A 288,358-nucleotide genomic window follows, 5' to 3' on the forward strand; every position below is an offset into this window, starting at 1 on the left:
GCAAGTAGACAAACAAAAAGTAGCTGTTATCAGCCATATATTTGCCTGAATTTGGCCTATCATGGAGAGAGAGGAGGAGGCATCACAACGGCTGTGGAGAATGACGCTGAGAGAGTAGTGAGGTGAGAGAGGAGCACATTAGAGGGCGCAAAAGAGCCAGGAGGTTCTCGGACAAGGCAAATGCCTCCCTCCTGCAGGAGGTCGAGTCACGTTGGGTTGATTTGACACAGGGAGGGTGTGGAAAGCCCACCCCGAAAGTCTACCAGAGGATATGCTCCGAGATAGCAGAGGTGGTCTCGTCGGCGATCAATGAGGTTCGCGAGGGCAACCGATGCTTCAAACGATGGAACGATCTTGTGGGATCCGCAAGAGTAAGTATTACATTGATTTACATGTATTTATATAATTTGATTTGTAACAGTCATGAATGACTATCATCAGATGTGAGGTCTTTCACTTTTACCGGGAATGTTTTACTCAAAGCCTGTGGTCACGATGTACGTCTTTAGGTAAAGAATGATAATTATCATAATAATCATGATTACATCTGTCAGTTATATGTTGTACCAGTCTTTGTGACAGTACCGAGCAATGATATCATGCAATGATTTCATGCCATGTCGCCCTGTCACCTTTTACAGAAGAAGCTATCGACGATGAGGTCCGTGCAGAGGCGGGCCACAGTCCCCAGTGACATCACTGAGATGGAGGAGCGGGTGCTCACACTCATGGGGAAGCACCCCCAGACAGCCATGGATGCATCTGCAGACCCTGAAGTGATGCCACGTGAGTAAAGCTTACACCATAACGTGATGTAAAGTCAATAGATGCCACACCCACTCATATCCAAACAATCATATATGATAGATGATTTCTAAAATTGTCATAGAAATAATAATGGCCTGATGAAAATCATTGGAATGCAAATGTGTTGATGGTCATGAAATGTGATGTCTGCAATGATTTTGAGAGCGATGATGCTTTTGTCGTGCATATGCTGTGTGTAGCGCTGGACTCACCTTGTCACCCTAGAACACTCTTCTCCTGTGATAACCTCATTTGTGTTTTGCAGCTCAGCCAGCAGCGTGACCCAAGACAAGACCACAGAGGCCAGAAGATGGGGGAGCGGGGCCCGACTCTCCACACGATCCAACATCTGGTGCTGAGGAGTTCCGATTCTCGCCCGTCAATCTGCTGGGTCTGTTCTGCACAGTTGAGAGCACGGACTTCGAGGAACCTGCATCACCACGCTCCAGAAGCCATTCCACCCCATCTAGTAGTGCTCCAGTCATTTCTGCCTCCACTCTGGAGGTACTGGCCCCAAGCACCTTGCCACAGGGCACCCCATTTGTCCCTAGAACGGCGCCGATCTCACAGAGGTCTCGTGGATGCGGCAGGTCTGTTCCACGAGCACCATTTGACAGAAAGAGATGGTACAGTTGTCCAGGAGAACTGTAGACATTGGTGACCAGCTCATCGAAGCATTGGGGGCATATCCCGACAGCTGACCGCCATGACCGAGTACATTCCACAGATGGCGGAGGCCCTGGATGCGATAGCCAGGAACACTGCTGGCACAGGCCTCCCAGTGGTCCCCGAGCGCGGCACTCCACCCCTAGGTTCCGCACCACCACAGATGAGAACAAGGACCAAGATCCTGCTTCTGCATCAGAGAATGTTTCCCCCTCAGCATGCCCCTGTTCCCACACCAGTGCAACAATCGCATCTGCCTTCATCCCCCCCCAATGAGGCACCGCCTGGGAGCTCCTCGGCCAGGCGCCGTGGAGTGAGGAGGGGTAGGGGTAGAGGTGGGGAGAAGAAGGGGAGGGGGGTAGGGAAGTGAGGTGCATGTCTGCAGGTGATGGCTGTGTTATATCTCCATCTGGGTGTATGCAATTTGTTGTAATGTATGGGGGCTGGGGACCACGCCCCTGCATTGCCTTTGTATTCTGTGTTGGTGGACATGTTGAACATGTGATTTATGTCAATGGTGGAAAAAGTTGGGTGTGGGCGGGGATGGGGTGTTATTGGCTGTGATACTTATGATTTCAGACCAATGTTGGTATAAAATTTATGTTATTGAACATAACCTTGTTGCGCATTGTCTCAGGTAGCTGCACCATTACACACTGGTGATTCCTTAACATGAAAGGGTTAAATACAACTTAACATCAATCAACGTAAACTTTAACTTGCACCAAGGTGATGGGCACCATTGATGTCTGAGCAGCACACACACAGCAGTGTGTCAGCATTGTCACTCACATCAACGCTCTTTCAGGCAAATCGTTCAGATATCAGTTCCTCACGTATGAGTGCGATTTAAAAAATGCCAGCCATAGAGCTGGCATTGTTCAGAACAGTTCCACTTTTTCTGGGCGGTTTTTTGGGCGAGCGATATTGTGGGCGATATGTGTGCGAGGTGGTGAAAGTGACGCTGGGCGATCTCCTGGGCGTTAGTTTTGCCAGATGTGCTTTAAACGACAAAAAAAAAGTGGGCGGGAGATATTATTGAATCTCGGCGTTAATTCCGTGCGGGAAGTAACACTGGGCGATATTATGGCCGTTGATTTCCCCCATTCTGATGATTACAGCCCAAAAAGTGAGCGGGCGGTAATATTTTTTCCTGGCGTTAAGCACATGGAGAAAGTAATGCTCAGTGATAAGTTTCCTAAAAATGCCCGTCAGTTTCCATTTTGTGCCAAAATGGGCGATATATGGGCACTATACGTCATGGGCGTTAAGTGGACATAAAGCATGCAAAAAAAGTGGCATTTCTAGCCCTTGGTGTTTCCTGGTCGAGTGACCGAGCATCTCTTCGCAGGTGCTAATTATGGAAGCCTTGAGGGCAGACCAGGTGCTGTGGACATTCTGCATCTCTGGGTCACTGGGAGTCGCCAGATTGGTAGTGAGGCACTGGCTGAATAGGGTTTTCTTAGCAGGATCTTTGAGTGATCCAGCGTTGATTTTCCTGTGGCATTGTTTCTGTTGCCGTCACTGTTTTTGGGCAATGTTAATGGTGATGACAGAGCGAATTAGGCGGTGGTCCATCCAGCAGTCAGTGCCTGTCATGGCACGGGTGATGCGGACGTCCTTGCGGTCCCTTGCTCGGACGATGTCGTAGTCTAGCAGATGCCAGTGCTTGGAGCAAGGGTGTTGCCATGTGGCTTTGTATTTGTACTTCTGACGGAACAGGGTATTGGTTATGATGAGGCTGTATTCTGAGCATTTCGTCAGGAGGAGGGTGCCATTGGAGTTGGCTTTCCCTACAACCTCTCTGCCGATCACACCTCCCCAGAGGTCTGTGTCCTTTCCAACTCTGGCGTTGAAGTCGCCGAGGAGGATCAGCTTGTCGCACGTTGGGACTTGGGACAGGCATTGTTCGAGACTGGAATATAACTCCTCTTTGGTCTCGACTGTAGCTTCTAGCTTTTGGGGCGTATGTGCTGAAAACCATAGCACACTGGTTCCTGGCTCGGGTGAGGCGAAGAGTCATGAGGCCTTCAGTTATACCACAAGGAGAGTCTCTGAGACGGCTCACTAGCTCGTTTTTTATGGTGAAGCCAACCCCATGGAGGTGACGTTCTTCTTCTGGCTTGCCTTTCCAGAAGAAGGTGCAGCTGACCTTCCCCTGCACGCTGAGTCTCCCTGAGTTCCCGGGGAATGATTGCGGTGCAGCGTTCCGGTCTGTTGCTGTTAGAGTTGTCCATGAGGGTCCTGACATTCCAGGTCCAGAACTTTATCTTAAAGTGTGGAAGATGGCTGTGCATGAATTATTTTAACATGTGATGGCCGTTGCACACCAGCTACCACATGGGTTTGACAGAGCAAGGTCTTTGTAAAGTCCTGTCCCCTCAGTACAGATTCACACGAGGCATGTAGTGAAGTCAAGGTCACTCTGGACCTGCACTTTATTTCACAGCTCTGGAATGCTGCACTTGCCTGAGACCTGTCCTTATATACCTGTCTCTTGCAAGTGCATCCCTGGTGGTGACATATGACCTGTAACCACCAGCATACCTTACCAGGCATAAAATTTTGAAGGACATTCGCTGGGCATGAGTTGGGCAAATAGCTCAATCTCTCCTGTGCGGATGTCCTTCTCCTGGGGATGTGGAGGATCTGTCAAGAAAAATTTTGACACGTCTGAAAAGCCGGAATTGGCGCATGCTCATTTTGCAAGGTCTCGCCTGGTACGTGCGCACTTCACATGGACCCGGTGAGGCCAGAAATTTTGGCCCAATATGTCTACTGACCTACCCTTATCTACCCTTTCTGTTACTTCTTCAAAATAATTCACTAATGTTGGTCAAGCATGACCTCTTTTTGAATCCGTGTTGACTACTCTTATTATTTTTTCAGTTTTTAGAAGTTCTCCTATTACATCTTTGATTAAGGATTTCATTATCTTTCTTATCATCAACCTTAAGCGAATTGGTCTATAGTTCCCTGGGCTTGTTTCTCTCCATTTTTATAATTAGAAATCACATTAACTGTCTACAATCTTCTGGCACTATTCCCTTTTCTAATTATTTTTTATATATAGGTAATAGTACCTCTGCTATCTCTTCTCCAACTTCTTTTAATATGCATGGATGCAATCCATCTGGACCAGGGCTTTTGTCCTCTCTAAGTTTGATTAGTTGAACAATAATCTCCCCCTTTCCATCTTAAATGTCTTTATACCTTTTCTGATCTCTTCTTCTAATGTCAGTCCATGATGTTAGTTTCCGAAGCAAAGTAATTATTTAATATTTCGATCATTTTGCTGTCATTACCTCTGAGTCTGTGGGCTAGATTTTAAATTTTTTTTGCATCCATTTGACTGCCAAATGAGGTATAACGCCCAGATATCGCCCATTTAGCCACAAAATGGAAACTGACGCCCATTTTTCAGACACTTATCGGCGAGCGTTACTTTCCCCATGTGTGTAACGCCGGGAAAAAATAATGCCACCGCCCACTTTTTTGGGGCAGAATCATCAGAACGGGCGAAACCAACGGCCATAATATCGCCCAGCATTACGTTCTACACATAATTAATGCCAAGATTTAATAATACCGATCGCCCACTTTATTTTGTCGTAAAGATCACATTTGCTGAAACTAACGTGCAGGCAATCGCCCAGCATCACTTTCAACACCTCGCACACATCTTGCCCACAATATTGCTCTCCCAAAAAACCGCCGGGAAAAAGTGGAACTAACCGGAACTACTCACAGCGGGTATGGACGTCATGTTCTAAATCACATGTCGCATCATTTAAAAGGCTGCTCTGCTTCAACTTCGGGGGAGTTCGGATGTACTCTGGAGGTGTTTCGACATGATGTGAACATCTGAACAAACATCTTTATCATACTGTGGACAATTGGAATTTACAGCTGTCTTCGTCAGGACATTCATTCTTTGTGACCAATCGGTGGAAAACAGATAGCTATTGGAATGGGGCATGTCCTTTCTCACCCTCTCTTGATTACATGCTGCAGACTCGAGATGGCAGAAGGTATGCTCTACAGCATCATGTGCCCAATGTAAGACGTGCCAGACTGATGACGAGGACCAAACGTTACACACCCCGCAAGTACAGGGAGAAGCGGTCTTACCTCAACTTGCCCGACACTACCTGCCTTCGGAGACTGCGCTTCCACAAAGAGGTTATCGCTGAGGTATGCCAGCTCATAAGGGGAAATCTGCAGCCTACCAGCAGCATCAGTACTGCACTGTCCGTTGAGGTCAAAGTCACCACGGCACTGTCGTTCTTTGCGGTATGTCTCAGCATGCCACACATTGCTGCATTAGAGGTAACTGAAGCCCTGTACGTACGCAATCTGGACTTTATCAGCTTCCCTATGCCGAGGGAGGCTAAAATTGAGAGGGCTCTAGGATTCTACCGAATTGCTAACTTCCCCAAGGTGTAGGGAGCTATAGACTGTACGCACATCGTGATGCGGGCACCTTTTCAGGATGCAGAGGTTTTCAGGAACCGCAAGGGATTCCACTCCCTGAATGTGCAACTCGTTGTCGACCACCAGCAAATTATTATGGCAGTGAATGCTAAATTTCCGGGCAGCATCCATGATGCTCACATCCTGCGTGAGAGCACTGGATCTGACTTGTTCAAAAATCAGCCACGAGGCCAATGCTGGATGCTTGGTGACAAAGGATATGGCCTCGTCACCTGGCTGATGACCCCCTGCGTGACACCCACACTGAAGCCAAGAGGCGATACAACGAGAGCCACAGAGCCACTCGCAATATCATGGAGAAAACCATGTGAGTACTTAAGCAGCGCTTTAGATGCCTGGACCATTCAGGAGGCGACCTCCAATACCACTCTGAGCAGGTAGCTCAATTCGTGGTGGTATGCACAACTTGACTATTCGGAGGGGACAAGAATTGCCTGATGAGTCTGGTAGTCCACCTCACCAGAGAGAGGAAGAGGAGGTCAAGGAGGTGGACGCTGAATCCATGCCCCCGCCCCCTGTAGACTGCATGAAAGGGCCCATGGTGGCATGATAGCTGCAAGACTCTTTCGTCAGGAGCTCATAAATGAGCGCTTTGCCTGACAGAATGGTATTTACAAGGCTGACACACTGCTGGGTGTGCAGGTAATAAATCAATGGTGGACATCATCTTCGTGACAGTTAAATTTTAAGTTGATTGAAGTTAATTATACCCTTTGATGTTAAGGAATCACCAGTGTGTAACAGTGCAGCTTTCTGAGCCAATGAGCAACAAGGTTTTGTTAAATAAAAAACATTTAAACCAAACATTTGTCTGAAATCATCAGACCCTTCCCCCCCCCTTCGCTTCTCCTCCCTATCTCTACCCCTTCCCCATCCCCTCCTGACTCAAAGCCGCCTGGCCGAGGAGCTCTTCAGGCAATGCTTCATTGCGGGGGCAGTGGGGGGCCGGAAGGACGACCGAACCACTGCTTGGATGGATACGGGAGGGAATGGTCCCGAGGTGGAAACGTGCTTCGAGCCAGAAGCAAGATGATGCTCCTGGCTCTCACGTGTCATTGGCAATGGGGATGCGGCACCTTGGGGTGCAGTGCCACGTTCCGGGACCACTGGGAGCCCTCTGCCAACCAGTGTTCCTGGCTACCAGCTCCAGGGCCTCCTCCATCCCTTCCATGTTATATATTATTTGTTGGACAAAAACTCGGTGCCAACTATGTTCTTAGTGCTTAGTAGGCTTTTTGCTGCTGGTGAATCTACCTCCTGCCTCCCACAAAAGCCAAACAAGCACACACCACACCCACACACGCTTTCAGTCCCTCTCTGCTCCCTCTCTCACTCTGTATCCTCTTCTGCGCATGTAATGATGACCCCTGACCTCCTGAATCGTGGGAAATGAGTATTACCATGCCATTGCTAAGGATGGCGACATTTTGCGGCAGAAGATCAGAGAGATTTAACGCTAACACCCATTTCAGATTGCTACTGGTAACGCCCAATTTCAAAAATAGAGGCTAGGGGCTTTGAGAATGGGCGACAAGCCGACAGTCTGAAAACCCATTTTTACCACCCACGCCAGAAATAACGCGATCTGCACAAAAGTGTAAAATCTAGCTCTTAATCCCTATCCTGATGTTTCTTTTTTTTTAAATTTTAGTGTCTGTAGAATACTTTAATATTTATTTTATATTCCTTAATAATTTAATTTTGTAGTTTCTCTTCGCCTTACTAATTATTTTCCTGATTTCTTTCCTAATATTTCCGTATTCTCTTTTGTCAGCCTCTCCTTTGCTATCTATGTATTTAGTGTATGCCTTTTTCTTTAGTTTCAATTTTGCCCTTATTTACTTATGCATCCATGGTGTGCTACTACTGGCTAGTTTGTTTTTGTTTCTTAATATGATATATTTATCATTCTAGTTGGTCTCTGTTGATCACCGTTTTAAATGTTTCTCACTTCACTACTGTTCTATTTTTTTGTTTGTCTGTAAATTATTCCAGTTTATTTTTGCTAGATCCATTCTCATCCCCTTAAAATCTATTTCCCCCCCCAATTTATTATTTTGGTCTTTATCTGACTTCTCAATCTGTATCTTATACCTATTAGGTTGTGATCGCCATTGTCTAAATGTTCCCCTACACTTACTTCTCTTATCTATTCTGGTTCATTTCCCATTATTAGATCCAGCAGTGTTCCCTCTCTTGTTGAACTTTTGATATACTGGATAAGAAAGGACTGTGAACATTGTAAAAACTCTATTCTCTGAGCCCCCTTTGATTCCTGTACTTGCCAGATTATTTCTGGTAGTTCAAATCTGCCATGATTATTATTCTATATAGTTTTCACATTAGATTTATTTGCTTACATACATGTTCACTCCAAACTTTCTTTAGCTGCTTTCCAATCCGCTGGTACCTCTCCAGAGTCCAGAGAATTTTGGTAGATTATAACGAATGCATCTGCTATAACTTCCACCATCTCTTTTAATACCCTGGGATGCATTTCATCAGGACCAGGGGACTTGTCTACCTTGAGTCCCATCAGCCTGTCCAGCACTACCCCCCTAGTGCTAGTGATTATCTCAAGGTCCTCCCTTCCCACATTCCCGAGACCAGCAATTTTTGGCATGGTTTTTGTGTCTTCCACTGTGAAAACCAAAGCAAAATAATTATTTAAGGTCTCAGCCATTTCCACATTTCCCATTATTAAATCCCCCTTCTCATCTTCTAAGGGACCAACATTTACTTTAGTCACTCTTTTCCATTTTATATATCGGTAAAAGCTTTTACTATCTGTTTTTATGTTTTGCGCAAGTTTACTTTCGTAATCTATCTTCCCTTTCTTTATTGCTTTCTTATTCATTCTTTGCTGTCGTTTAAAATTTTCCCAATCTTCTAGTTTCCCACTAACCTTGGCCACCTTATACGCATTGGTTTTTAATTTGATACTCTCCTTTATTTCCTTGTTTATCCACGGCTGGTTATCCCTTCTCTTACTGCCCTTCTTTTTCACTGGAATATATTTTTGTTGAACACTATGAAAGAGCCCCTTAAAAGTCCTCCACTGTTCCTCAATTGTGCCACCGTTTAGTCTGTGTTTCCAGTCTACTTTAGACAACTCTGCCCTCATCCCAATGTAGTCCCCTTTGTTTAAGCATAGCGCACTCGTTTGAGACACTACTCCCTCACCCTCAATCTGTATTACAAATTCAACCATACTGTGATCACTCATTCCGAGAGGATCTTTTACTAGGAGATCATTTATTATTCCTGTCTCATTACACAGGACCAGATCTAAGATAGCTTGCTCCCTTGTACGTTCTGTAAGAAACAATCCCGTATGCATTCTATGAATTCCTCCTCCAGGCTATCCCGTGCGATTTGATTTGACCAATCGATATATAGGTTAAAATCCCCCATGATTGCTGCCGTTCCTTTTTCACATGTCCCCATTATTCCCTTGATTAGTGTCCGCCCCACCGTGAAGTTATTATTTGAGGGTCTATAAACTACGCCCACCAGTGACTTTTTCCCCTTACTATCTCGAATCGCCACACACAATGATTCAACATTTTGTTCATTAGAGCCAATATCGTCTCTCACAACTGCCCTGATATCATCCTTCATTAAAAGAGCTACCCCACCTCCTTTCCCTTCTTGTCTATCTTTCCGAATTGTCAGATACCCCTGTATGTTTAATTCCCAGTCTTGGCCACTCTGCAACCACATTTCTGTAATGGCCACCAAATCATACCCATTTGTAATGATTTGTGCCGTCAACTCATTTACTTTAATTTTGAAGGCTGCGTCCATTTAGGTAGAGTGCTTTAATACTAGTTTTTAAACCATGATTTTTAGTTTTGACCCCTCCTGCAGCCCCTTTATATTCATACATATTGTCCCTTCCTATCACCTTGTGGTTTACACTTACCCCAGTGCTACTCTGATCTGTTGCCTCCTGCCTTTCGCATTCTTTCTTGGGGTCCTGTTCATCTGAGCACTCAAAAACTCTAACTAGCTCAGAGCCCTCTCCTGGGTTCCGAATACTCCTCGCATTGAGGCATCGAGCTTGCCTTTCTTTTACATTTGACCCTTTAGAATTTTGCTGTACAGTGGCCCTTTTTGTTTTTTGCCTTGGGTTTCTCTGCCCTCCACTTTTACTCATCTCCTTTCTGTTTTTTGCTTCTGTCTCCATTTTGTTTCCCTCTGTCTCCCTGCATTGGTTCCCATCCCCCTGCCTTATTAGTTTAACTCCTCCCCAACAGCACAAGCAAACACTCCCCCTAGGACATTGGTTCCGGTCCTGGCCAGGTGCAGACCCTCCGGTTTGTACTGGTCCCACCTCCTCCAGAACCGGTTCCAATGCCCCAAGAATTTGAATCCCTCCCTGCTGCACCACTGCTCAAGCCATGTATTCATCTGAGCTATCCTGCGATTCCTACTCTGACTAGCACGTGGCACTGGTAGCAATCCCGAGATTACTACTTTTGAGGTCCTACGTTTTAATTTAGCTCCTAGCTCCTTAAATTTGTCTCGTAGGACCTCATTCCTTTTTTTACCTATATCGTTGGTACCAATGTGCACCACGACAACTGGCTGTTCACCCTCCCCTTTCAGAATGTCCTGTACCCGCTCTGAGACATCCTTGACCCTTTCACCAGGGAGGCAACAAACCATCCTGGAGTCTCGGTTGCGGCCGCAGAAATGCCTATCTATTCCCCTTACAATTGAATCTCCTATCACTATAGCTCTGCCACTCTTTTTCCTGCCCTCCTGTGCAGCAGAGCCACCCACGGTGTCATAAACTTGGCTGCTGCCCTCCCCTGATGAGTCATCCCCCTCAACAGTACTCAAAGCGGTGTATCTGTTTTGCAGGGGGATGACTGCAGGGGACCCCTGCACTACCTTCCTTGCACTGCTCTTCCTGCTGGTCTTCCATTCCCTATCTGGCTGTGGACCATTCCCCTGTGGTAAGACCAACTCGCTACAAGTGCTACTCATGTCATTCTCAGCATCGTGGATGCTCCAGAGTAAATCCACCCTCAGCTCCAATTCCGCAATGCGGACCGTCTGAAGCTGGAGGCGGAAACACTTCCCGCACACGTAGTCGTCAGGGACACCGGAAGTGTCCCTGAGTTCCCACATGGTACAGGAGGAGCATATCACGTGACCGAGTTCTCTTGGCATGACTTAACCCTTAGATACACTTAAATTGGCAACAACAATGCTAAAGTTTACTCACTGATCTAGAAGAGAAAAAAGAAAAACTACTCACCAATCACCAGCCAATCACTTACCCCCTTGGCTGTGACGTCACCTTTCTATTTCTTTCGACTTCTTTTTTACCTTCTCCCTGTAGCTGCACAAGCTTCTCGCTGACACTACCCGAATCCTGCACTCGCAGCCTTTTGTAGGCCTCTGTTTAAAAAAGGGGGCAGACAAAAGGCAGGTAACTATCGGCCGGTTAGTTTAACATCTGTAGTGGGGAAAATGCTTGAAGCTATCATTAAGGAAGAAATAGCGGGACATCTAGATAGGAATAGTGCAATCAAGCAGACGCAACATGGATTCATGAAGGGGAAATCATGTTTAACTAATTTACTGGAATTCTTTGATGATATAACGAGCATGGTGGATAGGGGTGTACCGATGGATGTGGTGTATTTAGATTTCCAAAAGGCATTCGATAAGGTGCCACACAAAAGGTTACTGCAGAAGATAAATGTACGCGGAGTCAGAAGAAATGTATTAGCATGGATTGAGAATTGGCTGGCTAACAGAAAGCAGAGAGTCGGGATAAATGGGTCCTTTTCGGGTTGGAAATCGGTGGTTAGTGGTGTGCCACAGGGATCGGTGCTGGGACCACAACTGTTTACAATATACATAGATGACCTGGAAGAGGGGACAGAGTGTAGTGTAACAAAATTTGCAGATGACACAAAGATTAGTGTGAAAGCAGGTTGTGTAGAGGTCACAGAGAGGCTGCAAAGAGATTTAGATAGGTTAAGCGAATGGGCTAAGGTTTGGCAGATGGAATACAATGTCAGAAAATGTGAGGTCATCCACCTTGGAAAAAAAAACAGTAAAAGGGAATATTATTTGAATGGGGAGAAATTACAACATGCTGCAGTGCAGAGGGACCTGGAGGTCCTTGTGCATGAATCCCAAAAAGTTAGTTTGCAGGTGCAGCAGGTAATCAGGAAGGCGAATGGAATGTTGGCCTTCATTGCGAGAGGGATGGAGTACAAAAGCAGGGAGGTCCTGCTGCAACTGTACAGAGTATTGTTGAGGCCGCACCTGGAGTACTGCATGCAGTTTTGGTCACCTTACTTAAGGAAGGATATACTAGCCTTGGAGCGGGTACAGAGACGATTCACTAGGCTGATTCCGGAGATGAGGGGGTTAACTTATTATGATAGATTGAGTAGACTGGGTCTTTACTCATTGGAGTTCAGAAGGATGAGGGGTGATCTTATAGAAACATTTAAAATCATGAACGGGATATACAAGATAGAGGCAGAGAGGTTGTTCTCACTGGTCGGGGAGACTAGAACTCGGGTGCACAGCCTCAAAATATGGTGGAGCCAATTTAAAACCAAGTTGAGAAGGAATTTCTTCTCCCAGAGGGTTTTGAATCTGTGGAATTCTCTGCCCAAGGAAGCAGTTGAGGCTAGTTCATTGAATGTATTCAAATCACAGATCGATAGATTTTTAACCAATAAGGGAATTAAGGGTTATGGGGAGCGGGCGGGTAAGTGGAGCTGGGTCCACGGCAAGATCAGCCATGATCTTGTTGAATGGCGGAGCAGGCTCGAGGGGCTAGATGGCCTACTCCTGTTCCTAATTCTTATGTTCTTATGTTAAAGCCCAGTGCTACTAAATGAGTCACTCCTACATTTTGAACACACATAAGCATGCATGCGTGAACGTGTGCACCCAAAACAATGGTGGGGTGAAACCATGTTGTTGGTTTGAGTGTGATCTCAATGTGTTTGTATGCAATTCCTTTTTCCCATTATTCTTATGGAGGCACTAAATGCTAAAATAGCAAGCAAAGAAACTTGATGTGAATAAGTCAGCACTTACATGCAAATATCACACAGTACGGTCTCAACCCATACTTTGTGCTCTTTAAACTATAATTTGCCTTTGCTCGTGGTATCACTGCAGAAACTCAATTGCAGTATTTCCCACATCAACCATGAAGTAGAAATGAACAGCACTACAAACAAGTAAAGCTGCACTAAATGGGTTTTATGTCTCTGCTCCCTAAGGATCCACAGATACTATTACTTATTATACTTCCCTTAATGCACTAATCTTCTGTTGCTCCTGCCAATAAAAAAAGAAAGACTTGGATTTATATCGCGCCTTTCACAACCTCAGGAATCCCAAAGCACTTTACAGCCATTGAAGTAATTTTGACATGTAATCACTGTTGTAATGTGGGAAATGCAGCTGCCAATTTGTGCACAGGAAGCTCCCACAAACAGCAATGTGACAATGAATCTTGTCCATAAAGATCGACATACCTGTCACCATTATAGTACCGGATAACTATACACAACCAGAAAAATATTATGAAGCATTACGAGGCGTTAGATTCTTTTTTCCTGCTCCATTCCCAGCAAAGTTTATAAATTCATTAATTAATGGAAATTGATGTTCAAATACTGTCATCACAGTTTGAGAATATAAACTCAGTTAATATCAAAAGTTGGTCTCAGTAAAAGTGACCATGAAGCTGTCAGATTGTTGTAAAAATCCAACTGGTCCATGAATGTTCCTTGGGGCAGGAAACATTACCTGTATGTGGTTGACTCCACATATGTGCAAGCCGTTCAGTTGCATCAAACTTCTATTGCAAGTTCAAGAAGAAGGCCCACCATCTCCTTCTCAGGGCAACTAGATAGGGGCAATAAATATCAGCCTTGGCCACATCCTGAGAATGAATTTTTTTTAAAGCACCTATTCTGTATCCAAACTACAATCCTAGGATACCAATGTAATGCTATTTTTTCTGCACTCTCAGGAGTCCAAGAATAAAACTGCCATTGGTAGTCTCATTCAGATAGGGTCGGGAGCTCATGTGTAAAATTGAAGCTTTCATGCCAGTGGCCAAGGGAATGTGTAAAAACTCTCATCAACACTTCGATCAGCACAAAAAATTTACATGTAAACATAAGGAAATACCACAAAAAAAAATCTCAATTCACTCCCAGTAGACATGGCCCACGTTACAAAGCCAACCCTCACTCAGAAAGGCTGCAGGATAGTTAGTGTGGAAAATAGAAAAATGTCATGTTGGTGGAATTGCTCAGTTTACTTTCCTCGGGTTGGAGCTGATCAAAGAAATGTTAAGTAATGAGAATGAATGAGAACATTTAAATCATGTAATTACCATCAGCTCAGTTACAATCATGCTAACCCTTAAATATCTACAAAGCTGAAAAGGTATTGCAATGAGTGAAATTTCAATAAGCAGAGCTATGGATATAATAAATCAATAAATTATAAATATATTCACCATATTGCTTAATGATGTATCCGATGATTCTACTGTGTAACTCATCATTGTTCTTGCACTGTGAAGAATACTTCGAAATGCTTGGTGACCCCTTTTTATCCAATGCGGTTCAAGAAGGATTAAACATGGTGGACAGTGCTATACATCACACAATGAAAAGGTAAGAGCAACACTAAGACAAGGAAAAAAATGACAAATAAACACTTCCCTAACAAATTAATTTGACTAGTAGATCTCTTGTTGCCTTGCATGCAGTGTCCCTGAATTTCCACAGAGGCTATCATGATCTCCTGCTGTAATTTTGGCAAGGGGTCGGCTGGAAAACGGAACAAATTTATTTGCCCTAGTCGGATCTCACGATGAGTAAGCTCCTAGTGACATTTCCAGGTCCTGAGCAGCCCAACCAGCGGTCCTTAGAAGGACAACTGGAGGCAGCGCAAAAGCTTGGAATATTTTTAGGAATGTAACTATTGAGGACTGTTATCGGCCCGCACTCGCCCCCTCTGAATCGTCGCCTGTCCCCATCACTAAAAACTGAGGTGCAGGCTGAAATTTGTAAGGCCTCAACAGGAAAGCTCAATCAGGGCACCTCACTGGCACCCGCAGCTCACCTGATTTATTCTGAGGAGGCCCAAGTATAAATTTACCTCAGTCCTCAGGCCTCTTCATTCCGGTACATCGTCGCTGCCCACTGCTGAAATAGCACTGATTGGGACACTAAGGAATTTAGGCCCCTCTGTCCTTACTTTTATTTATTCATTATAAATCCCTAGCTTCATATTTATAATGGAAATATCCTTTGTAAGCTTGTCACATTGTAATTACACCCTCGTGTGGGCACAAGATGAAAGGTTCCTTATAACTGAGGATGCATACTTGAAATGTAGTCACCAATAAATGTTATGTGAATTGGATGATCTGAAGTTGAATTCTAATCCAAATTAAAGTTTCCATAATTCTATCAACTAATCAGAGATTGTTCAGCTTGACAGAATGCTAAAGAACAATATTTCACTTCATAATCAAAAATGTATCCAAAAGCGGAGTCATAAAAGTTCAGCTCCAATTGTCTAGTGTAAACTAGGCCCTCTAAATCTGTGATTCATCCTGTGTTTCATAATCAGCCTCATACAAAGCAAATTTGTATACACAAATAGGTTGACAATTAGCAAGTAATGATTCAGCTCGCCCTGTAAATTCCTTTATTTTGCACATCTTTTATAAAATGCAACCGAAACTGGGTGATATTTACTATTTGAACCAATGCATCTACATTTCAGTCATAGGCTGACATGAAATTATTTTTTCTCTAACTTTACTTATCAGGGATATTGATGTCAGTAAACTTTCTTCTGCCATTGAGTTGCTGTCATTTTCCAAGCGGCCAGAGACTGAAAGCAAAAAAGTTTCAAGAACTGCTGAGATCATGGAAATGTCTTTGTATCTGATCCAAAAGAAAGTGCACCAGAAATACAGGAGATCAACGAATGTTACTGGTAAGGAGATTATGTCCATCCTCAGTAATCGGAAGGAATGTTTGCAGTTACTGGAACTTGAGTCTCAATCCTGGACTCAGGACAAAGTGATTCATTAGCCATTTTGTTACCTAGTGTCATCATCATCACCACCACCATGTTCCCCTCCAAGTCACACATCCTGATTTGGAAGTATACTGCTGTTCCTTCATTGTCGCTCGGTCAAAATCCTGGAACTCCCTCGCTAACAGCACTGTGGGAGTACCTTCACTACATGGACTGCAGCGGTTCACGAAGGCGGCTCACCACCACCTTCTCAAGGGCAATTAGGGATGGGCAATAAATGCTGGCTTTGCCAGCAACGCCCACATCCCATAAACAAATTTTTAAAAAATCTAATACTCCCAGGTCAGATATAACACAGACACACATGTAAAGTAAACCTCCCTCTACTATGAGCCAGATATGTACCTTTACTTCAACGTCAGAAGAGATGTGTGAATGTTTCTATTTTCCATTCAACTATCTGTGAGTTTGAGTGAGATTCAGTTTTTCTTTTTAATTCATTCTCGTGATGTGGGCGCCATGGGCAAGGCCTGCTTTTATTGCCCATCCCTAGGTGCTCCGAGAAGGCCGTGATACAACTAAACTAAGCTACTTCGGAGAATAGTTCTGAGTCAACCATGCTGATGTTGGACTGGGGTCACATAAAGGCCTGACTGTTTAAGGACATCAGTGAACTATTTGGGTGTTTACGACAATCTGCAGATTCATGGTCAGTTCATCTTTGCATTTCCAGATATTTTTTAAGTGAATTCAAATTGCGCTGGTGACAATTCAAACTCATGTTTTCTGGAATAGTAGTCCAGCCTCTGGATTAATAATCTAGTAACATAACCTCTACGCTACCGTACCCCTTAATATGATGTTAATAAGCCTGGACCTGGGCTGACACTTGTCAAAGCACCACTGCCAGCAGAAAGAAGTAACCTTCACCCCATCAATCTGCACGTTTAAAACCTGGCTCCCAGAGGTGAAAAGGATAATGTGCTACACCTACTCTGCCATCTTATTTAATAAATCATAGCAAAACTTTTAAAAATTACTTTAATTAATCCATTGGAAAAAGCCCTGGGGGGAGAAATTTGATTGTTTAGTACCACCATTAGCGCCAGAGAGGGGCACTAAGGGGCTGCTGAACATCTACCGCCCAAGCGCCGTGCTGTCAGCTCGTGCTGTGAAGGTTTAGCGATGGCACTGACAGTTTGCAATGCGCTCGCTAGCACCGCTCTCTCGGTGACGTCACCAAGTGTGCAATGCTACCTGGTCCCGTGTTTGCAAAATGTACTCCTTCACCTGCCGTTGCGCCTGGCGCTGACACCAAGAGGAGAAAGCAGTCGGTACAGCCACGACCCCGGGGCGGTATTGTCCGGAGTGCAAGGTAAGTGCTGAAATGTAAGTTTTTAAGCTTCTACTTATTTGTTGCAGTCGTGGGGAAGTGTGGGTAAAGTTTACTGAAATTTTCACCAGGATGTTTTTTTGTCATCTTCAGGCACTAGGATGCCAGCACTATCACTCCGTTAGCACCCTAAGTGGAGTGTGATACGCTTCTCTTAGCGCTCCACTTTCCTCTTGGGGTAATACAATTGAATATCGCCCGCCACTAAAGGTAGTGCCCCGGCAACGTCACCGCCTCAAAGCAGGTGATACCGAATTTCTAGCCCGCGGCAGGAGTATTTATAGAATGCATTACCTATTTTAAATGTTCCTTCTGCTCCCACATGGATTCTCCCATGGGCTAGTTATTTTCACTGTGAAATTATTTGAAAATACATTTTCCAACAGGTTGACAGCATCATTACAGTTGATTACTTGAGAATGACCAAATGATTTATCACTTATATTAGGCTGTTACTGAATCTCATTCAGCTCTCCATTATCAGTAATAATAATTCTGATTGTGTAGCTATGCTGTAGGTAGTTTACTAATAGGAAACATCAGGAGGCTTTATTACATAGCATTATGCAAAGATCTGAATGCACTATTGCTGATCTTATAGTTTAGATGAATCTGCAGTACCTTTGGCAATATCTAAGCCCAATTAGTAGATAGGTTATCGCTATCAATAAATCTGGTTGCCCAAGATAGCAAACGTTAATGAATAAAACAGCCTGCAATCTTAAGAGCCAATCAGATTTACCCGGTGCTGCACAAACTCATAAACAGTACTACCTGGTGCATACTTTGGCTGCAATGAGCGCAGTTTGTAAGGCTTGAATAAAATCGCAACAGCTATAATTAATTATTTGTCCTCATTCCAACATGAAAAACATTTATTAGAATGGGGACACAGCTGAACGGTTTCTCAATGTTATGGTCAGTATTTCTCAGTGTTCAATTCAGTACGTTTCTGCTGACACCAGAAATAGATGAATTCATCAAATGTGTTCATATTAAGAGCTTGAAGGAATGGTTCACAGGAAAACATTGGGAGGGATGGTAACGATTGCCCTCGTCAAGCCTGCTCCTCCGGCTTCATGTTCAGGTAAGTATTTTTGGTGGTAGCCTCCAGCGGTCTTTCTAAGGGCCTCACATATTAATGGCCTCACATAGGGCTCAATTTTGGCCAAGAGTTCCTCTGTTTTTTTTGGAGTAACCTGCTTTTTCTGGCGTAACTTAAAAATCCCCAGTTTCTCCAATCAATTTGCACCAGCGTAACTCACTTAGTTACGTTTTTTTTTAAGGTTAGTTTTTTTTCTCAAAAGGGGGCGTTACCAGCTACCTACTCCAGTTCTGCCCATTTAGGCAACTTTGGCCAGCTAATAGTCACTCCATTTCGACTTAGGCCAGCGTATATGGCCACTTGAGAAAACCCTTGTGGAGAGTTAAAGAAATCGGCGCAGGTAGGTACACCAGAGGCCATTCAGCCTGGGATAGGAGCAGGAAGCGGAGAGGACCTGCACCTAAACCAACCAAGCCTTACCCTTAGCAATGTTTGCAAACAAAAACTACTAACAATTCTATAAGAAATAAAAAATTGAAGTCCTACATTCATCTTCAAACTGCAATTCACCTTTTTGCACTCGGCCCGGGAAGGCAGTGGGCCAGTGCAGGAGGCCACTCGGTCAGGGCTAGGGGTGGGACAACGCACTGGGAGGCCACTCGGCCTGGGTTAGGGGTGGAACAATGCACCGGGAGGCCACTTGGCCTGGGCTAGGGGCGGGACAATGCACTGGGAGGCCACTCGGTCTGGGCTAGGGGCGGGACAATGCACTGGGAGGCCACTCGGTCTGGGCTAGGGGCGGCTCAATGCACTGGGAGGCCACTCGGTCAGGGCTAGGGGCGGGACAATGCACTGGGAGACCACTCGGCCTGGGCTAGGGGCGGCTCAATGCACTGGGAGGCCACTCGGTCAGGGCTAGGGGTGGGACAATGCACTGGGAGGCCACTCGGTCTGGGCTAGGGGCGGGATAATGCACTGGGAGGCCACTCGGCCTGGGCTAGGGGCGGGACAATACACTGGGAGGCCACTCGACCTGGGCTAGGGGCGGGATAATGCACTGGGAGGCCACTCAGCCTGGGCTAGGCGTAGGACAATGCACTGGGAGGCCACTTGGCCTGTGCTAGGGTGGGACAATGCACTGGGAGGCCACTTGGCCAGGGCTAGGGGCAGGCAGGAGAACTGATAGTGCTCCTGCCTGTCGGTGATTTCTAACAATTCTCCTGCCCATCCCTAGCCCAACAAAGGAAGCAGAATTTAGGAGATCGAGAATTTTACCTAAAGGAGCCCAGCAACACAGATTCGAAGAGAGGGAATGATGTAAATTCAGCGCCAATGAGATGGTAAAATAGCAGCAGTGTGAGGAGAAACAGCACAAGGCTGACGAGAGGGAGGAAGAACATCGCCACACTCTCAAGCTGACAGAGAGATCTACATCAATTGGGACTGTTGTTGCAGACTCGCAGTGCTACTGCGCATGCACAGACATCACGAATCACCACTGCGCATGTGCAAACGTCCCGACACATTTTCCAGCACAGATCGACTGGCCACGCTGCGGTGAAGAGGCCAGACAGCAGCCAAAGTGGCAACATTTTTTTCAGCGCAACTGGGAACGTACATAAGCGGTGCAACTCCGGTAAGTGTGCCGAAAAATGGGCTCAGCCAAAATTGAGCCCATAGACCTGGTTTTCCTGAATGCAGCCGGCACTGGGGCTGTTTGCTTCAGGGTCACCTAATATTTCAGAGGGTATCTCAAATAGACCCTTTATTTGCATATGTAACAGAACTAATGCCTTTTTCAGGCACTGACCCTGGACAACTTTTTTTTGTCTATACCACTATCGCAGCCAGCATGTTTCTGGCTCATAATGAGCGTGCGCTTTTATAATGAACTTAGGTGCCCATTTAATGCCTGAGAAACCGGCACGGCATCATCAAATTTCTAGGCCTATGAATTTCCAATAAAGCTGAATTCCTGGAGGAACCGTCTTCAGAAAATCTGTTCCAAGTTCAGCAAGTTGGGTACTGGAAACCTAAGGACAAGTATCTGCAATGATATGATTGTTCTACTAATCATCTGGTTGTCCCCCTCTTAGTTTATCTGTTAAAATATTCTATGCCAGACAATATGCCAAAATAAGACCTTTTTCTTTTCCAAATGGAAATTACTAATATATATTGCATCAGTCTGTAGATAATATGCCCTTCAAGTCTTGCATGAAACTCTATTGATTTCATGTTCTCTTTTTGTCATTTACAACAGAATTATTTTCTTTTTGTTTTGTTTTAGATCTCCTCTCACCAGATGTGTTAAATGCTCTTGCAACTGCATCAGGATGTTTACCTCACATGCAGCCTCCAACTTGCTCCAACAGTTGTTTGGTCCAAAAATACAGATCGATTAATGGAACCTGCAACAACAGGTTTCTGGAAATTTCTTCATTTACTCAAATAGCAGCACAGAATTATAATTCTGTTTGGATTTTTTTTTAATTGATAAGATTTGGCTGTGGATGTTGATCAGTTTCTTGGCAGGACTTTTTCCAAATAGCTAATGCTTCAGATGTCTGATTCTTGCAGTTGTTTTATACTGAACAATGTAATGCTAACCCAGCTCTTGTTCCTTATATTGGCTGAACAATCCAAAGCTTGGTGAATTTTGCTTCGCAATGATAGAAAGTGCTGACAATGAAGGACCAAAAAATGACGTGAAAGGACCACCAAAAATTAGCTATGGTTTCCCATCCTTGCTCTTTTTTCAGTCTTGTCAATAAAGGTTTTTAATGTTAGAGTTGAAGAAAGCCGATCAGGAAAAAAAGGCATCCAGGAGAGAAGTGAAAATCAAGTCAGATGCAATGTTTTTTTAGTGTGTCAGCTGTGGCTCAGTTGATAGCACACTTGTCTTTGGGTTAGATGGTTGTTGGTTCAAGCCTCACTCCAGAAACTTAAGCACAAAATCTAGGCTGAGACTCCAGTGCAGTGCTGAAGAACTGCTGCACTGTTAGAGGTGCTGTCTTTCGGATGAGATACGACCAATATTTATCGCTCTACCAATATCAGTATAACAGACTATCTGGTCATTTATCTCAATTCTGTTTGCGGCACCTTGCTGTGCACAAATTGGCTGCCCCACTTCCTATATTACAGCACTAACTACACTCAAAAAATACTTAATTGGTTGTAAAGTGCTTTTGGATGTCCTGGGGTTGTGTAAGTCTTTCTAAATTCATCAAACTGTCTTCAGAGTCATAATTTTCAACTGCAGGGCAGAGAACACGTTACCAACTGGTTCAGGGGCTTCATTTTAGATTGTGATCAATGCTTCAGTTCTACAACCAAGAAACCAATAATAGGTGGTAACTATCAACAACTCATTAAGCTATTGCTATACTTCTGGGTGCACATTGGAAAATCTTATAGTTGACCGAGCTGAGTTATTGATACACTGGATGGTGTTTACATTACATTTTGACATTACATTTTGGAAAATCCATCATCTCCATAGTCGCTCACCTACTAACTTTTTCTGAATTGGAAAAAAAATGTAATGAATGCACACTCCCTATAGCAAGACAATCATATAAGACCAGAAAGGTCTCCGGTTCAATCTTCAGTCAGTATTGTAAGATTTCTAAATCGCTGGCATTAAATTTGGCAATTCTTCTAAAACAATTGGAACAGTTTATTAAAAAAACACACACACATGCACATCCACCTTAGTTACAACAGATACAATGAGGTTATAATAAAGAATGATATACCTTACTTCCCTTTGGCTGGCTGGTTCAGGAGAGCGAGAAAAGTCTTTGGCTGAGATCTTTATACCTCTCAAAGGCATTGTCCCTCAGAAAACCTCAGGATTGGACCTTGGTTCCAGGGTAGTTCCTTATTGGCTCTCCTCACACATGTGGCTGTCTGGCTTGGCTTAGCCATCTCTTGATTAGATTAAATGCCTTTCCAATACACAAAACCCATGCAGCAGCTCTGTGGGCTTCCATTTTCTTTCAACATAAACAGGCCTTTCCGTATAATCTACATTTTTAACATTTATACATACACGGAATCAATTTTAATCATTAATAAACCCTTTTATTCTTACAAACTCCCCACCTTGAGGGGGAAATATTGACCCGTCAAATGGTTTATCTCCTCAGAGATCACATATCATAAACATTGAGAGAGAGAGAGAGAGAGAGAAAGAAAAGTGGATGGCCTGACTTGGTCCTCACCTCGTAAAGTGTAGGCCATGTAGGGGATTTATTATAGTCCATTAACATCTCCAGCGGAGACTCACCCCTTCCCGTATCTTCAGTGCACCATCGCGTCTCCATCTTCCCTCGGCTTTGATCATGGCCGGCGTCGTTCTGACAATCGTAAGGATCCGTAACATGGTCTGTGAGAAACAAGATCAGTGCAGTATTTACTCTTTGGCAGTTTTTAACTGATTAATGTGCAACCACTTCTTGTACTTAACACCCTTTTTCCCCGGTAACTGAATCAAATAAACCGCGGGGCTCAATCGGTCTATAATCTTATGCGATCCCCACCACCTGGGCTCAAAGGCAGTTTCTTTTTCCCATAATTTGGAATCATCACTGAGTCTCCCACCTCATATTCAAAGGGACGTACTTTCTTGTCGAAGTACCTTTTAATTTGTCTTCTTGACTTCTCCAATTTGGTGGCCACAAATCGATTAATCTGATCGGTGTGATCTACCACTTGTTCCAGCCACTTGGAACTACATGTTTTTATTGTCAGGGGACTCATCTCTGTTAGTCTTAGCTGGCCTGGTGTTCTCTTGAGCCTCCCCATCATGGCCTGATATGGGAAGACCCCTGTTGTTCTATGAGGTGTTGACCTCATTGCCATTAAGCACATTGGCAGCATGTTAACTCATTGAGTGGGTTGGTCTGTGCACAATTTTTTTAACATTAGCTTGAGGGTCCTATTCCCCCTTTCAACCCCTCCGGACAACTGGGGGTGGTGAGCAATATGTAATTTGTGTTTTATCCCCAACATTTCCTGCAGATGGGTAAAAATGTTACCGGTAAAGTGTGAACCTTGATCGCTATCCACTTGCAATTGTACTCCCCACCTACAAAACACATGATTCAGTCATATTTTGGTGATTGCAGTGTTGGAGAGGCAGGGAATGCTTCGATCCATTTAGTGAATTGATCCACCACCACTAGGGCGTGCTGAAAATTGCCTTTCACCTGTGGAAGTGGTCCAATGAAGTGTATCTGGAGGTGAGCCCATGGCCTTTGAGGTGGGCGTGCGCTTTGAAGCAAGGCTCGGTTAGTGCATGCAGGAGGATTGTGTTGCAAGCACGGTAGGCATCGTACCACGTATTGGTTGATTGTTTCCCTCATGGAAGGCCACCAAGCTGTGGATGTTACCTTATAGAAGGTTACCAGGGCCGAATAGTGCCCTGCTGTGGGGTGGGAGTGAAAGAGGGACCCATCTTTGGTGGAACACACAGCACTGGGCAGGCGTTTGGCTTTCTTTTGAACATCAGCAACTGCTCATCTGAGTCAGGGCAGTGGCTAGTATGGTATTGGGAGCCCAGGCTGTTGGTTGAGGAAGGGGTCTGCCTTCCTCATGCCAGGTGCTTATAACAGCATATGACTCGTATTGCTGCTGCAGGGACTTTAAATCTAGGTGATCTGTTGGGAAGGCCTTGCTAACAGCATTGCAGGGCTCAACAACTATATCCTCTATCTCCCCATCAATTGCAGCATCCTTGGCTGTTCTGTCTGCTCTGGAATTTCCCTCACTGTGTGGACCCCCTTTTCTATGGACTGCTACCTTTCCTATGAAGCAGGGTTGGGATCGCTGTTTAAGGTATGACCAAAGCAGGCGTAACCAGCGCCCATGGACCAGGGCCTTGCTGTCTATCATACAATAGTCATTTTTGTGGTATAGGGGCAGGGAGAGCATGGTGTTTATAGCATTGGCACTATCGGACCAAATATTCACAGGTCTATCTGAGGTTTCCTTTACAGCAGTTAGAAATGTGGTGATTTCTGCATATTGTAAAGACTGTCTGTTGCATCTTCGCTGGATGGTTCTTTCTGGCAATACCACAGCATATCCAATGTGATGAGAACCCATCGATGTAGACATCTGGGGCACCCTGTATGGGCTCTTTCTGCACAGGATGGGTCTCAAAGTTAATCAGGGGTAACGGACATTCATGTGGGTCCCCTCATAGATCAGAAATTGTGGCAGGAATGTGGTGGGTTTGGAAATAGTATCAATGTCTCTTTCCATAAATTCCAATGTCCATTTGCTGAGGCGCTGCGAGGAAACTAGCGAATCTCCAGGTTTCGGCAGTAGTTTCAGAGGTGTGTCCCCGCTGTGCAGGATTGTAGCCTGCAACCCAGTAATAAAGGTAAAGTGATGTACGGACCAGAAGACAGCCAGTAGGTGGCGCTCGCATGCGATATACATCTTTTCTGCCCCCTGCAGGATTCGAGACACATATGCAATGGGCTGTAGTCGATCAGCTCGCATTTGGCACAGAACTGCAGTGAGGCTTTGCTCTGTGGCCCCGACCTCCAAATGGAAGGGCTGCGTGGGATCAGGAGGGATCAGACATGCGGCCTGTATCACCGCAGTTTTTAATTTAGCCACGGACTGGGTGTGGGTATCAGTCCATGCCGGGCGTATGTCATCACCCTGCAGTTTTATTAAATCATACAGGGGCTTTGCACACTCTGCAAAGCCTGGGATAAAGTTCGTTTGGTACCTCACCAAACGCAAGAATGATCATCGGGCTGTTTTTGAACTGGGTAATGGCAGTCGCTGTATTATCTCCACCTTGTGAGAGTCGGGGGATGATTCCTCTGGAGAAATGGACACTCCTAGAAAGGTGACCCGTTCTTTTACTAATTGAGCCTTACGGGGATTCACCTTTAGTCCCGCCTGAGCCAACAATGTCAAAAGTTCGTGCAAAAGGGTTGTCTATTGTAGCAAGCAGGTAGGGCGGGAAAAGTCTTTTAAAATTGCAGCCATTCTTTTGTGGAATATCGTGGGGACATTGTGGAACCCCTGAGGCAAGCATGTCCAGGTGTAGCTCTGGTCCTCAAATGTGAATGCAAATTTGTACTGGTCTTCCCCTTTAACAGGGATACTCCAGAATCCATTGGCAATGTTGTAGGTTGAGAAGTACTTAGAACCAGCAGGAATTTGAGATAATATGGTGGGAATTTCTCTTACTACTGGTGAGCAGCCTGGTGTTACAGAAATTAACTTTCTGTAATCAATAGTCAGTCGCCAGCTGCTATCAGGCTTTTTAACTGGCCATGCGGGTGAATTGGTCGTGAAAGTGCCTGACCTCAGAACACGCTGCTCGACTAGGGATTTTATGGTGTCTCGAATGTAAGAGTGACTCTCCCTTGGGATGGGATACTGTTTAGTGAATGAGTGGGGCGGGTCCCTCAATAGATTCCTCGCCTGCCATTTTTACACAGTCATGCTTGCATGTGGCAAACACCGCTAGGGGTTCCTGAATTAGTTTTGCCACAGCTTCATTTTCGCTCCCTGGAGCATCATACTCAGATGGCTTTTTAATAGCAAAAACCGAGTGAGCATCTGAAATTTCTATCACTCCTGCCTTATCTCTCAATCCCATCCAAACACAATCCTGATTATAATCTATCACCGCGCCATACTGATCCAACACATCAGTCCCTAAAATTCCCCTTCCATCGGGGGTGGTCATCAGCATAGGTGCTGGGACCTTACAGGTGGGGCCTCCCAACTGAAGCTCAGTGGCCTTCCCTGTATACACGGTGGTTTTATCACCGTTAAACCCTTTAAGGGTCATATAACCCTTGCTCGCCGCTGCATGGCGTTCAGGGTATGGGGTGTGGATGATGGTAACGGCTGAGCCAGTATCGATAAGCATAATCTGTTGCCTGCCCCCTTTTAAGAAGACAAGGACTACTGGTCTCCCGCTACCATCATGTCAGAACCCCACTTCCGACCAATCTTTGGGGGCAAAACCCAGTCATACTTTTGATCCTTGAATCGGTCCCTCTAATGAGTGTGCATCAGCGATTGCGTGCACCAGTAAATGATTTTGCATCCTCCCCGTGGCAGTTTATATGAGGGTTATCAATTGATCCAATCGCTGATCTGTCCCAGAGAGCTTGGATTCGTCCCTCGGGAGGTATCTATGTGTTGCAACATGGTTCGGTGCTGGTCTGGGTCTGCTGCAGTCTTTTGCTAGGTGGTCTACCTTCTTACAATTAAAGCACTGTCCTTTAAAAGGGTAGTTTCGAGATCCCTCCACCATTGACACTGGTTTATTTGCAGTGGGTTGTGACTTCCCCTTTATCTAGTCTTTTACCACCTCCCAGGCTATTTGAACTTTGGTCTCTATATCTGTCCACTGATTGGTGGACCTCATGGCTATTCCCAGGGTGGTTTTAACTAAAGGGTGGAGTTGGGTCAGGATCATTGATTTAAATTGTTCCTGATTCTTTCCTACTGTAGCATTTGCAGGTGCCTCGTTCTGCGTATGTTGATAGATATCGTGCAGACCATTACTGAAGGCTCTAGGGGTCTTTTCTGGGCGCTACTTGATCTGATTAAGCAGAGCCACTAAGTTCAAGTTTTGGATCCCTAAATGGTTTCGGATCTCGGTCATGAGTACATCAGCCGCTGCAGTAGGCTGGAGGACTGCTTCTGACAGATTATCTTTTAGGGAAGTGGAACAGGCCAAGAAGAGGACTCTATCTTCCAACTCGGGGTGACACCTTCTGAAATTTGCCCGCCTCCTATTAACTTCCAGTGGGTCGTCCCCATCATTAATGGGCCCCAACTCGTGGCTACACGCCGTGGCGTTAGCACCAGATATGGGCCGTGAGTCGCTATGGTTACTGGTGATGTGGCCGTGCGCATTACGTCGTGAAGAAGTGGTTACTACGGCTACAATTGGCTCTTGTGTCTCCATGGTAACCTATTCTACACCACTCTCCTGGGGATTATACTTCCTGACTTCCTTCCTCTTCCCAATCTGTCTCCCCCTCGTCCCCTTCTGTTGTCTCTGTTATGGCTCCCCATATCACTGCGGATACCAGGGTCCACTGCTCCCCTAACTTACTTTTTAGTCTCGCTATTTCTAGTTGGCACTGGGAATGATCTGCGTCCCTATGTGGCTTCTTAATTACTTCTCTTCATGTTCCCCTAGCATCTTCTATCCCTTGCTGGAGCCTCAAGTTTTCCCATTTATATTTTTTTAACTCTAATTTGTTTTCATTTGCTTTAACAATGGCTTCTGTGGCATTTAAGTTTGAGAGACTTTGTTGTTGTAGCAATGAAGCTGCCTGTTCGGCCCCTCTTTCTAATTGCTTAATACTATGGTTTAATTGGCCAATTTCTTGTCTTAAATGCTGTATTTCTCCCTCTTTTAACTGCTTCAACAAGTTGGAGGCCTTCTTCCTTTTGTTGTTTTATACCTTTAATCTCTATTCTTTTAGTTGAATCTCTTTTACTTGCAATTCTTTCAAATCTTGTATCACTTTGGCATCCTGTCTCAGTAATTCCTCATCTCTCCGTACACAATAAAATGCACTGAACGCCCCGAGACTGTTTGCCCATTTTGGCCTTATCTCTCCCTTAGCTACCCTTTCCTGGATAAGTTTCACCATCTCTCCAAATGACACAGGTTGACCCTTGTGGATGTGCCATGCCTGTTCCTTTAACTCTTCCATCTCTTGTATTGGGACTGTTTGAACAACATCTCCTGATAAACTAGCTCAACATTTCTTTTTATTGTTGACTTTATGTCCATGACCGATCCCTTCATCCTGTGTCTTTTGAATATAACTACTGGTGGGTCCCCACTTAAACAGTTACAACCCACGCCACTTAAACAGTTACAACTATTGAGACGACTGCTCCCCTAGGACGCAACTCCCGATCCGTTTAATTGTTTCAATTATAATTCGCAACACAGGTTAGAATCTCAACTCCCTAGATTTCCAATTGTTCAAAAGAATCATCAAAAAGCTGTCTCGCCAGTTGCCCGCATTCTCCACCAATTGTAAGATTTCTAAATCTCTGGCATTAAACTTGACAGTGAGACAATTCTTTTAAAACAATTACAACAGTTTATTAAAAAAACACACACACATGCACATCCACCTTAGTTACAATAGATACAATGAGGTTATAATAAAGAATGATATATGTTACTTCCCTTTGGCTGGCTGGTTCAGGAGAGAGAAAAGTCTTTGGCTGAGTTCTTTATACCTCTCAAAGCCATTGTCCCTCAGAAAGCCTTGGGATTGGACCTTGGTTCCAGGGCAGTTTCTTATTGGCTCTCCTCACACATGTAGCTGTCTGGCCTGGCTCAGCCATCTCTTGATTAGTTTAAATGTTTTTCCAATGCACAAAACTCATGGGGCAGCTCTGTGGGCTTCCATTTTGTTTCAACATAAACAGGCCTTTCCGTATAATCTACACTTTTAACATTTATACATACACAGAATCAATTTTAATCATTAATAAACACTTTTATTCTTACAGTATCTAGTTTACTGACCTTATGAGCCAGAGTTTCTGCTTCTGATATTATTTGGTGGCCCTGCTAGAAGTGCACATGCTGTGATGCTCCCAGCAGTTAAATAGTCTGCTAACACTCTCTGTCAAAGCTTTACACATGAATAATGGTCACTTGGGTAAGATACCAGAGGGTGATCAATGCCTATGAACTTTACTCCAGTAAGGAGTCAGCATCTTCAGGAGAGGAGTGGGGAAGATAAAACTGACTAGAAAAGTAGATCACAATAAAGTGATAAGTGCCAGATAAATATAGATACCTGATGTCAACTTACTCTGCTCTTTGTCCACTGATCCCAATAGCTCGAAGCATATTTACACTACCAGCTTTAACCTTCCTTCCTTTTATCCCCTTCACTTTTCTGCAAATATATATTTTATCAATCTAGCTTCTCATGTTTCCACGTATCTATATACTGCTCTGTCAGAAGAATAGGAAGGTCAAACCCATAAATATTTTATGCAGATGTCCTCAATCTTACTACAACAGCAAAATACAGGAATCTGAAAAAAAACAGAAAATGCTGGAAATCTTAGCGGGTCAGGCAGCATCTGTGGAGTGCATCAATCTTACTTATTGGTCATCTATCCCTTAAAAAAGGATTCCAAACAGATTTGGCTTAGATTTTGCACCAAATGCCAAATGTACTAAACAAATTTTAAAAACTTGGCTTGCTCCATTACCTCACCCCAGAATGAAAACCCAAAAGAGTGGAGAGAGATATTAAGTAAAGTCATCTCCATTAAGTCTATTGGGTGCGACACTAATCTTCAATTTCAGAGCATATAGCCAGGGTTTCCAAAGGCAGGTTCTGCAACACTATAGCAAGGATTGCACTTAGTTCCTGTCATTTCCTATTTCCCCCTATATCCTAAGATAGGGGACCAGATTGTCTATTGCGATTTTTATTTTTATACTTCCATTCTACACAGTTTTGCTCCTTAATGGCCTTGTAGGTAAAAGTAGTACTTAGTCTGTTGCTGAGCAGTGCACACTAAAAGAGCCTAGGTATGATCTCCATACTGCACTGAGTGTCAGCTGATGCAGTGGTGAAGACACTACCACTGGTCTCAGCATCCCGAGGCTAGAGAGAGGGGGAAAGACTCTGCCTGTATTCCCAGACCCTATCATTCCTCTTGCTTGAAATTGCACATATAACAGTGTCAGGTGAGGAAGGGATTAAGCTTGGCTGTGATGCCCACTTGGCTGACACTCCCTGGATAGGAGTAGAAGTTAAATGTGAGAGGTGTACTGATGGGCTTCCTATAGCCATGATCTTCCTGCCAGCCTGAGTCAGTGCCTTCAGGTGGGGATGGGAGAAAATTGCAGAAAGAAACTATTTCACATGGCTTATAACAAATTGAAGTACGCAATTGTTATAATCAAAAATTTGAGGCAAGATTGAGGCAATCAATACATTAAAAAATCAAATTAATTAGACAAGAGGTATTGTAGTGGAAATCTTGACAATGACTAAACTAAGGCAAACCTTAATTGATCTATTCAGGCCAAATATTAGCAAGGCGGTTGGAACAAGGGCAGCAAACCATAGAACTTATATTAGGAAAGGGCTTGGGTCTGATTACCAAGGCTCTGAAAGAGCAATCCAAAAAGAACAAATATTTTGGCAAACAAATGGAAGACCGTGGTGCCAAAAATTGGAGAATGTACATCTTAGCGTAACTGAGATGTGCCCGCCCCAAACCGCTGCTGCTGAGGTTACCAAAGCCTCATGGGGCTGTGAGTTTTGCTGCATTTTGCATGGCCACAGAGGGCTGGCTGTGCATCTGGGGTGTCTGCCACCCCCCACCACCCACCCCAATCAAAATTGCAATAAAGTGCGACATAAATAATACCAACCCCCCCCCTCCTGAAGTAACTTTTAGTTGCCTGCATAGATCTCTTGCAAAGATCTGTGGCTCAGATCTTCAGCTATTCAGACTGCAGTCTTGACCCAGAGCCCCCAGGTGAGCCCCACTTCTGCCCCATGGTCAGCTGGTACAGATGGTCTGCATCTGCACCTGCATTGACCATACACTGGTTCCCGAAGAAGGCCCAGAGCAAAGGAACCCCGATGTTCAGAGTCGCTCCTCCCAGTTCCACATCCCTTACACCCATGGTCTTGTGAGCGGAGGCTTCGACTTCACAAAGCCATTCTGAAAACATCAGCCGAGTTTTCCGGCTGTTACAGCAGACATCCACTAAAGTTACCGCGGGAGTCTGCTGGAACAGCCGTGCATGTTCTGGGCCTACATCTATAGGGCAATAATGATGAAATGGGGAGGCAGTACCAGGGGGAAGAGGAGGGCTCGATGCAGCCGGACAGTCTTTGACGCTGACTTCCATTTCCTCGAGACAATAAGGAGAAATACAAAATGCTCTAGAACTGTAACATTCCTAAGCCCAGTCTCAATAATGGTTTCATTCAATCCTTTGAATGAAGTTCTAAACTAAAATCCTGTCAGCCAGTACTACAGGACATTAAAGGTGACATGGTATTATTCAAAAAAGAGCAACACGCTTTCCCAATATCTGGGCCAACATTCTTCACTCAGTCAATATCATCCAAATTGACTGGTAATTTATCTCATGGTTGTTTGTGGGACATTGTTGGCACAGAGTGGCTGCTGCATTTGCCAATATAACAGTATACAATGCACTTTAATAAGTAAGCCATTTTATGGAATGTTTTCAATGCTTCAATGAGAAATGAGCTACATAATTTCAAGTATTTTTCAGAAAGTCCAGACCCAGTGCCGTTCTAGTGCTCTTTGTTTTTTTTTAATCATTGTCAGGATGTGGACACCAGATGTAAGGCTATCATTTATTGCCCATCCCCAAACACAAATGAATGCCTTGCTAGGTCATTTCAGAGGATAGTTAAGAGTTAACCGTATTGGTGTGGGACTGGAGTTACGTATAGGCCAAAACGGCAGGTTTCCTTTCCAAAAGGCTATCAGTGAATCAGTTGGGTTTTTACGACAATCCAACAGCTTCATGGTCATTCTTACTGATACCAACTTCTCCAGATTTTTAAAAACTGAGTTCAAATTCTCAAACTGCCCTGGTGGAATTTGAACTCAGGTTCAGGCCTCTGGATTTCTAGTCTAATAGCATAACTATTACATTACCATACCCAGTTATGGTGTACATCCTTTTCCCTCCAATCAACTATTTTGGCGTCACCTAATTTCTAATCCTTAATTTACCTTGGGCTAGAAATTCCGTAGCACACTGTTTGGGGCGCTCACTTTTGAGAAGTGGAAAAAGTAGGGCCAGGCGCTAATGATTCTTTCCTGCTGGGAAATACAGCTTCAGAGCTCCAAGAGGGAAGTGGAGTGCTGAATCAAGCGCTAACCAGTTCTCTTAGGGTGCTAAAGTCCGAGAGCAGGGCGGCATTGGCAGAGTGCTGAATAATGTGAAGTGCAATGTTACCTGCATCAGAGGCTGCTTCCCTCGCTTAAAAGGAAGGACCAATGATAGTGCATAACCTACTTGTTAGCAGTTCTGCGTTACAAGGTGACCTGAACAGCTGCCATTACAGCCCTAAACAATCTCACAAAGCGGAGGGCTTAGACATCTTGCAGCAATGAAACATCAAAAACTTTGAACAGGCACCAGACTGATGCAAATAATAAAGATTGGCCTACCTACAAACCATTCCCTTTAATTAGCGCTCCCCAAGCGGCCAGCCAAGTTGACAACACCTCCTCTTCATGCCGTTGTTCACACCCGGCGATACAGCAGGGGATGGGAGGGGATGGTAACGTGGCACTGCGCATTTTATGACGCCATGTTCTGCGAGGCGCTAGAGGCCCAGGCGGTAAGAGTTAGCACCAGCGCTAATCTGGAACTGAAGTGCGTGAGCACCGTTTCATTCGCCACACCCCGTCGCTGACCCCTTAACACCCCGTTAGTGCCCTGCCAGGCGTTAACGGGAGGCACGAACCAGCCAAATTTCTCCCTTCTTGTGTTTTACCTTACTCTTTTCCACTTTGATGATGTCCCGCACGACGAACCATTTCCATTCAACCAAGTTTCTCAATTAAAAAATATATATTTTTAAAAGGAGCACCACCTTCTTGAAAAAAAACTACTTGACAAACATCTTAATGTTGAGGGAGAAAGAAAAGTCATGGGTCCATTTCACCAAGCGATATCATGCTTTAATAACACAATGATTCATTTTGACATGTCATATTATGTGTTTGTAAATAAAACAGGTATTGCCAAACTAAAGTCAGTGTCATCTTAACAGGAGACCACAAATAAGTTTTTGTATATTCAATATAGAGAATTTAAATTCACAGTTTACAATATTTGAACCACAAGTGATTCCAACATCTTGATCAGTGAATCTTGAAGCAATGAGCTAAATATAGGGGTTGAGATATAGCAAGTGTTCTAATAGGGTCTTTTGTACTCAGTTAGTGGAATAATTAAGAGTTTTAATTTTTTTGAAATGGTAACTTAATTCCTTCAAATATTTTATTTATTGCAGCTGTTTTCAATACAGAATGATGAAGTAAGGGCTTCCTGAGTATAACTAGGAAATTACTATGCGATTGCAATTGTGAATTAATGCTGGAAAATCCTTTCCCCAGACTATATAAGACCTGATGTTATCAGCAAAGGGATAACTAACAGAGAGAGTGCCTAGGAATTATTGTGGATTAGAGCTGGCACTTTTGCCTTTAAGTCAAACTTGTAATATCGCAGGCATGAATTGGGAGTCATGTATTTAGTTTAAAAGAGCAAATCGACAGCGGAGTATTGTCAGCAGAAAGTACTTGCCAGATGTGTAATAATTAGGTTAAAAATTGGACAAGGTTTCCCATCACTTGTAACCCAGAACAGCTCCCATCATTAAGAGGGGTGCTGACAATTTAAACTAGTGTGGAGTGCCTGAGCCAGGAATCGTTGCTCAATACACAGTGGCATCATTTCCTCCATTTCCATTCTAAGTGAAAACATTTGAAATAAAACTTAGTAGTTGGAAGCATGGCATGAGAACCACAATGCTAACTCATAAATAACTAGGAATTCTTCGAGAATGAATCATTTGATTACAATAAAAAAGGATCGCTTTCCTCAGGATTTAGTCAGTTTTTTTATGCATTCTCTTTTAGAAGTAATCCCAGGTTGGGGGCCTCAAACACTGCTCTCGCACGATGGCTTCCTCCAGATTATGAGGATGGATTCAGCCAACCTAAAGGATGGAATGCTGAACACTCGTACGGAGGCTTTAAGTTACCTCTTGTGAGTACTTAACTTTTCAACAAGCTCTTCTCTTGGCTCATTGATCCAGAAATTAAAATGTGTTCCTTCCAAAGGAGCAGTGCCCTATTTCTAGGGATGATGCCGAAATTGTAAAGTAACGCCATCATGCACATGATCAGCATTATCTAAAATGGAGATCTTCCCTACACATGTTGTAATTTTTTCATCCGTACTAATTTGAAGTGTTTCAACAATATAATTTTTGTATAGAGGCTTCTAACTAGTGAACACTTAAAGTAGTATGAATGAAAAGTTAATGGCAAACTCTCTTCAATGTTGTTGGACTGTTTACTTGCACACTGAAATTCTGATTTCCAAGCCAGAGATACTTAGGTGGGATTTTACTTTTCTTGGCGGGTCCGGGCGGGCGATGTAGGTGACAGGTCATGGCGCCGCTGCTGGCTCCATCCGGCTGTCTAAAATGAATTTATGTTGATGGAGCTTGTTAAGCCCACCCAGCGTGTTTCCTGGTTCAATTAGAGCAGCAGGTCTAGTGATATCATTTGATGATGTGTCATCAGCCGGTTTTCTTAAAGGGATCATGCCCAACTTTGTTTTGACAGCTGTACTGTCAGTATTCTACAGCATTGAGGTGCTGCAAACACTGACAATGACTGCATAGAGGTGCACGACTGCTCCCAGGCTCTCCCATGTCTCCCTCCATATGCTTATGGAGCAAGTCACAGCACACATGGAGGTCCTCTTCCCTTCCCATGGGCGGAAGAGACCGCCCCAGGAAACCAACACCGCCTAGTTGCGCATTGCAGAGGAGGGCACAGACAGGGATGTGGTCAGGAGGACCTGTGTGCAGTGTTGCAAACCTTTCAATGATCTCAGTGGATCATGAAATGTTACTGCAAAGCCACACTCAAATTCATCCTGCTGTGCCACTCATCACATCCCCATCAGTCTGCTTTCCCTATCCTACTTCTGCACTTCCTTACTCACACCAAATTATCTTGCACCTCTTCACATCCTTCTCTCTCTCTAGCTACATTATCACATTCACATCTCAATAGCCACCCCTCACGCTCACCCTAGCGGAATCATACCAACTAACCACACACAAGGGTGGCCGCTTGGGTGTTTTATCCAATGTTCATGTAAAGTTTCTGTTAATGTGGTGTCAAACATTGAAATCTTTATTTACAACACTTTCCGTTGGAATAGCTTGGAAATTGTAGGGATGCTCTAAGGTGTTCGTGTGGGGTGGTGCCAACCTAGCACATCATGTGGTAGCCAGGGCAAACAGCGTCAAGTGAAGTAAATCTGACCATGGTGAGGCCATCCCTTACCTCCCGGGCAGCAATGTGGTTGGATGCTGATGCCCTGTATCCTGTGATGATCAGATGATTGCGGAGACGGTTGGTCTTGTTGTTGGTGCTGCTGATGTGCCTGGTGCTGCTGGTGTTGGGGATGATTGTGGTCGGATTCTGAGGACCAAGGTGAGACAGTATAAAGGGCACCCATGTTGATGGAATAGATGGCAGGTAAAGAAGCATTCTGTCAATGGTGAGAGAGTTCTTCCAATGAGGTGAGAGTGGGCAGAGAGTGGAAAGTGGAAAGTCTGCAGAATCTGTGCTGGAAATGTACTGAGAAACATCTTGTGGCTGAGGAAAGTGATGATCGGTCAGGTGGGAGCTTTTACTGTATATTTAAAGTTGTCAAGAAACCAACTGGAGCAATGACCATTCAACTCTCGCCTCAGGTTCACAGACGTGGTCCCCAAGCAGAATGGACCCCGTGGGCGAGCAGTTAAAGTGAAAGGGTATAGTTAAAAACTTTATTAAGGGTCAGTCAACAACCCAATAATTGGTTTAATTGGGTCGCCCGTCTCTGCGGGCCGGGTCAGATCGGAGATCACACGCGCCTGTGGGAAAGGCATGTTATGGCGGGTTGACAGTGGTGTCCCGACCCGCTGTTAAAAAAAAAAAGTCATATTTCCCACCCGACCCACCACAGATCACACCCGCTGACCCTTTGGAAAATTCCCCCCTTAATTTCAGTCCTCTCATTAAAAAATAGTTCTTCTTGTGATTTCTATCCCTCCAATTCCCTTCTGTCAGTACTGGTCAGAGTGCTGGTTGGTTACATTATACAAAGTGGTTAAAGCTTCATATAGAAACATGGAAACATAGAAAATAGGTGCAGGAGTATGCCATTCGGCCCTTCGAGCCTGCACCGCCATTTAATGAGTTCATGGTTGAATATGCAACCTCAGTACCCCATTCCTGCTTTCTCGCCATACCCCTTGATCCCCCTAGTAGTAAGGACTACATCTAACTCCTTTTTGAATATATTTAGTGAATTGACCTCAACAACTTTCTCTGGGTGAAGAAGTTTCTCCTCATCTCGGTCCTAAATGGCTTACCCCTTATCCTTAGACTGTGACCCCTGGTTCTGGACTTCCCCAACATTGGGAACATTCTTCCTGCATTTAACCTGTCTAAACCCATCAGAATTTTAAACGTTTCTATGAGATCCCCTCTCATTCATCTGAACTCCAGTGAATACAAGCCCAGTTGATCCAGTCTTTCTTGATCTGTCAGTCCCGCCATCCCGGGAATCAGTCTGGTGAACCTTCGCTGCACATTGCGCGCAGCTCTCTTTTCCATAGCCAGAGGAGCATGGATAAACAGTTTAACTCAGATCTGATGGCTATCCATTTCTCTCAATGGTTACCAATATCCACCAATACCATTAGAATAAAATGCCCTTAGAATCCAGTGTTGTGATCTTTTGGTTGATTTCAAATGGATACAGACTGAAGCAAGTAATGATTAGGTGATGTCAAAATTGTTTATTAAAGGCCTGAAGATTGAATTGTGGTGGAAAGATGAAGTAGGTAAAGAGTTCCACTCTTTTCTAGTGCTGGGGAAAAAATTAATTAGAATAGGTGACTAAACAATGAGGTTAATTTCAATTAGCTGGAAATAATCAGAGGAAGAATAGCAGCACAGCATATTTGAAGGACCAAGAGAGATAAGTGCAGAGAAGCACTGACAGTAAAATCGGCAAGAAGGGTTGCAACACAGAGGGAGAGAGAGGTTGAAACTACAGGTGAGAAAGGGATCACCCAATGAACAATAAGCTTTGTCATGTATCCAGTCCAGGAGGGCAGAAGAGGAACTCGAACTAAAATAATACTGGATACACTTAAGCTTTTTTTAAAGTGTTAAAAATTGAACAGTTTGGCAAGAAAGAGTAGATTGAGCTTCTTGGAAATAACTTTAACAATGGAGGAGATGTAGAAGTTGCATTTGAGAGCAGAAGTAATAGTGAGGTTAAGAATGTTGATAGATGAAGGGCAATGAATGGAACCTTCATAGCTAAAATGGCGTAGCTGTTTGTTGGATAGGGAAGAGACATAAAGAAACTGTGCCATTGAGGAATTTAAAGAAACAAGGTTATCTTTAGCCTTTCAGGGATTGAGGACGGGAAGTTGTGAGCACTGAGGTCTTGTTATCTGCCATATTTGGAAAAGATGGTCAGTGCACGGTGTATAATCTTTAGAGGAAGGCTTTTGAAATTAAGGAGAAACTGTGCCATTGGGACTTTGGTGCTGTTTCCTAAAATTGGGATTCAAAGGATGTAAAAAATATCAATTCAGAGTACTGTAATCATTGAAGAAGTAAGTCCAAGATTCATTATTTAAATAGTTGAAATGCTTTTAGCAAAGGTTACACTGGAAAGAATGGGCAGAGACAACCTTTGAAAAATGTTGACACGTACAACCTTTTATTCTTAGTGACCATGGCAACCCAGGATACTACGTAAGATATAGAGGACAAGCTGTGTAGATCATATCTGAAATAATTCAACAACTGAAGGAAAAGAACCTTTCTGGAGTGAAATGAAAATTTGATGTAGCCAATTCTTCTGCTTTATTAGTTTCTCAACTGATCTTTACTACTGAACACACTATGTGCTAGGCATTTAATTTATATCAATAAAACAATAGATTTCTATTTTTCATATTTGAAATTTGTTCAAATGGCTGTGAATTATTCAACCAGCTTAATTTACAAGACTACTAGCAATAAGAGAGCAGAATCCTAAGATTTAATGTCTTTTAGTCATTAAACACAGTTGAATTGACATCGACAACTCATCTTCTCTAATCTACACAATTTTTACAGCTCCTGGAGAAGGCCATTGTCATTATCAGAAGTTGCCACGGCTAATTTCTTAAACTGTTCTAACAGCACACAGAGATAATTACTTATTACTCTTGTCAGCAGAGAAATGCGACGAAATTAAAATACATAAAAGGAAGCTAAGTGAAATGGTTGACTTCCTACTCTATTATTATTATTGTCATGGGAAATCACTTCCCCGGATACTGTGAGTGCATTTCCACTTGTAAAGATTGTACAGGAAGTATTTATGATTTTGCCAATATTGACAGCAAGTTCAGAATGGGTTTTGTTTATGTTTTAAAACTTGAGAAAGTCCTTTTTTAAAATGTACTCACAGGATGTGGGCATCATTGGCAAGGCCAACATTTATTGCACATCCCTAATTGCCCCTGAGAAGGTGGTGATGAGCCGCCATCTTGAACAACTGCAGTCCGTGTGGTGAAGGTATTTCCACAGTGCTGTTAGGGAGTTTGACATAGCCACGCTGAAGGAACGGTGATATATTTCTAAGTCAGGATGGTGTGTGACTTGGATGGGAACTTGGAGGTAGTGCTGTTTCCATGCGCCTGCTGCCCTTGTCCTTCTAGGTAGTAGAGGTCATGGGTTTGGGAGGTCTGCTGAAGAAGCCTTGGTGAGTTGCTGGAGTGCATCTTATCGATGGTACACACTGCAGACATGGTGCACCAGTAGAAGAGGGAATGAATGTTAAAGGTGGTGGATGGAGTGCCTGGATGAAGTCGAGCTTCTTGAGTGCTTTTGGAGTTGCACTCCTGGCTTGTGCCTTGTAGATGGTGGAAAGACTTTGGGGAGTCAGGAGGTGAGACACATGGTGCAGAATACCTAGCCTATGACCTGCTCTTGTAGCCACAGTATTTCTGTGGCTGGTCCAGTTAAGTTTCTGGTCAATGTGATCTCCCAGCATGTTGATGGTGGGGGATTTGATGATGGTAATGCCATTGAATGTCATGTGAAGCTGCTTAGACTTTGTCTTGTTGGAGATGGTCATTGCCTAGCACTTGTGTGACACAAATGTTACTTGCCGCTTCTCAGCCAGAGCCTGAATTTCATCCAGGTCTTGTTGCATGCGGACATGAACTGCTTTATTATCTGAGGAGCTGAGAATGAAACTGAACACTGCAACCATCAGCGAAAATCCCCACTTCAGTTCTTATTTTGGAGGTTGTTTTATATTCTTTACGACATCACTAAAGCACACACTCACACACACAAAAGATGGCTCCAATCTGTATTGTATTTACATCAGCAGTTGTATTACCACAGTAGTCCACTAGGTAGAGCAGTAGGCCACTAGGTGGAACTATATTACACTTCTCCTTCCCTAATAAAGAAGTAATCATAACAAAATAATCATCATTCATAACTTACGTGGTCAAACACAACAAAAGATATGGGGCTAGATTTTCCATTATTTTTGCATGCTTAATGCCCACTTAACGTCCATTTTAACGCTGAAGTGACGTGTAACGCCCAGATATCGCCCATTTAGCCACAAAATGGAAACTGACACCCATTTCTCGGTCACTTATCGCCGAGCATTACTTTCCGCTTGTGTGTAACGCCGAGAAAAAATAATACCGACCGCCCATTGTTTTTGGGTGGAAAGATCAGAATGGGCGATCCCACACCCATAATATTGCCCAGTGTTACTTTCGGCACATAATTAATGCCGAGATTTAATAATACCAACCACTGTTAATAATACCACTGTTTTTTGTCGTAAAGATCACATTTGCCGAAACTAACACCCAGTACATCGCCCATCCTTACTTTCGGCACCTCACACAAATCTCGCTCACAATATCGGTCGCCAAAAAAAACCACCAGGAAAAAGTGGAACTAACCGGAACTACTCACAGCGGTATGGTCGCCATGTTCTAAATCACATGTCGCATCATTTAAAAGGCTGCTCTGCTTCAACCTCGGGGGAGTTCGGATGTACTCTGGAGGTCTTTGGAGGTGATGTGAACATCTGAACAAACATTTATCATACTGTGGACGATTGGAATTTAATAGATGTCCTAGTGGGGACATTCATTCTTTGTGACCAATTGGTGGAAAATAGATAGCTATTGGAATGGGGCCTGTCCTTTCTCACCCTCTGATGATCAATTACATGCTGCAGACTTGAGATGGCAGAAAGTACGCTCGACATCATCATGCGCACAATGTAAGACGTGCTAGACTGACCAGATATTACACCCCCCACAAGTACAGAGAGAAGCAGCATTACCTCAACTTGCCTGACACCACCTGCCTTCGGAGTCAGCGATTCCACAAAGAGGTTATCAGTGAGATTTGCCAGCTCATCAGCGGAGATGTGCAGCCTGCCAGCACCATCAGTACCACACTGTCCGTCGAGGTCAAAGTCACCGTGGCACTGTCGTTCTAAACGTCGGGTTCTTTTCAGGCCTCAGCTGGCGACATTTGCGGTATGTCTCAGTATGCCACACATTGCTGCATTAGACAGGTCACTGAAGCCCTGTACGCATGCAGGATTGACTTTATCAGTTTCCCGATGACCAGGGAGGCTCAGACTGAGAGGGCTCGAGGATTCTACCGAATAGCTAACTTCCCCAAGGTGCAGGGAGCAACAGACTGCATGCACACCGGGATGCGGGCACCTTTTCAGGGTGCAGAGGTTTTCAGGATCTACAAGGGATTCCATTCCATGAATGTGCAACTGTGCACCAGCAAATTATTATGGCAGTGAATGTTAGATTTCCGGGCAGCATCCATGATGCTCACATCCTGCGTGAGAGCACTGTATCTGACTTGTTTAACAATCAGCCACAAGGCAAATGCTGGATGTTTGGTGACAAAGGATAAGGTCTCACATAAGGATGGCCCCCCTGCGTGACACCCATACCAAAGCCGAGAAGCAATGCAACGAGAGCCACAGAGCCACTTGCTATATCATGGAGAAAACCATTGGAGTGCTTAAGCAGCGCTTTAGATGCTTGGACCGCTCAGGAGGCGAGCTCCAATATCACCCTGAGTAGGTAGCTCAATTCGTGGTGGTGTGCTCCATGTTGCACAACTTGACGATCAGGAGAGGACAAGAATTGCCAGAAGGGTGTGATGGTCACCTCAGGAGAGAGAGGAAGAGGAGGACGAAAAGGTGGACTCTGACATCGGGCCAGACAGTCAGGCTGATGCTGAAGCTATGCCCCCGCCCCCTGTAGACCACAGGAAAGGGCCCGTGGTGGCATGACAGCTGCAAGACTATTACGTCAGGAGCTCATAAATGAGCGCTTTGCCTGAAAGAACGTTGGTGGTATTTACAAGGCTGACACACTGCTGGGTGTGCAGATCATACATTAATGGTGGGCATTACCTTGGTGACAGTTAAAGTTTAAGTTGATTGAAGTTAAGTGTAATTATACGTTTTGATGTTAAGGAATCACCAGTGCATAACGGTGCAGCTATCTGATCCAATGCGCAAAAAGTTATGTTAAATAATAAATATTTGAACTGAATTCATAAGTATATCTGCAAAAACCAACCCTTTCCCACCGCCCCCCCCCCACTCCCCGCATCTCATCCCCACCTCTACCCCTTCCCCTTACCTTACTGACTCCAAGCCGCATGGCAGAGGAGCTCCTCAGATGCTGCTTCATTGGGGAGGGGGGGGCGGATGATGGCCGAACCGCTGCTTGGACGGATATGGGAGAGTACGGTCCTGAGGTGGAAACATGCTCCTAGCCAGAAGCAAGATGTTGCTCCTGGCTCTCATGTGTCGTTGGCAATGGGGGTGCGGCAACTTGGGGTGCAGTGCGGCGCTCCGGGACCACTGGGAGCACTCTGCCACCAGAGTTCCTGGCTAACAGCTCCAGGTCCTCCTCCATCCCTTTCATGTTATATATTCTTTGTTGGACAAAAACTCGGTGCCAACAATGTTCTGGGTGCTTAGTAGGCTTTTTGTGCTGGTGAATCTTCCTCATGCCTCCCACAACAGCCAAACAAGCACACACCACACCCACACAGGCTTTCAGACCCTCTCTGCTCCCTCTCTCTGTCTCCTCTTTTGCGCATGTAATGATGACCCCTGACCTCTTGAATGGCGGGAAATGAGCATTGCCATGCCTTTGCTAAGGACGGCGACACTTTAATGTCGAAGGTCAGAGAGATTTAATGCTAACACCCATTTCAGATCGCTCATGGTAATGCCCAATTTTTAAAATAGAGATTAGGGGCTTTGAAAATGGGCAACAAGCCAGTGATCTGAAAACCCATTTTTACCACTAATGCCAGAAATACGGCCCATTTTTGGGTGATCTGCACAAAAGTTTAAAATCTAGCCCATGTACTTATTTTGACATATTTACAAATCATACTTAATCACTTGTTTTCTGTTTCAAAGATCTCAAACAGAATTTTCCAACTTAGTGTTAAACCTAGAGTCATTCTCGACTGAGCCTGAGGAGAGATTTTCCATGGCTGTAATTGTACTGATGTTGGATTCTGGCTTACTGTTTGAAATGTTTACTGACTAATGATGTATTCTCTATCTTTATCGAGACCTGGCCACTATAAGTAACTGCATGCAAAACTCTTGGTCAAGCACATTCCTAGGTGCTGGTCATGAAGATCTAACATAGAAATATAGAAACATAGAAAATAGGTGCAGGAGTATGCCATTCGGCCCTTTGAGCCTGCACCACCATTCAATATGATCATGGCTGATCATGCAACTTCAGGACCCCATTCCTGCTTTCTCTCCATACCCCTCGATCCCCTTAGTCGTAAGGGTCACATCTAACTCCCTTTTGAATATATCTAATGAACTGGCCTCAACAACTTTCTGTGGCAGAGAATTCCACAGGTTCACAATTCTCTTAGTGAAGAAGTTTCTCCTCATCTCGGTCTTAAATGGCTTACCCCTTATCCTTAGACTGTGACCCTGGGTCTGGACTTTCCCAACATCGGGAACATCCTTCCTGCATCTAACCTTTCCAATCCCGTCAGAATTTTATATGTTTCTATGAGATCCCCTCTCATTCTTCTAAATTCCAGTGAATATAAGCCTAGTCGATCCAGTCTTTCTTCATATGTCATTTCTGCCATCCCGGGAATCAATCTGGTGAACCTTCGCTGCACTCCCTCAATAGCAAGAACGTTCTTCCTCAGATTAGGAGACCAAAACTGAACACAATATTCCAGGTGAGGCTTCACCAAGGCCCTGTACAACTGCAGTAAGACCTCCCTGCTCCTATACTCAAATCCTCTCACTATGAAGGTCAAGATGCCATTTGCCTTCCTCACTGCCTGCTGTACCTGTATGCCAACTTCCAATGACTGATGTACCATGACACCCAGGTCTCATTGCACATCGCCTTTTCCTAATCTGTCACCATTCAGATAATATTCTATCTTCCTGTTTTTGCCACCAAAGTAGATAACCTCACATTTATCTACATTATACTGCATCTGCCATGTATTTTCCCACTCACCTAACCTGTCCAAGTCACCCTGCAGCCTCTTAGCATCTTTCTCACAGCTCACACTGCCACCCAGCTTAGTGTCATCTGCGGACTTGAAGATATTACATTCAATTCCTTCGCCTAAATCATTAATGTATATTGTAAATAGCTGGGGTCCCAGCACTGAACCTTGCAGTACCCCACTAGTCATTGCCTGCCATTCTGAAAAAGATCCGTTTATTCCTGCTGCCAACCAGTTCTCTATCCACATCAATACATAGAAACATAGAATCATAGAAAATAGGTGCAGGAGTAGGCCGTTAGGCCTTTCGAGGCTGCACCGCCATTCGAAAGGATCTTGGCTGATCATTCCTTCAGTACCTCTTTCCTGCTTTCTCTCCATACCCCTTGATTCCCTTAACCGTAAGGGCCAAACCGAACTCCCTTTTGAATATATCCAATGAACTCGCATCAACAACTCTCTGTCACAGGGAATTCCACAGGTTAACAACTCTCTGAGTGAAGAAGTTTCTCCTCATCTCAGTCCTAAACGGCCTGCCCTTTATTCTAAGACTGTGTCCCCTGGTTCTGGACTTCCCCAACATCGGGAACATTCTTCCCGCGTCTAACCTGTCCAGTCCCATCAGAATCTTATATGTTTCTATGAGATCCCCTCTCATCCTTCTAAACTCCAGTGAATAAAGGCCCAATTGATCCAGTCTCTTCTCATATGACATTCCAGCCATCCCTGGAATCAGCCTGGTAAACCTTTGCTGCACTCCCTCAATAGCCAGAGCGTCCTTCCTCAGATTAGGAGACCAAAACTGTACACAATATTCCAGGTGGGGCCTCACCAAGGCCCTGTTCAACTGCAGCAAGACTTCCCTGCTCCTATACTCAAATCCCCTCGCTATGAAGGCCAACATACCATTTGCCTTCTTCATCGCCTGCTGTACCTGCATGCCAACTTTCAATGACTGATGAACCATGACACCCAGGTCTCGCTGCACCTCCTCTTTTCCTAATCTTCCGCCATTCAGATAATATTCTGCCTTCCTGTTTTTGCCCCCAAAGTGGATAACCTCACATTTATCCACATTATACTGCATCTGCCATGTATTTGCCCACTCGCCTAACCTGTCCAAGTCACCCTGCAGCCACTTAGTGTCCTCCTCACAGATCACACCGCCACCAAGTTTAGTGTCATCTGCAAACTTGGAGATATTACACTCAATTCCATCATCTAAATCATTAATATATATTGTAAAGAGCTGCGGTCCCAGCACTGAGCCCTGCGGCACTCCACTAGTCACTGCCAGCCATTCTGAAAAGGACCCATTAATCCCGACTCTCTGCTTCCTGTCTGCCAACCAGTTCTCTATCCACGTCAGTACATTACCCCCAATACCATGTGCTTTGATTTTGCACACCAATCTCTTGTGTGGGACCTTGTCAAAAACCTTTTGAAAGTCCAACTACACCACATCCACTGGTTCTCCCTTGTCCACCCTATTAGTTACATCCTCAAAAAATTCCAGAAGATTTGTCAATCATGATTTCCCTTTCATAAATCCATGCTGACTTGGACCAATCCTATCACTGCTCTCCAAATGAGCTGCTATTTCATCCTTAATGATTGATTCCAACATTTTCCCCACCACCGATGTCAGGCTAACTGGTCTATAATTACCCGTTTTCTCTCTCCCTCCTTTTTTAAAAAGGGGTGTTACATTAGCAACCCTCCAGTCCATAGCAACTGATCCAGAGTCGATAGACTATTGGAACATGATCACCAATGCATCCACTATTTCGAGGGCCACTTCCTTAAGTACTCTGGGATGTAGATTATCAGGCCTTGGGGATTTATCGGCCTTCAACCCCGTCAATTTCCCGAACACAATTTCCCGCCTGATAAGGATATCCTTCTGTTCCTCCTTCTCACTAGTCCTTCGGACCCCTAGTACATCGGGAAGATTATTTGTGTCTTCCTTTGTGAAGACAGAACCAAAGTACTTGTTCAATTGGTCTGCCGTTTCTTTGTTCCCCATTATAAATTCACCCGAATCTGACTGCAAGGGACCAATGCTTGTCTTCACTAATCTTTTTCCTTTCACATAGCTATCGAAGCTTTTGCAATCATTTTTTATGTTCTGGCAAGCTTCCTCTCGTTCTCTATTTTCCCCCTCTTAATTAAACCCTCTGTCCTCCTCTGCTGTATTCTAAATTTCTCCCAGTCCTCCGGTTTGCTACTTTTTCTGGCCAATTTATATGCCTCTTCCTTGGATTTAACACGATCCCTAATTTCCCTTGTTAGCCACGGTTGAGCTACCTTCCCCGTTTCATTTTTACTCCAGACAGGGATGTACAATTGTTGAAATTCGTCCATATGATCTTTAAAGGTTTGCCATTGCCTATCCAGCATCAACCCTTTAAGTATCATTTGCCAATCTAATCTAGCCAATTCATGCCTCATACCATCAAAGTTACCTTTCCTTAAGTTCAGGACCCTAGTTTCTGAATTAACTTTGTCTCCATCTTAATAAAGAATTCTACCATATTATGGTCACTCTTCCCCAAGGGGCCTCGCACAACAAGATTGCTAATTAGTCCCTTCTCATTGCACATCACCCAGTCTAGGATGGCCAGCTCTCTGGTTTGTTCCTCGACATATTGGTCTAGAAATCCATCCCTAATACACTCCAGGAAATCCTCCTCCACCGCATTGCTACCAGTTAGGTTAGCCCAATCAATATGTAGATTAAAGTCACCGATGATTACTGCTGTACCTTTATTGCACACACCCCTTATTTCTTGTTTGATGCTATCCCCAACCTCACTACTACTGTTTGGTGGTCTCTACACAACTCCCACTAGCGTTTTCTGCCCTTTGGTATTCCGTAGCTCCACCCATACCGATTACACATCATCCAAGCTAATGTCCTTCCTTACAATTGCATTAATTTCCTCTTTAACCAGCAACGCCACCCCACCTCCTTTTCCCTTCTGTCTATCCTTCCTAAATGTTGAATACCTCTGGATGTTGAGTTCCCAGCCTTGGTCAACCTGGAGCCATGTCTCCGTGATGCCAATCACATCATACCCGTTAACTGCTATCTGCGCAGTTAATTCGTCCACCTTATTCCGAATACTTCTCGCATTGAGGCACAGAGCCTTTAGGCTTGACTTTTTAACACACTTTAACCCTTTAGAATTCTGCTGTAAAGTGGCTCTTTTTGTTTTTTACCTGGGGTTTCTCTGCCCTCCACTTTTACTATTCTCCTTTCTATCTTTTGCTTCTGTCTCTATTTTATTCCCCTCTGTCTCCCTGCATAGGTTCCCATCCCCCTGCCATATTAGGTTAACTCCTCCCCAACAGCACTAGCAAACACTCCCCCTAGGACATTGGTTCCGGTCCTGCCCAGGTGCAGACCGTCTAGTTTGTACTGGCCCCACCTCCCACAGAACCGGTTCCAATGTCCCAGGAATTTGAATCCCTCCCCTCTGCACCACTACTCAAGCCACGTATTCATCTGAGCTATCCTGCGATTCCTACTCTGACTAGCACGTGGCACTGGTAGCAATCCTGAGATGACTACTTTTGAGGCCCTACTTTTTAATTTAACTCCTAGCTCCCTAAATTCCTCTCGTAGGACCTCATCCCGTTTTTTATCTATATCGTTGATACCTATATGCACCACGACAACTGGCTGTTCACCCTCCCTTTTCAGAATGTAATGCACCCGCTCCGAGACATCCTTGACCCTTGCACCAGGAAGGCAACATACCATCCTGGAGTCTCGGTTGCGGCCACAGAAACGCCTATCTATTCCCCTTACAATTGAATCCCCTATCATTATTGCTCTCCCACTCTTTCTCCTGCCCTCTTGTGCAGCAGAGCCCGCCACGGTGCCATGAACCTGGCTGCTGCTGCTCTCCCCTGATGAGTCATCCCCCTCAACAGTACTCAAAGTGGTGTATCTGTTTTGTAGGAGAATGACCGCAGGGGATCCCTGCACTACCTTCCTTGCACTGCTCTTCCTGCTGGTCTTCCATTCCCTATCTGGCTGTGTACCCTTTACCTGCGGTAAGACCAACTCGTTTAACATGCTATTTACATCATGCTCAGCATCGTGGATGCTCCAGAGTGAATTCACCAGCAGCTCCAGTTCCGCAACGTGGTCTGTCAGGTGCTGGAGGCGGATACACTTCCCGCACATGTAGTCGTCAGGGACACCGGAGGCGTCCCTGATTTCCCACATAGTACAGGAGGAGCATAACACATATCCGAGCTCTGCTGTCATGACTTAACCCCTAGATTAACTTAATTTGGCAACAACAATGCTAAAGGTTCCTTACTGAAATAGAAAAGATAAAGAAAAACTACTTACCAATCACCAGCCAATCACTTACCCCCTTTGGCTGTGACGTCACCTTTCAATTTCATTTCACTTTTTTGCCTTTTGCCCCCGCTGCAGCTGCATCGGTACACCTCTCGCCGACCCTGGACTCGTGCTGCTCCGAGCTGCCGCCTCCTCGACTGACTGTTCGAACTGCTCGACTCCCGCTGGCCTTTATAGGCCTCTTGTCGACCCCGGACTCGCGCTGCTCCGAGCTGCCGCCTCCTCGACTGACTGTTCGAACTGCTCGACTCCCGCTGGCCTTTATAGGCCTCTCGTCGACCCCGGACTCGCGCTGCTCCGAGCTCCCGCCTCCTCGACATTAGCCCAATACCATGTGCTTTAATTTTGCACACCAATCTCTTGTGTGGGACCTTGCCAAAAGCCTTTTGAAAGTCCAAATACACCACATCCACTGGTCCTCCCTTGTCCACTCTACTAGTTACATCCTCAAAAAGTTCTAGAAGATTTGTCAAGCATGAGTTCCCTTTCATAAATCCATGCTGACTTGGACCAATCCTGTCACTGCTTTCCAAATGCGCTGCTATTACATCTTTAATAATTGATTCCAACATTTTCCCCACTACCAATGTCAGGCTAATCAGTCTATAAATCCCTGTTTTCTCTCTCCTTTTTTTAAAAAGTGGGGTTGCATTAGCTACCCTCCAATCCATAGGAACTGATCCAGAGTCGACAGAATGTTGGAAAATGACCATCAATGCATCCACTATTTCTAGGGCCACTTCCTTAAGTACTCTGGGATGCAGACTATCAGCCCCTGGGGATTTATCGGCCTTCAATCCCATCAATTTCCCTAACACAATTTCCTGACTAATAAGGATTTCCTTCAGTTCCTCCTTCTCGCTAGACCCTCGGTCCCCTAGTATTTCCGGAAGGCTATTTGTGTCTTTCTTAGTGAAGACAGAATCAAAGTATTTGTTCAATTGGTCTGCCATTTCTTTGTTCCCCATTATAAATTCACCCGATTCTGACTGCAAGGGACCTACATTTGTCTTCACTAATCGTTTTCTCTTCACATATCTATAGAAGCTTTTGCAGTCAGTTTTTATGTTCCCTGCAAGCTTACTCTCATACTCTATTTTCCCCTCCTAATTAAACCCTTAGTCCTCCTCTGCTGAATTCTAAATTTCTCCCAGTCCTCAGGTTTTCTGCTTTTTCTGGCCAATTTATATGCCTCTTCCGTGGTTTTAAAACTATCCCTAATTTCCCTTGTTAGCCACGGTTGAGCCACCTTCCCCGTTTTATTTTTATGCCAGACAGGGATGTACAATTGCTGTAGATCATCCATTTGATCTTTAAATGGCTGCCATTGCCTATCCACCATCAACCCTTTAAGTATCATTTGCCAGTCCATCCTAGCAAATTCATGTCTCATACCATCGAAGTTACCTTTCTTTAAGTTCAGGACCCTAGTCTCTGAATTAACTGTGTCACTCTCCATCTTAATGAAGAATTCTACCATATTATGGTCACTCTTCCCCAAGGGGCCTCGCACAACAAGATTGCTAATTAATCCTCTCTCATTAGGCAACACCCAGTCTCGGATGGCCTGCTCTCTGGTTGGTTCCTCGACATATTGGTCTGGAAAACCATCCCTTATACACTCCAGGAAATTCTCCTCCACTGTATTGCTACCAGTTTGGTTAGCCCAATCTATATGTAGATTAAAGTCACCCATGATAACTGCTGTACCTTTATTGCATGCATCCCTAATTTCCTGGTTCATGCCATCCCCAACCTCACTACTACTGTTTGTTGGTCTGTACACAACTCCCACTAGCGTTTTCTGCCCTTTGGTGTTCCACAGCTCTACCCATACAGATTCCACATCATCCAAGCTAATGTCCTTCCTTACTATTGTGTTAATCTCCTCTTTAACTAGCAAAGCTACCCCACCTCCTTTTCCTTTTTGCCTCTGCTTCCTGAATATTGAATACCACTGGATGTTGAGTTCACAGCCTTGGTCACCCTGGAGCCATGTCTCCGTAATCCCAATTATATCATATCTGTTAACAGCTATCTGTGCAGTTAATTCACCCACCTTATTTCGAATGCTTCTCGCATTGAGATACAGTGCCTTCAGGCTTGTTTTTGTAACACTCTTTGTTCTTTGAGAATTATGTTGTATTGTTGCCTTTTTGGATTTTTGCCTTTGACTTCTCTGCCCTCCACTTTTCCTTATCTCCTTTCTACCATTTGCTTCTGCCCCCATTTTATTTCCCTCTTTCTCCCTGCATAGATTCCCATCCCCCTACCATATTAGTTTAAACCCTCCCCAACAGCACTAGCAAACACTCCCCCTAGGACATCGGTTCCGGTCCTACCCAGATACAGACCGTCCGGTTTGTACTGGTCCCACCTCCCCCAGAACTGGTTCCAATGTCCCTGGAATTTGAATCCCTCCCTCTTGCACCATTCCTCAAGCCACGTATACATCTGCGCTATCCTGCTATTTCTACTCTGACTAGCACGTGGCACTGGTAACAATTCTGAGATTACTACCTTTGAGGTTCTACTTTTTAATTTAACTCCTCGTTCCCTAAATTCAGCTTGTAGGGCCTCAGGGCTCATCCTGTTTTTTACCTATATCATTGGTACCTATATGCACCACGACAACTGTCTGTTCACCCTCCCCCTCCAGAATTCCCTGCAGCTGCTCCGAGACATCCTTGACCCTTGCACCAGGGAGACAACATACCATCCTGGAGTCTCAATTGCAGCCGCAGACACATCTATATATTCCCCTTACAATAGAATCTCCTACCACTATAGCTCTCCCACTCTTTTTCCTCCCCTCCTGTGCAGCAGAGCCACCCATGGTGCCCTGAACTTGGTTACTGTTGCCCTCCTCTGATGAGCCATCTCCCCCAACAGTATCCAAAGTGATATATCTGTTTTGGAGGGAGATGACCACAGGGGACTCCTGCACTACCTTCCTACTCCTGCTCTGCCTGATGGTCACCCATTCCGTATCCGCGTTTGTAACCTTTACCTGCGGTGTGACCAATTCACTAAACATGCTATTCACGACATTCTCAGCATCGCAATTGCTCCAGAGTGAATCCATGTGCAGCTCAGTGCCGCAATGCGGTCTAACAGGAGCTGCAGCTGGATACACTTCCTGCACATGTAGTAGTCCTACTGATAAGAAAAGAAAAAGAAAAGGAAAAATATAAAATACTCACCAATCCACCAGCCAATCGCTTACCTGCTTGGCTGTGATGTCAAACTTCAATTTCTTTTTACTTCTTTTTTTTACCTTCGGCCTCGATCTCCTGCTCCCAACTGCTGCTCCTGCTCCCGAACTCCGTGCTCTTTTATCTGGGCCTCGATCTCCCGAACTGCTTACTGCTTGGCTGCGACATCACACTTTGATTTGTCTCCCTCTTTGATCCTCTCACGCTGCTTCCGGCTCCAAGCTCCTGGAAACGAGCTCCTTTTATCCCCGCCGCTGGTCCCGCTCTTGCTGTGATCTCGGGCTTCGGGTCAGCACTCCTTTTATCCCCGCCACTGGTCCCGCTCCCACTGTGATCTCGGGCTTCGGGTCAGCACTCCTTTTATCCCCGCCGCTGGTCCCGCTCTCGCTGTGATCTCGGGCTTCGGGTCAGCACTCCTTTTATCCCCACCACTGGTCCCGCTCCCGCTGTGATCTTGGGCCTCAGGTCAGCACTCCTTTTATCCCTGCCACTGGTCCCGCTCCCGCTGTGATCTCGGGCCTCAGGTCAGCACTCCTTTAATCCCTGCCTCTGGTCCCGCTCCCGCTGTGATCTTGGGCCTCAGGTCAGCACTCCTTTTATCCCCACCACTGGTCCCGCTCCCGCTGTGATCTCGGGCTTCGGGTCAGCGCTCCTTTTATCCCTGCCACTGGTCCCGCTCCCGCTGTGATCTTGGGCCTCAGGTCAGCACTCCTTTTATCCCTGCCACTGGTCCCGCTCCCGCTGTGATCTCGGGCCTCAGGTCAGCACTCCTTTAATCCCTGCCTCTGGTCCCGCTCCCGCTGTGATCTTGGGCCTCAGGTCAGCACTCCTTTTATCCCCACCACTGGTCCCGCTCCCGCTGTGATCTCGGGCCTCAGGTCAGCACTCCTTTTATCCCCACCACTGGTCCCGCTCCCGCTGTGATCTCGGGCCTCAGGTCAGCACTCCTTTTATCCCTGCCACTGGTCCCGCTCCCGCTGTGATCTTGGGCCTCAGGTCATCACTCCTTTTATCCCCACCACTGGTCCCGCTCCCGCTGTGATCTTGGGCCTCAGGTCAGCACTCCTTTTATCCCTGCCACTGTTCTCGCTCTCGCTGTGATCTCGGGCCTCAGGTCATCACTCCTTTTATCCCCGCCACTGGTCCCGCTCCCGCTGTGATCTCGGGCCTCAGGTCAGCACTCCTTTAATCCCTGCCTCTGGTCCCGCTCCCGCTGTGATCTTGGGCCTCAGGTCAGCACTCCTTTTATCCCTGCCTCTGGTCCCGCTCCCGCTGTGATCTCGGGCCTCAGGTCAGCACTCCTTTTATCCCTGCCTCTGGTCCCGCTCCCGCTGTGATTTCGGGCTTCGGGTCAGCACTCCTTTTATCCCTGCCACTGGTCCCGCTCTCGCTGTGATTTCGGGCTTCGGGTCAGCACTCCTTTTATCCCTGCCGCTGGTCCCGCCCTGAATTTATTTGGAATAACCACTCTTGCACCCGACATGATACAATCTTTATCCACTGATAATTCATTCCTATGAATGCAGTATGGATGAATATCTTTCTCTGATACCTGGTTTGGCCACCCATTTGCTATGAAATCTTATATCTTCGACATAACTGGGTCACGTTTGGTTGCTCTGCCAATCTCTTCAGCTGTGACTGGCAGTTTATCAATGTATGAAAAATAGAACACTTATTCCCTATTGGGTGTAACTTCTGATGGGAATGGCAACCTGGATATAGCCTCAGCATTACTGTGATCAGCTTATCATCTGTATTCAATGCCATACATATATGCTGACAAAATCAAAGCCCATCTCTGCATTTGGGCTGCAGCTAATGTTGGAACTGGGGACTTTGGATGGTCTATAATGATAGAAAACTTACGACCATACAAGTATTTGTGGAACTTCTTGACCCAAAAATTAATGCCAAAGCTTCCCTTTCAATTTGCGCATAATTACGCTCACTGACACTGAGAGTGTGTGAAGCAAAAACAATTGGTCTCACCTCCCTACTACATAGTCCATGAGAGATCACTGCCCCAACTCCATACGGAGAAGCATCACATGCTAATTTGATCTCCTTAGATACTTCATAGTGAACTAACATGGTACTCTCTACCAACTGGCTTTTACACTCTTTGAATGCTGCATCGCATTCTTCTGACCACTTCCAATGCACCTGCTAATTCAGTGGATGTAACACTGTAGCCAAAACTTTTTAGGAACTTCCCATAATAGTTCAAAAGACCCAAAAATGATCGAAGTTCAGTGACATTCTTGGGAGTGGGTGCATTTCTGATTGCATCCAGCTTTCCCTTGGTTGGATGTAAACCATCTTTGTCTACTCTGTGCCCCAAGTATTTCACGAAGTTTTGAAATAACTCACACTTGTGAGCAGTCACTTCTCTAACCATTTGAGCACTTCATTCAACATGCTATTATGGATTTTCCTGTTTGTGCTGAAATGACTAGGTCATCTAACTAACATATTACCCTTTCAATGCCTTGCAAAATCTGGTTCATCGCCCCTTGGAATATGGCAGAGGCGGAAGAAACTCCAAATGGTAACCGATTAAATTGATGTAGGCCGAGATGAGTATTTATAGTCAAGCATGACTTGGACTCCTCATCTCGTTCAAGTGGTAAGTAGGCATTTGTGAGATTTAACTTTGAGAAGATCTGACCACCTGTCAGCATTGTGAACAAATCTTCTACATTTGGCAATTTATTGAGTAGATTACTCTCTAGAACCTGGTTTAAGGTTACCTTATAATCACCACACAGCCTTACCTTAACATCTGACTTAGGTATAACAACAATGGGTGTAGCCCAATTACATAGATCTATCTTGGAGATAATGGGCTAGATTTTCCACTTTATTTGCATCCTTAACGCCCACTTAACGTCCATTTTGCCGCTGAAATGACGTATAACGCCCATATTTCGCCCATTTAGCCACAAAATGGAAACTGATGGGCATTTCTCGGAAACTTATTGCCGAGCGTTACTTTCCCCATGTGCGTAACGTTGGGAAAAAGTACGACTGCCAGCCCACTTTTTTTGGACGGAATCATCACAATGGCGAAATTAACGCCAATAATATCGCCCAGCATTAGTTTTCGCATGGAATTAGCACCGAGATTCAATAATACCGCCCGCCCACTTTTTTTTGTCGTAATGATCACCTTTGCCGAAACTGACGCTCAGGAGATCGCCCAGCGTCACTTTCACCATCTCGCACACATATCGCCCACAATATCACTCACCCAAAAAACCGCCTGGAAAAAGTGGAACTGTTCTGAACTAAAGCCAGTGGTGTGGGTGCCATTTTTAAAATCGCAGGTCGCTTCATTCAAAAGGCTGCCTCAACTTCGGGGGAGTTTGAATTGACTCTGGAGTTCTTCTCAGCTGAAGTGACCATCTCAACAGACATATTTTCAGACTCTGGACTGTAGATGTATTTTAGTGAGCAAATTATTGTTTCTGACCAATCGCTATTCTACTTTGATTGCAATGGGGCCAACCATTTCTCAGCCTGCATCAATTATTACGCTGCTGCAGAGTGCAGATGGTTCAATGTGAGATGCACATCATTATGTGCCCAATTTAAGACGTGCAAGAATGAGGAGGAGCGCCAGACCATACACATCCCGCACATACAAGGAAAAGAGGTTTTACCTCGATGTGACTGAACACACCTGCCTTCGGAGATTACACTTCCACAAGGTGGTGATCAATGAAATATGTGAGCTCATCAGGCCACATATGCAGCATCAGGACATCAGTGTTGGGCAAGGTCAAGGTCACCGCAACACTGTCTTTCCTTTCGGGCCACCGCGGTCGAGATTTGCGCTCTGTCTCACCATGCCACCCATCGCTGCATTAGACATGTCACGGAGGCCCTGTACGTGCGAAGGATGGACTTTATCAGCTTCCCCATGACCACTGAGGCTCAGACTGACAAGGCTGGAGCATTCTACCGCATTGCTAATTTCCCCAGGGTGCAGGGAGCAATACAGTGCACTCACATTGCCATGGGGACACCTCCTCAGGACCCTGAGCTTTTTCGTAACAGAAAAGGATTTCACTCCCTGGAGGTCCAACTAGTTGTCGACTACAACCAGATCATAATGGCAGTGAATGCCAAATGTCCAGGCAGCTTCGATAGGTTCACATCCTGCGTGAGAGCGCTGTCTCTGACATGTTGAAGAGTCAGCAACAAGGATGCTTGGTGATAACCAATATGGCCTTGCCACCTGGCTGATGACACCCCAGCGTGACACCCAAACCGATGCCAAGAAGCGGTACAACCAGAGCCAGAGAGACACACGCAATGTGGTCCAGAAAATAATAACTGTGCTTAAGCAGCACTTCAGATGTCTGGAGGGGAGCTACAATACAACCCTGAGCAAGTAAGTAAATTTGTGGTCATGTGCTCCATGCTGCACAACCTGGCTTTCAGGAGGGGACAAGAATTGCCAGAAGGGATTGATGGTCGACCTCAGGAGAGAGAGAAAGAAGACAACGAGGGGCTGGACACTGACCTCGGGCCAGACAATCAGGCTGGCGATGCAACCATGCCCATGACCCCCTTCAGACCACAGGAAAGAGCCCATTGTGGCTATATAGCTGCAAGACTCTTACGTAAGGGGCTGATATCTGAACGATTTGCCTGATAGAACGTTGCTGTGAGTGACAACGCTGACACACTGCTGTGTGAGTGGAGCTCAGACATCAATGGTGCCCATCACCTTGGTGCCAGTTAAAGTTTACGTTGATTGAAGTTAAGTTTTATTTAACCCTTTCATGTTAAGGAATTACCAGTGTGGAACGGTCCAGCTATCTGAAACAATGCGCAATAATAAAAAAAAATGTATACCAACATTGGTCTGAAATCATAAGTATCACAGACAAACACACCGAACCCCTGCCCACACCCCACTTTTTCCACCATTGACATCAATCAAATGTTCAACATGTGCAGCAACACAGAATACAAAGGCAAAGCAGGAGGGTAGTCCCCTCCCCCAATACATTACATATTGCGTACACCCAGATGGAGATATAACACAGCCATCACCTGCGGACATGCACCTCACTTTCCTTCCCCCCTCTCCTTCTTCTCCCCACCTCTACCCCTTCCTCTCCTCGCTCCAGCAGCGTCTGGCCAAGGAGCTCCTCAGGCAGTGCCTCATTGGGGGAAGCTAAAGGCAGAGACGGTGGTTGGACGGGTACGGGAGCGGGGGGGTGCCGGGGGGTGAACATTCTCAGATCCAGAGCAGGATCTTTGTCCTGCCTCTCATCTGTCGTTTGCAGTGGTGGTGCGGACCCTAGGGGTGGAGTGCCGCGCTCCGGGATCACTGGGAGGCCTGTGCCAGCAGTGTTCCTGGCTATCGTCTCCAGGGCCTCCGCCATCCGTGGAACATACTCAGTCATGGTGGGCAGCTGTCGGGATATGCCCCCCAATGCTTCGAGGAGCTGGTCACCAATGTCTACAGTCCTCCTGGACAATTGTACCATCTCTCCGCCCTCATGTTGCGCTCATGGACCAGACCTGTCGAATCGATGAAACCCCTTCGGGGTCGGTGCCGTTCTGGGGACAAATGGAGTGCCCTGTGACGAGATGCTTGGAAATGGTACCTCCAGAGTGGAGGTGGGAATAAGCAGAGGAGCACTAGATGGCCTTGGGGTGGAATGGCTTTTGGTGTTCCTCGAAGTCGGCGCTCTTATCCGTAGAGAATAGACCCAGCGGATTGATGGGTGAAAAGCGGAGCTCCTCAGCAGATTAGGATTGTCCAGCGAGTCCGGCCCCACGCCTCCACCTTCTGGCCTTGCCTGGGGCCGCGCTGCTGGCTGAGCTGCAAAACACAAATGAGGTTATTAGAGGAGAAGGGGGTGCTAGTGTCACAAGGTGATTACAGCGCTACACACAGCATATGCACGACAAATGCACCACCGCTATCAAAATCATCACAGACATCACATTTCATGACAATCAACATATGGTGCATTGCAATGATTTTCATGAGGTCAGCATTATTTCTAGGACAATTTTAGAAATCATCTATCATATATGATTGTTCGGGTATGAGTGGGTGGGGCATCTATTGACTTTACATCACACAATGGTATAAACTTTATTCACGTTGCTTCACTTCAGGGTCTGCAGATGCTTGCGTGGCTGTCCGGGGGTGCTTCCCCACGAGTGTGAGCACCCGCTCCTCCATCTCAGTGATATCGCTGACAACTGGTGGCCCCCCACCCGTTCGTCTCTGCATGGACCTCATTGTCGATAGCTTCTTTTGTGAAAGGTGACAGGACGACATGGCATGAGATCATTGCGTGATCTCATTGCTAGGTACTGTCACAGAGACTGAAAACACATAACCAACAGAGGTAATCATGAGTATTATGATGATTTTCATGCTTTACTTAAAGACGTACACCGTGACCGCAGGCTTTGAGTACAACATTCCCAGTAAAAATGAAAGATCTCACGTCTGCTGATAGTCACTTATGACTGTTACAAATCAAATTATATAAACACATAAGTACATAAATAAATGTAATATTTACTCTTGCAGATTCCACAAGGTCGTTCCATCGTTTGCGGCATTGGTTGCCCTCACGTACCTCATTGGCCGCCGACGAGACCACCTCTGCTATCTCGGCCCATGTCTTCTGGTAGGCCTTTGGGGTGGGTCAAATCACCCCAGCGTAACTCGACCTCCTGCAGGAGGGAGGCATTTGCCTCATCCGAGAACCTCCTCGCTCTTTTGCGCCCTCCAATGTGCTCCTCTCCCACCTCACTGCTCTCACCAGCGTCAGTCTCCACAGCGTGCTGTGATGCCTCCTCCTCTCTCTCCATTATAGGCCAAATTCGGGCAAATATGTGGCTGGTAACAGCTAATTTTTGTTTCCCTATTTGCTCTAAAGCTCTAAACTCTCCCTTCCTCCTCCCAAAACAGCCACATCACACCCACATACGCCTTCAGTCCCTCTCAGCTCCCTCTCTCTCTGTCTCCTCTTCTGTGCATGTCATGATGACCCTTGACCTCATGAATCGTGGGAATCGAGCGATGCCATACCGTTTCTAAGGACGGCGACACTTTATGACAGAAGGTCAGAGAGATTTAACGCTACGCACATTTAGTATCACTCGCAGTATTGCCCAATTTCAAAAATGGAGACTAGATGCTTTGAGAATGGTCGAGAAGCCGGCGATCTGAAAACCCATTTTTCCACCCTCACTGGAAATAACGCCCATTTTTGGGCGATCTGCACAAAAGTGTAAAATCTAGCCCAATGTTCTCAGTCTCTTGAGTTCTTGCTCAACTTTCTCCTTGAGTGCGTGTGCAATGGGACGTGGCTTGCAGCAAATTGGTCTAGCATCCTTCTGTAATCTGACACTCGCCTTGAAGCCTTGGATTGGACTGCCTGTTTTGCAGAACATCTTCGGATATTGCTTGATGATGTCAACTTTTGATGCTAATCTCGTTTCAACTCGAAAAATCTCATTCCAATCCAGCTTCAGTTGGACCAATTTCTACCAATTAAGGCAGGCTTGTCTCCTGCCATTACTAAGAGAGGCAAGCTCTGAAACTGATCCTTGTATTTCACCGGTTCGGTGATACGTCCTACCACAGGGATTTGCTCTCCTGAGTAGCCTCGCAGCTCTGTCTTTGACTTCTCCAGTGGCAAGTCACTCAACTTGTCAAGATACAGTGATTTCAGTACTACGCTCATGGATGCAAGTGTTGATTTCCATGTGTTTCCTGGTTCCTGCAACATGTATTTGGATGACGATACTTCGCGAATTGCTAATTGATACCCTTGTGCTCCTGATGAGGTGTATCTCCAGAACCTCCTCATCCTGTTGCTTCTCTTCAATGCTATGTAGCGTCTGGTGATTTCTGCTTATAGCTTTGAAAATGGTTTATTCTTCAGTCGGCATGCCTATCGAGATGTCCCACTATTTCTTCCTTAATGATAGCTTCAAGCATTTTCCCCATTACAGATGTTAAACTAACCGGCCTATAGTTACCTGCCTTTTGTCTGCCCCCTTTTTTAAACAGAGGCGTTACATTAACTGCTTTCCAATCCTCTGGTACCTTCCCAGAGTCCAGAGAATTTTGGTAGATTATAACAAATGCATCTGCTATAACATCCGCCATCTCTTTTAATACCCTGGGATGCATTTCATCAGGACCAGGGGACATGTCTACCTTGAATCCCATTAGCCTGTCCAGCACTACCCCCCCAGTGATAGTGATTGTCTCAAGGTCCTCCCTTCCCACATTCCTGTGACCAGCAATTTTTGGCATGGTGTTTGTGTCTTCCACTGTGAAGACCGAAGCAAAATAATTGTTTAAGGTCTCAGCCATTTCCACATTTCCCATTATTAAATCCCCCTTCTCATCTTCTAAGGGACCAACATTTACTTTAGTCACTCTTTTCCATTTTATATATCGGTAAAAGCTTTTACTATCTGTTTTTATGTTTTGCGCAAGTTTACTTTCGTAATCTATCTTTCCTTTGTTTATTGCTTTCTTATTCATTCTTTGATGTTGTTTAAAATGTTCCCAATCTTCTAGTTTCCCACTAACCTTGGCCACCTTATACGCATTGGTTTTTAATTTGATACTTTCCTTTATTTCCTTAGTTATCCACGGCTGGTTATCCCTTCTCTTACCACCCTTCTTTTTCACTGGAATGTATTTTTGTTGCGCACTATGAAAGAGCTCCTTAAAAGTCATCCACTGTTCCTCAATTGTGCCACCGTTTAGTCTGTGTTCCCAGTCTACTTTAGCTAACTCTGCCCTCATCCCAATGTAGTCCCCTTTGTTTAAGCATAGTATGCTCGTTTGAGACACTATTTCCTCATCCTCAATCTGTATTACAAATTCAACCATACTGTGATCATTCATTCCGAGAGGATCTTTTACGAGGAGATCGTTTATTATTCCTGTCTCATTACACAGGACCAGATCTAAGATAGCTAGCTCCCTTGTAGGTTCTGTAACATACTGTTCTAAGAAACAATCCCGTATGCATTCTATGAATTCCTCCTCCAGGCTACCCCGTGCGATTTGATTTGACCAATCGATATGTAGGTTAAAATCCCCCATGATTACTGCCATTCCTTTTTCACATGCCTCTATTATTCCCTTGATTATTGTCCGCCCCACCGTGAAGTTATTATTTGCGGGCCGAAAAACTACGCCCACCAGTGACTTTTTCTCCTTACTATCTCTAATCTCCACCCACAATGATTTAACATTTTGTTCATTAGAGCCAATGTCATCTCTCACAACTGCCCTGATATCATCCTTTATTAACAGAGCTACCCCACCTCCTTTCCCTTCTTGTCTATTCTTCCGAATTGTCAGATACCCCTGTATGTTTAATTCCCAGTCTTGGCCACCCTGCAACCACGTTTCTGTAATGGCCACCAAATCATACCCATTTGTAATGATTTGTGCCGTCAACTCATTTACTTTATTTCGAATGCTGCATGCGTTTAGGTAGAGTGTTTTAATACTAGCTTTTAAATCATGATTTATGGTTTTGACCCCTCCTGCAGCTCCTTTACATTCATAGATATTGTCCCTTCCTATCACCTTGTGGTTTACACTTACCCCAGTGCTACTCTGCTCTGTTGCCTCCTGCCTTTTGCATTCTTTCTTGGGGTCCTGTTCATCTGCGCTCTCACCCACTCTAACTAGCTCAGAGCCCTCTCCTGGATTCCGAACACTCCTCCCATTGAGGCACCGAGCTTTCAGGCTTGCCTTTTTATTACACTTTGACCCTTTAGAATGTTGATGTACAGTGGCCCTTTTTATTTTTTGCCTTGGGTTTCTCTGCCCTCCACTTTTACTCATCTACTTTCTGACTTTTGCTTCTGTCTCCATTTTGTTTCCCTCTGTCTCCCTGCATTGGTTCCCATCCCCCTGCCATATTAGTTTTATCTCCTCCCCAACAGCACTAGCAAACACTCCCCCTTGGACATTGGTTCCAGTCCTGCCCAGGTGCAGACCGTCCGGTTTGTACTGGTCCCACCTCCCCCAGAACCGGTTCCAATGCCCCAGGAATTTGAATCCCTCCCTGCTGCACCACTGCTCAAGCCACGTATTCATCTGCGCTATCCTGCGATTCCTACTCTGACTAGCGCGTGGCACTGGTAGCAATCCCGAGATAACTACTTTTGAGGTCCTACTTTTTAATTTAGCTCCTAGCTCCTTAAATTTGTCTCGTAGGACCTCATCCTTTTTTTACCTATGTCGTTGGTACCAATGTGCACCACGACAACTGGCTGTTCTCCCTCCCTTTTCAGAATGTCCTGCACCCGCTCCGAGACATCCTTGCCCCTTGCACCAGGGAAGCAACATACCATCCTGGAGTCTCGGTTGCGGCCACAGAAACACCTATCTATTCCCCTTACAATTAAATCCCCTATCACTATCGCTCTCCCACTCTTTTTCCTGCCCTCCTGTGCAACAGAGCCAGCCACGGTGCCATGAACTTGGCTGCTGCTGCCCTCCCCTGATGAGTCATCCCCCTCAACAGTACTCAAAGCAGTGTATCTGTTTTGCAGGTGGATGACCGCAGGGGAACCCTGCACTACCTTCCTTGCACTGCTCTTCCTGCTGGTCTTCCATTCCCTAGCTGGCTGTGGACCCTTCACCTGCGGTAAGACCAACTCGCTACACATGCAACTCACGTCATTCTCAGCATCGTGGATACTTCAGAGTAAATCCACCCTCAGCTCCAATTCTGCAACGTGGACCGTCAGGAGCTGGAGGCGGATACACTTCCCGCACACGTAGTCGTCAGGGACACCGGAAGTGTCCCTGAGTTACCACATGGTACAGGAGGAGCATATCACGTGACCGAGCTCTGCTGCCATGAGTTAACTCTTAGATACACTTAATTTGGCGACAACAATGTTAACAGGTTACTTACTGATATGCATCCTGGAGTGCGCTGAGTACCTCAAGTCTCGTCGCCGAGAGCATGCAGAAAACAGGCACAGGCAGAGGCCGGTTAGTTTAACATCTGTAGTGGGGAAAATGCTTGAAACTATCATTATGGAAGAAATAGCAGGACATCTAGATAGAAATAGTGCAATCAAGCAGACGCAACATGGATGCATGAAGGGGAAATCATGTTTAACTAATTTACTGGAATTCTTTGAGGATATAAGGAGTATGGTGGATAGAGGTGTACCGATGGATGTGGTGCATTTAGATTTCCAAAAGGCATTCGATAAGGTGCCACACAAAAGGTTACTGCAGAAGATAAAGGTACGCGGAGTCAGAGGAAATGTATTAGCATGGATCGAGAATTGGCTGGCTAACAGAAAGCAGAGAGTCAGGATAAATGGGTCCTTTTCGGGTTGGAAATCAGTCGTTAGTGGTGTGCCACAGGGATCAGTGCTGGGACCACAACTGTTTACAATATACATAGATGACCTGGAAGAGGGGACAGAGTGTAGTGTAACAAAATTTGCAGATGACACAAAGATTAGTGGGAAAGCGGGTTGTGTAGAGGACACAGAGAGGCTGCAAAGAGATTTAGATAGGTTAAGCGAATGGGCTAAGGTTTGGCAGATGGAATACGATGTCGGAAAATGTGAGGTCATCCACCTTGGAAAAAAAAACAGTAAAAGGGAATATTATTTGAATGGGGAGAAATTACAACATGCTGCGGTGCAGAGGGACCTGGGGGTCCTTGTGCATGAAACTCTTTTTGGGTCCTTGTGCATGAATCCCAAAAAGTTAATTTGCAGGTGCAGCAGGGAATCAGGAAGGCTAATGGAATGTTGGCCTTCATTGCAAGAGGACTGGAGTACAAAAGCAGGGAGGTCCTGCTGCAACTGTACAGGTATTGGTGAGGCCGCCCCCCTGGAGTACTGCATGCAGTTTTGGTCACCTTACTTAAGGAAGGATATATTAGCTTTGGAGGGGGTACAGAGACGATTCACTAGGCTGATTCCGGAGATGAGGAGGTTACCTTATGATGATAGATTGAGTAGACTGGGTCTTTACTCGGAGTTCAGAAGGATGAGGGGTGATCTTATAGAAACATTTAAAATAATGAAAGGGATAGACAAGATAGAGGCAGAGAGGTTGTTTCCACTGGTCAGGGAGACTAGAACTAGGGGGCACAGCCTTAAAATACGGGGGAGCCAATTTAAAACCTAGTTGAGAAGGAATTTCTTCTCCCAGAGGGTTGTGAATCTGTGGAATTCTCTGCCCAGGGAAGCAGTTGAGGCTAGCTCATTGAATGTATTCAAATCACAGATAGATAGATTTTTAACCAATAAGGGAATTAAGAGTTACGGGGAGCGGGCGGGTAAGTGGAGCTGAGTCCACGGCCAGATCAGCCATGATCTTGTTGAATGGCGGAGCAGGCTCGAGGGGCTAGATGGCCTACTCCTGTTCCTAATTCTTATGTTCTTATGTTCTTATGGAAGGAGCGTGCGGCAAACCAGTCCCACCCACCCTTTCCTTCAACGACTGTGATTCCCGTATTGGACTGTTCAGTCACCTAAGAACTCACGTTTAGAGTGGAAGCAAGTCTTCCTCAATTTCGAGGGACTGCCTATGATGATGATGGATGATTGAGAGTAGACTGATGGGTCGGTAATTGGTCAGATTGGATTTGTCCTGCTTGTTGTGGACACGACATAATCTGGGCAATTTTCCACATTGTTAGGTAGATGTCAGTGTTGTAGCTGTACTGGGTCAGCTTGGATAGAGGCATGGCTAGTTCTGGAACACAAGTCTTCAGCACGACAGCTGAGATGTTGTCTGGGCACATAGCCTTTCCTGTATCCAGAGCGCTCAGCCATTTCTTGATATCACATGGAGTGAATCAAATTGGCTGAAGACTGGCTTCTGTGATGGTGGGGACCTCAGGAGGAGACTGATATGGATCATCCATTCGGCACTTCTGGCTTCTCTGATGATTGCAACGCTGTGGCCTTGTCTTTTGCACTTGCGTGCAGGGTTTCACCATCATTGAGGATGGCGCTGTTCATGGAATCTCCATTCACGACTGGATGGTCCATGACTGGAACTCCTCCACGTCAATTCTATCCAATTATGTCATCAGCACTCACAAGTGAAGTAATTAAACATTGTGAAATTAAAGGGGAACCTTACTATTGGGAAAATACTTTCAAATATAATGTATGTCCCCAACTTGATATATCGGGGAGAATTTTAACCCCCAAGAATGTGTGGGTGGGGAGTGGGTTGGAAGTTAACAGTTTTAAATTTTCGATCGGAACGCAACCCGGCTCCAACGTGCCCACTCTGGATTTAATGTAGGAGCATTTGGATGCTGGCGAGAAATCTATTTGCCAAAGTCATGGATTTAATTATTCCAAGCGGGCAGGTACTTATTGGTGCAATTAAGATCCTTAGAAGACGCTAATGAGGACTTTGCAAATTGCTTTTAACTATGCTCAAAATTAAACGTTTACAGCATAGGTTTCCTGGAGCTCAGGGAAATGGGAGGCGATATTAAGCAGCATTTCAGGTATGTATTTAAACTTGTCATGGTCTCCTCTAAATAAAAGCTCATTTATTGCAGCTGGTGTCTCAGTTCCCTTTGGCAAATGTTTGGCAGTGAATGCTTATGTGGATACAGCTTTTTTCAAACTTGGAGCTTTTCAAACTGACAAGATCAGGATGGGAGGCACGTTGGATGTGTTTGACAGCACATTAGAGGAGGAAGACCATCACCATCCACAGCAGTGATAATGTGCTACGGTGGGATCAGCACTGCACGGGAGGGAGATGCACGGGAGATGGGCCGAGGTTGGAGGAGGCATTACCCATTTCACAGGGCTTAAAGACAGATGCTCAGCATCCAAAAACCTCTCGGAACAGCAGTGTTTCTACGACTGAAGTTTTTACGTTAGGTGGTGGCAGATAGCTGCAGCCTGCTAGAGGAAGACCATCTCCCTGCTGGACCTGGTGGCCAAGCAATACTAGTGACCGTGAAAGTGACCACCGCCCTCAACCTTTTTGCCTCTGGATCCTACCTGCCTGCTATCGGAGACATATCCAGGATCTCCCAGTCAGCTGCATATAAGTGAATTAGGCAGGTCACTGATGGGTTGTTTGCTAGGGCCAACAATTATATAAATTTCCACTGTGATGACAATAGCCAGAATGAGCGAGGTCTCGGATTCGCCTCTCTGGCTGGATTCAGGGGGCCATCGAGTGCACACATGTGGCAATCCGAGCACCACCACAGCAACCAGGGTTTTTTATAAACCACAAGGGATATTCGTCCAACAATGCACAGTGGTGTGCCACCACAAGAAGACGCTCATGCAGGTGTGCACCAGATTCCCTGGCAAGCTCTCATGAGGCATTCATGCTGTGGCTGTACAATGTTCCAGATGTTTTCGTTCCAGGAAGCAGACTTGAGGGCTGGCTCATAGGAGACAAGGGATACTCCCTTCAAACTTGGCTTGTGGCACCTGTGAGGAACCCCACCAATGTGATGCAGGAGAGGTACAAAGACCACCAGGTGACATAGAGCAAGCAATTGTAATGTTGAAGATACACGTCAGGTGTCTAGGTAGATCTGGAGGTATCTTTCAACTCACCAGTGAAGGTCTCGAGATTAATATTGGTGTGCTGCATCCTGCACATCATTACACAGTAGAGAGGATTAAAGGAGGAGGAGGAGGACAAAGGGGCTTCATCACTCATCTTCGGATCAGCAGAACATGGAGGAGGAGGAGCAGGAGGAGTAGAAGTAGGATGAAGATGGGGCACTCATTGCCAGACCAGCCGCTTACATTGCTGCCTGGAATACCAGGGGTGTTTTAATATTGCGAAGGTTCATCTAGTGTGAAACATAACAAATTAAATCCTGTGATCTGCTCCGACCCCAGCACCACCGCCCCCAACCCTCCACTTTGCATTAAACCGGATGAGAAGTGGGAGCACTTAAAGTGGAGATCCCCCTTCCATGTCCACTTTTTCCATCATCCTTCTACTGGGCTAGCACCATATCAATCCTACTACTCTGCTGCAGACCAGCTTGGTGGAGATCAGGGATACATTGTAAGGCCACGGATAAGTTATCTGTCTTCCTGTATCAAGCAGCAGACAAGTTGGGATCCAAAGTCTGTATGCCCATGGTCATAGCCTGCATGGACTCATTTGAGAGCCTTGCTTGAAGCTTCATGGAGGCGGATTCTCTCTCCATGGCAGACATTCTCATAATTCCCTGCGCCATCAATCCCCTCCATGGCTCTTCCATCCTCTCCACTATTGTTGAGAGTGCGTGGCACGTATGTCAGTACCTGGTTAATTTGCTGATGCACCTCGAGCATTCTCTTTCTCAACAATATCCCCCAGGGTTCAGCATCTGTGTCCAGCTGAGCAGAGTTTGGAATGGATTGCATCCCCCGCCACGGACTCTCCACAGCTGTCCCTGCCAACGGTTTCTGCTTGTCTGCACTTGTGAGGTGTGAATCACCAGGTGAAACCCAATTTACTCTCTCAGTGGACCCACCAATTTCTGAGTTTTATGCTGGTGCATGGCTGTAGCTCCTGTGATGGTGCACCCTCAGAAGGAATGAGGTCCTCTGAGAAATCGACCTCATGGATGTCATGCAACACTTGCTGTATGCGTGAAGGCCCTAGGAGGCTGAATAAAGGGGTATGATTCAGTCGTGGCAAAGTCACAATTTTGACAATCACCATACTCAGTCTTCTCAGAGGTCAGTCATTGATGACTTAAATTGTGGGCTCAATTTTCCCCAAGTCCATTTTCTGGCGTATTGCCAGAGTTACGCCAGGTTTTCTAGGCCAGAAATGCGGCAGAAATATTTTGCCAACTTTCCCCGATATATAATTCGAATTTGGCGCTGCACAGCGTGTCCAGTCTCCTCGGTGGGTGGAGTCTGCTGTGTGCATCAAAAAATGGTGCTCACCTTCTGCGCATGCGCAGGAAAAAAGGTTACATTTTTGACGGCGTTCCAATGAATGGCCATGCTCAGTACAGCTCGGATTTGGCAATCGGCCATTTTTAAGGAGCCAGTTGTGTATGTGTGAGAAGGAGTGCGGTGTGAGAGCATTGGAAAAATAACAGCTGGAGCAATACAAGATGCAACGTGGACCGAGGACCAAGAATTTCTTGCTGGAAGAAGTGGAGGCACTAGTTACTGTGATTGAGAATAGATGGCAGGAGCTGGATACCAGCAGAGGTCACATAAAAGTTCCACCAAAAGAAATGAAGAAACGCTGGAACCAAGTTGCAGAAGATTACTGCGCAATGGTGACCACCACGAGATCTGGAGGTCAGTGTAAAAAGAAATGATAGGATCTTGGTCAAGTAGTTACTGTAAGTAATATTTTCATTCATTCAATGCAATTGTAAATGTGACCAGCTGTATATGTCCCACTCAGCAGAAAGACACCTTCTCTAAAAACTTGCATTTTCATCTTTGCAGAGGAAGGTGGCACATAATAAAAGGGAAAGAACTTGAACAGGAGGAGGCCTGGCAAATCTGCAGCCACTGACACCCTTGGAAGAGAGGGTCGCTGCTTTGATGGGTCCTGCCTGGAAAAAAGCAACCACCACTGCACAAGCTGGGCCCACACTCGAGGGAGAGGGTAAGTCCTGCAAATTCATCGTGGACTTTCAAATCAACCCACTGCCTGGCCTGCGATGTGTGTGCCTACTCATGCCAGCCACCCTGCCCCCTCCTCTGCTGCTAACAATTTGACTGTTCTGTTATCTTTTGCAGAACTTGAGGCCAACCTTGACAATGCAGAAGAAGATTCAGATGAGGATGAGTTTGAGGAGGAGAACATCTTCCAATCCAACCCTCCAGACCAAGAACATGGGGGTGAGGGGGAGGGGATGGAGCTGGATGAAGCTTCCACTGTTGTACTGACTTTGGAGGAGGTGCCGCTCATGGAGGTGCCAGCCCCTTCTGTGAGTAGTGGTTTGAGTGTTGATGGGACATTTCATGATTTCACACCTTCCGAAGTTGCGGGTCCCAGTAGTGGGGTGCAGCGAGGCACATCCAGGACCCAACTGCCCCAGGCTGCGGGGCCCAGTGGGATGCAGCGAGGCACACCCAGGGCCCCACCGTCCGAGGCCGTGGGACCCAGTGGGATGCAGCGAGCCACACCCAGGGTGGGGAGGGGAAGGAGAGCTCGATCACGCTCTCCTAAGACACAGGATGTAACAGATGTGGTTCAGATGATGTCATTGAGTGCGGAGAGCATTGACCTTACCCGATCACTCCTGGACACCATCAGTGGGGTGAGTGATGAGGTAGCAGGACTGTTGGGAGAAGTAACAACACTCGCTGGGACCATTAGTGAGGAAATAGTGGCCATGAGGGAGGGAATGTCAGAGCTAGTGCAAACCATGGCATAGGCCATGAGGGAGGGAATGTCAGAGGTAGTGCAAACCACGACACTGGCATTGAGTGAGGGAATGTCAGAGGTAGTACTGGCCATTAGGGAGGGATTGTTGCAGTCCGCTGAGGCACTGTCAGGGTGCATGAGGGACGGCATGTGTGAGTTAGCTGCTGCAAAAGGGAACACGGCCAGACCATGCGCCCATTGACAGAATCAACTGCCACTCCTACTGTAATTCCTACACCAGCCTCTGAAGAGCCCCAAGCTGGGCCTTCCACATTACCACTTGCAACCGCACCCCCTCCCCCCCTCCCACCCCCAATCAAGAAGTGCGCATTACCCGAGATGTTAGAAGGAATAAGCTTGATACCAAGCCCAAAAACACTACGACACCGCCTGTGGGCAGGGGTGGTGGAGAGTCTAAGACCAAGCGCAGTGGGCGATCTTAGACTCAGGGGGATGAGAGATGGATGCAGCCTTTCTTTGCTGCTGTTATTGTTGTTATTATTATTGTTACTTTTGTAACTGTTCTCAAATTAAAAGTTTTTTGTAAGTTATGTAAATTTACAAGTTTATAAGTGATTTTAAAGTTTTTAAGTGATCTGAAAGAGTGATATTAAAGTAAAGTTTGATACAAGAATAATTTTATTAAAGTTAAGTACATTGTAAAGTTTTGAATACAATATATTTTACATTAAAACTGAATCATGTTCCATGACCACAACACAACATTATGGAGCAGCTCCAAACAATAAACTTGTCTATGTGGAATAGTTGTCGCTGAACTCTCAGGCATCAGTAAAGCGTTCAAAGATGAGCAGTTGGCGCAAGGCTCGAGCAATCGTTAAAGGTGCACAATGGCCCGCCGTCGTACTCCGGCCTCAGGCACTTGTATTAATTATCTCCTCCTCCATCCTCCACTCTCCACTCTCCATCCTCTACCACATGGGTCTTCCACTACCTGCTGCTGCTGCCTCATGATGGCTAAGGCATGCAGCACACAACAGTGAACTGACCGACAGTCTCAGGGGAGTACAGCAAGTAGCCCCCGGAACGGTCAAGGCATCGGAAACGCTGTTTCAATATGCCATTGGTCCTCTCAATGATGCTGCGTGTCGCAATGTGTGACATGTTGTATTGACGGTCAGCTTCCGTCCGCATTACGTGTAGGGGCATCATGAGCCAGGTGGCAAGGCCATACCCTTTGTCTCCCAGTAGCCAGCTCTGCCCTTCTGGCTGCTGCTCAAACATAGCAGATATAATGCTGTCGCATAGGATGAATGCATCATGGGTGCTGCCAGGGTATCTTGCATCGACTGACATGATGTGATGCATGTCGTCACACATGAGCTGCACATTAATGGAGTGGAAGCCTTTTCTATTCTTGTACATCTCGGAATCCTGCAAAGATTCTTGCAAGGCGCTGTGGGTACAATCAATGCAGCCTTGAACCTTTGGGAAGCCAACAATCCTTGAGAAGCCCACAGCCCTGTCATGGATTGCTTGGGCTGTCATGGGGAACTTGAAGAAGTCATTCCTCCGCGCATACTGTGCAGCTGAGACCTGGCGAATGAAGACATGTATTGCATGTTGAGAGATGGCGCACTCATCCCCAGTTGTAGCTTGAAACGATCCAGAGGCATAGAATGAAAGTGCAGCTGTAACCTTCACTTCAACTGACAAAGCAGTCCTCCTGACGCTTCTCGGCTGCAGGTCTGGTTTCACCAACTCACAGATCTCACAGATAACTTCTTTGCGGAAACGCAGCCTTCTGACACAGTCTGCATCACTCAGCTGCAGGTACGAATGCCTGTCTTGATATTGCCGAGGTGGGTAAGGCCTCCTGCCCAGCACCTTACAGGCTCTGATGTTCCTGATGCGATGAGTTCTAATCAATTGTCTCCTACATAGCACCATGATGCAGAAGGCTCGCACAAAGTGTGGTATTATTAGTATTGCCCCCATACTTAAAGTTAAACTTTCAAAGAAACTCAAAACAGCAGGCAGCACAGCTTTGCAGTTCTCTCTCTCCCCAAGATCTGCCTGGATGGACCACACACAAAGGTCTTGTGACCTCTACTCGCTTCCCCCCCTCCCCCCGCCGAGTCTTGCGACCTCTCTCTCCCTCCCCTTCCCCGGGCTACAAGTCGTAAGATCGGCTATCTCTCCCTCCTCTCCTCTCTCCTTCCACCCCCCCGCCCCCGCCCCCCCATGGCTTGTTTTGTAGTCGAACCCTGAGCCACTGTGTCTGGACGTGAGGCCGATTCTGCCGGTCAAACCTACAACCCTCTAGGCCTTCTTCAAGACATTCGGTGGTGGCGTGTGTGTGAGTAAAAAAATGAGAAAACATGTGAAATCCTACAAATTTACACTTCTATATGGACAGGTAAAAAATGTTGAACTTTATTATTGATTTTGACAGTGTTCTTGACTCCCTCCAAAATCTTCGATTTAAAAACAGTGGCGTTTTGCAGCGCAGATTTGTGAAGGTGTGCTGGTTTCTTAACTCACCAGAAGGTTTTTAGGGAGTGGCCAGATACGCCAATGTAATGGAGAAAAATGTTGGCCAAACTGTGAACAATTGAAAAAAACGGCGCAAACAAGAGGGAAAGCCCCCTTTGAGGTGAAAAAAACTGGCCTAGAAAAATTGTAACTAAGTCCGTTACGCAGATTGCAGGGGGAAAGTTTGAAAAAAAAAATACGCCAAAAATGTAACTCAATACGCCAAAAAAACAGCCTACTCCAAGAAAATGGCACAAATCACTGGGGAAAATTGAGCCCTGTATGTCAGAGATATTTGTAATTCTGTCACCAGCTATCTGCGAGGTTCCTGTCTCTCCATTTCCGACTGAAAGGTATGCAGATGTGTCACTTATCTCCAGGGTGTCCTCCTCTGCATCAGTTAACTGCATTATTTGTGGCGGGTCACCTCCAGTCCTCTCCCTCTCCCTTGCGTTGTGCTCTCTTCTCCTAAAAACAAACGTGTGAGTGAGTGAAGGTGAGGTATTCACCCGAAGGATATAACAACAACTTGTATTTATATAGTGCCTTTAACATAGTAAAATGTCCCAAGGTGCTTCACAGGAATATTATAAGACAAAATAATTTGACACCGAGCTGCATTAGGAGAAATTGGGGCAGATAACCAAAAGCTTGGTAAAAGGGTAGGTTTTAAGGATGTAGTGCATTTGGTGAGAGTAGCTATCAGGCAGATGCATCACATTGTATAAGGATTGGAGTGAGTGCCAATGGTGGATGGATACATGGGGAGGTGAGGCAGTGCATCAAAAGTGAAGACTGAAAGTTGAGTGGATGCAAAGAGTGATGTGATGGAATATGTTTGGCAAGACAGAGTGAAAGGACATGGCTTAAACCACAGGGTGTAGTTGAATCAGTAAATGTTCTCACTTTTAGTGAATACATTTAAAGTGCCAGTTCTGGTTCAGTGGGTAGCACACTTGCTTCTGGGTCAGAAGGTTGTGGGTTCAAGTCCCACTCCAGGGACTTTAACACATCAATCTAGGCTGACACTCCAATGCAGTACTGTGGGAGGTGCGAATTTTTGGATGAGACATTAAACCTCAGTCTGCTCTCTCAAGTGAATGTAAAAAATCCACCTGTATTATTCCCTGGTGAATATTTATCCCTCAATCAACACAACAAAAACAGATTATCTGGTAATTATCACATTGCTGTTTGTGGGAACTTGCTGTGCGCACATTGGCTGCTGCATTTTCCACATTACAACAGTGACTACACTCTAAATGTATTTCATTGGCTGTGAAGCATTTTGAGATGTCTGGTGGTTATGAAAGACACTATATAAATGCAAATCTTTCTTTTTTCCTGACCTGGTTAGGTTATTAAACCACTCTCTGCACTGCATCTATGGCCTGAGCATGATGGCCTGCTGCTCAGCTCCTCAGCAAGATCCTATTAGGCCTTCTGGCAGGACTGACATATGAGGAGAGATTGGAGCGATTGGGCCTGTATTCACTGGAATTTAGAAGGATGAGAAGGGATCTCATAGAAACATATGAAATTCTGACGAGACTGGACAGGTTAGATGCAGGAAGAATGTTCCCGATGTTGGGGAAGTCCAGAACCAGGAGACATAGTCGTAGGGTAAGGGGTAAGCCATTTAGGACTGAGATGAGGAGGAACTTCTTCACTCAGAGAGTTGTTAACCTTTTGAATTCCCTACCGCAGAGAGTTATTGATGCCAGTTCATTGTATATATTCGAGAGGGAGTTAGATATGGCCCTTACGGCTAAAGGGATCAAGGGGTATGGAGAGAAAGCAGGAAAGGGATACTGAGGGAATGATCAGCCATGATCTTATTGAATGGTGGTGCAGGCTCAATGGGCCAGATGGCCTTCTCCTGCACCTATTTTCTATGTTTCTATGTTTGATGAGAGCTGCAGGTTTCTTCCTCCCATTGCTGGGGAAATGTATGTTCCTCCTGCTCCTAACTGCCTCAGCATTGTATCACTCAATTTGAGTGCTGGCCTTGCTCTATGTCCACCATCCACCCTGAACACCTCCAATCTCCATTTGTGCACTATCCCTTTAAATACAGCTGAGATTGCATCATGCGGGTACGCATTACGCCTACTGCACAGCTTGGAGACGCAAAACCCAGAATTCAAAATGAATTGGTATAATTGCGTTGAGATCGCAGAGTCCGACCAACTGAGTTGACTTCAGGTTGACTTCTGCCCACCCAATTCCATCCTCCCCCACCAATCAGAAGCCACCTTTGGATTAATATCGAAGCCATTATGTCTGCTGCTCGGGTGGATAACTCTGTCTTCTAAATGCCTCGGCCTGACATTTCAGCTCTGACATGCCACCTCAGCTGGTTCCATCAGTGACTGGACATCAATTCTGAGCCATCAATAGAACTGCCAGAGCATGTATGCTAGGCAACACTGAGAATTGTAGTGTTCCATTCTGTAAGGCATTTTTGAATGTGTTCTTTTTTGTTGCATGATCAAATAAAATAATAACATTAAATAAAATAATAGATCCTACTCACTTCAAAACTTCTTCCTTGCTATGGGCAGTCACCGTGCCCTATTTCATTGAAGCATATCTGCATTGTAGCTGCTGGCATAAAATGTCTGATTCGTGCTTTACCAAGTTTATGCATAAAAACGGTTGGTCTACGCAGCCCAATGATTTGATGGGTTAATATTCCACATTGCGCGAAAATGAGCTATGAAGAACTGTAACACACCTGGTTTGATCTCTGGACTTTACCAAGTTTGCTGATCTCAGTTAAAGTGGGACTAAAAGCACTGCTGTTGGCCTCAGTAGTCCAGCATGTGGAGGTGGAAAATCAGCCAGGAATCCCCCTCCTGGTCACTATTCAAAGACCCCTGCCGGAAAGTGTGTGTCCCTGTTGGATGAGGACAGCATTATATTGAACTTTGATACCCACTCAACCCACTTAGTCAAAAAGTCCGATGACACTTACCGATCAGATTCATAACTGAGAAGTGACCACTTGGTTGAAATATCGGGGATGGGGTGGGGGGGAATTGAGAGGGGCAAGGCCTATGGAACTATATGACAGCATGAGCCTTCAACAAGGGAAAAGAGAAAAGATGAGAAAATTGGCAAACGAAAGTTGAGTTTTTTTTAAATGAGACGTGTAAGTGCTTAATGATAGCTTCCACCTTTAAGCAAAAGTGTTAATCATTTTTAGGGGCTGTAAATAGATTCTTCAATCCTTTAATATTACTTTTTCAGTCTGTACATGGTTTCAATCAAGCAATCAAACATTGAAGAAATTATCACAATAAGAATAAGCCCAGCTGAAATCAATGTGGATTTTAATTTTAATTCATTTGAACAAGATTTATTGATTTGCAATTCACTTATTTTAAATTGACTTTATAATGCAATGTAGAAAATGGTTCCTGGAAACAAATCCCTTTGTGCGCTGTTTAAAATTCTAGCTACTACCTTACTTTATTAATTAATAAGTATGAGAGTCTAGTTGTGGCAACTTTAATAGTGTATTATGAAATACAAGATTTAGCTTCAGTCTTATCTAATATTAATATATCAATCATAGTAAACATGCAAGTCCTGCATGTTCACGTTACTGCCATCAGGTCAGCCCACTGGATGGAAACTTAAACGCCTTGAAAATGTTCTCTAGGGTCCTAAGTCCAAGCTGCACACCTACACTGGGTTGCTCTCATGATTTATACTCTAATAGCGATGCAACTATCTCACTTCATCTTTCTTTATGTTCACTGCTGTTTTTGGTGTGAAGCTAGCAATAGCATCTGGAACTTCTCCAATTTACCCACTCCTTGGTACCTGGCAACATTCAGTTACTTTTCTTCAGTAATTCCCTCATTATCCCCAGACTAACGTGCCTGCTGTTAATTATGTTACTTCTTATAGTTTCACATTCACAGATGTGAACATCGTATGTTATAATCTAATCTATTCTATTACTCACTCTGGTTTAAGCATCTATTGTGTTTAATGACAGACGAACCTCAGTTCTTCCTCCTTATACCACTAAAGGTTCCAGCTGGCCTATTCCGAGGCATGTTTTATCATTGTTGCTTTGGTGACCTGTCTGTAATGAAGTGCCTGTCTGAGCTTCTAAGTCAGGCCAACTCTACTTTCCCATAATGCTATTATATCAGCCATTTGATGTCAATATATGTTCAAATCTGCATGCAGCCAATGTGTACAAGTCTCCGTATTAAACAAATTCTCTCTCTGACAGGTCCGAGAGGTAACCAACAAAATTCTACATACAGCCAATAAGACAAATATGACAGAAGATAATCTGTATTCCCACATCATAGTTGAGTGGGGCCAATACATTGACCATGATTTTGCATTCACACCTCAGAGCACCAGTCAAGCTGCTTTCATGGGAGGAGTAGATTGTCGGAACACCTGCCAAAATCTGAATCCCTGTTTTCCAATAAAGGTATTTGTAGAACTTTAAGTGACCTGTGCACTCCTTTAGATTATAAACAACAGCAGGGAAATTTTGGAATTTTAAGGTTTCTTTGGTAGTTTTATGGGTAAGCACGAATCTGGCCCGAGCATACCCCTGACCCAATCTTTGATGGCTCGCTTGAGCATTTCTGGGACAGAGATTTTGGGCCTGAAGAAAATATTCTCTAAGAATTTTACTTTGAAAGAAAGAAATACTTGCATTTATATAGCGCCTTTCGCAATCACCGGACATCTCAAAGCGCTTTACTGCAAAAAAAGTACTTTTGGATTGTAGTCACTGTTGTAATGTAGGAAACGTGGCAGCCAATTTGCGCACAGCAAGCTCCCACAAACAGCAAAGTGATAATGACGAGATAAACTGTTTTTGTTATGTTGATTGAGGGATAAATACTGGCTAGGACACCAGGGATAACTTTCCTGCTCTTCTTCGAAATAGTGCCATGTGATCTTTTATGTCCACCTGAGAGATAAGACGAGGCACCTTGGTTTAACATCTTATCCGAAAGACGGCACCTCCGAAAGTGTAGCACTCCCTCAGCACTGCACTGGAGTGTCAGCCTAGATTAATGTGCTCAAGTCCCTGGAGTGGGACTTAAACCCACAACCACCTGACTCAGAGGCAAGTGTGCTACCCACCGAGCCACAGCTGACACAGATCTATAGAATCATTTCAAGCCTTCCCTCCTCTGAATTTTGCTGAACCCAGTGTACCCCTACAGTCCAATGTACAGGCACAATGAAGAGATAGGAAAAGTAATTCATTTACACCAGACATAATGCAAGTTTTCTATATAAGAAAAGATTTGGGACTGACTTCAGGTGGTGTTTATAGCCAGGTTATTCCTCAAATCATAAGACAAAGGTCCTCCACCAGCCTGTCCACGCCGCACAGCATTGCCCCCAGTTATCAAGATCCACGGCGCAGCCCTGGACAACGTTGACTACTTCCCTTATCTCGGGAGCCTCCTATCAACAAGAGCAGGCATTGACGACAAGATCCAACACCACCTCCAGTGCGCCAGTGCAGCCTTTGGCTGCCTGAGGAAAAGAGTGTTTGAAGAACAGGCCCTCAAAACTGCCACCAAACTCATGGTCTATAGGGCTGTAGTAATACCCGCCCTCTTGAATGGCCCAGAAACATGGACCATGTACAGTAGACACTTCAAGTCGCTGGAGAAATACCACCAAATATGTCTCCGCGAGATACTACAAATCCCCTGAGAGGACAGGCGCACCAACTTCAGCGTCCTCATCCATGCCAACATCTCCAGCACTGAAGCACTGACCACACTTGATCAGCTCCGCTGGGCAGGCCACATAGTTCGCATACTCTACTCGGAGTTCCTTCACGGCAAACAAGCCAAAGGAGGGCAGCGGAAATGTTAAAAGGACACCCGCAAAGCCTCCCTGATAAAGTGCAACATCCCCACTGACACCTGGGAGTCCCTGGCCTCCACCGCCCTAAGTGCAGGAAGTGCATCCGGGAGGGCACTGAGCACCTCGAGTCTCGTCGTCGAGAGCATGCAGAAATCAAGCATAGGCAGCGTAAAGAGCGTGCGGCAAACCAGTCCCACTCACCCCTTTCCTCCACGACTGTTTGTCCCACATGTGACAGAGACTGTGGTTGTCGTATTGGACTGCACAGCCACCTAAGAACTCATGCTAAGAGTGGAAGCAAGTCTTCCTCGATTCCGAGAGACTGCCTTTGATGATGATGATTCTTAAAATACACGCTTAAATTTGAGCTGTCCACTTACTATTTGTACAAGGCAATGCTTAGACTACAGTTGGAGTAATGGGTGCAATTTTTGGTGCCCATTATAGAAAGGGATATTAAACGCATGTGCAGCGTAGATTCACCAAGATGAAACCAGGCATAATTAACTATACTAATGGAAAGAGAATTGAGATACTGGGCTATTTGAACTGGAGCAGAAAAGGCTAGGAGCTGATTTAATAGGTGTGTTTAAAATTATGAAGGATTTTGATAGGGAAAGAATCTTTCCTCTGAGGAGCGGGAGAGTCAGTAGTCATTAAATTTAAATGGTCACCAAGAGAGTGAGGTAAAAGATAAGGAGAATTTTCTTATGCAGAGAATTTTTGGAGCATGACATGCTTTACCATAATGGGTAGTTAAAACAGAGACATTGCAACTTTTAAAAGAAGCGTCGATAAATATTTGAAGCAGAAGAAGATACAGAAATATGGGGCGAGAGTCGAGCAGTGGGATTAGGTTTGGATTGCTGTAGCAGAGAGCCATCCCAGACAAGATGGGCTGAATGGCCTTCCTCTGTATCATAATTTTTTTATGGTTCTGTCATTATTGCTACTGGGACTAGGTCATTACTGTAGATAGGCACAAGATCTAAAAGGTGATCTGCAAATGTAGACCCACAGTATATGTTAAGACTTCTTTGATTTATTGACTCGAAGTTAGAAAAGAAATCACAATAATGCTGCAATTTTGAACCTTGTCATATTTTAATATTCATCAAACAGGTGCCTCCAAGCGATCCCCGTTCCAGAATCAATGAGTGCATCACATTCTATCGTTCCTCCCCTACATGTGGAACAGGAGGTCAACGAGCTGTCTTTGAAATTCCCTCAAGTCTGAACTCTCGACAACAGATTAATGCAGTAACTTCGTTTATCGATGCCTCCACTGTCTATGGGAGTACTCCAGTTCATGAAATAAAGCTAAGAGATCATTCAAGTAAGGAGGGCCTCCTTCTTACGAACACAAAATACAAGGACGGCAGATATGAACTGTTGCCTTTTGTAGATCAGGTACCATCTCCATGTGTACAAGAGCCTAACATTACTCAGAATGAAAGAGTAGAATGTTTCCTGGCGGGAGAAAGTCGAGCAAATGAAGTTCTTACTCTGGCTTCAATGCACACATTGTGGATGCGTGAGCATAACCGTTTAGCAAAGGCCTTGCACAAGATAAACTTTCACTGGAATTCAGAAACCATATACCAAGAGGCACGCAAAATTATTGGCGCTCTGCATCAGGTTAGTTGGTTCACTATTTCTACATTTTTACGGTGCATGGAAGATATTGGCCCAAAATTCTACAATGTTTAAGGCAGATTCAGGGTGCAATATAAGTGAACAGGGCAGATATTGCGTAGGACCCAGGGATGCTGGATCTCCACCTCGTTTGGGCAACACTAGGGTTTCAGGCGGAAATAGGGCGACCGGATTATTCTTCAGCCCCCTTTCAATCTGACATCAAAAAAAGAGGTGGGACTGGCAGGATGATATCACCCACCAGGGTTCCATTCAATCTCGTCTTTAGTGACCCGAGTTTACTGAATGTCTGCCTGAAGTAGGTATTCAGTACAGCCAGGTAGTGGAAGTAAGGTCCTCCAAGTAAAGGCCATCTTCCTAACAACAGCCGGTCACAAAGCCGATGAAAAGTGGCATTCTTAGAAAGAGACTCAACTTTTCTCCCTCCAAAGGAGTGGCTGATGATGCTGCAAGTTGCAACCCGTTTGCGGGCATCTCAGCTCAACTGAAACTGTCGCGGCCCATCCACTTTATTCTAATTGCTTGAGCTCCCAAATTCCAACAGAGTCGGGCAGGTCGGGGAAGTCTTGCTCTACCATTGGTACGTCGGTGGAACGAGATTCTGCATTTTCATTCCTATTGCATTTGCAACAGAGCATTCCATTTTGTCTTCAGCTTTTTACATTCTTAAAAACCTGATTTTTCCAAATCTGGCTATTCCCAAGGGGTATCATTGTATTTCTGTCACTATTCTATTTGAGGAAAAAGGATGCAAAGTTACCTTTATAATGCTGTTGGTTTCCCTTATATCAGCAGTGCACTGGTGTTAAATGAAACTTGATTATTTAAATATTTGCAGCTGAATAATCAAACAAATGTCCTTTGCTGTCTTAGTTTATTTAGCTAATTAGGACCTGCCGATCTTGGGGTTGGTAAGTAATTAATACAGCCACCTGTTTAATTAATGTTATATTAATTAAAATAGTAATTAATATAATTATTTCATTAAATCTATTCAGGTTCAGATTGTAACAATTAGAAATGGTTATTTTTTCATTAAGGATGTCTGGCATTCCATTCCTTTATAATCAAAGTCCTGCTTTTCAGCCATATGTTGCAAAAAATATTCAGAGACACGGCTCTAGACTTTGCTTGTCGCCCGAATGTAGAACTGGTGTCGTGGATCGGCCGCTCTTTATAGAGCCCGCCCAATTTTAATTTCCATTGAAATCAATAAAAATGCAAAACAGGTGGTTTCTATAACGGAGGGTCGATTTGCAGTGCCAGTTCCAAGCCCGGGAGACAAGCTGAAAATCTACCCCATGAAATTCAAAATGAAGAAAAGCTGTTTCAAAGGAGCTGATTACAAGCAGTAACCTTCAATCTGACTGGCGAGGTCACAAATGCAAAAGTAACAGGGTTGAAAGTGTTCAAACAGATCGGTGGGTTTCTCAACAATGACTTGCATTTGTGCTGTGCCTTTAAAGTACAAAGTGTCCCAAGACACCCGGCAGAGAAATAATAAGGGTAACTGATGCTGCGCCATTGGAGAGAAGTTTGAAATGACAGTTAAAGGCTAAGTCGAAATGGTCGTTAAATAAGGAAAGAGAACTAGAGAGGTGGCGGGTTTAGGAGAGCATTCCAAAGATTGGGGCCGAGGCAACTGAAAACTGTGCCAGCAGTAGTGGGGTGAAGGAAGGGCAGGTTTCACAGGGACCAGAGTCAGAGAACCAAACAACATGGGAGAGGATCTATGGCTGGAGGAGGTTGCAGAGGTAGGGAGGTGCAAGGCCATGGAGATATTTGGAAACACTGGGGAACAGGGAGCCAGTCTAGGTCAACGGCAAGGGGGATGATGGCAAGTGGGACATTGTATGGCAGAGGGTGCAGGAATCAAGCCATTCCATTCAAATATAGCAATACTATTTTTAATTCCTCTTGTTCAAGGATACTGTACAAGATTTGAAGCTTTTCATTTGCTGAATTGCAGGCAGGACAGAAAGCAGTGGGTCAGTGACTCTGTGATAGCATATAGTCAAGTGTAAAGTAAAGGAACCATGTTGTGAGGTGCAATCCAATGCTGACAATGCGAAAGAAGCAGCTTTGTAATTTTTGACATTTTGAAGAGATTAGTAAAGTGTGTAATTACGATAAATTTACTGAGTGTGCATTTAGCTGGTTAATATAATGTTGGATTACACCTCAGCTATAATCTGATAGAAGGTATATTCTACCAAAGACAAGGAGATCACATCGCAGCACGTCATACATTCCAGTAAGCTGAAGTACAATAACACTTAGGTCTCACTACATTTATCTAGATTTTGGGGAGGTAAAAGTGCACTCTGAGGCATCGAGGACGTGAGGTCCACACACAGAAGTAGTCAGTGATGCTGAATCCAGAGAAATATCTGATGTAAAGGCCTAAAAAACATAATATTCACACAGAATGTATAAGAGCTGTACTATGTCAGATGAGGACTTAATGATGTAGCCGCATATCCCACCCTATTCTCACCCAATACTAGTTTCACCCATTTAAAAGATCAGGAAAGGTCAGGAAGGGACCTCTTAAAACTACACAATTTGTTTTTCAGCCACTCCATAGAAATATATATGAATTGCTTTTTCAATGCTTCCCTATCACAGATTTCACGCAACCGAATAAAGGACATCAAAGCAGCAGTCCCAAGGAGATGAGCTAGTACCAGGGTAACTGCTCATTTCCACTATTATGTCAACAAACATATCGACAGACCTGGAACACATACGTCACAATAACATAGGAAAGATGCCTCTACAGGCTCACGCTCTGCATAGAGCAAGTTATAGAGCATTGCCACTTACTGCAGCTCAACAACCAGCCATGAAATGGAACAGCTAGCGGCAGGCAAGCAAATTGTCTGAGACTGCAGATATTCCCAATCCTAGCCTAGACAGAAAGAATTAAATAATTTGCATGTATATTGCGCCTTTAATGATCTCAAGAAGTCCCAAAGTGCTTCACAGCTAATGAAGTAATTTTTGAAATGGAGGTCGCTGTTGTAACGTAGGGAAGTGCGGCAGCCAATTTGCATACAGCAAGGTCCCACAAACAGTAATGAGATAAATGATCAAAGACATATATAAACTTCAGACCTGTGTGCTGCAACAGTATGAACCCAACTTGGCAGCCAACATGACAAAGTCCCACGAACGGTTTTGGAGCGGACTATTCCTGTTGTTGAAAACATTTCAATGAAGCTTCACAGGCTCTGTCATTACCAGCTGCTGTGTAGTATTTGAAAGCTAACTGGCCATTGACAAGTGCAATATTTGCAATTGCATGTCTTGTAATAACAAATCCTTCCTGGGATGATGTTCTTAACCTTTCTGATTCAAGAATGATGTCCATGACTCTGTCTAGTTCCATCATTCGTCCGTTAGTTACTCACAGGATGATTTTGCTGTATTTGTTGTAGATTATAACAATGAGAGACTACATTCCTAAAATCCTTGGTTCCCAAGCTTTTGATCAGCTTATTGGAAAATATGATGGATATGATGAGACGCTGAATCCCACATTGTCCAATGTGTTCGCAACCGCAGCTTTTCGTTTCGGTCATGCGACTATCAGCCCTCAGATCCAAAGACTTGACGAAAATTATCAGGAACATCACATGTACCCGAGCATAAATCTGCACAAGACCTTTTTCAGTCCGTGGAGAATTATTAAAGAAGGTGAATATCTGAGTTGGTGATACAAGGCCGAACACAATAACACATCGTGCTTATTACAGGCTGCGCACTAACTCAATATTTCCGTTGTGTTTGGTAGGTGGTTTAGACCCCTTGTTCAGAGGGCTTCTGGCAAGGCCAGCAAAACTCCAAACAGCGGATCAAATGATGATTGAAGAACTGACAGAGAAACTATTTACTCTGACAAATGCTGTAGCACTGGATCTAGCATCACTAAACCTGCAGCGAGGGCGTGACCATGGACTTCCTGGTAAATGGAATCCCTGAGCAGTTGCAACCTGCAAATATGATTAATATTTATGTCTGTAATTTTTAAGTCCGGTCAGCAACGAATCAGCAGCCAATTAGTAACCTAAAATGCAACAGAGGGGCTTATTTTTCAACTGGCACTACTCCGATACAAATGCTCTGTAGGCTCAAGCTAAATTATTCAATGTGCTTTGTTTATTGCAGGCATTCATCTGTTTATGTTAAATGGGTTAAGGCCTCCATTTTAAAAAAAGCATTCCAGAGGAAGTTGGTATGAATGCATTAACCATTTATATGGGAACAACTCAGTTGGAAAATAAACTTCTCTGGGGTGATTTTTGTGTCTCTATGACCCTATTTGCACTTAAAAGCGAGGTGGCAGCAAGACCAAAATAATGCTTATAGTTAAAGTGGCAACTTCCAAATGTCCATTCCGATTTACAGGCTGACCTGGATGGTGCGGATCGGAGCTCTCAGAGCAAACAGGCAGGAGCCTCCTAAATATATGCTAATCATAAAATCATGGCATGATACAGTACAGAGGAGGTCATTCGGCCCATCACGCCTGTGCCGACTCTTTGAAAGAGCTGTCCAATTATTCAAATTTCTCTGCCCTTTCCCCATAGCCCTGCAAATTATTCCCCAATATTTATCCAATTACATTTTGAAAGTTATTATTGAATCTGCTTTCCTACACTACAACAGAGGCTACTGTTGTGTTCCTAACACAGATGAGACTGCACACAGGGAGGTTAAAGTAACAGTGACCTCAGTCTTTATTAAGACACTCCAGTGTGAGTAACAGGTCTTAGGGTTATATACAGTGCTCCCAAGGAATGCTGGGATCCCTTGGGACTTCAGGGGATGCGCTCCTTGGTGGCAGAACATGGGAGTGCATGCTTTACAGATACACAACATCACTCCCCCCGCAAAGTCAAAGTGAAAACTATTTACAAGGTGAGGCAGTCGGGAGCCTTTCTTTCCCTGGTGGACCGCCTTGGTACAAATGTCTGTTCTGGTGTGATGGCTGTGCCCTCGCTGGGCTGGCGTGTTGTTGGCCCTGCAGGGCTGCTGGGTGAGCTTGGCCTTGCTGGGCTGTTGGGCGTGATGGGTTTGATGTCCTGGTCCGGTGTGGTATCGTTGATCCTTTGGATGTGTGTTGTGGGCTCGAAAAAGATGATGTCTGCTGTGGGTTGGTCAGGGCAGTCTGTGAACTGCAGCCTCATTTGGTCCAGGTGCTTTCTGCAAATTTGTCCATTGTCTAGTTTGAATACAAACACCCTACTCCCTTCTTTAGCTATCACCGTGCCCGCGATCCACTTGATACCATGTCCATAGTTTAGCATATACACACGGTCATTCAGATCAATTTCCTGTGACACAGTGGCGCGACCTTAGTTTACATTTTGTTGCTGCCGCCTGATCATGCAGGTTGGGGTGAACCAGCGAGAGTCTGGTTTTAAGTGTCCTTTTCATGAGTAGCTCAGCCGGGTGCACCCCTGTGAGCGAGTGGGGTCTCGTGCGGTAGCTGAGCAGTACTCAGGACAAGCAGGTTTGGAGTGAGCCTTCTGTGACTCGTTTGAGGCTCTGTTTGATTGTTTAGAAACATAGAAACATAGAAAATAGGTGCAGGAGTAGGCCATTCGGCCCTTCGAGCCTGCACCGCCACTCAATTTGTTCATGGCTGAACATGCAACTGCAGTACCCCATTCCTGTTTTCTCGCCATACCCCTTGATCCCCCTAGTAGTAAAGACTACATCTAACTCCTTTTTGAATATATTTAGTGAATTGGGCTCAACAACTTCCTGTGGTAGAGAATTCCACAGGTTCACCACTCTCTGGGTGAAGAGGTTTCTCCTCATCTCGGTCCTAAATGGCTTACCCCTTATCCTTAGACTGTGACCCCTGGCTCTGGACTTCCCCAACATTGGGAACATTTCTCCTGCATCTAACATGTCTAAACCCATCAGAATTTTAAATGTTTCTATGAGATCCCCTCTCATTCTTCTGAACTCCAGTGAATACAAGCCCAGTTGATCCAGTCTTTCTTCATATGTCAGTCCTGCAATCCCGGGAATCAGTCTGGTGAACCTTCGCCGCACTCCCGCAATAGCAAGAATGTCCTTCCTCATGTTAGGAGACCAAAACTGTACACAATACTCCAGGTGTGGCCTCACCAAGGCCCTGTACAACTGTAGCAACACCTCCCTGCCTCTGTACTCAAATCCCCTTGCTATGAAGGCCAACATGCCATTTGCTTTCTTAACCGCCTGCTGTACCTGCATGCCAACCTTCAATGACTGATGTACCATGACACCCAGATCTCGTTGCACCTCCCCTTTTCCTAATCTGTCACCATTCAGATAATAGTCTGTCTCTCTGTTTTTACCACCAAAGTGGACAACCTCACATTTATCCACATTATACTTCATCTGCCATGCATTTGCCCACTCACCTAACCTATCCAAGTCACTCTGCAGCCTCATAGCATCCTCCTCGCAGCTCACACTGCCACCCAACTTAGTGTCACCTGCAAATTTGGAGATACTACATTTAATCCCCTCGTCTAAATCATGAATGTACAATGTAAACAGCTGGGGCCCCAGCACAGAACCTTGAGGTACCCCACTAGTCACTGCCTACCATTCTGAAAAGTACCCATTTACTCCTACTCTTTGCTTCCTGTCTGCCAACCAGTTCTCAATTCATGTCAGCACACTACCTCCAATCCCATGTGCTATAACTTTGTACATTAATCTCTTGTGCAGGACCTTGTCGAAACCCTTCTGATAGTCCAAATACACCACATCAACTGGTTCTCCCTTGTCCACTCTACTGGAAACAGCCTCAAAAAATTCCAGAAGATCTTTTGTCAAGCATGATTTCCCTTTCATAAATCCATGCTGACTTGGACCTATCATGTCACCTCTTTCCAAATGCATCCTTAATAATTGATTCCATCATTTTACTCACTACCGATGTCAGGCTGACCAGTCTATAATTCTCTGTTTTCTCTCTCCCTCCTTTTTTAAAAAGTGGGGTTACATTGGCTACCCTCCACTCCATAGGAACTGATCCAGAGTCTATGGAATGTTGGAAAATGACTGTCAATGCATCCGCTATTTCCAAGGCCATCTCCTGAAGTACTCTGGGATGCAGTCCACCAGGCCCTGGGGATTTATCGGCCTTCAATCCCATCAATTTCCCCAACACAATTTCCAGACGAATAAGGATTTCCCTCAGTCCCTCCTTCTTACTAGACCCTCTGACCCCTTTTATATCCGGAAGGTTGTTTGTGTCCTCCTTAGTGAATACCGAACCAAAGTACTTGTTCAATTGGTCTGCCATTTCTTTGTTCCCCGTTAAGCCTTCCCCTGATTCTGATTGCAGGGGACCTATGTTTGTCTTTACTAACCTTTTTCTCTTTACATATCTGTAGAAGCTTTTGCAGTCCGTCTTAATGTTCCCTGCAAGCTTCCTCTCGTACTCTATTTTCCCTGGCCTAGTCAAATCTTTTGTCCTCCTCTGCTGCGTTCTAAATTTCTCCCTGTCCCCGGGTTTGCTGCTATTTCTGGCCAATTTGTATACCACCTCCTTGGCTTTAATACTATCCCTGATTTCCGTTCATAGCCACGGTTGGGCACCTTCCCTTTTTTATTTTTACGCCAGACAGGGATGTACAATTGTTGTAGTTCATCCATGCGGTCTCTAAATATCTGCCATTGCCCATCCACAGTCAACCCCTTAAGTATCATTCGCCAATCTATCCTAGCCAATTCATGCCTCATACCTTCAAAGTTACCCTTCTTTAAGTTCTGGACCATGGTCTCTGAATTAACTGTTTTATTCTCCATCCTAATGTAGAATTCCACCATAAGAGATTAATGTACAAAGTTAAAGCACATGGGATTGGGGGTAGTGTGCTAACGTGGATTGAGAACTGGTTGTCAGACAGGAAGCAAAGAGTAGGAGTAAATGGGTACTTTTCAGAATGGCAGGCAGTGACTAGTGGGGTACCGCAAGGTTCTGTGCTGGGGCCCCAGCTGTTTACATTGTACATTAATGATTTAGACGAGGGGATTAAATGTAGTATCTCCAAATTTGCAGATGACACTAAATTGGGTGGCAGTGTGAGCTGCGAGGAGGATGCTATGAGGCTGCAGAGTGACTTGGATAGGTTAGGTGAGTGGGCAAATGCATGGCAGATGAAGTATAATGTGGATAAATGTGAGGTTATCCACTTTGGTGGTAAAAACAGAGAGACAGACTATTATCTGAATGGTGACAGATTAGGAAAAGGGGAAGTGCAACGAGACCTGGGTGTCATGGTACATCAGTCATTGAAGGTTGGCATGCAGGTACAGCAGGCGGTTAAGAAAGAAAATGGCATGTTGGCCTTCATAGCAAGGGGATTTGAGTACAGGAGCAGGGAGGTGTTACTACAGTTGTACAGGGCCTTGGTGAGGCTACACCTGGAGTATTGTGTACAGTTTTGATCTCCTAACTTGAGGAAGGACATTCTTGCTATTGAGGGAGTGCAGCGAAGATTCACCAGACTGATTCCCGGGATGGTGGGACTGACCTATCAAGAAAGACTGGATCAACTGGGCTTGTATTCACTGGAGTTCAGAAGAATGAGAGGGGACCTCATAGAAACGTTTAAAATTCTGACGGGTTTAGACAGGTTAGATGCAGGAAGAATGTTCCCAATGTTGGGGAAGTCCAGAACCAGAGGTCACAGTCTAAGGATAAGGGGTAAGCCATTTAGGACCGAGATGAGGAGAAACTTCTTCACCCCGAGAGTGGTGAACCTGTGGAATTCTCTACCACAGAAAGTAGTTGAGGCCAATTCACTAAATATATTCAAAAGGGAGTTAGATGAAGTCCCTACTACTCGGGGGATCAAGGGGTATGGCGAGGAAGCAGGAAGGGGGTACTGAAGTGCATGTTCAGCCATGAACTCATTGAATGGCGGTGCAGGCTAGAGGGGCTGAATGGCCTACTCCTGCACCTATTTTCTATGTTTCTATGTTTCTATTATGGTCACTCTTCCTCAAGGGGCCTTGCACAACAAGATTGCTAATTAATCCTCTCTCATTACACAACACCCAGTCTAAGGTGGCCTACCCCTTAGTTGGTTCCTCGACATATTGGTCTCGAAAACCATCCCTTATGCACTCCAGGAAATCCTCCTCCACCGTATTGCTTCCAGTTTGGTTAGCCCAAACTATATGCATATTAAAGTCATCCATGATAACTGCTGCACCTTTATTGCATGCACCCCTAATTTCCTGTTTGATACCCTCCCCAACATCACTACTATTGTTTGGAGGTCTGTACACAACTCCCACTAATGTTTTTTGCCCTTTGGTGTTCTACAGCTCTACCCATATAGATTCCACATCATCCAAACTAATGTCCTTCCTTACTATTGTATTAATCTCCTCTTTAACCAGCAATGCTACCCCACCTCCTTTTCCTTTTATTCTATCCTTCCTGAATGTTGAATACCCTTGGATGTTGAGTTCTCAGCCCTGATCATCCTGGAGCCACGTTTCTGTCATCCCAATCGCATCATATCTGTTGACATCTATTTGCACAGTTAATTCATCCATCTTATTACGGACACTCCTTGCATTAAGACACAAAGTCTTCAGGCTTGTTTTTTTAACACCCTTTGTCCTTTTAGAATTATGATGTAGTATGGCCCTTTTTGTTTCTTGCCTTTGTTTACTCAGCCTTCCACTATTGCTTTTTACCTTTCTACCATCTGTTTCTGACTCCATATTACTTCACTCTGTCTCGCTGCATAGGTTCCCATCCCCCTGCCATATTAGTTTAAACACTCCCGAACTGCATTCGCAAATGTTACCCCCAGGACATCAGTTCCAGTCCTGCCCAAGTGCAGACCGTCCCTCTTGTACAGGTCCCACTTCCCCCAAAATTGGTTCCCATGTCCCAGGAATTTGAATCCCTCCCTCTTGCACCACTGCTCAAGCCACGTATTTATTCTAACTATCCTGCTCCCTCTACTCTGATTAGCATGTAGCACTGGTAGCAATCCAAAGATTACTACCTTTGATATCCTACTTTTTAATTTAACTCCTAGCTCCCTAAATTCAGCTTGTAGGACCTATTCCCGCTTCTTACCTATATCGTTGGTACCTACACGTACCACGACAACTGGCTGTTCACCCTCCCTCTCCAGAATGCTCTGCAGCCACTCCGAGACATCCTTGACCCTTGCATCAGGGAGGCAACATACCATTCTGGAGTCTCGGTTGCGGCCGCAGAAACTCTTATCTATTCCCCTTACAATAGCGTCCCCTATCACTCTAGCTCTCCCACGCTTTTTCCCGCCCTTCTGTGCAGCAGAGCCACCCATGGTGCCATGAACCTGGCTGCTGGTGCCTTCCCCTGGTAAGTCATCTCCCCCCAACAGTATCCAAAACGGTATATCTGTTTTGGAGGGAGATGAACACAGGGGACTCCTGCACTACCTTCCTGCTCTTGCCTTGTCTCTTGGTCACCCATTCACTATCTGTCCTAACCTTTACCTGCGGTGTGATCAACTCACTAAATGTGCTATCCACAGCATTCTCAGCATCGCGCATGCTCCAGAGTGAGTCCATCCGCAGCTCCAGTGCCGTCATGCAGTCTGTCAGGAGCTGCAGCTGGACACACTTCCCGCACACATAGTAGTCAGGGACACTGGAAGTGTCTCTGATTTCCCACATTGCACAGGAGGAGCATGACACAGGTCTGAGCTCTCCTGCCATGAATTAACCCTTAAATTAATTTACTTACTAAAATTTACTTAAACACCAAACAGATACTAGTAGTTTGCTGCCAATTAAACCAATCTAAAAGTCAGTCTAAAGGAGAGTTATACTTACCAGTCGAACAGCCAACCACTTACCAGCTTGGCTGTGATGTCACCTCTCGATTTCGCACCCCTCTATCTTTGTCTGCAGCTGGTTGGGCAGGTCTCTGGGCCTCTGTCTCCTACTCTAGAACTCCTTATCAGCTGCTCTAGTGTCAGCACTGGTAGGAAAAACAAGACAAAACAGCACCTGCCACCCCCACTTGCTCGAACTCACCCACTTACCAAACTCATGAATGCCACTCTTTGCTGCTGCACGAGCTGCCTCTTTTTATCGAGGTCAGATGACTCACTACTGGTCAGTCATTTACAGAACTGGTTTTAACTAGCTGCTAATTGCCTCCTACTGGAGAGTTACCTTGTTTTTCTCTCCCTAAACCTGAAAGATTCCCAACTATTTAACTTTTCCCCTTTAAATTAAACTGCTACTTACTTAGAAGCTACTGGCAATTGCCACTAACAATTTATTCCAGCCTCCAAATGGTTTAAAGAGAATAACCCACTCTGCCTGCCCATTGGAGGCTAGTTTAAACGGGGCCGAGGTGACATGTTTGATCCCATTGCGGGTCATGAATTCTTTAAATTCTTTAAATTCGGCACTGATGAAACATGGCCCGTTGTCACTGACCAGTATGTCAGGCAGGCCGTGGGTGGCAAACATGGCCCTCTGGCTTTCAATGGTGGCGGTGGCGGTGCTTCCCGACATTATTTCACATTCAATCCATTTTGAAAAAGCATCCACCACCACCAGGAACATTTTACCGAGAAACGGGCCTGCACAGTCGACATGGATCCTCGACCATGATCTGGAGGGCCAGGACCACAAACTTAGTGGTGCCTCTCTGGGCGCGTTGCTCAACTGAGCACATATGCTGCATTGCCGTACACATGACTCTAAGTCAGAGTCGATACCGGGCCACCACACGTGGGATCTGGCTATCGCTTTCATTATTACTATAGCCGGGAGTGTGCTGTGGAGATCCAAGATGAACGTCTCCCTGCCCTTTTTGGGTAGCACTACGCAGTTACCCCACAACAGGCAGTCTGCCTGAATGGACAGCTCATTCTTTCGCCGCTGGAACGGTTTGATTAGCTCTTGCATTTCAAAAGGGATGCTGGCCCAGCTCCCATGCAGTGCACAGTTTTTTACTAGGGACAGTAGAGGATCTTGGCTGGTCCAAGTCCTAATCTGGCGGGCTGTTACAGGTGATTTATCATTTTCAAACACTTTCATGACCATCAACAAGTCTGCGGGCTGCGCCACCATCAATAAGTTTGCAGGCTGCGCCATTTCCACCCCCATGGACTGCCTGCTGAGGGAAGGCATCATCTCGCCAGTTGAATTCAGTGACTGGGCGAGCCTGATCGTGCCGGTGCTCAAGGCGGATGGGTCGGTCAGGATATGTGGCGATTAAAAGGCCACCATCAATCAGGTGTCACTCCAAGACCAGTACCCATTACCGAGAGCGGAGGGCCTCCTTGCGACAAACTTTTTTCAAAACTGGTGGCAAACTTTTTTCAAAACTGGACCTAACCTCAGCTTACATGACCCAGGAGCTGGGGAGTGAGTCGAAGAAGCTGACCACCATCACGACACACAGTATAACAGATGTCCGTTCAGGATTCGTTTAGCAGCCGTGATCTTTCAGCGAAATATGGAAAGCTTCCTCAAGTCGATTCCAAGGACGGTGGTTTTTCAAGACGACATCCTCATCACGGGTTGCGATACTGAAGAACACCTCCACAACCTGGAGGAGGTGCTACACAGACTGGACCGGGTAGGTCTGCAACTGAAAAAGGCGAAGTGCGTCTTCTTAGCTCCAGAGGTAGAATTCCTGGGGAGGAGGGTAGCAGCAGACGGGATCAGACCTACTGTGTCCAAAATTGAAGCGATCCAGAGAGCAACCAGACCCTGTAACACGACGGAGCTGTGTTCGTTCCTGGGGCTCCTGAACTATTTTGGCAACTTTCTTCGCAAATTGAGCACGCTGTTAGAGCAGCTACACATGCTCCTATGCAGAGGTAACGATTGGGTCTGGGGGGACAGCCAGGAAAGGGCTTTTGATAGAGCATGCAATTTGTTATGCTCCAACAAACTGTTAACGTTATATGACCAGTGTAAGAAACTAGTTTTAACATGTGATGCATTGCCCTATGGGGTCGGGTGTGTGTTGCAGCATGTGAATGCCAATGGTCAGTTACACCCGGTAGCTTATGCCTCCAGAAGTCTGTCCCAGGCAGAAAGGGACTACGGAATGGTAGAAAAGGAAGCGCTAGCATGTGTATATGCAGTAAAAAAAATGCACCAGTACCTGTTTGGCAGGAAATTTGAGCTGGAGACGGATCACAAACCCCTAACGTCCCTTTTGGCCGACAACAAGGCCATAAATATGAATGCATCGGCCTGCATACAGAGGTGGGCACTTATGTTAGCCGCCTATGACTACACAATTCGGCACAAACCGGGCACTGAAAACTGCCGATGCACTCAGCAGGCTCCCACTACTCACCACTGAGGGGGGCAGCTGAGCATGATGTTGAGATGGTCATGGCTGTTGAAGCTTTCGAAAGCGAAGGCTCACCTGTGACAGCCCGTCAGATTAAAGTCTGAACAAAAAAAGACCCGCTACTGTCTTTAGTTAAGAAATGTGTCCTGAATGGGGACTGGGCAGCCACGTACGGGGCATGCCCTGAGGAGTTTAAACCGTTTCATAGGCGCAAGGATGAACTCTCCATTCGGGCCGATTGCCTGCTGTGGGGAAACCGAGTAGTCATGCCCCAGAACGGCAGAGAGGTGTTTATCAGAGAACTTCACAATGAGCACCCAGGCATTGTCATGATGAAGGCAATTGCCAGGTCACATGTTTGGTGGCCAGGGATAGACGCAGATCTGGAACTTTGTGTTCACAGGTGCAACACGTGTGCTCAGCTGAGCAATGCACCCAGGGAATCTCCCCTTAGCCCCTGGTCCTGGCCCACCAAGCCATGGTCACGCATCCATGTGGACTACGCAGGTCCTTTCATGGGAAAGATGTTTTTGGTTGTAGTAGTCGCCTACTCCAAATGGATTGAGTGTGCCATTTTAAATTCAAGCACATCTTCTGCCACTGTAAAAAGTCTACGGAAAATGTTCGCCGCCCATGGTCTACCGGACGTCTTGGTCAGCGACAATGGCCCGTGCTTCACAAGCACTGAATTCCAGGACTTCACAGCAGGCAATGGAATCAACCATGTCAGAACGGCACCGTTCAAGGCGGCCTCAAATGGCCAGGCGGAACGAGCAGTGCAGATAATCAAACAGGGAATGTTCAGAATCCAAGGGGGTTCCCTACAAAGCCGCTTATCACACCTCCTGTTGGCCAAAAGATCCCGACCACACTCGCTCACAGGGGTTCCATGCGCAGAGCTGCTACTGAAAAAGACGCTCAAAACCAGGTTATCCCTTATACACCCTACTAAGAAAGAAACTGTTGAGAGCAGGCGTCAGTCACAAAGTGACGACCATGACAGGAATGCGAGGGCGCGATGTATTGATGTCAATGACCACCAGAGAGACTCAACCTGTGATCCCAATAAGACTTTGGCGGAGAGGTGATGTCATGTATTCAACTGTCATTGTAACCCATGCATAAGCTGACCTAAGTTGTATACCTTGAGAACACTGACCACAGGGGGCGAACTTGTGGGAGACACTCCTAACCTGGACTTTTCCGGTTTAAAGGGGAAGCTCCACCCACCGTCTCTCTCTTGAGTCCTTGGTAATAAAGGTAACTAGTCACAGAGTGACTTTCTCTCAATATGGGCCTCGTGTGCATTTATACTGTATAGTAAGGACATATTAGCCTGCATAGAGGCTCATGTATCCCATGGACTTAAGCGCTTCGTACTCATTGGCCCAACCAATCAAAGTCGCAGGATCCCCATTCATGCTTATGTTGAGTTCTGTATATACGCTCACCATAAGTATGAATGGGAATACCCCAAAAACACACAGGGTTAGAACCCCCACTTTTGTGTTTATCGCCCAAAAATGGACAATATTTCCAGCGTGGACGGTAAAAAAGGATTTTCAGATCGCCAGCTTCTCGCCCATTCTCAAAGTACCTAGTCTCCATTTTTGAAAATGGGCATTACCGCAAGCGATATGAAATGGGCGTTAGCGTTAAATTTTTTTGACCTTCTGCCGTAAAGTGTGGCCATCCTTAGCAACGGGATGGCAACGCTCGATTTCTGCGATTCAGGATGTCAAGGGTCATCGTGACATGTGCAGAAGAGGACACAGATAGAGAGGGAGCTCAGAGGCACTGAAAGTGTGTACTTGTCTGGCTGTTGTGGGAGGCACGAGGGAGATTCACCAGCAGCAAAAAGCCTACTAAGCACCAAGAACATAGTTGGCACCGAGTTTTTGTCCAACAAATAAGATATAACATGGAAGGGATGGAGGAGGCCCTGGTGCTGGTAGCCAGGAACACTGGTGGCAAAGAGCTCCCAGTGGTCCCAGAGCATGGCACTGCACCCCAAGGTGCCGCACCCACATTGGCAATGACACATGAGAGTCAGCAGCAACATCTTGCCTCTGGCTCAGAGCATATTCCCACCTCGGGACCGTCCTCTCCCGTATCCGTCCAGGCAGCGTTCCGGCCGTCAATCCTCCCCCCCACTCCCCCCCCCCCCCCCCTCAGTGAAGCATCGCCTGAGGTACTTATGAATTCAGACTAATGTTTGGTTTAAATGTGTTTTATTTGACAAAACTTTGTAGCGCATTGACTCAGATAGCGCACTGTTATACACTGGTGATTCCTTAACATCAAAGGATATAATTACACTTAACTTCTATCAACTTAAACTTTACCTGTCACCAAGGTGATGCTCACCATTGATGTATGACCTGCACAACCAGCAGTGTGTCAACCTTGTGAATAACACCAACGTTCTTTCAGGCAAAGCGATCATTGATGAGCTCCTGACGTAAGGCTCTTGCAGCTATCATGCCACCATGGGCCCTTTCATGCGGTCTACAAGGGATTGGGGGCATGGCTTCAGCGTCAGCCTGATTTTGTGGGCCGATGTCAGCGTCCGCCTCCTCGTCCTCCTCTTCCTCTCTTTGGTGAGGTGGACTGTCAGACTCATCAGGCAATTCTTGTCTCCTCCTGATAGCCAAGTTGTGCAGCATGGAGCACACCACCACAAATTGAGCTACCTGCTCAGGGTGGTATTGGAGCTCGCCTCCTGAGTGGTCCAGGCATCTAAAGCGCTGCTTCAGCACTCCAATGGTTTTCTCCATGATATTGCGAGTTGCTCTATGGCTCTCATTGTATCGCCACTTGGCCTCAATGTGGGTGTCACGCAGTGGGGTCACCAGCGAGGTGGTGAGGCCATATCCTTTGTCACCAAGCATCCAGCATTGACTTTGTGGCTGATTGTTAAACAAGTCAGATACAGTGCTTTCACGCAGGATGTGAGCATCATGGATGCTGCCCGGAAATGTAGCACTCACTGCCATTATAATTTGCTGATGGTCGACAACCAGTTGGACATTCAGGGAGTGGAATCCCTTGCAGTTCCTGAAACCCTCTGCATCCTCAAAAGGTGCCTGCATCACGATATGCGTACAGTCTATTGCTCCCTGCACCTTGGGGAAGTTTGCAATTCTGGAGAATCCGAGATCCCTCTCACTCTGTGCCTCCCTGGTCATAGGGAAGCTGATCAAGTCCCTCCTACGTGCGTACAGGGCTTCAGTGACCTGTCTAATGCAGCAATGTGTGGCACGCTGAGAAAGTCCGCAAATGTCGCCAGCTGTGGCCTGAAAAGAAGCTGAGGCTAGAACGACAGTGCCGCGGTGACTTTGACCTCGACGGACAGTGCAGTACTGATGGTGCTGGCAGGCTGCAGATCTGCCCTTATCAGCTGGCATACCTCAGTGATAACCTCTTTGTGGAAGCGCAGTCTCCGAAGGCAGGTGGTGTCGGGCAAGTCGAGGTAAGAATGCTTCTCATTGTACTTGCGGAGGGCTTAACGTCTGGTCCTCCTCATCAGTCTGTCATGTCTTACATTGGGCACATAATGCAGTAGAGCGAACCTTCAGCGATCTCGAGTCTCCTGCATGTAATTGGTCACCAAGAGAGGGATCAGAAAGGACAGACTCCATTGCAGTTGCTCTCTGTTTTCCACCGATTGGTCACAAACAAGGAATGTCCTGAAGAAGAGACCTATTCAATTCCAATCGGTCACTGTTTGGTCAAGATGTTTGTAGAGATGTTCACATCAACTCCAACGATCTGCAGAGTACATTCGAACTCCGCTGAGGTTGAAGCACAGCAGCCTTTTAAAGGATGCGACATGTGATCGAGAATATGGTGTCCATAACGCTGTGATTAATTCCAGTTAGTTCTACTTTTTCCGGGCATTTTTGTGGGCGAGCGATATTGTGGGCGATGTGTATGCGAGGTGGTGAAATTGATGCCGGGTGATCTCATGGCCGCTAGTTTCGGTAAATATGCTCACAAAAAAAAGTGGGCAGGCGGTATTATTGAATCTCGGTGTTAAATCAGCACGGAAATTAACGCTGGGCGATATTATGGGCGTTGAGTTCGCCCATTCTGATGATTGCGCCCAAAAAAAGTGGGCGGGCAGTAATATTTTTTCCCGGTGTTAAGCACATGGGGAAAGTAACGCTCGGCGATAAGTTTCCTAAAAATGCCCGTCAGTTTCCATTTTGTGCCAAAATGGGCGATATCTGGGTGTTATACGTCATTTCAGCAGTAAAATGGGCGCTAAGTGGGTGTTAAGCATACAAAAAAAGTGGAGGTTCTTGCCCACAGCATTTAAAATAAAAAAAATTCAAATATCACATATTGATCAAAATGGAATTTAATTAATTTTTTAAACAGAAATTTAATTTTTTGAAAAATAAATTTACTGAATATAAAGGGTCTAAAAATAAATTTACTTTATTTAATAGGATTTTAAATGTTTCAATTATTGAAATAAAAATTTATTTTTTTGTCCTTTAAAAGTCCTACGCTGATAACAGCAGGCCTTACACTTTCTTTTAACAGGCGTAAGAATTTCAAGGGTATTCTCTGGGCAGAAGTTGGGCAAATGGCCCAATTCTCCGCCCACGGAAGTCCTTTACTTTTGGATGCATACAGATTCTTGACAGATTGCAAGTTACAGGTTTAGACACATGTGCTTTGCATGCTTAAACCCGGAACTTGCAGGGCCCCTATGGACTCGTGCGCACCTCGTATGCGCCCATAGGGACTGCGAATTCAGGGCCACTGACTTATTTATTAGGCTAATGCCTCTACTAAAATAATGGAGCAAGGAATCACAGATTGACGCATTAAGCCTTTGCAGGATAATATCCTATGATATAATTTCAGGACCAGAGTTTCTTGTTGACGTTTCCTAAACTAACAGAAAATGTATGACTTGTCTTTACTTCTAGGATACAATGACTGGAGGGAATTCTGTGAACTGGAAAGATTGGAAACTAAAGCCAATTTAAGGAAAGCGATATCTGATTTAAATTTAGTTGAAAAGATAATGGATCTCTATGGGCATCCAAACAATATTGACATCTGGCTTGGTGGCTTGGCAGAAGATTTTCTCCCTGGAGCCAGAATTGGCTCATTATTTGCCTGTTTAATTGGAAAACAAATGAAAGCTTTAAGAGAAGGCGATAGGTGAGTTTTATATTATATTGTTCCATTGCAGTCCAGTCATATACACAGGCTGTTAGATCACACTATTCTGGTAAATATCTAGTCTTGTATTATTAACCAGCTTAATACAGATTAATCAAGCACTTTGGAGCAAAACAAATAGGACTAAACAAAAGCAAAGTACACTGAAAATTACCAGCTTCTTTTACTTGGCAACTATGTGAGACTCACTTTCAAAGCTCTACAGTGTTATTTTTTGAACTTTTTACACAAATAGCAACTGCAGTGACTTCTTGGTTGGCAGTTACTTGGCAGTGAAAAAAAGTTCCACAGATTACAAATCATGCTACCTGACAGTAGATGTTAGATCATACAACGCACGCAGATACATAAAACAAGTATATAGCGTAACATTCAATAAAGAGTTTAAGTCCATTTTTTGCAGCTGGTTATAGCCTATAGTGAACGGGGGCGGACGGGGGGGGGGGGGCGGGGGGGGTGGTGTCATTTCTGGTTTTTAAACCAATATTATCTGTGGAGCCTATTGGAAGCAATGTCAATGGCAGAACCTCTGTAAGATTTTTGACAATGGCATAGACATATTTCTATGAAAAAAGCATAATATGAGCACTAGTTTTGTTTCTGCTACATAATTACCAAATCTCCGACCTTGGATTAGTGATATGCAGCCTTGCCAATAGATTGATCTCATGATATAATATCAGATGTTTGAATCTGTTAAACTAAAAATGAGCCAAAGTGAATGCAACCTGCTTTGAGTGAAGGGACAATTTACCTTCAGACCTTTACCAGATGTGCCAAGTCACTGCAGAGACACTTTCAAATATTTCGGTTTGATCAGTGTGCACTGAAAATAGTTTTGAATTACCTCATCTGCAAGCTGTTGCCATAGTTATCAGCCCAAAGTAGAAGATTGCAAGTTCTGTGAAAGTGCTGCTCCAACAACGATAACCTAAATCAGTAAAAGTTGGTCCAGTAGTCAGCACAAGGTCAGATGAAGGACATTTAGACTCTTGTGGGAGGGGATAGATAGATGATAAGGACACAGTTTATTACAACACATACAAAGCCATAAAATGAAATTAGCTGCAATATACAAAGTGTAAATTGTGAAGAGTACAAGAAATAAGACTTAGCAAAAACAGTAAATGCACAGCAAGTCAGTCAGCATCTGAAAGAAAGGAAAGAACTTGCATTTATATAGCATCTTTTACAACCTCAGGACAGCTCAAAGCACCTCACAGACAATGAAGTGCAGATACTGCTGGAATGCAACCAATTTTCCTACACCTTTAACAACAATAAAGTATAAATGTCCCCCAGCTCCTTAAAGAGGAAAGAAAAAAATTGATAAAAGGAATGGACGGCAGGCGATGAGGGAGAGATAGAAGGAGTGACCAGAAGCTTGAGAGGGTTTTTAAAGGTGCTGAGAGATGTACGGAAGCAGAGGGTTTAAGGAGAGAGTTCAAGAGAGTAGGGCCAATGTGACTGAAGTCTTGATTACCAATGGTGGGGCAAAGGGAAGGGGGCAGCACAAAAGGCCAGAGGGAAAAGACCAAAGGATGCAGTTATTAATGTAAGACTGAACGCATTGGCGACAGGGGGACAGCATAAGACCCTGAGGATTGGCTGAAGGATGAGTGGACCAGAATACGGGTGATTCCATTTTGAACCAGTTGAATTTTATGGAGAGTGGCGGATGAGAGGCCAGCAAGGATATTGGAGAAATCAAGTCTAGGGGGTGACAAATTTTCACACTCCTTTAACAACAATGAAGATTTCAGTGGGGATGGGGCTGAAGTTGGGGCAGAGTTGGGAAATGTTGGGGAGATTAAAGTAAGTAGTCTTGGTGACGGAAAAGACATGAGGTTTGAATCTCAGCTCTAGGTCACCTCCAATGATCTCTCTAAAAAAAAAAATGTTTTGGGGGGGGGGAACAGCCACCTTAGCAGGCTGCTCGGCCCATTCAAAATTCCGCGCATGCGCGTTTTTCCATTAAAAGCTGGTGAGCCGGCTGGGCAGGAGCTCCAGAGCACTGCGCAGCCGCACAGTCACGTAGCTTCAAGGGTCAATTGGTCACCTCCAACTCAGCCCTGACCACATCATGGCCTGTAGTTTGACCTAAGGCCCTTCTCACCACCAAGCAATAAGGCAAAAATTCAGACAGCCACTGCGATAAATCTGAAAATAATCAAGTCATTTGATTGTCATTAATCGGTGGCAGGGTCTAAAAAAATATGCCATGGCTGAGCTGGGAAAGGACCTCATAAGGGTCTGAGATTATTAGTGAGACTAGAGAGAACAAGTATCATGTAAGATTACTGTGCAATTAGTAGATGAGTCTTTCACTTCAGCATTCTTAGATCTTTTCTGTCGAGTCAGCTGCACTTAAAAATTAAAAAATTGTGATTTTTAACACGAAAGTGTGACACCATCGCACAGTCCTTGTGGAGATGAAGGCACATCTTCACACTGAGGACACCATCCATCATGTTGTGTGGCACTAAAGGGGATCGATTCAGAACAGATCTAGCAGCTCAAATCTGGGCATCCATGAGCCATCAGCAGCAGAAGAATTGTATTCCACCACAATCTGTAACCTCGTGGCCCGGAATATCCCTCACTCTGCCATTACCATCAAGCCAGGCGACCAACCCTGCTTCAAGGAGGAGTATAGAAGAGCATGTCAGGAACAGCATCAGGCATACCTAAAAATGAGGTGCCAACCTAGGGAAGCTGTAACACAGGACTACATGCATTCTAAACAACAGAAGCAGCATGCTGTAAGTGGTTTTATCCCTGGTGGTTTCGAATCACCCCTCTTACAACAGTTATAGATACCGGAATTATAGTTGTGAACAGTAATATACAATCATAGATAGATCTTCCGGTCTCAACCGTCACAATGCTTGTATTCAAGTTAAAGCACACACCTGCAACCAGTAAAACACACTCTAGTAATGTAAAACAAACAAAACACAGTACAACACACACCCTGGCCCATTTAAACAGGCCCTTGATGCAAAGTACACACGTCTAAAACACCCCTGCTCAGATTCAAAAGTGCACCTCTGAAATCTGTCCAACAGAATGTACATACGCCTATGATCCTTGCAGAAAACCTCCCCACTCAACCCCTAAGGCTTGGATGGCGCACACGACTCCATTTCACACTATGCGGTGGTCTTAAAGATTTGTGGGCTAGGATAAATGCTCACCAATTACCCCTTTGGCTCACTCGCTGCTTCTCCCAGTGAGGTGTATCTTTTGGGTCTGTACCGATCTGTGGTATTCAAATCCAGTAACAAGGTCAGCTTCCCAGTCGAAATAGTGAGGCTCTCTTTGCTCATAGATGGTGTTTCTTTTTTCCGTCCCAGACGGAGTGCTCAGTCCTTGTGCGTTGAACGAAGCAAGCAGGCGCAGAAGAGGGGAGAGAGAGAGAGATGGCTGCAAACTGCCATCTCTTATACTAGCAAAAAGCTTCTTCTCGTGCCAAAAGTTCAACTGAAAAGCAAAACACATCTCCAGCCTGTCTCTTTGTTATTGGGCATCTTCCTGTGGATCTAGCTCCGAAAAGTCTGGGTGGCCACATCATTTCCTGTGTCTTTCGATGGCCTGAATACCGGCCACTTTACTTAATGTCTCACTGATGGGCTCCCATTATATGACAAAAGGCGCCCATCAACCATGATGTTCCTGCTTTCAGCCATTGACCCATCCCCGCCCAGCTGATGTGTATTCCTGTGGGACATGTTTGGACCTGTCCCACTTCAGGTGTCTGCACTTCTCCAGTAACAGAAAATATGTCCAAGCAAAGTCCAAAACTTAAATCCAAACATGTGTTTTCACCGAATTCTTACAGTCGCCCCTATGATATTTCAAGAATCCTTCTGGAATATCAAACATTCGCTGGTGAAAACACATCAAGGTCTCCAACCAACCCTATATAGCCCACCGACTTTGGAGCACCTTGCTTCGCCTTTTGCAAGACAGCTGCAACAAATATATTACAATGAGAAACTGTACGATTACAAGCATGTGCAAGCAAATCCAGACCCACGGAGGATCTTCGACATTCAAACCAAGGGTGGGGAATATATCCTTTTCATTTCCTCCCCTGTGTTCTGGTTTGTCTTGACGAGAGATGTACCCACGCTAAAAGCTGTAGCGACATCATTGAGCACGCCTCGCCTCTGCCTCCCCGGACCAACGTTATCGTACACTCCCATGTCGTACAACTTTTCTCGACTCACATCCCCGTAGCTGAGTTCAAAGAACTGGCGGAATATTTCTTTAATGAGTGCCTCATACAGCTGCTCAGTCTTTTTTGGACACCACTCGGGCAGATGTACCCCGGTTAAGTTTAAAATGACTGACGCGACCACATAATGCACCCCCTGGAATAAAACCTTCCTGGTCGGGGCTAAAACTAAATCATTCCCTGGGCCTGGTGTGGTGGCGGAACACCTAACTTCTGTCGCCTGTACAGGTGGGGCTGTGGGCAGGGGCTTCCCTCTTGTGTGCGACAAGCTCCGTGGAATTTATTGTGTTGGAAGGGTCTGGGATCACACAGGAGTCCATACTCCGATCCCATCTGATCCCAGCCCCAGCGTCCTGTCATTGCCTCAAAAAGGCAATCGACACATCTGCTGGGCAGATCTGTTCTGACCCCCACATACACACATAAATTCCCTGTTCCTCCTTCCACCACTTGTCTCAGTACACTTCCACTCCCCGCTGTGTCCCCGTAATCTATCGGTAGGTATCGTTCCCCAGCCTTTCCCAGTCCGCTGTCTGGTTCCCCGTGTCCTGACTCAATTTCCTGAGCCACCATCACCGTCCCAGGGGGATGTGTCCTTTGTACTTCAAGCATACGCGCTTGCCCTCGGTCATCCCAACCCGTGTGGCTGTGACCTTCAGTCTGGGACACGGTATGGAAGCCTCCCCTTATATGAACCCAGTGTGGCTGGAGTATTTTGTCAAATTCAACCCCAGCCGCCCTGGCCACCTTCCCTCGTGGAAGTAGGCTGCCATCCCGTCCGTGTCCCCTGTCCTACCCCACTGTGTCATGGTGAGTCCGTTCCCCCATAGAGGAAGGACACTTGGTGTCTCCTCTCCTGCTGTGCCCCATTCTGGCCAGCATCCAAATCAGGCTCAGTCTCAGGGCTTTCTCCATTCCGTCCTCGGCTTCCTGCAAAACAAAACTAACAAGCACCTTGCTGTGGGAGGGTATACCTCCACAGGTCTGGCTTCATTACAACCAAAACACTTTAAAAGAAAACCATGTACAATACCACCCGTGCCGCTGGGTGGCCCCGCTCGGGCACCTCTTGCCTGGGTCTTTTACGGCTCCTGGTCAGCATGTAAGGAGGCACCCACGGTGCCCTTGGCCGTGGGATCCTGCTGCTCCTTCTTACAGCCCCCACCAGGGGATCCTCGCTGTCCCAAACTATGGGAGGAAGACCTGCGTCCACCATGCTATTTACAGCACTTTGATGTTTCCTTATCCTTTCCCCAGGCTAAGCAACTTACACTGCTTCACATGGAGCCACTTTGTGCGCCTTGGAAGTCTAACCGCATAAACCATGGGGCTTGCCTTATCCACTATACTATAAGGTCCCATGTACAGTGGCTCAAATGTCCCTGCGCGAGCATAGTTTCGGACCATCACCTGGTCCCCTACCTTCCACTCGTGCGTTCTCTGGGGCTCGAGCAGCAACCGATTACTCCGGTGCTGCTTCCCCATGTTACTGGCTGCCTGCCAATGAATCTCCTTCAACCTCTCGTACAGATTCTTGACAAACTTATCCCGGTTTACTTCTCTCACTTGATCTTCGGTGAGAACCGGTGCCAGAACATGCATGGACATGTGCATGACCCTCCCGGTCATAAGCTCATGCGGGGAATACCCTGTGCTCCTGGAGAGGCTGGCTCGGACCTCCATCAAAACTAACAGCAGGACCTCATCCCACATTTTCAGGGACAACCTGTTTCGTTCCACAGCCTTTCTTCGATGGTCCAATGGAGTCGTTCCACAACCCCCGACAACTGTGGGTTGTGAGTCACATGCCATTGACCCTCTATCCCCAGAACCTTCAAGGTGGCCTGCATGACTTGCCTCGTGAAGTAGCTCCCTTGGTCGGTCTCCACGATCTGTGGCAGTCCCCACCTGGAGAACACTTCCATTACCAAAATCCTTGCCGTCGCCAATGCCGTGGCTGATTGGCAAGGGAAGGCTTCCACCCACTTGGAGAACTCGCCTACGAGGACCAAACATTCCTTGTAACCCCCCCTTTGTGGTGGGCAATGGGCCGATGTAATCAACCTGTACCAACTGCCATGGTCCCTCTACCCTTCTCGTGTGCCCAATGGGAACCTTAATACGTTGCGGATCGGGGTTGTTCGCTGCGTACACCAGACAGCCTGTGGAAAAATCATGGATATCCTCCCTCGGTTGCAGCCACCACCCTGCCTGTTCTACCCTTTGCCAGGTAGTCTCCGGCCCTGGATGTACTACTCCTGGGCCCCCATGGACCAACTGGAGGAATTCTCTCTGGTGCACCTTGGGAACTATCCACCGATTCCCGTTGAAGAGCATCCCCTCCTTTACAGTGATGCCCACTACCCCAAATGGACCTTCTACCTTCTCACCCTTACCTAGCTGCTCCAGGACGACCTTGAGGATGGGATCCTGTGCCTGGACTTGCCTCAAGTCCGGGGACAATGCTACCCCTGCACTCACTGGTGTCCTCCCTTTGTCCTGGATCGCTGCTACTGGGCTGGACCCATATTGATCCCAAAAAACTCCTTCACTGGCTCCCTCCTTTGCTAACTTGTCTGCCCTTTGGTTGCCTTTGCCTCTGGACTCTGTCTTAGAGTGAGCTTTTACTTTGTGGATGTAATGACATCCTGGGGTCCCCGTGGCCTCAAAGTCGTTTCTCAGCAACGGTGCTGTTGCGAAGGGCTTCTCGTCTGTGGATGTGAAACCGCGACGAGCCAAGATAGCCAAGTATTCGGTACACGAATTGCACGTAAACATGGAATCCGAGCAGATGGTGTATGGGGCCGGGAAACTCATCGGCGTGGGTAATGACATACACCACTGCCGACAGTTCAGCATGCTGGGCGCTCAGGGTGCTCGGGAATTTAATGGCCCTTGCTATCCCAGCCGTAGGGTCATAAATCCTGCACCAAGTGAAACGCTCCCCATTCACACTACAGAACTAGACCCTGTCGACATAGATCTCGCGGCCCGTTGGGTGTAACCCGGCCCGGAATCCTATGTCCACGTCCCATACCCCTTCCACTGTACCCTTGTGGGCCGTCCCTGGGTAGATCATGTTGGCGGCCAACTTGGGCTCACTTAGGCCTTGCACTCTCAGATGCATTTGTGAGAGCAATAAAGTCCAGCAGGCAATGCGAGCACTGCTCACTGTGCCGTCCTCCCATCTAATAACATCTGAGTGGGGGTGTGGTGGGTTAGTAGAATGATCAGGGATGATCCCGTAAAGAGCTGTGAGCGCTTTACGGCCCAATGCGTGGCTAGGAGATGCCTCTCTCAATTGGAATATCCCTGTTCTACATCCGTGAGGACTCTTGATGAGTACACCATGGGCCTCAGTTTGCCGTGCTGCTTCTGAAGCAGCACCACGCTCAAACTGTACCCGCTGGCTGCTACTTCCAAAAAGAAATCCTCCCCACCATTAATCGCCCCTCATGCGGGTGCCATCTGCAGGTCTCCCTTGAGGTGATTAAACGCTGCTGTGCTGTCCTCATCCCACTCCCATCCCACTCCCTTGCGGAGGAGCCAAAGCAGAGGAGCTGCCATGGCAACGTAATCCTCAATGAAATCCCTGCAGTACCCCTTGAGCCCCAGGAAGCATCTCACCCCCTTCACGGTCATGAGGGTGGTAACTCCTGTACCGCCTTCCGTTTGGCCTCATCTATAGCCCTTTCCCCAGCCCTCATGGTCAGCCCGAGGAATTTTACTTCCCTCTGACCGATCTGAGCTTTCTTAGGATTGACCTTGAACCCTGTCTCTCTCAGCAGCTCCAGCAGCTCTGCCAGCAGCGGACCGTGCTCCTCCCCCTTATCGGAGAACAAAAGAAAATCGTCCACATACTGCACCAACTGCTGGGGTCTGCTGAAACCCTTTAAGGTGTCTGCCATACACTGGTGGAATATGGAGGGGCTGTTATGGAATCCCTGGGGAAGGTATGTCCATGTATACTGCTGTCCCTTAAAGGTGAAGGCAAACTTGTACTAGTCTTCCCGTTTCAGGGGAATTGACCAAAACCCGTTTGAAATGTCCAGCACCGTAAATGTGGTTGCGGTTGCTGGAATACTCCCTATCAGATCAGCTCCAGCCATGACTGTGGGCGCGAAGGCTGCGATGTTTTTGTTGAGCACCCGATAGTCCGCGGTGACTCTGCATGACTGGTCCGGTTTCCTAAGCAGCCAAAGTGGCGAGTTCACGTGTGTGGCTATGGGCCTCAACACTTCCTGTACTACCAGGGATCCCAGTGCTGTCTCCAAGTCGGCCTCTGCCTATCTGGGAAAACTGTACTGCTTCTGTGGCCGTGACATGGGGTCCCCCTGTACTCGGACTTCCATCCCTGTCACCCTACCACAGTCGTGCTTGTGTGTGACGAACGATGCGAGGTTGTCCCTCACATACGCCTGGTACTTAGCCAGGGTATTATCGACCAATTGCTCTAGGTCGTAACTCCCCTTCGGCTTCATGGTACACATGTTGCCTTTTCCTTCCCCTTTGCTTGGGCTTAGTACAACTTCTTCGTCGTTTTCGGAACCCACTGCTCACCAAAGGCAGTGATTTCTCAGATCCACTATAATCCTGTGGGCTAATATAAAGTCAGCCCCCAGGACTCCTGACCCTGGCTGTTCCCACTTTATTAGTACACGTTCCCACCTGGTGTGGAGGGATCGTAAATCTATGGCTAACGGCCTGGACATCGCCCCCACCTGTTCGCTCCTGGTGAACCCCACGAGACTGAATGGAACCTTGCTGGACCAGGGTGGATCGGTCGGGTTCCTCGCATGGATTACCGTACTCGAAGCTCCGGTGTCCACCAAGTACTTCCCCTCTACCTTCTCCACCCCCATCCTCACACATGGTCTATTCCACACATCATACCTGAGCGAACACAGGTACTCGGGCTGGGTGCGTGCTAGTCAGGGTGATGGGATTACCGGAGTGGTCAGGATTTCCCTGCTCACGGCAGAGTCTACCCTTCCCTGCTCTGGCACACAAACTATCCAAAGGGCGGCCACCAGAACATCAAATTGTTCCGCGGTTGGTACCTTCACCGCGACAGGTTTTGTCTTAGGCACTGGAGGATCCCCTTTGCCTTGCCCCCTCCTCAGGGCCGGGCAGTCTCTCCTCCAGTGTCCCGTCTCCCCACACCCAAAACACGTCATAGCCTTCCCTGCGCTAACCCCTTCCTGATGCCATTCCTTTTTACTAGCCTCACTCGCCTTCATTTCATGTACCTTGCCCTTACTTGGTTTGATCTCCTCCTCTGAGCCAGTTTTAAAGGCCAGGCTCAGGTGACGGAGCACTCCGGCCTCCGTATTCGTGAGGTCATCGGATTCAAACTAGGCCTACGCTTTTACCCTTATTCGTGATAAACTGTTTGCCACGAGAGTCCTGAGCCAATGGTTTCTTGGCCCCCCCCCCGCAACTGTGCTCTGTCGAGCACCCCATCCGTGGCCATTTCGTAAACGGGCCAGAGCCTGTCCACGAATGCCTGAGGTGCTTCCCCTGCCAGTTGCAGTGTCCTCCCAACCCTAGAGAAAGGACTACCTGGGTGTGACCCATGGCTCTCAGGATTTCCTCCTTTAAGCTGGCCGTGGTCCCCTGTCCCCATTTTGTTTCGGCGGAACGGGCCTGATACAGTTTCCCATCCAGGGAAAACAGCAACAGCTTGTGAGCCTTGGCCTCACTACACCCGTTAATCCCCCCCAACATGGTCCACCTTGGTGAAGTGAACTGATGGCTCCCCCTCTTTCTTTAACTTGGGCACCCCCGAGATCATATTCTGCAGTTGCGTGGTGGTGAACGGAACCTCAAAATCGCTTTGCAGCGCACCCTGACCCACGCCGTCTATGGGCGGGCTGAACTTCTGCTGCCGTATGGGCCACATTGGTCCCTTTAGCGCTTCAAGCGGTGGTCAGACGTCCCTACCCTGTCCCCAATTCTCGCTATCATCTCCTCCCTCTTCCCAGTCCACGTGAGCTTCTCCCGGGGCCATCAAGCAAACCATGCCTTTGGCTTTGGCAAGAGCTTGAGTCAAGCTTTGGATTTTTTCTTGGTAGGGCCCGTGATTCCTACTCTCAAACCCCCTACTGCTAGCTACCCTGTAAGCTGTCTTAATATCTCTCAGTTACCCCTCCAGCCCATCAACTTTATCCATTAAGCAGGCGTTCTCCTCCCGTACAGCCCACTCTTTGAGCTTAGCCTCGGTGATCTGGCATTGCAGGTACTCTCTGGTGTTACGGGAGGTTTCCTCCTAAGTACGCCTTTCCTGCCTCTCCTCACGTAACTCATCCATTAATCTGTTCCCCACTATGGCCCTTGTGGCTGACTGCTCCTCGGACTCCTGGAGCTCTGCCTTAAGCTTACCAACCAGCTCCCTGAGCAGCTGGACTTGTTTCTGCAAACACAGGAGCCAAATAGCCTTTTCTTTCACCTTTTTGTGCTCCTTACTCCCGATCCACTCAGTGGCTTTGTCCTCTGGACTCTCAGCCCGCAACAGGTCTAACACCCACTGCTGTGTTACATTAACTTTACCGAATACGTATGAGGAAATCCTATCCCCCATTGCCGATCTCTTGACCTTGAGATCTTCCATAACTGTCTGTTCACTCATACCGGAGTCCTGTCACGGTCACCAGATTCTGTAAGTGGTTTTGCCCTTCGTGGTTTTGAATCACCCCTCTTACAATAGTTCTAGACACCGGAATTATAGTCGTGAACAGTAATATACAGTCATAGACAGATCTTTCGGTCTCACCCGTCACAATACTTTTATTCAAGTTAAAGCACACACCTGCACCCAGTAAATCACACCCTTGTAATGTAAAACAAACAAAACACAGTAGAACACACACCCTGGCCCAACTAAACAGGCCCCTAATGCAAAGTGCCCACGTCTAAAACACCCCTGCTCGGATTCAAAAGTGCACCTCTGAAATCTGTCCAACAAAATGTGCCTATGATCCTTGCAGAAAACCTCCCCACTAAACCCCTAAGGCTTGGATGGCACACACGACACCCTTTCACACTATGCGGTGGTCTTAAAGATGTGTGGGCTGGGATAAATACTCATCAATTACACCTCTGGCTTACTCGCTGCTTCTCCCAGTGAGGTGTATCTTTTGGGTCTGTACCGATCTGTGGTATTCAAATCCAGTAACAAGGTCAGCTTCCCAGTCGAAATAGCGAGGCTCCCTTTGCTCGTAGATGGTGTTTCTTTTTTCCGTCTCAGACAGAGTGCTCAGTCCTTGTGCGTTGAACGACGCAAGCAGGCACAGAAGAGGGGAGAGAGAGAGAGAGATGGCTGCAAACTGCCGTCTCTTATACTAGCAAAAAGCTTCTTCTCATGCCAAAAGTCAACTATCCGTTTGCCTGAGGTAGTCCAACTGAAAAGCAAGACACATCTCCAGCCTGTCTCTTTGTTACTGGGCCTCTTCCTGTGGATCTGACTCCGCAAAGTCTGGGTAGCCACATCATTTCCTTTGTCGTTCGATGGCCTGAGCACCAGCCACTTTACTTAATGTCTCACAGATGGGTTCCTATTATATGACAAAAGGCGCCCATCAAACATGATGTTCCTGCTTTCAGCCATTGGCCCATCCCCGCCCAGCTGATGTGTATTCCTGTGGGACAAGTTTGGACCTGTCCCACTTCAGCTTTCTGCTCTTCTGCAGTAACAGAAAATATGTCCAAGCAAAGTCCAAAACTTAATCCAAACATGTGTTTTTGCCGAATTCTTACAATGCTATAGACAGGGCTAAGAGATCCCACAACCAAAGGATCAGATCAAAGCTCTGCAGTCCTGCCACATCCAGTCATGAATATTGGTAGACTATTAAAGAACTGATGGGAGGAGGAGGCTTCATGAATATCTCCATCCCTAATGATGGTGGAGCCCAGCACATTAGTGCAAAAAACAAGGCTGAAAGGTTTGCAACCATCTTCAGCCAGAAGTGCAGTGTGCATGATCCATATCGGCCTCCTGCTGAGGACCCCACCATCACAGATGCCAGTCTTCAGCCAATTCAATTCACTCTACGTGATATCAAGAAACAGCTGTGCGCACTGGAAACATCAAAGGCTATGGGCTCTGGCAATATTCTGGCTGTCGTGCTAAAGAATTATGCTCCAGAACTAACCACACCTCAAGCCAAGCTGTTCCAGTACAGCTACAACACTGGCATCTACCGAACAATGTGGAAAACTTCCAAGGTATGTTCTGTCCACAAAAAAAAAGACAAATCCAATCTGGTCAATTACCGCCCCATCAGTCTACACTCAATCATCCATCAGCAAAGTGATGGAAGGTGTCGTTGACAGTGCTATCAAGCGACATTCACTCACCAACAACCTTCTCATCGATATTCAGTTTGGGTTCCATCAGGACCACTCAGCTCCAGACCTCGTTGGTCCAAACATGGACAAAAGAGCTGAATTTCAGAGGTGAGATGAGAATGACTGCCCTTGGCATCAAGGCAGGATTTGACCGAGTGTGACATCAAGAAGCAAGAAGCGCTAGTAAAATTGAAGTCAATGGGAATCAGGGGAAAGACTCTCCACTGGCTGGAGTCACACCTAGCAAAAAGGAAGATGGTTGTGGTTGTTGGAGGTCAATTATCTCAGCCCCAGGACATTGCTGCAGGAGTTCCTCAGGGAAGTGTCCTCGGCCCAACTATCTTCAGCTGCTTCATCAATGACCTTCAGTCTATCATAAAGCCAGAAGTGGGGATGTTCACTGATGATTGCACAGTGTTCAGTTCCATTCACAACTCCTCAGATAATAAAGCAATTGAAGCCCGCATGCAGCAAGACCTGGAGGATATTCAGGCTTGCACTGATAAGTGACAAGTAACATTCGCGCCACACAAGTGCCAGGCAACAATTGTCACCAACAAGAGAGCATTTACCACTGCCCCTTGACATTCAACAGGCATTACCATTGCCAAAACCCCCAACATCAACATCCTAGGGGTCACCATTAACCAGAAACTTAATTGGACCAGCCACATAAATACTATGGCAACAAGTGCAGGTCAGAGGCTGAGTATTCTGCGGCGAGTGTCTCATCTGCTGACTACCCAAATACTTTCCACCATCTACAAGATACAAATCAGGAGTGTGATGGAATACTCTCCACTTGCCTGGATGAGTGCAGCTGCAACAACACTCAAGAAGCTCGACAGCATCCAGGACAAAGCAGCCCGCTTGATTGGCACCCCATTTACCACCTTAAACATTCACTCCTTCCATCACCGGCACACCGTGGCTGCACTGTGTACCATCTACAAGAAGCACTCAGCAACTCGCCAAGGCTTAGAACATAAGAACGTAAGAAATAGGGGCAGGAGTAGGGCATACGGCCCCTCGAGCCTGCTGCGCCATTTAATACGATCGTGGTTGATCCGATCATGGACTGAGGTCCACTTCCCTGCCCGCTCCCCATAACACCTTAATCCCTTATCTGTTAAGAAACTGTCTATCTCTGTCTTAAATTTATTCAATGTCCTAGCTTCCACAGCTCTCTGAGGCAGTGAATTCTACAGATTTACAACCCTCTGAGAGAAGAAATTTCCCTTCATCTCACTTTTAAATGGACGGCCCCTTATTCTAACATCATGCCCTCTAGTTCTAGTCTCCCCTATCAGTGGAAACATCTTCTCTGCATCCACCTTGTCAAGACCCCTCATAATCTTATACGTTTCGATAAGATCACCTCTCATTCTTCTGAATTCCAATGAGTAGAGGCCCAACCTACTCAACCTTTCCTCATAAGTCAACCCTCTTATCTTCGGAATCAACCGAGTGAACCTTCACTGAACTGCCTCCAAAGCAAGTGTATCCTTTTGTAAATATGGAAACAAAAACTGTACGCAATATTCCAGGTGTGGCCTCACCAATACCCTGTATAACTGTAGCAAGACTTCCCTGCTTTAAACTCCATCCCCTTTGCAATAAAGGCCAAGATTCCATTGGCCTTCCTGATCACTTGCTGTACCTGCATGCTAACCTTTTGTGTTTCATGCACCAGAAAACATAGAAACATAGAAAATAGGTGCAGGGAGTAGGCCCTTCGAGCCTGCACCACCATTCAATATGATCATGGCGCAGGAGGGCAGGACAGTACCTCCGAAACCCACGACCTTTACCACCTAGAAAGACAAGGGCAGCAGACGCATGGGAACTCCATCGCCTCAAACTTCCTCTCCCATATAGCGCCGTTCCTTCATCGTTGCTGGATCAAAATCCCAGAACTCCCTCCCTAACAGCACTGTGGGAGTACCTTCACCACATGGACTGCAATTGTTCAAGAATTCAGCTCACCACCTCCTTCTCAAGGGCAATTAGGGATGGGTAATAAATGCTGGCCTTGCCAGCGATGCCACCATCCTAAGAACGAATAAAAATAAAGCTGCCCATGATTTTTCGTCCATTCATTTTAATGGGAAATTTATGTGGGCAGTGCTTCCTGTTGCATGCAGCCTCTGGGTGAGCTTTTCTGCCAGCACCGCAAACTCAGACAATTCCCCCCATAGGCTGAGCAAAGTCTGTAATAGGATGGATTTTACATGGTCAATGGAAGGAACATACTTGATGGGTTGAATGGCCTTTTCTGGCTCATTTCTTTCTTATGATATTGTTGTGTCACAACCAGGCACAAAAGGATCACTATGTAACTCCCACTTTTAATTAGCCAATACAAAACATTCATATTTAATAGCAGTAGACTATGAGTTGTGTCTTGTGGCTATGAGTGATCAGTTTGTTGTGAAGTCTTCGATCTCCTGGTGGGGATTATTTTCTGCCTCTGTTCTGCGCTTATCTTCTTGTGCCTGCTTCAAGGCAAGGCCTTGTTGCAGGATAAAAATGTGAATGATGCATCAGGCAACAATATTTTGGAAAACCTTGGGTGAGATGTACTATAGCACTTCCCCAATCCACCTAAGCTTCTCAAACTCCCCTTTTGGATGCCAAGAACTAGCAGCATGTGCCTCATTATATCACTCTTCAGGTCTTGCCTATGGTCTCTCAATGAGGTAAGCAGCATATAGCTTTGGTCTCCGGTAGTCATCCATTTAATCTTCCTTTCCCTTGAACTAATGGTCACCCTAGATTGTCATAAAATGATTGAATCATGGCAACTGCCAGGGTAAAAGACATTCTCCTACTGTATTCTGTACCTTTACTCACAGAAAAGCTGTACATTCATCAAGTGGTATTTCTTTCTATTCGTGAAGAGGTGGAATTGGGACCTATATGGGCATATGTGTGCAATCAATAATGGCCTGTACTTTGGGGAATCCGGACAGATTGTAAAGGAGAAAGGGTCTCTCATGTTGTTATGTTTTAATCTATGAGAAACTAAATGAATTTACTGGCCTGGACAAACAAAGCATCGCTGACAAACATGATGAAACAATGCATTGCAAGTTGGAGCATTTAGTAGATACCTCCTCCTGCTGCTTGGAAGAATCTAAGGGTATCGAAGTTCAGTGCAGTTGTTACCTTTATAACCACTAACAGCCAACACTGGAAGTAGTGACTAGGGGCCCAAGTTTCCCCAGGAGGTGCTTCGTTTTTTTTGGAGCAACTAGATTTTTTTTGAGTAATATAAAAATCGCAATTCTCCCCATTTATTTTCCTCCAGTGTAAGTGAGTTAGTTAGGTTTTTTTTTTAAGTTACGTTTTTTTTCCAAAGGGGGACGTTACCAACCACTTACGCCTGTTTTGGCCATTTAAGCAAGTTTGGCCAGCTAAAAGTTACTCCAAACTAACTTAGGCCAGCGTATGTGCCCGCTCAGAAAAACCTTGCGGTGAATTAAGAAATCAGCACAGGTAACCAGAGATGGGGGGTGGGGGGAGGGGGGGGAGGGAAGTGTAGTAGCAATATTAGCCAAAACAGATCCTAGAAACTGCTATTTTTTCATGAAAAGTATGTGATTGAACAAGTGTTCTTTTTACCAAAGAGTTACATTAACTAGTTTCTATATTAAACTGAGACACAGGGGGCTGGGGGGGGGGGGGGGGTGGGAGGCGGCGGAGAGTCACGGGGCGGGAAGGCAGCGGCCGGCCTGTGCAGCAGGCCACTCAGCCCGGGATAGGGGTGGCGAGCATCGGGGCGCGCTGGGGACGCACTGGGAGGAGCTACTTTTACAAAGGTAAACAACAAATTCATAGCATATAGATGGTGACCTTTCATTCATTTCCTTTAAAGAGCAGGTTAGCATATCAACTGTAGATATATTACTGTTACATGTTCACATATTATTCAATTAATTCAATCAATTCACTTGTTAATTCTGAAATGAAGTGTGATGTGATGCTCCGCTGCTTTTGAAAGATGGAAGAAAGTTCCTGTGGAGGCATAGAATAAATCCAGCAATTTACAGAAAGCTTTCTGTTCATTATCCTGAGCTCGCTATCAGAAACTTACCTAGAAATCAGAGCCACTGAGTGTGATCTAAATTACAAAGGCCAAAGTAGAAAAGACCCAAAAACATCAAACACGAATCTTATAGCGCCATAGTGGGGCAGCTAATAAACAGATTTGATGAGTATAACAGTGGCAGGCCACTTGGCCCGGGATAGGGGCGGCGAGCATCGGGATGCGCAGGGAGGGCGAGGAGCTACTGCGCATGTGCGCAGACTCCACTGCGCATGCGCACAGCTGCCAGCACCGTTTTCGGTGCTGGGCTGCAGCTCTGCCCCCCACTTAAACAGAAACGCCAGGTCAGGACCAGGGAGACACAGAAGAGCTGCCAGAATACGCAGTAAGTTTTTTGGCGCCAGTTTGAGTGCACAAAGTCGGCACATCTCGTGTTAGTGCACCGGAAAAAGGGGTTGGGGAAATTTGGGCCCTAGGTCTGGCTGCAGGGGTGTGCCCAGATGTGTTACAACCTCCTTTGGAGATCACATAAGAACATAAGAAATACGAGCAGGAGTAGGTCATTCAATGAGATCAGGGCTGATCTTCTACCTCAACTCCACCTGCCTGCACTGTCCCCATATCCTTTGATTTCCTTAATATCCAAAAATCTATCAATTTCTGTCTTGAATATAGTCAACAACTGAGCTTCCATAGCCCTCTGAGGTAGGGAATTCCAAACATTCAAAACCTCCTGAGTGAAGAAATCGCTCCTCATCTCAGTCCTAAATGGCCGACCTCTTATTCTGAGACTGTGACTCCTGGTTCTAGATTCCCCAGCCAGGGGAAACACCCTCCCTGCATCTATCCTGTCAAGCCCTGTAAGAATTGTGTATGTTTGAATGAGATCGCCTCTCATCCTCTCGAGAGAATATAGGCCTAGTCTACTCAATCTCTCCTCATAGGACAATTCCACCCATCCCAGGAATCAGTCTGATGAACCTTCATTGCATTCCCTCCATGGCAAGTATATCCTTCCTTCGGTAAGGAGGCCAAAACTGTACACGATACTCCAGTTGTGGTCTCACCAAGGCCCTCTATAATTGCAGTAAGATGTCTTTATTCTTATACTCAAATCCTCTTGTAATAAAGGCCAATATATAATTTTCTCTCTTAATTGCTTGCTGTACCTGCAAGTTAACTTTCAGTGATTTGAGTATAGGGACACCCAGATCCCTCTGAACACCGACATTTCCCAATCTCTCACCATTTAAAAAATATTCTGCCTTTCTATTTTTCCTACCAAAGTGGATAACTTCACATTTCTCCACATTATATCCCATTGCCATGTTCTTGCCCACTCACTTAGCCTGTCTATATCACCTTGAAGCCTCTTTGCATCCTCCTCACAACTTACATTCCCACACCGCTTTGCATCATCAGTAAACTTGGATATATTACATTTGGTCCAAATCATTGATAAAAATTGTGAATAGCTGAGGCCCAAGCACCGATCCTTGCGGTACCCCACTAGTTACAACCTGCCAAACTGAAAATGACCCGTTTATTCCTACTCTCTGTTTTCTGTTCGTTAATCAATCCTCAATCCATGCTAGTATATACCCCCAATCCCATGAGCCCTAATTGTGTTTAATAACTTCTTGTGTGCACATTATCAAATGCCTTCTGAAAATCCAAATACACCACATCCACTGGCTCTCCCTTACCTATTCTGCTAGTTACCACCTCAAAAGTCTCTGACAGATTTGTCAAACATGATTTCCCTTTCATAAATCCGTGTTGTCTCGGCCCAACCTTATTATAATTTTCTAAGTGTCTTGTTACCACATCCTTAATAATAGATTCTAGCATTTTCCCTACTACTGATGTCAGGTTAACTGGTCTGTAGTTCCCCGTTTTCTCTCTCCCTTCTTTCTTAATCTTCACATATCTACATGTGGTCGTTTTCAGACATGTCCAGGATCAATTGTCTAGCTCTGTACACAAGAATTTGTAAAATAAAGGCAGGCCCTAACTGAGTTTCTAAGATGTAAATACATCTGTCTGACATGCCTCTTCTAATGTTCAATCTCCTGCAAAAAAATACCCAGAGGGACATCCAGACAGGCAACATGCAATCTTATATCCCTGGAGAAATAAACAAAAATAGAAGATTTTAGGAAACTGACAAAAAAGTTAATATCTTGCAAAACAGCTAAAATACAAATAGAGATGTGCTAAAATAAGTGGAAAATGACATGTCATATATGTGAAATAACTTTAAATGAATCAGGCTACTTTATAAGCACAGATGTAACATGAGAGAAGGAATTTCTCTTTCAGCATCTGTTTTGTATGGGTGCTGAATGCCCTGAGAGCTCTTCAGGGATTCCAATCACATTAAGGACATAGGGCTAGATTTTACACTTTTGTGCAGATCGCCCAAATATGGGCGTTATTTCCGGCGTGGGCGATAAAAATGGGCTTTCAGATCGCCGGCGTGTCGCCCGTTCTCAAAGCCCTTGGTCTCCATATTTGAAATTGAACGTTACCACGAGCGATATGAAATGTGTGGTAGCGTTAACTTTCGCTGACCTTCTGCCATAAAATGTCGGCGTCCTTAGCAACGGCATGGCAACGCTCGTTTCCCGCGATTCAGGAGGTCAGGGGTTGCCATTACATGCGCAAAAGAGGAGACAGAGAGAGAGGGAGCTGGGAGGGACTGAAAGAGTGTGTGGGTGTGGTGTGTGCGTGGTTGGCTGTTGTGGGAGGCACGAGATTGACCAGCAGCAAAAAGCCGACTAAGCACCAAGAACATAGTTGGCACCGAGTTTTTGTCCAACAAATAATATATAACATGGAAGGGATGGAGGAGGCCCTGGAGCTGGTAGCCAGGAACACTGGTGGCAGAGGGCTCCCAGTGGTCCCGGAGCACAGCACTGCACCCCAAGGTGCCGCACCCCCATTGACAACGGCACATGAGAGCCAGGAGTAACATTCTGCTTCTGGCTTGGAGCACGTTCCCACCTTGGGACCATCATCTCCCGTATCCGTCCAAGCAGAGGTTCAGCCGTCATCCCCCCCCTCCACCCCCCACCCTGAGGAGCTCCTCGGCCAGGTGGCTTGGAGTCAGGAGGGGAAGGGGAAAGGGTAGAGGTGGGGAGGAGAAGCGGCGGGGGGTGGGGGGGAAGGATTATTTTTTACAGAAATACTTATGATTTCAGACAAATGTTCGGTTTAAATGTTTTTTATTTAACAAAACGTTGTTGTGGATTGGCTCAGATAGCTGCACCGTTACACGCTGGTGATTCCTTAACATCAAAGGGTATAATTACACTTAACTTCAATCAACTTAAACTTTAACTGTCATCAAGGTGATGCCCACCATTGATGAATGACCTGCACACCTAGCAGTGTGTCAGCCTTGTAAATACCACCAACCTTCTTTCAGGCAAAGCGCTCATTTATGAGCTCCTGACGTCAGAGTCTTGCAGTTATCATGCAACCACGGGCCCTGTCCTGCGGTCTACAGGGGGGCGGGGGCATGGCTTCAGCAGCAGCCTGATTGTCGGGCCCGATGTCAGCATCCACCTCCTTGTCCTCCTCTCTCTCCTGAGGTGGACTGTCAGACCCTTCTGGCAATTCTTGTCCCCTCCTGATAGCCAAGTTGTGCAGCATGGAGCACATCACCACGAATTGAGCTACTTGCTCAGGGTGGTATTGGAGCTCGACTCCTGAGTGGTCCAGGCATCTAAAGCATTGCTTCAGCACTCCATGGGGGGTCATCAGCCAGGTGGCGAGGCCATATCCTTTGTCACCAAGCATCAAGCATTGACCTTGTGGCTGATTGTTAAACAAGTCAGATACAGTGCTCTCACGCAGGATGTGAGCATTATTATAATACCCGGAAATTTAGCATTCACTGCCATAATAATTTTCTGGTGGTCGACAATGAGTTGCACATTCAGGGAGTGGAATCCCTTGCGGTTCCTGAAAACCTCTGCATCCTGAAAAGGTGCCCGCATCGCGGTGTGCATACAGTCTATTGCTCCCTGCACCTTGGGGAAGTTAGGAATTCGGTAGAATCCTAAAGCCCTCTCAGTCTGAGCCTCCCTGGTCATAGGGAAGCTGATAAAGTCCATCCTGTGTGCGTACAGGACTTCACTGACCTATCTAAAGCAGCAATGTGTGGCATGCTGAGACAGACCGCAAATGTCGCCAGCTGAGGCCTGAAAAGAACCCGAGGCATAGAACGACAGTGCCGCGGTGACTTTGTTCTCGATGGACAGTGCAGTACTGATGGTTCTGGCAGGCTGCAGATCTCGCCTTATGAGCTGACATACTTCAGTGATAACCTCTTTGTGGAAGCACAGTCTCCAAAGGCAGGTGTTATTGGACAAGTTGAGATAAGACCGCTTCTCCCTGTACTTGCAGGGGGTGTAACGTCTGGTCCTCCTCATCAGTCTGGCACATCTTACATTGGGCACATGATGATGTGGAGCATACCTTCTGCCATCTCAAGTCTGCAGCATATAATTGGTCATCAAGAGAGGGTGTGAAAGGACAGGCCCCATTCCAATAGTTATCTGTTTTTCACCGATTGGTCACAAAGAATGAATGTCCTGACAAAAACACCTATTAAATTCATTCACAGAATGATAAAGATGTTTGTTCAAATGTTCAGATCACCTTCAAAGACTCCAGAGTACATCCAAACTCCCCTGAGGTTGAAGCAGAGCAGCCTTTTAAATGATGTGACATGTGATTTAGAACATGGCGACCATACCGCTGTGAGTAGTTCCGGTTAGTTCCACTTTTTCCCTGCGTTTATTTGGGCAAGCGATATTATGGGCAAGATATGTGCAAGGTGATGAAAGTGACGCTGTGCGATCTCTTGGGCGTTATTTTCGGCAAATGTGATCTTTATGACAAAATAAAGTGGGTGGTCGGTATTATTGAATCTCGGCGTTAGTTACTGGCTAAATGGGCGATAGATGAACGTTATACGTCATTTCAGCGTTAAAATGGACGTTAAGTGGACATTATGCATGCAAAAAAAGTGGAAAATCTAGCCCACAGTCTTAACGTGCGTAGTTCTCATGGACTTAGGGGCCAAAATTGGCCCCTTCTTTAAGGTCTATTGGTAATGGGGCAGTAAGGCGGAAAGGACATTTGGAAAAGCAAAACTCGGCCAGGCAGAGTCAACAAGGATTTATGAAGGGGAAGTCATGTTTGACAAATTTACTGGACTTCTTTGAGAATGTAATGAACAGGGTGGATAAAGGGGAACCAGTGGATGTGGTGTATTTGGTCTTCCAGAAGGCATTTGACAAGGTGCCATATAAAAGGTTACTGCACAAGATAAAAGTTCACGGGGTTGGGGGTAATATATTAGCATGGATAGAAGATTGCCTAAAAAACAGAAAACAGAGAGTCGGGATAAATGGTTCATTTTCTGGTTTGCAACCAGTAACTAGTGGGGTGCCGCAGGGATCAGTGTTGGGACCCCAACTATTTACAATCTATATTAACGACTTGGAAAAAGGGATTGAGTGTAACGTAGCCAAGTTAGCTGATGATATAAAGATGGGCAGAAAAGCAATGTGTGAGGAGGGAAGAGAAAATCTTCAAAAGGACATAGACAGGCTAAGTGAGTGGGCAAAAATTTGGCAGATGGAGTATAATGTTGGAAAGTGTGAGGTCATGCACTTTGGCAGAAAAAAATCAAAGAGCAAATTATTATTTAAATGAAGAAAGATTGCAAAGTGCTGCAGTACAGCGGGACCTGGGGGTACTTGTGCATGAAACACTAACGGATAGTATGCAGGTACAGCAAGTGATCAGGAAGGCCAATGGAATCTTGGCCTTTATTGCAACGGGGATGGACTTTAAAAGCAGGGAAGTCTTGCTACAGCTATACAGGTTATTGGTGAGACCACACCTGGAATACTGCGTGCAGTTTTGGTTTCCATATTTACGAATGGATATACTTGCTTGATTCCAGAGATGAGAGGGATGACTTAAGGTTGAGGAACGGTTGAGTAGTTTGGGCCTCGACTCATTGGAATTCAGGAGAATGAGAGGTGATCTTACAGAAACATATAAGATTATGAGGAGGCTTGACAAGGTGGATGCAGAGAGGATGTTTCCACTGATGGGGGAGATTAGAACTAGAGGGCATGATCTTAGAATAAGGAGCCGCCCATTTAAAACTGAGATAAGGAGAAATTTTTTCTCTCAGAGGGTTGTAAATCTATGGAATTCGCTGCCTCAGAGAGCTGTGGAAGCTGGGTCATTGAATAAATTTAAGACAGAAATAGACAGTTTCTTAAACGCTAAGGGGATAAGGAGTTATATAGAAACATAGAAACATAGAAAATAGGTGCAGAAATAGGCCATTCGGCCCTTCGAGCCTGCACCGCCATTCAATGAGTTCATGGCTGAACATGAAACTTCAGTACCCCATTCCTGCTTTCTTGCCATACCGCTTGATCCCCTGAGTAGTAAGGACTACATCTAACTCCTTTTTGAATTTATTTAGTGAATTGGCCTCAACAACTTCCTGTGGTAGAGAATTCCACAGGTTCATCACTCTCTGGGTGAAGAAGTTTCTCCTCATCTCGGTCCTAAATGGCTTACCCCTTATCCTTAGACTGTGACCCCTGGATATAATAAAACTTGAATTTTTGGAAACCATTTGATATAGTTTCATACAAGGACTTTCTAAAGGATGTCAATATTATGGAATAAATGACAATTAACTAACTCGCTTAATAATAAGATAAGGACGAATTTAAAAGCTTTATTTTGGAGTGGTGAAGTGAAGCTCCAAAAGGGTCCACTGTGGACCTCCTGCTCTTCACACTATTCATTCCTGAGAGTACTTTTTTCGGACATACCATTTGCATTTAAAACTAAGCAACATGCCCAAGTAAAGGATATGAAGATTGATAGCACTCCGATGGGTCTGCTCCAAACAAACAGACAGACTAGGGAAGATGGATGGATGTTATTCTGGATAAATTTGGAGGACTGCACATTAGATAAATCAACAGATGCCTTTCCTTCAAGGAAGAACACCAGTAGTTTGCACTTTACCAACACAGAAAGTTAAGTAAAGTTGACCAACAACTTCAAAAAAGCTGACAACTCAAAAAGCTGCCAGGGCAACTGAAAATATGGTAATGCTTGATGGGCAAAAGAACAACCAACTAGGAATGGCTTTCCAATAAGGGACAGGCCAATAGTTCAATCATCAGAGTTACAATGGGATCAGTTTCTATCCCTGTGAGGAGTAAGCCTCAAGTGCTCAAACCTGAAAGTTGTTTGGGCTTCCTGACTGTCCCATTGGGTATATCATTGGCAGTCCCTCGGAATCGAGGAAGACTTACTTCCACTCTAAAAATGAGTCCATAGGTGGCTGAACAGTCCAATACGAGAACCACAGTCCCTGTCACAGGTGGGACGCATAGTCGTTAAGGGAAAGGGTGGGTGGGATTGGTTTGCCGCACACTCTTTCCGCTGCCTGTGGATGACACTAAGTTGGGTGGCAGTGTGAGCAGCGAGGAGGATGCTATTAGGCTGCAGAGTGACTTGGATAGGTTACGTGAGTGGGCAAATGCATGGCAGATGAAGTATAATGTGGATAAATGTGAGGTTATCCACTTTGGTGGTAAAAACAGAGAGACAGACTATTATCTGAATGGTGACAGATTAGGAAAAGGGAAGGTGCAACGAGACCTGGGTATCATGGTACATCAGTCATTGAAGGTTAGTATGCAGGTACAGCAGGCGGTTAAGAAAGCAAATGGCATGTTGGCCTTCATAGCGAGGGGATTTGAATACAGGGGCAGGGAGGTGTTGCTACAGTTGTACAGGGCCTTGGTGAGGCCACACCTGGAGTATTGTGTACAGTTTTGGTCTCCTAACTTGAGGAAGGACATTCTTGCTATTGAGGGAGTGCAGCGAAGATTCACCAGACTGATTCCCGGGATGGCGGGACTGACCTATCAAGAAAGACTGGATCAACTGGGCTTGTATTCACTGGAGTTCAGAAGAATGAGAGGGGACCTCATAGAAACGTTTAAAATTCTGACGGGTTTAGACAGGTTAGATGCAGGAAGAATGTTCCCAATGTTGGGGAAGTCCAGAACCAGGGGTCACAGTCTGAGGATAAGGGGTAAGCCATTTAGGACCAAGATGAGGAGAAACTTCTTCACCCAGAGAGTGGTGAACCTGTGGAATTCTCTACCACAGAAAGTAGTTGAGGCCAATTCACTAAATATATTCAAAAGGGAGTTAGATGAAGTCCTTACTACTCGGGGGATCAAGGGTTATGGCGAGAAAGCAGGAAGGGGGTACTGAAGTTTCATGTTCAGCCATGAACTCATTGAATGGCGGTGCAGGCTAGAAGGGCTGAATGGCCTGCTCCTGCACCTATTTTCTATGTTTCTATGTTTCTATGTGTACAGTTTTGGTCTCCTTAACCAAGGAAGGATATACTTGCCGAAGAGGGAGTGAAATGAAGGTTCAGCAGACTGATTCCTGGGATGGGAGGATTGTCCTATGATGAGAGATTGAGTAGACTAGGCCTATATTGCCTAGAGTTTAGAAGAATGAGAAACATATAACTTTCTTATAGGGCTTGACAGGGTGGATGTAGGGAGGATGTCTGCCCCTGGCTGGGGAGCTAAGAACTAGAGGTCACAGTCTCAGAATAAGGTGATTTAGGACTGATGAGGAGAAATTTCTTCACTGAAATGTTTGTGCATCTTTGGAATTCTCTACCCAAGAGGGCTGTGGATGCTCAGTTATTGAGTATATTTCAAGACAGAGATCGATAGATTTTTGGATACCAAGGGATATGGGGATAGTCCAGGAATGTATAGTTGATATAGAATATCAGCCATGATCTTATTGCATGGTGGAGCAGGCTCAAAGGGTTGAATGGCCTACTCCTGCTCCAATTCTTATGTTCTTATGTACTACTGACAGCTCCCTGTGGAATATGACACCCTCCTTCCATTCTTTAGCCAATTGTTCAGTTCCCTATGTAGGTACACCTCAATGTTTTCCGATTTCTTTATTGATAGTGTTGAGCCTCTCTGCAAACTGGCCACACTGGTGTAAGGGTTACACATTTTGTGATCAAGGCACAGCAAGAGGTCACAGACTAAAATGGTTTAAAAAGAAAAACCTGTGGGACTGTTGGGCGGGAGAAAGAGCACCAGCCTGAGTCAGGTGGTGACTCATAACTGATTAATACAATTTCTGTGGTCAGGAGCGAGACCCGATTAACTTCGAGACAAAGGGTTTTGATAAATCAAGCAGAGAAGCCCATGGATTAATTAGCCAGAGGGGAAAAAACAGTTTCATACAGAAACTACAAGTCTGCGAAAACCCTTGACCACAAAAGATCCCATAAGGTGTGTATTTTTGGATAGTGGCCCACAAAAGAAAAGGAGTTATCTTTTGCCCTGCTGATACCATGCACAGAATGAGGTGCGAATTGTGGCCATCCAAACAGATCCAGACCCATCATCACAGCCACCGAGACTCATCCAGATGCATTAACTGAAAGCAGCCCAGCAGGAGACTTGTATAATCAAATGGATTATATATATGAAGGAGCTCACAGAAGTAAAACAGGTCAGAACCACAGCTCAGAACAATAGCGCAGAACAACAGGTCGAAGAAACACCTCAGAACATCAGGTCAAAGGTATAACAACCATGAAGCAAGCAGGTGGGACCCATCATCTTCTCTTGCTCCACGAGCCTACAATTGACAACAGCAGCAACTGGTTGGATGGGTGATTGTATGTCTTCGATCAATCTCTAAGAAGTCTTGTTCTGTCATTTTTAGTTGGTTTTTGTGCAATAAACTAACGGTTAGGTTTAAGCCTAAACTTTGCGTTACATGGAGTCCTTCCTGTAATTCCCGAGGTCTATGAATCAAAGTAGAGTAGAAAATGAACACCCTACACTCGTCAACTGATAGTGCAGCTTATGTGACCAGAAGTGCTGCTCAAAGCCTTCAATAATGACTGCAGTATGTATAATAAGTAAATAAATGTGATAAATAATGCTGCTAAAAGTAAGAAAAAGAATTGACCAACGTTCCTAATTGGTATATGATGAAAGTAATGTGAGGTGAAATAGTTTGAAACTAATCCCAGATGACAACCAAGTGTTCAGGTTTGATGCTCGTGATTTCTGTTATCATTTGAAACCCTGGGGGGGGCGGTGCGGGGACAGTGTTTGTACTCACTCCTCCTCTGTGCTAATAATGTAACAAAACCTGCTCTCTGCTCCTCAGGTTTTGGTGGGAAAACCCTGGTGTCTTCACATCAGCTCAAAGACATGAACTTTCCCAACATTCATTGTCCCGTGTCATTTGTGACAACACTGCAATCACTGAGGTGCCATTGGATGCTTTCCGATTAGGACAGTTCCCACAAAGTTTTGTACAGTGTGATCAAGTTCGTGGGCTAAACCTTCAGGCATGGCTTGAAAATCCTCAACAAGGTACATTTACTGTTACATCTTGCTGTTACACACTTTTTGCTTGCATGCCAGGCTGTCATATCCCTCAGAAGGGCAGAAAAAATACAGCTGATCAGCTGAAGCAAATATTCAAATAGAATTGGGAGCCTGATGGGACAGTGCATTAACATGTCTGTAGTTTTGTGGCCACAGAATCAGAGAAGTTTACAGCACCCTTGAAGTCTTATTTTTCAATCTCGTATTTAACTTCTTAAATTCCCTTTGCAAGACCTCAAATGTACTTCTACATTTTATATGGGCCATGGCTTTGGCTGCTTTCTCTCCCTTCCTGGAAGTTTTTCCACCTGTTTCATGATGTCCTGCACCCTGACACCAGAGAGGCAAGATACCATTCAGGACTCCTCGTCATGACTGCAACAAAGGCCTGACTATTCCCCTGACTAGAATCTGCTACAACTACCTTACTTTTGTGGTCCATCCGCTTTTAACCTTCGTGGGTATTCCTCTGCTCCATGTTGCTTCGGATCATTCTCCATTGAGATACTGTCTGCCTCACAGTTGTTCAACATTATGGCCTTGAAATCCTCCCCCCACCCCCTCCACCTCACCCCACCCCTGCCCCCCACCCTCCCCACCTTGGAGAAACTAGACCAGGGGTGGCGGGGGGAGAGTTAAAATGGAGCAGGGGACTTACCAACTTCTTTCACGCCACGATCTGAACAATTTAAAATTGTAGGCGGTAAGGGCACCTGCCCCATGGGGTCCACTTTAAATTTGCAAATCAGGCTCCAATCATTAAGGCTTTCTCTACTATAGTGTGCACTTAACATGACAGGTAATAGCTTTTGTCTGCATGTATTATCTATCCGATGTAAATAATGGATGAACCCTCAGTGCACCTTTGACGATTTTACTCCTTTGAGTGCAGTCTTCCTTCTAGGAGGCATCAATGAATTTTTTTGTTAATAGCTCCTTCCTGTTGATGTGAATAAGCATGTCAAAGATTGAACAATCATGAAACCACCTGTACAATACGCAGTATTATTCTGCCAATGGCCATTCTAAAGTTTTAACTTGGATTTGATGCGTTATTTTTAACATTAATGCCACAAATTAGCTGATCTCCACACCTTCACTGTTTTGTGAAATATACATTGATTTCTGTTATCAAAAATAATAATTTCAAACAGCTATTGAAAAAGAAGTTAGGGGATTTAATAAGCTATAGGCAGAAATGAAGAAGATATTATAGCTACAAAGGTCAAAACTGTGCCTATTAAGAAGAAGAAAACCAGGTTAAAAATGATGAGTCATACTGGACAAGTGAAGATCTTGTTAGAAAAATGAATTACGAGATGAATTTGCTTGCTTTACTTGATATCACCAATTTCAATACTTTTAGTTGGATCATGTGGGCCTCCACCACAAATAGAAGATGGAGCATTTGTGCCGTGCACCAGTTCTGGACAATCCATCATTTCATACATCTGTCATCATGGTTTTCGTTTGCTTGGACCAGAGGAGCTGAGCTGCAGCGTCAAGGGATGGAGCAGTGATCCACCAGTCTGCAAAGGTAAAGATTTGTATCTCAGAGTTGTGTACATATTCAATCGTGTAAAACAATCAATCATTGCATCATTTATGTACCCTACATACATATAATCTGAATTGGCCAGGAGATACTTTTTGCTTGCAGAATTACATGGTAATGCTACTGCTCTTTGCAGTCCTATTTTTCTTATTCAGAAGCTAAAAGGATTTGATTTTGAATAAATTACTACTGGTTTTATTGACATAATGATCTGTGCATAACTAGAACAGAACAAAGTCTGCAATATTAAAATTCAATAAATCAAAAAATGGTGTGGAAATGATTGAGTGTTGCACTCAGAAATATAACACAGACTATCATTAATTGTGTTTCGCCTATGATTTGATCAGTTTTATGCGGTTCATGTTTTTCTCCTTAATAATATACAATTTTCTTACAAAATATAAAACAAGCAATACTATTAGTCGCACTGTATGAAGATCCTCAACAGTATGCAAAGCATCTGAGCTGGGCTCCACGAACATCCGCATCCACAACCATGATGGAGCCCAGCACCTGAGAGCAGGAGACACTTACAAGCATCTCCAGGTAAAAGTGCCAAGTGGACACTCCTACAGGGCCTTTTCCTGAGGTCTCCTCCATCATAGATGCCAGTAATCAGTCAATTCAGTTCTATGGTACAATGAAAAGCAGCAGAGTGCACTGGCCACAGCAAAGATTATGGGCCATGACAACATTACATCTATAGTGCTGAAGACCTGTGCACCAGCCTTATCCACTCCCCTACTCCACTGTTCCTGTACAACTAGAACACTGGCATATAACCAAGAATGTGAAAGGTATGAGTTATCCACAAAAAAACATGATGGGCCCGTTACCATCGGAATGTGGCAGCCAGACGGTGGAATCCAATGGCCGCCAATTTCTGGTCGGATGGCCGCTGCCAACCAGATTCAGCAGGGGTTTTTTTCTGGTAGTCCCCACTTCCGCCCCGCCACTGCTGAGCAGCGCTAAGTGTGTCATCAGTGCACGCACCACCAAGACCTTCCCCCACCTCTGTCGATATTCAGGCCGAAAAATCTAATGCCCGCCGAGCAGTGGCCCCGACAGCTTTTTCTGTCAGTGCACCTTTCATTCCATCAGTCAGCTCTGGCTGCGCGGCGGCAATTAAAGGCATTTTGCCGGCCGACTTCCATATCTATTGTGCCCCCTGATTTGGCCGGGCCGCCAACAGGCAGCCTGTCACCCTCTCTTGGGTGCCAGGCCACTGGCCCGGCCGAAACCCTCCCTGGTGGCCCAGTGGCCGATCCTAAAGATTCGCCGAAGGGGAGAGACATGAAGACACACGCACGCACTGACGTCACCACCGCTCCACCACTGAGTGACAGCGGCGGAGACTCCGTCTCGCCTCCACTTCTGCCCCTCACTACCACTTACCGCCACACTTCCGTCCCCATTACGACCGACTTCCTGATCACTTAAAAAAAATGACAAAGACCTGAATATCAATCAAGAGTCGACCTCATCCGAGACGGCGGTTAAAGCACTTCAAAACTGGTAAGTGCGCCAGGTTTCTGACAGGCCTGAATTTCGGTCCCGATATATCTAACCCAGCCAAATACCACCCTATTAGCCTCCTTCCAATCATCAGCAATGGAAGGAATCATCAGTCATGCCATCAAGTGACACATGCTCATCAGTACAAAAACAAAATTCTGCGGATGCTGGAAATCTGAAATAAAAACCGAAAATGCTGGGAATACTCAGGTCAGGCAGCATCTGTGGAGAGAGAAACAGAGTTAATGTTTCAGGTCGATGAATTTTCGTCAGAACTCATCAGGAACCTGCTTAGCGATGCTCAGTTCGTATTCTGTCAGAACCACTCAGCTCTAGATCTCATCACAACTTTGATCCAAACGTGGATTCAAGAGCTGACTACCAGAGAAATGGGGATAGCTGTCTTTAATGTCAAAGCAGCATTCAACTGAGCAAGGCACCACAGGGCCCTAGCAAAACTGAAGTCAGTGGAAGTTAAAAAGAAAAACCCTTTAGTGGATATCTGACACAAAGGAAGTTGATAAACATTGTTAGAGTTCCTCAGTGAAGTGTCCTTGACCCAATTGTCTTCAGCTACTTCATCACTTACCATCTCTCCCCCATGACGCAGTGGATAAAAGTAGTGTGCAAGTGAGGCATATAAACCAGGAGATCATAAGTTCAGTTCCAAGACTCTGTTAACATAACCAATCTCAGAAAAACAAATTTTCATCATTACTCCTAATTTCGAGGGTCACCCTATGACCAAATGTTAGCCTGAACTAACATTTAAATTTGCCTATCTACAGTGGATGAATTTTACAAGTTGCTGGCTGGCATTGTTGAATAGATGATGATAGCAGAATAATGTTTAGGATTAGGGATGGTGATGAAGACAGGACCACCTACAGACACACTTCCCATGTTAGATGAGCATAGACCAAGATTTGATGGCCATCATTGAGAAGTCTGCAGCCTAGACAGCCCCTGCTCTGTTGGGTAATGGTGGAAGCAGGATGGCAGGAGGTAGCAGTTGGGGATCTGTGGAAGCAGATCTTGGGTTTGTGCTTTTATATTTTTTTTGACTGGTTTATAATACTGAAAATATGTATTCTTACTATAGATATTAACGAATGTGAAGATGCAACAAGGCCTGCCTGTCACATCTCTGCAAGCTGTATGAACATCAAAGGAAGTTACACGTGTATCTGCTCTGATCCTTACATCATTTCACAAGATGGACACAGCTGCATTGGTAATATTCAACATCAATAACTCTCTCTGTGGGTGTTGTCATTGAAAGCAAAACCAACTGTTCAGACTTCTATGCCAATAGAACTATTACAGCCACATCATGAGTGAGAGTTGAGTCAAGAGGTAGAAGGTACAGAAAGATCCTGCTTCACCATGCTTGGTTCCAGCTTTCCCCATGTTAGTGAGAATAATGTTAAAAAATTAATTTATCATCTCACTGAAGCAAGACAACAGAGGACAATATGGCTTAGTACTGATCTATCGACCAGTATCTGGGTAAAGAGAGGTCATTCAAATGTACAAGGAATTCAGAAAGTAGGGGTGAATTACAAAGACAATTAAAAGAAGTCAAGGGCACTATGTCATGTAAGATTGTTGAAAACATGAATAAACAATTTTTTCCCTCAAACCAATATGCACCAAACAAAGGGGTCAAGGAAAATATTGGACCTTTAAAAATAAGAACATAAGAAATAGGAGCAGAAGTAGGTCATTTGGCCCATTGAGCCTGCTCTGCCATTTAATAAGATCATGGCTGATCTGATCATGGACTCAGCTCCACTCCCTGCCCATTCCCCATAACCCTTTACTCCCTTATCGCTCAAAAATCTGTCCATCTCTGCCTTAAATATATTCAATGACCCAGCCTCCACAGCTCTCTGGAGCAGAGAATTCCATAGATTTACAACCCTCTGAGAGAAGAAATTCCTCCTCGTCTCAGTTTTAGTGGTAGTGGTAATGGTAGTGGGAAGCTGGGATCCAGGAATCTCAATTATGAACTAGTTATTTCATATCCGCCATTATCCAGGAAAAGAACAAAAGCCTGTCTAAGTCAAATTTCCACCAACTACAGAAATGCAAATAACAAAAGATATACAATTAACCAGATTGGGTGCTTTTAAAACAGTACTGGATCCAGAATGTACATTTAAGAATGATTATGATGATGGAGACATAAATTAGTGAAGCTGTAACTAAGATTACTTTATATTTGTGAATTTTGGAAGAACTTTGTGAGAACAAAATGCCTAACAGCACTTTATTATTTGAAAGAGAACCAAGTAAATATTAGTAAATTTAACATCTGTTGTGGGAAATCATTGAGATTATTTTGATAAAGTACAGAGAATATAGATTCAGGAAAGGAAGATCATGTTTAACTAACCTGCTGGAGTTTTTCAAAGACATTACTGACATGATGGACAGGGAATGGAATTGATATTTCAAGGAGTTAAAGAATAGAAGGTAATTGGGGCGATTTCTCTCCTCGGCGTGATTCCTTCTGGGAACGGATTCGGGTAGTACTTCTACCCACCGGGATGTCCTTGTTGAGACCCTATAATACATTTTCATCTTTACCGCCTTGGCATTAATCCGCTGGAACAGATTGCTCGCCCTTCATAGACCCAGCCCAATTTTTATTTCATTGATTTCAATGGAATGAAAATCAGCTGATTTCGCTAAACGGAGGGCGAACTGCTCCGACAGAGCAGCCAAGGCGATGACGACAAAAATCCATTGCCCATCTTGTTTTCCTTGATGGAGTCCATAACATATGCAGGATGGACTCTCAGCAGTAACTCTGCTGTATGTTTGGAGTCTGCCACTGTGGGCCAGGAAAATACTTTACTGCTGCAACAGCTTGAAGGGACTGACCAAGAACTTTCGAACAGCAATAAGTGTTAAAACCAAAGTAGCACAATATTGATACATAGCTCTCCAGGAAATGTGTTTCAGAGAATCATTATGTTAAAGGATAGGAAGTAGCAGAAGCAGACACATAAAGCAACCTACTGGCCTGACTTTCATACCGCCTGGTCCCTGCTGACAAAGTACAAACATATGGAAATGGTGGGCAGGAAAAGACTAGCTGGCCCATCAAGCCTGCAGCACACGCTTAATAATCAGAAGATCATGACTAGACACTTCCTACCTGTAATGTATTTGCTTCATGGGTTCATTGCTTAAGAATTCATAGCAACACATTGCTGTTAAGAACTAGTTGGTTTATTAACAAAGGTTTAACAATCACACGACACATTACCAGTTCATCCACTAGGCTCACAACTGCATACATCATTGTGGATGGCCTAGACTCAACTGGCTAGGGTTTCATTGAGTCCTGTGAACATCACATGACTGGCTAAGCCACTCATAGTGCAACAGCTCTCTCACAGGTTCATACATTACACTATCCATGCCCACTCCCCCGCCCCTCTGCAGCCATCAGCCATATAATCTCCTGGGTAAGACAAAAATAAAACAGAGGAACTAACAGAGGGAGATTGTGTTAAATGGAACAATAATGCAGCATGCTGATCCAGAAGCAGAACTACTTGTCTAGTCTAGTGAATAAACATATGAAACCATCAGCACAGTTCTTAGCTACAGTAAAAGGCAAATAAGCTATTAGGTTGTGTTAGCAGAAGGGCAGAGTACATCTGAAGAGGTGACATTATTGCTGCATAAAGCACTGGCCAGACCCTATCTAGAGAGCTGAATGTAGTTCTGCTCACCAATTTTATGAAAGGTAATCATTATTGCCTTTGAGAGGGTATGGATGTGAGCAACAAAGATGATTCAGGTATCAATTTATGAGGAACGATCAAGGAGGTTGGGCTTCTTATCTTTGGGCAAGAGGACACTTTGATCCAATTAAAGTTTTCAAGATTATGAAGTAAATGTCCCAAATGGACCCAAACAAATAATTTACTATGATGAGGGTTCAAATACCAGCAGATGCAAATCAGGGAAAGAGTAATGGACGTCTAACAGTAATTTTCCAAGTGCATGGTGGGGGGGGGGTGTTGGCGGGGGCGGGGGGATGGGCGGGGGGGGAGACACCTTGCCTGCTCCAGCTGGCATATCAGTGAAAAATGGGCATGTTTCCTACTCTTTTCCAATATCTATCACCAGCGAGTAAGGCCCCCCGCTGCCAGTATATACTCAGAAAATGACACCCATCATTATCAGTGAAGAGCATTAAAGCAGACAATATAAATTGGTTCAATACACAATTGGATGTTTTTTCTGGAAAGAGAAGGAATTAATGCATATGACGAGAGGGGAGGTAGATGTGATTGAAAGTGTTTTCTGTAACCTGACTTATTCACCAGTTGATTTCTCAAAGCAGAGGCAGTCTCTCAGTTAATGTCAATTTTGTGACATATTATAATTTGTTTAATATTAGCTGACAGCAATATGTAGAAATGCAGAATTAAATGTGTACCGATTCATCATTTTTGCTTGCAGTGCTAAAATTCCGTTTAATTTGAAGCAGATTTCATTTATTTGATAGTACTTAATATTTCATTAACCAGGTAAGTAGAAGTAGCACCAAGCAAATTTTTGTTAATGTGTATTTTCAACATCATCTAATGCTTTATTTAATTACCATATATACGCATTGATACAAGTTATATTTCTAGATTGCTGTACTGATCGGGGACGGGATAATAAAAATGTAGTTTCTTGAGCAGAAATTCATACTTAAGATCTGTTTTGATTTAATTATGAATGCAATTTACATAAGAAATAGAGATGGTGAAATTACTTTTAGTGTACATTAAATGAGAGTTAATTTTACTCCCTTTTTCTTCTTCTGGAGCTATGGAATATCAAAGGGCAAAAAACACTAGTGGGAGTTGTGTACAGACCACCAAACAGTAGTAATGAGGATGGGGACAGCATCAAACAAGAAATTAGGGATGCGTGCAATAAAGGTACAGCAGTTATCATGGGCATCTTTAATCTACATATTGACTGGGCTAACCAAACTGGTAGCAATGCGGTGGAGGAGGATTTCCTAGAGTGTATTTGGGGGGGTGGTTGTCTCGATCAATATGTCGAGGAACCAACTAGAGGGCTGGCCATCCTAGATTGGGTGATGTGTAATGAGAAAGGCCTAATTAACAATCTTGTTGAGCGAGGCCCCTTGAGGAAGAGTGACCATAATATGGTAGAATTCTTTATTAAGATGGAGAGTGACACAGTTAATTCAGAGACTACGGTCCTGAACTTGGGGAAAGGTAACTTCAATGGCATGAGACGTGAATTGGCTAGAATAGACTGCGAGTGATACTTAAAGGGTTGACGGTGGATAGGCAATGGCAAACAGTTAAAGATCAAATGGATGAACTTCAACAATTCTACATCCCTGTCTGGAATTTTAAAAAACGGGGAAGGTGGCTCAACTGTGGCTAACAAAGGAAATTAAGGATTGTGCTAAATCCAAGGAAGAGGCATATAAATTGGCCAGAAAAAGCAGCAAACCTGAGGACTAGGAGAATTTTGTAATACAGCAGAGGAGGACAAAGGGTTTAATTAGGAGGAGGAAAATAGAGTATGAGAGGAAACTTGCTGGGAACATAAAAACTGACTGCAAAAGCTTCTATAGATATGTGAAGAGAAAAAGATTAGTGAAAACAAAGGTTCCTTGATGTCAGGTTCAGGTGAATTTAAAATGGGGAACAAAGAAATGGCGGACCAGTTAAATAAATACTTTGGTTCTGTTTTCACGGAGGAAGACACAAATAACCTTCCTAAAATACTAGGGGACTGAGGGTCTAGTGAGAAGGAGGAGCTGAATGATATCCTGAGAAAGCAGGAAATTGTGTTAGGGAAATTGATGGGATTGTAGGCCGATAAATCCCCGGGGCCTGATAGTCTGCATCCCAGAGTACTTAAAGAAGTGGCCATAGAAATAGTGGATGCATTGGTGATCATTTTCCAACAGTCTATTGAATCTGGATCAGCTCCTATGGACTGGAGGGTAGCTAATATAACACCACTGTTTAAAAAAGGATGGAGAGGGAAAACGGATAATTATAGACCGGTTAGCCTGACATCAGTAGTGATGAAAATGTTGGAATCAATTCTTAAAGATGAAATAGCAGCGCTTCTGGAAAGCAGTAGCAGGATTGGTCCAAGTCAGCATGGATTTATGAAAGGGAAATCATGCTTGACAAATCTTTAGGAATTTTTTGAGGATGTAATTAGTAGAGTGGACAAGGGAGAACCAGTGGATGTGGTGTATTTGGACTTTCAAAAGGCTTTTGACAGGGTCCCACACAAGAAATTGATGTGCAAAATCAAAGCACATGTTATTGGAGGTAATGCATTGACACGGATAGAGAACTGGTTGGCAGACAGGAAACAGAGAGTCGAGATGAATGCGTCCTTTTCAGAATGGCAGGCAGTGACTAGTGGAGTGCCGCAGGGTTCAGTGCTGGGACCAAAGCTCTTTACAATATACATTAATGATTTAGATGAAGGAATTGAGTGTAATATCTCCAAGTTTGCAGATGACACTAAACTGGCCGGCGGTGTGAGCTGTGAGGAGGATGCTAAAAGGCTGCAGGGTGACTGGGACAGGTTATGTGAGTGAGCAAATGCATGGCAGATGCAGTATAATGTGGATAAATGTGAGGTTATCCATTTTGGGGGGCAAAAACACGAAGGCAGAATATTATCTGAATGGCGGCAGATTAGGAAAGGGGGAGGTGCAACGAGACCTGGGTGTCATGGTTCATCTGTCATTGAAAGTTGGCATGCAGGTACAGTAGGCGGTGAAGAAGTCAAATGGTATGTTGGCCTTCATAGCTAGGGGATTTGAGTATAGGAGCAGGGAGGTCTTACTGCAGTTGTACAGGGCCTTGGTGAGGCCTCACCTGGAATATTGTGTTCAGTTTTGTTCTCCTAATCCGAGGAAGGACGTTCTTGCTATTGAGGGAGTGCAGCGAAGGTTCACCAGACTGATTGCCGGGATGGCGGGACTGACATATGAGGAGAGACTGGATCAACTAGACCTTTATTCATTGGAGTTTAGAAGGATGAGAGGGGATCTCATAGAAACATATAAGATTTTGACAGGACGGGACAGATTAGATGCAGGAAGAATGTTCCCGTGTTGGGGAAGTCCAGAACCAGGGGACATAGTCTTAGGATAAGGGGTAAGCCATTTAGGACTGAGATGAGGAGAAACTTCTTCACTCAGAGAGTTGTTAACCTGTGGAATTCTCTACCGCAGAGGGTTGTTGATGCCAGTTCATTGGATATATTCAAGAGGGAGTTAGATATGGCCCTTACAGCTAAAGGGATCAAGGGGTATGGAGAGAAAGCAGGAAAGGGGTACTGAGGGAATGATCAGCCATGATCTTATTGAATGGTGGTGCAGGCTCGAAGGGCCGAATGGCCTACTCCTCCAACTATTTTCTATGTTTCTATGTTTCTTCTTAGACGGCACTGGTAGTTCCATGTAACTTTACTCAGTGTACTTTCTCTGAGATCAGTTCCAATACAAGTAAAAGACAATCAAGGAGCCAATCAGAAGGCATCTACATTAATGCTGCCAATCCACTTATCCATGAGCTTAATGGCATAGACTTTCTGATCTGTGTTATTTTAACACCAGCATCAGCCCATTTATTTCAAATGAATTAATGGCATCATTAAAATAACGCTGATTGGAAGATATAGGCCATTAACTCAAGTCTTCAAAAGTTTGGTAATTCCACTGTTCCATGTGTATGGGGCAGATTTCCCTCTGTAGCATTCAGTGATAAATCATTGCCCGGGAGGAGCATAAATCAGCCTGCCTCATTTTTCATTCATTTAAATTAATGGACAAAAAAAATTAGGCGGGCGCCAGCACACGCGAGGAATCCTCATTGTCAATTTAATTCTTTGTGCTCTTCATTGTTGGAGATATCTTATAATGTCAAGTACATATTCATGATATTTATAAACTTTTTACTATTTTGCACTGTACGTAATGGACAAGGGAAGAAACATTGCAATTATTTCTGAACTAGCAGCAGCCAAGTGCCACGCTCAGATCAGGAACAGTCATCTTGACAAATCGCAGCCTCTTAACACATCGTATTATTTTTCTTTAGCTGATACTTCATGCCCACCGCTAAACAAAATCATTTGCCCCAATGTCGCAAGTGCTTTTTGTTCTGATTGAGGTAAAAGTGTATTGGTGTATCCAGAGGACCCTGCATTAGTGAATAAGGTCGCAAAAGAAGCCTATGTTAAAATCATTATTTGTGGCATCACTCCTTGTTGCCTTCTCACATGGCTCAATACCAGCTATAAGAATAATATGCACCAACTCAAAACTGCGAGAGTGAAATCATATAGCGTGCCTCAACAGGAAAACATTACACTGATATGCACAGGAAAGGCCACAGATCCTGGAAATCTGAAATAAAAGCAGAAAATGCGAGAAATATTTCCAGTATTTTGCTTTTATTTCCAATGCATTTCAGCAGGGCCTGTCATATTGAAAGAAGGAAAGAACTTGCATTCATATAATCTCTTTCACAGCTTCAGCTTCACAACCAATAAATTACTTCTGAAGTGTAGCCACTGTTGTTATGTTGACAAGTGCGGCAGCCAATTTGTACACAGCAAGTACTCACAAATAAAACAGAATTGAGCATTTAGGTGGGAAAATAACCAATGGGTCTATGGGTAATAAGGAGGCATGTAGGCTGGAAGAAACTAAACATGAAAAGATAGTAAAAAGAAAAAAAAATCAGGATGTGATGAGGCAATAAAAGAAAAAAACGTCCAACCTTATGGAATGTCTGTATATCATTGCATAGAACATAGAGGTACTATAGTCATGGACTAAAACAAAATGACATAATAGCAATAATTGAAACATGGGTGCATCAAGGTCAGGATAGGCAGTTAATTATTATGGGTTATAAAAATTTCAGGAGGGACAGCAAAGGAAGAGATAGTGGGGCCAAAATTCAGCTCCCCACAAAAGCTGCTTACCGCTGGAACGTGGCGGCCAGGTGGTGGAGTTAGAAATATAGAAAATAGGTGCAGGAGTAGGCCATTCGGCCCTTCGAGCCTGCACCGCCATTCAATGAGTTCATGGCTGAACATGCAGCTTCAGTGCCCCATTCCTGCTTTCTCGCCATACCCCTTAATCCCCCTCGTAGTAAGGACTTCATCGAACTCCTTTTTGAATATATTTAGTGAATTGGCTTCAACAACATTCTGTGGTAGAGAATTCCACAGGTTCACCACTCTCTGGGTGAAGAAGTTTCTCCTCATCTCGGTCCTAAATGGCTTACCCCTTATCCTTAGACTGTGACCCCTGGTTCTGGACTTCCCCAACATTGGGAACATTCTTCCTGCATCTAACCTGTCTAAACCCATCAGAATTTTAAACGTTTCTATGAGATCCCCTCTCATTCTTCTGAACTCCAGTGAATACAAGCCCAGTTGACCCAGTCTTTCTTGATCTGTCAGTCCCGCCATCCCGGGAATCAGTCTGGTGAACCTTCGCTGCACTCCCTCAATAGCAAAAACGTCCTTCCTCAAGTTAGGAGATCAAAACTGTACACAATACTCCAGGTGTAGCCTCACCAAGGCCCTGTACAACTGTAGTAACACCTCCCTGCCCCTGTACTCAAATCCCCTCACTATGAAGGCCAACATGCCATTTGCTTTCTTAACCGCCTGCTGTACCTGCATGCCAACCTTCAATGACTGATGTACCATGACACCTAGGTCTCGTTGCACCTCCCCTTTTCCTAATCTTTCACCATTCAGATAATAGTCTGTCCCTCTGTTTTTACCACCAAAGTGGATAACCTCACATTTATCCACATTATACTTCATCTGCCATGCATTTGCCCACTCACCTAACCTATCCAAGTCACTCTGCAGCCTTATAGCAACCTCCTCGCAGCTCACACTGCCACCCAACTTAGTGTCATCCGCAAATTTGGAGATACTACATTTAATCCTCTCGTCTAAATTATTAATGTACAATGTAAACAGCTGGGGCCCCAGCACAGAACCTTGTGGTACCCCACTAGTCACTGCCTGCCATTCTGAAAAGTACCCATTTACTTCTAATCTTTGCTTCCTGTCTGCCAACCAGTTCTCAATCCACATCAGCACACTACCCCCAATCCCATGTGTTTTAACTTTGCACACTAATCTCTTGTGTGGGACCTTGTCGAAAGCCTTCTGAAAGTCCAAATACACCACATCAACTGGTTCTCCCTTGTCCACTCTACTGGAACCATCCTCAAAAAATTCCAGAAGATTTGTCAAGCATGATTTCCCTTTCACAAATCCATGCTGACTTGGACCTATCATGTCACCTCTTTCCAAATGCGCTGCTATGACATCTTTAATAATTGATTCCATCATTTTACCCACTACCGATGTCAGGCTGGCCGGTCTATAATTCTCTGTTTTCTCTCTCCCTCCTTTTTTAAAAAGTGCGGTTACATTGGCTACCCTCCACTCCATAGGAACTGATCCAGAGACTATGGAATGTTGGAAAATGACTGTCAATGCATCCGCTATTTCCAAGACCACCTCCTTAAATACTCTGGGATACAGTCCATCAGGCCCTGGGTATTTATCGGCCTTCAATCCCATCAATTTCCCCAACACAATTTCCAGACTAATAAGGATTTCCCTCAGTTTCTCCTTCTTACTAGACCCTCTGACCCCTTTTATATCCGGAAGATTGTTTGTGTCTCCTTAGTGAATACCGAACCAAAGTACTTGTTTAATTGGTCTGCCATTTCTTTGTTCCCCGTTATGACTTCCCCTGATTCTGACTGCAGTGAACCTACGTTTGTCTTTACTAACCTTTTTCTCTTTACATATCTATAGAAGCTTTTGCATTCCGTCTCAATGTTCCCTGCAAGCTTCCTCTCGTACTCTATTTTCCCTGCCCTAATCAAACCCTTTGTTCTCCTCTGCTGAGTTCTAAATTTCTTCCAGTCCCCGGGTTCGCTGCTATTTCTGGCCAATTTGTATGCCACTTCCTTGGCTTTAATACTATCCCTGATTTCCCTTGATAGCCACGGTTGAGCCACCTTCACTTTTTTATTTTTACGCCAGACAGGATGCCACCAGCCAAACTCAGCTCGGCCAATACTGCAGCGGCTCTCTCTTCCGCCCCGCTCCCCCACTTCCGCCGCGGTACTGTGATTGCAGCCAAATTCATCACTAAAAAAACGACCTGCTACCTGACGGTGCCCCCGACAACTTTCTGTGTCGGAGCACTTTGCCGGGCTGCTCAAGACTGCCAGCGGAGGAGAAAGGAGTTTTGGTGGAATCGAGATTTTTGTGTCGTAAAATTTTGATGAGTTGAAAACAATTGTTGAGAGTTGCAAAACCTGTTGCGGACCTGTGAAAAGTTTCTCACTTGCCCTTTTGACATCAGCAGCGATCACGAGTGACCTGGGGTCCTCATTCTGTACTCCACAGAGGCCTCATAGTAAGGGTTGAGCCTGCAGATGCAATGGGCTCAATGTTAGCAGGGGAATGCCTTGTCCACATTGGGCGAGGCAGGGAGGCACACAGCAGAAGGCAGCGCCGTCGGCACTGAGTCCAGAGACAGCAGGCAAGGGAGGCAACAGGCATGGCTGCCCAATATGGAGAAGGGCATGGAGATGGAGGTTGTCCAGGAGAGAGCTGGTGTCAGGAGGAGGGTCAGGTACACAGACCCCCCCCCCGCACCAGATACTCGGCAAGGAGCCAGATGCTTGCCATCAGCAGCCTGTCGATGCTGAGGAGCATCAAGATAATGAGGGAGAAGGCAGCTGCCATCGGAGGGGCTCAGCACAGACCTGGGGGAAGGAGGCCCTACCATGCAAGGGTCGTCATGTATGTAACCACAATGTAACACCACTGTATTACTGTGTACACTCAACCTAGATGCACACCTTGACCACAGGGGTGAACTTGTGGGAGACACTCCTTACCTGATCACACAGGATAAAAAGGAAGGTCCCATGCAGGGTCATTATCTTTGGAGTCCTGTGAATAAAGAGTTAAGGTCACAGAGTGACCTTGCCCCCAGAAAGTGCCTCGTGTGGTTTCATACTGTAGAGTAAGGACTTTACATTGGCGACGAGAAACGGGAATTCACGACCCACGAGAATGGCCACTGGTAGCACAGAGGAACGGTACTGTGTTGGGGAAGACTGGGACGATTTTGTCGAGAGGCTTCAGCAAAGCTTCGTTACGAAAGAATGGCTGGGGGATGCAGCGGCCGACAAGCGAAGGGCTCATCTTTTGACCAGCTGTGGACCAAAGACTTACGCGCTCATGAAGGGCTTACTAACACCTGAAAAGCCGGCGGACAAAACCTTTGAAGAACTTAGCAAATTGATTGGGGAGCACTCAAACCGGCGAGTAGTATACATATGGCCCGACACAGATTCTACACGCACCGAAGTCGTGAAGGACAGAGCATACCGGACTTCATAGCGGACCTCCGGCGTTTGGCCAGCCTCTGTAAGTTCACAGACGCCTGCAGCGGGGAGATGCAAAGAGACTTCTTTATCGAGGGCATCGGTCATGCGGAAATTTTCCGCAAATTAACTGAGACCAAGGATTTGACCTTGGAAGCGGCGGCGTTGATATCTCAAACTTTCATGGTGGGGGAGGAAGAGACGAAAATAATATACACGCGCAATTCTGCCTCTAACGCGGCGATGGATCAGGAAGTCAACATCATCAATGCGACTCAGAGCCCCGCAGGCAGGCAGGGGCAGTCCAACACTCCCCAGACAGCAATAGACCCCAGAGTAGGACTTCAACAGAGACAATGGCAGGCTGAACGGACATTCATGCCATCACAGTGGACAATGCGGCCCGGGATGGTGCCATTGACACCCACTAATAGGGTACTGAAGAGCAGTCAAAGGGACAGTCAGCGCGGAATGCCTGGCCATAGTCCCTTTGTTCCCAACAATGGAAACTTTAACTCATGCTGGAGGTGTGGGGGAAAACACTCAGCTAGATCTTGCAGCTTTCAACAGTTTGTCTGCAGGAACTGCAATCTCAGTGGCCACTTAGCTCGAATGTGCAGGAAGTCTGCAACCAGACTAATATATGAGGTGGATGGACCAGAAGAGGGTTCTTTGAGGCAGGATGACTTTTGGGGCAAATCGATGGATGCCGAGGTTCAGCAGGTCCATGTGGCGAATATTCACAGTGCATACACCAAAACGCCACCAATGATGATGAGGGTTTTATTAAACAGTATCCCAGTACGCATGGAGCTGGACACTGGGGCCAGCCAGTCACTCATGGGCGTTCAGCAATTTGAGAAGCTATGGCCACTAAAAGCCAGTAGATCCAAATTAGCACGTATTGAGACACAATTACAGACTTACACTAAAGAAATCATTCCGGTGCTAGGCAGTGCAATGTTGGCTGTCACACACAATGGATTAGTGAATCGGCTGCCGCTCTGGATTGTCCCGGGCAATGGTCCGCACTGTTGGGGAGGAGCTGGTTAGCCAAGATGAACTGGAAATGGGGGGATGTTCATGCAATGTCAACTGTGGAACGAAGTTCGTGCTCACAAGTCCTACAACAATTCGATTCACTATTCCAACCTGACGTCGGGACTTTCAAAGGCACTAAAGTAGTGATACACATTACCCCGGACGCCAGGCCAGTGCACCACAAAGCCAGAGCGGTGCCGTATGTGATGAGGGAAAAGATCGAGAGCGAATTGGACCTGCTGTTGAGAGAGGGCATCATCTCGCCTGTTGAATTCAGTGACTGGGCGAGCCCCATCGTTACCGTCCTAAAAGCAGATGGCTCTGTCAAGATCTGTGGTGACTACAAGGCCACAATCAATCGGGTGTCCCTACAAGATCAATACCCGCTCCCGAGAGTGGAGGACCTCTTCGCCACAATGGCAGGCGGCAAGCTGTTCACCAAGTTGGACCTCACTTCAGTCTTTATGAACCAGGAACTGGCCGACGAATCTAAACTACTGACCACCATCACCACGCACAAGGGACCGTTCGTTTATAACAGGTGACCGTTTGGCATTCAATCAGCGGCTGCGATTTTTCAACAAAACGTGGAAAGCCTGCTTAAATCCATTCCTGGAATGATCGTATTCCAGGACGACATTCTCATCACAGGTTGAGACACCGAGGAACACCTCCACAACCTGGAGGTGGTGCTACGCCGACTGGACCAGGTAGGCCTGCGACTCAAGAAGTCTAAATGTGTGTTCTTAGCTCCTGATGTTGAGTTTCTGGGCAGGAGGGTTGCTGCAGATGGGAGTCGGCCCACCGAATCCAAAACAGAGGCGATTCGACGAGCACCCAGACCCTGCAACACATCAGAGTTGCGTTCCTTCCTGGGACTGTTGAATTATTTCGGGAACTTTCTGCCGAACTTGAGCACGTGCTCTTGCGTAAGGGTTGCATAAGAACATAAGAACATAAGAATTAGGAACAGCAGAAGGCCATCTAGCCCCTCGAGCCTGCTCCACCATTCAATAAGATCATGGCTGATCTGGCCGTGGACCCAGCTCCACTTACCCGCCCGCTCCCCGTAACCCTTAATTCCCTTATTGGTTAAAAATCTATCTATCTGTGACTTGAATACATTCAATGAACTGGCCTCAACTGCTTCCTTGGGCAGAGAATTCCACAGATTCACAACCCTCTGGGAGAAGAAATTCCTTCTCAACTCAGTTTTAAATTGGCTCCCCCGTATTTTGAGGCTGTGCCCCCTAGTTCTAGTCTCCCCGACCAGTGGAAACAAGCTCTCTGCCTCTATCTTGTCTATCCCTTTCATTATTTTAAATGTTTTGATAAGATCACCCCTCATCCTTCTGAACTCCAACGAGTAAAGACCCAGTCTACTCAATCTATCATCATAAGGTAACCCTCTCATCCCCGGAATCAGCCTAGTGAATCGTCTCTGTACCCCCTCCAAAGCTAGTATATCCTTCCATTAGTAAGGTGACCAAAACTGCACGCAGTACTCCAGGTGCGGCCACACCAATACCCTGTACAGTTGCAGCAGGACCTCCCTGCTTTTGTACTCCATCCCTCTCGCAATGAAGGCCAACATTCCATTCGCCTTCCTGATTACCTGCTGCACCTGCAAACTAACTTTTTGGGATTCATGCACAAGGACCCCCAGGTCCCTCTGCACCGCAGCATGTTGTAATTTCTCCCCATTCAAATAATATTCCCTTTTACTGTTTTTTTTTCCAAGGTGGATGACCTCACATTTTCCGACATTGTATTCCATCTGCCAAACCTTAGCCCATTCGCTTAATCTATCTGAATCTCTTTGCAGCCTCTCTGTGTCCTCTACACAACCCGCTTTCCCACTAATCTTTGTGTCATCTGCAAATTTTGTTAAACTACACTCTGTCCCCTCTTCCAGGTCATCTATGTATATTGTAAACAGTTGTGGTCCCAGCACCGATCCCTGTGGCATACCACTAACCACCGATTTCCAACCCGAAAAGGACCCATTTATCCCGACTCTCTGCTTTCTGTTGGCCAGCCAATTCTCGATCCATGCTAATACATTTCCTCTGACTCCCCGTACCTTTATCTTCTGCAGTAACCTTTTGTGTGGCACCTTATCGAATGCCTTTTGGAAATCTAAATACACCACATCCATCGATACACCTCTATCCACCATGCTCGTTATATCCTCAAAGAATTCCAGTAAATTAATTAAACATGATTTCCCCTTCATGAATCCATGTTGTGTCTGCTTGATTGCACTATCCCTATCTAGATGTCCTGCTATTTATTCCTTAATGATAGCTTCAAGCATTTTCCCCACTACAGATGTTAAACTAACCGGCCTATAGTTACCTGCCTTTTCTGCCCCCTTTTTTGAACAGAGGCGTTACATTAGCTGCTTTCCAATCCGCTGGTACCTCTTCAGAGTCCAGAGAATTTTGGTAGATTATAACGAATGCATCTGCTATAACTTCCACCATCTCTTTTAATACCCTGGGATGCATTTCATCAGGACCAGGGGACATGTCTACCTTGAGTCCCATTAGCCTGTCCAGCACTACCCCCCCAGTGATAGTGATTGTCTCAAGGTCCTCCCTTCCCACATTCCCGTGACCAGTAATTTTTGGCATGGTTTTTGTGTCTTCCACTGTGAAGACCGAAGCAAAATAATTGTTTAAGGTCTCAGCCATTTCCACATTTCCCATTATTAAATCCTCCTTCTCATCTTCTAAGGGACCAACATTTACTTTAGTCACTCTTTTCCGTTTTATATATCGGTAAAAGCTTTTACTACCTGTTTTTATGTTTTGCGCAAGTTTACTTTCGTAATCTATCTTTCCTTTGTTTATTGCTTTCTTAGTCATTCTTTGATGTTGTTTAAAATTTTCCCAATCTTCTAGTTTCCCACTAACCTTGGCCACCTTATACGCATTGGTTTTTAATTTGATACTCTCCTTTATTTCCTTGGTTATCCACGGTTGGTTATCCCTTCTCTTACCAGCCTTCTTTTTCACTGGAATATATTTTTGTTGAGCACGATGAAAGAGCTCCTTAAAAGTCATCCACTGTTCCTCAATTGTGCCACCGTTTAGTCTTTGTTTCCAGTCTACTTTAGCTAACTCTGCCCTCATCCCACTGTAGTCCCCTTTGTTTAAGTACAGTACGCTCGTTTGAGACACTACTTCCTCACCCTCAATCTGTATTACAAATTCAACCATACTGTGATCACTCATTCCGAGAGGATCTTTTACTAGGAGATCGTTTATTATTCCTGTCTCATTACACAGGACCAGATCTAAGATAGCTTGCTCCCTTGTAGGTTCTGTAACATACTGTTCTAACAAACAATCCCGTATGCATTCTATGAATTCCTCCTCAAGGCTACCCTGTGCGATTTGATTTGACCAATCGATATGTAGGTTAAAATCCCCCATGATTACTGCTGTTCCTTATTCACATGCCTCCATTATTCCCTTGATTATTGTCCACCCCACCGTGAAGTTATTATTTGGGAGCCTATAAACTATGCCCACCAGTGACTTTTTCCCCTTACTATCTCTAAACTCCACCCACAATGATTCAACATTTTGTTCATTAGAGCCAATGTCATCTCTCACAATTGCCCTGATATCATCCTTTATTAACAGAGCTATCTAACCTCCTTTTCCTTCTTGTCTATCCTTCCGAATTGTCAGATACTCCTGTATGTTTAATTCCCAGTCTTGGCCACCCTGCAACCATGTTTCTGTAATGGCCACCAAATCATACCCATTTGTAATGTGTGCCGTCAACTCATTTACTTTATTTCGAATGCTGCGTGTGTTTAGGTAGAGTGTTTTAGTACTAGTTTTTAAACCATGATTTTTAGTTTTGACCCCTCCTGCAGCCCCTTTATATTCATACATATTGTCCCTTCCTATCACCTTGTGGTTTACACTTAGCCCAGTGCTACTCTGCTCTGTTGCCTCCTGCCTTTTGCATTCTTTCTTGGGGTCCTGTTCATCTGCACTCTCACCTACTCGAACTAGCTCAGAGCCCTCTCCTGGGTTCCGAATACTCCTCGCATTGAGGCACCGAGCTTTCAGGCTTGCCTTTTTATTACACTTTGACCCTTTAGAATTTTGCTGTACAGTGGCCCTTTTTGTTTTTTGCCTTGGGTTTCTCTGCCCTCCACTTTTTACTCATCTCCTTTCCGTCTTTTGCTTCTGTCACCATTTTGTTTCCCTCTGTCTCCCTGCATTGGTTCCCTTCCCCCTGCCATATTAGTTTAACTCCTCCCCAACATCACTAGCAAACACTCCCCCTAAGGACATTGGTTCTGGTCCTGCCCAGGTGCAGACCATCCGGTTTGTACTGGTCCCACCTCCACCAGAACTGGTTCCAATGCCCCAGGAATTTGAATCCCTCCCTGCTGCACCACTGCTCAAGCCATGTATTCATCTGCGCTATCCTGCGATTCCTACTCTGACTTGCACGTGGCACTGCTAGCAATCCCGAGATTACTACTTTTGAGGTCCTACTTTTTAATTCAGCTCCTAGATCCTTAAATTCATCTCGTAGGACCTCATCCCTTTTTTTACCTATGTCTTTGGTACCAATGTGCACTACGACAACTGGCTGTTCTCCCTCCCTTTTCAGAATGTCCTGCACCCGCTCCAAGACATCCTTGACCCTTGCACCAGGGAGACAACATACATCCTGGAGTCTCGATTGCGGCCGCAGAAACGCCTATCTATTCCCATCACAATTGAATCCCCTATCACTATCGCTCTCCCAATCTTTTTCCTGCCCTCCTGTGCAACAGAGCCAGCCACAGTGCCATGAACTTTGCTGCTGCTGCCCTCCCCTGATGAGTCATCCCCCTCAACAGTACTCAAAACAGTGCATCTGTTTTGCAGGGGGATGACCGCAGGGGACCCCTGCACTACCTTCCTTGCACTGCTCTTCCTGCTGGTCTTCCATTCCCTAGCTGGCTGTGGACCCTTCTCCTGCGGTAAGACCAACTCGCTGCACATGCTACTCACGTCATTCTCAGCATCGTGGATGCTCCAGAGTGAATCCACCCTCAGCTCCAAGTCTGCAATGCGATCCGTCAGGAGCTGGAGGCAGATACACTTCCCGCACACGTAGTCGTCAGGGACACCGGAAGTGTCCCTGAGTTCCCACATGGTACAGGAGGAGCATAACACGTGGCCGAGCTCTCCTACCATGACTTAACTCTTAGATACACTTAATTTGGCGACAACAATGTTAACAGGTTACTTACTGATATAAAAAAAGAAAAATACAACAATGTTAACGGGTTACTTACTGATATAAAAAAGAAAAAGAAAAGCTACTCACCAATCACCAGCCAATCACTTACCCCTTTGGCTGTGATGTCACCTTTTGATTTCTTTCTACTTCTTTTTTGCTTTTTCTCCCGGCTGGAGCTGTACAAGCCACGCCTTTATAGGCCTCTCCAACTCACGCTGCTCCCGCCTATTGCCGACTGCCGCCGCCTCAGGAACACCTGCTGGGCCTTTATAGGCCTCCCCAACTCACGCTGCTCCCACCTGTTGACGACTGCCGCCGCCTCAGGAACACCTGCTGGGCCTTTATAGGCCTCCCCAAATCACGCTGCTCCTGCCTGTTGCCGACTGCCGCCTTGGTTTTGGGGGGACTGTCAGGAACAGGCTTTTGATCGAGCGCGAGACCTACTTTGTTCAAACAAGTTGTTGACCCTGTACAACCCCGGAAATAACTTGGTTCTGACATGTGATCATCATCCTATGGGGTTGGGTGCGTGTTGCAGCAGGGCAATGCTGAAGGTCAACTACAATCTGTGGCTTATGCCTTCAGGTCGCTCTCTCAAGCAGAACGGCGATATGGGATGGTCGAGAAGGAAGCGCTTGCATGTGTCTATGGTGTAAAAGAAATGCATCAGTACCTCTTTGGTAGGAAGTTTGAATTAGAATCAGGCCACAAGCCATTAACATCCCTGTTGTCAGACAGCAAGACTATCAATGCCAACGCATCAGCTCGCATACAGCAATGGGCTCTCACGCTGGCTGCTTATGACTACTCCATCCGGCACCGGCCCGGCACTGAAAATTGCGCAGACGTGCTCAGCAGGCTTCCACTGGCCACCACTGAGGGTGCAACGAAGCAAAGCGGCGAGATGGTCATGGCTGTCGATGCCTTTGACAGTGCAGGCTCCCCCATCACAATCCGCCAGATCAAAATCTGGACAAACAGAGATCCCCTCCTATCCCTGATTAAGAAATGTGTCCTGACTGGGGATTGGGCGCCCGCACACGGAGCATGCCCTGAGGAGGTCAGACCGTTCCACAGACGGATAGATGAGCTCTCCATCCAAGCCGACTACCTACTATGGGGCAGCCGGGTAGTTATGCCCCAGAAGGGCAGGGAGGCATTCATCAGGGAACTCCACAGCGAGCACCCAGGCATTGTGCTGATGAAGGCCATTGCCCGGTCACATGTATGGTGGCCTGGAATTGATTCAGACCTGGAACACTGTGTTCGCAGGTGTACGATGTTTGCCCAGTTGGGTAATGGACCCAGGGAGGCCCCGCTCAGCCTGTGGCCCTGGCCCACCAGGCCATGGTCACACATTCATGTTGACTACGTGGGCCCGTTCATGGGTAAGATGTTCCTTATTGTGGTAGATGCATACTCGAAATGGATCGAGTACATCATTCTGAATTCATGCACGTCATCCACCACTGTGGAAAGCCTACGTGCGATCTTTGCAACCCATGGCTTGCCGGACATCCTGGTTAGTGATAATGGCCCATGTTTCACAAGCTACGAATTCCGAGAGTTTATGTCGGGCAATGGCATCAACCACGTCAGGACTGTACCGTTCAAGCCGGCCTCCAATGGCCAGGCAGAACGTGCAGTCCAAATCATTAAGCAAGGTATGCTCAGGATTCAAGGACCCTCCCTACAATGCCGCCTATCGTGTCTCCTGCTGGCCTATAGATCCCGACCGCACTTGCTCACAGGGGTCCCCCTCGCAGTGCTACTAATGAAACGGACACACAAAGCTCGGTTGTCCCTCATTCACCCAGTCCTGACCGACATAGTTGAGGGCAAGCGCAAGTCACAAAACGAGTACCGTGATCGTAATTCGAGGGGGAGATGTATAGAAATAAATGATCCTGTATTTGTCCTCAATCACGCCATGGAGCCCAAATGTCTTGAGGGCACTGTAATTGACAAAGAGGGGAATAGCTTCATCGTGGTAAAACTCAACAATGGTCAGATATGCCGTAAGCATCTGGAACAACTAAAAAAATGGTTCAGCATCGACACAGAGGAACCTGAAGAAGACCATGAGATGGAACTCACCACACCGCCAGTAAACGAGCAACAAGGGCAATCAGAAGAATGCACAGTCCCTGCGGTCAGCCCGGACAGGCCGGAATCACCACAGGTGACAGACACTCACGTCAGTGTCCAACAACCAGAGCCTCAACTGCGGCGCTCCACGAGGGAGCGTAGACCACCTGAAAGACTAAACCTATGATCCCAATAAGACTTTAGTGGGGGGGGGGGGGGGAGGTGATGTCATGTATGTAACCACAATTTAACACCACTGTATTACTGTATACACTCAACCTAGATGCACACCTTGACCACAAGGGGTGAACTTGTGGGAGACACTCCTTACTTGATCACACAGGTATAAAAAGGGAAGTCCCACGCAGGGTCATCGTCTTTGGAGTCCTGTGAATAAAGAGTTAAGGTCACAGAGTGACCTTGTCCCCAGAATGTGCCTCATGTGGTTTCATACTGTAGAGTAAGGACTTTACAAGGGTGTACCGACATCAGTTTTCCTTCTTGAGCAACAGATGAACAATGTCTGCAAAGGCTCTGATTCAGGAAGGAGATCTGAGGGAGCTGTTCAATCCCCTGTGCCCAGATCTGCAGCCTCAGACAAGGCTGAGGACGGCTCTGAGCATTGAAACAAAAGTAACCATTGCACTGAACTTCTACTCAACTGGCTCTTTCCAGTCTGCAATTGCAGACATTTCTAATATCTCTCCGTTCTCCGCCCATTGCTCCATCTGTCAAGTCACAGATGCTCTCTGCAGGAGAAGAGTGCAATACATTAGTTTCCCGATGACCAGGGAGAACCAGGTGGAGTGGCAGACCGGATTTGTCCAGATTTTGGGGTTCCCCAGGGTGCAGGGGGCCATCAACTGCACACACGTCGGACTGAGGGCGCCACAAACCACGCTGACTTTTTTATCAATGGAAAGGGATTCCACTCCCTCAACGACCAGCTAGTGTGCCACCATCAGCGCAGGATCATGGCAGTTGATGCCCGGTATCCAGGCAGCAGCCACGATGCCTTCATCCTGCGCCAGAGCAGTGTGCCCGTCGTCATCTTGGGCCCAAACCAGGATTGTGGATGGCAGCTTGGGGACAAGGGATATCCTCTGTGCACTTGGCTGCTGACACCACTTTGCAAACCCAGGACAGCTGCTGAACATGCCCACAATTAATTTTTTTCCGCCAGCAGGTGCATAATTGAGCACTGCATCGGGATCCTCAAGCTGAGGTTCTCTTGCCTGGACCACTCTGGTGGAGTGTTGCAGTACTCGCCTGAGTGAGTCTTCATCTTCGTAGTCATCTGCTGCATGCTTCACAACCTGGCACTCATGAGGGGCCTGCCGCTGGAGGTCGATCCAGCAGTAACACCTCAGGAGGAGGCGCAGCAGTAGGAGGAGGAGGTGTAGGAGGAGGAGGAAGGGGACCAGGAGGAGCAGGAGGCGCATCGCCAGCCACCCAGGAGGCGTCGTCGCCATCCAAACCCTGCAGCAAAAGTGCAGACCCATCTCATCGCTGCTTGCCTCAGATGATTTAATGCCCACATGACCCTTCAGCTTTGCTTTTCCATGGCCATCCCAATGAGTCTCTTCATAGATCATTGCCCACCGTCAAATGATACACATAAGAACATAAGACCCCTCAAGCCTGTTCCGCCATTTACTACGATCATGGCTGATCCGATAATGGACTCAGGTCCATTTCTCTGCCCGCTCCCCATAACCCCTTAATCCCTTATCGGTGAAGAAACTGTCTATCTCTGTCTTAAATTTATTCAATGTCCCACTTCCACAGTTCTCTGAGGCAACAAATTCCACAGATCCACAACTCTCTGAGAGAAGAAACTCTTCCTCGTCTCAGTTTTTAATAGGCGGCCCCTTATTCTAAGATTATGCCCTCTAGTTCTAGTCTCCCCTATCAGTGGAAACATCTTCTCTGCATCCACCTTGTCGCATTTCGATAAGATCACCTCTCATTCTTCTGAATTACAATGAGTAGAGACCCAACCTACTCAACCTTTTCTCATAAGTCAACCCCCTCATCTCCGGAATCAACCTAGTGAACCTTCTCTGAACTGTCTCCAAAGCAAGTTTATCCTTTCGTAAATATGGAAACCAAAACTGCACGCAGTATTCCAGGTGTGGTCTCACCAATACCCTGTATAACTGTAGCAAGACTTCCCTGCTTTTATACTGCATCCCCTTTGCAATAAAGGCCAAGATTCCATTGGCCTTCCTGATCACTTGTTGTACCTGCATACTAACCTTTTGTGTTTCATGCACAAGTACCCCCAGGTCCCGCTGTACTGCAGCACTTTGCAATCTTTCTCCATTTAAATAATAACTTGCTCCTTGATTTTTTTCTGCCAAAGTGCATGACCTCACACTTTCCAATATTATACTCCAACTGCGAAATTTTTGCCCACTCACTTAGCCTGTCTATGTCCTTTTGCAGATTTTTTGTGCCCTCCTCACATATTGCTTTTCCTCCCATCTATGTATCATCAGCAAACTTGGCTACGTTACATTCGGTCCCTTCTTCCAAGTCGTTAATATAGATTGTAAATAGTTGGGGTCCCAGCACTGATCTCTGTGGCACTCCACTAGTTACTGTTTGCCAACCCGAGAATGAACCATTTATCCCGACTCTCTGTTAGTTAGCCAATCCTCTATCCATGCTAATATATCATGCACGGCCCTGTGAACTTTTATCTTGGCAGTAACCTTTTATGTGGCACCTTGTCAAATGCCTTCTGGAATTCCAAATACATCACATCCACTTATTCCCCTTTATCCACCCTGTTCGTTACATCCTCAAAGAATTCCAGCAAATTGTCACACGTGACTTCCCCTTCATAAATCCATGCTGACTCAGCCTGACCGAATTATACTTTTCCAAATGTCCTGCTACTGCTTCTTCAATAATGGACTCCCAACCACAGATGTTAGGCTAACTGGTCTATAGTTTTCTGTATTTTGTCTGCCTCCTTTTTTAAATAGGGGTGTTACATTTGCAGTTTTCCAATCTGCTGGGACCTCCCCAGAATCCAGGGAATTTTGGTAAATTACAAGCAATGCATCCACCATCCCTGCTGTTAATTCTCTTCAGACCCTAGGATGCAAGTCATCAGGTCCAGGGGATTTATCTGCCTTTTGTCCCATTATCTTACTGAGTACCGCCTCCTTACTGATTGTGATTGTGTTAAATTCCTTCCCCCCTATAGCCCCTTGACTGTCCACTGTTAGGATATTGTTAGTGTCCTCTACCGTAACGACTGATACAAAATATTTGTTCAGGATTTCTGCCATCTCCATGTTCCCCATTACTAATTCCCCAGTCTCATCCTCTCAGGGACCAACATTTACTTTATCCACTCTTTTCCTTTTTATATACCTATGGAAACTCTTGCTATCTGTTTTTATATTTTATGCTAGTTTACTTTCACAGTCTATCTTCCCTTTCTGAATCATTTTTTTACTCATTCTTTGCTGGCTTTTAAAAGCTTCCCAATCTTCTCTCCTTCCACTAGTTTTGGCCACTTTGTATGTCCTTGTTATTAATTGGATATCGTACTTTATTTATTTAGTTAGCCACGGATGGCTAACTTTTCTCCTGCACCTGCCCAGATATAGGAAGACAAAATAAAAATTTATGACATCATAAACAATGGTGCAAAAAATAAACACAACATCATTTCTCAACCTTGTGCATTTCCTTATAACCCCTCTTATGCAAACCTATCCTACTACTTTGTGACTCTCCTGAGACTGCCTCATGGGTCTGGGAAGGCTGTTGTGTTTCCTGTGTGGAAGCTACAGATTTCTTTCGAGGATGCCCTCGACCATCTTTGGCCCTGGAAGGGCCGGCTGGAGATTGGGCAGCACACCCCTTGCAGGGTTCAGTCGGCCTTGGCTCGGGCGAGTCCATGCTTGGAGGCAATGGCAGAGTGACATGTCTGGGATCAGGAATGGTCTGATCCTGAGAGAGCATAACATCATCATCCCGGTCTGAGGATCCTGCGTCACTCCCCGGGGCACACCACTATCACCACCAATCTGAGGGAGATCAGGTCGGGGCTGTGGCGCCAGACCGGAAGGTTTCCCGTGGCCCGTAGTGGACCCAGCCGTGAAGGCAACACTGAGGCGGTATCGAGCTGAGACTGCATAAGAGCAGCCATAGAGTCAAAGCCACCAGAGATGACAGCAGTAAGATGCTCCGTGGCTTGTTACCCAGAGTGTATAAGAGCATTCTGAGCTTCCAGGGCCGTGGCCATCCTCTCCAAAGCAGCACCGATACGCTCATTCACTTGCGCCTGTGCTGTAATGGCAGCTGGCACATCACCAAAGAATCACGGCATCACAGCTGGATTCACACCACCTCTCTGGGAGTCCACCATCGCCTGCACACTGGCAACGATGGGCTCCATGGAGTGCGCAGAGCTGTCGACAATGCGGGAGGCAGACTCCTCCATGCTCCTCACCACTTCCGACAGCCTGTCCGGCACCCTTGCTACTGCCCCCAACATCGGGAATGCATGGCCTCCACCCTTCTTTCATAAGCCCCAACATCGATGGGCTCGTCTGAGTCCTCCTCAGTAGAACTCTGGTGTGGACTCGCCGCCGCCCCCCCCCCCGGAGAGATGGCACCCGAGGTTCCCTCTGCCCGTCACCATGCTGCAGCCTGCTAGGTCCCGGTGCAACACCCAGTGCAGACCCCTCTGCTATATCAACTAGATCGGACCGCATACTCCTGGTATCTGAGCTGGCGCGTGTGACTGTAGGAAGCAATGACGTGGTGCTGACAGCAGTTTCCCCCTCTTCCTCTTCCTCATCTAAGTTGGTGCCAATGGAAGGAGGAGGCTCCAGGGTTTCATCTAGGCTCGAGCCCCCAACGTGGTCTAGGGTGTCAGGATCCCCATTACTTTCTGTCACCTCAAGGCTATCGTCCAGGCCTTGCCTCCCACTCTCCATCTCATCATCTGCCTGGCCTCAGTATTCAGTGCTTTCCAGGCTGTCCTCCTCCATTGCTCTCCCACTTGCACCAGCGCTAGGACCCTCTCATTGGGTCTCACTCGATCTCGCATCTACAAGCATAAATGGCACACGGGCTGCGGTGAGGTGGAGGTAGGGGATTGATGCATGGAGGCTGCAACTAGCAGACTTTCAGAAGGAAAGGCACAGTAGGCGTCGGCACTTTCAGGGAGAGATAGTTTTAAAGGAGGGCATCACTGACCCATGCTGCCTGCAGGAGGATCGGCATCGGCAGTACTGGAGGCCATAGGGAAGGCAGCATGTCAGCCCACTAGCGCCTGGACCCTCTTTTCCAAAGGTGTAAGGATCTGGAGCCTCGCCTCGCCACCACCAGTCCTCCTTTGTTCCATCCAGTTGTGTGCAACCTTGGCCTGCAAAACAAGGAATGGTTGCTGAGTAGCAATATCATGAGGCATCAAGTGTGTGTCCCTGACATGTAGCTGTAACTCTGACATGAAAGGGAGCCTCCATTGTGAAAACACACCTATATAGAGAGGCCTCAACACTGAAATGCTGCTTCAATGACTATATAATGAAGGTGGGAAATGAGAGAAGGATGAAGGAGAGGCTCGCAGGTGGAAGGTCAGCAGTTGGTGGAACAGGTATTCATTTTCATCTGACGGATGATGTCATTCATTGTTTTTGGCACTGGGTGGTGGCTGGTCATGAATGGAGGTCCCCGACACCTCCTCAGCTATCCCTCTCCAGGCATTGGTGAAGACCTTGTGAGTCGGTCTGCCTGTCAGGGTACAGGACTCGCCTCCTTCCCTCCACAGTCTGCATCAGTGTCTCGAGTTCTGCATCCAAAAAACAGGTTGCTCTCCTTGCTACAGCTCTAGCAGCCGTGGTCTTCAATCAAACGCCTTCTCTCCTCAGGGCCTAGCTACAAACCCTGGCCTTTAAGAAGGCCAGGGAGCAGCTGGCTCGTTAAGACCAAATCAAGAGAAGATGAATTTCCCCGTGGAAGCTCCGCTCCAAGCTCCTCATCCACACCACCGGCCAATACAGCTGGGTGCCATTTTTTTTTTAATTACTGGATTTCTGTCGGATGCCCGCCGCAACCATTGCGGTGGTAATGGCGGCCAAAAAGCGATAGGTGCGCCACGTTTCGGGCGGACCTGAATTTCGGCTGCAGCAGTATTAATTAGAGGCAATATCATAGCACTAAAGGATGAAGATTGTAATAGAGAAGTGGTCCAAACAGAAACTATTTAATGTGAGCTGACGAGTAGCATTACAGTCTGCAAATCAGTGCAAGAAAATTGAGGATGAAATTTGTCGATAAATTAGAGAGGTATGTATTAATTAAAGTGTCATAATTGTCGAAAATTATCTTGAGCATCCCTGACTATAATCACTCAACCATTGGCAGCTGTGCCCTCTGTTCCCTAGGCCCCAAGCACTGGAACTCCCTGCCTAAACCTGTCTCTCTACCTCTCTTTCCTCCTTCAAAACGCTCCTTAAAACCAACCTCTTTGACCAAGCACCTGCACTAATTTCTACTTATGAGGAGTGTTTTGGGACTACATTAAAGGCATTATATAAGTACAAGTTGTTGTTGTAATTATAGCCTTAGATGTGTGAAATCACCAGCAGCAGGACAGGGCCATAAAAGGTGAGCAGCCCCTGGACAGCGTGATGGCATACTACTGAAAGGTACAGCGTAAGCTGGTGCAGGAGGGCGACAGCAGTGAAGAGGGCGACTGGATTGGACATCACCAAGGTCCAGGTCGGTGATTGGAGGGTGGGCAGATACAGCAGGAGTGACAAGGTTGGGGCGAAGGGCCGGCGAGAGTTTGGGGTCCAGAAGATGCGTGGGCTCAGGGGCAGCACGAGCCAGCCCACACTGCGATATGTGTGCGCACTAGGTCCATGCAGCAGAGCTGGTCTCCAGTCCTCTTGGTTAATCCTTACCACTGGACCAAGACCTAGCTCTGTCAAGCCCGTGTGGTGGCTGGTGTGCAACGGCCACCACACGTTAAAAAAATCCATACACAGGCATCTTCCATCATTCAGGATGTAGTTCGGGACCTGGAATATTAGGCCCTTCATTGAAACACCTGTGAACTCATCCCTTTTTGGCGTGGAAGCAAGTCATCCTCGATACGAAGGACCGCCTGTGATGATGATGAGTCTTAGATGGGGAAAATATTTGTAATGGGAAAAGGATTTTTTTTGCCGTGTATCTTGGTCAATGTGTTGCTACTCCAACAAGGACAGAAGTACTACTTGACCTGGTTCGGGGTTGGGGTAATGAAGCAAAACAAGTTGCCGACCCAAAGCTAGGGGAAAGATTTGGAAAACAATGATCACAATATAAGAAGGTTCAGTGAAAGAATAGAAAAGGAAGACGTAAAAGGCAATGATACTTGATTTAGAAAAGCAAATTATAACAAGATAAAAATGGAAGGAAAAATTAGCGATAGAATCATAGATCAGCAATGGGAAATATTTAAATAAAAGATTAAATGATTACACATCAAGCGTATGCTAAAAAAGGGAATACATGAAAAGCTAGGGTTCTATGGGTGAGATTAAATCAAATTTGAAATTTAAAAAATAGATGCATTTATCATTTATCGAGCAGATAATGAAAAAGGGAAAAATATTAAAAATAAGGGAAAGCTGCAAAAATGGAGAATAGAAAGGGCAAGAGGGAGTGTGAGAGAAAGTTAGCAAAAAACAAAAAGAGCAATTACAAGGTGCCCTATAGGCAGCTGTGTGGTGATGTGGCAATCAAGGTAAGGGTCAGGCTGGTAAGGGCTGAAAAAGGCAACCCTGTCGTGGAGAGTAAGGGAATGGAAGAAATCCTAACTAAGTACTTTCCCTCAGTTTTCACTGGGAATCTGGAAATTCAGATTGTTGAACCGTCAGCTTAAAGTCAAGGATGTGAGGCGGCACTGTACAACAAATTATCAGCAGGGAAAGTAGAACAGATAGCCATAGCAGCTTTTAAAAAAGGATTGGATGAATTCCTATTCGGAAAGCAGATAGAAAGCTATCACTTACACAACGACAGTAAAGAAAGCAAGAGGTGGTTTGAAAGGGTAAGCTAAGTGGACCAATTGTCTTCTCCTACCCAAAACATATTTCTACTAGAAATGCTACTCAAGAAGTTATTAAAACTTAAGGTGGATAAATCACCAGGACCTAATGATATACATCTGAGGACTCGGAGAAAATGAAGGGAAGAAATAGCAGAGGGTTTGATAACAATTTTCCAAATGACTGGAAGACAACAAATGTTACTCACTTCTTCAAAAGAGGGAACAGAGAAAAGCCAGGAAATTATAAGCCAGTTAATCTTAGTTCAGTTGTTGGTAAATGACACAGAATGAAATCACTGAGCGCTTGAAGAAACAGGAGCTGACCAAGACCAGTCAGCATGAATTTCAAAAAGGGAACACATGTTTGACCAACCTTTGAAGAAATAACAGAAAGGATAAAGTATGTGGTATATAGGAATTTCCATAAAGAATTTGATATGGTTTCACATATGATACTTATAGCAAAGAAAATGGCACATGAAATTAAAGAGAATGCGGTCATATAGAGAGAAGGTTGAAGGGCAGAAAGTAAATGGTAAGGGCAAAAAGATATTTCTCAGCCTGGAATGATAATGCAGGAGTCTGTGCATATTATATACATAAATGGTGTGGTAATTGATGGAACAATCTAGAAATCTGCTCATAACAGCGAATTGGGAAGGAAATTGTTATGAAGATTGTGAAAGAGCGTAGGTGAAGATAAGTTAGCCAGCAGTATGAGCATTTAGGTGGCAGATAAAGTTCAATGTAGAAGATGTGAAATAATACATTTTGAAAGTAAGAATAGGGAAAGGAAATACACCTTAAGTAGTAAAAATGAATTTAAATCGGGTAACAGAACAGATGGTCTTCGATGTGCAGATACACATATCATTAAACATGGCAGGACAACTAGATAGGGACATTCAAAAAAGCAAACAGCACCCCACATAGGAAAACTCTAGGAAGAATGGAAAATGTGCATTACTATCATGGGCAAGGAAACCTCCTGCTGATTATAACCTACTGCCTTCGCTCAAGGGGAGGTGGCTGGACTTTCTCTTGTTGGAGATGGTCATTGCCTGGTACTTGTGTGGCACGAATGTTACTTGCCACTTATCAGCCCAAGTCTGAATGTTGTCCAGGTCTTGCTGCATGTGGGCATGGACTTCATTATCTGAAGAATTGCAAATGGAACTGAACATTATACAATCATCAGCGAATATCCCCACTTCTGATGAATTAGTACTCCTCCTTGTTGAACACCACTTGGAAGACTCTCAAGCATAGTGAAGCAATGTGATGGAAGGTGTTGTTAACAGTGCTATCAAGCGGTACTTACTCACCAATAACCTGCTCAATAATGCTCATTTTGGGTTCCACCAGGACCACCCGGCTCTGGACCACCTTACAGCCTTGGTTCAAACATGGACTAAAGAAGTGAATTCTTGAGGTGAGGCGAGAGTGACCGAGATCAAGACAGCATTTGACCGAGTGTGGCATCAAGGAGCCCTAATAAAATTGAAGTCACTTGGAATCAGGGGGAAAACTCTCCACTGGCTGGAGTCATACATAACACAAAGGAAAATGGTTGTGGTGGTTGGAGGCCAATCATCTCAGATCCAGGACATCGATCCAGGAGTTCCTCAGGACAGTGTCCTAGGCCCAGCCATCTTCAGCTGCTTCATCAATGACCTTCCCTCCATCATAAGGTCAGAAGTGGGGATATACGCTGATGCTTGCATAATGTTCAGTTCCATTCGTAACTCCTCAGATAAGGAAGTCCATGTCTACATGCAGGAAGATCTGGACAACATTCAGACTTGGGCTGATAAGTGGCAAGTTATTTTTGTGCCACACAAGTACCAGGCAATGACTATTTCCAACAAGAGAAAGTCCAGCCACCTCCCCTTGACATGCAACAGGATTACCAATGCCGAATCCCTCACCATCAACATCCTGATGGAATACTCTTGTCTTGCCTGCATGAATGAAGCTCAAGAAGCTCAACACCATCCAGGACAAAGCAGCCTGCTTGATCAGCACCCCATCCACCAGCTTAAACATTTGCTCCCTCCCCCATCGGCGCACCGTGACTGCAGTGTGCACCATCTATAAGATGCACTCCAGCAAATCGCCAAGGCTTCTTCGACAGCACCTCGAATACCCGCGACCTCTACCACCTGGAAGGGCAATAGCAGCAGATGCATGGGAACACCACCACCTGCAAGTTCCCCCCCAAGTCACACCCCATCATGACTTGGAAATCTATCGCCATTCTTTCATCATTGCTATGTCAAAATCCTGGAACTCCCAACTGTGGGAGTACCTTCACCAGACGGACTGCAGTGGTTCAAGAAGACGGCTCACCGCCACCTTCTCACGGGCAATTAGGGATGGGCAATAAATGCTGATCTTGCCAGCGACACCCATACCCCACGAATGAAAATTAAATAAATAACTACATTTGCTATAATATAAGAAATGAGGAGCTACAGTATGAAAAGAGCCCAGAAGATTATGGGAGCGAAATTCGGTACCACCCCATTTGGAGCCAATACCAGCTGCGAGGCGGGGCTTCCTGCGCCAGGTGCGGATGTCCCGCTCCGGCAGTTAAATTAGGCTTACCGCTCCCGAGAGGAAGTGGAGTGCAATGTTGCGTGCTCCGCTTTATCGCAGGGGGCGGGACTGGAGCAGTAACATCAGGAATTTTCCAGCATTACGCGGAGAGGCATGTAGCACTGGTGGAAGCACAGGGCCCTCCCCTTCCATTAAAATGGAGGGCATGCTGCGGACTGTCCATTGGGGAGAAAGGGCCACCACTACACCACTGGGGAGCGGGTGCCGTGGCGCTGCAACATCGCGGCACAGACCCCGTGATTTCAAGAGGGCAAGGCCGCGACCGGTAATTCGTCGATTTTTTAAAATGTCGGCGCCAGACCTCCCCCTTAATTGTCGCCCCGCGAGTGGACAGAAGTCCAGTTCGTGGCCCGCGATGCTGGCGCAGGTATCGCCCGGGGTAGCGTCAAGGGGCGCTACTGAATATTCACTCTAGGGCGAAAATGGGTCGCTGTGCATGGTGATGACGTTGTTATCGCTGGTTAAGCAGCCCAGGGCACCACCGGCAGGAGTGGGGCACTACCGGTTAGCTCCTCCGCTAACTCCCGCGGAATTTCACGGGAGTCAGTAGCGGCCCCACGCCCTGGGTGGGAAGTCATTTGTGTCCCGTTAGAATGGGAGGTGCAAATGACCCGAATTTCTGCCCCATGACTTGATAGAGGTGTTCAAGATTACAAAGGGATCCAAACTTAATAGTGCTAAATTTCTTCCATTGTTGTTCGGATGATAACACAAGGATGCAAATTTAAGGTTTATTTGTATAGAGGGTGGCTAAACATGGAATTCTCTGTTACAAGCTGTTATTGCATCAGAGGCAATAAAACTATTTTGAGAGGGAATTAGTCACTTGTAAAAAAGGAATAAAAGAAATGGGGAGCAAGCAGGAGAACGGGATTGGACACACAGCACAAGGTGAGAAATATCCCAGCACAAACATATTGGCCATTGATCTATTTCTGTACAGTAATATTTCACGATTCTGATATCAGCCCTTCACAAGGCATCATTAATGCAATGTGCAATTTTAGTCAAGGCTGAGCAATTTTTTTATGAAACTGTCAGCGTTCGCCGTCATTGCTCTGTAATACTGACAGCAACTTCTGGAGACCACACATGCCCAGTTAAACGTGGAAATCGGAAGTTACTTTCAGTGATACTCTGCTCCTCCACAGGGCTGCAGTCCTCGCAGATGGAAATCAATTAGAAATCATTGAATCATTATTATCGCTGTAAAAACACTTGAAAAAGTTAAGCCTTGTTGAATGAAGTGCAACTGAGTTTTTAATGGTGTACTAAGTCATAATTGCTGCTGAACAACCTCTCTGGCCATGAAAAATGAGATTTTTATTTGTGGAGTATCATTTTCTACAATCCATGATAACATTTCCATAGATTTTTAAAATAATAAAAAATTATTTTTATTTTATTTTCTAAAGTTTTTTTAATGATATTTTATCTTCTACCTTAATCCCATGTGTTTGTCCCAATCATTATTTTGCTTTTTGCAAAAATTATGGGGCTCAATTTTCCCCAATACCGTTTTTTGGCGTATTGCCAGAGTTACGCCCATTTTTCTTGGCCCCAACGACTCCAAAACAAAAGTAGCAAGCTTCCCCATTCTATTTTTTGAAAATGGCGCCGCGCAGCCTGTCCTGTAGCTTCAGGGGTGGAGCCTAATGTATGCGATGAAAAAATGATGTCGCCCTTTCTGCGCATGTGCGGAAAAAGAAGGGACGTTTTTGATGTGATTCCGATGGGCGCGCATGCCTAGTACAGCTCCCGGTCTGCATTCGGCCGTTTTTAAAGAGCCAGTTGTATGTGAGAACTATAACTTTCATTGGAAAAGACAGAGTAGCAATACAAGATGCAACGCGTGCAAGGACAAGGGTTTCTTACAGGATGAAGTGGAGACGCTAGTTACTGTAATTGAGGCCAGATGGCACGAGCTGGACACCAGCAGAGGTCGCATAACAGTTTCATCAAAAGAAAAGAAGATACGCTGGAACCAACTTGCAGAAGATTACTGTGCAATGGTGACCACCCCGAGGTCTGGAGGCCAGTGCAAAAAGAAGTGGCAGGACCTTGGTCAAGTAGTTAGTGTAAGTAATATTTTCATTTATTCACTGGAATTGCAGTTTTAAATATGACCATCTGTATATATCCCACCCAGCAGAAAGACACCCTCTCTAAAAAGTTATATTTTCATCTTTGCATAGGAAGGTGCCACACAACAAACGAGAAAGAACTCGAACAGGAGGAGGCCCGGCAAATCTGCACCCACTGACACCCTTGGAAGAGAGGGTTGCTGCTTTGATGGGTCCTGCCTGGAGAAAAGCAACCACCACTGCACAAGCTGGGCCCACACTCGAGGGAGAGAGTAAGTTCTGCAAGTTCCACAGTCTGACTTTGCTAAATGTTAAGTACTGCGTGGGCTGGCCATGCTTTGGTTCATGGGGATGTCTCCGTCAGCTACGCTTTGGTTGATGCAATGTGCTACCATTCATCGCGGTCCTTCAAATGAGTCTTCTGCCTTCGCTGTGTGAGCTTACTCATGCCACACTACCCTGTCATTTGTTGCTAAGCACTTGTCTGTTCTGTTATATTTTGCAGAACTTGAGACCAACACTGACAAGGCTGAAGCCGATGCAGAAGAAGATTCAGACACGAACGAGCCTGAAGAAGAGAACATTTTCCAATCCCAACTTCCAGACCAAGAGATGGAGATGAGGGGGAGGGGAAGGTGGAGGGGATGGATGAAGCTCCCACTGTTGTACTCACTCTGGAGGGGGTGCAGGTGCCGCCCATTGAGGTGTGAGCCCCTTCCCTGAGTGGTACGAGTGTTGATGGACGATGGGAAACCATGGAATGTCCCAAGGCTGGGGATTCCAGTGGGGTGCAATAAGGCACACCCAGTGCCTCAACATCTGAGGCTGTGGGTCCCAGTGGGGTGCAGCAAGGCACACCCAGGGCCCCACCATCCGAGGCTGCGGGTCCCAGTGGAATGCAGCAAGGCACACCCAGGGCCTCAACATCTGAGGCTGTGGGTCCCAGTGGGATGCAGCAAGGCACACCCAGGGCCCCACCATCCGAGGCTGCGGGTCCCAGTGGGGTGCATAGAAACATAGAAAATAGGTGCAGGAATAGGCCATTCGGCCCTTCGAGCCTGCACCACCATTCAATAAGATCATGAGGAGGGGAAGAAGAGCTCGGCAGTGCTCTCCTGAGGTGCAGGGTCTAACAGTTGTGGTTCAGATGATGGCAATGAGTGCGGGGAGCATTGATCTTACACGATCACTCCTGGACATCATCAGTGGGGTGGGTGATGAGGTATCGGGACTGTCACGTGAAATAGGAACACTGTCCATGAACATGAGGGAGGGAATGTCACAGGCAGCTGATACAATATCGGTGCACATGAGGGAGGGAATGTCGCAGGTAGCTGATGCGCTGTCAGTGATCATGAAGGAGGGAATATTGCAGGTAATTGAAACACTGTCGGTGAACATGAAGGAGGAAATGTTGCAGGTAGTTGACACACTGTTGCTCAACATAAGGAAAAGCATGTCACAGATAGCTGATACATGGTCAGCGAACATGAGGGAGGGAATGTCACAGGTAGCTGTCATGTATCTCACATTACTGTATATAACTGTATCTTACCATGCTATACATGACTGTAACTGGATATGACCTGTAACAATAAGCATACCTTACCACCAGGGGTGCACTTGCAGGAGACATTCCATACCTGTCCCACTGAGGTATATAAAGGGAGGTCTCAGGCAAGTGCAGCACTGGAGAGCTGTGAATTAAAGGTGCAGGTCCTGAGTGACCTTGACTTAAGCATGTGTCTCGTGTAAGTCAGTACATTAGAGTCAGGACTTAACAGTGGCGACGAGTTACGGGATCACAGAATCCACAGAATGGCTGCCAACAGCTCAGATGAGAAATACAATGCTGGAGACAATTGGGATGACTTTATAGAAAGGCTCCAGCAAAGCTTTGTGACCAAAGACTGGCTGGGCAATGATAAGGCAGACAAGAGAAGAGCCCATCTCTTGACCAGCTGTGGCTCAAAAACATATGCTTTAATGAAAGATCAGCTGGCACCCAAGAAACCAGCAAGCAAGTCGTTTGAGGAATTGAGCACATTGGTGAGAGACCACCTGAAGCCAGCAAGCAGCCGACACATGGCCAGACACAGGTTCTACAACTACAGACGCTGTGTGGGCCAAAGCATACCCGACTTCATGGCGGAACTTCGGAGGCTGGCTAGTTCATGTGAGTTCCCCAATTAACTAAGGAGAGAAGTACTGAGAGACTTTTTCATTAAAGGAATAGGCCACGCAGGCATATTCCGAAAGCTTATAGAGACTAAGAACTTGACTGTAGAGGCAGCAGCACTGGTCGCACAGACGTTCTTGGCAGGCAAAGAAGAAACGAGGCTGATTTATACAACCAACGAGGCATGGGAACAAGGGGTTCACATTGTGAAACAAACCGCTACCCCCACACACAGACAAAGGCATGAGAGCAGGCCTTCAACAGCAGACAGTGGCGCCAGAAGCCGTCAAAATCAAGGGCCACATGAACGGCTCATCACACCTCATCAACCCACAATGCGAGCAATCAACAACAGATTGAGAGAAGCTCAAGGGAGATCAGCCAGACGCAGCTCATCCTTCGGAAACAATGGAAACGGTCTGTGTTGGAGATGTGGGGGAAGGCACTCAACCAGGGTGTGTCGATTTCAGCATGCCGTTTGCAGAAACTGCAACTACACAGGGCATCTGGCTCGCATGTGCAGAAAAACAGCAGCTCGGCTGGTATACGAATCGGAAGGGTCGGAAAGCGGACCAGAAGACGGTTGGAACAGTGCACGGGACGCCGAGGTACAGCAGGTTAACACGATCAATGTCCACTGTTCTTACACCAAGACGCCTCCAATTATGATGAGGGTCCTACTCAACGGGATACCCGTCAACATGGAAATGGACACGGGGGCCAGTCAATCCCTCATGAGCGTTCAACAATTTGAACAGCTGTGGCCGCACAAAAGCAACAGACCAAAACTCACAAAGATCGACACCAAACTAAGGACCTATACTAAAGAAATCGTCCCAGTCCTTGGCAGCGCCATGCTCTCGGTCACACACAAAGGATGGTGAACCGACTTTCCCTGTGGATTGTCCCCGGGGATCTCCCAGCCCTGTTGGGGAAAAGTTGGCTAGCAGAACTTAATTGGAAATGGGATGATGTTCACGCCATGTCATCAGAGGAACGGACCTCCTGCTCAACAGTTCTAAGCCATTTTGAACATCTCTTTCAGCCAGGTGTGGGCACCTTCAAAGGGGCTAAAGTTAGAATCTACATCACACAGAATGCCAGATCTGTCCATCACAAGGCTAGAGCTTTGCCTTATGTGATGAGGGAAAAGATTGAAAATGAACTAGACAGGCTTCTGCGGGAAGGCATAATTTCTCTCATGGAATTCAGCGACTGGGCAAGCCCCATCATCCCCGTCATGAAGCCTGATGGATCCGTGCGAATCTGTGGGGATTACAAGTCTACCATAAACAGAGTCTCCCTACAGGACCAATACCCGCTGCCCAGAGCGGAGGACCGATTTGCCACGTTGGCTGGAGAAAAACTTTTCTTGAAACTTGACCTCACATCTGCGTATACGACGCAAGAACTGACCGAAGAGTCTAAGCTACTCACCACCATCAACACACATCGAGGCCTTTTTATGTACAATCGATGCCCATTCGGCATCAGGTCGGCAGCTGCTATATTCCAGCGCAACATGGAGAGTCTGCTCAAGTCCATCCCGGGGATGGTTGTGTTTCAAGATGACATACTTATCACGGGCAGGGACACTGACTCTCATCTCCGCATTCTTGAGGAAGTACTAAGTTGACTGGATCGGGTAGGCCTAAGAGTTAAGAAATCTTAAGTGTCTGTTTCTCACGCCTGAGGTTGAAGTTTTGGGCAAAAGGATTGCCGCTGATGGAATCCGCCCAACCGAATCCAAAACTGAAGCGATTCGCCTGGCACCCAGGCCCTGGAATGTCTCGGAACTGCGCGCCTTTCTCGGGCTACTCAATTATTTTGGGAACTTTATGCAGAACTTGAGCACGCTGCTGGAGCCTCTCCGCGTGCTACTCAGAAAGGGGTGCGATTGGTTTTGGGGGGACGCCCAAGAATGCGCCTTTAATAAGGCACGCAACCTTCTATGTTCCAAGAGTGTTTTAGCCTTTTTTGACCCAGTTAAAAAGTTAGTCCTTACGTGTGATGCGTCAGCGTACAGGGTTGGGTGTGTTTTACAGCACGTCAATGATGCGGGTAAATTGCAGCCCGTTGCTTATGCCTCCAGATCACTTTCGCGGGCGGAGCGCGGGTACGGTATGGTTGAGAAGGAGGCGCTCGCGTGCGTGTACGGTGTCAAAAAGATGCACCAATACCTTTTCGGGGCCAAGTTTGCGTTAGAAACTGACCACAAACCCCTCACGTCCCTGCTATCCGAGTGCAAGGCAATCAACGCCAACGCCTCGGCGCGCATTCAGTGGTGGGCACTCATGCTGGCGGCTTATGACTACACGATAAGGCACAGACCAGGCACAGACAACTGTGCCGACGTGCTTAGCAGGCTAGCCCTGGTGACCACAGAAGGGTCCGATGAACAGGTTCGCCCATGACGGCTTGCCAAATCAGAGCCTGGATGACCAGCGACCCCACGTTATCTCTAGTTAAAAGATGTGTTTGAACCGGTGACTGGGCAGAGGCTTGCAATGCCTGCCCCGAGGAGGTCAAACCCTTCCATAGGCGCATACATGAACTCTCACTACAGGTAGACTGCCTGATGTGGGGCAGCCGAGTAGTTATGCCCTTATGAGGCAGGGAGGTGTTTGTCCGGGAGCTCCATCGCGAGCACCCGGGGATCATCCTTATGAAGGCCATAGCCAGATCTCATGTCTGTTGGCTTGGCATTGATGCGGACTTGGAGCTCTGCGTCCGTCGGTGCACCATTTGTGCCCAACTCAGTAATGCCCCCAAGGAGGCCCCCCTAAGTTCCTGGCCCTGGCCCACCAAACCTTGGTCGCGGGTGCATGTAGACTATGCGGGCCCATTCATGGGCAAAATGTTCCTCGTAGTCATTGATGCATTTTCAAAATGGATCGAGTGCACCATTTTAAACTCGAGCACCACCTCCATCACTGTGGAGAGCCTTAGAACCATGTTTGCAATGCACGGTATTCCTGACATATTGGTCAGTGATAATGGTCCGTGCTTCACCAGCGCAGAATTTCACGATTTTATAGTTGACCACGGTATAAATCACGTTAAGATGGTACCTTTCAAGCCGGCCTCCAATGGCCAGGTGGAGCGAGCAGTGCAGATCATTAAACAAGGCATGCTCAGAATCCAAGGTCCCGCACTGCAGAGCCGCCTGTCGCGACTTCTGCTGGCATACAGATCTCATCCACATTCGTTGACTGGGGTTCCCCCCGCGCAACTATTGATGAAATGAACCTTAAAGACCAGGCTCTCGTTAATCCTCCCAGACATGCATGAAATTGTTGAGGCTAAGCGTCAGAAGCTAACTGAGTACCATGACCAAAATTCGAGGGGGAGGTGGAATGAGATAGGGGACAAAGTGTTTGCGCTAAACTATGGCCGGGGTCCCAAATGGCTTGCAGGAACAGTAACAGACAAAGAGGGAAACAGGCTACTGGTTGTACAAATGGACAATGGTCAAACCTGCCGGAGGCATGTAGACCAAGTAAAAAGTAGATTCACTGATAACACTGCAGAAACAGAGGCAGACTACAATGTGGAACTCACACCACACCTGGTGGACAGACAGAGGGAACAACCTGAGGAAAGGGCAGTCTCAACAGACAGCCCAGGCGAGATACCAGCAATCACACCGAACGAAACAGACAGCCCAGGTGAGATACCAGCAATCACACCGAACGAAACACAGGCACCAAGGCAAACAACTGAACCACAACTAAGATGCTCCACGTGAGAGTGCAGACCACCTGAGAGACTGAATCTATAAAGGCAATAAGACCTCGGGGAGGGTGATGTCATATATCTCACATTACTGTATATAACTGTATCTTACCATGCTATACATGACTGTAACTGGATATGACCTGTAGCAATAAGCATACCTTACCACCAGGGGTGCACTTGCAGGAAATACTCCATACCTGTCCCACTGAGGTATATAAAGGGAGGTCTCAGGCAAGTGCAGCGCTGGAGAGCTGTGAATTAAAGGTGCAGGTCCTGAGTGACCTTGACTTAAGCATGTGTCTCGTGTAAATCAGTACATTAGAGTCAGGACTTAACAGTAGCTGATACACTATCAGCAAACATGAGGGAGGGAATATTGCAGGTAGTTGACACACAGTTGGGGCACATGAGGGAAGGAATGTTGGAGGTAGTTGCTGCAATAAGGGAACACACCCAGACCCCACGTCCATTGACAGAATCACTGCCACTCCCACTCCAATCCCCAGACCAGCCACTGAAGAGGCCAAGCCGGGGCCGGGCAGTCCACATTACCTCCTGCCTCTCCCCCACCCCCCGCCCCCATCAACAAGTGCGCATTACCCAATATGTTCGAAAGAATAAGCTTGGTAACAACTCGAGAAAAGCTGTGCCACCGCCGGTGGGCAGGGGTGGAGTCACCAAGGCTAATCACAGTGGGTGGTCTTAGAATAAGGTGGAAGAGAGATGGGTGCAGCCTTTCTTTGTTGTTGTTATTATTGTTGTTGTTACTGTTGTAACTGTTCTCAAATTAAAAGTTTTTGTAAGTTATGTAAATTTACAAGGTTAAAAGTTTGTAAGTGATCTTAACTGAGAACTTTAAAGTTTGATACAAGAATATTTTTATTGAAGTTAAGTTAAGTACAAACAAATGTTTGTTAAACTTTTCAATAAAATTTATTTTAAATTATAATTGAATCATTTCCATTATTTGTTCCATTATTAACACAACTTTTTGAAGTAAACAAGAATCATTTCCATCATTTGTTTCATTAACACAAACAACATTACAGAACAGGTCCAAACAGTAAATATGGTCCATGTAGAATCGTTGCCGCTGAGCCTTCAGGCAGCAAAGCATTCACAAATGAACTGCTGGTGCAAGGCTCGAACAATCGTTAAAGGGACACGATGGCCCGCACTGCTCCGCCATTGTACTCCGGGTTCAGGTAGTTGCACGGCTTCCTCCTCCTCCTCCTCCTTCTCGTCATTGGCATCTTCCTCATCATCATCAGCCATATTCACTTCAGGTGGGTCTTCTACTACCAGCTGCTGCTGCCTCATGATGGCTAAATTATGCAGCATACAGCACACAACAGTGAACTGACCGACAATCTCAGGAAAGTATTGCAATTAGCCTCCAGAATGGTCCAGACATCAGAAACGCTGTTTCAAGATGCCAATGGTCCTCTCTCTTATGCTGCGCATCACAATGTGCGACATGTTGTATTCCCGGTCAGCTTCCATCTGGGTTACTCGTAGGGGTGTCATGAGCCAGGTGGTGAGGCCATACCCTTTGTCTCCCAGTAGCCAGCTCTGTCCTTCTGGCTGCTGCTGAAACATGGCTGATATAGTGCACTCGCGTAGGGTGAATGCATCATGGGTACTCCCAAGGTCTCTCACATCAACTGACATGATGTGATGCATGTTGTCATACATGAGCTGCACATTAATGGAGTGGAAGCCTTTTCTGTTCCTGTACATCTCGGAATCCTCTAAAGGTGTTCGCAAGGTGATGTGGGTACAATCAATGCAGCCCTGTATCTTTGGGAAGCCAGTAATCCTGGAGAAGCCCACAGCCCTTTCACGCATTGCCTGGGCAGTCATGGGGAACTTTTTGTAGTCATTCCTCTGGGCATATAGTGCAGTCACCTGCCGAATGCAGATTTGTGTTGCAGGTTGAAAAATGGAGCACATATACCGAGTTGTGGCCTAGAACGATCTAGATGCATAGAATGAAAGTGCGGCTGTAACCTTCACTTCAACTGACAAAGCAGTCCTCCTGACACTTCTAGGTTGCAGGTCTGCTTTTACTAACTCACAGATCTCGGTTACAACTTCTTTGCGGAAATGCAGCCTTCTCACACAGTCTGCATCACTCAGGTGCAGGTACAAATGTCTGTCTCAATATCTCGATATACCCAACATGGGTAATACCTCCTGCCCAGCCCAGCATTAGGTTCCTCATGCATTGACGTCAAATCAATTGTCTCCTCTGCAGCACCATCATGCAAAAAGCTTGCACAAGGTATGGCATTGTTAGTATTTCCCCCATGATTAACATACAAACATAGAAAATAAGTGCAGGAGTAGGCCATTTGGCCCTTCAAACCTGCACCACCATTCAATATGATCATGGCTGATCATGCAACTTCAGTACCCCATTCCTGCTTTCTCTCCATACCCCTTGACCATTTAGCTGTAAGGGTCACATCTAACTCCCTTTTGAATATATCTAACGAACTGGCCTCAACAACTTTCTGTGGTCGAGAATTCCACAGGTTCACAATTTTCTGAGTGAAGAAGTTTCTCCTCACCTCGGTCCTAAATGGCTTACCCCTTATCCTTAGACTGTGACCCCCTGGTTCTGGACTTCCCCAACATCGGGAACATTCTTCCTGCATCTAACCTGTCCAATCCCGTCAGAATTTTATATGTTTCTATGAGATCCCATCTCATTCTTCAGTGAATATAAACCTAGTTGATTCAGTCTTTCTTCATATGTCAGTCCTGCCATCCCAGGAATCAGTCTGGTGAACCTTCCCTGCACTCCCTCAATAGCAAGAATGTCCTTCCTCAGATTAGGAGACCAAAACTGTATACAATATTCCAGGTGGGGCCTCACCAAGGCCCTGTACAACTGCAGTAAGACCTCCCTGCTCCTATACTCAAAGCCTCTCGCTATGAAGTCCAACATACCATTTGCCTTCTTCAGTGCCTGCTGTACCTGCATGCCAACTTTCAATGACTGATGTACCTTGACACCCAGGTCTCGTTGCACCTCCCCTTTTCCTAATCTGTCACCATTCAGATAATATTCTGCCTTCCTATTTTTGCCATCAAAGTGGATAACCTCACATTTATCTACATTATTGTACCTTTGCAAAAAGCTCAAAGTGGCAGGCAGGACAAGATTCTTTGTTCTCTCTCTCCCCAAAGTCGACGCCTGTTGGGGTAAAAGGAAAACTTCTCTTCCTCGAGGTGGACTCTCTGATATAAGGAATCGATATCCGCCCTTTGGTATAGCGACCACGGAATCACTCAGACGAAAACTTTGGCTCAACTGGTTTTATTCGAGCATGCTAAGGAAGGTTCCAATGAACACTTCTCCGATCAGAGGTTTTCAATTACAGTTATACATTTTCCGAGGTGTGCGACCCTCCTACAAAACCACCAATTGGCCGAATGCACAATTGGCTCTGAGTGGTTCTCCCACCTGTCCATCTCCCATGGTGTCACCCTTCTGGAATGTGTAAAACAGTGGTACAGTGGTGTCAACTTTGCCTCAGTTCCTCATGACGTGTGAAGTAACCTTGCTTCCCAGGGTTTGCTATCTTTCCAGACTGTTGACTCTCCACTGCCCTTGGTGGATGTGTTATTCAGTACTGCGTGTATGTTTTCACCTTCTATCAGTCTGTGCTAAGGGTCAATGCAGTGTTGGCTACTTATGATTCCTCAGAACCTCCTAATACTGATAAGCCTTACAATTCAGTTCGGGTATCGGTTTTCTTCCCCTTACAACGCCCTAGTATGGACCACACCCAGGGCTGAGCAGGTGCATTGCTCGGGAACCGCCCATTCTGGGCTTCATTTGATGCATAGTGTAAGGCTACTCATGCCTTCAGTTCGCCTTCCTCAGCACCGCCACCCCCCCACCCTGGGCTTTTTTTCAAGCCAATCCCCGAGCCCCTGTGTCCGGGAGAGGGACCGATTCTGCCTGCCGACGCTCCGACCCTCGAGCCCGGTTTGGAGACGTTCGGTGGTGGTGTGTCAGTTTTTTAAAAAATCAAAACTTAAAGAATTCCATTAAACATTTCCTGCATTTTAAGTTTTAAAAATTTAAGCTTGATTATGCATACTTATGTGTTCCTGACTCCCTCCAAAACTTCACCTAAAAACAACGGCGTCGTTCTGCAATGATTTTTTAATGTGCGCTGGTTTTCCTTTAGTGCCCAGAATGTTTTTTGGGAGTGGTCACATATACCGCCCGAGGGAAATGTCATTTGGCCAAACTTGCATAATTGTGAAAAATTGGTGCAGACATCAGGTTAAGCAAAAAAAAACTAACCTAAAAAAATCATTACTAACTGAGTTACGCCAGCGCCCAAAGATTGGGGCAACTTAGATTTTTTCATTTTGGCAAAAAAAAGCAGAGCTCGCCAAAAAAACAGCGCAAATCATTGGGGAAAATTGAGCCCATAGAAAGTGAATGATTAAACCTGTTTGTAATTCCCTGGTTTGCTTTCTTTGAGAATGCTTCAATGGGATTGTCTGCTTCGCCTGCTTGATGACATCACTGTTGCTGTGCGCCACAGATCCCCTCTAGATGGCGTCAGATGGAAAGTGAAATCGACGACACAGAGCCCGTTGAAAGCTTTCTTCGAAGTCAGCAGGGAGCGCGTCACTTTGCAACTGTCTGCAAAATCCGGGTCAATAATAATAATACCAGGTCATTACATCAATATGGCGTGCACCTTTTTTCTCCCAGCGCTAATTTTAAGAGCATGGGCAAAAGTTTGCGCCTGCATTTGTAACACTAACACATAACATGGTTACAACAACAACAACTTGTATTTATACAGCGCCTTTAACTTGGTGAAACACCCCTAGGCGCTTCACAGGAGTATTATGAGATAACAAATTAGGAGAAATTAGGGCAGGTGACCAAAAGCTTGGTCAAAGAGGTATGTTTTAAGGAGTATCTTGAAGGAGGAAAGAGAGCTAGAGAGGCGGAGAGGTTTAGGGAGGGAATTCCACAGCTAGGGCCTAGGTAACAGAAGGCACGGCCACCAATGGTTGAACAATTATAATTGGTGATGCTCAAGAGGGCAGAATGAGAGGAGCGCCGACATCTCAGAAGGTTGTGGGGCTGGAGGAGATTACAGAGATAGGGAGGGGCGAGGCACTCCCTAACATACACTTGAGTGTGATAGCTGTTGTGCACTGGGGAATTTTGTCCCTGAGAAATAGAGTTATTTGTGCCTGTAAATGTATCTGCTACCAGTTGTGAAAGTAGTGTGGACATTTCAATATATTTTTTGTTATGTGATGGTCTTACTTGTATTATTTATTTGGCCGTGGGAACAAGTACTTCTTTACTATTGTGCTTTTCTTTCTCCATTTTAGCTTCATGCTAGCAGATGGTTCTATCGTCACTGACTATGTGTGCGTGTGTTTGGATAGTGAGTTTGGGTGGACTATTTAACCACAGAGACCATCACAGCTAATCCTTGTCCTACTATTGTCCAACATACAGCAGAGATCACTAGGTAGCAGTCAACACCCCCTCCTCAATGTGGAGATGATGAAGCAAAACGTATTGCCTCCACCACTGCCCAAGCTGAGGTCAGCTAATTTGGCATGGTCCTGGTACCTTTTTGGTGTATGTGGATCAATGCCGTATTCACCCACTGAGCCATCTAAATCTATTAGAAACATAGAAACATAGAAAATAGGTGCAGGAGTAGGCCATTCGGCCCTTCGAGCCTGCACCGCCATTCAATGAGTTCATGGCTGAACATGAAACTTCAGTACCCCATTCCTGCTTTCTCGCCATACCCCTTGATCCCCCTAGTAGTAAGGATTACATCTAACTCCTTTTTGAATTTATTTAGTGAATTGGCTTCAACAACTTTCTGTGGTAGAGAATTCCACAGGTTCACCACTCTCGGGGTGAAGAAGTTTCTCCTCATCTCGGTCCTAAATGGCTTACTCCTTATCCTTAGACTGTGACCACTGGATCTGGACTTCCCCAACATTGGGAACATTCTTCCTGCATCTAACCTGTCTAAACCCGTCAGAATTTTAAACATTTCTATGAGATCCCCTCTCATTCTTCTGAACTCCAGTGAATACAAGCCCAGTTGATCCAGTCTTTCTTGATATGTCAGTCCCACCATCCCGGGAATCAGTCTGGTGAATCTTCGCTGCACTCCCTCAATAGCAAGAATGTCTTTCCTCAAGTTAGGAGACCAAAACTGTACACAATATTCCAGGTGTGGCTTCACCAAGGCCCTGTACAACTGTAGTAACACCTCCCTGCCCCTGTACTCAAATCCCCTCACTATGAAGGCCAACATGCCATTTGCTTTCTTAACCGCCTGCTGTACCTGCATGCCAACCTTCAATGACTGATGTCCATGACACCCAGGTCTCATTGCACCTCCCCTTTTCCGAATCTGTCACCATTCAGATAATAGTCTGCCTCTCTGTTTTTACCACCAAAGTGGATAACCTCACATTTATCCACATTATACTTCATCTGCCACGCATTTGCCCACTCACCTAACCTATCCAAGTCACTCTGCAGCCTCATAACATCCTGCTCACAGCTCACACTGCCATCCAACTTAGTGTCATCCGCAAATTTGGAGATACTACATTTAATCCCCTCGTCTAATTCATTAATGTACAATGTAAACAGCTGGGGCCCCAGCACAGAACCTTGCGGTACCCCACTAGTCACTGCCTGCCATTCTGAAAAGTACCCATTTACTCCTACTCTTTGCCTCCTGTCTGCCAACCAGTTTTCAATCCACATCAGCACACTACCCCCAATCCCATGTGCTTTAACTTTGCACACTAATCTCTTGTGTGGGACCTTGTCGAAAGCCTTCTGAAAGTCCAAATACACCACATCAACTGGTTCTCCCTTGTCCACTCTACTGGAAACATCCTCAAAAAGTTCCAGAAGATTTGTCAAACATGATTTCCCTTTCACAAATCCATGCTGACTTGGACCTATCATGTCACCTCTTTCCAAATGCGCTGCTATGACATCCTTAATAATTGATTCCATCATTTTACCCACGACCGATGTCAGGCTGACCGGTCTATAATTCCCTGTTTTCTCTCTCCCTCCTTTTTTAAAAAGTGCGGTTACATTGGCTACCCTCCATAGGAACTGATCCAGAGTCAATGGAATGTTGGAAAATTACTGTCAATGCATCCAATATTTCCAAGACCATCTCCTTAAGTACTCTGGGATACAGTCCATCAGGCCCTGGGGATTTATCGGCCTTCATTCCCATCAATTTCCCCAACACAATTTCCCGACTAATAAGGATTTCCCTCAGTTCCTCCTTCTTACTAGACCCTCTGACCCCTTTTATATCCGGAAGATTGTTTGTGTCCTCCTTAGTGAACCAAAGTACTTGTTCAATTGGTCTGCCATTTCTTTGTTCCCTGTTATGACTTTCCCTGATTCTGACTGCAATGGACCTACGTTTGTCTTTACTAACCTTTTTCTCTTTACATATCTATAGAAGCTTATGCAATCCATTTTAATGTTCCCTGCAAGTTTCCTCTCGTACTCTATTTTCCCTGCCCTAATCAAACCCTTTGTCCTCCTCTGCTGAGTTCTAAATTTCTCCCAGTCCCCGGGTTTACTGTTATTTCTGGCCAATTTGTTTGCCACTTCCTTGGCTTTAATACTATCCCTGATTTCCCTTGATAGCCACGGTTGAGCCACCTTCCCTTTTTTATTTTTACGCCAGACGTACAATTGTTGTAGTTCATCCGTGCGGTCTCTAAATGTCTGCTATTGCCCATCCACTGTCCACCCCTTAAGTATAATTCGCCAATCTATCCTAGCCAATTCACGCCTCATACCTTCAAAGTTACCCTTCTTTAAGTCTGGACCATGGTCTCTGAATTAATTGTTTCATTCTCCATCCTAATGTAGAATTCCACCATATTATGGTCACTCTTCCCCAAGGGGCCTCGCACAATGAGATTGCTAATTAATCCTCTCTCATTACACAACACCCAGTCTAAGATGGCCTCCCCCCTAGTTGGTTCCTCGACATATTGGTCTAGAAATCCATCCCTTATGCACTACATGAAATCCTCCTCCACCGTATTGCTTCCAGTTTGGTTAGCCCAATCTATATGCATATTAAAGTCACCCATGATAAATGCTGCGCCTTTATTGCATGCACCCCTAATTTCCTGTTTGATGCCCTCTCCAACATCACTACTACTGTTTGGAGGTCTGTACACAACTCCCACTAACGTTTTTTGCCCTTTGGTGTTCTGCAGCTCTACCCATATAGATTCCACATCATCCAAGCTAATGTCCTTCCTAACTATTGCATTAATCTCCTCTTTAACCAGCAATGCTACCCCACCTCCTTTTCCTTTTATTCTATCCTTCCTGAATGTTCCAATATTTATCTGGTTCTCAGATCTGCTCCCAATGCTATGAAAGTAGTACATTTAATAACTAATCCCTGAGCTAAGCTAAATTTTTATCTCTGCATCATTGGCACTGTAAATGATACATATATACATGTAAGCTAAAAAAGAACTAAAGCGAGAAATGTATCCATTACCATTAGTTAGAGATATGGATCCATTCTAGTGCTGATTAAATATTTTTATAAGATTTAGAGTGCTAAAAAGTCACAGAACCAGACATTTTAATGTGTTCCATAATGTGTTATTAAAATAGGGTTATATCTGTCTAGTGTTTCTAACCTTAATTGACACAAACAAGATTTTCCAAATGGTTGATCACATCTTTTGAAAATAAGCTAATCCATTTTCATAAAAATGCAAGAGATGTTAAAAGTGTCTCGACATTTTCAGTAACCTGGACTAAAATAAGATTGATATCATAAAAAAGTAAAATGTTATTTTAATGTAATTCTAATATTGTTGCACACCACATTTATGGTTTAAGCAAATGATTCTGTGGTAAAGTGCTGAATATAGAATTTATCCAATTCATTTACAGAAGCGAGAAAACTCTCTTAGCTGTATGATCCTATTACTTAGTCCTTATCACTAATGGATAAATTGCATATTGAGTGACTTGTACTACAGCCTTGTTCCCTTTCTTGCTCTCTCTTTCTCTCCATATATTGTAAAAAGATTTTACTTATTTCAACCAACACAAATAATAATGGCTGTCTGAGTAAATGCTCTATAGTTACTTATTGCAAATAGTTTATTTGCTACCTTATTGAGTTGTACACTGTTTACAAGTTCTGTCAGGTCATATTACAATGCAAAGTGCATGCTGCCTTACATATTCTGTGCTACCTGCAGATATATATCTTGAGTTCTTATGCCATACTCTACATTCGAATGGTATTACACATTCACAAGGTCATTCCTTGACAAGGATCAAGCCAAGAGGTTAGAACAGGTTGTGGGCCCGACTTTGGTGGACATACTGCCCACTACCGGCTGCAGAGTGCCCGCATAGCGCCGAGAATTGGAAGTTTCGTGGAAAAACAACTGCATACCACCGACTTACCGCCCGGTGCGAATTTAGTGACTGACATACCGCCGAGCGGTATGCGCACCGTGCGCTGACCCTGAAGACCCGACATACCGCCGAAAACTCCAACATTAGTGACTGACATACCATCCGTTCTGTAAAACCGGCTTTTATGCTTAGTAAAGTGGGCGGTAGTGCACGGCGCGTTCATTTGGACAACAGGAGAAGCAGCAGCATTTGGAGATAAGCAGGAGCTTAGGAGCAGAGCACTGCAGTTGTATTCCCAGGAAAAAAAGTCAATTTTAAAGGAAAGAACGCTTTTTAGAGGGAAAGAAGGATTTCTGGAGGTTATTTTGTTTATTTAAAAATGGGGAGAAATCGTAAAAAATCAGGAACACCAGAGAGCAGCAGCACCATTGGCAAGAGAACACGAAAGTTGGATTCACACTTAAATGGCTTTAATAGTCATTTTGAAACAAGATTGGGGGAAAAAAAAATTTGCGCATTCGCAGTGCATCATTATACCGTCGATTGAGGAGAGCCTTTCTCCAGTTCGACACCATTCTGCGAGACCGCCCGCTGCACAATGCTCGCACAACGTTGGCAGGCCGCCGGAAAGAAGACGATCAAAGTTGAGGCCTTACGTCTCGGTGGTCTGCCGACAGTGAAAAACGCCAGACCACAGCGATACCACTGGGAGCTCGGCAGACCATCGGTAAGCACCAAAGTCAGGCCCAATCAGTTGGATATTAGATTTGGCCAGTGCACGGATGTGTTATGTCTAAATAAACACACAAATTAGTATGGTAAAAAAGTAGCTGCTTTTAGTTCCAGGCCCGCGAGAATATCCTGTCAAAGAATAACAAAAACAATACAAGAGGAGACATTGAAGTGTAATTGCTAAACTAGGCTTACTCCCATCACAGAAACATCTCGTTAACAATATGCACGTAACATACACATCACTTCCCCCCCCCACCTCGCCTCAGAATTATAAGATGAAAATAATTGTGATGTATGTCGCACTCAAATCACTGACTCCACACGGTCTGGTGCTGTAATAACTGCTGTGACCTTAGTCCTTTATTGTGTAACTCCAGAGTGCCTCTCAGGTGTGGTGGGCAGCCTTTTATACTCTGTCTTGCAGGTACTTTCATGTCTCCCACCACAGCGCCCTCTGTGGCGCACCATTGTACTTATACATTTAATGTACCTGGACAATACACAACATCTCACTCTCCCCCCAGTTCCAAAAGCCATTGCCGGTGACCTCGGCCTTGTTCGTCCTGGTTGATTTGTGAGTGTGAGTCCATGACCATCCACCTCCCTCTTCTCCCCCATGTGGAGATTATGCTTGCGATCCAGTGCAAGCATGTGGTGTTTGCAGTCCTTACATGGGTGATAAGGTACCCGAGCATAACCTCCAACAGAAAGCAGGTATACACAGACGGTACATTTGTATGGTACATATAATATGTGGTACAGATGTTATGTCAAAAGGTTGCAGGTACACTGAACAATTATTTAATCCCAGCTCCTCTGGGTGAGGTAGTGGCGGTACACAGCCCCTTTTTGCCCGAGGTAATGGGCTGCGCTGAGACAGGGTATCGCAACTGGTGCGTTGCCTCTGTTCTCAGAAAGTAGTCGCCTTGGCAGCTCATCTGCAGCCGCTGAACCATTGCATGAATCACCTAAATCGAAAATCGCATCAGCCCATTAGTCACGTTAGTCATGGATCCATATCCCTTTTACTTGTACCTCGTGGTATTAACTCTTTTCGTAATTCATGTCCATAATTTTAAACACAGCAACCATTCAGCATTAAAATATTAACTCTTATCATAAGTCGTAATTCATATCCATTATTTTAAACACAGTAATCATTCAGCATTAAAATATTAATTCTTATCATAAATCTGTCATCCTACATTCACATAGCTCATTTAGACTCGCTCTTGCCTTACAAAAGTCTCATTGTGGGGACCGCCAACGGTGTAAGGCCCTTTTAAGACTCCCAAATGCATTTCCCTTTTAAGACGCCATCTTGTGGTTCCCACAAGGCTTCCCTTGGGCGCCACCATTTTAGTCGCTCTGCTGGTCTTTGTCTGCAGAGCTCTGTTGCCACGAGGCTCACCACCATCTTGAGCTCGCTGGCGAAGAAAGAAAGAACTAGAGGAAACCAAAGAAGAAAGAAAGGGGAAAAACGGCCCAGAGCAACCCATCTTGACTCTGGCAGAAGTGTCTCCCTGGACTCGATCAGTCACAGTCCCTGTGAGGGCGGCCTCCGTACTTGCTGCCGCATCCGCCGCTCTGGCTCGCGTTCTCCCGAGTCACGACAGCCGCCGCTGCTGTAGCCTCCGCTCCCACCGCTGTCTCCGCACTTGCCGCCCCTCCTGCGGCTGCCGTGGCCGCCTCTTCTGTGGCTGCCATGGCCGCCACCATCACAGCCGCTACCGCCGCCCGACTTTTCCTCTGCGTGGGCCCCCCGGATCCGCCGGCCATCGATGGACCTCCCGCTCACCGCCCGCAGCGCCCCGCCAGCCCGCCCCCCAGCAATCGGCCCGCATCTGCAAAACTGCTCTTCCAGGGTCTGCTCGTCTGTGGAGGCTGAGGCTGCAGGATTGCTTGAGGTCACGAGTTCTGGGCTGCTGTCGCCTGTGGGTGGATTTAGGCTGCAGCTCCAGCTCGGTCGGCGCTGCTCTTTGGGAACCCGGGGAGCAGCAGTCTGTGGAGGAGTGAAGTCTTCCCAGCTCCCAGGGACTTTCCCCATCCACCTCCTGCTAAGAAGCGTCGGCCCATCGCCTGCAATGACCCACAAAGGTAAACCGTGCGTCTCACCCCCGTGAGATACCTGCACATCCGCCCTGCCAAGAACAGGTATCAGTTCCTTGGTTTAGGTACACAGCTTTGCCGTGACCGGGACCAGCTTGGGTCGTGCATGCTGGGTTGACGCACAGTTTATCAAAAGTTCTCTGACTCATCAACGACGGACTCGATCCCGTATCCACTGCCATACTCACTGGGACTCCGTTAATTTTTACTTCCATTATCACTGGGGGCGAATCGTCGGTACACGTGTGCAGTCCTAACACCTCATCTTCTTCTGCCTGCTCCTCGCTGAACAGTGGATCATCCCCCATCTCCTCAGCCACAAGGTGAGTCAGATTTCTCTTACACATACGCTGAAGGTGGCCTTTCATGTGACAGGTATTGTACGTATACTCCGCAAACCTGCACCGGTGAGCCCCATGGCTTCCTCCGCAGCACCAGCTGCTTGATTGGCCGCCCTCAGCGGACTCTGAGTTCCAGGACCCCGAGGTCCGTGCTCTCTACCCCGGGCAGGGCCACGTTCTGCAGTTTTGTCCGTGGTGGGCGCTATCCTGTGGACAGTGCCTGCCGGGTTCGAGACTGTGTGGATCATCTGCCTGGTGCTGCAAGTCGAGGTCATAAATGCCCGGCTGATGGTGATGGCTTTTGTCAGGGTGACTGTGGGTTCAGTGGCTCGCAGCTTGTGAAGGAGGCCCTCATGGCCAATCCTCATAACAAAAACATCCCGCAACGCCTCGTCAAGGTGTGCGCCAAAATCACACGGCGCTGCGAGTCTCCTGAGGTCTGCAGCATATTTGGTGACATCCTGGCCCTCAGGTCTGCAGTGATGGTAGAATTTGTGCCTGGCCATGAGGATGCTCTCCTTTGGTTTCAACTGGTCACGAATGAGTGCGATCAGCTCCTCATATGACTTGTCCCTGACGCTCCCGGGTGCCAGCAAATCCCTGACGAGACAGTAAACCTCATCGCCACAACTGGACCGCAATATCGCCTTACGCTTCGCTCTCATTGCATCCATGTCCGCCGTCAGGTCGTTTGCTGTGAAGTAGTACTCAAGCCTTTCCGTAAAGGCCTCCCAATCATTGCCCACCGTAAAATCCTTTAGCGAGCCCAGAGTAACCATGGTTGCGTGAAGTTCGTCCATGTCCTTGTCGCCAATGTGATGTATGTAGCACTCAAATCACTGACTCCACATGGTCTGGTGCTATAATAACTGCTGTGACCTTAGTCCTTTATTGTGTAACTCCAGAGTGCCTCTCAGGTGTGGTGGGCAGCCTTTTATACTCTGTCTTGCAGGTACTTTCATGTCTCGCACCACAGCGCCCTCTGTGGCGCACCATTATACTTATACATTTAATGTACCTGGACAATACATAACAATAATCATCTCCAAGAATGGGCTTGGTGAACAGCTAAAAAACATTAAACATTTCCAAGGTGATTAGGGAACCTGTCGATCAGAGCCGAGCTGGCAGGGTCACATTATGGGGGAGGGTGGCAGGCGATAACGATGGTGGTGGACAGTGGAAGAACTGGCAGAGGGCAGAAAGATTTTTGTGGAACCAGTAGTAATATCGATGCTGCTCCTATCTGCACAAATATCACTGTGGTAACTTACTTGCAGTATTTATGAAGCAACCTCCAGCGACCTTTTTAAGGACCGCTGGTTTGGCTGCTCTACGTACAGCTCCACTGAGAGCGGTTTGTGCGGGGGGTGCCCAAAATTGTATGTGTGCCTTCGAACCCTGATTTTCATATAGTAGGCTCCTGCCTGGATACAAGAGCGCTGCTCGCCTATATAAAAGCCTAACTCATCAATTGTGGTAGGCCAGATGTCAAGGGAAATGGAGCGGTAGGTGTTGTGCCTTAATTTTCATTACACTAACCCCCCATTTCCACCTGGTAGATGGAATGAAAATCAGCCTCAGAGGACGCAAAAAAGAACAAAAAGGTCATAAATTTGCAAACATCTCATGTTTGTTGACAACTGCCCTGCTCAGCCTGAAGTTAAAAGTTTGATCATGTGCCATTGTGGTTTTATTGCCGAACACCAAGCTCTGACCTCAACCAATTAGTGAGGCAGTTATTAAATGTTTTAAAGTCAAATATCAATGTCAGCTGAACAATCGTCTGTGATTTTACACATTGAATTTTCAATCTGTGCTCAATGACACTGAAATACTCCAAAGTTCATGAAGAAATGTCACGTCAAAGATCATTGCAACCTTTTCAAGAAAGCACCGTTTCACAGGGAATGAGAAAACAGGAAGATGGTTCAATGCGAAACTAAAATTAAACAGTAGCTATGGAACAACGAAATAGGGGCAATTTTAACTCTCGCCGCTGCATGGGACTGTAGCGGGTGAGCAGTTACAATGAAGCGCTGCCATTTCCTACTTTGTTCCCACCAAGTTCTGATTTTAAAGCCGCTGGATTTGACAGTGGGTGAGGTACCTGCCATACTGAGGCAGGAGCTTCATCCATAAATGCTGATCAGGGTCTTATGGCTTCAATAGGATCCCGATGGCTTTTTAACCAGAGCCTGAACGGCGGAGTCACCTTGGCTTACGTACCAGGCTGAAGGAGGTGGGTAGCTGTTGGGAAGGGTGAAGAGGCCTTCCAGGTAAGTCAAAAGTCATCTTTGTGGAGCTGGGATGTGCATGAGTGTCGCGAGGATAGTGTTATGGTCTTACCTGAATCATTTTGACTCCGAATTTCACATATGTATCATGTATGCCTCCCTCCTGTATCCAACGTGAGCTCCAGTCACCAGGATGGAGGTCAGCCCGAAAACCCAGAGTCTTTAATACTCTATGAATGACTCCACAAGGTCTAGTATTGTACTTGAGCTGTTGTGACCTGAGTCCCATTTATTGTAACTCCAGAGTGAGGCACAAGCATGGTGGGCAGCCTTTTATACTGGGCCCTGCACAATTGTGCAGGTGACCCTCAGTTCTCCCACCGCAGTGCCCTCTGGTGGCACACCTTATGTGACTATACAGTTAGTATACATGGCCTACATACATGACATCACTTCCCCCCAAGTCTTTAATGCAAATTGACTCGTACATTGACGGTGACCTGGGCTTTGCTCTTCCTGGTTGACCATTGGAGGGTCACTTCTAGCTTGGTTGGGTTGGTAGTGAGATTTGTTACCAGTGGAGGTCCCAGTGGTTTCTGGTTGTGAGTCCATGACGACTCCATTCTCCCCCCCACACAGAGATCATGCTAATGGCCCGTTACATGCAAGTTGCATTCAAGTTCATCACATGGGTTTTACATTTACATCTTGGTACATTTGTTGGGTGGATTACAGTTGTGTTTCTTTTTGTGTGGTACATTTACATGATCAGTACAGGTATATCAGTACAGGTACACAAGGACAGTCTAGTTCCAGCATAGCCGGATGAGATCCGGGTCGTCTGGTGGCGGCGCAGCGCCCCATGCTAGTGGGTCTGTGGGCGAATGAGCTCATTTTGCTCGAGTTGCCGGTGCTCAGGACTCTTGCCGTTACTCTTAGTCTCGGGCAGGACCAAAGACAGCTGATGTGTCTGTGACCTCCCTGTCCTTTTCGTTTGCACAGTTTCGCTGCTGCTCCCTGGGAAGCGGTCTGAGCGTATGAGCGTTTCGTCTAAGCGACGGTGGGGCTGCCTCGTCTTGTCTAGCAGTTAACAGGGGACTGCTGACTCGCTTTCCTTGAGGGCACCGTTGTGAGCACTCTCTAGTTTTGGATCCTAGCTGGTCCAGGTCCCATTCAGAGGAGTCGTTGCGGGTGACCCTTCGCTCTTGGGCATTGCCATGGTGACGAGTGGGTTTGTGGGCTGCGCCTTTTCCACCCGGGTGGTGGGCAACGGTAGCCGATTGCGAGCATAGGCGCAGTTTACTGTTTCTGGCCCATGGCAGTTCATGCCATCAGGTGCTTGCAATGTTAAACCGATCTGAGGCAGGGTATCGCTACCAATGCCTCTGCTCTCCGGGGATCATTTACTCTGTGGCTTGTCTATTTCTGTCAGCTGTGGGGACAATTTATGATACATCGTTCTGGTCCCGAGGACACAGGCTACAGCATTGGGTAGCCTGATGAACCTGTATACGACCATTAGGTGTTCACCTGCTACATTGGCTGATTGCAATTTGCACCCGACATCGCTCAACAACATTTTGCTCATTACAGCTGGGCTTTTACATTGGTTACCAATTTCAGGCAGTTCATTTAAAAATGGCGGGTTGCTGGCCTCCTTTAAAATGGCCTTACTACTTTTACTCCAATCATCTTCCTTGAATGGAACCATGTATCGTTGCTCCATTAGCGCTGCACCTCGTGGTTTGGACGCCACCTTTTCCCTGTCCATGATGTCGACTGCCGCGATCTTTCCCAGGGATTCTGCTACTAAAGCAGGGAAGGCGCCCTCGGATCCAATCTTCCTCCCCAGGAGTCTTGCCACTGAAACCAGGAAGGTGCGTTCAGGTCGTCTCGGCCGGATCATCGCCCCGCAGTCGTGATGAGCCGTCTGTGCCTCAGGGACTGCGCAGATCTGCTCTCCGGGGCCTGGTCCAACCGAAGATGGGGGCTTGCTCTGTCTCTGAGCACGGGGCACGTCGATCGCTGGAGGGATGAAGTCTTCCCATTTCCAATGAATCTTCCCCATCCATCTTCTTCCAAGTAGCGTTGGTCCATCGCCTGAAACAATCCACAATGGTAAATTGTGCACCGCACCATCATGGGATACACTTACATCCGCACTACCAACAACTGATATCAGTTCCTTGGTGTAGCTTTGCCTGAACCGGGACCAGTTTGGGTCGTTCAGCTTAATCGTTCCATAGCCTCTCAAAAGCTTCCTGGCTCATTACTGACTGACTCGCCCCCGTGTCCACTTCCATGAAGACTGGAATGCCATTTATCTCGACTTCCATTATCACTGGAGGACAATCTGTGGTGCAGGTATATACTCCATATACTTCGTCCTGGGACTGAGCTGCCTCTCTAGCCATCTCCTCGTAATCCGCACTGGATTCACAGCCATCTGCTGACTCCTCTTCCATGTGGTGAGTCGCAGCTCTTTTGCACATCCGCTGGAGGTGGCCCTTTGTGCTGCAGCCTTTGCACACATAGTTTCTGAACTGACACTGATGAGCCCTGTGATTACCTCCGCAACGCCAGCATGGTGCTACTCGACTTATGTTTGCACCCCTTGGCGGACTCTAAGTTAAAAGACTCAGGAGTCTGTACGCTCTGCCCTGCGCAGATTCACGTTCAACAGTTCTGCCTGTGAAAGGCGCCATTCTATTTACAGTACTTGCCGGGTTTGAGTCCTGAGAGTGAGTCATCATCTGCTTGGAGCTGCAGCTTGAGGCCATGAACGCCTGGCTGATGCTGATGGCCTTCTGCAGAGTGATGGTGGTTTCGGCAGACAGTAGCCTGTGAAGAAGGACCTCATGATCGATGCCAATTACGAGGACGTCCCGCAACGCATCGGTGAGGGATGTGCCGAATTCACACGGTCCTGCCAGCCTCCTGAGGTCGGCAGCGTACTTCGCGATTTCCTGGCCCTCGTGGTGGCGGGTGTGTATAAAATCGATGCCAGGCCGTGAAGATGCTCTCCTTCGGTTTGAATTGGTCCTGAATTAGCACTTTCAGCTCCTCGTATGACTTGGTCGTTGTCTTCTCTGGTGCAAGCAAGTCCCTGACGAGGCTGTAGACCGCAGGCCCACAACTGGTCAACAGGATAAATCTGCGCTTATCTGCCAGTGTGGCTGGATTATCGCCTACCAGGTCGTTCGCTACGAAATATTGGTCGAGCCGCTCCATAAAGGCTTCCCAATCTTCACACCCTGAGAACTTTTCTAATGCATCAACGTTAGTCATTTTTGTATGAAAGTTCATAATCTCGTCGCCAGTTGTTATGTCTGTAATACTCTTATGAATGACTCCACAAGGTCTAGTATTGTACTTGAGCTGTTGTGACCTTAGTCCCATTTATTGTAACTCCAGAGTGAGGCACAGGTAGCCTTTTATACTGGGCCCTGCACACATATGCAGGTGACCCTCAGGTCTCCCACTGCAGTGCCCTCTGGTGGCACACCTTATGTGACTATACAGTTAGTATACATGGTCTACATACATGACACCCAGACAGACGGCAGAGCAGAGACAAGTCAAGCAACTATCGGCCATTTGATTTTAAACCCACTACCATCCTATTTTTAAGAACAAATGGGGCAGTGAAAATCACCCTCTTTTATTTTTTTGGTAGTTATCTTTGGCTTTGTTTACCATTGTGTGCTTCTTACTCTGGTAAAGTCTCCATAGAATCGATATTAGCCCCGTGAAGAACATTCCCTGTCAGTGTGAAGTGCCCAACTGGGGTAACAACGTTGAAAATTAGTATCCGAAGCACCGACTTCTGCAAACTTTGACCCCGAGTAATGATTTCATGCATTTTTGGAGGTACCAGAGGAAGACATTTCTCGAGGTTAAGTATAAAAGATACAGATAGTTGAAAATAAAACAATTATTAATATCAATTTCATGATCTACTTGCTTAAACAAACATGCATTGGTTAAATATTAACTGATCCTGAGATTTCCAGAAACTACTATTATCCTGTAGATTTTAGAGATGACCAATAGTTTTATAACGTTCTAAAGTCAAAAGGACATTTGAGAATTGTAGTCAGTCCAGTGATTGTTTTAGCCAATGCTTGTGATAAATACAATGAAAATTGAAGAAAGGCTTCACTTAAATTGACAAGCCAGCAAATAAGCAATAGCCACTGCTTTGAGTTGCCTGTTGAAGTAATTTAATAGGGAAGGGTGAAACGTATTTTCTGCCATGGAATTGCTTTTCAACCAGCCACATTTCTAAAATCTACAGGATAATAGGAGTTTCTGGAAATCTCAGGATCAGTTAATATTTAACCAATGCATGTTTGTTTTAAAATGTATAAAATAACCGTTGTGAAAGCCTGCGATATGCGAAAGAGATTTTTTTATTTAGCCTAGCGATGGACTCAGCCGATTTTATTAGGCCGGGCCTCATTTGCATACTGCCTGCCGACTTCCCGGCCAAGACAGTCAGAAAGTCAGCGGAAGTGGCTGCCTGGCCATTAGAATAGGCCGGTCCATGGCACAAGGTAACTAGATCGGAGCAAAAATTGTGGATGGAGGAAAACCCAGGGCACAGGAGGCCCAAAGGTTTCCTTATGGGGCCCAGAGGACACCTGCTCCTCCTGGCCCACAAAGAAACCTGTAAAGAAAATTAACATTTTACATTTTTATATCACTTGGGCCTCTTCTGGCCCTGGATCTAGATCCCAGCAGCTTTCGCCTGGCAGGGAAGCTACCACTTCTCCCCCGTTCAGGTCTCAGGTAAAATTAACAGGCAGTTGGCTAGATCGGGATGGGAACGGAGCACGTATCTCCCCAGCTTCATTTAACTGCCCCCCTCCTCCGTACGGTTTTCACCGGGCAGGGGAGTTAAAATCAACCCCTATAATTCAGTACAGTTATAAGTTCAGGTTCGTGCCTTAGATCTTCTCTCAGATACAACAGTGCTAGTCAATCCTGTAAGTAGTCTAACCATCTTAAATTAGGGGTGTTCTGGTATTGCCCTTAAAACCTTACAATTAGGTAGCCCAAGAGCGTAACAATAGAAGCCCTCTTGTGATCTGAACCTGATAGTCATGTCTTTTACATGAGTCCCAACATCCCTTTCCAATCTTTTTGAAGGGTGGACCAAAAAAACACTTGGTATGACAAGGCGAGATACAAATCATTCAGCTGCATTCACAGCAAGGGCACGTACAGAGCAACAGTTAAGACTTGGGGTCACTGAATTCAATCAGTAAGTTGTCTCCAAGTAATGTTGCAAAACAATGAACACTCGATGCATTCCCGCATCAGTGGGTTGTCTTGCGATGTAAACAAAATGACTTCTAACTATCCTCTTACATTCTCCTTCTGAGCTTGGCCAAAGCTCGCCTTCACAGCTTTCTGTTCTAAAAGCCTGACTGATTTTGGAGTCTTTGCTGCACCTGACTGACTGCCTGTGCCTCTGTCCCTATTTTTATCTCCCTGTGCTTGCACTAGAAAGGATGGCCTGTCTGACTACCCTCTCCCCAGTGCCCAGGTCCCGAGACCTCCCAACACATTGGGTGCCCAGTGTTTAGCATTTTCCTAGAAAGATTGCTTATTATTTACATTCTATAGAGAACGGACACTAAAGCTTAGCTCATTAACATTTTGATCATCTAACGTCTCAGTGCCTTTTCTTTAACATGTGTTAGGGGGTAAAAAGTATATTTATGAACATATTTTGCTTTTTAAAAAAAAATCATTTAAAAGTGACTCTTTTTCCAAATCTTTTCTGTGGAGTTCCAGAAGAGTGACAATTATACATGCAGAAAGATGTTTTCCTTAGACTGGAGCAGGAAGGAGGCTGAATCGTTAGGCTTGTATTTGTAAAGCATTTATTCTCAGGAGTATTCTGTGTGTGTCTTGACACTTTGACATTGTCTAATATAGCATTTCTATTTCTTAGACTCTGGCAGACTATCTAAAGCTTCAGTGGCTTGCATCATTTTAGCAGTCGTCTTCTGTTGCTTCATTGTACTGGGGCTCTTCGCCCTAAAGCAAAGGTAAGTACAATTGTACAGACCCTATTCCCCCAGTACATGAGCAATTAATTGAAACCTTTCTCCTTCCAGTAAGCTTTGAAGCATTCCTGATTACTCAAATATTTTCCGTAACGGTGTTATGTTTTGAACCTAGAGTGAATAGATGTGGAGGTGATTTGTTCAAATATTTTGCATCATAATTGTACAAAAACAATTCCACAATTGTTTGGCTTGATGTATATTTAACTTGTGGGGTTGTATTCTTGTGGTTCGCATCTGTGTAGCAGGAATCAATGGTACTTATTTGTGGCGTTGGTCCAACTTTATCAGACACATTGGCCGGAATATTCCCCTAAAAATATAGGTGGGTTTGGAGCATGGGATCTATAAATTGTTAACATGGAATTCCTGACCTGAAACCATCTCCAACCTGCCCACTTCCGGGTTTGCCGGAGGTCGACGATGATGAGTCCGGTCCCGATCCTCTCTCCCGCCGCAATACCCTGCCAACAACCCCCTTGCTCAATCCCTGGCTGAATCCCTACCCACATCCCTGGCCGACATCCCGGCTGAACCCCCGCAATTCCTGGCCGATCCCCCTCCTGATCCCTGACCGAACATCCCCACTCTGATCCCCAGCTAGCTGACCCCTTCCCCCCCCCCCCCATCCTAAGCCCTGGGTGATCCTTTCCCTCCACCCGGATCCCTGACCCCAGACCAGCCCCTCGCTTCTGAGGCCTACCCGCCCACAACCAGCTGGCTGACCATGAGCAGGAATCAATGACCTCGCATTCAAATCAGGCCCATGCCATTAAAGTCGGAGGGCTTACGGGAAAGCAAGGCCTCCCACTTCGGAATCTCCACGCCTCCCATGAGAAAATTCCGGCCATTGTGTTAAATCACTGAACACCCGTGTATGATATTTGTAAGCGATTGAGGCAGAATGGCTCCTGTATGTTCAAACATGGACAACCTGTGTTCAAAACTGGAAAAAGAGCAGTTTACTAACCAGGGGGTCAAAATGGGCCAAAGAGATGCTGAAGTAGAAAGTTCAATTTATTGGTATGACACTTCTTATAAGAAAACCAATAATAAGAAAAGGGTAAATGATACCAAGTAGGGGAGAAACAAATCAGTCCATATAAATAGACAATTGGCAGCGACGGCAACAAGTCTTCAATCAGCCAGCGAACTGACTCCAGAGGAACAAGCAGGAGGAGATTGAAAATGTGTAATGTGTCCGTCTCTAATGGTGCAGCTTCTAACATAATTTTGAACTACAGCTATAGCTTCTGGCATCTCATTCCTTTCCACCCAATATAACTACCAGAAGTAAATCAGGAATAAGTGGGCAATGAGCCATTAAAGCACCAGTCGCAAATCCAATTAGTCCACCGAGGATGTAAAAATATATTTTCTTATTATTCATTCATGGGATGTGGGCGTCGCTGGCAAGGCCAGCATTTATTACCCATCCCTAATTGCCCTTGAGAAGGTGGTGGTAAGCCGCCTTTTTGAACCGCTGCAGTCCGTGTAGTGAAGGTACTCCCACAGTGCTGTTAGGGAAGGAGTTCCAGGATTTTGACCCAGTGATGATGAAGGAACGGCAATAATATTTCCAAGTCAGGATGGTGTGTTACTTGGAGCGGAACTTGGAGGTGGTGGTGTTCCCAGGCGCCTGCTGCCCTGGTCCTTTTAGGGGCTAGAGGTCGCGGGTTTGGGAGGTGCCGTCGAAGAAGCCTTGATGAGCTGCTGCAGTGCATCTTGCAGATGGTAGATGACACTGCAACTATGTACTATCTCAGGCTGTTACTTGACTAGTCTGTGGGACAGCTCTTTCAATTTTGGCACAAATCCCAAGTGAGGAGGACTTTGCAGGGTCGACTGGGCTGGGTATGCCTTTACTGCGGCCAAATTCGGTGCATAGGTGGATGCCGGATGGTTCATCTGGATTTATTGTCATTATAGTTTTTCGTAGCGGGTTTGATACAACTTAGTGGCCTGCCAGGCCATTTCAGAGGGCAGTTAAGAGTCAACCACATTGCTGTGGGTCTGGAGTCACATATAGGTCAGTCCGGGTAAGGACGGCAGATTTCCTTCCCTAAAGGACATTAGTTTCATGGTCACCATTACTGATACTAGCTTTCTATTCCAGATATATTTAATAAATTGAATTAAAATCTCCCAGCTGCTGTGTTGAGATTTGAACTCATCGGGGCGAAATTCCCCTGCAGTGTGCCTCCCGACAGCGCCTCCGGATTTCACCCCTTGTCTCCAGATCATCATTCCAGACCTCTGTAACATAGTGGGATTGGGGGGGGGGGGAGGGGCATGGGGGCATGGGAATTTTTATCCACCCATCCTTTGGGAATAAGTCGAGGTGGCCTTTAAGATAGAGTGCTCAGCCTTTTCGCCCCATTTCTGCTGGCAACCCACTGGCCACCATTTTAACTGCTCACTGGAGTTGGGTGGCTGACGTGTTTGCCAGTAGTAGGAGGGATCTCATCAATTTAAGTAAGTTGGAGGTCCCACTAAGTCATTGGAATCCCGATAGGATTTAAACTCCGACCTGAGCAGGGAAGTCGCTGTGGATTTCCCACCAAGTGAAAGCAGGTCAGACCAGTTGCCGAGAGGATGGAGATGCCACCAAAATAAGTGGAAATTTTCCTTTGTAGGGCTAGGAGGAGCAGTAGTTTTCCTCCAAGCTCCACAAGCAAAGTCACAACCTCCACTCTCCCCCACCCATTTCCCTCCCATGAGACCTCCCAAAACTCCCTCTTCATGATTCATTCCCTCCTTTGGTGCCATCCAGTAGTCCCCAGCCACCTAAACTACCATTCCGCGTACAGAGACCAGATCCAACTTTTTTCCCGTTCTGGGCAGGCAGCTGACAGATGAAGCCTAAGTGTTAAAATACCCCAGGCCTGAAATCTAGGCCTGCAAGTGCATTCTGTCTTCACCCCATCCCTCGCGTACTTGACAATCACAGGAAGTTCAAATCACCTCCCAAGAGTTTTGAAACAGTAAATTTAATTAGCAATTGTGTTGTTATGAATAGATCCAGCTCTCCTTCCTCTCCTCATCCTGGGTGTGGTTCCCTGCATCACACTCGGACCCACAGCCTTCGACGGTGGGGCCCTGTGTGTGCCTCACTGCATCCCACTGGGACCCGCAGCCTTCGACGGTGAGGTCCTGGGTGTGCCTCACTGCAGTGCACTGGTATCCCCAGCCTCGGACTGTGAGAAACCATGGAATGGCCCACCAACACTCGTACCACTCAGGAAAGGGCCTGGTACCCCAATGGGTGGCACGTGCATCTCCTCCAGTGTGAGTACAACAGTGTGGGCTTCATCCATCACCTCCCCCTCTTCCCCATGCTCTTGGTCTAGAAGGTGGGATTGGAAGATGTTCTCCTCTTCAGGCTCATCCGCGTCTGAATCTTCTTCTGCATCGGTTTCAGCCTCGTCAGGCCTCAAGTTATGCAAAATATAACAGAACAGACAAATGGTTAGCAGCAAAGGAGGGGGCAGGATGCCATGAGCAGGCACACACAGCGCAGGCAGCAGGCTCATTTGAAGGACAATGATGAATTATAACACATTACATCAACCGAAGCGTAGCTGACTGAGACATCCCCATGAACCAAAGCATGACTAGCCTGCGCAGTACTTAACATTTAGCAAAGCCAGACTGTGGAATTTGCAGGACTTACCCTCTCCCTCGAGTGTGGGCCCAGCTTGTGCAGTGGTGGTTGCTTTTCTCCAGGCAGGACCCATCAAAGCAGCGACCCTGTCTTCCAAGGGTGTCAGTGGGTGTAGATTTGCCAGGCCTCCTCCTGTTCAAGTTCTTTCTCTTTTGTTGTGTGCCACCTTCCTCTGCAAAGATGAAAATATAACCTTTTAGAGAGGGTGTCTTTCTGCTGGGTGGGACATATACAGATGGTCACATTTACAAATGCAATTCCATTGAATAAATGAAAATATTACTTACACTACCTACTTGACCAAGGTCCTGCCACTCCTTTTTGCACTGGCCACTGGACCTCGGGGTGGTCACCAATGCACAGTAATCTTCTGCAAGTTGGTTCCAGCGTATCTTGATTTCTTTTGGTTAAACTTTTATGTAACCTCTGCTGGTGTCCAGTTCGTGCCATCTGGCCTCAATTACAGTAACTAGTGCCTCCACTTCATCCTGTAAAAAATCTATGGTCCTTGAGTCACGTTGCATCTTGTATTGCAGCTCCGATTTTTCCAATGAGAATTGAAGTCCTCGCACACAACTGGCTCTTTAAAAATGGCCGATTGCAGTCCAGGAGCTGTACAGTACACGCGTGCCCATAGCAATCACTTCAAAAATGTCCTTTTTTTCACGCATGTGCAGAAGGGGGGGGGGCATTGTTTTCTCGGCGCAGACATTAGGCTCCACCCCCGAAACTAAAGGACAGGCTGCACGGCAGTAAATTCAAAAAAATAGAATGGGGAAACTTGCTAGTTATTTTTTTGGAGTAGTCGAGGTCAAAAAAAACAGGTGTAGTGCTTGCAGTACGACAAAAAAATGACATTGGGGAAAATTGAGCCTCTGGTCTGGATGACTAAAATGGAGAAAAAAGATATCAATTACTTTCTTTGTTTTTTGTAAAGAATGAAATAACTGCTTTGAAATATTTCCAGTTGAACAGTGCATGGAATGCTTGTACTTTTCTTTGTGATGAAGTATGTTTCCATTATCAGATAGAGTCTGCTATATATTTCCTGACCTTTGTTCCCAGGGAGCAGCCAGTTCCTCAGGTACAAAGTTCAGGAAAAAAGGGGTGAAGATCCAGATTGCCGGGTCTCCGTCTCTTTAATGTTGCCCCGGAATTTGTGGGTCTTGCTTGGGGGCTGTTAGTGAGGCTAGAGAGTGTGTGACAATTATTTCCAGGTCCGCTCAGCATTTGGCAACACAGGAAAGGGGAGTCCCAGAAAACCCCAGTGCAGTGGTGAGATATTTCATTGGCATAATTAAATCAGTTCAATTGGGAGCCTAATTTCAATTTAGCAGTTGTCACATGGGTTTCCCAGGGCTCAGGAAACCCGGCAGTTAAAGGGAACCAAGAGCTTGCGGCTGAAGAAGGTAAATGCCTTTTATAGCTTGTGAGCCAGGAGGAGCAGGAGTGCTCCCCTCAGCCTCTCATTTTTAAATAACTCAGATGGGTTTTCTCTCCTCAGGATCGACAGGATGTTGCATTACATATGCACAGCACCATGTCACTTGCCCCAGAAATGTCTCAAAGCGTTTCAATGTATTTGTTTGGCATGCAGTTAACATTGTTTTGCAAACAAATGCAGAGGCCCCAATGCATACAGCAAGATCCCACAAATAGCAAGAAACGATCAATGGCACAAATGTTGACCAGGTCACCAGGAGAACTCGCTACTCTTTGGAAATAATGCCATGGACTTCAATGTCCATTGAAACACTGAAACAGGCAGGCAGGGCCGAGCTTTAACATCTTATCCAAAGGACAGCACTTCAAAGGCGGAGCATTCCCTCAATAATGCACTGGGCTATCAGCCCACATTAAAGTTCAAGTCCTGAGGAGTGCTACTGACTGAGCCAGTGATAACTTACCAGTATGCGAGTGCACATGAGCAATGCTATGCATATATCCATTAACTTACCTAGCACTAATAAGTCTCCTGTATGGATATCACCAGCCTAGTTATTAAACTATGGGCGAGCTACTAATCAAAAATCCTAATGCAGAACTAGCACAAGTAAACAAATTATGCTTGGAGGCACACTTGGTAACTCGCACATGCTCGAGGATACAATTCATAGACTCACATACCATTTGTATATTTAACAAACGAAAGCCTCTCTTGTTGTAGTGAGCAGTCTCCTCTCTCCAATAAGCAGGTGCATAGACTATTTAGAGGCATTAGTGTCAAAGTTGGCTGTTGGGTCTGCAGGCACTTTCATACAGGTATATGAGGAAGACAATGGGCTTTCCGAGCAAAGTAGGAAATGTTATATATGTGAACTTGTATTTACTCTGTACAGCCACCTGAGGGCTCATTCCCTGGAGTCCCAAGGAATCCCATAAGCCCTTGGGAGCACAGGTATTTAAGGAGGCTTCACAGGTTAGAGAGGCACTCTGGAGACCTGCAATAAAAGACTACGGTCACATTTTACTTTCTCACAGTGTTCAGTCTGACTCTTTCTCCATACACTACAACTGGTGACGAGATACAGATAGCGAACCCAAAGATGCAGAGAACAGTAGGCATCTTGGAGAAATTCTCAGATGGAGATGATTGGGAAACTTTTGTGGAGCGACTCGACCAATACTTCGTGGCCAACGAGCTAGATGGGGAAGAGAGCGCTGCCAAATGAAGGGCGATCCTCCTCACCGTCTGTGGGGCACCAACATATGGCCTCATGAAAAATCTGCTCACTCCAGCGAAACCCATGGAGAAATCATATGATGATTTGTGCACACAGGTCCGAGAGAATTTGAACCTGAAGGAAAGCGTTCTGATGGCAAGGTACCGGTTCTACACCTACAAAAGATCTGAAGGCCAGGAAGTGGCGCGTTATATCACCGAGCTAAGACGTCTTGCAGGACATTGCGAATTTGAAGGACATTTGGAGCACATGCTCAGAGACTTTTTCATACTTGGCACTGCCACGAAACCAAACTTCGCAAAATTTTGACTGTAGAGACCCCAACCTTGAGCAAGGACATAGCGATAGCCCAGGTGTTCATTGCCACCAGTGACAATACAAAGCAAATTTCTCAGCACACAAGTGCTGCTACATGTACTGTGAACAAAGTGATGTTGCTTTCGAATCGTAACATACAGGGCAGATCACACATACTTGTAGCTACACATCCGCAGATGTCTCGGAGTACACCGTCAAGGGTGATGAATGCAAGGCCATTAACACCTTGTTGGAGCTGCGGGGGTGATCATCGTTTTCATTCATGCCGATTCAAAGAGTACGTTTGCAAGGGCTGTGGAACAATGGGACACCTCCAACGAGTGTGCAGACGAGCTGCAAATTCTGTTAAACCTGCAAACCACCATGTTGCAGAGGAGGGCAGATGACGGAGGATCACGACGAACCAGAGCCTTAGACCGAGGAGGCAGAGGTACATGGGGTGCACACATTCACCATGAATTGTCCCCCGATAATGCTGAATGTTGAACTAAACTGACTGCCGGAGTCAATGGAGCTAGACATGGGCGTGAGCCAGTCCATCATGAGCAAAAAGACTTTTGAAAGATTGTGGTGCAACAAGGCCTCAAGGCCAGTCTTAACTCCAGTTCGCACGAAACTAAGAAGTTACACAAAAGAACTGATTCCTGTAATCGGCAGTGCTACCGTAAAGGTCTCCTACGATGGAGTGGTGCACAAGCTACCACTCTGGGTGGTACTGAGCGATGGTCCCACGCTGCTCGGCAGGAGCTGGCTGGGAAACATACGCTGGAACTGGGATGGCGTCCGAGCGCTATCGCCCGCTGACAGCATTTCGTGAGCCCAGGTCTTAAACAAATTTCCTTCGCTGTTCGAACCAGGCATCGGGAAATTCCAAGGAGCAAAAGTGCAGATCCACCTAATTCCGGGGGCGCGACCCATCCATCACAAGGCGAGAGCAGTACCGTACATGATGAGAGAAAGGGTAGAGATCGAGCTAGACCAGCTGCAAAGAGAGGGCATCATTTCCCCGATTGAGTTCAACGAGTAGGCCAGTCTATCGTCCCAGTCCTCAAGGGAGATGGCACCATCAGAATCTGTGGCGATTACAAAGTAACTATCAATCGTTTCTCCCTGCAGGACCAATACCCACTACCAAAGGCCGGCGACCTCTTTGCAATGCTGGTGGGAGGAAAGACATTCACAAAGCTGGATCTGACTTCAGCCTACATGACACAGGAACTGGAGGAATCATCAAAGGCCCTCAACTGCATCAACACGCACAAAGATCTTTTTGTTTATAACAGATGCCCGTTTGGAATCCGATCGGCGGCGGCAAAATTCCAGAGAAACATGGAAAGCTTACTGAAGTCGGTCCTGCACACCGTGGTCTTCTAGGATGACATCTTGGTCACAGGTCGGAACACAGTCGAGCATCTGCAGAACCTGGAGGAGGTTCTTAGTCGACTCAACCGCGTGGGGCTCAGGTTAAAACGCTCGAAGTGCATTTTCCTGGCACCAGAAGTGGAGTTCCTGGGAAGGAGGATTGCTGTGGATGGCATCAGGCCCACCAATGCTAAGACGGAGGCAATCAAGAATGCACTGAAGCCACAGAACGTGACGGAGCTGCAGTCGTTTCTGGGACTCCTCAACCAATTTGGTAACTTCTTACCGGGTCTCAGCACACTGTTAGAACCACTGCATGTCTTACTACAAAAAGGGGACGAATGGGTTTGGGGAAAAAGCCAAGAAAATGCCTTTGTAAAAGCGAGAAAATTGTTATGCTCAAACAAATTGCAAGTGTTGTATGATCTATGTAAGCGTTTGGTACTAGCATGTGATGCGTCGTCATATGGCGTCGGGTGTGTATTGCAACAAGCTAATGATTTCGGGAAACTGCAACCGGTTGCTTATGCATCCAGGAATCTGTCTAAGGCTGAACAAGCCTACAGCATGATTGAGAAAGAAGCATTAGCGTGTGTCTATGGGGTAAAGAAAATGCATCAATATCTGTTTGGGCTAAAATTCGAATTGGAAACTGACCATACGCCACTTATATCCCTGTTCTCCGAGAGTAAAGGGATAAATACCAACGCATCGGCTCGCATCCAGAGTTAGGCGCTCACGTTGTCCGCATACAACTACGCCATCCGCCACAGGCTAGGCACAGAAAACTGCACCGATGCTCTCAGTAGGTTGCCATTGCCCACCACGGGGGTGGAAATGGTGCAGCCCGCAGATCTAGCCATGGTTATAGAAGCATTTGAGAGTGAGCAATTACCTGTCACTGCCGGCAGATCAAAACCTGGACAAGCCAGGACCCCTTATTATCGCTAGTCAAAAGCTGTGTGCTTCACGGGAGCTGGTCCAGTGTCCATTTGGAAATGCAGGAAGAGATAAAGCCGTTCCAGCGGCGCAAAGATGAAATGTCTATACAGGCAGACTGCCTTCTGTGGGGCAATCGTGTAATGGTCCCCAAGAAGGGCAGAAACACCTACATCAATGACCTCCACAGTACCCACCCATGCTTCGTAATAATGAAAGCGATAGCCAGATCCCATGTGTGGTGGCCCGGTATCGATGCAGACTTAATAGTCCTGCACTCACAGATGTAATACATGCTCGAAGTTAAGCAATGCACCCAGGGAGGCACCGCTAAGTTTATGGTCTTGGCCCTCCAAACCGTGGTCTAGGGTACACTTCGACTATTCAGGCCCGTTCTTGGGTAAAATGTTCCTTGTGGTTGTAGATGCGTACTCCAAGTGGATTGAATGTGAGATAATGTGGCTAGCACGTCCGCTGCCACTACTGAAAGCCTGCGGGCCATGTTTGCCACACACAGCCTACCCGATGTCCTGGTGAGCAACAACGGGCCATGTTTTACCAGTGCTGATTTCAAAGAATTCATGACCCGTAACGGGATCAAACATGTCACATCTGCCCCATTTAAACCAGCGTCCAATGGTCAGGCAGAGAGAACAGTGCAAAACCATCAAGCAAGGCTTGAAGAGGTAACTGAAGGCTCACTGCAGACTCGCATATACCAAGTCCTGCTTAGCTACCGCACGAGACCCCACTCACTCACTGGGATCCCACCTGCTGAACTGCTCATGAAAAGAATACTTAAGACAAGGCTCTCGTTAGTTCACCTTGATCTACATGAACAGGTAGAGAGCAGGCAGCTTCAACAAACTGCATACCATGATAGCGCAAATGTGACACGCGAGATTGAAATCAATGATCCTGTATTTGTATTAAATTATGGACAAGGTCCCAACCAGGGTAAGAAGGGCCCCAGATCGACTCACATTGTAAATAGTTACACGATTGACTTTGGGGGAGAGTGTTGTTATATATGTGAACTTGTATTTACTCTGTACAGCCACCAGAAAGCTCATCCCCTGGAGTCCCAAGGGATCCCATAATCCCTTGGGAGCACAGGTATTTAAGGAGGCTTCATAGGTTGGAGAGGCACTCTGGAGACCTGCAATAAAAGACTAAAGTCACATTTTACTTTGAGCTCACAGTGTTCAGTCTGACTCTTTCTCCATACACTACAGGAAGGATTTGTCAAACCTTTTTGCACAGAGCTAACTGACTGATGCCCCCAGTTGTTCAAACTGGGGCCTGAAACATGTCAATTGTACGGAAAGAATTTCAGCGGTCACCTTCACTGGCAACATCAGCACATCACTCATGGAGCACGACACTCCAAATCCTTTTAGCTCCTCACAGTTGTGGTACATTATCTGTTTAGTGAATCTAAACCTCGGCAGACAATGTACATCAGAATCTAATCAATAAAACGTATTCGATGCATGAAGATCCTCAGGGGCTTTACCTTTCCATGGGATGACCATGATGGTGCGAGTATTGTCAACAATCAATCGCCATTTAGCAACTGCCGATCCTTGTGTGTGAAAAGACCTATTACACAGATCATTTGACCTACTCATTAATGACATAAATAACCCTGAAAAAAAACTGGATGCTCACTGGCAGGAGATCTGATTGCATCTTATCCATTACTACAAAAATATACTGGCAAAATTCTAAGTCAATAAAAACTGTAGAATGTGGAGCAAACAACGACACGGCTAGGCACCAAATTATGAAACAAAGCAGAAAAAGCACCAACACAAAATGATAAAGGATTTAGAATATGGCAAGTGTTATTATTCCAGCTTTCTTTTTCATTTCAGTAAAATCAGACCTTGGAATTAGAGTTACTTTTCTCTTAAAGTTATTTAGAAGAAATGTGCACGGGACTGGATGCTGTGGTAGGTTGGAGTACAGGCCTTCCTCCCCCTGGGACCTAAAAAAACTTGCATTTATAAAGCATTTTTCATGACAGCCGGACGTTCCAAAGAGCTTTACAGCCAATGAAATACTTTTTGAAGTGTAATACTGTTGTAATGTAGAAAACGCAGCAGCCAATTTGCGCACAGCAAGCTCCCACAAACAGCAATGTGATAATGACCAGGTCATCTGCTTTAGTGATGCTGGTTGAGGGATGAATATTGGCTAGGACACTGTTGTTGGAATTTAGTTCTGATAAATGAGAGGGAAAATCTTTCTGCTGCAGTAAGGCTTTAAGCAGAATAAAATTGCTAACCCTAAATTCAGTTCTTGACAGCTGTAAGCCCACAGCACAAAACGGTTTATCATTTGCAATCAGCTAGTACTAAATTGTCAGCACAAATGAAAGGGAAAAGCTGCAAATGCAGGAAGTTTGAAATCAAAGTGCACAGCTTGTCCATCAGCATTTGAGAAGAGAAGATATAGGTTAACGGTTTGGGAGAAGGACCTTATCGGGCAGCAGCGGCCAGGAAATTGAGCAGAAATCAATTCCACCGGATTGCCACTGGTTTTGGGCCAAGTTTTATCTTCTCATTGGGGCCTGGGGCACTCACATGAAGCTCCCATTCAAAGCAGTTGGGAGCTTCATTTGCCTATTCAGAAGGGGGTGGGATGAACACCACTCCATGACCTGGCTGAACTGATGTGCTGAACAATGAATTCCCAGCACGCTCATAGAAACCTGTCAGGAAGGGGCCTCTGGGCGAACCTGCGGACAAGCAAGCATTTAAATGTATGGCAGATTTTAGGGGTATGAGCTTCAAGCCTTTCAAATGCCCTTCTTGATGTTTATTTTTTGATATTTAGCTTTGTGGAGCCTTTGTGCCTGTTATCATTTTTTTCCCCAGCTCTGTTTATTGGCACCAGAGGGTGCATTGTCAAGGCCCAATGCACTTCAGTAGATTGAATGGACCAAAATTGGATTTTGAAATGACTTGCTCGTTCCACATCAACATCACTGAAGTTACTGTGAAATCGCAAATAAAGCGGTTTTCGTGATGTTTACCACATGAATGCAACTTTACCTACTTAACAGGATAGCAATTACTACTAGTAGTATTATTGCATGAATACTTATTGCACTTATGTTAAATTCCTCTCCGATATTTTAACAGAGCATTAACTTGCTGAGAACAAAAAGGTTAATGGCTGCTTTAAAGTGGTGCAGGACAGAATTTGGTACAAGTTCATTAAGCATTCGCACAATAACACCACCAGCAGTATTTTTGATTCTTATATGTTCAAATCTTTAACCTGTAATAAAAATGGACCAGAAAATCCACAAGACAGCAAATCACAGAACAAGGCTTGCATTGGCATAAGGCCAGAAAGCCAGGTGGAGGAGTGCTTGGCTGGGGGATGTTCCAATACCCTCACCCAATCCCCACTAATATCCAGTATTTCCAGACTACTCCCACTGAAATTACAGGAGTATGGCAGAATGGCCAAAATAATATTCAGGGGCCAATTTTCATCAAGACCTCTGCCCGCCCAAGTGCCGCCCAAAGTGTCGCCGATGGCCGCTGAGGTACCGGGTGGCACTTTGGGCGGGATATTCATGGCCGAGGTCCCTCGAAGGTCGGCGGTGGCAAATGGATGACATACGCCGCCAATCTGGGCGGCAGCGGCTGGGAGGTCTCATTCTCGGCGGCAGAGGAGCTTGCCGCCCAAATGCCGCCGAGGATGGAGTTGGGCCCACGGAGGGTCGAAGACCTGAAAAAAAAACTGTAAAAAAATGTTTAAAATATCTGAAGACCTTCAGGGGACTCCCACGCAGGTAAGTCACTGTTGAAACAAAAAATTAAAATGTTCACTTACCGTGTTTTCAGGATCTTCATACTCACTGCCGGGGACAGACCCACCTCCAGCCAACGGTCCACCCCTGTTCAGGCGTCGACTGCCGCCCGCAGGAATCTGGCATCTCGGCGGGCGAGAGCTCTGTTGCGCCACTTGGCCGTCCGCTGACGTCAGCGGGCGATTCTCGGCGACTCTCCCTTCCCGCCCGCTCCAGGCCACCCCGAAAGTGGCAGTGGGCAGATCTTCAGGAGGAATGTTGGCAGGAGTGGGCGGCAGTCGGCAGCAGCGGGTGGTGAGTGATGAATTTCGGCCCTCAGTTTTTAAAGTATCAATGCAAAGAACAATTGTCGAAAGTTCTCTGAAATCTTATAATCTGACTACATTCCATTTGGATTGCAGAGGATTTTCTCTTTGGTCCTTTTTATTAAAATTTCATTTTAACTGTTGTTTGAAATAGATTTTTATCATGGAAGGTTCACAACTGGACTGTCAGCGAGTGGTGATAGCTTCACATCACTGACAATGAAAGAAACTCAACATGTAGCTGTTATTTTATGTATGTATTTTTAACACCATTACTAATATTTATTTTCTATTATTTAGAACATTGGTGACAGTTCATCTGGAAATGAAATGAATCTGCTCTTTGTGATGCGAAAATACAAATTGAAAGAAGACTTTAATAACTTTTCAGTCCTCCTAAGCAATTTCTACAATCTTCAGCTGCCAAGAATTTGTTTCAAACTTTATGGAGATACTGTCCAGGTGCTGCTTGCTGTCCCTGTAAATGATCTATGTCCTCACTACAACCTCAGAATATAACTGCTATCTGAAGATACATTTGAAAAAATTCTTTCAACCAATGGATGATCTGCAATCTCTGAAATCCTATGTGTACATTTATAATGGAAACTTTCCATGTAAACTTGTCATACTGTAATTATATCTTCCTGCTGTAACACCTCAATTTTGTGTCTTCCAGCTCCTCAACCTGTACCAGTTTGACTACTTCTCTGGTTTCCAAGTTGCCCAAGGCTTTGCTATTTAACTGGAAATAAAATATAAAATCAAAGTGTTATACAAAAATAAGGTCAGAAAGTATAACTTTAAAATGGGGATTGAATTATAACTGCACAACCGTGTCCAATTATTCCCACTCGCTGATCCTGCTTTTCCTGAAGTATGTCTGTGTGAGATATATAGATTTGGGGCTCAATTTTCCAGTTATTTGTGCTGTTTTTTTGACGCATGCTGCTTTTTTTGGCCTAAATTTTAAAAATCCAAGTTTCCCCAAAGATTGTGCGCCAGTGTAACTCAGTTATTTACGATTTTTTTTAGGTTAATTTTTTTTACCTCATTGGGGGCGTAACCTGCCACCCGTGCCAATTCTGGCCATTTAAGCAAGTTTGGCCAGCTCCGATTTACTCCAATTTTTCTAAGGACGGCTTATGTGACCTCTGTAGAAAAACCTTCTGGGCAGTTAAGAAAATCGGCGTAGGTAAGTAAACCAACGCAGCAGATGCACTTCCAGGGCCCAGACAGCAGCAGCATAGAGGGGAGAGAGAGAGGAAGAATGGGGGGAGGGGGAGGAGGCCTTTCGGCCAGAGTTAGGAGTGCGTACCAGCACCGGTAGGGGAGGGATGCCTTTCAGCCAGTGTTAGGAGCAGGTACCAGGAGGGCGAAGGCCCTTCATCCTGGGATAGTAGCGGGTACCGGCATCCTCTCCCCTCCCCTCCACCATCTCACCCCCAGATGCATTGGCCATCCCCTGATCCTCTCCCCTCGATCCATTGCCCACCCCCCGATCCCCCCCATCCCCCGATCCTCTCTCTCTCCCCCGATCCATTGCTCATCCCCCGATCCTCTCGCCTCGATCCATTGCCCATCCCCCGATCCTCCCACACCGCTCCATTGCCCATTCTCCGATCATATCTCTCTCTCCCTCCGATCCATTGCCCAACCCCGATCCTCTCACTCCCCCTGATCCATTGCCCATCCCCCGATCCTCCCACACCGATCCATTGCCCATCCCCCGATCCTCTCACTCCCCCTGATCCATTGCCCATCTCCCGATCCTCCCACACCGATCCATTGCCCATCCCCCGATCCTCTCTCTCCCCCGATCCATTGCCCATCCCCCGATCCTCCCACACTGATCCATTGCCCATCCCCAGATCCTCTCTCTCCCCCTGATCCATTGCCCATCCCCCGATCCTCCCACACCAATCCATTGCCCATCCCCCGATCCTCTCTCTTCCCCCGATCCATTGCCCATCCCCCGATCCACTCTCTCTGTCCCCTGATCTATTGCCCATCCCCCGATCCTCTCTCTCTCCCCCCGATCCATTACCCATCCCCCGACCCCCCCCCTCCGATCCATTGCCGATCCCCCGACCCTCCCCCCCGATCCACTGCCCATCCCCCGATCCTCCCACCCCGATCCAATGCCCATCCCCCGACCCTCCGCCCCCGATCCATTGCCCATCCCCTGACCCTCCCCCCCGATCCATTGCCCATCCCCCGACCCTCCCCCCCGATCCACTGCCCATCCCCCGATCCTCCCACCCCGATCCATTGCCCATCTCCCGACCCTCCGCCCCCCGATCCATTGCCCATCCCCTGACCCTACCCCCACCGATCCATTGCCCATCCCCTGATCCTCCCCCCACCAATCCATTGCCCATCCCCCGACCCTCCCCCCCGATCCATTGCCCATCCCCTGATCCTCCCCCCACCGATCCATTGCCCATCCCCCGATCCTCCCACCCCGATCCATTGCCCATCTCCCGACCCTCCGCCCCCCGATCCATTGCCCATCCCCTGACCCTCCCCCCACCGATCCATTGCCCATCCCCTGATCCTCCCCCCACCAATCCATTGCCCATCCCCCGATCCTCCCACCCCGATCCATTGCCCATCCCCTGATCCTCCCCCCACCAATCCATTGCCCATCCCCCGACCCTCCCCCCGATCCATTGCCCATCCCCTGATCCTCCCCCCACCGATCCATTGCCCATCCCCCGATCCTCCCACCCCGATCCATTGCCCATCTCCCGACCCTCCCCCCCGATCCACTGCCCATCCCCCGATCCTCCCACCCCGATCCATTGCCCATCTCCCGACCCTCCGCCCCCCGATCCATTGCCCATCCCCTGACCCTCCCCCCACCGATCCATTGCCCATCCCCTGATCCTCCCCCCACCAATCCATTGCCCATCCCCCGATCCTCCCACCCCGATCCATTGCCCATCCCCCGATCCTCCCACCCCGATCCATTGCCCATCCCCCGATCCTCCCACCCCGATCCATTGCCCATCCCCCGATCCTCCCACCCCGATCCATTGCCCATCCCCCGATCCTCCCACACTGATCCATTGCCAATCCCCCGATCCTCTCTCTTCCCCCGATCCATTGCCCATCCCCCGATCCACTCTCTCTGTCCCCCGATCTATTGCCCATCCCCCGACCCTCCCCCCCGATCCATTGCCCATCCCCCGACCCTCCCCCCCGATCCATTGCCCATCCCCCGATCCACTCTCTCTGTCCCCCGATCCATTGCCCATCCCCCGACCCTCCCCCCGATCCATTGCCCATCCCCCGATCCTCCCACCCCCGATCCATTGCCCATCCCCCGACCCTCCCCCCCGATCCATTGCCCATCCCCCGACCCTCCCCCCACCGATCCATTGCCCATCCCCCGATCCTCCCACCCCGATCCATTGCCCATCCCCCGACCCTCCGCCCCCCCCATTCATTGCCCATCCCCTGATCCTCTCTCTCTCTCCCCCCGATCCATTGCCCATCCCCGACCCTCCCCCCCATCCATTGCCCATCCCCTGATCCTCTCTCTTTCTCCCCCCGATCCATTGCCCATCCCCCGACCCTTCCCCCCGATCCATTGCCCACCCCCCGACCCTCCCCCCCGATCCATTGCCCATCCCCCGATCCTCCCACCCCCGATCCATTGCCCACCCCCCGACCCTCCCCCCCGATCCATTGCCCATCCCCCGACCCTCCCCCCACCGATCCATTGCCCATCCCCCGATCCTCCCACCCCGATCCATTGCCCATCCCCCGACCCTCCCCCCACCGATCCATTGCCCATCCCCCGATCCTCCCACCCCGATCCATTGCCCATCCCCCGACCCTCCGCCCCCCCATTCATTGCCCATCCCCTGATCCTCTCTCTCTCTCTCCCCCCGATCCATTGCCCATCCCCGACCCTCCCCCCCATCCATTGCCCATCCCCTGATCCTCTCTCTCTCTCTCCCCCCGATCCATTGCCCATCCCCGACCCTCTCCCCCATCTATTGCCCATCCCCCGATCCTCCCACCCCGATCCATTGCCCATCCCCCGATCCTCCCACCCCCGATCCATTGCCCACCCCCCGACCCTCCCCCCCGATCCATTGCCCATCCCCCGATCCTCCCACCCCGATCCATTGCCCATCCCCCGATCCTCCCACCCTCGATCCATTGCCCACCCCCCGACCCTCCCCCCCGATCCATTGCCCATCCCCCGATCCTCCCACCCCCGATCCATTGCCCACCCCCCGACCCTCTCCCCCATCCATTGCCCATCCCCCGATCCTCCCACCCCGATCCATTGCCCATCCCCGACCCCCCCCCCCATTCATTGCCCATCCCCTGATCCTCTCTCTCTCTCTCCCCCCGATCCATTGCCCATCCCCGACCCTCCCCCCCATCCATTGCCCATCCCCTGATCCTCTCTCTTTCTCCCCCCGATCCATTGCCCATCCCCGACCCTCCCCCCCGATCCATTGCCCATCCCCCGATCCTCCCACCCCCGATCCATTGCCCACCCCCCGACCCTCCCCCCCGATCCATTGCCCATCCCCCGACCCTCCCCCCCGATCCATTGCCCATCCCCCGACCCTCCGCCCCCCGATCCATTGCCCATCCCCCGACCCTCCCCCCACCGATCCATTGCCCATCCCCCGATCCTCCCACCCCGATCCATTGCCCATCCCCCGACCCTCCCCCCACCGATCCATTGCCCATCCCCCGATCCTCCCACCCCGATCCATTGCCCATCCCCCGACCCTCCGCCCCCCCATTCATTGCCCATCCCCTGATCCTCTCTCTCTCTCTCCCCCCGATCCATTGCCCATCCCCGACCCTCCCCCCCATCCATTGCCCATCCCCTGATCCTCTCTCTCTCTCTCCCCCCGATCCATTGCCCATCCCCGACCCTCTCCCCCATCCATTGCCCATCCCCTGATCCTCCCACCCCGATCCATTGCCCATCCCCCGATCCTCCCACCCCCGATCCATTGCCCACCCCCGACCCTCCCCCCCGATCCATTGCCCATCCCCCGATCCTCCCACCCCGATCCATTGCCCATCCCCCGATCCTCCCACCCCCGATCCATTGCCCACCCCCCGACCCTCCCCCCCGATCCATTGCCCATCCCCCGATCCTCCCACCCCCGATCCATTGCCCACCCCCCGACCCTCTCCCCCATCCATTGCCCATCCCCCGATCCTCCCACCCCGATCCATTGCCCATCCCCGACCCTCCCCCCCATTCATTGCCCATCCCCTGATCCTCTCTCTCTCTCTCCCCCCGATCCATTGCCCATCCCCGACCCTCTCCCCCATCCATTGCCCATCCCCCGATCCTCCCACCCCGATCCATTGCCCATCCCCAACCCTCCCCCCCATTCATTGCCCATCCCCTGATCCTCTCTCTCTCTCTCCCCCCGATCCATTGCCCATCCCCGACCCTCCCCCCCATCCATTGCCCATCCCCTGATCCTCTCTCTTTCTCCCCCCGATCCATTGCCCATCCCCGACCCTCCCCCCCGATCCATTGCCCATCCCCCGACCCTCCCCCCTCCCCCCCCATCCATTGCCCATCCCCCGATCCTCTCTCTCTCCCCCCCCCGATCCATTGCCAGCCCCCCGGCCCTCACACGAACCCTCCCTCCCCACTCCTTGCAGCTGCAGGCCTACCCACCTCAATCTGGCTGGCTGTGGGTGGGAAACAGAGGCCTCATGTGCAAATCGGGCCCTGCCGTTTAAGTCGGCAGGGCTTGCGGGAAACCCAGCCTCCCGAGTTTCTCAATCACATCGGAGCCCGCCCGCCCCCAACCCGCTTTCCTCCAGAAAATTCCGGCAACTGCTGTCCCACAACTAAGGTCAGCAAGAGAGAGTTGAACAGGGATACATTTGAGAAGAAAATCAGACAATGTGAAATGATTCAGACCAATATACATGCTCAATTTATTCTGGAAGAAATATACTATTGTTTAATTTTGGAGGGAAATTCTGAATAAAACTGCTGAATTTTAAAATGTTTACAAAATGTTTCTGCTGCTGAAATAAATTAAGTACTGTTGTAGAGTTATTTGGTAAGAAAGCAAATCAGCAAATAAGAAATGATTAAACTAAAGTTAATGGGTGAAATTTTCCAAGACCCCCCATCTCTGGTGAGGACTTACCCACAACAGTTGGTTTATTGGAAAGTAGGACCCACATAGATTTTATGCCCATTATTTCAATGCATGGAAAAATGTAGTCAGTGAACTGTGATGTTCAGATAAGACAACCATTGTGGGTGAGAGGAGCTGTTTTGCTCACAGCGCTAATAAGCGGGTTTATAATATGAGAGGTGATGTCATTAATGAAGAAAGTAAGAAAGCAATATAATTATTAGAACTATCATGAGGAATTCATTGATTGATTTATATCATCATCATAGGCAGTCCCTCGGAATCGAGGAAGACTTGCTTCCACTCCTGAAGTGAGTTCATTGGTGGCTGAACAGTCCAAAATGAGAGCCACAGACTCTGTCACAGGTGGAACAGATAGTCGTTGAGGGAAGGGGTGCATGGGACTGGTTTGCCGCATGCTCTTTCCGCTATCTGTGCTTGATTTCTGCACGCTCTCAGCGTTGAGACTCGAGGTGCTCAGCGCCCTCTCGGATGCACTTCCTCCACTTCGGGCGGTCTTGGGCCAGGGACTCCCAGGTGTCAGTGGTGATGTTGCACTTTATCAGGGAGGCTTTGAGGGTGTCCTTGTAGCATTTCCGCTGCCCACCTTTGGCTCGTTTGCCATGAAGGAACTCCGAGTAGAGCACTTGCTTTGGGAGTCTCGTGTCAGGCATGCAGACTATGTGGCCTGCCCAGCGGAGCTGATTGAGTGTGATCAGTGCTTCAATGCTGGGGATATTAGCCTGAATGAGGACATTGATGTTGATGCGCCTGTCCTCCCAGGGGATTTGTAGGATCTTGCGAGACATCGTTGGTGATATTTCTCCAGCAACTTGAGATGTCTACTGTACATGGTCCATGTCTCTGAGCCATACGGGAGGCCAGGTATTACTACAGCCCTGTAGACCATGAGCTTGGTGGGAGTTTTGAGGGCCTGGTCTTCAAACACTCTTTTCCTCAGGCAACCGAAGACTGCACTGGTGCACTGGAGGCGGTGTTGGATCTCGTTGTCGATGCCTGCTCTTGTTGATAGGAGGCTCCCGAGATATGGGAAGTGGTCCACGGTGTCCAGGGCCGCGCCGTGGTTCTTGATGACTGGGGGGCAGTGCTGTGTGGTGAGGACAGGCCGGTGGAGGACCTTTGTCTTACGGATGTTTAGCGTAAGGCCCATGCTTTCGTACACCTCAGTAAATACGTCGACTATGTCCTGTAGTGCAGCCTCTGTATGTGCGCAGACGCAGGCGTCATCCGCGTACTGTAGCTCGACGACAGAGGTTGGGGTATTCTTGGATCTGGCCTGGAGACAGCGCAGGTTGAACAGGTTCCCACTGGTTCTGTAGTTTAATTCCACTCCATCGGGGAGCTTGTTGACTGAGGTGGAGCATGGCAGCGAGAAAGATTGAGAAGAGGGTTGGGGCGATGATGCAGCCCTGTTTGACTCCGGTCCGGATGTGGATTGGGTCTGTGATGGATCCGCTGGTAAGGATCACGGCCTGCATGTCCTCATGGAGTAGGCGGAGGATGGTGACGAACTTTTGGGGGCATCCGAAATGGAGGAGGACGCTCCATAGACCCTCGCGGTTGACAGTGTCAAAGGCCTTTGTAAGGTCGAAGAAGGCCATGTATAAGGGCTGGCGCTGTTCCTGCATTTTCCTGCAGCTGTTGCGCTGCAAAAATCATGTCCGTTGTGCCCCATAGGGGACGTAATTGGCACTGTGGCTCCGGGAGGAACTCCTCGGCCACGGGAAGAAGACAATTGAGGAGGACTCTAGCGATGACTTTCCCAGTGGCTGATAGCAGGGAGGTTCCTCTGTAGTTGCCGCAGTCAGACTTGTCCCCTTTTTTAAGGATGGTCACGATTACTGTCTCTCTGGGATCCCCTGGTCTGCTCTCTTCCCTCCAGATGATAGAGATGAGGTTGCGTATTCGTGCTATCAGTGCTTCTCCGCCATACTTCAATGCCTCAGCAGGGATTACGTCCGCATCCGTAGCCTTGCTGTTTTTAAGCTGTCTTATGGCTTTTTCAACCTTGTGTAGTGTTGGGGTCTTACTGAGGTGGTGGCGGGTAGCATGCTGCGGGATTGGGTCGAGAACACTCGAATCAAAGGCCGAGTCTCAATTGAGGAGATCTTCGAAGTGCTCCTTCCAGTGGGCCCTGACTGCCTCGGTATCCTTGATGAGTGTTTCCCCGTTCTTGGCCAGCAGTGGGGTGGGGCCTTGGGTGTTGGGCCCGAAGGTGGTCTTGACTGCGATGAAGAATCCTCGCACATCATGGTTGTCGGCCAGCTGCTGTATCTCCTGTGCTTTCTCCATCCACCACCTGTTCTTTAGGTCCCGGGTTTTTTGTTGGACCTCAGCCTTGAGCCGTCTGTAATGCTGTTTTGCTGTTCCCGCATTGGATTGTTGTTTAAGGCTCAGAAATGCCCTTCGCTTGCGATCTATTAGCTCTTGGTGTATGTATGTATGTATGTATATATATATGCCTGAGATATGCCTGATACTCGCCCCGCCAGCACCCAGTTAAAATCACGCTATCCTCTCCCTCTCTTTGACTCCAGTCTTACACATTTTCTAACAGTTATTGAACACAAAACAAAAACTACAACAGATGAGTAATTATAACACTATTGTGTGTATCTATCCCTCTCTCTCACACACAAACCTCTATGAACTGGATTTTTAACAACCTCAGCGAGTCCATGGCAGGCGACGGTGGTGGCGGGTCCCGGCCTCGCTGCCGGCTCCAGTCCGCTGTCCAAAATTATTTTCCCCTGAATGGGCTTATTAAGCCCGCCCAGTGCATTTGCTGGCCAACTGAAAGAAGTGGGTCTGATGACGTCATTTGATGACACGACATCAGCCGGTTTCCATAAAGGGACCATGCGCAGATTTAGTTTGACAGTTGTGCTGTCAATGTTCTACAGCATTGAAGTGCTGCAAACACTGACGAGCACTGCACAGAGGTGCGCGGCTGCACCCAGGCTCTCCCATGGCTCTCTCCATATCCTTATGGAAGGAGTCATAGCGGCAGGTAGGTTCTCTTCCCTTCCATTGGGCGGAAGAGACCTCCCCAGGACACAACGCAGCCTGGTTGCACATTGCACAGGAGGGCACAAGCAGGGATGTCATCAGGAGGATCAGGCTGCAGTGATACAAACCTTTCAATGATCTCAGTAGATTACATCATCATCATAGGCAGTCCCTCGAAATCGAGACTTGCTTCCACTCTAAAACTGAGTTCTTATGTGACTGAACAGTCCAATACAGGAATTAGTCTCTGTCACAGGTGGGACAGACAATCATTGAAGGAAAGGGTGGGTGGGGAGTCTGGTTTGCTGCACGATCCTTCCGCTGCCTGCCCTTGCTTTCTGCATGCTCTCGGCGATGAGACTCGAGTTGCTCATCGCCCTCCCAGATGTTCTTCCTCCACTCAGGGCGGACTTTGGCCAGGGACTCCTAGGTATCGGTGGGGATGTTGCATTTTATCAAGGAGGCTTTGTGGATGTCCTTGAAACGTTTCCTCTGCCCACCTGGAGCTCGCTTGCCGTGTAGGAGTTCCGAGTAGAGCACTTGCTTTGGGAGTCTTGTGTCAGGCATGCGAACAATGTGGCCCTCCCAATGGAGCTGGTAGATTGTGGTCAGAGCTTCGATGCTGGGGATATTGGCCTGATCGAGGATATTAACGTTGTTGCATCTGTCCTCCCAAGGGATTTGCAGGATCTAGCGGAGATATCATTGGTGGTATTTCTCCAGCGATTTAGTCCACGTCTCTGAGCCATACAGGAGGGTAGGTATCACTACCGCCCTGTAGACCATAAGCTTGATGCGTGATTTGAAGGCCTGATCTTCGTACACTCTCCCTCAGGCAGCTGAAGGCTGCTCTGGCGCACTGGAGGCGGCGTTGAACCTCGTCGTCGATGTCTGCCCTTGGTGATAATAGGCTCCTGAAGTATGGAAAATGGTCCACATTGTCCAGAGCCGCGCCGTGGATCTTGATGACTTGGGTGGGGCAGTGCTGTGTGGTGGGGTCAGGTTGGTGGAGGACCTTTGTCTTATGGATGTTTAGTTTAAGGCCCATGCTTTCCTACGCCTCGGTGAAGATGTTGACTATGACTTGGAATTTAGCCTCTGAATGTGAGTATGGAGGGAGTCATAGCGTGCAGGGAGGTTCTCTTCATTTTCAATGGGTGGAAGAGATCTCCCCAGGACACAACGCAGTTTTGTTGCATATTGCACAGGAGGGCATAAGCAGGGATGTCGTCAGGAGGACCAGGCTGCAGTGATGGAAGCCTTTCAATGATCTCAGTAGATCACAAAACGTTGCTGCAAAGCCACACTCAAACTCATCCTGCTGTGCCACTCATCACATCCCCATCACTCTGCCTTCCCTACCCTACTCCTGCACATCCTTACTCACACCAACTTACCTTGCACCCAGTGGCGTAACTACGCCAATGCAGCCAATGCAGTGGCATTGGGGCCCTCGACTGAAGTGGGGCCCACCACCTGCTTCCTCGCGAATGCTTTGGCGGTGTGGCTCAGCTGGAAAACGCTCTCGTCCATCTTCTTGGTGAAGGTTTTGAACCCGTCGACCCTGAGCTCCACCTCCTGCAGGTCGAGGAGGCTCTGCGAGGTGCTCAGCGTCAGGAAGAAGTTGCCCCCCACCATGTCGTCCTTCTCGGCTTTCCTCTTGCCCTGCTTCCAAGCCTTCTCGTCGTTGCAGGTGAGGAAGTGCTAAAAGGCATCGCAGCGGGCCAGCACCGGGTGGCTCATCATGTGGTTCATCCACAGGGTCAGCCCGCCCTTCCACTTGGAGATGAAGTCCTCCTCAAAGCGGCCGGAGGTTTGCTTCTCGGGGATGTGGGGCACCGAGACGACAGGGAACTTCGCCCCCCCCCGTGCTCACTCGATAACAGCCCATCCCGTCGAAATCCGAGAACCCGCCGCCACTGCATCCCCCACTCCCGCTGCCCCCGGACAGCGGCTCGTCCACCACCGCCAAGTTATCTTCCCAGTCATCGCCCCAGTCACCGTCGCCACCGCTGCCCAACACCTGGTGCTGCAGCCCCGTCAGGACCAGCCCCCAAAGGCTGCCACCGCCGCCGCCCGTTTAGGCGAGAGGCGGGGATCGAAAATGCTGGTGGCGGGGCAGGCTGGCAGGGGGAAGCCGCTGGGGGCTGAGGTGGCACCGGGCTGTTGTAGCTGCCGGTCGGGAGGCGGCGGCTCGGAGCACCGTCACCGACACCGGGCGCAGCGCCGTGCCCGCTCCCAGCCCGCAGGATGTGCACGTACGAGGCCAGGAAGAGGCCCCTCTGGCCATGGCTGTTGGCCCCCTCCAGCCAGCTCGATCTCATGCTCGCTGTACACGGTCAGCACCTCATCCTTCCGCACCGAGATCTCGCCCACATGCTCGCTCTGGAAATCGTAGAGAGCCGAAGCCTGGAGTGCCATTCTCCCGCCATCCACTACAGGCTCAGCTCCGCTCCCGGACCATGCGGTAACCTGCCACCCCGTAAACCCTCCCTCACATGTGTCCCGGCTCCCCCTCACACTGGCTCCCCCAGACCCCAAACTCCCTCTTCAGCCCCCAGACCCCTTCACTCGAGGGGCGGCTGCACGGGATCTTCCCTGACCGGCTGCAATTTTCCTTGTCATTCTGTGATTTTTTTTAAATCTATGTTTTCATTGGGGCCCACATCCTCTAGTTACGCCACTGCTTGTACCTCCACCCATCACTCTCTATCTACATTATCACTTCCTCATCCCCATCTTTGAGGATGTAATGAACAGGGTTGATAAAGGGGAACCAGTGGATGTGGTGTATTTGGACTTCCAGAAGGCATTTGACAAGGTATTTCATAAAAGGTTACTGCACAAGATAAAAGTTCACGGGGTTGGGGGTAATATATTAGAATGGATAGAGGATTGGCTAAATAACTGAAAACAGAGAGTCAGGATAAATGGTTCATTCTCTTGTTGGCAATCAGTAACTAGTGGGGTGCCGCAGGGATCAGTGCTGGGACCCCAACTATTTACAATTTATATTAACGACTTGGATGAAGGAACCGAGTGTAACGTAGCCAAGTTTGCTGATGATACAAAGATGGGAGGAAAAGCAATGTGTGAGGACACAAAAAATCTGCAAAAGGATATAGACAGGCTAAGTGAGTGGGCAAAAACTTGGCAGATGGAATATAATGTTGGAAAGTGTGAGATCATGCACTTTGGCAGAAAAAAATCAAAGAGCAAGTTATTATTTAAATGGAGAAAAATTGTAAAGTGCTGCAGTACAGTGGGACCTGGGGGTTTTTGTGCATGAAACACAAAAGGTTAGTATGCAGGTACAGTAAGTGATCTGGAAGGCCAATGAAATCTTGGCTTTTATTGCAAAGGGGATGGAGTATAAAAGCGGGGACGTCTTGCTACAGTTATCCAGGGTATTGGTGCGGCTACACCTGGAATACTGCGTGCAGTTTTGGTTTCCATATTTACGAAAGGATATACTTGCTTTGGAGGCAGTTAAGAGAAGGTTCACTAGGTTGATTCTGGAGATGAGGGGGTTGATTCATGAGGAAAGGTTGAGTAGGTTGGGCCTCTACTCATTGGAATTCAGAAGAATGAGAGGTGATCTTATCGAAACGTGTAAGATTATGAGGGAGCTTAACAAGGTGGATGCAGAGAGGATATTTCCACTGATAGGGGAGACTAGAACTAGGGAGCATAATCTTAGAATAAGGGGCCGCCCATTTAAAACTGATATTAGGAGGAATTTATTTTCTCAGAGGGCTGTGGATCTCTGGAATTTTCTGCCTCAGAGAGCTGTGGAAGCTGGGACATTGAATAAATTTAAGACAGAGATAGACAGCTTCTTAACTGATAAGGGAATAAGGGGTTATGGGGAGTGGGTATGGAAGTGGACCTGAGTCCATGATCGGATCAACCATGATCGTATTAAATGGCGGAGCAGGCTCGAGGGGCCGTATGGCCTACTCCTGATCCTATTTCTTATGTTCTTATGTACTAGCTAACTCTCACAGTCACCCTCATCCTAGTCCAATCATACCATCAACACACAAGGGTAGGCACTTGGGTGTTTTATGCAATGTTCCTGTAAAGTTTCTATTAATGTGGTGTCAAACATTGAAATCTTTATTTTCAAAACTTAGCTTTCTTGGACAGATCTGTGTGCACCTTTGGAAGTGGCTTAGTGAGTTGTAGTGAATGGTGAGACATAACGGTACCCCCCCCCCACAATGATCATGCGTATGAATGGAATGGCTTGGGCATTGTTGGGATGCTTTATAGTGTTGGTGTGGGGTGGTGCCAACCTGGCGCATCATGTGGCAGCCAGGGTGTACAGCGTCAAGTAAAGTACAACTGGCCATGGTGAGGTCATCGCTGGCGGCCCGGGCAGCAATATGGTCGGGTGCTGATGCCCTCTGTCCTGTGCAGTATCAGTTGAGGAGAAGGTTGGTGTTGTTGTTGCTGCTGGTGTGCCTGGTGCTGCTGGTGTTTGGGGCTGATCATGGTGGGATTCTGAGGACCAAGGTGAGGCAGTTTCAAAGGCACCAATGCTGATGTAATAGATGGCTGATGAGCTTGAGATGACAGAAGTGATCTGTCAATGGTGAGAGAGGTTGTTCCAATGAGGTGACACTGGATAGAGAGTTTACTCCAAACACTTGCAACCTGCATTAATCTCAATCTGTCCTCCAAATGCAGTAAGCAACAGCTTCTGAGCTGGAAAATGAACAGCTGTGAAATGAGAGCTTTTATCGCACATTTGCAGCTGTCAAGTAATGAGATAATTCCATGGCCATTCAGCTCCCGACCCCCTTACCTGACATGATCCCCGAGCTGTGTAGACCCCATGGGCGACCTGGTAAACTCTGAAGGTGAGCTCAAAATAGTTCTGAATGGTCTGTTAGCAAGGTCATAATGACGCTGCCGCTGCGTGTCGGATCTGCTCAGCGCTGATAGACCCGACATTTGGGAAGGCACGTGGTGGCGGGTTGACAGCGGGGTCCCAACCAGCTATTTAAAAAAACATTTTAACACCTGACTCGCCACTGATTGTGCCTGCTGACCCCTGCAAAATTCCCCCTATATTTTTATTAAACATACTCAAGATGAATTTTACCTCATGAAGCTTTTGAAAATTGTCATGTTGTTTTTCAAAACATTTGAAGGAAGGTTACGAGCAGAGAATGCCACAAACCAAAAGAAAAATATTCCATAAGTACATCTCACTAAGTGATACTGATGTATCCCAGGAAATTAGGTACATTGCACATGCTCAGATTTCAGTCTAAATTCAGCTAACAGAATCACAGCTCTGAGCGAAAATATCAAGTCCAATCTTAGGCTTTTGGTGAAGCTGAGACCTTTAAGTTCTTTATGCAGGAATTAAAAGGCACAAAAGTTACTTAATGGATAAATTCAAACATATTGTAGTGAAATATGCAACTTTTGACTTTTGAACTTTGTGTAAACCATATTTTGGACATTAGAAATTTCAGTTATGTGGAAAAAAGGCAGCTGAAAAAAATCATTAATTAGTTTCAGCAATTTGTGGGAATACCTTTCATAAAAAACATAAATGTGAACATAGGAAATTATAATGGAGAAAAAGTTGACCCAAAATTATGACAAAAAACAGCAGGAAGTCATAATTTTTTACATGTTATAAAATTGACCAACATTTTTTCTGATAATTCTAGCTGATCGCCCAATGACAAGCTTCTTCATTGGGCTTATGGCTTTAGGCCAGAAGTTAGGAACAATGGATGCAGGGCATAGAGGAGAAAAGTCAGAGGATTCAGGACAGGAGCAACAATGCTTGCTAACTGAGGTTTTTAACATGAGTGTGAAAGGCTGGAATGAATGTTAGACACATTTTCCACAATGTTAGAATCATATTAATTTGAGGACTTTATGGTTAACTTCTGTTACAACATCTAGTAAGTGTTGTAGTTTTAATATTAGATAGCACATAATATAATGAAAGAAAGGCTCCGTTGCAAAGTAAGACTGTAAACAAATTCCTCGTGAAATGACTTATCATTAACTGTTCTTTTATATCACAGTATAAATATATATTAAAATAACTTTTGAATGATTTATTATGATTGAATTTGATTTTAATTTTGAATATAACAATTATTCTTTCCCAAGTGTTCATAGACTTGTCCGCTGCCCCCATCCCATCCCCGCACCCTGAAAACAATCAGTGTTTTAATCCACTTCATTTCTGTGGTTAAACATATAAAAACAGAACAAGTAAAAGCCAATCAACTAGTTCCATTAACTGGATCGGAGTTGTATGTAGCATACGCATCTAAACTATTGTTCTCCTGTGTTTTCTTCAGTTACCTCCCATTGCCAGACTGACTGTTTTTGTTCAACAAATAAGCTGAATTCTTCATGAAGCCTGTGCTCAACTGAAAGAGACCTGAAATAATCCAACGATGTGTTGAGTCATTGTTCCATTATGGACTCTGCTGCTGGCACTGGAAAGAGAAACTGTAAAAAATGATTTTTTTTGCCTTCATTTCAATTTTAAATTTCTTATACAGTTGCTTGCATAATAAATGATTATGAACAAAAACATTACACAGGACATGGGATGGCAGTAGGAATCACTATAGCAAACCAAGACATATAGATGAGCTTCTAGTTTGCGGCAATATCAACATTTTCAAATGTAAACTTGCTACATGCTAGCTTAAGAACATAAGAATCTAAGAATTATGAGCAGGAGTAGGCCATACAGCCCCTCGAGCCATTAAATAAGATCATGGCTGATCTTCAACCTCAACTTCACTTTCCTGCCCGATCTCCATATGCCTGGATTCCCCGAGAGTCCAAACATCTGTCGATCTCAGCCTTGAATATACTCAAAGATTCAGCATCCACTGGCCTTTGTGAAAGAGAATTTCAAAGATTTACAATCCTCTGAGTGAAGAAATTAATCCTCAGCTCAGTCTTAAATGGCCGACCCCTTATCCTGAGACTATGGGCCCGAAATTCACCATCCCCAAAGGGACGACTACCGCGGAATTTGGGCGGTCGATCGAAAAAATCGATCAGCTGCCATGGGCGGGTACTTTTCCCTCCCCGAGCCATATTCATCCCGGGGAGGATTTGAGCGGTGTGCACTTCTGCCGGAACTGGTGCAGTGAAGCCGCTGTAAAGGTAAGTTTCCAGTGGAGAGGGAAGCAGCATGCGGTCCGCTGAAAGGCCACCAGGACAGCGAAATTCACCAAGGACTTTTCCCGGCAGTGCCCCTGCGAGGTTTTCGATGCGGTGCTTGAACGCGACAGCACTGGGGCCCTTTGGTAGGTAAATAGTTTTATTACGTATTATTGTTTTTATTTCATTTCCCAACATGCATCAGCAGTATTTATCTATTTATCTTTTGATATAGTTTTATTAAATATTATTGTTTTTATTTCATTTTCCAGCATCCGCAGTATTTATCTTTTGATATAGTTTTATTAATTGTTTTGGCTCCATTAAACCTGCTGAGTGCCGCTCAGAGGTTTGCACATACCCCTGTACTTTTGTACAACTTTCAGGTCTGACTCTTTTGTGGGCTGCAGAGACCTGTTTGGCAGGGTTCACCCTGAGGATGGGAGGAGTGTTGGGAGGGCGACACCTGGTACACCTGGTCAGAAGCAGGGCGGTACGCAGGAGAAGGCATCACCATCAGCACCGTGCAGACAGGCAGCGGGCAAGGGAGGCAGCAGCTATGACTCGTTCATTCTGCACCAGACCAGTGTGCCCACCATCTTCACTGGCCTGAATCAGGATAGCGGTTGGCTGCTTGGGGACAAGGGATATCCCCTGTCCACTTGGCTGCTCACTCCTCTGCAGAACCCCAGGACAGCACCAGAGCTGCATACAATGATGCTCATTGTGCCACCAGGTGCATCATCGAGCAGTGCATAGGCATCCTTAAGCAGAGATTCCGGTGCCTGGACTGCTCTGGTGGCATCTTGCAGTACTCACCTCAATGGGTTTCCATAATCGTTGTAGCCTGCTGCATGCTGCACAACCTGGCCATTATGAGGGGACAGCTGCTGGAGGTCGAGCCAGCAGTATCATCTGAGGAGGAAGAGGAAGAGGAGGAGGAGAAGGTGCAGGAGGAGGAGGAGGATCCCCGTCGTCCAGAGCTAGGAAGTGATGACCCATCGCCACCCTGGAAAGGCTGGGTGCAGACTGGCCAGCACCCTCCTGGGAGGTGTGTCCTCACATATATGGAGGTGCCTGACACCTCACCTGTAATCTCCCTCCATGCATTATGTACTGCCTGCCTGCCAGGTCTCCCCACGTCAGGAAACAGTATTCTTCTGTCCTCCACACCGTCCATCAGTGTCTCCAGCTCCATATCAGTGAACCTATTGGCTCTCCTTACACCAGCCATCCTTCCAACCACCTTCCACCCTCAGGGCTTTGCTGAAAACAATGGCCTTTAAAAAGGCCAAGGAGAAGCTGGCTTGTTAGAACTCCTTACCTGCATGCTGAATTTCTCAGTGGTGATAACACTCAAATTAAGACAGCCACACCGCTGAAAAATCCACTTTGGAAGGGTTCATTAGCGCTGGAACCCATTTGTTCACTTTTGGAGCTGAATATGGGGTGGCCCAGCCACAAAAATGTTTCGGCACTAATGGCCACAAAAAGGTGGGGGGAGCACCAGCTTTCCAGCGGTACTGAATTTCGGGCCCTATGTCCGCAGTTCTAGATTCTACAGCCAGGGGAAACAACCACTCAGCATCTACTCTGTCAATACCCCTCAGAATCTTATATGTTTGAATGAGATCACCTCTCATTCTTCTAAACTCTAGAGAGTATAGGCCCATTCTACTCAGTATCTCCTCATAGGACAACCCTCTCATCCCAGGAATAAATCCAGTGAACCTTTGTTGCACCGCCTCTAAGGCAAGTATATCCTTCCTCAGCTAAGGAGACCAAAACTGTGCACAGTATTCCAGGTGTGGTCTCACCAAAGCCCTGTAGAATTGCAGCAACATTTTCTTATTCTTGTACTCCAACCCATTTGCCTTCTTAATTGCTTGCTGTACCTGCATGCTAACTCCCTGTGTTTTCTGTAGGAAATCTCTTGGAACATGAACATTTAATAGTTTTACACCACTTAAAAAATATTCTCTTTTTCTATTCTTCCTACCAAAGTGAATAACCTCATATTTCTCCACATAATACTCCACGTGTATCCCATGAATTAACTGTCCTTTTTTGAAATTAAGCTATGAATGAGCTTTGGCTTTGCCGTTTTTTCCCTTTATCATAGACCACTAATAAAGTCATAATACTTTACAACTAGCTGATTTATCTATTTTCTTACTTCAATCCTTGGCCTATATTGAGTTAGCTGATATCAGTCAGTGCCAGTGTTAAGGGTGCTACAATTGGACTCAGCTCCCTGGATTAGGAAGTGGGAAATTAGCAATGCCCTCTTCCCTGACCACTATTCATCAACCCCTTTTGGGAGTGCACATGTATGGTTGTCAGGTGAGAATAGGATCTGGCTCAGCTGTGATGTCCACTACCCCTCACCCCAACACTTGGCCACTTGGCCAGATATCAGAGGGGAACCAATGCCTTCAAGGAATTGAAACCTGCTGGAGAGGCGGAGAGCAAAAGTGACGAAGGAACTAGAATTTTATTTCTATTCAGGTTTGTACACATAGCTATTGGAATGCCGTATTGCCTTGACAAGGAATATTTTGTTGCTATCCTCTACACCATTTTCTTATGAATTTATATCATCTTTAGAAGCATGGTTATGAATATTGAATACAATATTTAAATTTACTTTATTATATGATTTAAAATGTTATTAAAAACACTTAATTTTATTATTGCTTTCTCATTACTTAGAAGTCATGGAAATGTTCACTGTTGTGGCAAGCCTTGACTTTAACTACATATAGATATTATAGATGGGTACATTTTACAATTAATGACCAGATAATTGGGAGGAGAGTCTCTGAAGGCTTACTAGAATTCTCTCAATCTAACTTTTTCTAACATTTATCTAATTTAAATATTTCAGTGGCTTGTTTTCTAATTATTAGATCCATTTTCCAAAACATTTTATGAAACAGCTTTGGAAAATTACATTTAATAAAAGCAATTGTGTTGTATTTGAATTTTTGCAACAATTTATTTTCTCAAGGTACTGATTATCAGCAGACCTTCAATTCTTGGAGCGAACTTCCACTAACCCATTTTTATATATAATTCGTTGACCCCCCACGTTGTACCCTATGTAAACGTGAAATAATCCAAAACTCTACTGCCCATGTTCTAACTCGCACCAAGTCCCATTCGCCCATCACCCCATGTGCTCGCTGACCTACATCAGCTCCTGGTTAAGCAACACCTCGATTTAAAAATTCTCATCCTTGTTTTCAAATCCCTCCATCACCTCCGCCCAAAACAAATTGTGCTTCGTTTACTTCTGAAGTTCCAAATTAGTGTGTCAATTAATTACGTGGTCATCAAAGAGTCAGTAAACGTCCTTTTAAGTACCTTGACCTGCTGATTAAACAATGCTTCAAGAGTAAGATGAAAGAGAGAGGAAGGGGTTTCCGTTTGTATAAAAGCACTCAGCAAAATATTTTTACAACTTTTTCTGTGCTGTGAAGATAAATCATTTATGCATTATCATCCCTATTAGAGGAATGATTTGTGCATTTTCATTCACGTCCCTGTGGAAATAAGCCATCCAGAGAAAAATTTATAACATGTTTTATTAGCACTTAAAAATGTATAATACATTCATTTTCAAAGGAAACTATATAATACATTTAGCATTGAGAGGACTACAAAAATAACTAGCAAATTGCACTCAAATGAGCAGATACTCTAACCGCATTTGCAATACTTGTAATAGCAAGCGCAGAACTAAATGTAACCCAAGGTAGATATGCAAAATAAACTGTAGCTAAAGCTGATCAACAGCTTTAAAATTGAACTGGATGAATATCTAGTTGGGAACAGAATTGATGTTTATGAAGGTAAGTACAAATAGAGAAGATCAAATGTTGTGTGAAACATGATGCTTCCTGAGCGATGAGAACCATGAAAATGCCAACAAAAGTAAGACATTTTGATTAATTTCTCATATATGTTTTGGGAGCAATGCTGAGAGAAATTTTGGAGAATCTTTTCTCAGGAGATTAAAGGGCTGATTGCCCCGGTTGGGAGCATCTGGCACTCAGAAGGAACACTGGTCAGGAAATCACAGGCCTGTGATGCCTGACTTTCTACTGATGCCTGAAAAATCAGGGGTTGCTCGCCCAGAATTTCGTGACAAGCGTTTCCTGCGAGTTGCCGAGCATCACTGGGAGCAGTCGATCAGGGAGTCAGCCGACAACTGAACTGTGCAGTGTCCACAATGGAGTGAATTGTACAAAGTCCATGAAAAGAATTGGTTTGATGGGTTGAGCAACATTTGCTCATTCTGTGCCTTCGAATGTTTTTATATTGTTATGTCGTGCAAAAGTCAAAATTTTAACTGTTATCCTTTTCTTACTTTTGCAGATACCTCCCATTTGCAGTGTCGCCAATTTTCTCAGCACAAATAAGCAACCAATGTATATCTTTGGAATGGTTTCAATGGTTAGATTATTAAGTAGCTAACACGGACACAAAATAAAAGTGTCTCATTTGGTTTTAAAACTGAAAGCCCTTGCGAACATCTGTTTATCTATATAATCTTTTATGTGTCTACACCTCTAATTTTTTTTTCTTTTACTAAATTTATGAACCGTCTCTTTTTCTGCATTTTCATTGATAATTTGTAATGACAAGTCTTTGGGGCCGTAATTACCCTCCGTCCCAAAAGGGGCGGACCTTCCGTTTATTAAGTGTTCTGTCTGCCCCAGTGCATGGTGAAGACAATACGGGGAAATTCAGCTCTTTGTTTTTTTTTGGAGTGGTGCAGATGTGAGGTTGTCACTAACTCCCGGAGGCGCTAAAGAGACTCGCAAACCATGCGAATTTCTTCCCTTTAACTTCCCACATGACTCCAAGCCACCTTTCTTTTCAAGGTTAAACTTCCCTCCATTGTGTCAAGATCCTACAAATGGCATAGCACTCTGATATAAATATTTTAATAAATAAATTGGCCGCCCAACTGGGAGCCATTCAAAAATCAATTTGGGTAGGACTCGGGTGACAATTTAAAAAAAAAATTAATTTGCCTAACATATTTATCAGCGTGAGGGTAGGCAGATGAAAATCCCCCTGCACCCCCACCCCCCCACCATGAGTGCCGATGAAAGGTTTACTCCAGAATTAAACCACCTGTTCTCTTCATAGATGATGGCACATCTGCTGTGCATTTCCAATATTTTGCCTTTTCAATTCCGATTTCCAGTCTTTTCTGTTCATCCATACCACACGCAATGACTGCAATCGATGGAATTATTTGTGACATAAAGTGCCTCTAAGAACATAGTTTAACATTAAGGACATTTTTTTTTTCCCAGAGTATCCAATAAACAAACCATAAATATATGCTGGGACTTTGACATGTATCTTTCTCCATAATGCCAAGAAGCTAGTTGGAAATTAATATATATACTGCACACAACAGCACATCTTGTACTTTAGTTAACTGATATCAGCAAACCAACATGGACTTAATCATGTGAATAGTGGCCACATAGTAATCTAAGTAGTTATAGAAGAACTAATTTGCTTTATTATTTCTACTGCTACAAAAATAGTGACTGCTGCATGGTTTATTATTTGTTTGTAATGTAGTCAAGATTGTTATAGATTCTTCAGATCAATAATGGCATGGTTAGTGACCCAAGTATTACACAAAACTGTGGAGTTGCAATGAAAAGCAATTTAGTTACAGCATGATTAAGTAGACTGCCTCACACTATAACTGTGACCTCCCAACCTCTCACAATAGTCAAAAGACATCACTAAATCGTGCTGTAGTTTCCAATAAAACAGAAAATGTAGCAAATGAAACCTCTAATGATATGATACATTTTACATACAGTTATTGGTTAAAAACATTTTTTTTTGCAATGATTCTCTCAAGATTAGAAAAGAACAAAAATGGACAAAGTTCAGGGTTCCAACTTTCTTGGTAGAATAACAAGAACCGTTTATAGGCACAGAAAGGTTTGCTCGGCAAAATGGAACAACACTTTCCTCTACGAAAATAGAACAGAAGCAGTAGAGGAAATTAATCTGGATCTGACACACACTGAACCTGAGCTAGAACATGGGGGAAAAAAATACAGATGAGAAGAAGAATTTGGGCAATCAAAAGCCCAGTCCCCTGATAGCTGATGGTGGTTGCTGTTGGCATTGTGTGCTAAATATGAAAAATAACTCAATTACCCAGCAATAAAATTCTTCAATTTTATAATTCTAAAAAAAGACTAAATTTATATATATTAGGCAGTCTTTTGCAGTTTTGCACATGGAAAGTCAGGACCTGTACAAAGATGTCTTATCTCAATGTTCCCATAGAATGTGAAGATAATGTGAAAAGTGGAAAACAGAAGCTGCTACAGTAATAGGATGGAGAATAAAAATAACAGAATGAACAGGGGAATGTAAATTAGAACAAATTTGTTCATCAAACATCCTTCTTCTTTTCATAGCAGGACCCATGAAATCCATATCAGGAATCTGGAATGCATTACCTGAAAAGGCAGAGGAAGCAGATTCAATAGGGACTTTCAAAAGGGAATTGGGTATATACTTGAAAAAGTGTAATTTGCAGGGCTATGGGGAAAGAGCAGTGAATGATACTAGTTGGATATTTATTTCAAAGATCTGGCACAGACAAGATGGGCTCTTTCTGTGCTCTATGATTCTGTAAGTCCGCTTCCTTGAGGGTCAGAAAACAGTGGCACTAGAGGTACAAGGGATGGGATGGTCATTGTTATGTATGTATGTAAACGTCACCAATATGTGAGACTTGCTACTAGGGGGCACACCTATGGGAGACCTAAGGCACCCTGGGCAAGCAGGTATAAAAGATAATCTACCATGCTGCTTCCTCACTCTGGAGTCACATTAAAGAGACCAAGGTCACAACAGTTTGAGCTCACAATAGTCTTGTGGAGTTATTCTGAACATAACAATTGGCGACGAGTAACGGATCAGGAACTTTCACGCAGTAATGGCTGCCGTTGGTATTCTTGAGAGATTTGTTGAGAGTGATGATTGGGAAGCCTTTGTTGAGTGTCTCGACCAGTACTTCATGGCCAACGAACTGGACAAGGCTGAGACGGCGGTCAAACGCAGGGCGATTCTCCTCACCGTGTGTGGGTCTTTGATTTAAAAATCTGCTGACACCGGACAAACTAATGGACGAGACTTACACAGCGCTGTGCATGCTGGTTCGGGAACACCACAGTCGAAGGAGAGTATCTTAATGGCCAGGTATCGCTTTTACGCACACTATCGCTCAGAAGGCCAGAACGTGCCGAGCTTTGTCGCCAACCTAAGACGCCTTGCAGGACAGTACGAATTTGCCGGATCTTTGGGGAAATGTTGCGGGACTTTTTCATGCTTGGAATCGGCCATGAGGTCATTCTTCGCAAACTGCTGTCTGCCGAATCCCTAGATCTGAGCAAGGCCATCACGATAGCCCAGGCTTACATATCCACGAGCAACAACACAAAACAGATATCTTCACAGAATCGAAGCTCATCGGCAAGTACTGTGCATAAAATAATGCTTTCAGCAGGCAGAACTGTACATGGCAGGGCCCACACGACTGCAGAGGCCAGACCTATGGTGACTCAGAGTCCGCCGTGGGGCGTGAATGCGTATCAATTAACACCATGTTGGCGCTGTGGGGGTAGTCATAGAGCCCATCAATGTCGATTCAAGCACTATGTGTGCAAGGGCTGTGGAATAATGGGGCACCTCCAGCGAATGTGCAAATGATCTCTGACTCACCACGTGGCAGAGTCAGGAGAGGACGACCGATCCAGCGAGGATCACACTGAATGAACAGGAGAGGCAACTCAACCTGAGGATGAAGAGGAAGTATATGGGATACACACCTTCACCACCAAAAGCCCTCCGATAATGTTAAAAGTTAAACTCAACGGCACTCCAGTCTCCATGGAATTGGACACGGGGGGTGAGTCAATCAATAATGAGCCAGAAGGCATTCGAGAGGCTGTGGGGCGACAGAGCGCAACGACCCAAGCTGTTCCCGATTCAGGCAAAGTTGAGCACTTACACCAAGGAACTGATACCAGTTATTGGTAGTGCGGACATAAGAGTATCCAATGAGGGAGCGGTGCATGATTTACCACTGTGGATTGTTTCAGGTGATGGGCCAACGCTGCTTGGTAGAAGGTGGATGGGGAAGATTCGATGGAACTGGGAAGACCTATGTGTACCTTCTCCGGTGAACAACGTCTCCCTTGCTCAAAGGTTGAGCAAGCCCCCACCTTCATCTGAACTAGCCATCGAAGTGCAGATCCATTTGCAGATCCCCGAGGTACAGGCCGCTCATCATGACCACGAGGAGGTAAAGACCAACCGAGCAGCGGTACAGGCGCTGTACCCACCACCCAAAGCCGATGACCTCTTCGCGAAGATGGAAGAGGCTCCAGGTCGACCAAGCAGAGTGGGACTTCGGCTGACACAATCCGAATGCGTCTTCCCGACACCAGAGGCAAATTCTCTGGGGAGGAAGATCGCGGCAGTCGGCATCATGGACATGGACAAGAGTGCGTCCAGACCATGGAACGGAAGAGCATCCAGACCACGGGACGAGAGTGCATCCGGACCATGGGACAAAAGTGCGTCCAGACCACGGGATGAGAGAGCTTCCAGACCATGGGATGTCGCCGCAACGAAACAAGGAAGACGACTTGGCTTGGGGCAAAGGCAAATGGGCGGCCGCTGAGAAGGCCAGGAACCCACGTTCCAATAAGTTGTTTGCACTGTGTAACCCATGTGAGCGCTCTTTTGCGGCTAATGATGTATTATTACATGGGGTCGGGGGTACCTTCCAACAAGCCAAAGCAACGGGTGAATACCAACTGGTTGTATATGTATCTGACAAAGTACTTGTAGCAAGTGTTATGTTATCACACGGGGTTGGCCGTGTTGTACAGCAAGCCAAAGTAGCGGGCGAACCCCAATCAGTTGTACATGTATCTAACAAAGTATTTGTAGCCAGTGATGTGTTATCACATGGGGTCAGGCGTGTTGTACAGCAAGCCAAAGTAGCGGGCGAACCCCAATCAGTTGTACATGTATCTAACAAAGTATTTGTAGCCAGTGATGTGTTATCACATGGGGTCAGGCGTGTTGTACAGCAAGCCAAAGTAGCGGGCGAGCCCCAACCAGTTGTACATGTATTCAATAAGTTAACCGAGGCAGTAGCCTGCGTTCACGGGACAAAAGAGATGTACCAAAGAGTGTCCCAATATTTGCTCGAGTCAGACAAGCTGCCAATCTCAGTTTTTGGAGAGCAGAGGCACTATTATCAATATTTTGTTCTGAATATGTCTAATACTGTCTGTGCACTGTAACTTGATCCGCTACGGACCAGGCACTGAGGATGGCGCTGATGCCCTCAGTTGGCTACCATTGCCCACCACCGGGGTGGAAAAGGCGCAGCCCGCAGACCTGCCCGTTGTTATGGAAGTGCTAGAAAGTGAAGGGTCAACCGTAACGGCTCCGCAGTTTAGGATCTGGACCAGCCAGGATCCCACATTACCGCCTGCTAACAGTGAACCGCTAGACAGGATGTTGCAGCTTATCTGTCGCAAAGACGAAATGCTCATCCCATCAGATTGCCCCCTATGGGGCAACTCTGCAAAGTTGCAAAGAAAGGCAGGGAGGCTACACACAGTCTGTGGTCCGGGGCCTCCATACCATGGCCCAGGATCCACAGGGACCACGAGTCCTCCCACCACTACTGAAAGTCTCAAGGCTATATCGGCCATCCTTGGCTTGCCAGACCTTAGGGTCAGCGACAATAGTCTGGAGCAGGCAGCACAAATCATAAAACCGAGCACCACACGTATCACGGTAGACTCCCAACAGGCCCGGCTATCCCGGGTGCTATGCAGTCACTGGACAGAATCACTCAGAACCGAGCCGTCTGTATGCTATCAGCAGAGAATGTACCATGATCGTACGGCTCCTCCACACGACATCAGAATAAATGATGTAGACCATGTTCATGGCCCCAGATGGGCTGCTAGCACTGTATTAACCAAAGAGGGGAATGGAGTGTTTGTGATAAAAAATGGAGCGTTTGTTGTGAAACCATGTAATGGGTAAACACAGAAAGCATTTGGACCAGAGCAAACTGAGAACTACAGATAACCAGTAATCACTGTGAAAGGACCTGGCCCCCAGCGACCCACTAACACAATCGACCTCGCTGTCAACCACGAGGATGAACCCACCATGCCCGACAGTCCGATTAGACCAGCCGCACAGCCATGCAGCAATGATCTGACCAACTCACCCATGCCAGGACTTCAACTCAGGCGATCGACCCGGGAACGCAGAGCGCCAGATCACCTCAACTTGTAAATAACTTGTACATAAGACTTTGGCAGGGAGTGATGTTATGTATGTATGTAAATCTCACCAATATGTCAGACTTGCCACCAGGGGGCACACCTGTGGGGGACCTAAGGGTCACCTGTGCACCCCGGGCAAGCAGGTATAAAAGGTAATCTACCATGCTGCTTCCTCACTCTAGAGTCACATTAAAGAGACCAAGGTCACAACAGTTTGAGCTTACAATACAGTCTTGTGGAGTTATTTTGAACAAAACAGTCATCATCCTCATCATTATCAGCATCAAGTTCTCATTATCACGAGCATCATCATCATCATCATCATTTCCCTCCTCTTCCTCTTGAGCATCCCTGATTATACCGGTAATTGCTCAACCACTGGGTGCTGTGCTTTCTGTTGCTTGGGCCTTAAGCTCTGGAACTCCCTGTCTAAACCTCTCTGCCTCTCTTTCCTCCTTCAAGACACTCCTTAAAACCTACCTCTTTGACCAAGCTTTTTATTATGTATTGATGTGTGTATCGTCCTGGTACCTTAAATGTATAATAAGCACAATGGTACACCACAGAGGGCGCTGTGGTGGGAGACCTGAAAGTACCTGCAAGAGGCAGTATAAAAGGCTGACCACCACACCTGAGAGTCACTCTGGAGCTGTTCAATAAAGGACGAAGGTCACAGCAGTTAGACTTACACCAGACCGTGTGGAGTCAGTGATTTGTGTGCTACATACATCACATTGGCGACAAGGAAGCGAACGAACTCCACGCAACCATGGCTACTCTGGGCTCGCTAAAGGATTTTACCGTGGGCAATGATTGGGAGGCCTTTACGGAAAGGCTCGAGTACTACTTCACAGCAAACAATTTGACGGAGGACACGAACGCAATGAGAGAGAAGCGTAAGGTGATATTGCTCTCTAGTTGTGGCGATGAGGTTTACTGTCTCATCAGGGATTTGCTGGCACCCGGGAGCGCCAGGGACAAGTCATACAAGGAGCTGATTGAACTCATTCATGACCAGTTGAAACCGAAGGAGAGCATCCTCACGGCCAGATAAAAATTTTACCGTCACTGCAGACCTGAGGGCCAGGATGTCACCAAATATGCTGCGAACCTCAGGAGACTCGCGGCGCCTTGTGATTTTGGCGCACACCTTGACGAGGCATTGCAGGATGTTTTCATCCTGGGGATTGGCCATAAGGGCCTCCTTCACAAGCTGTTCGCCATGGAACCCACAGTCACTCTGACAAAGGCCATCGCCATCAGCCGGGCACATATGACCTCGACTTGCAGCACCAAGCAAATAATCCACACAGTCTCGAACTCGGCAGGCACTGTCCACAGGATAGCGCCCACCATGGACAAAACTACAGAACATGGCTCTGCCCGGGACAGAGAGCACAGGCCTCGGGGTCCTGGAACTCAGAGTCCACTGAGGGGAGCCAATCAAGCAGCAGCATGCTGGCGCTGCGGAGGAAGCCATGGGGCTCACCGGTGCAGGTTTGCGGAGTACACGTACAATACCTGCCACCTGAAAGGCCACCTTCAGCGTATGTGTAAAAGAAATCGGGGGATGATCCACTGTTCAGTGAGGAGCAGGCCGAAGAAGATGAGGTGTTGGGACTGTATACGTGCACCGACGATTCGCCCCCAATGATAATGGAAGTAAAAATCAACGGAGTCCCTGTGAGCATGGTAGTGGATACGGGATCGGGTCCGTCGTTGATGAGTCGGAGAACTTTTGATAAACTGTGGATTAACCCAGCTGCACGACCCAAGCTGGTCCCGGTCTCGGCGAAGCTGCATACCTACACCAGGGAACTGATACCTGTTCTTGGCAGAGCGGATGTGCAGGTATCCCACGGGGACGAGATGCACGGTTTACCTTTGTGGGTCGTTGCAGGCGATGGGCCGACGCTCCTCGGCCGGAGGTGGATGGGGACGGTCCGTGGGAGCTGGGAAGACTTCACCACTCCACAGGCTGCCGTGCCCCGGGTTCCCAGAGAGCAGCGCCGACCGAGCTGGAGCTGCAGCCTCAATCCACCCACAGGCAAGCAGAGCAAGCCCCAGCCCCGGACCTCAAGCCACAGAGATCTTGCAGCCTTAGCCCCCACAGGCAAGCAGCTCTGCAGAGGCGGGCCTAATGGGGAGGGGGGGGGGGGGCGGTGAGCCGGCAGATCGGAGGGGCCCACGCAGAGGGAAAGTTGGGCGGTGGCAGCAGCTGGAGGTCGGCGGCCACGACGGCCGCAGTGGAGGCCGCTACGGAGGCCGCAGGGGAGGCGGCAAGTGCGGCGGCTGGAGAGGCCACGACAGCCGCAGGGGAGGCGGCTATGGTGGCAACCGGAGAAGCGACGACGACGACCGCAGGGGAGGCGGCAAGTCAGGTGGCAGCGGAGGGGAGCGGAGCATGCAGCGGCGGAGGGCATCCGGAGCGGCGGAGAGCAAGATGGCGGCGGCCTCGTGTCCAGAGCAGCAGAGCATCAAAGATGGCAGCGCCCAAGGAAAGCCTCGTGGAATCCAAGATGGCGCCTTAAAAAGGAAATGCACCCGGGAGTCTTAAAAGGGCCTTACCACGTGCTGGTCCCCACAAAGTGACTTTTATAAGGCAAGAGCGAGTCTAAAATGAGCTATGTTAATGTGAGATGACGGATTTATAATAAGAATTAATATTTTAATGCTGAAAGGTCACTGTGTTTGTGTAAAATAACGGATATGAAGTACAATTAATGATAAGAGCTAATAAGGAAATCAGGGATCCGTTACCATGTCACTGCACCTCACCCGGAGGAGCTGGGATTTAATAACTATTTAATGTAACTGCTCAGTGTACCCGCAACCCGTTGACGCAACATCTGTACCAGATAACATGTACCATACAAACGCACTGTCTATGCCTAACTGCCTTCCGTTAGACAAACATGGCCGAGATCCCCAGCAACGGCTTCGGGACTGGGGGGGGAAGTGAGATATTATGTATCGATGTGTGTATCATCCTGCGTCCTGGGGGGGGAAGTGAGATGTTATGTATTGATGTGTGTATCGTCCTGCGTCCTGGGGGAGGAAGTGAGATGTCATGTATTGATGTGTGTATCGTTGTGGTACCTTAAATGTATAATAAGCACAATGGTACACCACAGAGGGCGCTGTGGTGGGAGACCTGAAAGTACCTGCAAGAGGCAGTATAAAAGGCTGACCACCACACCTGAGAGTCACTCTGGAGCTGTTCAATAAAGGACCAAGGTCACAGCAGTTAGATCAACACCAGACCGTGTGGAGTCAGTGATTTGTGTGCTACATACATCACACTTTTGGTCACCTGTGCTAATTTCTACTTATGCAGCTCTATGTCAATTTTAAAAAAAAATTTTTTATCTCGTAATACTCCTGTGAAGCGCTTTGGGACATTTCACTACGTTAAAGGCGCTAAAAAATACAAGTTGCTATTGTTGTTCTATCCGGCTGCCCTTGCTGTATGGCCTGCGGGAGAGGACATGAGGTAAGTATGTGTGTGTAATGACCAGAGAGTATAACAGGATAGAGACAACCTGGATTTCAATGGCAGCTTAGAGCCTTAAAATGCTGTAGCAGGTACAGGTACTGCTTAGCATGCACTCACCTGCAGCTGGCACTAACCTCACTATCACAGACTTCCAAAGCCGCTTGCCTCCCCTGGAGCTCTTTAGCATCTCAGCTCCTTTATGTCCAGGATTGCACTCCATCGATGACCAGGAGAACTTCCCTGCACCACAGTACACTGTGAATGAAGACTTGTTATACCCTTTAAGAAGTGAGGGTGATCAGGCGCGATGGTCTCATGGCAAAGTGAAAAGTGGATGGCGGCCATTTTCTGACCTTGGCTGCACTTGTCTGATCACTAAACTTTTTGTGGCACGATAATGCTGTCCTTCGGAGTGAGCGAAGTAACCCTCGGCACTGCCACCTCCCTCCACATAGTGCTAGTGACTGCTGGTGCTAGTGCGACTGGGTAGCTTCATCCCCTGCAAGCCCAGCAGGCAGTCTTTCCTCTGTCAGATCTCATCCAGGAGGGTCTGTGAACCAGCATCTGAAAAATGATGGGCGTGCCTCCTCCTGCCACCACTTGTCTGAGGCCTTCCTTGTGAGCCACCAGTAGATGAAGTCAAAGCCGTGATGAAGTCTTGATAAAGTATAAGGAAGCCTTTCGTTAAAAATCACTGTAGTTGATCATTCTGATAAAAGCTGGAGGAGAAAACATACTATTGCCTGCTGTGGCTCGAAGAATCAGCTGCCACTTTAAGTTGCTTCAGGCTTTTAAATCCTGCAGCAAGTTTCTTCCCCCCAAAAGTGATTTAATGAAGTGTTACATGTGAGATGTGGTCCTGACCTGCTATTAAATATTTAAAAGGGACAACCCCACAGATTCTGTTGCACTGCGCAATGCACTGCCAGGTACAAGAGTCGACCTGTTGGTGTAATGGGAGGACAAATCCCAACACTGATTTTTGGAGCCATAATTTCCTAATGTTTGTTAAAACCTTACTCCAAATATTTTATTGTAACTTTTAATTTGTAATGATTTTACAATTATGAAAGGTTTTGAAAGCGTAAATAAGGGGAAACTTTATCCAGTGGCAGGAGAGTCAGTAACCAGAGAACATAGATTTAAGGGAATTGGCAAAAGAACCAGAGGGAGATGAGGAGAATTTTTTTTAAGCCAGTTGTTATGATCTGGAATGCACTACCTGAAAGGCTGGTGGAAGCAGATCATTAGTAACATTCAAAAGGAAATTGGATTTATACTTGCAAAGAAAAAAGAATTGCAGGGCTATGGGAAAAGAGCAGGGGAGTGAGATTAATTAGATTGTTCTTTCCAAGAGCTGGCACAGGCACGGTGGACCAAAAGGCCTCCTTCTGTGCTGTATCATTCTATAATTTCAATATACTATAGCATATTGCACATGATATACACCTTATATTGTCACTATGCAATCAGGTTAGTACTAGCTATGCAGCTGTCATCATCATTATAGGCAGTCGCTCGAAATCGAGGAAGACTTGCTTCCACTTCAAAAGTGAGTTCTCAGGTGACTGAACAGTCCAATTCGGGAATTACAGTCTCTGGGACAGACAGTCGTTGAAGGAAAGGGTGGGTGGGGAGTCTGGTTTGCCGCACGCTCCTTCCGCTGCCTGTGTTTGATTTCTGCATGCTCTCGGCGACGAGACTCGAAGAGCACAGCACCCTCCCCGGATGCTCTTCCTCCACTTAGGGCGGTCTTTGGCCAGGGACTCCCAGGTGTCGGTGGGGATGTTGCATTTTACCAAGGAGGCTTTGAGCGTGTACTTGAAACGTTTCCTCTGCCCACCTGGGGCTCGCTTGTCGTATAGGAGTTCCGAGTAGAGCGCTTGCTTTGGCAGTCTTGTGTCCGGCATGTGGACAATGTGGCCCGCCCAACGGAGCTGGTTGAGTGTGGTCAGTGCTTCAATGCTATGCAACTGTATTGTAGAGAGGTCGCTGGCAGATTATGCTACTATTTATTAAGGCCACTTCTCTCGTAGGGAGGAGAGTGTAACTGTGATTGCAGTGCTCCTGTGTGCATCTGTCTTGCAGAGTGACATGATTACCTCACCAATTTCAGCAGGACCAGCTCATTTAAATAATGTTACAAAGCTCCATGCACATTTAAAGCTATGCGCAGGGAGCATTCTGCAAGAAGCCCATAGATCTGGATGGTGCAGTCATTAAAGAGCTGCTGCTTAAAATTCAAGGTACGTGACAATGTTGGGAAGAGAGCAACCTTTAGAAAGGCTCAGAATAGTTTTTAAATATTTACAGCTTTCCCAAAGGCAGTGCGGAGAGGAAAAAATCCAATGTCAAGGCACAATATGGAGTCTATAGGCAAAGCGATGTAGCTGTCTTTGATAGCTGGCAAAGTCAACATGCAAGAAGTGGATGTGAGGACACTTGCACTGTTTGGCCTCCAGGGCATGCTCACGAGAGGACATCAGTACTACGTGCCTGGCGAGAGATAGTTAACAGATTAAACACTGTTTACAGTACATACTGAAATAGGTATAGGGAAAGATAACAAGACTTTTAGAAATCTGGCAAGGGAAGGCAAACAAATATACAATGTACCCGCTGGGCATATTCATCGAAACATGTTTGCATTAAATCTGGGACATTAATGAGGTTCATGCAGGAAATGGGTGTAAGCTGACTAATAATAGAGAAGAAGACAATTTTAGCCCAGAAAAGATATTGGTATAGAGCCTCCTCTCTCAAATCCTAATCCCTCTGTGACAATTGCATCCCTGCTCTACCATTACACAGAGCCGAGGGATTGACTTATTGTGTTACCCTTGGGTGGGAGGAAGGTTTAGATTGTATAGATTGTTCAGCTCTTCAGCATATCCCTGTGTGTCACCGTTTATGCCCTCACTGTTTTTGCTTGCGTTGGAGTGCTTTTTAAAATCCCACTGGGTAAACTAACATGAACAGCACTTCAGAGATCAATTTTGTTTTGCTGATGGTAAGAAACTGTTAAAATAAATTGTACAACCTTGCAACCTGTTGTGCCAAATGCATAAGAAGGAAAATGATTGAACAATTGAACAATTGGTTTGTGACATGCAGACAGGTACGTATCTGAAAGAAAGTGCTCAATTTTGCCCAAGCCCATTTTCTGGTGTATTGCCAGAGTGACGCCCGTATTTCTAGGCCAGAAATGTGCCGGAAATAATTTGCCAAAGTTTCCCCAATCTATAATTCGAATTTGCAGCTGCGCAGCTTGTCCAGTTGCCTTGGGGAGTGGAGCCTGCTATCAGCGCTGAAAAATGATGCCGCACCTTCTGCGCATGCGCGGGGAAAAAAAATTACGTTTCTGACATCGTTGCAATGGACACGCATGCACAGTACAGCTCCGAGTTGGCAATCGGCCATTTTTAAAGAGTCAGTTGTCTGTGTGAGGAGGAGTGCTGTGTGAGAGCATTGGAAAAATCAGAGTTGCAGCATTACAAGATGCAACGCGGTGCAAGGACCAAGGATTTTGTCATGTATGTATGCTTGGGGTTACTAGCCACCAGGTGGCGCGACTGTTGGAGGTCATTGGGCTGTACGCATGTGTGTGCAGCCCAGGTATAAAAGGTAAGCCATCATGTAATGTAATCACTTTGGGCCCTAATAAAGCAGAGCCAGGTTAGTACCTGTGTTAGTTTACATTATTCAGTCTATCGAGTTATTACATACATAACATTTGGCGACGAGGTAACTTTCGCATGCAAAAATGAGCACAATTGGAATTCTGGAGAGATTCGTGGAGGGAGAGGACTGGGTAGATTTTGTAGCTCGCCTGGACCAGTACTTCGTGGCAAACAAAATGGAGGAACCCACTGAAGCAATTAGGCGCAGGGCGGTCTTCCTCACAGTTTGCGGTCCGAAAATCTATGGACTCATAAAGAATCTTCTCTCGCCTGCAAGTCCAATGGACAAGAACTATGAGGAATTGTGTGCTCTGGTACTTGACCATATTAAACCAGAAGAAGGTATCATCATCTTACAATATCGATTCTACAAGCACGTTCGTTCTGAGGACCAGGATGTGTCGAAATTCGTTGCCAACCTAAGACGTCTAGCTGGACCTTGTAAGTTCGAAAATGCGTTGGGAGACATGCTGCAGGACTTCTTTGTAATCGGCATCAACCACAAGGTGATCCTGCGTAAGCTACTGGCGGCGGAGACGCTGGATTTGAGCAAGGCCATTGCATGACAATGGACAAACACTTAAAGCAGATATCATCGGAAAATCGGAACGCGGCAAGTACTGTAAACAAGATTGTATCATCGTTTGGCAGAGCTGCATAGGGCAGCGAAACCTATGGCTGCCCAAAGTCTGCCAACGGGAATGAATCTGATTTCACCGTGTTGGTGTTGTGGGGGCAATCATCGGCCTCATCAGTGTTGGTTTAAACAGCACATTTGTAAAAGCTGTTTGAGATGGGGGCATCTCCAGCGCATTTGTCCGCAACTGAGCAAGTGTGATGCGACATACCATGTGGAGGATGACGACCAGTATAGCGTGGATCCAGATATGCAATCCAAGATACCAGGGGAGGAAGTGTGTGGACTGTATTCATTCCTAACAAAGAACCAACTGATAATGATCAATGTGAAACTTAACGGTGTGCCGGTACCAACAGAATTTGACACGGGTGCGAGTCAATCAATAATGAGCCAGAGAACATTCGACCAGCTGTGGGATACTAAGGCTGTGAGGCTTAAGCTGAGTCCAGTCAATGCCAGGTTGCGTGTGTACACTAAAGAACTCATAATGGTGATTGGCAGTGCAGTAATCAAGATGTCGTATGATGGTGTGGTTCATGATTTACCATTATGGATTGTTCCAAGCAATGGTCCAACGCTGTTCAGCAGGAAAAGGCCAGAAAAAATCAAATGGAATTGGAACAATATCAAAATGTTGTTTTCGGAGGATGATACTCCATGTGCTCAAGTACTGAGCAAGTTCCCCTTGCTGTTTGAACCAGGTATCGGCAAATTCATGGGAGCCAAGGTGCAGATCCACGTGGACTCGGATGCAAGACCTGTCCATCATAAAGCTCAGGCAGTTCCATACACGATGAGGGAGAAGGTCAAAATCGAACTGGACAGACTCCAGCGTGAAGGGGTCATATCACTGGTCGAATTTAACGAATGGGCTAGCCCCATTGTTCCTGTGTTGAACAATGATGGCACTGTCAGGATTTGTGGACATCACAAGGTTACGATCAACCGAGTTTCGAAATGGGATCAATACCCGTTACCGAAGGCTGATGACTTGTTTGCAATGCTAGCCGGGAGGAAGTCGTTCACTAAACTGGATCTGACATCGGCCTACATGACACAGGAGCTGGTCGAGACGTCGAAGAAACTTACGTGCATCAACACTCATAAAGGACTGTTTATCGACAACAGGTGTCCTTTCGGAATTCGCTTGGCTGCAGCCATATTTCAAAGGAACATGGAGAGTCTACTGAAATCCGTCCCTGGAACTGTCGTGTTCCAAGATGACAGGTCGTGACACCACCGAACATCTGAACAATCTGGAAGAGGTTCTACATCGTCTGGACAAAGTGGGACTCAGACTGAAACATTCGAAGCGCCTCTTCATGGCATCGGAATCGAATTCCTGGGGAGGAAAATTGCTGCTGACGGCATCAGGCCTATGGATTCGGAAACCAACGCTATCAAAAATGCACCCAAGCTTCAGAATGTGACAGAGCTGCGTTTGTTCTTTACTCAACTACTTCTGTAATTTCCTACCTAGATTGAGCACTTTATTAGAGCCACTGCACATGCTGCTAAGAAAAGGCGGCAACTGGGTTTGGGGTGCGTCTCAAGAAAGAGCTATTGAGAAAGCTACTAATCTGCTTTGCTCTAACAAGCTGCTAGTACATTATAATCCGTGTAAGGGTCTAGTATTGGCCTGTTATGCTTCGTCATATGGAGTTGGTTGCGTGCTCCAACAAGCTAATGAGTCAGGTAAACTACAACCTGTTGCGTATGCTTCTAAAAGTTTATCAAAGGCGGAAAGAGCCTACAGCATGGTAGAAAAAGAAGCGTTAGCCTGCGTGTATAGAGTTAAAAAGATGCATCAGTACCTGTTTGGTCTTCGGTTTGAACTGGAAACAGATCACAAACCACTCATTTCATTGTTTTCAGAAAACAAAGGTATCAAAACCAATGCATTGTCCTGTATCCAGAGGTGGGCACTGACATTATCTACCTATGATTATGTAATTCGTCATAGACCTGGCACCGAGAATTCTGCCGATGCACTGAGCCGTCTGCTGTTGCCCACACCGGAGGTGGAGACACCACAACCTGCAGACCTACTGTTAGTTATGGATGCTTTTGAAAGTGAAGGAACCCCTGTCACAGCTCAACAAGTTAAGACCTGGACCAGCCAGGACCCAATATTATCGGTTGTGAAACGTTGTATCCTTAGTGGTGATTAATCTGCCATACCCAAGCAAATGGGTGATGAGACCAAACCTTACAACCGTCGCAAAGACGAACTATCCATTGAGTCAGACTGTTTACTGTGGGGTAATCATGTTGTTATGCCCAAGAAAGACAGAGAGAAATTTGTACATGACCTACATAGCACTCATCCTGGTATTGTCATGATGAAAGCCATTGCCAGGTCTCATGTATGGTGGTCTGGAATTGATTCTGAGCTGGAATCATGTGTGCATCAGTGCAACACTTGCATGCAGCTAAGTAAAGCACTAGCGGAATCGCCGCCGAGTCTGTGGTCATGGTCATCTAAACCATGGTCTAGGTTCCACATCGACTTTGCAGGTCCCTTCCTGGGAAAGATGTTTTTAGTTGTGATGGATGCATATTCCAAGTGGATAGAGTTTATAAACATGTCATCCAGTACATCCACAGCTACCATTGAGAGCCTTCGTGTCATGTTTGCCACTCATGGTCTGCCCGACATCATTGTAAGCGACAACGGACTTTGCTTCATTAGTCTGGAGTTTCAAGAGTTCATGAAATTCAATGAAATCAAACATGAGAGGTCAGCACCATTCAAACCCATATCTAATGGTCAAGCAGAGCGTGCTGTCCAAACCATGAAGCAGAGTGTGAAACGTGTAACTCAAGGTTCACTGCAGACTCGCTTGTCACGCATATTGCTTAGTTACAGGATAAGACCCCACACACTTACCGGGGTCATCCCCTGCTGAACTATTGATGAAGAGAGGTCTCAAGACCAGGCTCTCTCTTGTCCACCCTAACTTGAATGATTATGTTGAATACAGACGTCAAAGTCAGCAGTGGTATCATGATCGCGCTGCCGTGTCACGCGGCATTTCTATTAATGCTCCTGTGTATGTATGTTGAAATAGCAGTGCATTTGGAAAGCAGTGACAGGATCAGACCAAGTCAGCATGGATTTATGAAAGGGAAATCATGCTTGACGAATCTTCTGGAATTTTTTGAGGATGTAACTAGCAAAGTGGACAAGGGAGAACCAGTGGATGTGGTGTATTTGGACTTTCAAAAGGCTTTGACAAGGTCCCGCACAAGAGATTGGTGTGCAAAATCAAAGTGCATGGTATTGGGGGTAATGTACTGACATGGATAGAGAACTGGTTGGCAGACAGGGAGCAGAGAGTCGGGATGAACGGGTCCTTTTCAGAATGGCAAGCAGTGATTAATGGAGTGCCGCAGGGCTCAGTGCTGGGACCCCAGCTCTTTACAATATACATTAACAATTTAGATGAAGGAATTGAGTGTAATATCCAAGTTTGTGGATGACACTAAACTGGGTGGTGGTGTGAGCTGTGAGAAGGATGCTAAAAGGCTGCAGGATGACTTGAACAGGTTAGGTGAGTGGGCAAATGCATGGCAGATGCAGTATAATGTGGATAAAAGTGAGGTTATCCATTTTGGGGGCAAAAACACGAAGGCATAATATTATCTGGATGGCGGCAGATTAGGAAAAGGGGAGATGCAATGAGACCTGGGTATCATGGTTCATCAGTCACTGAAAGTGGGCATGCAGGTACAGCAAGCGGTGAAGAAGGCAAATGGCATGTTGGCCTTCATAGCTAGGGGATTTGAGTATAGGAGCAGGGAGGTCTTACTGCAGTTGTACAGGGCCTTAGTGAGGCCTCACCTGGAATATTGTGTACCGTTTTGGTCTCCTAATCTGAGGAAGGACGTTCTTGCTATTGAGGGAGTGCAGCGAAGGTTCACCAAACTGATTCCAGGGATGGCTGGACTGTCATATGAGGAGAGACTGGATCAACTGGGCCTTTATTCACGGGAGTTTAGAAGGATGAGAGGGGATCGCATAGAAACGTATAAGATTCTGATGGGACTGGACAGGTTAGATGCGGGAAGAATGTTCCCGATGATGGGTAAGTCCAGAACCAGGGGACATAGTCTTAGGATAAGGGGTAGGCCATTTAGGACTGAGATGAGGAGAAACTTCTTCATTCAGAGAGTTGTTAACCTGTGGAATTCCCTGCCGCAGAGAGTTGTTGATGCCAGTTCATTGGATATATTCAAGAGGGAGTTAGATATGGCCCTTACGGCTAAGGGGATCAAGGGATATGGAGAGAAAGCAAGAAAGGGGTACTGAGGGAATGATCAGCCATGATCTTATTGAATGGTGTTGCAGGCTCGAAGGGTCGAATGGCCTACTCCTGCACCTATTTTCTATGTTTCTATGTATTAAATTATGGTCAAGGTCCCAAGTGGATCGCCGGTACTGTTCTGGCCAAGGAGGGTAACAGAGTGTTTATTGTCAAGTTCAAGAATGGACAAACGTGCAGGAAACATGTTGATCAAATAAAGCTGCGGCACACGGATGAACCGGAACAGTCTGAGGAAGACACAATCAGTGACCAACCAACCTACCCTCAGTCATCAGAGGGCTCCGCTGTCATCAATGAATCTGGACTTTCAATCCCTGACATGGTCATTGCCACTCCCATCAGATCGGCTACCCAGCCCCCAGTCATAAGAGACTCAGAACACACGCCCAAGGCTGGAGTTGAACTGAGACGATCAACTCGGGAGCGGAAAGCCCCAGAGTATCTCAAGTTGTAAGAAGACTGTTACTAATGTCTTAAAGGGGGATATTATAATGTATGCATGCTTGGGGTTATTAGCCACCAAGTGGCGCGACTGTCGGAGGTTATTGGGCTGTGATCGAGAACAGATGGTAGGAGCTGGACACCAGCAAAGGTCACATAAAAGCTCCACCCAAAGAAATGAAGAAACGCAGGAACCAACTTGCAGAAGATTACTGTGTAATGGTGACCATCCCGAAATCTGGAGGCCAGTGTAAAAAGAAATGGCAGGACCTTGGTTAGTGTAAGTAATATTTTCATTTATTCAATGCAATTGCAATTGTAAATGTGACCATCTGTATATGTCCCACCCAGGAGAAAGACACCCTCTCTAAAAAGTTATATTTTCATCTTTGCAGAGGAAAGTCGTACATAATAAATGAGAAAGAACCTGAACAGGATGAGGCCAGGCAAATCTGCACCCACTGACACACTTGGAAGACAGGGTCGCTGCTTTGATGGGTCCTGCCTGGAGAAAAGCAACCACCACTGCACAAGCTGGGCCCACACTCGAGGGAGAGGGTAAGTCCTGCAAATTCCACAGTCTGGCTTTACTAAATGTTAAGTACTGCGCGGGCTAGCCATGCTTCAGTTCATGGGAATGTCTCTGTCAGCTACGCTTCGGTTGATGCAAAGTGCTATAATTCATCGTGGTCTTTCAAATGAGCCTGCTGCCTGCGCTGTGTGAGCCTACACATGCCACCCACCCTACCCCCTCCTCTGCTGCTAACCACCTGTCTGTTCTGTTATATTTTGCAGAACTTGAGGCCAACCCTGACGATGAAGAAGAAGATTCAGATGCGGCCGATTCTGACGAGGAGAACATCTTCCAATCCCACCTTGCAGACCAAGAGCATGGGGGTGAGGGGGAGGGGGAATGAGAGCGGGAGGGGATGTATGAAGCCCCCACTGTTATACTAACTTTGGAGGAGGTGCAGGTGCCACCCATTGAGGTGCCAACCCCTTTCCTGAGTGGTACGAGTGTTGCTGGCACATTCCATGGTTTCCCATTGTCCGAGGCTGGGGATTCTAGTGTGGTGCAGTGAGGCACACCCAGGGCCCCACCATATGAGGCTGCGAGTCCCAGTGGGATGCAGTGAGGCACACACAGGGTCCCACCATATGAGGCTGCGAGTCCCAGTGGGATGCAGCGAGGCACACACAGGGTCCCACTATCCGAGGCTGCGAGTCCCAGTAGGATGCAGCGAGCCACACCCAGGGTGTGGAGGAGAAAGAGAGCTCAACAGAGCTCTCCTGAGGTGCAGGATCTAACAGGTGTGGTTCAGATGATGTGGCAATGAATGCGGAGAGCATTGACCTTACCCGACTAATCTTGGACACCATCAGTGGGGTGGGTGATGAAGTATCGGGAATGTTGGGAGATGTAACAACACTCTCACGTGAAATGGAAACACTGTCCCGGAACATGAGCGAGGGAATGTCTCAGACAGCAGATCCAATGCCGGTGCACATAAGGGAGCGAATGTCGGAGTTAGCTGCTGCAACAAGGGAAGATGCCCAGACCGCGCGCCCATTGACAGAATCAACTGCCACTCCCACTCCAATCCCCAGACCAGCCTCTGAAGAGGCCCAAGCCGGGCCCTCCACATTACCGATTGCCTCCCGCGCCCCCCGCCCCAAAAGAAGTGTGCATTACCCAAGATATTCAAAAGAATGAGCTTGGTAGCAACCCGAGAAATGCTGCGCCACCACCTGCAGGCAGGGGTGGAGTCAACAAAAGCAAGCGTGGTAAGCGGTCTTCGAATAAAATAAAGAGATGGGTGCAGCCTTTCTTTGCTGTTGTTGTTGTTATTATTATTGTTGTTACTGTTGTCAAATTAAAAGTTTTTTGTAAGTTATGTAAATTTACAAGTTTAAAAGTTTGTAAGTGATCGTAGGGCTTGTAAGTGATGTTAAAGTTTTTAAGTGATCTTAACTGAAAACTTTAAAGTTTGCTACAAGTATAGTTTTATTAAAGTTAAGTACAAACAAATGTTTGTTAAACTTTTGAATAAAATATATTTTAAATTATAACTGAATCATTTCCATTATTTGTTCCATTATTAACACAATTCTTTGAAGTAAAGAAGAATCATTTCCATTATTTGTTCCATTAACGCAACACAACATTACAGAACAGGTTCAATCAGTAAACATGGTCCATTTGGAATAATTGCCGCTGAGCCTTCAGGCAGCAAAACGTTCACGGATAAGCTGCTGGCGCAAGGCTCGAGCAATCGTTAAAGGGGCACGATGGCCCGTTCTCCTCCGCCGTCATGCTCCGGATTCAGGTAGTTGCACGGCTCCCTCGTCCTGCTAATCCTCCTGCTCGTCATCTGCATCTTTCTCCTCATCATAAACCATTCTCACCTCAGGTGGGTCTTCCACTACCAGCTGCTGCTGCCTCATGACGGTTAAGTTCTGCAGCATGCAGCACACAACAGTGAACTGACCGACAATCTCAGGGGAGTATTGCAAGTAGCCTCCGGAATGGTCCAGGCATCGGAAATGCTGTTTGAAGATGCCAATGGTCCTCTCTATTATGCTGCGCATCGCAATAGGCGACATGTTGTATTCTCGGTCAGCTTCCGTCCGGGTTACGCATAGAGGCGTCATGAGCTAGGTGATGAGGCCGTACCCTTTGTCTCCCAATAGCCAGCTCTGCCCTTCTGGCTGCTGCTGAAACATGGCAGATATACGCTCTTGCGGAGGATGAACGCATCATGGGTACTCCCAGGGTATCTTGCATCAACTGACATGATGTGATGCATGTCTTCACACACAATGGAGTGGAAGCCTTTTCTGTTCCTCTCCATCTCGGAATCCTCCAAAGGTGCTCGCAAGGCCATGTGGGTACAATCAATGCAGCCCTGTACCTTTGGGAAGCCAGCAATCCTGGAGAATCCCACAGCCCTTTCATGCAATGCCTAGGCGGTCATTGGAAACTTTATGTAGTCATTCCTCCAGGCATACAATGCAGCAGTCACCTGCCGAATGTAGATATGCGTTGCATGTTGAGAAATGGCGCACGCATCACCAGTTGTGGCCTGGAATGAGCCAGATGCATAGAATGAAAGTGCAGCTGTAACCTTCATTTCAACTGAAAAAGCAGTCCTCCTGATGCTTCTAGGTTGCTTTTACTAACGCATAGATCTCAGTTACAACTTCTTTGCGGAAATGCAACCTTCTGACACAGTCTGCATCACTCAGGTGCAGGTATGAAAGCCTGCCTCGATATACACAATGTGGGTAAGGCCTCCTGCCCATCATCCTATGTGCTCTGAGGTTCCTCATGCGATGACGTCGAATCAATTGTCTCCTCCGCAGCACCATCATGCAGAAGGCTTGCACAAGGTATGGCATTGTCAGTATTGCCCCCATGATTAAATTGCACCTTTGTAAGAAGCTCAAAATGGCCGGCAGGACAAGCTTTATTGTTATCTCTCTCCCCAAATCCCTAGTATGGACCACACCTGGGTCTGAGCATGCGCAATGGGCCTGCTTAGATTGGGAAACACTCCCCACACCCTCCCCGCTTCCCCCCCCCCAGTTTGAAGACGTTCGGTGGTGGCATAGCACTTTAAAAAAAAGTCCAAACTTGCATGAAACTTCCATTTTCTGCGTTTTCAGTTGGTAACATTTAAGTTTCATGGTGCATATTTATGTGTTCTTGACTCCCTCCAAAACTTCACCTAAAAATAATGGCGTCTTTCTGCATCGATTTTTTGATGTGCGCTGGTTTTTCTTAAGTGCCCAGAAGGTTTTTTGGGAGTAGTCACATATGCCGCCCTAGGAGAATTGTAGTGTTGCCCAAACTTGCATAAATGTGAAATACTGGCACAGACATCAGGTTATGCCCCCTATGGCGCAAAAAAAAACAAAAAAAATTGTAACAAACTGAGTTATGCTGATGTACAATTTTTGGGAAAACTTGGATTTTTAAATTTAGGCCAAAAAAGCGACACGCGACAAAAAATCGGCGCAAATCACTGGGGAAATTTGAGCCCAATGTTTCTACAGTGAGGACTATATGGCTTGCCCTTCACAGTGAGTGATTTCCTGGTGCGAACTGTGTGATTTTGTATTCAAACAGTATTACACACACTGGGGGTGGAGAATTTTTTTCTGGTTCCAGTGTGGTGCGACACCGTAAATACATTTAATAAGAACACGTTTACGATTCACAGAATGTTGTGACAATTTTAATAATTCCCTCATGAGATGATTGTGCAGTTTTGTGGAAATTATATTTCTCCTGCTGACTGGTTGCTTTCAGTTATTATCTGATTTCAATGGTGTTGTATGCATCTTTGACATGAGCAGTTGTTTAATCTTAAATCACCATATTTTCCAACAGTAGTTTTATGGTATCCAAATATACTTTAGGCAAGGCGTTTCATGATTGATGGGAAATTCTTTCCATTGAAGCTTCCTATCCTATTGACAGATCTCACACTTAGACATTTGGAGGATAATTTTAACTTCCTCGCACCCCACCCCCCACCCCCCCTCGGATGGGTGGCAGGGAGGCAGGGTGATTAAAAATTCAAAAATCTGGAACCCGACCCTAACCCACTCTAACGGAGGTGGGTTGGAGGGCAAGGAAGGAAGAAAGAATTACTTGGAATAATATAGCGCCTTTCACGACCACCGGACATCTCAAAGCGCTTTACAGCCAATGAATTACTTTTGAAGTGCAGTCACTGTTGTAATGTAGGAAATGCGGCAGCCAATTTGCGCACAGAACGCTCCCACTAACTGCAACATGATAATGACGAAATAAGCTGTTTTGTTATGTTGACTGAGGAATAAATAAAATCAGGATACCAGGGATAACTCCCCTGCTCTGCTATGAAATAGTGCCATGGGATCTTTTATGCCACCTGAGAGCAGGCCCCGCTCGTTCCGCGATGGCCAACCCCACCTCCCCACCCACATGTCTGACCTACTTTTGCTCTGGTTCCTGGCTGCCTTCCTGCCCAATAGACAGCCAACCTCTCAACCTGACTGATTGCGGCCAGGAAACCCATTCATAAAAATGTTTATAGTGGTCCTGTCCTTAAATTCGGCAAAATCTCCGGGAAACCAATACTTCCAGGCTCCCTGGCCGTCATTCTTTGCTAATAATCCATCTGCTTTGTGGGGCTCTTCTCTATAGTTCCAATATTTTCACGCAACAATTGGAGCATCAATTTTGTATGGTGGACATCGGCACAGGACTCTCTTGATCCTATTTACCTCAAAATTACACCCAAATTTATGCCAGTATTTGCCATTCTTGTCAATGGAAATTTCCATGCAAATTTGTGAAAAGAGGTTTGTAATCTTGAACAATTGGATGATTACCATACATTCCTAACAAGTACGCACTTACTGGAGAGACAAATCACTGCCCAGTTTCCTGGAAGCTTCTTGTCTGCAATCAAAAAGACTGACATCATATTTTGTTAGGCATTAAAAGTTCGATTTTGTTGGCTAAGATAAAGTAGGCATTTTGGTTGGAAACATATTTACTATTTATTCAGGGGGCACACCATGGGAAGAAAGTTAAAGTCCATCAGTTCAAGACAGTATTAATACAGTCATGCACTGTCTTCTCGATCCTTGATAGACCCAATCGCCAAAACTGGCCACAATCTCAAATTGATCTTGCATCAACTCAAGTGGTACTAATATCACTGATTTAGGATAGTCACAGGCTGGTGCCTCTCTAATTCACTGTGGCTTCAGGCTAAGTGATGTTCCCACATATTGCAATATAAAATTGATTGACGTTAAAGTATTCCGTCATCAGTGAGTCTCCGCGTGCCCTTCTGTGGGGAAGTGGCAGACCTAGTATTGTTCACATTCACTACTCTTGTTGCTCACTCAGACTTTGTTAGACGCATTTCCTGCTTGAATTCCTCCAATCTCCCTTCTTGCTCCATTATACAAACGAATACATAACTCAGCTGGCTTTGTCTGTAAATCAGCATGTAGTTCATCTATTTCAATCTACAGGCTGTCTGAAACTCATCACATAACTTGTCCATTTTCATCTGCAGGTCATTGATATGCTTTTCAACATTTCTAATATGCTCAAGACATTTATCTATTTTTGGCACTCATCTCAGGTTGAATTCGCTGCTTTAGCTTCCCAATTATTATCAGGACATACTATACTGTACTTGCTGCCAAATTATTGGATTGATTGAGTTAGGGTATTATACATGTTCACAGTGCAGTCATCTTATTTCATTAAAAAGTTAAAAACCTATTACATTACTTTATTTTTCTTAATTCTACAGTCATTCTAAAATTACTACATAAAAAAAAAATCACAGGGCTAGAGTTTCCACACGGTTACCCCTGTATTTCCAGCGAATTTCGCCCAAATTCGCCCAAACCAGCACCGTAAAAATCACAGAATTTCAAGCGCAAATTACACTCAGCAGAATTCGAGTTTATGCAATCTTTTGCGCTAGTTTAAAAAACATCGCGCTGGAAGCCACCCACAAAACTGGTCATAGAAAATAGGTGCAGAAGTAGGCCATTCGGCCCTTCGAGCCTGCACCACCATTCAATAAGATCATGGCTGATCATTCACCTCAGTACCCCTTTCCTGCTTTCTCTCCATACTCCTTGATCCCTTTCGCCATAAGGGTCATATCCAACTCCCTCTTGAATATATCTAATGAACTGGCATCAACAACTCTCTGCGAAAGAGAATTCCACAGGTTAACAACTCTCTGAGTGAAGAAGTTTCTCCTCATCTCGGTCCTAAAGGGCTTACCCCTTATCTTTAGACTGTGACCCCTGGTTCTGGACTCGCCCAACATCGGGAACATTCTTCCTGCATCTAACCTGTCCAGTCCTATCAGAATTTGATATGTTTCTATGAGATCCCCTCTCATTCTTCTAAACTCCAGTGAATACAGGCCCAGTTGATCCAGTCTCTCCTCATATGTCACTCCTGCCATCCCGGGAATCAGTCTGGTGAACCTTCGCTGCACTCCCTCAATAGCAAGAATGTCCTTCCTCAGATTAGGAGACCAAAACTGAACACAATATTCAAAGTGAGGCCTCACCAAGGCCCTGTACAGCTGCAGCAAGACCTCCCTGCTCCTATACTCAAATCCCCTAGCTATGAAGGTCAACATGCCATTTGCCTTCTTCACCGCCTGCTGCACCTGCATGCCAACCTTCAATGACTGATGTACCATGACACCCAGGTCTTGTTGCACCTCCCCCTTTCCTAATCTGTTGCCATTCAGATAACATTCTGCCTTTCTGTTTTTGCCACCAAAGTGGATAATCTCACATTTATCCACATTATACTGCATCTGCCATGCATTTGCCCAGTCACCTAACCTGCCCAAGTCACCCTGCAGCCTCTTAGCATCCTCCTCACAGCTCACACCGCCACCCAGCTTTGTGTCATCTGCAAACTTGGAGATATTACTCTCAATTCCTTCATCTAAATCATTGATGTATATTGTAAATAGCTGGGGTCCCAGCACTGAACCCTGCGGCACCCCACTAGTCACTGCCTGCCATTCTGAAAAGAACCCGTTTATCCCGACTCTCTGCTTCCTGTCTGACAACCAGTTCTCTATCCACGTCAATACATTACCCCCAATACCATGTGTTTTAATTTTGCACACCAATCTCTTGTGTGGGACCTTGTCAAAAGCCTTTTGAAAGTCCAAATACACCACATCCACTGATTCTCCCTTGTCCACTCTACTAGTTACATCCTCAAAAAATTCTAGAAGATTTGTCAAGCATGATTCCCTTTCATAAATCCATGCGGACTTGGATTAATCCTGTCACTGCTTTCCAAATGCGCTGCTGTGTCATCTTTAATAATTGATTCCAACATTTTCTCCACTACTGATGTCAGGCTAACCGGTCTATAATTACCCGTTTTCTCGCTCCCTTCTTTTTAAAAAAGTGGCATTACATTAGCTACCCTCCAGTCCATAGGAACTGATCCAGAGTCGATAGACTGTTGGAAAATGATCACCAATGCATCCACTATTTCTAGGGCCACTTCCTTAAGTACTCTGGGATGCAGACTATCAGGCCCTGGGGATTTATCCGCCTTCAATCCCATCAATTTCCCTGACACAATTTTCTGACTAATAAGGATTTTCTTCAGTTCCTCCTTCTCGCTAGATCCTCGGTCCCTTAGTATTTCCGGAACATTATTGCTGTCTTCCTTAGTGAAGACAGAACCAAGGTATTTGTTCAATTGGTCTGTCATTTCTTTGTTCCCCATTATAAATTCACCTGATTCTGACTGCAAGGGATCTACGTTTGTCTTCACTAATCTTTTTTTCTTCACATATCTATAGAAGCTTTTGCAGTCAGTTTTTATGTTCCCAGCAAATTTCCTCTCATACTCTATTTTCCCCCTCCTAATTAAACCCTTTGTCCTCCTCTGCTGAAATCTAAATTTCTCTTTGATCAGATTAATCACCATGGCGCGTTTTCGCTAATTGCGCCCATTTGCGGGCCTTTGAGGAGGCTCTTAAAATTAAGTTTTTTTATAGACGCAAGGGGACTAATCGACACCTTTTAAAAGCTTTAAAATCATTTTTTTTTAAACATTAAAAAACTGACTATTATGCACTGATAAATGATTCTATATATTTTTATAAAGTCATTTTCAGTTATTTAAAATCAGGTTACTTACAGATAGTTGGTTAGACACTCTGATTAAAAACACTTATGTTTTGTGATAAATCCATTTTCGGCTGTATTAATAAAACTGCATGAGGTTATCACTCTTAAATATATCACGGAATATATTTTAATGCAATTTCTTTTTAAATTACAGTCTAAAACGTTGCTTGATTGTGCTTCTTCATGAAAGATTTTACGCTCGGCGCTATGCAAATAAGTTTGAGCGGAAACTTGAACAAAAAATTCAATTCAGAATACCTGCACAATATTTTCCGCAATTTGCGCCCAGATCTCCCAGTAGGGAAGTTATGCTAAACCTGAATCGAACATTGGTTAGACCACACTTACTAGTTAAAAACTGACTTCTTCTGGGTTTTTTCCCTGCCACCACTTAGTACATTTTGGTAGGAAGAATAGGGAGGTCACTTATTACTTGGAAGGTGCGAGTCTAAGTGGGGTAGAGGAACAAAGGGATCTCGGAGTACAGATACACAAATCACTAAAAGTTGCGACGCAGTTTAGCAAGGCCATAAAAAAGCAAATCAAGCACTAGGGTTTATTTCTAGAGGGATAGAATTGAAAAGTAGGCTAGCTATGCTAAACCTGTATCCAACCTTGGTTAGACCACACTTGGAATACTGCAGTTCTGATCACTATATTATAAAATGGATATAGAGGCATTGGAGAGGTGGCAGAGAAGATTTACAAGGATGATACCAGAAATGCATTATACATATCAGGAAAGGATGAACAGGCTGGGTCTCTTTTCTCTTGAAAAAAGAAGGCTGAGGATGTCCTAATAGAGGTCATTAAATTATGAAAGGTTTTAGAAACATAGAAACATAGAAATTTACAGCGCAGAAGACGGCCACCTTGGCCCATCGTGTCTGCATCGGCCGACAAAGAGCCGCACGGCCCTCGGTCAGCAGCTCCGAAGGTTACATATAAACCTATGAACAATGAACAATAGCGGAAAGGTAAAGAGCACCCAGCCCAACCAGTCCGCCCCACACAACGGCAACACCCCTTACACTGAAACATTCTACACTCCACACCAACCGGAGTCATGTGATCTCCTGGGAGAGGCAAAAAACAGATAAAAGCCCAGGCCAATTGGGGGAAAAAAAAATCTAGGAAAATTCCTCTCCGACCCATCCAGGCAATCGAAACTAGTCCAGGAGATCACCCTGGCCGTATTTGATTCCCTGTAGTACGTACCATTGTTTTGCTAGAGTGGATACAGAGAGAATATTTCTTCTTGTGGGGAAGAGCATAACTAGAGGCCACAATATAAGATAGTCACCAAGATCTCCAATAGGGAATTCAAAAGAAACTTCTTTACCCAAAGAGTGGTGAAAATGTTGAACTCGCTACCACAGGGAGTGGTTAAAGCAAATAGCATAGATGCATTTAACGGGAGACTAGACAAGCATATGAGGGAAAAGGGAATAGAAGGTTATGCTGATAGATTTAGATGAGGAAAGATGGGAGGAGACTCAAATGGAGCTTAAATGGCAGCATGGACTGGTCGGGCCGAATGGCCTGTTTTTGTGCTGTATATAGAATCATACACTCATAGAAATTTACAACATGGAAGGAGGCCATTCGGCCCATCATGTCTATGCGGTTGACCAAGAATTATCCAGCCTAATCCTACTTTCCAGCTCTTGGTCCATAGCCTTGTAGGTTATGGCACTTCAAGTGCATATCCAAGTATTTTTTAAATGTGGTGAGGGTTTCTGCCTCTACCACCCTTTCAGGCAGTGAGTTCCAGATCCCTATCACCCTCTGGGTGAAGAAATTTCTCCTCAAATCACATCAAAACCTATCAATTGCATTAACTCCATGCCCCCTTGTTGTTGACTCCTCTGCTAAGGGAAATAGGTCTTTCTTATCGACTCTATCTAGGTCCTTCATAATTTTATACACTTCAATAAGGTTTCCCCTCAGCCTCCTCTTTTCCAAAGAAAAAACGCCAGCCTATCCAATCTTTCCTCACAGCTAAAATTCTCCAGTTCAGGCAACATCCTCATAAATCTCTTTTGTACACTCTCTAGTGCAATCACATCTTTCCTGTAATGTGGTGACCAGAATTACACGCAGTACTCTAGCTGTGGCCTAACTAGTGTTTTATACAGTTCAACATAACCTCCCTGCTCTTGTATTCTATGTCTCGACTAATAAATGCAAGTATCCTGTATGCCTTCTTAATCACCTTATCTACCTGTCCTGCTACCTTCAGGGATCTGTGGACATGCACTCCAAGGTCCCTTTGTTCCTCTGCACTTCTCAGTGTCCTACCATTTATTCCCTTTTCTTGTTAGCCCTCCCCAAATGCATTACCTCACAGTTCTCCATATTGAATTCCATTTACTATCAATCTGCCCACCTGACCAGTTCATTGAAATCTACAGCTTTCTTCTTCATTATCAACCACAAGGCCAATTTTTGTATCATCTGCAAACTTCTTATTCATACCCCATCCCCCCCACATCAATTCTAAAGCATTGATATACACCACAAAAAGCAAGGAACCTAGTACTGAGCCCTGCAGAACTCAACTGGAAATAGCTTTCCAGTCACAAAAACACCCATCGAACATTACCCTTTGCTTCCTGCCTCTGAGCCGATTTTGGATCCAACTTGCCACTTTGCCTTGGATCCCATGGGCTTTTACTTTAGTGATCAGTCTGCCATGTGGGACCTTATCAAAAGCCTTGCTAAAATCCCTATACACTACATCAAATGCACTACCCTCATCGACCCTCCTTGTTACCTCCTCAAAAAATCCAATCAAGTTAGTCAGAAACAACCTTCCCTTAACAAATCCATGCTGACTGTCCTTGATTAATCTGTGTCTTTCTAAATGAAGATTTATCCTGTCCCTCAGAATTTTTTCCAATAATTTTCCCACCACCAAGGTTAGGCTGATTGGCCTGTAATTACTCGGCCTATCCCTTTTCCTTTTTTAAACAGTTGAATTACATATCCTCTGTAGATCACTGGTTGCACCAAAAGCGGAAACATAGAAACATAGAAAATAGATGCAGGAGTGGGCCATTCGGCCCTTCGAGCCTGCACCACCATTCATTAAGATCATGGCTGATCATTCACCTCAGTACCCCTTTCCTGTTTTCTCTCCATACCCCTTGATCTCTTTAACCGTAAGGGCTATATCTAACTCCCTCTTGAATATCTCTAATTAACTGGCATTAACAACTCTCTGCAGTAGAGAATTGCACAGATTAACAACTCTCTGAGTAAAGAAGTTTCTCCTCATCTCGGTCCTAAATGGTTTACCCCTTATCTTTAGACTGTGACCTCTGGTTCTGGACTTCCCCAACATCGGGAACATTCTTCCTGCATCTAACCTGTCCAGTCCCATCAGAATTTTATATGTTTCTATGAGATCCCCTCTCATTCTTCTAAACTCCAGTGAATACAGGCCCAGTTGATCCAGTCTCTCTTCATATGTCAGTCCTGCCATCCTGGAAATCAGTTTGGTGAACCTTCGCTGCACTCCCTCAATAGCAAGAACATCCTTCCTCAGATTAGGAAACCAAAACGGAACACAATATTCCAGGTGAGGCCTCACCAAGGCCCTGAACAACTGCAGTAAGACCGCCCTGCTCCTATACTCAAATCCCCTAGCTATGAAGGCCAACATGCCATTTGCCTTCTTCACCGCCTACTGTACCTGCATGCCAACTTTCAATGACTGATGTACCATGACACCCAGGTCTCGCTGCACTTCCCCTTCTCCTAATCTGTCGCCATTGGAATGGCAGATGGAATATAATGTTGGAAAGTGTGCGGTCATGCACTTTGGCAGAAAAGATCAAAGAGTAACTTATTATATAAATGAAGAAAGATTGCAAAGTGCTGCAGTAGGGCAGGACCTGGGGGTACTTGTGCATGAAGCACAAAAGGATAGTATGCAGGTACAGCAAGTGATCAGGAAGGCCAATGGAATCTTGGCCTTTATTGCAAAGGGGATGGAGTATAAAAGCAGGGAAGTCTTGCTACAGTTATACAGGGTATTGGTGAGGCCACACCTGTAATACTGCATGCAGTTTTGGTTTCCATATTTACGAAAGGATATACTTGCTTTGGAGGCAGTTCAGAGAAGGTTCACTAGGCTGATTCCGGAGATAAGGGGGTTGACTTATGAGGAAAAGTTGAGTAGGTTGGGCCTCTACTCACTGGAATTCAGAAGAATGAGAGGTGATCTTATTGAAACGTGTAAGATTATGAGGGGGCTTGACAAGGTGAATGCAGAGAGGATGTTTCCACTGATAGGGGAGACTAGAACTAGAGGGCATAATCTTAGAATAAGGGGCCGTACATTTAAAACTGAGATGAGGAGAAATTTCTTCTCTCAGACGGTTGTAAATCTATGGATTTCGCTGCCTCAGAGAGCTGTGGAAGCTGGGATATTGAATAAATTAAAGACAGAGATGGACAATTTATTAAACGATAAGGGAATAAGGGGTTATGGGGAGCGGGCAGGGAAGTGGACCCGAGTCCATGATCGGATCAGCCATGATCATATTGAATGGCGGAGCAGGCTCGAGAGGCCGTATGGCCTACTCCTGCTCCTATTTCTTATATTCTTATGTTCTTATGTCGACAAAATGGCCTAGATTTTGCAGTCGGCGGCATACCTATGAATTACCCAAACAGAATGTGAACTTAGTTGATGGAGACCCTCCTTCGCAAACTTGCTGTTTGATGCTGCGTACTCGAGGGCCGCATAATGGCCCATGGATCCCAAGCGTGCAGCATGTGCAGAAGCGTACCTGGGATCACGTGTGCCTAGAGCTCCAATCAGCAAACTGAAGGTCTCTCGTACATTATTATCTCCGGAAAGGGAAAATAATCCAACCTTCGTTACTAGAGCCTTCTGGGATAAACATCTGTACTTTCAGTTTGGATTTTTTTAAGCTCATGCTCCACATCGATGCAAAAATAAATAGTTTTATCAATGTAGCAACTGCTTCTTCCGAACCTTTCATGGACAAATACTTTCCAAGGACAAAATTCTAAAATATTTTCATTTCCAGCCTCAAGTTTTTTTAATGACTTGGATTTGTCAGGAGGTGTCCCCTAATGCTATAGAAACATGGCCTGTTTCTACCAGCCGTAAAATTTCCGTACGTAATTGCTGGGCAGTTGTTGGGCAATTACCCAACTCTGTGCCATCAATTAGGTTTTCAATATCGGTGCGATGTCGGTGCAGATGATCTGTCAAATTGGAACCTGATAGATCACAAGTTCGGAGCATACGGAAATCCCGAACTTGCTCTCCACTTCAAAGGCGGGATGACGGCACACCATTTGCAAATTCTGGCCCATTATGTCCAGTTTTGTGCTGTAAAACTCAGATTTAAATTAAACTAGGAAAGTTCAAATAGAGAAAGTCTCACCATAATTTTAAAGGATACTGAATTAACAAATTATTCCAAAAAATTAATTATTTGAGCTGGAATTCCTTCTGTTTAGCCTATCCTGTTCATCATTTTAAGAACATAAGAACATAATAAAAAAAGGAGCAGGAGTAGGCCATTTGGTCCCTCAATTCTTCTCCGCCATTTAATAAGATCATGGCTGATCTGATCATGGGCTCAGGTCCACTTCACTGTCTGCTCCCCATAACCCTTTATTCCCTTATCACTCAAAAATCTGTCTATCTCTGCCTTAAATATAATTCAATGACCTAGCCTCCATGGCTCTCTGGGGCAGAGAATTCCATGGATTTAAAACCATCTGAGAGAAGACATTCCTCCTCATCTCAGTTTTAAATGGGTGGCCGCTTATTCTGAGACTATGCCCCCTAGTTCTAGGTTCCCCTATGAGTAGAAAGATCCTCTGCATCCACCTTGTCGAGCCTCCTCATTATCTTACATGTTTCGATAAGATCACCTCTCATCCTTCTGAACTCCAAACAGTACAGGCCTAACCGACTCAACCTATCTTCATAAGACGGGTTACCCCCTTATCTCTGGAATCAACCTAGTGAACCTTCTCTGAACTGTCTCCAATACAAGTTTTTCCTTCCTTAAATAGGGAGACCAAAACTGTATGCAGTACTCTAGGTGTGGTCTCACCAATACCCTGTACAGTTGTAACAGGACTTCTCTGCTTTTATACTCTATCCCCTTTGCAATAAATGGCAACATTCCATTTGCCTTCCTGATTATTTGCTGTACCTGCATATTAACTTTTTGTGTTTCATGCACAAAGACCAGCAGGTCCCTCTGTACTGCAGCACTTTGCAATTTATCTCCATTTAAATAATAATGTGCTTTTCTATTTTTTCTGCCAAAATGGATAACCTAACATTTTCCCACATTATTGTCCATCTGCCAATACTTTGCCCACTCACGTAGCCTGTCCATATCCCTTTGCAGATTTTTTGTGTCCTCCTCACAATTTGCTTTCCCACCCATCTTTGTATCATCAGCAAACTTGGCTACATTACACTTGGTCCCTTCATCCAAGTCATTAATATAGATTGTAAATAGTTGAGGCCCCAGCACCGATCCCTGCAGCACCCCACTAGTTACTGGTTGCCAATCAGAAAATGACCCATTTATCCCGACTCTTTGTTTTCTGATAGCCAATCTTCCATCCATGCTAATATATTACCCCCAACCCTGTGAACTTTTATCTTGTGCAGTAATCTTTTATGTAGAGCCTTATCGAATGCCTTCTGGAAATCCAAATACACCACATCCACTGGTTCCCCCTTTTGTTTCAACATTATTGGAGAAAAAGTCTGGTACACATTGCAAACCTGACCATGTGAAGAAGCTGAACTAATATCATTTGACTCGTGCCTCTTCAATGATCTTGTCATTTTTACATGTGTGGGTGTTAATTTAACACCCTACGACTGTTCAGTTTGACAACTGCTTTTTTTCCCAATATTGTCAATTAAGCCGTCAGTGCTCACTGGTTGAGCAAAAATATTCACAGAAAAACACAATCTAAAAGTATGCAAAATGGAATCATAATTCATTCAGAGCTGTAGGATACCCTCTTTCATCATCATGGGTTGGATTTAAATGTAGTCTATAAATTTGTATGTAACATATTTATTGCTAGCTTAGAGTTTCCAGGGCACTAATTACTGCTGATAATGCTTTATGCCAAAGTGATTAAGAACCAATTGAGTGCATAATTAGTGGGGTAAATGATAGAAGTAACACATTGTGTTTTTTGAATGAGAAATAATACTTGGTGCATAGTCCACAATGAATTTGGCCTCAATAATGGAATATAAAAGTGCTCATAGAAAAGCCATCCCATTCAAATCACTCAAACGGCAGGAACTGCACATGCCAAGAAAATAATGATGAACAAGCTAGGAAGAGGTTGCATTACTCTTCAAACATAATTTACGGATGAATTACACAGATCTAACTGAAAGGCAATGCATAAATTTCATTAGGCTCAGCAGACAGCACCTGAAAGACTATTTTAACTTTGTAAATCCAGATAGATCATTGTCATTTCTACTGTGCTGCCAGTCACAGGACCTGGGCCAAAAATTTGAATGTTAATTGCTTTTCTGGCAACATTGTTAATTAAGCAAGTATCAATCAGTCTACATATGCACATTAAAAGAGAACCCTCAACTACAATTAAAAATATGCCACCTGTGTCAGACTGCTTTCATGAAAATAAAAATATATCACGCAATGGAGCATCTCACATTCTATGCTTCAGTCAAGAATGGGAACCATTAGATTTCATCTAAATAAACTGCAACACAAGGAAATAACAAAGTGAATTTGCAATCCACTAAAACATTTATTTTAGGTTAAGCCCCCAAATTTTCTATCCTTTTCCAATTCATCTTGAACAAATTACATCCTTTGTGACTGTGACAAAGAGTCTTTCTCGACCTGTCTGCAGCCTTTGTCACGGTTGATCACTCCACCCTCCTCCAACACCACTCCACCAATGTCCAGCTGGATGGGACTGCACTCGCCTGGTTCCATTCTTAGCTATCTAATCTTAGCCAGAGAATCACCTGCAATGGCTTCTCTTCCGGCTCTCGCATTGTTAACTCTGGTATCCCCCAAGGATCTGTCCTTGGCCCCCTTCTATTTCGCATCTATATGCTGCTCCTTGGTGACATCATCTGAAAACGCAGCGTCAATTTCCATATGTATGCTGACAACACCCAGCTTTACTTCTCTCGACACCGCCATTGTCTCTAAATTGTCAGACTGCTCTCCGACATCCAGTACTGGATGAGCGGAATTTATCTCCAATCAAATATTAGGAAGACCGAAGCCATTGTCTGCGGTCCCAACACCATAATCTATGTTCCCTAGCCATCAATTCCATCCCAATCCCCAGCATCTGTCTGAGGCGGAACCAGACTGTTCGCAACATTGATGTCATATTTGAGCCTGAAATGAGCTTCCAACCACACATTCATGCCATAACTAAGACCACCTAATTCCACCTCCGTAACATAGCCCCTCTCCGTCCCTGCCTCAGCTCATTTGCTGATGAAACCTATTGTGTTCCTAACACAGATGAGACTGCACACAGGGAGGTTAAAGTAACAGTGACCTCAGTCTTTATTAAGACACTTCAGAGTGAGGAACAGGCCTTAGGAGCTGGCTTATATACAGTGCGCCCAAGGGATGTTGGGATCCCTTGGGACTTCAGGGGATGCGCTCCCTGGTGGCGGAACATGGGAGTGCAGGCTTTATTGATACACAACTTCACTCCCCCCCCCAAAGTCAAAGTGAAAACTATTTACAAGGTGAGGCAGTCGGGAGTCTTTCTTTCCCTGGTGGACCGCCTCGGTACAAATGTCTTTTCTGGTGTGTTGGCTGTGCCCTCGCTGGGCTGGCGTATTGTTGGCCTTGCTGGGCTGTTGGGCATGATGGGTTTGATTTCCTGGTCCGGGTGGTGTCGTTGATCCTTTGGGTGTGTGTTGTGGGCTCGTAAAAGGTGGTGTCTGCTGTGGGTTGTTCAGGGCAGTCTGTGAACCGCAGCCTCGTTTGGTCCAGGTGCTTTCTGCAAATTTGTCCATTATCTAGTTGACTGCAAACACCCTACTCCCTTCTTTAGCTATCACCGTGCCCGCGATCCACTTGGGACCAGGTCCATAGTTTAGCACATACACAGGGTCATTCAGATCAATTTCCCGTGACACAATGGCGCGACCATCGTTTACATTTTGTTGCTGCCGCCTGCTCTTCACCTGATCACGCAGGTTGGGGTGAACCAGCGAGAGTCTGGTTTTAAGTGTCCTTTTCTTGAGTAGCTCAGCCGGGGGCATCCCTGTGAGTGAGTGGGGTCTCGTGCGGTAGCTGAGCAGTACTCGGGACAGGCGGGTTTGGAGTCAGCCTTCTGTGACTCGTTTAAGGCTTGTACTGCCCGCTCTGCCTACCCATTGGAGGTTGGTTTAAACGGGACCGAGGTGACATGTTTGATCCCATTGCGGGTCATGAATTCTTTAAATTCGGCACTGGTGAAACATGGCCTGTTATCACTGACCAGTATGTCGGGCAGGCCGTGGGTGGCAAACGTGGCCCTCAGGCTTTCAATGGTGGCGGTGCTTCCCGACATTATTTCACATTCAATCCAATTTTAAAAAGCATCCATCACCACCAGGAACATTTTACCAAGAAATGGGCTCGCATAGTCGACGTGGATCCTTGACCGTGGTCTGGAGGGCCAGGACCACAAATTTAGTGGTGCCTCTCTGGGCGCGTTGCTCAACTCAGCACACATGCTGCATTGCCGTACACAGGACTCTAAGTCAGAGTCGATACCGGGCCACCACACGTGGGATCTGGCTATCGCTTTCATCATTACTATACCCGGGTATGTGCTGTGGAGATCCGAGATGAACGTCTCCCTGCCCTTTCTGGGTCGCACTACATGGTTACCCCACAACAGGTAGTCTGCCTGAATGGGCAGCTCGTGCTTTCGCCACTGGAATGGCTTGATTAGCTCTTGCATTTCAACGGGGATGCTGGCCCAGCTCCCATGCAGTAAACAGTTTTTTTTACTAGGGACAGCAGAGGATCTTGGCTAGTCCAAGTCCTAATCTGGCGAGCCGTGACAGGTGATTTATAATTTTCAAACGCTTCCATGACCATCAACAAGTCTGTGGGCTGCGCCACCATCAACAAGTTTGCAGGCTGTGCCATTTCCACCCCCATGGTGGGCAATGGTAGCTGACTGAGAGCATCCACACAGTTCTCGGTGCCTGGCCTGTGGCGGATGGTATAGTTATACGCTGATAGTGCGAGTGCCCACCTTTGTATGTGGGCTGAGGCATTCGTATTTATCCCCTTGTTTTCAGCGAACAGGGATATGAGGGGCTTGTCATCGGTTTCCAGCTCAAATTTGAGGCCAAACAGGTACTGATGCATTTTTTTTACCCCGAACACACACGCTAATGCCTCTTTCTCAATCATGCTGTAGGCCCTCTCGGCCTTAGACAAGCTCTTGGAGGCATGGGCGACAGGTTGCAACTTCCCCGCAACATTAGCTTGTTGTAATACACACCCGACTCTGTACGACGACGCGTCATGTGCTGGTACCAAACGTTTACATGGATCATACAACACAAGCAATTTGTTTGAGCATAACAGTTTTCTAGCTTTTACAAAGGCATTTTCTTGGCTTTTACCTCATACCCATTTGTCTCGTTTATGCAGTCAGGCGTGCAGTGCTTCTAACAGTGTGCTGAGATCCATAAGAAGTTCAGGAGTGCTAGAAACAGGTTATACAATACAAGCAGCTTGTTGGAGCATAAAATGTTTCTGGCTTTTTCAAAAGCAATTACTTGGTTTTTTCCCCATACCCAGTTCTCACCTTTACGCAATAACACATGTAGGGGCTCGAAGACGGTGCTTAACCCCGCTAGGAAGTTACCAAAATAGTTGAGGAGTCCCAGGAACAACCGCAGCTCCGTGACGTTCTGTGGCTTGGGTGCATTCCTGATAGCCTCTGTCTTGGCGTCTGTGGGCCGAATGCCCTCCGCTGCGATCTTTCTCCCCAAAAACTCCACTTCTGTTGCCATGAAGACGCATTTCGACCTCTTCAGCCGCAGCCCTACGCGATCCAGTCACTGGAGGACCTCCTCCAGGTTTTGTAGGTGCTCGACGGTGTCCCAACCCGTGACCAATATGTCGTCCTGAAAAACAACCGTGCGTGGTACCGACTTGAGTAGGCTCTCCATGTTTCTCTGGAAGATCGCTGCCGCCGACCGAATTCCAAACGGGCATCTGTTGTAGATGAACAGTCCCATGTGCGTGTTGATGCAGTTGAGGCCCTTCGAAGACTCCTCCAGCACCTGCGTCATGTAGGTCAAAGTCAGGTCGAGCTTGGTGAATGTCTTGCCTCCTGCCAGCGTCGCAAATAGGTCGTCTGCCTTTGGTAGCGGGTATTGGTCCTGTAGCGAGAAACGATTAATAGTTACTTTATAATCGCCGCAAATCCTGACCGTGCCATCACTTTTGAGTACTGGAACAATCGGGCTGGCCCACTCGCTGAATTCCACTGGGGAGATGATGCCCTCGCGTTGCAGCCTGTCCAGCTCGATTTCCACTCTCTCCCTCATCATGTGAGGTACCGCTCGCGCCTTGTGGTGAATGGGTCGTGCCTCTGGGACCAAGTGGATCCCACCTTCATCCCGGAAAAGTTTCCAATGCCTGGCTCAAAAAGGGAAGGAAATTTGTTCAGAACCTGGGTACATGAGGCCTCATCGACATGTGATAGCGCTCAGATGTCATCCCAGTTCCAGTGGATTTTGCCCAGCCAGCTCCTTCCAAGTAGTGTGGGGCCATCGCCCGGGACAATCCAGAGTGGCAGTTCGTGCACCGTGCCCTCGTAGGTGACCTTGACCATGGCACTGCTCAGGACAGTGATGAGCTCTTTGGTGTACGTTCTCAGTTTCGTGTGGATGGGGCTCAGGGCTGGTCTGAGTGCCTTGTTACACCACAGTCTCTCAAACATCTTTTTACTCATGATGGATTGTCTAGCGCCAGTGTCCAGTTCCATGGCTACGGGTAAGCCATTCATTTTTACATTTAGCATTATAGGTGGACATTTCATTGAAAATGTGTGCACCCCGTGTAATTCAGCATCTGCCTCCTCTCTCTGTGGCTCAAAATTGCTTTGATTCACCAATGACCGATCTTCCTTTGCCACATGGTGGTTAGTAGGTTTTGCAGAGCTTGTAGCTCGTCTGCAAGCTCGTTGGAGGTGCCCCATTGTTCCACGCTCTTGCATACATACCCTTTGAAGTGGCATGAATAGGCTGAATGTAAGCCTCCACAACACCAACAAGGTGTGAATTGCCTTGCATTCATCCTTTGTTGCGGACTCTGAGTCATCTGGCTCACCTGAGGCCTGCTGGCAGCTGCAACTCGTGTTTTCTGCCCTGTACATTTCTGCTCGCAAGCACAGTTCCAGTTAATTTATGAACATTGCTAGCACTTGTGTGCTGAGAGATTTGTTTGGTGTTATCACTGGTGGACATAAACGCCTGTGCTATCGCAATGGCCTTACTGAGGGTTGGTGTCTCTACAGTCAAAAGTTTTTGTCGGATTGTCTCGTGGCCAATGCCCAGTACAAAAAAGTCTCTGAGCATCTGCTCAGGTAGCCATCAAACACACATTGCCCTGCAAGTCGCCTTAGCTCGGCGACATAGCTCGCCACTTCCTGACCTTCAGATAGCTGGCACGTGTAGAACCGATACCTCGCCATCAGCACGCTCTCCCTCAGGTTAAGATGCTCCCGAACCAATGTACACAGCTCCTCATACGACTTATCTGTGGGTTTCACCGGAGCCAGAAGATTCTTCATGAGGCTGTAGGTCGGTGCCCCGCAGACCGTGAGGAGGACCGCTCTCCTTTTTGCAGCGCTTCCTTCTCCGTCCAGCTCATTGGCTACAAAGTACTGGTCTAGCCATTCGACATAGGCTTCCCAGTCCTCACCCTCCGAGAACTTCTCCAGGATGCACACAGTTTGCTGCATGTTTGCGTTGGATTCGTATACTCGTCGCCAGTTATTGTGTTCCTAACACAGATGAGACTGCACACATGGAGGTTAAAGTAACAAAACCCTCATCCATGACTTTATTAACTCTAGACTTGACTATTCCAATACACTCCTGTCTGCCCTCCTACACTCCTAAACCTGAGATAATCTAAAATTCGGCTATCCGTGTCCTAGCTCACACCAAGTCCCATTCACCCATCATCCCCGTGCTCGCTGACCTACATTGACTCCCAGTTAAGCAACGTCTCAATTTTAAAATTTTCATCCTTGTTTGCAAATCCCTCCATTCCCTCTCTCCTCCCTATCTCTGTAATCTCCTCCAGTCTTACAACCTCCCAAGATATCTGTGCTCCTCTAATTCTGGCCTCTTGAGCATCCCTGATTATAATCGCTCAAACATTGGTGGCCATGCAATCAGCTGGCTAGGCCCTCAGCTCTGGAATTCCCTGCCTAAACCTCTCTATCTCTCTTTCCTCCTGTAAAATGCTTCTTAAAACCTACCTCTTTGACCAAGCTTTTGATCATCTGCCCTAAATTCTCCTTATGTGGCTCAGTGTCAGATTTTGTTTTATAATACTCCTGTGAAGCACCTTGGGCCTTTTACTACGTTTAAGGTGATATATGAATACAATTTGTTGTTGATCTGCTTAATTAAATTTTACACAGGGTACAAAATGTTGATCTTGGAATGGTACAGATTATATGCATTTTATGTCGTGGAATAAAGGTTGATCCTTAAAAAGAATTGTTTTATCGGTTATAAAACATTGTGGTATTTGGATAATTAATGCACTAAATTGTGCATTGTGTTTAATGTAGAAGAAACCATAAGTAAAATTGGACAAACTAAATTAAACTGCAAATTGGTTCTAAACATTTGCATTAAGACAAGTCAATAAATGTGACCATACTTAGTAGATTAGCTGTGGTCCACACTGAGAAAATCATCAAGAGTTTTAGAAACTCATCCTACATCTGGTACATTCCCTCTCGTAATTAACTTCTTAGATGGTATTGGAAAGAATTTGATTGGCACTGACTTCTGACATTTCTTTAAGCAAAACAACTACATCAGAAAACTGTAAACAAGGTTGTATCAGGGAGTCATTGGTCTGTGATTAAACCAGCTGACCTTCGAATACTTTGCTGTTCCTTCTCACTCTCTCTCCCTTCAACTCTCTGCGCATGCGCAGGTGACCCCTGACCCCCGAAATCGCAGCAAAAAAGCATCTGTGAAAAAGCAAAAAAAAATAATTTGCGCATGCTAAGCATTTGAAGATTAGTGCTTGTTGGAGGAGATTCTATTGATTCTATTGGAAATACTGAGTCGATCGACAGACTCAAACAGACTGTAAAATGTGATTTATCAGAGGCCATTGATCTTATGTAACCCATTTCTCGGCGGTATTCCGGCAGTGCGTCATTTAAAGCCGCCGGAATACTGCCGAGACCGAAAAGCGCTGCTTTGGTGAAAACATCTTCATCGCTATACAAGCGGTATGCGAGCGGTGTGCACCGGGTGGTATGTCGCATTATAGTCGATCAAGATCAACTTTTTTGTTGATGGATGGTGTGGCACTGTTCTGCGCATGCGCAAATTTTTCTTTGCTTTTTTTTTCCCACAGATGCTTTTTCCCTGTGATTTTGGGGGTCAGGGGTCACCTGCACATGTGCAGAGAGTTGAAGTCGAGGGAGAGAGAGTGAGAAGGAGTAGCAAGGTATTCGAGGGTCAGTTGGTTTAATCACAGATTTCAGCGTCAAATAATATTAATAACAAATAATAATTATACAATATCAACAATAATAATACATATTTTATCAATAAAAAATCATATAATATAATAAATATAAATATACTGGAAATGCTGAAAAAGAAGTCGAAGCACAGGAACATCGAGAAGGACAGGTGATTGAGGGCGCCCTTCGGCAAAACAGAGCTACCTGCCCTGCTGGAGAATATCACGGAGAGATACTCCGACTTAATGAAGGGTGGTCGTGGAAAGCCCCCCCACTAAAGGAATACAACAGAATATGGGACAAGATCGGGGAGACTGTCTCCTCCACAAGTACAATGGTACACACTGGGGAAAGGTGTCAGCATGTACCATGTAAATGTAGGTTCAGTGTCACATGGATGATGTTATTTATCCCAAAGTTACAGCAATGTATTTGTGCTTTCAGGCAATGACAAGAGGATCAACCCAGTGTTTTGATGTGTGTGTGTGTGTTGATGTGTGTGTGTGTGTGTGTGTGTGTGAACCTGTGTGTCTGCGATGTTAAACAGATTGAAGATTTTTACTTCCATTTACTTCACTTTCTGCAGAAGAAGACATCTGCAATAGCAGTGGATCAGCGGCGTACGGGGGGGAGGGCCCCCAACACAAGAACCATTGATGGAGATTGAGATCCATGCCCTGTCGCTGGTCGGGGATAGCAACCGTGCCACCACCAGTGTTGGAGCTGACCCACACACACAGGATGGTAAGTTCAATACAATCCCCGGTCTGTGTTGCGGTCGTGTAATGTCATGTAATGTAACTGTAACTGTAATGCTGGCCTCATGGCATGTAATGTAAATTTATTGCACTGTAATGTTCGGCTCATGTGATGTACTGCAATGTTAGGGGCATGTAACGCAATGTATATGTAAATGTATATATGTATTGTCTGTCTGCGATATGTAATGCAGTAATGCAGTAGTGGTGGAAATTTAAGAAAGACTGCGCTACTTCACTGTACTCATGTAATCCTGACCCCTCCCCTGGTGCCCAAGCACTTTTAACTGTTGTTTTGTACTTCCAGACTCGGAGGATTCAGACCCGACCTCCGCAGTGAGACCAGACGACAGACCCACTGCCTCCACCTCTGGCATCATCCAGCCCTCTCCCGACTTCACCCCTGACAGAGATGATGAAGAGGAAGAGGAAGAGCAGCTCATTCTGGAGCTAGTGGAGGTGGAGATGGGGATGGAGACAGAGGAGGATATAACAGTTCACCAATGACTCTATATTCAGGGGAATCCCCCATGCCTCCTCTGATTCTGCAGACCAAGCGGTGCGCAGCAATGCACCCCAGTGTTGCAGCACCTTTGCCGCAGCGACAGAGGTTGGTGCAGAAAAGGTCGGTTGCTGCAAGACAGATAGGCGCGTACCAGGATCGATTGGATCGGGACATGGCGCGAAATCCCCCTGTGCCATAGTAGTCGGGTCGACAGCACCTGAGGGTGGGGAGCTGCCAGCAGCTTCCAGCCCTGAAGTCGTGTCTTCCACATCACGAGCTTCTCCTGAGGCCCCATTCATTGCGCCTGCAATGTCTCACCCCAACGACAGCAACAGCACTCGGGGTGCACTGCTGCACACCGGCTTGGTAATGGGGAGGTCCGGGCTCAGAGGCAGTGGGAAAGGGAAAGGCAGGAGTAAGAAAGGAGGGGGGGGGCGAGTCTGAAGGGTGGGGGAGTTCGAGGTCGAGGAAAGTAAAGGGTGCTTTGTTGTAGTCAAGTGTTCATTGTTCATTTAAAATAGTTAAAGTTTGATTTTTGAAAGATTATTTCAAGTTGTTAAAGTTGTTACAGTTGTTCAAAGTTATAGTTATAAGTTTTACAAAGTTTTACAATTGTTGTATATTTTTTACTTTTTTACATAAACTTTTGAATTGAATTTAAGCACTCTTGTAATGTCAAACTTTTTGGGTAATAGTCATCAGGGTCCCAAAACGCAGCTCTCCACATTCAAGCCAAGCTTTCATTTCTGAGCTGCTTTTGTAACAATTTTGCAGTGGCATACACTCCGCTTGCCCTCCGCTGTGGTGTTGGGGGGGGAGGTGCCATGGGTTCATCTGGAAGCTTCTCCTCATCCTCCTCCCCCCTCATTTTCCTCTTCTTCCTCCTGCACTCTCTCCTCAGGTGGTCCCGCAGTCCCCTGTGGCAATTCCTGTCCCCACATGGTTGCGAAATTATGCAACATGCAGCACACCACTGTGAACTGAGCCACCTGTTCAGGGTGGTATTGCAGCCTGCCTCCCGAGTGGTCCAAGCATCGAAAGCGTTGCTTCAGCAGGCCAATTGTCTTTTCGATATTACGTGTGGCTATATGGTTCGTGTTATATTGTTGCTCGGCTTCTGTCTGAGGGTTCCGCAGGGGGGTCAAGAGCCAGATGGCGAGGCCGTACCCTTTGTCCCCCATCATCCAGCATTTACCTTGTGGCTCAGGTTCAACAGGTCAGACACAGTGCTCTCACGCAAGATGTGCGCATCATGGATGCTCCCTGTAAAGTAGGCATTCACTGCCATTATGCGCTATGTATGGTTGCAGACAGGCCTCCTGTAATGGTGCTCGCAGGGCAATATGGGTACAGTCAACAGCACCCTGCACTTTGGGGAAGCCGGCAATGCATGCAAAATCCAAAGCCCTCTCTCTCTGTGCCTCCCTGGTCATTGGGAAGTTTATAAATTCCATCCGGCGTGCATACAGCGCTTAGATTGCCTGACGAATGCAGCGATGAATAGCGTACTGAGAAATAGAGCATATGTCCCAAGCTGATGCCTGAAAAGAGCTGCATGCATAAAAGGAAAGTGCTGCAGTCACCTTCATCTCGACAGAGAGTGCAGTGATGTTAGTGATACTGGGCTGCAGGTCTGTCTTAATGAGCTGGCAAATCTCAATAATGAGCTCTTTTCGGAAGCGCAGCCTTCAAATGCACCGTCGATCGGTCAGGTCCAAGTATGAGCGTTTCTCCCCGAAAATCCTTTGGGGTTAAGGTCTCCTCCTCCTCATCAGTCTGTGACCTCCTCCATTATCCTGATAATTCTGCTCAATAAACCTTCTCCCATCTCGTTCCTGTATTAGACCGGTAGTCAGCAATACAGGCTGAGATAGTACAGGCCCCATTCTTTTTACACCTCCAGAATCTCCTCAAATATCCTGAGCTAAACTCAAATGATTTTTCAATGAAAAAAATATTAACTCAAATGTCTTCTATCCTAATAATGTACACAGTACCAATAAAAATACCTTTCCCACTGTAAATCGCATTGTAATGCACTGTTCACCTCTGAAATATTGAGATGCTGCTTTTACTCACTGTTCCCGATTTCAAAATGGCAGCACCGAGCACTACCGTCCATTCCCGCCCACTTAAGGTCGAGTAAAACCACCTTCTCCAGGACGGTATGCAGTTCCGATGGTATGTCGGCGGTAGGTCATCAAACTTACACTTTTTGGGTGGTATGTGGGCGGTTCTACATGGCAGATGGTGTGCATACCGCACGACGGTATGTCAATGATGAATCTTCCGCCGAGCGGTATGTTGGCGGTATGTGCCTGTTTTTTGACGAAACTTGTATTTTTGGGCGCTAAGCGGGCGGTAGTGGGCGGTATGTCAATGAATTTCGGGCCCCAAGTGTTTTATGAGTGAGTTCAATACGGCAAGACAAGAACCTATGCACGTTTTGTGGCTAGAGCTGCTCTCCAGTTTATGCATTGAAAGAGGAAGTGTATGGTTAGAGTATCTCTGTTACAGTTTGGGGTCTCTCCCAACTCTCTCTATTTGTACTCACAGTAAAGTGCATTTTATATATGCAGACCCGTGTCTCCCATGATCTGAAACGTACAAGCTCCAGGATTAAAATGATTACTTTGCCATGATATTTTTCACCAGAGTTTGCATGGGCTTGTCACTATGCCTGTTTACTTCAAAAGACTGAAAGCATCTGGCTATTAGACCATATAATTCAGGCTAACACTCGCAGTTTAATTTATTTACAATATTTTATAGTTATACAGAAGCAAAAGGAATACAGCAGATAATCTGCAATACATTTCTTACACAATAATTTAAACTCAAATAATAATGTCCATAATCTTACAGTCTTTATCAGAATCTTTAATAACATGACATGGGCGCTGCATTGCTCCATGGAGGTCATCTCACAGCTGCAATATGAGAACACACGGGTCAAATTCTTACATTACAACAGTGACTGCACTTCAAAAGTATTTCATTGGCTGTAAAGCACTTTGGACCGTCCTGCGGCCATGAATGGCACTTTATAACTGTAAGTCTTTCTTCCAGAATATAGAAAGCCAACAGCAATTCTACTAAACTGTATTAAAACAGTCTTGGCACTCTCTGTGTAAACATGTCATTAATACATTTTTACCTTTCTGGCAGATAGAGTGTGGCTCCAGACAACCAGCATTTAATGGGATTAATTGGTTCAGAAACATGATTTGCATATCGAATTGCTTGACTGTCCTCAAAGCAATGATTTGACACCAAAAATATATGATACGGTTGTGTGTGTTAACACCTCAAGAACAAAAGCACCTTGTAAGAATAGGCAATCACCAGCACTGTGAGGAATTGGTGAGCTGGCCTTACCCCAAATTTGTAGCTATCCCCAGACAGATTTATATATTAATGTCTCACTTCTCCAAAATACAAGTTAATTTTATCAGAAGGCAGCTAACAGAGGTTCACTTTATAGTCACAATGCAGCAAACTTTAACATCTCATACAAATAAGATATAAGGGGAAATAATTACTAATGAGGTCTTTCATGCAGCAGGTGGTTTACCGGAAAACATGGTGGTCAATTTTAATTCCCGTTGCTGGAATTCTCAGGCCTTAGCGAGCATCTGGCCGATCCAGAAGTGGCAGCAAGGAAGGCCCAGCCAATTTTAATGCGCAATCCACATTAGCGTGTCGCTGGCCGACGACCCAAACAAGTGTCCTGGGAGTCGGTGGGAAGCAGCTGTCCGACTGTTAAAATCAGCAGGACTCCATCGGGGACCAACGAGAACTATCCTCAGCACTAAGGTAAGTGATGGGGGTGGAGGCTCGAAAGGGATTGTGGTCAGGGGTGGAGGAGGGTATCCTGTGAAAGGAGAGGTGCAATATATCCTTGTCAGCATCATCATCATCATCATCATCATAGGCAGTCCTTTGGAATCGAGGAAGACTTGCTTCCACTCTAAAATTGAGTCCTTAGGTGGCTGAACAGTCCAATATGAGAACCACAGTCCCTGTCACAGGTGGGACAGATAGTCGTTAAGGGAAAGGGTGAGTGGAACTGGTTTGCCGCAAGCTCGTTCCGCTGCCTGCGCTTGATTTCTGCATGCTCTCGGCGATGAGACTCGAGGTGCTCAGCGCCCTCTCGGATGCACTTCCTCCGGTCTTTGGCCAGGGACTCCCAGGTGCCGGTGGGGATGTTGCATTTTATCAGGGAGGGTGTCCTTGTAACGTTTCCTCTGCCCACCTTTGGCTCATTTTCCGCAAAGGAGCTCCGAGTAGAGCGCTTGCTTTGGGAGTCTCGTGTCTGGCATGCGAACAATATGGCCTGCCCAGCGGAGCTGATCAAGTGTGGTCAGTGCTTCAATGCTGGGATGTTGGCCTGGTCGAGGACGCTAACATTGGTGCGTCTGTCCTCCCAGGGGATTTGCAGGATTTTGTGGAGACATCGTTGGTGGTATTTCTCCAGTGACTTGAGATGTCTACTGTATATGGTCCATGTCTCTGAGCCATCTAGGAAGGCGGGTATTACTACAGTCCTGTAGACCATGAGCTTGGTGGCAGATTTGAGACCCTGTTCTTTGAACACTCTTTTCCTCAGGCGGCTTAAGGCTGCACTGGCGCACTGGAGGCAGTGTTAAATCTCGTCATCAATATCTGCTCTTGTTGATAAGAGGCTCCCGAGGTATGGGAAAGTGTCCACGTTGTCCAGGGCCACGCCGTGGATCTATGTCATCATCATATCATCATAGGCAGTCCCTCAAAATCGAGGAAGACTTGCTTCCACTCTAAAAGTGAATTCTTAGGTGACTGAACAGTCCAATATGGGAACCACAGTCTCCATTACAGCTTGGACAGACAGTCGTTGAAAAAAAGGGTGGGTGGGACTGGTTTGCCGCTCTCCTTCCGCTGCCTGCATCTGTTTTCTGCATTCTCTCAGCGACGAGACTCGAGATGCTCAGCGCCCTCTCAAATGCACCTCCTCCACCTAGGGCGGTCTTTGGCCAGGGACTCCCAGGTGTCGATGGGGATGTTGCATTTTATCAAGGAGGCTTTGAGGGTGCACTACTTTTGCATGACCACTGTTGCTTCTCCTGGCTCACAAGGAAACTGTTCAAAAAATGTCGAGGCTTACCTTTTGTGGCCCCAGATGTATGACCGCAGAGAAAGTTCTCCGAAGGAGGGCATGGTAGTGTAGTAGTTATTTTACAAGACAAGTAATCCAAAGAGTGTGAGTTTCAATCCCACCATGGTAGTTTGAATTCAGTTTGTTTTAAATCTGTAAATATAAAGCTGGAAATAAAAGTGGCCATGAAACTGTTGGATTATTGTAAAATCCCAACTGGTTCACTGATGCCCTTGAGGGAACGAAATCTGCTGCCCTTACCCAATCTGACCTATATGTGAAACCAGTCCCACACCAAAATGGTTTACCCTTAACTGCGCCCTGAAATGGCTTAGCAAGCCACTTTGTTAACATCAACTGTTCAGAGCAACTGGGAATGGGCAATAAAATGCCAGCCCTGCCAGTGACACATATTCTGAAAGTGATTTATTTTTTAAATCTAGCAAACAAGGCCTCGATGATGGCAATCTGAGCAACCATTGCAGACTATCCCTACATTGGGGTCTTCCGCGATAGATCAACCTGGACCTGCCAAATGCTCCAAGGTGGACTCCACTACTATAGACCTTTCCAATTGAGCCATTTGCTGCACGTTATTCAGAGACCATCCTCAGGGCCTGCACATAGGTTTCATACACTGCAAGCCTTCTTTTTCCTAAATGCAGACCCATGAGATGTGGGTCCCAAGAGGTGATGTTTCCTCGTCCACCAGTCATAGAATCTGTCATGTATGTAACCAGCATACTACTGTAACCCTTATACAATTGTAACCCTCATGTAACCACTACATAGAAACATAGAAAATAGGTGCAGGAATAGGCCATTCAGCCCTTCTAGCCTGCACCGCCATTCAATGAGTTCATGGCTGAACATGCAACTTCAGTACCCCCTTCCTGCTTTCTCGCCATACCCCTTGATCCCCCGAGTAGTAAGGACTTCATCTAACTCCCTTTTGAATATATTTAGTGAATTGGCCTCAACTACTTTCTGTGGTAGAGAATTCCACAGGTTCATCACTCTCTGGGTGAAGAAGTTTTTCCTCATCTCGGTCCTAAATGGCTTACCCCTTATCCTTAGACTGTGACCCCTGGTTCTGGACTTCCCCAACATTGGGAACATTCTTCCTGCATCTAATCTGTCTAAACCCGTCAGAATTTTAAACGTTTCTATGAGGTCCCCTCTCATTCTTCTGAACTCCAGTGAATACAAGCCCAGTTGATCCAGTCTTTCTTGATAGGTCAGTCCCACCATCCCGGGAATCAGTCTGGTGAATCTTCGCTGCACTCCCTCAATAGCAAGAATGTCCTTCCTCAAGTTAGGAGATCAAAACTGTACACAATACTCCAGGTGTGGCCTCACCAAGGCCCTGTACAACTGTAGCAACACCTCCCTGCCCCTGTACTCAAATCCCCTCGCTATGAAGGCCAACATGCCATTTGCTTTCTTAACTGCCTGCTGTACCTGCATGCCAACCTTCAATGACTGATGTACCATGACACCCAGGTCTCGTTGCACTTTTTCCTAATCTGTCATCATTCAGATAATAGTCTGCCTCTCTGTTTTTACCCCCAAAGTGGATAACCTCGCATTTATCCACATTATACTTCTTCTGCCATGCATTTGCCCACTCACCTAACCTATCCAAGTCACTCTGCAGCCTCATAGCTCACACTGCCACCCAACTTAGTGTCATCCGCAAATTTGGAGATACTACATTTAATCCCCTCGTCTAAATCATTAATGTACAATGCAAACAGCTGGGGCCCCAGCACAGAACCTTGCGGTACCCCACTAGTCACTGCCTGCCATTCTGAAAAGTACCCATTTACTCCTACTCTTTGCTTCCTGTCTGATAACCAGTTCTCAATCCACGTCAGCACACTACCCCTAATCCCATGTGCTTTAACTTTTCACATTAATCTCTTGTGTGGGACCTTGTCGAAAGCCTTCTGAAAGTCCAAATATACCACATCAACTGGTTCTCCTTTGTCCACTTTACTGGAAACATCCTCAAAAAATTCCAGAAGGTTTGTCAAGCATGATTTCCCTTTCACAAATCCATGCTGACTTGGACCTATCATGTCACCATTTTCCAAATGCACTGCTATGACATCCTTAATAATTGATTCCATCATTTTACCCACTACTGAGGTCAGGCTGACCGGTCTATAATTCCCTGTTTTCTCTCTCCCTCCTTTTTTAAAAAGTGGGGTTACATTGGCTACCCTCCACTCCATAGGAACTGATCCAGAGTCAATGGAATGTTGGAAAATGACTGTCAATGCATCCGCTATTTCCAAGGCCACCTCCTTAAGTACTCTGGGATGCAGTCCATCAGGCCCTGGGGATTTATCAGCCTTCAATCCCATCAATTTCCCCAACACAATTTCCCGACTAAAAAAGATTTCCCTCAGTTCCTCCTCCTTACTCGACTCTCTGACCCCTTTTATATCCGGAAGGTTGTTTGTGTACTCCTTAGTGAATACCGAACCAAAGTACTTGTTCAATTGGTCCGCCATTTCTTTGTTCCCCGTTATGATTTCCCCTGATTCTGACTGCAGGGGACCTACATTTGTCTTTACTAACCTTTTTCTCTTTACATATCTATAGAAACTTTTGCAATCCGTCTTAATGTTCCCTGCAAGCTTCTTCTCGTACTCCATTTTCCCTGCCCTAATCAAACCCTTTGTCCTCCTCTGCTGAGTTCTAACTTTCTCCCAGTCCCCGGGTTTGCTGCTATTTCTGGCCAATTTGTATGCCACTTCCTTGGCTTTAATACTATCCCTGATTTCCCTTGATAGCCACGGTTGAGCCACCTTCCCTTTTTTATTTTTACACCAGACAGGAATGTACAATTGTTGTAGTTCATCCATGCGGTCTCTAAATGTCTGCCATTGCTCATCCACAGTCAACCCCTTAAGTATCATTCGCCAATCTATCCTAGCCAATTCACGCCTCATACCTTCAAAGTTACCCTTCTTTAAGTTCTGGACCATGGTCTCTGAATTAACTGTTTCATTCTCCATCCTAATGCAGAATTCCACCATATTATGGTCACTCTTCCCCAAGAGGCCTCGCACAATGAGATTGCTAATTAATCCTCTCTCATTACATAACACCCAGTCTAAGATGGCCTCCCCCATAGTTGGTTCCTCGACATATTGGTCTAGAAAACCATCCCTTATGCACTCCAGGAAATCCTCCTCCACCGTATTGCTTCCAGTTTGGCTCGCCCAATCTATGTGCATATTAAAGTCACCCATTATAACTGCTGCACCTTTATTGCATGCACCCCTAATTTCCTGTTTGATACCCTCCCCAACATCACTACTACTGTTTGGAGGTCTGTACACAACTCCCACTAACGTTTTTTGCCCTTTGGTGTTCTGCAGCTCTAACCATATAGATTCCACATCATCCAAACTAATGTCCTTCCTAACTATTGCATTAATCTCCTCTTTAACCTAATACTGTACATACTTACACACCTTGACCACAGGGGGTGTACTTGTGGGAGACACTCCTTACCTGGAGATTCAGGTATATAAGGGGAGGTCCCTCGCAGGGCCAGCACCCCTTGGTCCAGGTAATAAATGTGAAGGTCACAGAGTGACTGTGACTGCAGTACGTGCCCCGTGTGATTATGTTTAAGAGTTAAGGACTCAACACCTGGCGACGGGAAATGGGAATCACTGAACCCAGAGGATGGCCACCGGTAGCTCAGAGGAACGTTACTGTGTGGGTGAAGACTGGGACGATTTTGTGGAGAGACTCCAGCAGACATTTGTCACGAAGGACTGGCTGGGAGAGAATGTGGCTGACAAGCAGGGGGCACATCTATTGACCAGCTGCGGGATAAAAATGTGCGCACTGATGAAGGACCTGCTCACACCCCACAAACCGGCCGACAAGTCTTTTGAAGAGCTCAGCCAGCTGATCAGCGAACACTTAAAACCGGCGAGCAGCATACACATGGCCCGGCACCGGTTCTGCACATACCGACGTCGGGAAGGGCAAAACATCTCGGACTTTGTGGCAGAATTGCGCCGCTTGGCCAACCTCTGTAAGTTCTCAGACGCCTGCAGGGGGGAGATGTTAAGGGATTTTTTCATTGAGGGCATTAGCCATGCCAGGATCTTCAGGAAGCTCATAGAGACCAAGGACTTAACTCTAGAAGGGGCAGCATTGATAGCTCAAACTTTCATAGCGGGGGAAGAAGAGACCAAGCTAATTTACGCGAGTAGTCCTGGGTCCAACGTGGCAACAGACCAAGGAAGTAACGTGATAAACGCAGCTCAAGATCTCGCAGTCAGGCAAAGGCATTTTGAAACTGCAGCAGTCAGACAAAGGCATTTTGTAACTGCCCAAGTTGAAACCGACTCTAAGGTGGGCCCCTGACAGGGACAATGGAGAGGGGAGTGGCAATTCACGCCATCACGGGGACCATTAACACCCACCATCAGAGTGTTTAGAAACAACCAAGGGAACAATCAGAGAGGAATGCCTGCTAACAGTCCTTTTGTGAACAACGATCTCAGCCAATGCTGGAGATGTGGGGACAGACATTATGCGAAAAGCTGCAAATTTCAGCAGTTTGTCTGTAGGAATTGTAATGCCAGAGGACATTTGGCTAGGGTTTGCAAACAGCCGGGAGCGAGGCTAATCTATGAAACAGAGGAATCAGGCGAGGGGTTTGCAGTGCAGGACAATGCCATGGATGCTAAAGTTCAGCGGGTTCATGTGGCTGACGTCCACAACTCATACACCAAAACGCCACCCATGATGATGAAAGTTTTATTGAATGGCATCCCGGTGCGCATGGAGCTGGACACGGGAGCTAGCCAGTCCCTCATGAGTGCACAACAATTTGAGAAACTATGGCCACACAGAGCTAGCCGGCCCAAACTGGAACGAATTAATACGCAGCTACGGACGTACACCCAAGAGATCATTCCAGAGCTAGGCAGTGCAAACATGGTGGTAACACACAATGGGTCACAGAACCGGCTGCCACTCTGGATTGTTCCGGGAAATGGCCCCGCGCTTTTGGGAAGGCACTAGCTAGCTGAGATGAACTGGAAATGGGGGGATGTGCACGCCATTTCATCTGTGGAGCGAAGCTCATGCTCACAGGTACTACAAAAATTCAGGTCACTGTTTCAACCCGGTGTCGGAACGTTCAATGGCACAAAAGTAATTAATACGCATCACACCGGACGCCAGACCAGTGCACCACAAAGCCAGAGTGGTGCCGTACGTGATGCGTGAGAAAATAGAGAGTGAACTGGACAGACTGCTCAGAGAGAGCATAATTTCGCCCGTTGAATTCAGTGGCTGGGCAAGTCCCATTGTTCCTGTCCTTAAAGCGGACGGCTTGGTTAGGATCTGCGGTGACTACAAAGCCACCATCAACCGGGTGTCCCTGCAGGACCAATACCCGCTCCCGAGGGCGTAGGACCTTTTTGCCATGTTGGCAGGTGGCATCACTTCGGCCTACATGACTCAGGAACTGGCTGAAGAATCCAAGCTTCTGACCACCATCACGACGCACAAGGGTTTATTCATCTACAACAGGTGTCCTTTTGGCATCTGTTCGGCGGCCGCCACCTTTCAGAGAAACATGGAAAGCTTGCTGAAATCCATTCCCAGCACAATCGTATTCCAGGACGACATCCTAATAACGGGTCGAGACACCGAGGAACACCTCCACAACCTGGAGGAGGTGCTACACCGACTGGACCTGGTAGGCCTGCGGCTGAAGAAGACCAAGTGTGTGCTTTTGGCCCCAGAGGTCAAGTTTTTGGGCAGGAGCATTGCCGCAGACAGGATCCGGCCTACCGAATCCAAAACCGAGGCGATCTGTCGTGCGCCCCGGACCGGCAACACATTGGAGTTGTGATCGTTCCTGGGACTTTTTAACTATTTCAGGAACTTCCTGCCGAACATAGGCACATTGTTGGAGCCGTTACAGGTGCTCCTGCATAAGGGTTGCGCATGGTTTTGAGGTGACTGTCAAGAACGGGCTTTCAACAGGGCGCGGAACCTGCTTTGTTCTAACAAACTATTAACGTTATATGACCCCTGTAAAAAACTAATTTTAACATGCGATGCATCATCATACGGGATTGAGTGTGTGTGGCAGCAGGGTAATGGAGACGGACAACTCCAACCAGTGGCTTATGCCTCCAGGTCGCTCTCCCAGGCAGAGCATGTGTATGACATAGTCGAAAAGGAAGCACTCGCTTGCGTTTATGGTGTGAAAAAAATGCAGCAGTACCTTTTCGGCAGACCGTTCGAGTTAGAAATGGACCACAAGCCGTTAACTTCTCTGTTGTCCGATAGCAAGGCAGTCAATGCAAATGCGCTAGCTCGCATACAGCGATGGGCTCGCACGCTGGCTGCGTATGACTACACCATACGGCACCAGCCAGGCACCGAAAACTGCGCTGACGCGCTCAGCAGGCTTCCCCTGGCCACCACTGAGAGGGTGGCGGAGCAAAGCGCTGAGATGGTCATGGCTGTCGAGGCGTTTGACAGCGCAGGCTCCCCCATCACAGCCCGCCATATCAAACTCTGGACCAACAGGGACCCCCTCCAATCAATGATAAAAAAATGACGGGGGATTGGGAGCCCACGCACGGGGCGTGCCCCGAGGAGGTCAGACTGTTTCAGAGATGGATAGATGAGCTCTCCATCCAAGCCGACTATGGGGCAGCCGAGCGGTCATGCCCCAGAAGGGGAGGGAAGCATTCATCAGGGAACTCCACAGCGAGCACCCTGGCATCGTGTTAATGAAGGCCACTGCCCGGTCACATGTATGGTGGCCGGGGATTGACTCAGACCTGGGACACTGGGTTCGCAGGTGCACGACGTGTGCCCAGCTGGGCAACATCCCCAGGGAGGCCCCGCTCAGCCCGTGGCCCTGGCCCACCAAGCCTTGGTCACACATTCACGTGGACTATGCGGGCCCGTTCATGGGAAAAATGTTCTTGATAATTTTCGATGCATACTCGAAATGGATCGAGTGCATCATAATAAACTTGTGCACGACATCCATCACCGTGGAGAGCCTGCGCACGGTTTTCGCGACCCACGGCTTACCGGACATTCTGATCAGTGACAATGGCCCGTGTTTCACCAGCCATGAATTCCAGGAGTTTATGTCGGGTAATGGCATCAAACATGTCCGGACGGCGCTGTTCAAGCCGGCTTCCAATGGCCAGGCGAAACGTGCGGTCCAAGTCATAAAGCAAGGCATGCTCCGCATCCAAGGACCCTCTCTGCAGTACCGCCTATCGCGCCTCCTGCTGGCCTATAGGTCCCGGCCGCACTCGCTCACGGGAGTTCCGCCTCATGAAACGTACGCTCAAAACGCGGCTGTCCCTCATCCACCCAACCCTGGCAGACATTGTTGAGGGCAAGCGCCAGTCCCAAACCGAGTGCCACGATCGTAACTCAAGGGAGAGTATAGAAATGGATGATCCGGTATTTGAACTTAACCATGCATTGGGACCCAAGTGGCTGGAGGGCACCGTAATTGGTAAAGAGAGAAACAGGGTCATAGTGGTCAGACTCAATAATGGGCAGATATGCCGCAAACCCTTGGACCAAGTAAAGAAAAGATTCAGCATAGACACCGATGAACATGAAGAAGAGCACGAGATGTCAACCACACCACTGCCAGTGGATGAGCAACAAGGACAATCACCAGCATGCACAGTCACTGCGGCCAGCCCGACAGGCCGGAATTACCTCGGGTGACAAAAACGCATGCCAAGACTCAGCCAGCAGAGCCTCAACTGCGGCGCTCCACGAGAGAGCGTCGATCACCTGATATACTTAACCTCTGAGTCAAAAAGACGTGAGGGGGGAGGTGATGTCATGTATGTAACCAGCATACTACTGTAACCCTTATACAATTGTAACCCTCAGGTAACCACTACATACTGTACATACTTACTATAAATGCACACCTTGACCACAGGGAGTGTACTTGTGGGAGACACTCTTTACCTAGAGATTCAGGTATAAAAGGGGAAGGTCCCTCGCAGGGCCAGCACTCCTTGGTCCAGGTAATAAAGATGAAGGTCACAGAGTGACTGTGCCTGCAGTACGTGCCTCGTGTGATTATGTTTAAGAGTTAAGGACTCAACAGAATCATAGAATGGTTGCAGCACAGAAGGAGGCCATTCGGCCCATCGAGCCGGTTCCGGCTCTCTGTATGAAAACTTGAGCTAATCCCACTCCCCTGCCCTTTCCCCGTAGCCCTGCAATTTTTTTAAATTCAGGTACTTATCCAAATTCCCTTTTGAAAGCCTTGATTGAATCTGCCTCCACCACCCTTACAGGTAGTGCATTCCAGATCTTAACCACTCGCTGAGTAAAAAAGCTTTTCCTCATTGTCACCTTTGATTCTTTTGCCAATCACCTTAAATCTGTGTCTTCTGTTTCTCGACCCTTCTGCCAATGGGAACAGTTTCTCTCAATCTACTCTGTCTGAACCCTTCATGATTTTGAAGACCTCGATCAAATCTCCTCTCAACCTTCTCTGCTCTAAGAAGAACAACCTCAGCTTCTCTAGTCTATCCACATAACTGAAGTCCCTCATCCCTGGAATCATTCTTGCAAACCTTTTCTGCATCCTCTCATCCTTCCTAAAGTGCGGTGCCCAGAATTGAACACAATACTCCAATGGAGGCCAAACTAGTGTTTTATAAAGATTCATCATAACTTCCTTGCTTTTGTACTCTATGCCTCTATTTATGAAGCCCAGGATCCCGTGTGCTTTCCTCCAGTCCGTAAAACAACCGTTTACCACTACTCTCTGTTTCCTGTCACTTAGCCATGTTGTATCCATGCTGCCACTGTCCCTTTTATTCCATGGCACCTCGAGTCTCATTGCCGAGAACAAGCGCAGACCGCAGAAGGAGCGTGCGGCAAACCAGGCTCCCCACCCACCCTTTCCTTCAATGACTGTCTGTCCCACCTGTGTCAGAGACTGTAACTCCCATATTGGACTGTACAGCCACCTGAGAACTCACTTTTGGAGTGGAAGTAAGTCTTCCTCGATTTCGAGGGACTGCCTATGATGATGATATTCCATGGGCTTCAACTTTGCTGGCAAGCCTATTATGTGGCACTTTATCAAATGCCTTTGGAAGTCCATGTACACCACATCAACTGCATTGCCCTCATCAACTCTCTCTGTTACCTCATCAAAAAACTCAATCAAGTTAGTTAAATACGATTGGCCTTGATTCAGAATGGTCTTCCTCATCCTTTCACCCTACATGCTCCTGCTCATGCTCTATGTGAATCACCGCTCCTGCTCACTCTCTAATTCTCATCCGGTAGCTGGTACTTGGTGGGGAGAGAGAGGAGTTGGCAGCGCATGCAATGATATGCTAGCTGGCCAGAAATAGGTGGCTCCGCTATGTCTTCCTCCTCTGATTCTTCTTAGAGTATCACATCTATAGAAGAAAAGAAGAGGGGTTACAATGCACTGTTGAGGAGTAGAATTCACATTTGATGTTTAGTAAAAAATGTGACAAGGGAGTATATTTGCTGAGTACAATAAGATGAGAGGGAAGAGAAGCAAAAGGTCCTGATGAATCTGCAACTGGTATCTGCCTTTGGACTATTCCCAGCTCTGCCATCTATCACCCCAGGAGATCCAAATCCTCATCTTAGTGTGGAGGGAGAGATTTACTTCATGGGGTCCATCACCTCTGGCCACTTTCTCTTTTATGTTACGGCAGTCTTCTCCTTCAAGAAGGTGGCAAAATATGAGAAAGCCCTCTATTTGACATGAGATACGTACATCCAGTGTAAGCAGGCAGGCCATTATGGGGGTGATGAAAGGTGTATGAACCAAGCCAGTAGATACCATATGAAGTTCCTAACAGGCTACAAGCATGAAAGGCTGTAAAACTGATGGAATGCAGGTGAATGCTGGGGTTATGAAGAACTTTATTATCTTGATATAAATGTTACCTCTTGAAGCACTGCACAGAGACGAGGAAGATGTTTGCAAGTTCTGACGAAGGATCATCGACGTAAAACGTTAACTCTGTTTCTCTCCACAATGCTGTCAGACCCGCTGAGATTTCCAGCATTTTCTGTTTTTATTTCAGCATCCACAGTATTTTGTAAGTGTCTAGAATACGGAATGTAGCAACAACAATTTACATAGTGCCTTTCATGTCAGAAAAACACCCAAGGCAATTCAGAGATGGATACCGAGCCAAAGAAGGAAATACTATAAGGGATGAACAGAAATTTGGCCAACGATGTCCGTTTTAAGGAGGGGCATAAAGGACGAAAGGGAAGTTCAGAGGTGGAGATGCTTTGGGAGAAAATTCCGGAGCATGGGGCCTAGATGGCTGAAGGTCCGACTGCCAAAGATGAGGCAAAGGAATGTATGAGACGCACATGAAGTCAGAGTCCGAGAAACGGAGAGTTATGGAGGAGGGGGTCTTATAGGGCTAGAGGCAATAACAGAGATGGAGAGGGAGCACGGCCAAGATGGGACTTAAACACAATGATAAAGAAAGACTTGCATTTATATAGCGCCTTTCACGCCCACTGGACGTCTCAAAACATTTTACAGAAAATGACGTACTTTTGGAATGTAGCCACTGTCGTAATATGGGAAACGCAGCAACCAATTTGCGCACAGCAAGCTCCCACAAACAGCAATGTGATAATGACCAGATAATCTGTTTTTTTGTTCTGTTGATTGAGGGATAAATATTGTCCAGGACATCAGGGATATCTCCCCTGCTCTTCTTCGAAATAGTGCCATGTGATCTTTTACATCCACCTGAGAAGGCAGACGGGGCCTCGGTTTAACGTCTCAATCCGAAACACGACACCTCTGACACTGCAGCATTCCTTCAGCACTGCACTGAGAATTTAAAGTTTAAGGAATTGTAGGTCAGAAAAGACAGGAGCAAGTTGGACTTGGTGTGGAATAAGAAATGAGCAACAGAATCTTGGCTGAGCTAGTTTCTGGAGGTTGGAGGATGATGGGAGTTCAGCCAAGACAGAATTGGAATAGTCAATTCTAAAGGTGACAAAGGCATGGATGAGGGATTCACATGGGCTGAGGCTGGGGTGGAGATGGGCGATGTTACAGAGGTAGAAGTAGGCAGTATTTGTGATGGAGAGGATATGCAGTCAGAAACTCGGCTCCAGTCCAGATAGATAACTGTGATATCATCATCATAGGCAGTCCGTCGGAATCGAGGAAGATTTGCTTCCACTCCCAAAGTGAGTTCTTACAGTCCAATACAAGAGCCACAGACTCTGTCACAGGTGGGACAGACATTCATCAGGGGAAGGGGGAGGTGGGACGGATTTGTTGCACGCTCCTTCCGCTGCCTACACCTGACCTCTTCACTCTCGCAGCATTGAGATTCGAAGAGCTCAACGACCTCCCGGATGCACTTTCTCCACCTAGGGCGGTCTTCGGCCAGGGACTCCCAGGTGTCAGTGGTGATGTCGCATTTTACCAGGGAGGCTTTGAGGGTGTCCTTGTAACGTTTCCGCTGCCCACCTTTGGCTCATTTGCCGTGAAGGAGCTCCACATAGAGCAATTGCTCAGGGAGTCTCGTGTCTGGCATGCGAACTATGTGGTCTGCCCAGCGAAGCTGATCGAGTGTGGTCAGTGCTTCCACGCTGGGGATGTTAGCCTGGGCGAGGACACTGATGTTGGTGCACCTGTCCTCCCAGGGGATTTGCAGGATCTTGCGGAGACACCGTTGGTGATATATCTCCAGCGACTTGAGGTATCTTCTGTACATCGCCTCTGATCCATAAAGAAGGGCGGGTATTACTACAGCCCTGTAGACCATGAGCTTGATGGTAGACTTGAGGGCCTGGTCTTCAAACACTCTTTTCCTCAGGCGGCCGAAGGCTACACTGGCGCACTAGAGGTGATGTTGAATCTCCGCATCAATGTCTGCCTTTGTTGATAAGAGGCTCCTGAGGTATGGAAAGTGGTCCACGTCGTCGAGTGCCGCACTGTGAATATTGATGACTAGGGGGCAGTGTTGTGCGGCGAGGCCAGGCTGGTGGAGGATCTTTGTCTTACGGATGTTCAGCGTAAGGCCCATGCTTTCATAGGCCTCGGTGAATATATTGTGTTCCTAACACAGATGAGACTGCACACAGGGAGGTTAAAGTAACAGTGACCTCAGTCTTTATTAAGACACTCCAGAGTGAGCAACAGGCCTTAGGGGCCAGCTTATATACAATGCTCCCAAGGGATGCTGGGATCCCTTGGGACTTCAGGGATGCGCGCCCTGGTGGTGGAACATGGGAGTGCATGCTTTACAGATACACAACAACACTCCCCCCTAAGGTCAAAGTGCAAATTAGTTCAAAGGTGAGGCGCTCGGGAGCCTTTCTTTCCCTGGTGGACCGCCTCAGTACAAATGTCTGTTCTGGTGTGTTGGCTGTGCCCTCGCTGGGCTAGCATGTAGTTGGCCCTGCAGGGCTGCTGGGTGAGCCTGGCCTTGCTGGGATGTTGGGTTCGATTTCCTGGTCCGGCATGGTGTCATTGATCCTTTGGGTGTGTGTTGTGGGCTCGAAAAAGGTGGTGTCTGCTGTGGGTTGTTCAGGGCAGTCTGTGAACCACAGCCTCATTTGGTCCAGGTGCTTTCTGCAAATTTGTCCATTGTCTAGTTTGACTACAAACACCCTACACCCTTCTTTAGCTATCACCGTGCCCAAGATCCAATTGGGACCATGTCCATAGTTTAGCACATAGACAGGGTCATTCAGATCAATTTCCCGTGACACAGTTTACATTTTGTTGCTGCCGCCTGCTCTCTATCTGATCATGCAGGCTGGGGTGAACCAGCGAGAGTCTGGTTTTAAGTGTCCTTTTCATGAGTAGCTCAGCCGGGTGCACCCCTGTGAGCTGAGCAGTACTCAGGACAGGCGGGTTTGGAGTGAGCCTTCTGTGACTCGTTTGAGGGTCCGTTTGATTGTTTGTACTGCCCGCTCTGCCTGCCCATTGGAAGCTGATTTAAACAGGGTGGAGGTGACATGTTTGATCCCATTGCGGGTCATGAATTCTTTAAATTCGGCACTGGTGAATCATGGCCCGTTGTCACTGACCAGTATGTCAGGCAGGCCATGGGTGGCAAACATGGCCCTCAGGCTTTCAATGGTGGCGGTGGCGGTGCTTCCCGACATTATTTCACATTCAATCCATTTTGAAAAAGCATCCACCACCACCAGGAACATTTTACCGATAAACGGGCCCGCATAGTCGACATGGATCCTTGACCATGGTCTGGAGGGCCAGGACCACAAACTTAGTGGTGCCTCTCTGGGCACGTTGCTCAACTGAGCACACACGCTGCATTGCCATACACAGGACTCTAAGTCAGAGTCGATACCGGGCCACCACACGTGGGATCTGGCTATCGCTTTCATCATTACTATACCCGGGTGTGTGCTGTGAAGATCCGAGATGAACGTCTCCATGCCCTTTTTGGGTAGCATTATGCGGTTACCCCACAACAGGCAGTCTGCCTGAATGGACAGCTCTTCCTTTCGCCGCTGGAACGGCTTGATTAGCTCTTGCATTTTAACAAGGAGGCTGGCCCAGCTCCCATGCAGTACACAGTTTTTTACTAGGGACAGCAGAGGATCTTGGCTGGTCCAAGTCCTAATCTGGCGGGCCGTGACAGGTGATTTATCATTTTCAAACGCTTCCATGACCATCAACAAGTCTGCGGGCTGCGCCACCATCAACAAGTTTGCAGGCTGCGCCATTTCCACCCCTGTGGTGGGCAATAGTAGCCGACTGAGAGCATCCGCACAGTTCTCGGTGCTTGGCCTGTGGCGGATGGTATAGTTATACGCTGATAGCGCGAATGCCCACCTTTGTATGCGGGCAGTGGCATTAGTATTTATCTCCTTGTTTTCAACGAACAGGGATATGAGGGGCTTGTGATCAGTTTCCAGCGCAAATTTGAGAACAAACAGGTACTGATGCATTTTCTTTACCCCGAACACACACGCTAATGCCTCTTTCTCAATCATGCTGTAGGCCCTCTCAGCCTTAGACAAGCTCCTGGAAGCATAGGCGACAGGTTGCAACTTCCCCGCAATGTTAGCTTGTTGTAATACACACCCGACTCCATACGATGACGCATCACATGCAAGCATGAGTCTTTTACACGGGTTATACAATACAAGCAGCTTGTTGGAGCATAAAATGTTTCTGGCTTTCTCAAAAGCAATTGCTTGTTTTTTTTCCCCATACCCAGTTCTCACCTTTACGCAGTAACACATGTAGGGGCTCTAAGAAAGTGCCTAACCCCGGTAGCAAGTTACCAAAATAATTGAGGAGTCCCAGGAACAACCGCAGCTCCGTGACGTTCTGTGGCCTGGGCGCGTTCCTGATAGCCTCTGTCTTGGCGTCTGTGGGCCGAATGCCCTCCGCCGCGATCTTTCTCCCCAAAAACTCCACTTCTGTTGCCATGAAGACGCATTTCGACCTCTTCAGCCGCAGCCCTACGCGATCCAGTCACTGGAGGACCTCCTCCAGGTTTTGTAGGTGCTCGACGGTGTCCCGACCCATGACCAATATGTCGTCCTGAAAAACAACCGTGCGTGATACCGACTTGAGTAGGATCTCCATGTTTCTCTGGAAGATCGCTGCAGCCGACCGAATTCCAAACAGGCACCTGTTGTAGATGAACAGTCCCTTGTGCGTGTTGATGCAGGTGAGGTCCTTCGAAGACTCCTCCAGCTCCTGCGTCATGTAGGCCGAAGTTAGGTTGAGCTTGGTTAACGTATTGCCTCCTGCCAGCATCACAAATAGGTCGTCTGCCTTTGGTAGCAGGTATTGGTCCTGTAGCGAGAAACGATTAATAGTTACTTTATAATCGCCGCAAATCCTGACCGTGCCATCACTTTTGAGTACTGTAACAATCGGGCTGGCCCACTCGCTGAATTCCACAGGGCAGAGGATGCCCTCGCGTTGCAGCTTGTCCAGCTCGATTTCCAATCTCTCCCTCATCATGTGAGGTACAGCTCGTGCCTTGTGGTGAAAGGGTCGTGCCTCTGGGACCAAGTGGATCTGCACCTATGCCCCGGAAAAGTTTCCAATGCCTGGCTCAAAAAGGGAAGGAAATTTGTTAAGAACCTGTGTACATGAGGCCTCATTGGCATGTTATAGCGCTCGGATGTCATCCCAGTTCCAGTGGATTTTGCCCAGCCAGCTCCTTCCAAGCAGTGTGGGGCCATCACCTGGGACAATCCAGAGTGGCAGTTCGTGCACCATACCCTCATAGGTGACCTTGACCATGCTGCTGCCCAGGACAGTGATAAGCTCTTTGGTGTACGTTCTCAGTTTCGTGTGGATGGGGCTCAGGGCTGGTCTGAGTGCCTTGTTGCACCACAGTCTCTCAAACAGCTTTTTACTCATGATGGATTGGCTAGCGCCAGCGTCCAGTTCCATGGCTACGGGTAAGCCATTCATTTTTACATTTAGCATTATACGTGGACATTTCGTCGAAAATGTGTACACCCCGTGTACCTCAGCATCTTCCTCCTCTGTCTGAGGCTCGAAATTGCTTTGGTCCACCATGGACCTATCTTCCTCTGCCACGTGGTGGTTAGCAGGTTTTGCAGAGCTTGCAGCTCATCTGCAAGGTCATTGGAGGTGCCCCATTGTTCCACAGCTCTTGCAAATATACCCTTTGAAGCGGCATGAATAGGCTGAATGTAAGCCTCCACAGCACCAACAAGGTGTGATTTGCCTTGCATTCATCCTTTGTTGCGGACTCTGAGTCATCTGGGTCACCTGAGGCCTGCTGGCAGTTGCAGACTCATGGGTTCTGCCCTGTACATTTCTGCTTGCAAACACAGTTCCAGTTAATTTATGAACATTGCTAGCACTTGTGTGCTGAGAGATTTGTTTGGTGTTATCACTGGTGGACATAAACCTGTGCTATCGCAATGTGCTTACTGAGGGTCGGTGTCTCTACAGTCAAAAGTTTTTGTAGGATGGTCTCGTGGCCAATGCCCAGTACAAAAAAGTCTCTGAGCATTTGCTCCAGGTAGCCATCAAACTCACATTGTCCTGCAAGTCGCCTTAGCTTGGCGACGTAGCTCGCACTTCCTGACCTTCAGATAGCTGGTACGTATAGAACCGATACCTCGCCATCAGCACGCTCTCCCTCGGGTTAAGATACTCCCGAACCAGTGTACACAGCTCCTCATACGACTTATCTATGGGTTTCACCGGAGCCAGAAGATTCTTCATGAGGCTGTAGGTCGGTGCCCCGCAGACTGTGAGGAGGGCCGCTCTCCTTTTTGCAGCGCTTCCTTCTCCGTCCAGCTCGTTGGCTACAAAGTACTGGTCTATCTGTTTGACATTGGCTTCCCAGTCCTCACCCTCCGGGAACTTTTCCAGGATGTCCACAGTTTGTTGCATCTTTGCATTTGATTCGTGTACTCGTCGCCAGTTGTTGTGTTCCTAACACAGATGAGACTGCACACAGGGAGGTTAAAGTAACAGTGACCTCAGTCTTTATTAAGACACTCCAGAGTGAGTAACAGGCCTTAGGGGCCGGCTTATATATAGTGCTCCCAAGGGATGCTGGGATCCTTGGGACTTCAGGGGATGTGCTCCCTGGTGGCAGAACATGGGAGTGCATGCTTTACAGATACACAACAGAATACATCGACTATATCCTGTAGTTCAGCCTCAGAATGTAGCTCATCGACAGAGGTTGGGGTGATCTTGGAGCTGGACTGAAGGCAGCGTAGGTTAAACAGCTTCCCACTGGTTCTGCAGTTTAGTTCCACTCCAGCGGGGAGCTTCTAGACTGTGAGGTGGAGCATGGCAGCGAGTTAGATTGAGAAGAGGATTGGAGCGATGACGCAGCCCTGTTTGATCCTGGTCCAGACGTGGATTGGGCCTGTAATGGATCCACTGGTTAGGATCACGGCCTGCATGTCGTCATGGATTAGGCGAAGGATGTTGACAAACTTTTGGGGGCATCCAAAACGGACGAGGACACTCCATAAGCCCTCACGGTTGTCAGTGTCAAAAGCTTTTATAAGATCGAAAAAGGCCATATATAAGGGCTGGCGCTGCTCCCTGCATTTTTCCTGCAGCTGTCACGCTGCAAAGATCATGTCTGTTGTGCCCCATCGGGGACGAAATCCGCATTGTGATTCCGGGAGGAGCTCCTCGGCCACAGGGAGAAGACAGTTGAGGAGAACTCTAGCGACAACCTTCCCAGTGGCTGAGAGCAGGGAGATTCCCCTGCAGTTGCCGCAGTCGGACTTGTCCCCTTTTTAAAGATGGTTACGATCACTGCATCTCTGAGATCTCCCAGCATGCTCTCCTCCCTCAAAATGAGAAAGATGAGGTCATATATCTGCGCCAACAGCGCTTCTATGCCATACTTTAGCGCCTCAGCAGGAATTCCATCCGCACCCATAGCCTTGTTATTCTTGAGCTGTTTTATGGCTTTGCCAAACTTGTGCAGCATTGAGGTTTCACTGAGGTGGTGGCGGGCCACATGCTGCGGGATGGAGTTGAAAAAACTTGAGTCAAAGGCAGAGTCTCGATTGAGGAAATCTTCAATGTGCTTCTTCCAGCGGGTCTTGACAGCCTCGGTGTCCTTGATGAGTATTTCCCCGTTCTTGGCTAGGAGTCGGGTGGGGCCTTGGGAGTTTGGACCGTAGTTGGCCTTGATTGCAATGAAGAATCCTCGCATATCGTGGCTGTTGGCCAGTTGTTGTATCTCCTGTGCTTTCTCCATCCACCACCTGTTCTTTA

At 46.4% G+C, this 288,358-nt stretch overlaps 1 protein-coding gene across 1 annotated transcript; it reads left to right on the top strand.

The window, feature by feature from the left end:
• Positions 1 to 331: 331 nt before the first annotated feature.
• On the top strand, positions 332 to 128,979 carry tpo (thyroid peroxidase). The gene is made up of 13 exons (XM_070884180.1): positions 332 to 371; positions 14,555 to 14,648; positions 15,815 to 15,984; positions 20,758 to 20,890; positions 34,170 to 34,299; positions 75,662 to 75,871; positions 78,403 to 78,918; positions 82,377 to 82,635; positions 82,733 to 82,903; positions 97,237 to 97,474; positions 124,429 to 124,637; positions 126,019 to 126,189; positions 128,828 to 128,979. Exons 1-13 carry the CDS (start codon positions 332 to 334, stop codon positions 128,977 to 128,979), a joined length of 2,493 nt encoding a protein of 830 aa, XP_070740281.1.
• Positions 128,980 to 288,358: the final 159,379 nt, after the last annotated feature.

The sequence above is a fragment of the Pristiophorus japonicus genome, chromosome 7, assembly GCF_044704955.1.
Source record: "Pristiophorus japonicus isolate sPriJap1 chromosome 7, sPriJap1.hap1, whole genome shotgun sequence".
Lineage (NCBI taxonomy): Eukaryota > Metazoa > Chordata > Chondrichthyes > Pristiophoridae > Pristiophorus > Pristiophorus japonicus.

Bases quoted from the DNA above. Each gene is read 5' to 3' on its own strand.
- tpo (XM_070884180.1), top strand. From the start codon at position 332: ATGCTTCAAACGATGGAACGATCTTGTGGGATCCGCAAGA. The intron at 20,891-34,169 runs GTTTCTGGAAAT...ATTCTCTTTTAG, and splicing joins AATGGAACCTGCAACAACAG to AAGTAATCCCAGGTTGGGGG. The intron at 124,638-126,018 runs GTACATTTACTG...CAATACTTTTAG, and splicing joins GCTTGAAAATCCTCAACAAG to TTGGATCATGTGGGCCTCCA.